The sequence below is a fragment of the Mustela nigripes genome, chromosome 14 (genome assembly GCF_022355385.1).
Source record: "Mustela nigripes isolate SB6536 chromosome 14, MUSNIG.SB6536, whole genome shotgun sequence".
In the NCBI taxonomy this organism is placed as follows: domain Eukaryota; kingdom Metazoa; phylum Chordata; class Mammalia; order Carnivora; family Mustelidae; genus Mustela; species Mustela nigripes.
Window position 1 is genome coordinate 13,235,005 of NC_081570.1, and position 245,190 is coordinate 13,480,194.

Sequence of the window (245,190 nt, forward strand, 5' to 3'; positions counted from 1 at the left end):
GCTCCCTGCTCGCTCCCTGCTCGCTCCCTGCTCGCTCCCTGCTCGCTCCCTGCTCGCTCCCTGCTTGCTCCCTCAGCCTCCCCTTCCGCTTCCCTCTCAGCCCTACACTTGAGAGCCTGGCCTCCTTTCTCTTGACCTCAGGCTTTGGCTCAGCTTCCTGGCTAATGCTCTTGTCTCTTCCCTGCAGTCCAGTGATCCCACTAATGGCCCTTTGGGTAACACCCCTGCTGGCCTGACCCAGCTCTCCTCTAGAAGCCATCCGTCAGTGCTCTCAGCAGACACTGTCTTAGCACCTGCTCGGTAGAGGATGCCAGGGACACAGAAAGGACAGGATGCGGTCTGTGCCCTCGAGGAGGTGGACAGGGCAGAACCATAAATGATTGATGACCAGTGAAGTTTTCTTGGGGCTGTACCAGATAAGAAAATTCTTTCCGGGGAACCATGGGGCGAGGGACAGGAGGCGGAAGTGAAGCCGACTCCCTGGGCAGACTCATCGTTGGAGGGGAGCTTGCTGTGGCTGCGTGAGGCAGGGAAGGACGGTCCAGGCAGCGGGAACAGTAAGAGCCAGGGCAGAGAAGTGTGAAATCTGTCTGGCGAATTTCAAGTAGCTCTGAATGGCTGAGGTGTAAAAGGCAGGATGGGGACCGAATGGCGCTGGGGTCATGGATGACTGGGAACGCCACACAGAGGAGTGTGCAGCAGAGGGAGGGACATGGTCAAATCCACACTTTAGAAAAATACAACCACACTGATCAGCCTCTCATTAAGTTCAATCCACTAGCATCCAGTGTATTTGGTGCCACTGAACAATCCATTCTGTTCAAATTCCCACTCTCCTAGATGACCGTGTTACACCTTCTCTCTCCCATGGCTTGGGGACCTCCTCCACATTTTCCTCCTCAGCTGATGACCTTCCTTCCTGTTTACTGAGGAAGCAAAGCAACCAGAAGAGATGGCACACAGCTATCCATCACCTCCTTCCAACCTACCTGACTTTGTGCTCTTCCATTCCCCAGTTGCCACAGGTGAACTCTCAACTCTATCTGAGCCCCATAGCTCCCCTCATGCCCTGGACTCCTTCTTCTCTCCCCCATGCAAGGACATCGTCCCATGAACTGACTCCCGTCTGCTAGGACATTCTCATCACCATATAAGTTTCCATCTTCCATCATCATCATCATCATTATGATTATTACTTTAACCCTACACCCCTCTCCAGCCACTGACCCTTGTCTCTGATCATTGCCACAGGAAGATTTCATTAAAGAGTGGTGAATTTTTCTCCAGCCACATTCAATGTGAAGAATTGAATCACTTAAAAGGAGAATCAAACTGGCATGCCTGGGCGTGCTCAGTTGGGTCTATTCTTGGTTTTTGGTTTTGGCCCAGGTTATGATCTCGTGGGTCATGGGCTCAAGCCCTGGGTCAAGCTCCATGCTTAGCGGCGTGTCTGCTTGAAGATTCCCTCCCTCTGCTCCTCCCCCAACTCACACACACGTGTTCTCTCTCTAAAATAAATAAATCTTCAAGAAAGTTTTTAAAAAGAGGATCAAACTGAGCAAGGAACAGGAGATTATAAAAGTGACCAGAGAGATTTGAAAAAGAACCAAATAGAACTTCTAGGAAAGAAATATATGTTAAGCGAAACTATAAATACCAATGTCTGGATTAAATAGTGGATTATACACAGCTGAAAAGATCATCCAGGGAAGTGGAAGCCATATCTAGGGAAACTACCTAGAATGTAGCACAGAGGGACAATGTGATAAACTATGAAATAAAGACTAAAGACATGGGGGCCAGAGGGAGGGTGTCACTGGTAGACTGAAAATAGCCCCTTCCAAAAGATTTCCTTGTCCTCATGCCTGGAACCTGTGAGTTTAACCATACATGACAAAAAAAAAAAAAAAAAAAGAAAAAGAAAAAAGAAAAGAAAAAGAAAGAGGGGTTCTTTGCAGAAGTAATTAAGTTAAGGGTCCGAGGATGCAGAGATTAGCCTGGATTATCAAGGGTCCCCAAATGCAATCACATGTGTCCTTCTAAGAGGAACACACAGAAGAGAAGTCAGTATGAATGCAAAGAAGAGAGAGGTTTGAAGACACTGCCCTTGAAGCCTGGAATGCAATGGCTGCCAGTCCGGGGCACTGGCAGCCACCAGGAGCTGGAAGAGACAAGGAGTGGATTCCCCCCTTGAGCCTCCAAAGGAAACATGGCCCTGCTAACATCTTGATTTCAGCCAAAGCATACTGATTAAGGGATTTGGGCTACTAGACGGTGAAAGAATGAATTTTTGTTGTTGTTAGCTCCCAAGTTAGTGGCTATGGGAAATGAATGCAATGAGAGAAAAGCAATAATCAAAAAGATAAATGCGAATAATTTTTCAAAATTGGTGAAAGATGTGAATCATGAATTCAAAAAACACAATCAATCTCATGCAAGATAAAAGTTCAAATCCACATCCATATAGAACATAATGAACCTACAGGGGAGCATGGTCAAAGAGAAAATACAATCCAAGAAAAGAGGTTTACCAACGAAAACAACAACAACAACAAACCCAAGAGTTTGTGGACAGCTGACTTTTCAACTATAACAACTGGAACCAGAGACCAAGGAAAAATAACTATCAACTAGAATTATATACCCAGCAAAACTATCTTTCGAGAACAAGGACAAAATTTTCAAACAAGCCAATATTGGATGTGTTGACCACCAATAAATCTTCAACAAAAGCACTTTTATTTTTTAGTTTTTAAAATTAATTTATTTAGAGAGAGTGAGCAAGCAGCAGGGGTGAGGCAGAGGGAGAGGGAGAGCGAATCCCAAGTAGATTCTATACTCAGCATGGAGCCCAATCCAGGGCTCAATCCCACATCCCTGAGCTGAAATCAAGAGCTGGATGCTTACCAACTCTTTGAGCCACCCAAGCACACCACAAAGACACTTTTAAATATGTATCTCAGGGCACCTGGGTGCCTCAGTTTGTTAAGCCACTGCCTTTCACTCAGGTCATGATCCTGGAGTCCCAGAACAAGTCCCCCAGTGGGCTCCCTCCTCAGCAAGAAGTCTACTTCTCCCTTTTATCCTCCCCCCTCTCATGCTTGCTCTCTCTCAAAAAAAATAAATAAAATCTTAAAAAGAAAATTAAGATTTATCTCAGGAAGAAGGAAAGTGGTCCCAGATGAAAGGTTAAAATGCAAGATAGAACAATTAGAAGAAAAGAGATAACCATGCTGATAAAATACAAATAAATACTAACTAAATAAAATACATTTTTACACAGATCCATTTTCATTCAGTGCAATTCCACATGAAATCCAAACAAAGTGCTCCTGGCATGTGACAGTCTCTTTCTATACTTTATAAGGAAAAGCAAGAGGCCAAAAAGAGCCAAGACATTCCTGAAGAATTACAAGGTGTAGACTTCGGTTTACCAGGTATCAATATGCACAATACAAAGTGATTGTTAAGACTCGTTTCAAAGCATTAGTAATTGGAGTTGTATGGGTTTGGCTCAGGACACACCAGTGGATCCAACTAGAGATTCTACAAGCAGACTCAAGCATAAACAGAAATGTGATCAAGAGAAGAGGTGGTTTTGCAAAATAAGGAAGAAAAGGAAGCATTCCATAAATAAAGCCAGGATGGTTGCTTATCCACATGGAAAATAACTGAAATTGGATCCTTACTGACACAAAATCAATTAAGGGTGAACAAAAAGACCTAAATGTGCAAGGCAAACTTTTGAAAGAAAATATAGGATCTCAGGGGAGGGAGAAGTTTCTTTAAAAAGACACAAAAAGCTCACATCATAAGAGAAACCTCGATACATTCTCCTATGTTAAGAAAAGGAACTTCTGTTCACAAAAAGTCACCACTCGGAAAGTGAAAGGACAAGCCATGGATTTGGAAATGGCATTGAAATGCAAGTAATTTAGAAAAAAATTAGGGCCCTAATATATAAAGAGCTTCTAAAGAATCAATAAGAAAAAGACAATACGCTAGAAAAAGGACTAAAGAACATAACCAAGCACTGTGCAGGCAAGGAAACAATATCGTCAATAAGCATGAAAAGACACCCAACCTCATCAGGAATGAAAGAAATGCAAGCCTAAAACCTCCATAATATGCAAACTTACACCCACCAGATTGGCACCGATGTTAAAGTCTGACAACACCAAGTGTTGTCAAGGCTGTGGAACAATGCAAGCTCTTATATGCTGCCTATGGGAGCATAGATTCCTACAGCCATTTTGGAAAGCAACTTGGCATCATCGGGTCAAGTTCAGGTGCACACGCCTTATTATCCAGCATTTCCCTTCCTGTGTGCCTCACCTGGAAGCCCTTCCATGTGTGCATCAGGAGATGTAATCAATGTGGACGGCAGCAACCATGTGTCCATAAAGAGGAGAATGGATTGATGATTTGTGGTTTATTCATACAATACGGTGCATTAAAGCAGTAAAAATGAACGCATTACAGCTGCACTCAACAACGTGGGTGAGTGTCACAAAAAACAAACAATCAAAAAATGCAACAAACACATGCCCTGTAGGAAAAAGCCATCCAGTGCTGTTTCTCTAAATTTCAAAGTCATGCAAAGTTAGACAATGTATTGTTCAAGACTGCATCCAACTGTGAGAAAACTGTAAAGGAATGATAAATACAAAATCCAGGGTAGTTATTGCCTCCAGATGGGAGGGAGAAGAAGAGCTGGGGAGACACAAGGGGGCAGCTTCAGAATCTTGTAATGTCAGCCCTCCCAAGATGGATGTGGGTATATGAATTTATTAACATTATCATCATCATCATGATCATCCTTATTAATATCTCACATTTAAGGTATGTTTTATATGGATGAAAGGTTTTCATTTCTTGTTTTGAAGATTTCATTTTTGAGTAATCTTGACACCCGACATGGGTCTCAAACCCACAACCCCGAGATCAAGTGTCTCATGCTCCACTGTCTGAGCCAGCCAGGAGACCCTGAAAGGTTCTTAATTTCGAAAAGGAAATGCAACTACCACACCTAGGCACCCATACTCCCAATGGTGAGGATGGTGTGAACTGTGGCCTTGAAATGACAGGGGAGACCTGCTGTGAGACTGTGATCCTTTCGGGGTCTTATGAGTGAAATCACCCACCATCAGCTTTATGCGAGTCTTTGTTCTTATGGCGGTGATGAGTGCGTGGCTGGGGTGATGTAGCAGGTGCAGAGGGAAAAAGGAATATGTTTGAGAGATCTTTGCAGTTCTGCAAAGTGACTGCAAAGTGGGGGTTAAACTTGATATTATGACTTCATGGCACTTACCAATTCACTTAAGTATTAGCAGAAAACCGAGCAGGGATGGCAGAGGAGAAGCAGTTATGGGCTGCAGGGGTGATGGCTGTCCTGGATGTATCTTTGAATCATGTGGATGGTTTGGGGTGGGGTTTGGTTGCGGGGGGAGGTGCATATGGAGAGAGAGAATCCCAAACAGGATCCCTGCCCAGCATGGGGTCCAACACGGGGCTCAGTCTCATCACTCTGAGATCATGACCTGAGCCCAAATCAAGAGGAGTCAGACGCTCAACCGACTGACTACCCAGGTGCCCCTCATGTTTTATTATTAATTATTATTATTATTACTACCACTACTGCTATCACTATTATTATTGGCGTGTAATTGATACATAGCATTACATCAGTTTCAGGTGTAAAACATAATGATTGGATATTTGTATATACTGCAGAATGCCCACATGCATGGTTAACTTTTATCAATACCTTGTGTGCCCCGGACCAAAGATGGCTAAATGGGGAGCTCGGAGGAAGGATGGAGGTTCAAGGATTTGCTGGAGAAGCTGTCCCAAGCCAGGCCTAGCAGCCCAGTGTGGAGTCCACAGCCGCTCCAGCCCTCGGGCAAACTCCCGGGGAGTTTACTGGTCACCCCCTGGGCCCAGCACAGAACCCTTCTCCCTCATGGCTTCCTGTTTACCTCCTAACACTGCCCGGCATCCTGTCTGGGGAGGCGTGCACACCGTGGGCAGTGGCTACACCTGGAGAGACTCTGTCTTGGTGGGCCTCGAGGGAACCTGAGTCCTGACCTCCCTCTGAGGGCAGAGTCTTTGGAGATCCGCCCAGGGGCCTTGACACCCATGATTAACCCTGACTCAGTCTCCACGGTATTCTTCTTGTCCCTGGAACCCCAAATCATTTCTGGGAGGGACTTCGGGGGTCACCTGGGCTACATTGCCTCTGAAGACCAAGCTGGGCCAGACTTGTGTCTCCGGCCTCTCTGAAGATTTCCTGAGAGGAAGACTCCACTGATTCTTCTGGGCAACTTTTCTCCCTTTGAACAAGAAGCCCTCTTGAAAAACCTTGAGGCAAAGGGGACTGTCAGGGACACACTGCCCTGTTCAGTCTGCAGTGGCTTCCCTTTCACGGAAGGCAACTGGGCATTGCCTACCAAGAGTTTCCAGGGGTGCCTGACTGACTCAGCTGGTAGGGCATATGACTCTTGATCTCAGGGTCATGAGTTCAAGCCCCGTGCTTGGTGTGGAGCCTACCTTAAAAAAAAAAAAAAAAAAGAGAGAAAGAGAGAGCTTCCAAATCACCTTAACCCATATAGTTTCCTAATAAAATTCTCCTAAATAAACCACTGGACAACTGTATAAAGAGGCACTTGAAAGTGCCTTAAAAAACTTTAAAAACTTAAAGTTTTTTTTAAAAAAACCTTAAAGTAAAGTAAAAAAGTAAAAAAAGTAAAAAAAATAAATAAAAAAGTAAAAAAAATTAGAAATATGCTCTGTATCTATCATAAAGGATTTATATACGAAATGGTAAAACCAGCCGCATAAGACAATGAATTAAAAAGAAAACTTGGGTTGGGCGAATTTTAATGGCATGGAAAGATATGAAGTGTGAAAAAAAAACAGGTCATAAAATAGTGTGCTTAATAATAGAGTCATATTTTTAAAGCATGGGAAAATACAGGAAGGATTTGGAAACAAAAACCTTAATAATGGCTACCTTTGGGATATACTATTACGGGTGTTTTTCTCCCCTTCATTTCTCATAGCTGCCTTTTCAGATGGTTTGCAACGAATGTGTGTTTTAGTTTGAACTTTTCAACGACACCAGTAATGCACGAAAAGAGACTGTAGGGAAGAAGTGAAGCAGAACGCCTGAGGCTACAGCATCACGTTTAACCCCCACCCCAGAGCCCACCCGCCCCCAGCGACGAAACTGCTGTGAGCCCTTTAATGTCCTGCCTTTGCAACCTTTTTCTTTGCATTTTGCATGGATACGTCTGTATGTTTAGAAAATTTTTTTTTCTTTTTTTTACATAATTTGTCTCATATGTACTGTACTGATACGTAACTTACTTTTTTTTACTTTCCTGGTGGCCTGGGAGAGCTTTTCTTTTCTTTTTTAAAAGATTTTATTTATTTATGTGACAGAGGTCACAAGCAGGCAGAGAGGGGGAGGGAGAGCCCGATGCGGGGCTCAATCCCGGGACCCTGAGATCATGACCTGAGCCAAAGGCAGAGGCTTTAACCCACTGAACCACCCAGGCGGCGCCCTGGGAGAGCTTTTCGTAAAGGTAGCTGCCTCAGTCCTTTTAACTGCTGTGTGGCCTCTACAGTAGGTATGGATGGACCACAGTTTGTCTACCTATCCACGACTGGTGACCTTTTACAGTGTTGGTTTACAGTGTCTGACTTCAGTGTCACGAAGATCCCAGGCCACGCTTACACGCACGCAGATTCATACGTCCTCAGTTCTTACGGGAGATTGTAAGGAGCCGAGTTTATGGTCATGCATATTTTAAATGTACTTTTATTTTAAATATATTTTAAATGTAAATGTAACCCCAAAGTACCCTCCAAAAATGAGATTTGCCTGGTGGTTTTTCCCACTTAATGGTATTCAGGCTCTCTCGTTCTCCACGTCCTTGCCAACGACACAGGACACCATCAGTCTTTTCACTTTTTTGTCTAACTTCAATGATAAGGAAGTCCCCTGCTTGACGGGGACCAAGTAACACTGTCCAAAGGGTCCACCAGGATTCTGTGCTCACCTCGAATACCCAGGAACACGGGTTTGTCCCCAGGGCCCTGGGTGGCCGCTGTCTTGAATCACTGCTATGTCTGAAGGCAAGGGAAGGAGGGTCATTGGGGCTGTAAATGAGGGGAGACGTTCCAGAAATGTGGGGACCATCTTCCATCACCAAACACGATTCCAGCACGATCCGGCTCTACCTCCGAAAGAAATGTCAAATCTGTCCACCTCTTCTGCCTCCATCATCATCGTTCGCCAACCGGCCATTCTCATCCAGTGTGTGAACCCCGAAGTTGTCAGCCATCGTCCCCCACTTCCACTCGTCCTTTCGATCCTCTGGCTTGTTCTCCACCCGAAAGCTAAAGAAGTCTTTCCTGAAAGGTAATTCAGATCCCATGACGCCCATGCTCGGAAGCCTCCTGAAGCTTCCCGCTGGCCTGGGAATCACATCCCAGCCCCTTCCCTGGCCACGGAGCCTTGCACCAACAGACCCCACCTCTTCCCGGACCCTGTTTCCTCCACTGTCCCCTTGCTCAATGCAGCCCAGGCACCCTGGCTCCCTTCAACTCTGTGCACACCACCACCAGCAACTCCATGCCTCAGGGACCTTGCCTGTGTGTTAAGGACCTTCTGGGTTCCCTCTGTTAAGGACCGACTTCTGTCTCTTTCTGCCCATGCTAGCTGCTGCTCGTCTTCCAGATCTTGGCTTAAAGGACACACAATCTGAGATGGGTCTTCTGCATCTTGTCCTGCTCCTCCATCCTTTGCCTTCATATCCTCTGTCACCAACACAACTCAGAAGCCAGCCTGTGTGTCTGGGTCAGGCCTTTCAAGTCCATCTTCCCACCAGCCTGGGAGCCCATGAAGGCAGAGACTCCTTTTTCCCTGTATCTCCAGGACCAAACACAGTGCCTGACATACACTAGCTGCTCAGCAAGGAATGAATAAGTGACTGAGTGAGTGAATGAATGAATGAATGAATGAACGGGACATCCCTGGAAAGAGGGAGGAGAGACAGCCTGGGTAGCAGGAGGAACAGGACGGAAGTCAAGAGGTACAGAACATGGCAGGTTCCAGGAAAGCCTCGGTCAGGAAGGAGCCCTGGGAGGCTGTGGGGCCCTGGAGATGACTAAGAGGAGAAGCATCCAATGTCACTTTCCCATTGTTTGCTGTCCTGTGACATAATTCTCAGCCCAGATTTCAGTACAAGCCTGTGCTGCTCTGGTGAGTGACACCTTGAGAAGGAGCTGAAGAAAAACGGGCCGCTCCTGAGTCCACGTGGCGGCGGAGAGAAGACAAGTACAGGAGGTGACTCAGATCTGCCCCTGGGGGGGCCTTAGTGATCTGGGCCAGGTGGGGACCCCACAGGTCCTCACAGTGGGAACTCCCTGACGGGAAGACTGACCAACCCCTGCATGGCTGGAGGAATCTGGGGATTCCATTGTTCTATCCGATTCACCATCTGAAACTTCAGAGGAAAAGAACATTAGAGAAAAATCAGAAAGAAACCAAGAAAGGAGGCTTACTCTTCTCGGCAGGAGAGGTGGGCGGGCAGAGGAACAAGTCTGAGCTCCGGACTCAGCAGAGTTCGGGGTTCGGGTGTTGGGTCGTCTTCAGCATCTCCACACCCTCTTATGTAAAGTGGGCACGATAGTCATCGCTGACATCCGGATGTGGGCAGGTTGCAAGAGAGAACAAAGTCTCTAAAGCACTTGGCACGACTTGCGGCGCTTTTCAGAGGGAAGGCACAAGCCCAGCTCCACCAGCAGGGACCTGGTGGGTCACAGGTGTGCAGGGCTGGCTGCCCAGACTTGGGACCTGGGACTCAGGACCTGGGCAGTCGCCTGGGACCCCACGCTTGGGACCCCAACACTTGTTAACATTCTGCTTTTTGTGCCACCAACTTGAAATTCTTTTTTTTTTTTTTTTAAAGATTTTATTTATTTATTTGGCAGAGAGAAATTACAAGTACACTGAGAGGCAGGCAGAGAGAGAGAGAGAAGGAAGCAGGCTCCCTGCCGAGCAGAGAGCCCGATGTGGGACTCGATCCCAGGACCCTGAGATCATGACCTGAGCCGAAGGCAGCGGCTTAACCCACTGAGCCACCCAGGCGCCCCACCAACTTGAAATTCTTAATTTTGGATCAAGGGACCCTGCATTTTTGTCGTGCATGGGGCTCCACCAATTAAACTATGAAGCAATCATGTGTGTGTGTGTGTGTGTGTTGTGTGAGAGAGAGAGAGAGAGAGAGAGAGAGCGCGCGCTCTCGAGCACACAATCATGAGCAGACAGGAGGACACAGGGTGCTCAGTGAAGGGATGTTCTCATCAACAGAGGGATATTAACTGATGGCAGACACCCCAACCAGGACCCACCCCATGGTCCCAAGCCAACCCCACACACCAACGAGCTGAGACTTCACCTAACAATAGCCCCTCTCGGTTCCAAACATCAACAACCAAAACAACCCCTCCTAGCCTTTGGGCTGTTACCCAAACACCCCCACACCCACAGGCCAAGGCCCAACACCCAACAGTGCCAGGTGTGGGCTCCCCGTGGATTTTCCCAAGGACTCAGCCAGCCCCAGAGGCTGTTTGATCAGCTCGTTCCCACAAGCACTGGCCCCACACCATCCTGTGCGTACCCTAAGGGATGCACTTACCACCTTGTCCCCCGCTAGACCTGATGGTAAGCCCCTTCAAGGACAGAAACTGGGCCTGATTTCCATGTCCCAAGGCTGGGTGCAATGCTTAGACCACAGAGGTGTTCAAAAAATGCTGTTTGCTAATGCATTCAGGCACTCATTCCAAACACACTTATCACCCAGTCCAGAGATGGTTACAGACAAGATGAACATAAAATAAAGGAATGCTTTCTACAGTCTGAGCAAGAATTTGGGCCTCAGTTAGATCTGGTCTTTTACGATCTTAGTGCTGCTTCCTTGACCGGGCTTCACCGACCTGCTCAGAAGAGGACAGGTGTGAGGTGGCATGGAAAGCCCCTGACAGAGTCAGAAGACCTGGGGTCTGCTCCTGCCCAGCCCAGGGCCCCTGAAGGGCCACTCCTTTCCCTGGATATCACTTCCCCTTCCGTCCAACAAACACATTGGATGGTGTTCATGCTGTTCAATATGGTAACCACTTGCTTGAAATGTGGCTCGTGGGGCTTAAGGAACTGAATTTGAAATTGTATTTATTTTTAATTAATCTGAATTTTTTAATGGATGTACAAGTAAGTCTTCAGTCATTGGCGAATTCTCAAGCACATTTGGAAAAACTTGGGGATGGGAACCTACTTTTTTTCCATTGTAAATTTGATAAAATCTTAACACAGATCAAGTATTTCTGGGGAAAATTTAGATTTTTGGACTACGATATTCTGTAAGTAGAAAACAGACTTTGAAGACTTAATAGGAAAAAGGAATGTAAAATATCTCGTTAATGTTTTTTATACTGATTACCTTCTAATGATAATATTTTAGATTTTGTAGGTTAAAATGTATTATTAAAATTAATTTCACCTGTTTCTCTTTTCTTTTCTTTTCTTTTCTTTTTGTTTATAATGTGGGCACTGCAACATTTAAAGTGACATTTGTGCCTCACATTCCACTTTTGTTGGACAACACTAAATTAGGAAATCTCTGTAGGAATTCCCTAAAGATATCCCCCCCAACCTCCTGTTTTTTAATATCCTGATATTCTACAAATCTATGTCCTTCTAGTGCTCCATAATCATTGAATTTTTGTGGGTTGACTTGTCCGACATTACCCCCCCACACACACACCCTCCTCTTGGGTGGGCACTCTGATTTTCCAATGGGAAATTACTTCTGGTAGACCCATTTTCACACCAGCTCCAGGGATAGTCAGATGACCCAGGCCTGGCCAATCAGAGAAGAGCACCCTCCCTTTGCCCACAGTGACTGGGTCAGGGATGACATACGACCCCCAGGCAGACCCGATGAGACTTCATTTGAGGGCAGGATTGGAAACGAAACTGGCTTTCTGCCTGAGATTGAGGGAGCAGGACAGAAGCCTAGATTTCACCCCTCTGAGAGAATGGCCTGCCTGACAAGGAAGCCAACACAGAGAGAAAAACCAAGAGTGCAGTCCAAGTCTTGCACCTAAAGCCAGGATCTATCCCTGGACTTCTCGGTTACATGAGGAAAAAAGTCAACTAGAATCGGAGTTCTGTCCCCTGAGTCTTGAATAACACGTGGACACATGCCCACTAACTCCAGACCAAGTCGTCAAGTTCAAAACCACTGGGCTGCCCTCAGCCTCTCGGCCTGTCTTACCGTTGGCCGCAGCCTCATTCCTCCTGGCCACTCTCTTACCATCCCCTCAGATGGAACAACTTACAGTGACAGAAGCCCGCCCCGCTTGTCCTCTGGCATTGTCCCATGCTCTTCCACTGCTCTAAACATCCTTCCACTCCCCACCCCCACCCTGCCCCCTACCTCAAAGGATCTGGCACTCTCCGCCTCTTTCAAGCCTCAACTATTCTTGTCAAAGTCACCAGTGACGTCTGTGTTGCCACATCCAAGGGTCCATTCTCTGTCCAGCTCTTACGCAATTTCTTGATAACGTTGAACACAACTGACCATTCTTGCCTTCTTGAAACCTTTCTCTTTCTCTTGGCTTCTAGAGTACCTCTTCTTCTATCTCACTGGCCACTCGCTCTCAGTCTCCTGATTCATTTATTGTCGTGTATTCCTTCAACGAGTATTCACTAAAAGCCTACTACTTGCTAAGTCCTCTGCTAGATACAGTCAACAGAACAAAACCCATTCCATGGAGTTTACCTTCTAGGCCATTCTTTATCGATTCTCCACTTCTACTCAACCTCTAAATGTTGTCATGTGCGGAGGCTCACCTGGGAGCCTCTTGACTTTTCCACCTTACCCAGTCTCAAGGCTTTAAATTCGGTCTCAAATGTCTATCCCGAGCCCTGGCTATTTCCCCTGAACTCACGGATCGAACTCCCTTTTCGATTTAACTCCTTGGATATCCACAGACTGTCTCGCGTTTCACGTGTTGAAAACAGAACTGTTTATTCCCCCTCTCTCAGCCTAAACCTGTTTCTCCACCTGCCATTCTCCGTCTCACTCAGTGGCACCACCATCCACCCAGTTGCTCAGGCCAAAAACCCAAGAGTCATCCTGATTCCTATCTTTTCTTCTTGCCCCACATCAAATCTATCAGCAGGTTCTATCAACTCTACTTCCAAAATGTACTCTGGGACTGTCCACCTTTCTCTGTTTCCTCCCCTACGATCCTCGTCAAGGCCACCGTCATTCATCCTGCGACCACTGCAATGACCCTCTAACTGGTTTCCCCACTTTCATTCATGCCCATTGTCCCATCCATTCTTCACACAGTAGCCAGAGTGATCTTTAAAAATGTAAATCAGAGCATGTCACTCCTCTCCCTAAAACCCTCCAGTAAACAGCGTGGGAGAAGAGCTTTGCAACATTTATAAAAGACAATGGCTTAGTAATTCGAATATATAAACAACGTCCACCAATCAATTAGAAAGAGACATCCTTGTGGGAAAATGACAAGGGATAGAACAGACAATTCTCAAGAGAAGAAACTCCCAAGAGCCAGTAAATAGGAAATTACACGTTTCGCCTCGCTAGTAGTAATCATGGAAATGCAAATTAAAGTGAGTTACCATTTTACACCCAAAACATTGTCAAAACCTTAAAAGGCTGACAATATCGACTGTTGGCAAGGATATAAAGAAATAGAAACCTTCGGACGCTGCTAGTGGGAATCTAAATTAGTACATGAATTTTAGAGAGCCATCTGGCAACTTCCTATAAGCTTGGAAACGTGCACAGCCTTCAACCCACTGATCTTCCATTACAGATTCAGTTGCAATCACAAAACAGGATACAGCCTAAAGGCCCATCAGTATGAGAATGGATAAGGATATGACCATATAATCCTATATAGCAGATGAAGATAAATAACTTCAATAGCTATCAAGCATTGCTGGATGAAAAAAAAAGGCAGCTGTGAAAAGAAATGTGCACGTTGCTCTCATTTGTACAAATTTAAAATTCTGAAGTTAAAGAGAAACAGGATTTCCCAGCAAAATCCTAATCCTTACCCGGGACCCCAAGGCCTTGGGATATGGCCTTTGCTCACCAGCCTCGCCCATCTCCCACCCCTCGCTAAGCTCCAGCCACACTAGCTTTCTTTCACGCATTCTGCCAGCCCTATATTTTCACAGTCACCCAAGGACTTTTCTATAAGCTCTTCCCTCTGCCTGGAACTCCTCGTCCCCTTCAGACATCCCTGTGCTCGTTGATTTGTTTTCTTATTTATTTTTTTGTCTGTCCCGGCTAGATCATAAGTTCCAGGAGAGGAGGGACTCGGCCTTTTTCTTTGGTGGCTTCTCTCTGAAGGATGGCATTTCGTAGGTGCTCAGGAAGTGCTTGTTGAATGAGTAAGTAGGACCTCTCCAGCCCATCTTTCCTGAATTCCTAACTCTGCATTTCTACAGCTTCCTGGCTTGGCTCTCTCAACCATTTTCCCACGAGGATGAATTCTTGATCTGAGATTCTTGAATGGACGTCTGGGGAATCGCAAACATCCTAAAATTGTAGGCAACATTTTGTGCTTATTGCATTTCCTGGGGGAAATTTTCTGTATTTTCATCATGTTCTTAAAGGGGTTATGCCCAAACACAAAAGAACTGTCACGGGGCACCTAGCCGGCTCCGTCAGAAGAGCATGTGACTCTTTGATCTCAGCATCATGGGATCGAGCCCTGCACTGGGTGTAGAGATTACTTAAAATAAATAATTTTTTTTTTTTTTAAGAAAGAGCAGCCACAACGCTGGGTTATAACTTGACCAGGTCCTCTGGACTGTGGGCTGCTTGAGGGCAAGTCCACCACTGTTCTCCCCAAATGCCAGCGCAGGAATTTCAGTGAGATCTGGGATGAGTAAGTGAATGAATGTATGTTTTTGGAGCCTGGGTACCAGGCTCAGATTCACTCTCTTTTTTGTTTGTTTGTCTGTTTTTTAAAGATTTTATTTATTTATTTGACAGAGAAAGAGATCACAAGTAGGCAGAGAGGCAGGCAGAGAGAGAGGGAGGCAGGCTCCTTGCTGAGCAGAGAGCCTGATGCGGGGCTCGATCCCAGGACCCCAAGACCATGATCTGAGCCAAAGGCAGAGGCTTAACCCACTGAACCACCAAGGCACCCCTTCACTCTTGGACCCCTTGGCAGCCCAAGACATCGGGAACTAGAAGAGACTGGAACAGACAGGGAACAGAACGCTGGCATCAGAGTCAAGAAGGCTGTGCACCCAGATGGGCACGACCTGGATGGGGCTGTCCTCTTGTTCATCTGGAGCCCAGCAGTGCTGATCCGTTAGGAGTTTTTGATCCAAGCCCAGCCCTGGCTGTGCCCTCCCCCTCTGGCCTGTCCCTGGGGATCAGGAGCCGGGTTGGTCCCAGGGGTGTTGCAGTTGAGATCAGTGCAATCTCCAGGCTCCGTTTCCCCATGGAAACCCCACAACAAGGCACCAAAACAGAGACCAAACCCTTCCTGGAAACTCAAGGGGCGAGGAGGGGAGCCTCCTTCACCGGTAACTTAGGAATCTAGAAATTCCAGTGGGGCCAACTGGAAGACAGGTGTGGGACACTCGTTCCATATAAAGAAATCCCAACTTCCACGACAAATCCCTGCTTCCCATGTGGCCGGAGTCTTTCTCCAAGGCCATCCAGGGGCATTTGCTTCCGTGAGAAGTTCCTGAACGAAATCCTCAGGTATCATAAGAAATATTTAATAATGCTACTGGCTAGAGTTGATCAAGCTCTCTCACATGACAGGCCTTGTGCTATGGGACCTACCTTTTCAAAAATTTTAACCTCACGATATCCCTATGAGTCCCATTTGACAGAAGAGAAAACTGAGGCAGGAGAAGCCAAACGTCTTGCCCAAGGCCCCTCAGCCTACAAGTGGCAGAGCTGAAATTCAAACTGGTCACCTGATTCCTATGACCTTAACCTCCACTCCACCTATGGAGCTCATCCTTGGCCACTGAGGACTACACCTGATTACATTCAGGCCTCACAGCAACTCTGGAAGAGGGATCATCATTACTTTCCCCCATTTTTACAGTTGAGCTGCCAGAAACTCTGAGAGACTAAGCAATGTGCCCAAGGCCACTCAGTGAGGACAGTAATGGCAGAGACCCATAGGAGTCTGACTCCAACATGCTCACTCTTAACCCCTGCCTGGAATGCTTTCCCCCTGGGGCGCTGAGCTGGTGTGGCCACTCGCACCTCCCCACCCTGCGCCACTCCAAGTCCAGAGTGTAATGAAATCACTCTCAAGGTAGAATTGCCAAGACAAAAACCAGTGGCATAAAGAGTGACTGGCAATGTATGAATGAATGAACAAATGAACTAATGAATGTTGAATGAATGAATGAATGAATGAATGAATGGATTTCTCCTGACTACGTTCTCCTCTGTCAGAAGGAGCAAGTCTTCAATTTCTACTAGGAAAGGCAGACCCAGGTGCCCACCGGACATTCTCCCCAGGGCAGGGGACACCTCTGTGGTGTGGCTCACATGGGCTCCTGGAGAATGCACCCTGTTGCCTGCACAGTAATCCCCAGCCTTCGAGCCCAGAGCACACTTGCCCATGGGTTCTCATGGATTTCTCCCCACAGTCATCGGGAGAGAGGTTCATGCTCCAATTTTACAGATTGATGAGCCCACAGCTCAGGGAGGGGATGTGAGTCGTCACAGAGGAACAGGTGACAGGGGGAGAGGTCCTTCTCCTCTGGCCTGTCCCTGGGGATCAGGATCTGATTGTAAGTAGGGTCAGGGAAAGAATCGTGGGATTGCCAGAGGTTTATCCCAGATCCAAAGGCCAAAGGTCAGGAAGAAGCCTCTGGGTCCTCACTTACAGGAAAATGAAAAAGAAACAAGCCATTCCAGGGGGCGTGTCCATAGGCCCCAGTCAGACAGCACAACCAGGCCCAGCAGACTCTCAGGTGAGGTCAGGGCAGAAACCAGGCAAACCAGGGCCACCACCCAGGGTTGGCAAAACAGGCACAACCCCAGCAAGAGGTGGCCCCAGGAACCAGGAGCAGAATCAGCAATGGGTCCCTGCCCACTGGGCCCCGGGCTCATCTCTCTTCACAGTGCACAGTGTCATCCAGGATCAAGGGCGGGGAGGGCAGAATGTTCCTCTAGCACGGGCACAGTGCAGTGTTGCTCTGTGTCCTCACGCCAGCCCAGCCAGGCTTGGCCCAGCTGGGCCCTCACTAAATAGCCGAGCACAAGAGCTCTCTCAGGCAGGCAAACAATCAAGCCCTTTCAGGCCAAAGGCGACCAGGCTGGCATTCACTGCACCTCTGTTTCTCACTGGCTCCTGCAAGTGAATCACTCGGATTAATGACCCTGGGAGCAATGAATGAGGAACGAGTTCTTGAGCAGATAGCAGTCTGGGTCTCAGGCACACCAGCACCACTGGGTCTGATGGAAATCAATGAGGTGAATGCTTCAAAGTCACAGAGCCACACAATGGTGTCACAGTTTTGTCACTGACTGTGGCCATCAGAACTACGGAAGGTTAGGTTCACAGCATCATGGATCATTCAAGAGCTACAGATTGTTCTAATCACAGAGCCACAAAAAAACAGTGTCCAAATACCATCAATCAGAAGCCTAGACTCAGCAGCTGAGGGAATCATGGACTTCCAAGACCATCATGCCATCAGGTGCAAGATCTGGCTCTTGAGAGCAGGAAAAGGCATTAGAGACCAACCTGTCTGAGGCTTGATCTGCAGGTGGGGAAACTGAGTCATCTGATTAAGGTCGCCTAGCTAGGGCAAGGACCCAGACTATGTCACTCCCCATCCTTGCTCCATTTCCAGGGAAAGTGGCCAAGAGCAGCAGCAGCCTGAGTTCCTGGACACTCCGGGACCTGCCCCTTGGGGAATGGTCTGGCCTCAGTCTGGGAGATCATGTGACACTGTCAGGGCACCTGTGGTCAAACACTTCCATTATGCCAAGATCTGAGGCTTTGTGAGCTCTAATGTCACGATGATGTATTTGGCAAGTCTGGACAGGCTTGGATTCTTTTAACCAATCGCGTGGTGCCCTGCCTAATAAGGGAGAATTGTGCACCCTCATGATTTTACCTGGGAGTATGCCTACCATTGATCACACAAGGGTGAGAGCCGGTCCTCCTGGGTTTCAGCTTGGGATACCCATTACCTCATCAGAGTCACTTCAGTTCACTGCCACACAAGGAAACTCAGTCTCACTTCCCAAGGGCTTATCATGTACTAGACTCAGCGAAGTTACTAAGAGAGACTCTGCTCACCTTCACGGCCCATGTCGTCCACCGAGTCACATATGTATGTGATTATAGGTCAAGGCAGAGTGTGATGGCATAAAACACAGAAGAGACAGAAATTAAGAACTTCATGAGAGATGGGTAGCATTTAAAGAGCCATTAGAGAGTTTTTCTTTTTATCAATTCCTGACTTTTGCTTCTGGCTGTGATAGAGTAACAAGGACCAAACTTACCTACTAACCCCAAACAACTAGAAAACGGATGAATATATAGGATGATATAGGAAAAAAACTGTTTAAAAACAGTCATGGAAGGATGTGATCCCTAAGAGAAGAGAAACAAATGAGGGGACCCCTTAATTGTCCTGGTTTTCTGCATGGAGTCATATTCAAGACTAGGGTTTCAGGAAAGGGATCCTAAGCAGGCTACAGTAATCTTGCTGATTTGAGGATGTGGAGATTGGAGTTCAGGCATCCAGCTAGAAGCTGTGCAGCAAAGTTCTAGAAAGGAGGAAGTGTGGTTCCTTTGAGAAAATGTTCTCAACCTGAACTTTAAGAAAAAGTTCTCAACCTAAAATTCTAGATTTTCAACCACAATATCCTTTAAATAATGAAGAAGAAATAAAACCTTTTCCAGAAAAACAAAATCTGAGAGAATTTGTCACCAGCAGACTTTCACTATAAGAAATAGTAAAGGGGGGCGCCTGGGTGGCTCAGTGGGTTGAGCCTCTGCCTTCAGCTCAGGTCATGGTCCCAGGGTCCTGGGATCGAGCCCCACATTGGGCTCTCCGCTCTGCGGGGAGTCTGCTTCCTCCTCTCTCTCTGCCTGCCTCTCTGCCTACTTGTGATCTCTGTCTGTCAAATAAATAAATAAAATCTTTAAAAAAAAAAAAAAAGAAATAGTAAAGGAAATTCTTCAGGTAAAAGGAAAATATTACTGGATGGAAACTCGAACCTACACAAAATATTAAGAGCTCCAGAAAGAGCTCAAGAAGAAAGAGCCCAAAAAGAGCTCCAGAAAGCTACATCTGGCCTTTTGGAGTTGTTGCTGAGTACTAGGGTGAAGCTCCATGATCCTGAGCCAAGAAAAACTAGGAAGTTGCAAGCTGAACAATTCCCAGAGCTCACCAAGGAGGGGAAGCATTTGAGTTGTGACCAGCCAGAGTGGTGAAAAGTCACTGAAAACCTAGAACAGTCAGTGAAGACTTTGTAGATGTCATGCCTTAGCTGTAAGCTGACCTATCCCTAGTGTGAGGGCTAGCCCAGACCAGTTATAGCAAAGCTTAAAAACAGGTTTCAAAGAGAGCAAGCTGATTTGTAAGTAAACTAGTTGCCTGTTATAACAAAATCCAGCACTCTTTAAAAGAAGACAACAAAATTGAAATCCTCTACTACATAACATCCATAATATTCAGCATTCAGTCAGAAATTACTAGATATGCCAAGAATCAAGAAAATGGCACCCATAGCCAGAAGAAAAATCAATCAATAGAAATGGACCCAGAAGTAACAGAGATGATGAAATTAATATATGGTGATATTAAAACTGTTATTATAATTATACTGAAATATTTAAAGAAAAATATAAGCATAATGAGGAGAGAAATGGAGACACCTGGGTGGCTCAGTTGGTTGAGCAGCTGCCTTCGGCTCAGGTCATGATCCCAGTGTCCTGGGATCGAGTCCCACATTGGGCTCCTTGTTTGGCAGGGAGCCTGCTTCTCCCTCTGCCTCTGCCTGTCACTCTGTCTGCTTGTGCTCACTCTCGCTCCTCTCTCTCTTACAAATAAATAAATAAAATCTTAAAAAAAAAAAAAAAAGAATCAAATGGAATTTCCAAAGATGAAAATATAATACCTAAAATAAAAAATTCAGGCAACTATCTCAGGTCCCCTCCCTCTTCAGGAGCTTTGTACTCTCACTAAATAAACTTTACTTTATCACTCAATAAATTTTGCTTGCTGTCCACCAAAAAATAAAAATAAAAGTAAAATAAAATATTTATTAGGTGAAGCTAACAGCAGATTAGGCACTGCAGAAGAAAAGATCATTGACCCAGAAGATATAAGAATATTATCTATCTAAACTAAAGCACAACAGGGGAAAAGACTGAGAAAAAATGAACAGAGCTTATGATCTGTGATATGACATCAAGTAGTCTATTGTGAGTAATTAAAAAGGGGGGTGGAGAGAAATGGAAAATTTGGGGGGAGAAAAGATATCTGAACATTTTCTAAATCTGCTGAAAACTATAAACCCACTGATTCAAGAACTTCAGTAAATCCCAAATACAATAAACATAAAAACCCTATAGGAAGGTACATCATAATCAAATTCCTGGAAGCCAGTAATAACAAGAACATCCTAAAATCAAAAAGAGAAAAAACCATGTTAATTACAGAGAAATAATGGTAAGAATTAAAAGACTTCTGGCACAACTGGGTACTCAGTCGGTTAAGCATCCAACTCTTGATTTCAGGTCTTAATCTCCGTGTCATGAGAGCATGCCCCATGTTGGGCTCCATGCTGATCATGAAGTCTGTTTGAGATTCTCTCTCCCTCTCCCTCTGCCCCTCTCCACACTTGTGCTCTCTCTAAATAGACAGATAGATAGATAGATAGATAGATATCTAAATAGACAGACAGACAGATAGATAGATAAGAGAGAGAGAGAGAATCTTTAAAAAAAAAAAAAAAAGACTTTCATCAGAAACTATGCAAGCCAAGAGACAATGGAACCTCTCTAAAGCACTGACAGAAAAAGTTCTCAACCAAAAATTCTAGGTTTCCAACTACAATATTCTTTAAACAATGAAGAAGAAATAAAACCTTTTTCAGAAAAACAAAATCTGAGAGAATATGTCACCAGCAGCCTTTCACTATAGGAAATAGTAAAAGAAATTCTTCAGGTGAAAGGAAAATACTACTGGATGAAAACTTGACTCTACACAAAATAATAAACACATGAATAAATACAAAGGTCTTTTTTCTCCACGTTTGTCAATTTCTTTAAGAGATTAACAAAATGTGGGGCACCTGGGCGGCTCAGTGGGTTAAGCTTCTGCCTTCAACTCGGGTCATGATCCCAGGGTCCTGAGATCGAGCCCCACATCGGGCTTTCTGCTCGGTGGAGAGCCTGTTTCCTCCTTTCCCTCTGCCTGCCTCTCTGCCTACCTGTGACCTTTGTCTGTCAAATAAATAAATAAAAATCTTTAAAAAAAAAAAAAGAGAGAGAGAGAGAGATTAACAAAATGTTAACAGTGTATGCTGGGGTTTATAATGAAAAAGCAAATGTATGTCAATAATAACACAAAAAGGACAAAATGGGGAATGGAAATGTGCTGCTGGTACAAGTTTCTTACATGATCTATTGTAGTGGAGTTGTCTTGGGTCAAGTCACCTAAGCTATTTTGGGAACACCGTTTCCCAGAATTCCTCTCCCTATATAGTTCCAAGCTAGTGTGGGTCACAAGGCATTTTGTGCAACATCTGGAAGGTGGAATGAAGCAATTGCCACTTGCTTCTTCCCCCCCCCCCCCTCAAAATGTTGGTACGGGAACAGCAGACAGAGTTCAGACACTCTATCTCTTAACTCCTGGGTCACCTTGTCATTGGGAGGTAGGAGTTGGGCCAACAGTTGCTTTACCTCCTGCTGGATTGTTCCTCAAGTTTCTCTGATCCCTAGACTAGGTGTGTTTAGGTAAAGGATGTAAAGCCCCAGTTTGTCCTATAGGTCATTCACATCACTTAAGTTGGCACCATAGAGGAAATGAGAGATGATAGGTGGGTGCTGGTTTGTTCCTGCTCTCACCCACACTTCCCCACATTAAATCCATCTCCCCTTCCCAACTGCCTTCTCTTCAGTCTGTGGTAAACCAGCACTAGACACAAAGAAAATGGCCTTTTACAGATTGTTTAGCCAGCTCCATATATTTATATAAGGTCAAATTCCTATAATAAATCCCACATTCTAGATCATTCCCAGTACCATTTTTCTGATCAGACCCTAATAAATATGTGAAGTGGCATAATATTATGCAAATATGATGTGATAAGGTAAGGTCATTTAATTAACCCTAAGCATCCACTAAAAAAAATACAACAAAGAGACAGAGCACCTGGGTGGCTTAGATAGTTAAGCATCTGCTTCGGCTCAGGTTATGATCTCAGGGTCCTAGGATTGAGCCCTGTGTCAGGCTCCCTACTCAGTTGGGGAGGGTTTGCTTCTCCCTCTGCTCATCCCACCCCCCACTCATGCTCTCTCTCTCTCTCTCTCAAATTAATAAAAACCCTTTTAAAAATAGAACAAAGAGTGAAAACAAAATGGAATAATAAAAATAATTAATCCAAAAGAAGCCAGGCAAAGGAAAAATTAAAAGAAGAGATGGGACAAATGGAGAACATGTAGCAAGATAGTAGATTTTTTAAAATAATTTATTTAATTTTATTTAGATAAGCATCTTTTTCATCATAATTTTTTATCAGATTTTTTAATTTTAATTCCAGTATAGTTAATATATAGTGTTATATCAGTCTTGGGCGAACAATATAGTGATTCAACAATTCTGGGCATTACTCAGTGCTCATCAGGACAAGTGTGCTCCTTAATCCCTATCTCTCCCATTCCCCCACCCACCTCCCCCCTGGCAACCATCAGTTTGTTCTCTATAGGTAAAAGTCTGTTTCTTTGTTTGCTTCTGTCTTTCCCCCACTTTGTATGTTTGTTTTTGTTTCTTAAATTCTACATATGTGTGAAATCATTTGGTATTAGTCTTCCTCTGACAGAATTATTTTGCTTAGCATTTTAAGACAGTTGACTTAAACTCCACTTTATTGATAATTACATTAAATGTAAACTGTCTAAACAATCCAATTTAAAGACAGAGATGGTCAGACTGGATTTTAGAAGCAAGGCTCAATTACAAGCTGCCTATGATAAATCCACTTTCAATCGATGAGATTGAAAGTATATAGTCAGAAAACACTAATGGTAAGAAAACTGGATATATTAACATCAGGCAAAATAGACTTCAGAACAAGGGATATGACCAGAGATTAAGAAGTATTAATCAAGATGGGATTGGGAGGGAGACAAACCATAAGTGACTCTTTATCTCACAAAACAAACTGAGGGTTGCTGGGGGGAGGGGGTTTGGGAGAAGGGGGTGGGATTATGGACATTGGGGAGGGTATGTGCTTTGGTGAGTGCTGTGTAAACCTGGTGATTCACAGACCTGTACCCCTGGGGATAAAAATATATGTTTATAAAAAATTAAAAAAAGAAGAAGAAGTATTAATGAGAAACAGATCAACCAGTCAAGAGGATATAGCTCCCAGATATGTATGTCCCTAGTAACACGTCTTCAAAATACATAAGGCAAAACTGGCAGTCCAGAAAGGAGAAATAGACAGACCTAGAGTTGGAAGTTTTAACACTCCCATACTTGAGAGGACATGTAGGCAGAAAGTCAAGGATATAGAAAACTTGAACAACCCTGCCGACTGACTTCCCTAATTGACATGTAGAGACCATGCCACCCAACCACCAAGCAACCATTATCAAGAGCACACCAAGATACACCAGACCCTGGCCCATAAAACAAGTCTCAATACATTTCAAAGGATTGAAATCACCACACTGATTCTGGAGGGGGGAAAAATGATAAGGGGGTGCCCAAACTTTTTTTTTTCAGCTACAAGGTAGAGAAGAGAAACTTTCCATATTATTCAGATGAGTCATCAGCTGCTGCTTACAAGTGATAGCATTGGATTACTGCTGAGTGTCTTTAAACTTAACTCCTTTTAAACTAGGCCATGAGTCAGAAGGGACGCCCAGGCCAGCAGAGCATGTTGTTGAACGTCTGGACAATCTTTCAAAGGGAGAGCGATGGTCATGGTAGCTTGAGCTGAGAAACAGGGCTTTAGATAGCTGTTTGCCTGAGCTCCAGTGATCGATTCATCTCCTGCGTTTCCTCCTGCATGTCCCACAGGCACGTCCATGTGTCCCAAACCAAGCCGACACAGATTTCCAGCCCCTCCTCTTTAGACCTCCTTCTCAAAACTGCCGCTTCTCCCGAATTACCCATCTCAGTTAACAGCACCATTGGGAAACTTGCCGATATCCCTGGTTTTGCTTTCTGAGGCTTCAGCCCTCAGTGGTCAATGGCGATCCAGAAGCAGGTGACCCTCCTTCTGATGTTTTATCAGAAGGTCGGCAGTCGCCTAAAGCTATGTCACATGCCTACAGCGCTCAACTCACTTCATCTCATCCCCCAGGCACTTTCTCCTCTTGTGTTATCCCAAGAAGGATGAGTAGAGCAAGATCAGATATTTTCCAGGAGACAGACCATATTCCTGTAACTTTCATTTCAGTATCTTTTTATGATTGTTCTATTTTATTATTGATTATTGCTAATCTCTTACTCTGCCTAATTTATAGACTAAACTTTTTCATTAGTATGTATGTCTAGGAAAAAAACACAATATGCACAGGGTTTGGTTCTATCCCAGCATCCCCTGGAGATCTTGGGACAAACTGTCTCTCACACTGATCTCTCAAATGCATTATTTCTCCCCGCCCCACCACGACTGCCAAATCCAAGGTTGCTTCTCATCCCTCACCTTGTTCTCCCACACCCTCTAACTTGCCCAAGGACTTCTGCCTTATCCAGCTCCCGTCTGAGCTCTGCCCTGCACAGGAAGGGAGGTTCAACTTTCTTGTTTTGATGTTTTAGAAATCACACAATAATACATATTTCTCCTGAGAAAATATTTAATACAGGCAATCAAACCCAAAATAAATCATTTAATAAACAGAAATAAAATACCATCGCCCAGGGATAACCACTGTTAATATTTTGGATGAACTTGGGGTGCCTGGGTAGCTCAGTGGGTTAAAGTCTCTGCCTTCAGTTTAGGTCATGATCCCAGGGTCCTGGGATCGAGCCCCGTATCAGGGTCTCTGCTTGGTGGGGAACCTGCTTCCTCCTCTCTCTCTGCCTGCCTCTCTGCCTACTTGTGATCTCTGTCTGTCAAATAAATAAATAAAATCTTTTTTTAAAAAATCTAATATATATATATATATACACTTTGGATAAACACCCTTCCAGTGCTTTTCTAAAAACTCTTCTGTATTCCTTTTTTTTAAGATTTTATTTATTTATTTGAGAGAGGGGGAGGGGAAAATACAGATGGAGAATGAGAAGGAGAAGCAGACTCCCCGCTGAGCAGAGAGCCCAATGTAGGACTCAATCCCCAGACCCCAGGATCATGACCTGAGCTGAAGGCAGACACTCAATCAACTGAGCTACCCAGGTGCCCCCACTCTTTTGTATTCTTTACAAAATAGGATTGCTCTAGACCAGTAGAGTGACTGGGCACACCCAGAACACTGCCTGTTTTTTCACTAAAGACCCTGTGTCATGGGAAAGCACTCAGTGCTGGGTCAACCCAGATAGTCATCGCCCTACAAATTTTTTTTTTGCCTCCAAGGTTAATAATATACAACTATTCTTCATTTCGAGGACTGTAGGAATATCAACATGTATAAATGTCATGATGTCTTTTAAAGGTAAAAACCCACTCCCTTCTATATATTGACGTTCTCACGGGAAGGAAGGATGCATTCCAGGAAATGCACAAGGAGAACCATCGGTTCAAGGGACAAAAGATATAAGAATTTCTCTTTATATGCATTCACTTTATCTCATGTTTAATATTTTACTATTGGGAAAGCTGGACAACCACGTGCAGAAAAGGGAAACCGGACCACTATCTCCCAGCACACACAAAGGTAAACTCAAAGTGGATTAAGGACTTGAACGTAAGACCTGAAACCATGAAACTCCTGGAAGAAAAAGCAGGCAGTGAACTCGTTCACATTGGTCCAGGTGATGATTTGGGGGATTTGACACCAAAAGCAAAGGCCATAAAAGCAAAAATAAACAAGTGGGACTACCTCAAACTAAAAAGCCTTTGCACAGCAAAGGAACCCCTCAACAAACTGTAAAGGCAGTCTCCTGAATGGGAGAAAACAGTTGCAAACCCTATGTCTGATAAAGATTTGATATCAAAATATCATACAATTCAAGGGGAGGGGGGAAGCAGAATAATCCAATTAGTGTTTCTCTTTGTGAGAAATTATATATAAATGAATTTTTATGAAATTTATTTTATATGAAATAAATTTGCAATGTCTTATAATGTACATGATGTATTTTCCCGGTAGCACAGGTACATGATTTTTTAATAAATAAATGTCCATTTAATGGGAGGGTTTTTTTCTTTATTTCAAGCATGATCCTAAAAGTTAGGGATACTGGCCTGTTAAAATATTAGCTCTTTAGTCGTCCTGGAATATTCAGCATCCTGAAGGTTCTGCTTCCCCTTCCAGCTCCATCTGCCACCTCCCGCACCCCACAGCGAGCCAGGCGAAACCCCGTGTGTCCCCTCCGGACATCCACGTTTCCCGCTCCAAGCCGATTCACAAGCTGTTCCCTCCACCCGAGTTTCTAGGCACCCCACCCCCTTCGCCTCCTGGCAGACCCGCAGGTGCCTGCGTCTCCGCACCCACATCGAGTGACAGGAATCCTTCTGGATGCACACCCCCACCCAGGCTGGGTGCCCCTCCTCCTTGTTCCCATGGCGCCTTGAGCTTACCTGCACAACACTGACCACATGACTGCAATTGCCTGTTTATGCCCGTGTGACCTCCTCAAGGCTGGGGATGGCCCTTCAGATTGGAATCCCAGGTCGCTGCCCAGCCCAGGGCCCGCCACATGCTTGTCACTTAGGGAAGGATGACAGGAAAAAAGGAACAATAGCAAGCGTGAACAGTGCCCCTTGTAACTGCCGGGAGCTGATTGAAGAACTCCATATGCATTAACGTGTTGGACAGGAAACCACCATCCCCCCTCCCCCAAAGCAGGTGCGTGGTCTGCATTCCACAGGTGGAGAAAGAGAGGCACAGGGAAGTCAAACAACTCGCGGCAGACACACCACTAGGCATTGGCAGAGCGAGGGTTGGAACCCAAACCAATCAGTGTCAGAATCCCCGCCAGCGATCACCGGGTGAACCCCTCAGTGAAAGAATGAACAAGCAGAGGGAGAAAGGAAGGACCCACCCGAATGAACAGGTACACCAAGGACTGAGGAAACCAAGGCCATTGGGAGGCCACGCCCAGCCTGCTTTGCAGACATTAACCAGCTGCTCTATTTGCAAGATGCCGTTGTGATTTTTTCCAAACGTTGGTTGGTGCTTAAGAAGTTGCGGACAGCTGGGCTCCTTCCTCCTCACTCTTTTCCTGGCGCCAGACCATCTTTCCTGTCCTCAGTATTTCCTCCGTAACGGCGGGGAGGGTGAGGGACCTCTGAACCGTAGGCTCATTGAGGGTTACAGCTGGAAAGTGCAGTCCAACTCTCCATTTTGTAGATGGAAAAACTGAGACCCAGAGCGGCAAAGCAACTTGCCCGAGGTCACATCCTCCACAGAGAGGAGAGTGGGCCTAGCTGCCTGGTTTCTATTCTGTGGCTCTTGACTAACTAACCTGCCTCAGCTCCTTGCGACTTGTGATGCAAAAGGCAAGGGCCGCTGTGAAGTCAGGTCAGCGGGGGTCCTGGGTCCTGGCAGCCAAGCCAACTGGGTGTCCTGCCAGCGCAAGACAAACAGGCTGTTTTATTCCTCTCTTCATCCCAGGAGGAGTCTGTCTACCATGATAACAGCCTTCTTATCTCAGCCAGGTCTCTGGTTTCTTATCAGACAGAGCAGGGGGCTAAGGTCTCAGGCTCTGACAAAACCAGTCTCCCTGGGACCCTGGCATGCTTCCTGATCTCCTCGTGCCTGGAAGTCTGGCCGGAGGAGGAGGGGAGGCATGTGGAGAGCCACGGGGTAGAGCTCCCGTGCCAGGAAAGGCCACCGGGAGACCAGGACCCCTACGCTTGACATTGGCTTTCCGTGATGCCAGGGGAGGGACCCCACGGTGGCCAGCCGGGGGCTGGAAGCCGGACGCCACACCTGCTCTTCGTACCTCCCCACTGCCCAGAGCACTCAGGATAGGACACGTCACCTCCACCTCACAGAAGGGGAAGCTGAGGCCCAGAGAGGAGCGTCCCTCCCTGAGGTCACACAGCACGTGGGTGACACAGCGTGTCAATGGCACAGCTGTGACTTCTGCTCTCCCTGCCTCCCAAGCCTGGGTGCTCTCCGTGGGAGGCTATAAAGGGATGACGGTGAAGGCAGACTCTGTCTCTAGTGCGTGCCTGTGTGACTCGGTCCCCACCGCACACCTGCCTGAACTCTTCCCTCAGCTGCCTCCTCCCCGTCCTGGACACCAGCCCGAGGGCTCTTCCCCATAGTCGGCGGCATGACCCCCTAGGCTGGCCCAGGGCCCTGACCTGGAAGCCACGGCAGCCCGTGCTCCGAGGGGACAGGAGCTGATGTCCCAGCCCCCAGCACTGACATGGTTGTCGACTGAACAAACAATTACGGAGAGTCATTAAATGCGGGACATGGACATCGGTATCACCAACAGCCTGCTAAAAATGCAGACTCCCGGAGGTGCCCAGGGGGCTCAGCCAAGTTAAGCCTCTGCCTTGGGCTCAGGTCATGATCTCAGGGTCCTGGGATCGAGCCCCACATCGGGCTCCCTGCTCAGCAGGGAGCCTGCTTCTCCCTGTCCCTCTGGCCCTCCGCCTGCTGGTGCTCTCTCTCAAGTAAATAAATAAATAATCTTTAAAAAAACAAACAAACAAACAAAACCAGACTCCTGACACTCAGCCAAGAGGCTGAGACACTCTAGGTACCATCAAGCACTATCACATTTGAACCTTCTAAAACCCTCCTTGGCGGCTGTGGCATCATCCCTCTTACTACAGATGAAGCGGGGTTCTGGGAGGGGATGGAACTTTCTCCGGGTTGAACAGGCAGGAAACGTGGTGGGTGGGCTTCAGATCTGGGGTTTGTCTCTCTCCAGAGCTGATGAAAGGGAGCACTGATGCTCCCAGCGGGGGCAGGAGCGGGTGAAAGCCTACGTTCACGGAGCATCCACACAAACCCCTTACCTGGGTCATCTCCTGTTATCTTCCTGACCCCCTTATGAAGTAGGGGGCTTTATATTCTCATGGTACAAGCGAGAATGCAAGGCTTAGGGACAGGTGCGAACTCTCCCAAGGCCCCCAAGCTAGGAAACGGCAGACACAGGATGGCCGGCAGCTCTGTCTGCCTGATGTCAAAGCCACAGTCGGCTCCTGGCCCAGCTACAAGAAGGCAGGGGACAAGGCCTTGGACATGGGGGTTGCTGAGTCACTGCTCAGGTTCCCTCCTGTTCAATCTCCCACCGGGGGCAGTCTGTGACCCTAGGTCATAATCCACACTTCCTTCCCCTTCCTAACCCTCAGTCTTTGGCTTAATCATTACCCAATTCCTACCGAGCTGAACAAGCAGAAACACATGCCAATCAATGGGTAACCGATGTGTGACATCGGTTTTTATCAGCGGGCAGGTGCCAAGAATCCCAGAGACGGCCTTCGTGCCGTGCCTTCCTAACTTTCTTCCTGCAGGTCCTGCTCCACCTGATCCCAGATGTGAACCCCCGCGGCGGGCTGGGGTTCGAGGGAATGGAGGTGTCCACGGACACAGGAGGGAGGGACCATTTCCGGGCCACCTCTGTCCCTCCAGCTGTGAGATCCTGGCAGATTCCTACCTCTCTGAGCCTCAGCCTCTCCATCTCTGAAATGGGGGACGCTGAGGACCCAAACTCCCAGGCTGTGAGGAGTATGAGGGCTGCATGGGAGTGACTGGGGGTCTCCACAGTTCTCTCTGCCTGCCTGAGAACACAGCCAGGGGCTGCCTGGAGGTCAGCCCGGGGCACAATCGTGGATTTTCCCCCCCAGCAGCTCTCAGGCGGGAGAGATTGTTTGCAAGAAGAGGAGGGAAGACGGGGTCAGTGTGGGTGCCCTGGGGGGAGGCGGCCAGGCAGGGGCAGGAAGTGCTGCTCGCGGGGACCACAGCATCAAGGGAACAGTAAGAACAACCCTACCCTCCTTCCGCCAAGAACACAGCTCCACGGGTGCAGGGTTGGGGGACCTTTGAGAAACAGCTTTTGGCGTGAATTTCCACATTCCTGCAGACAGCCCTGGCCATGCCCCTTCAGTGACTTCGAGGACAAAAGACACAGAAGGGGAGAGGAGTGGCCCAAAAGAAGGACAAACAGATAGATGGGCCAGTGGTGAATGGAGCACGGTTGAGCCCTCGGGACTCCCGGGCCCCCCGGGCAGGGTTCTGCGGGGTCCAGACGCCCGCGGAGCAGCTGGCAGTCGGACCCACTGAGTGGGTGCTGTTCACGCGAGCGCGTTTACACACCAGGCCGGAGAGACGGGTTCCAGACAGAGGAGGGAGGGACGGGCCCCTGCATACAGAGCTGGCCGAGCCGGGCCTGCGGGCCGGGAGCCGCGCAACCTGCTCTCACCCCACCTACCCTCTCCCAGACCTGGACGCAGGGCCAAAGGCACGCCCAGGGGACCCCAAGAAAGTCCTTATAAAGTGAAAACTTCTTGTGACTCAGCCAGGGCCCAGCAGTCCAGCTCATTCATGGCAAAGGTATTTTCTTCTCGGTTCCATTCTGCAAAGTCTCTCACCGCCCTGGGGCGAACTCACCGCTGGTAAACACTGCCTTGCGGTAAATTTCCTCTGAACTTTTTATTTCTGTTTGACCCGCCAGACCTCGGGGGAAGCTGGCAGCCTGCAAGAGGACAAAGGGCGCCGGGCTGAGTCAGAGGTCCGGGTTCAAAGCCCAGCTCCGCCCCCTTCCAGCTGCAGGTCGACGGCCAATGCAAGTCCCATCTCTGGACCTCGGTTTCTCCGTTTGTGAAATATGTCACTACGACTGGGATTCTAAAAAAAAAAAAAAAAAAATAGCCAGCACTACACAATCCTTCAACCAACAGATACACATCAAGGGCTTTCTATGTGTCAGGCACTGTGCTGGGCACAACTGAGATTGTGGTAAGGAATCAGACACACATGCACACACACACGCACACACACACACACACACAGAGGAATCACACAATTCCATAAACGAATATTAAAATGCAGCCATGATTAGCGCCAAGCTCTATGGCGCTCTAAGAGCCCGTGATGGGGGCTGGAGCCAGCCTGGGGTGGGCAGGAGCAGGACGGGGAAGACCTCCCAAGGCAGCAACAACGGAGTGGGAGATGGGAGATACGCCCCGCAGCGAGAAGCTGTGAGCGAGCCCCTTGCAGAGAAGCAGAACCCCGGCCTGTTCCGTAGGAGAAGGGCAGCGTGCCTTGAGCACGGGGCGGGGGGCGGGGGGACACTCAGACAACACAGCACTGGGCAGGGGAAGGCAGGAATCAGGACAGAGCCTGCAGCCCCCGAGGGCAGATTCTAGCTCTGACGGTCCAAGCCAGCAGCTCCCCCCGCGTCTTCAAGTGGCCTTGCAGAGAACACTATGAAATATCAACAGATCAAACTAATTTGGGGCGAAACCTGATGCCGCCTTGAATTGATTGGTGTGGACGAAAGGCCATAGGTAGGGAGAACCTTGTAGCTGAAAATACTCTTTCCCTTACTTTAATTTTTCTGTGGTTCTAAAGAACACTATCATGATTTGATTTCGTGATAGAGAACCTCCGCCCAGTGTGTAGAACAGCAGATTTCCAGTAGGAGCCCAGCTGAACTCGGCACCTGCCTTCCGCGGGACACAGCCTACAGGGGGGCCACTGGGTGGTGGCTAAGGAGGGGCGGAGGGATCCTTGGGTGGTTGCCCAAAGTAGACCACGCACTGGCGATGGTTCCCCTGATTTCATCCTGAGAGCAGAAGAAAAGTCACCTCCAGTATCCTGGCAATACTTGTCTTATAAATATGCTGCTTGGAGGAAACAGAAGGGGGTAAACTCCTTGACATTGGTCTTGGCAATGATTTTTATTTTATTTTATTTTATTTATTTGACAGAGAGAGAGAGGGAACACAATCAGGGGGAGAGGGAGAGGGAGAAGCAGGCTTCCCGCCGAGCAGGGAACCCAATGCAGGGCTCAATCCCAGGACCCTGGGATCATGACCTGAGCCGAAGGCAGACTGAGCCACCCAGGTGTCCCGGCAATTATTTTTTTTTAATTTGACGCCAAAAAGCAAAGGCAGCAGAAACAAGAATAAACAGGTGGGACAATATCAAATTAAAAGGGTTCTCCAGAGCAAAAGCAACCACCAGCCAAATGACAGGCAAAGCCACAGAGCAAGAGGAACTACGTGTGAGTCATACGCCTGACGAGAGGTCAGTATCTAAAATGTACAAAGAACTCACACAACTGAATAGCCAAAAATCCCCAAACAGGGGCGCCTGGGTGGCTCAGTGGGTTAAAATGTCTTCGGCTCAGGTCATGATCTCAGGGTCCTGGGATCGAGCCCCGCATCAGGCTCTCTGCTCAGCGGGGAGCCTGCTTCCCACTCTCTCTCTGCCTGACTCTCTGCCTACTTGTGATCTCCGTCTGTCAAATAAATAAATAAAATCATTTTTTTAAAAATCTCCCTGTAAAAAAAAGAAAATCCCCAAACAATCCAATGAAAAAAATGGGCAGAGGAACTGGTTTGCCGTTTTCCCAAAGAAGACATACAGATGGCCAGCAGGTCCATGAAAAGGTGCTCAGCCTCACTTCTCACCAGGGAAATGCAAATCAGAACCACCCTGAGCTGCCACATCACACCTGTCGGATGGCCGCTATCAAAAAAGACAAGCGATGACAAGCATCAGCCAGAATGTGCAGAAAGAAAACCCCTTGCACTGCGTTGGTGGAGATGCACATCGGTGCAGCCATTATGGAAGACAGAGGGAGGTGTTTCACAATGGTAGAGATAGAACTACCCTCCAGTCCAGCAGCTCCACTCCCGGGTGTTTACCCACAGGAAATAAAAACAGGATCTCCAAGAAAGCTCTCCTGGGTTTATCACAGCCTTGTTCACAGGAATCAAGACGTGGAGACAACCCAAGTGTCTGTCAACAGGTGAGTAGATAAGAAGATACAGCGTACATATGTCCGTGCTACGAGAAAGAAGGAAAGCCCACCATTTGCCACACGGAGGGAGCTTGAGGCCATTACGCTAAGTGAAGCCAGACAGACAAGGAGAGGGGGTATTGCCTGCTATCCCTTGTACGAGAAGTCTAAAAACAAAATGTCAAGCTCAGAGAACAGAGAGGAGAAAGGTAGTTGCCAGGTGCTCAGGGGGTGAGGGAAATAGAAAGAGGCTGGTAAAACGGTACATATGCTGAGCTCTAAGAAGAAGGAGGTCTGTCCTACATGGTGAAGGGAGTTGATAACAATGGATCATATAGATGAGATTCGCTAAGAGAGTAGAACTTACATGTTCTCACAATACACACACACACACACACACACACACACACACACACACGTGAGTGATGGAAGTGTTAATTACCTGGGTGGGAGGAATCCTATATATATCCATTCACCACATTATATGCTTTAAATATCTTACCATTTTATTTACTAATAATACTAACAATCCACCAAATGGTAACCCATCACTGGGCAGGTTTTGATGCTTAGTGCTTGTCATCTTGACCCAGGGAGGATCGCCAAGACAGCCAAGGCCATCCGCTTCCCCCTGGCGTTCCCAGCCTGGCGTGTGGCACAGGGAGGCTGGGGATGAAATTGTTCGATCCACTTCGTGAATATTAAACGTTGAACTATCTAGAACTTTTATTGCGGTCTTGAAGATCGTGGTGGTTTTACGGGGAGGGTGATGTAGATAACTCAGGTCTCTCTCTAAAAAGCGCTGAACTACAGAGGTAGAGAGAAGACATTTCTGCCTCCTCAGTATATTTTCTTGAAACAAGCTGGGTCACCCAATATCATTCCTTCTAGAGGCAGAGAGATGGCAGAAGGAAGGGAAAACAAAGCAGACAGACGCAAGCATCTCTGAGCACCCTCACTGTGCCCAGCCCCGTGCTTAGCCTGGGTTACGCAGAGAATAGCGAGTCAAGCATCCAAGTTCTGAGATAACAATGAGTCAGGACAGGTACACAGGCGACGGCTTCAAGCCTGATAGAAGCATTCAGCAGTTGGAAAAGACTCTGGGCTGGGCACATAGTCCAGAGATGACCCTCTGGACTCAGGTCACCTGGCTTCCAAACCTTGTTCTCCTGTTTTGTCATTTGGGCAAGTTCCCGCTCTACTCTGAGTCTCAGTATTCTTGGCTGTGAAATGGGCCACCAATTGGTGTGGGTATTGAGTAAGATGAGGCATGCAAAGAGCCCAGTGCCTAGGGCAGCCCTCGGGGGTGCAGAGACAAATGTGGGATGCCCACAGCCCACATCTGGGGAGGTTTCTCCTGTGGGGTTTGCCCATGTCCTTAGAAGCCAGGGCAGGACTGAACAGGTGATGTCTGATGCCCACTTCTATACACACAGGCCAGGCCAGTTCGTTTGTTCTTGGTCATGGTGGCGGAGGTGGCTATTCCCTTTGAAGAGCTATTTATTTTGAATGAGAGCTGATCATAAACTTAACCACTTCCTGCCTCAGTTTATTCAAACTTCAGCCAAGCTCTGGTTTAAATAAAGGTCACCAGGAAATGATTTCACTCCCATTAGCTTTATGTTTCACTGAAACCCATAAAGCAATTCATGCACCATCAGGCACTGGGAGTAGAAGCTAACTAAGTTCCTTACAGCACTGCAAACACTGGCCCGAGACTGCCCTCTAACCAAGGAAGAAAATGGCGGCCAGATGCCCGGGGATATCTGGCCAACACGCGCACACAGCCACAGCAAGAAGCAGCGAAAGGCAAAACCAAATCCACTGCAAGAACCTCCGTCATCTTTGCCTGGTGCTTAGAAATCACAGATATCTGCTGAAAGGGGCACAGATGTTGCCATCCGGAAGCTCGTTCCAGCAACCCTCCTGTTCCAAGATGGACAGAAATTTGACAATAGCTATCGGGGAAGTCCTAAAAGTTCATGCCTATGGACCCATTCGCTTGCCCCATTTTAGGTATTTTTCCTAAAGAAGTCATCTGTGGCCTTAACATAGTTTAGATACAGAGATCTTGACAGGAGAGTTCTTTATCTTAGTAACGACTGGAAGAAATTAAACGTCCAACACTAGAATGATTACAGAGAATTCAACAATAGAATGGTTACAGAGAATTCAGCAAAGACACAGTCTAATGTTTCTGGTTCAGAAGTTTTTATAATCATGACATGGGGAAAAGAAGAGTTGGTGGGGGAAAATATACAAAATTACATATTTATAATACGATGCTGAGTTTGTGTTTTCAACACTTGTGCAAGGAGCTTATTTCATTCTGCCTTGTGTTGCAATTAATTAGATATCTATCCACCCCACCCCCACTCCGCTGCCCCGATCCTAAGCTCCTAGAGGACCACAAGAGTGAACTTGTCAGTGGATTGGAAGAAACAACAGATGGGTGCATGGATTACTGGAAAATCTGAGTGGTTCATTCAAAAATAATAGTTAATAGCTCACATTTATTGTGTACTTGCTCTAGGTCAAATCCTGAACTAAGCTCTTCACACGTCTCACTTAGTCCTAGCAACTCCACAGGGTGAAGGTGTTGCGGGTTAGTTAGGTCGCTGTTTCCAAATTGTGGTCCCTTGGAATCCACAGCATCAGCCTCCAGCCTCTAGGGTCCCCATCCCAACCTCCTGAAACAGAAACTCTGGGAGGTGGGGGCCACCGATGTGTGCCCAACCGAGCTCTCTGGGGGATTCAGAGGGATGCTCAAGTTTGAGAAGGCTTGGTCCAGGGGTGACACGCAGCCTGTGTTTTTCGTTTTTCGAGCACAGCCTCGGAATTGAGGCTTAAAAAGTGCACCCCAGCCCAATCGAGCTAAGACCAAAAACAAGCCGTAGTCTGGCAAAGTCAGATTTATCAATCCGTTGCAAGGAGGAAGAACACACACCCAAGGGACCGAACAGAAGCAGAGACAGTTACCGTAGAACTTGGGAGAAGAGTGGAATTTAAACGAAGCAGCGTTTGCACCTCAAGGCAAAGTGGGACCGTGTGGAAAGAGATCGACACGGAGTCTGGACTGCAAGCGGACCCAGAGTCCCGTCTCCTTAGAAACGACAAGATGAGGACAGAGGTGGGGTGGCGTGTTCAGAAACCCCTTGTCTGAACCCCCACGCTCGGGTTGGAAATGAGGTTGCTTTTCTGTGTCAAAGTGACTTAGATCTTCAGGGCAAAGGTGGGGGCGTTTCATGCTTACCTTCCATTCTTCCCCCAAATTCCTGCTGACAAAAGTTCAAGCAGCAAAGTTCCAGGGAGTCTGTGATCTTAGCGGTTCCTCGGCGAGACCCTGAAAGACATGAGTCGTTTCTACATTTTGCGGCAGCACATTGTCCTGCTGCGGGAGAGTATCCTTTCCTGGTTCTTGGCAGCCGACCTTCTCCCTGTCCGCCGATCCAGACGGACAGATGGCCGCAGATCCGGGCCCAGCTGATTTCACTTTCTCAGCTACAAGGTATTAAGTGAATTAACACTCAGGGTGCCTGGGTGGCTCAGTGGGTTAAGCCTCTGCCTTCAGCTCTGGTCATGATCTCAGGGTCCTGGGATGGAGCCCCACATCGGGCTCTCTGCTCAGTGGGGAGCCTGCTTCCCCCCCTCTCTCTGCCTCCCTCTCTGCCTGCTTGTGATCTCTGTCAAATAAATAAATAAAATCTTTTTTTAAAAAAGTGCTCATGGGGCACCTGGGTGGCTCAGTGGGTTGAAGCCTCTGCCTTTGGCTCAGGTCATGATCCCAGGGTCTTGGGATCGAGCCCCACAACGGGCTCTCTGCTCCATGGGGAGCCTGCTTCCTCCTCTCTCTCTCTGCCTACTTGTGACCTCTGTCTGTCAAATGAATAAATAAAATCTTGTAAAATAAATAAATAAATAAATAAAATTTTAAAAGTGCTCAAATAGTGCCTGGCAGATTATGAATATGAACCTTCATTTTATATCACACAGAATATAAGTCAATACAAATAAAATATAATACATAAAATAAGGTACGGGATCAATATAAATCGTGATGACTTCATTAAAGTAGTCAGGGTTGGGGTTAGATAGGAAAAGGAGAAAAGGACTTTTCCTTTCCCTTCAAGCGACACTGTGGAACCAGAAAGCATCTCAGGCTTCTGACTGCGGAAGGAAGATTAGGTTAGGAAAGACCCTGGGTTCTATCTAGCTCCCTGCAAGCCAGTGAGAGGGAGAAGTATTCACGGAATGTCTGTTTTGTGCTGGATTCAGAGCTGCCCCATTTGCCCTACAAACTGAGTTCTGTTACTGCCGCTTTCCCCGAGAAGGGAGGTTAAGGTAGTCGTGTGAATAAATCCACCTGGCAGTGGAGCTACGATTCAAACGCGGCCCGGCCGCAGCTCGGTGTGACCCATTCACAAATCGCTCGCACTGTGGGACCTTTCGGTTTTCCGTTTGTAAAATGGAGGAGATATAACAAAACAGTTTTAAAGCTCCTTTTCATATCAATGTTCTCTCTATCATTAAAACTCAGCACCTGGTGGGGCGCCTGGCTGGCTCAGTGGCTTAAAGCCTCTGCCTTCAGCTCAGGTCATGGTCCCAGGGTCCTGGGATGGAGCCCCACATCGGGCTCTCTGCTCTGTGGGGAGCCTGCTTCTTCCTCTCACTCTCTGCCTGCCTCTCTGCCTACTTGTCTCTCTCTGTCAAATAAATAAATAAAATCGTTTAAAAAAAAAAAAAAAACTCGGCACCTGGGAACAACAAAACAAAACAAAAAACTCAGCACCTGAGTGGCTCAGTCGGTTAAGCGTCTGCTTTCCCCTCAAGTCATGATCTCAGGGTCCTGGGATCAAGCCCCACATCTGGCTCTCTTCCCAGTAGAGAGTCGGCTTTTCCCTCTCCCTTTGTGCTCTCTTTCTCTCTCTCTCTCAAACAAATAAATAAAGTCTATAAAAATTTCAAAAAAATAAAACTCAATGATGACACTCCACCCCCAGAAAAAAGCCATATGTGAACAGATAATGCTACAAGGCTAGTCATCATGTGTTTTTTATAATATCAACAATGGGAAAAAACCAAAATGCTGAACAATAGGGTGTGATAAAATAAATTATAATATAGCCACACATTGGAGTATTATGCAGTCATTACAAATATCATGCAGCCATTACAAATGAATTACTATTTCATTTGTAATAAAGATTTTATAAAAAATAAAATATTTTATAAATCTTTATAATAAAAAAGATTTTATGATATACTGTTCATATATTCATAATATTTTGTGAAAAAAGATAGTTTAAAAGTAGTGTATATCATCTACAGGTCAATGGAATCTTTATCAAAATTCCAGTTACATTTTCACAGAAATAGAAAATCCATCCTATATACTGCATATTTGAAAGTTGCTAAGAAAAATCTTTTAAAAAATAAACAAAAAAAAAAAAAAAACAAAGAATGCATTTAGAAAAAAAGGGCACCTGGGTGGCTCAGTTGATTAAGCATCTGTCTTCAGTTCAGGTTATGGTCCCACGGTCCTGGGATCAAGTTCCAAGCTGGGTTGTCTGCTTGGTGGGGAGCCTGCTTCTCCCTCTCCCTCTTCATCTCCCTCTCCCTGCTGCTCCCCCTGCTTGTGCTCTCTGCATCTATCAAATAAATAATAAAAGTCTTTAAAAAATGCATTGAAAGTTGCTAAGAGAATAGATCTTAAAAGTCCTCATCATTTAAAAAAGTGTTTAAGTACGTATGGTGACAAATGTTAACTAGACTTACTGTGGTGATCATTTTGCAATATGTACAACCACTGGATCATGTGGTATGCTTAAAACTGATACAATGTTTTGTGTCAGTTTATTATCCCTCAATTTAAAAAAAGAAAAAGAAAAATCCTCTTATGCAAAATTTCAAGGGACCTGAATAGCTAAACAATCTTGAAAAAGAAGTACAAAGTTGCAATTCTCACATATCCTCATTTCAAAATGTACCACAAAGCAATGGTAGGGGCCCCTGTGCAGCTCAGTCATTAAGCATCTGCCTTCAGCTCAGGTCATGATCCCAGGCTCCTGGGATGGAGCCCCGTACCAGGCTCCCTACTCGGCTGAAAGCCTGCTTCTCCCTCTCCCACTTCCCCTGCTTGTGTTCTCTCTCTCACTGTGTCTTTCTCTGTCAAATAATTTAAATCTTTGAAAAAAGCAGTGGTAATCAAAATAATATGATACTGTTATAAAGACTGACATATAGACCAAGGTAAGAGAAAGAGAGCCCAGAAATAAACCCTCACTAATACAGTCAAATAATATTCAACAAAAGTGCCAAGACTATTCAATAGGAAATGTATAGGTTTTTCAGCAAATGGCTTTGGGGAAACTGGATATTCACATGCAAAAAAAGAATAATAATATAATTGAACCCTTACTTAACACCACATGCAAAAACTAACTGAATGACCTAAATGAAGAGCCAAAATGATAACACCCTTAGAAGAAAACATAGGGGAAAGTCTTCACAACATTGGATTCGGGACTGATTTCTTGGATGTGACACCAAAAGCAAAAGCAACAAAATAAAGAATAGATTATTGGCACTTTGGCAAAATTTAAAACTTGTGCATCAAAAGACACCTTCGACAGATTGAAAACACAATACATACAAAGGGAGAAAATATTTTAAAATTATGTATTTGATAAGGGATTAATACCCAGAATATATAAAGAACTCCTATGACTCAACAACATAAAAACAAATAACCTGATTTTAAAATGGGCAAAATGAGCAGACATTTCTCCAAAGAAGATATTAAAAATGGCTAACAAGCACATGAAAAGATCCTCCACATTGCTAATCAACAGGGAAATGAAATCAAAACCATATTAGATACCACTGCATACCGACTAACATTGCTATCATCAAAAAACCAAACATAACAGGTGTTGGTGAGGATTGCTGAGATTGGACCCCTTTGTGCATTGCTGGTGCAGCTGCTGTGCGAAATACTGAAGCTTTTCCTTAAAAAAATTCAATGGAATTACCCTGTGATCCAGAAATTCTGCATTGGGGCATGTACCCAAAAGAATTGGAACAGATCTATGCATGCCTATGTTCATAGCAGCATTATTCACAAGAGCAGGAAGGTGGAAATAACCCCAATGAGAAAGGACCCAATATGGGTATGCAAAATATAGTATATGCATACAATGGAATATAATTCAGACCTAATTGTGAAGTTTCCCACATGGTACAATACGAATGTAACTTGAGGATATTATGCTCAGTGAAATATGCCAGTCACAAAAAGACAAATAATTGCATAATTGCACTTACATGAGGTACCTAGTGTGGTCAGACTCACAGAGTCACAAAGGAGGATGGGGATTGCCAGAGGCTGAGAGAGAGGAAAGTGTCTAGTGGGTACACAGTTCCAGTCGGGAAGATGGAAATGTTCTGGAAATGGACAACAGTGGTGATTGCACAATGATGTGCATGTACTTCGTGCCACAGAGCTGTGTACTTAAAATGGTTAAAACGGTGAATTTTATGTCATGGGTGTTTTAACACAATAAGATAGGATACATCAAATTATCCCATTTTTAATTATTTAATGTATATCCTTAATTATATATAAAAGGATGTATCTACAATGTTAACAGCAGTTATCTCTTGTTAGTAGATTATGAGCGATCGAGATATTATCTTATTTTTAAATTATTTATGATGAACTTGCTTTAGTTGTATAACAAAATAAAATCCTGAAAAAATGCAATGAGCAAGATTTCTAATATCAGCGTGAGATTCTCCTCCATACAAAATAAGTATAAAACATGACAAAATTATTTTGCTAACAAAGCACTGGAAATGACCCAAGGCAGGTAACAACTTGGCTAGTGTTTACTCAGGAAAAAGTGCTGCTGAGGTTAGGAGGAGTGAATTTGTGACCTTTGTGTCCGGCGGTGTTCGGGTTTCTCCCAGCAAGGGCAGCAACTACCCATCACTTCACTGATGTCCAGGTGGCGGACGTGGTTGGAGGGCTGCCCATGGAAACTTTGAAAAGCAAAGATTTTCAGGGAGATTTTGAAAGCGAAAGAGCCCAATGTGATGGCTAATTTCTGTGCCAGCTTGACTGGGCTAAGGGATTTCCAGATAACTAGTGAAACATTACTTCTGGGTGTGTCTGTGAGGGTGTTTCCAGAAGAGATTAGCGTTTGGGTAGGTAGACTGAGTGAAGAAGGTTGTTGCCCTCGCATCCCCCAAACCACCGAGAGCCTGAACAGAACAAAGAGGCAGAGGAAGGATGAATTTGCTCTTTTTGCCTAAACTGGGGCATCCATCGTCTCCCACCCTCAGACCTCAGCACTCCTGGTTTTGAGCCTTCAAGAAGTCTTCTGAGTCTTCTTCAGACTCAGACCAGAACGTGCTCCATCAGCCCTCAGATTCTCAGGCCTTCAGGCTTAGATTAAACCCTCAATCCCCTGGTTTTCAGGACACCAGATTTGGACCAAATTGCATCACTGGCTTTCCTTGTTCTCCAAGTCACAGATGGCAGACTGTGGGACTTCTCAGCCTCCATAATTTGTTGAGCCAACTCCCATAATAAATCTTCTCTTATTTATCTGTATCTATATATCCTATTGTTCTATTTTTCTGGAGAATCCTGAGAACCATACAAAGGTGAGAACAACAAACTCCTCACACATCTTACGCTGAACGTTAAGCTAAGCACGAATATGGAGAGCACAAAGAAGTCAGAGAAAATTGAAAGCCTAGGGTCCCTTGAATACGTTCTCCCTCTTCTTAGCAGACCTGAAACTCGAACCTTTGAACGAGCTCCTCAACCCACCCAGAGCTCAGATAGCACAGGGTTTAAATCCTCATTAGCTTGAGATGGCTGGCCATAACTTTTGCCCAGTCATTGGTTGACCTTGAACTATTCAGACACAGGAGAGACCCCTATGGAGCCAACTGAAAATAGAAAAAAATAATTTTTTTTTTTATTTTAGCAGAAGTATTAGCGGCTTCACACTGCAAAACAGTTTGCAGCTTGAGTGCACATAAGTTTTTGGTTTTGTTTTTAAATATTTTATTTTCAAGTCATCTCTACACCCAATGTGGGGCTCAAATCTACAACCCCCAGGTCAAGAGTCACATACCCTGTGGACCAAGCCAGTCAGAGTCCAGGTAAGTTAATTGCCTAATGAAAACAAAAAACTAACAACTTCAGGAAAACCAAATAATCTTGAGTTGCCACAGCATATTATCTACAGTGTTCAGCTTTCAACCAAAATAACTGCACACACAAAGAAACAGGGAAGCGTGACCCATATCTGGCCAAAAAAAAAAAAAAAAAAGCAGTGAGTAGAAACTGACTTTGAGTAAGCCTAAGTGTTAAATATAGATGGAAAAAACTCCAAAAAAGCTATTATAAATATGTTCAAAGAATTAAAAGACTATCTATTCAAAGAATGAAGGGAAAATATACTAGGAGGAAGTGAACAAAGAGGAACTCTCTACAGAGAAATTAAAACTTAAAAAATCAAATAAAAATCTAGAGCTAAAAAGTGCAATGACTGAAAAAGAATGCTAATCCACACGATGAGCTCCAAAGTAGATGTGAAATAATAGGAGAGAGAAAAGATTAACTTGAAGATAAACCAGTAGACATTCTCCAGATTGAAAACCACAGAGACAGAAGATTGAGGAAAAATCAACAGAAACTCAGAAATCTGCCAGACAGTACCCAGCATTCCAACATATGTTTAATCGTAGCCCAAGATGGAGAGAGAAGAAAGAAGTGGGCAGAGAAATATTTGACGTATAATGGCCAAAATCTGCCCAAATTTCGTGAAAAACATTGATTAACAGATCCTATTACTCAACAACAAAATTAAACACAAAGAGAGTCAAACCTAGATATATCGCAAACTGTTAAAAGACAAAGACAAAATCTTGAAAGAAGCAAGACAAAAATGATGCATCACATATAGAGGACTAATAATGTAAGTAGCTGGGTTCTGATCAGAAAGAATGGATACCAGAAGACATTGTAATGGCGTATTCAAAGTGACAAAAGAAAAAACTTGTCGACAAAGAATTCTCTATATAGTCAAACTATCCTGCAAAATAAAGATGAAAGAAAGCTGCAGATCAATAAAAACTGAGCAAATGTACTGTCAGCAGATCTGCATTAGAATAAAAGATAAAGGAAAACTGAGTAGAAACTTTAAACAAAAGCGAAAAGGGAAATGCTACCTGATCCAAATCCACAGGTTAGAATGAAAAGCATTGAAATTGGTAATTATGTGGTCTATTTTTTCTCGCATTTTCTTAATTTCATTAAACGATGTATGACTGGGGCACCTGGGTGGCTCAGTCGTTCAGCGTCTGCCTTCAGCTCAGGTCATGATCCTGGGGTCCTGGGATCAAGGCCTATATCGTTTGGCAAGCTGCTTCTCCCTCTCCTTCTGCCTGCCACTCTCCCTGCTGTGCTCACTCTCTCTGTCAAATAAATAAATGAAATCTTAAAATTAAAAAAAAAAAAGATATATGATTGTTGAAAGCAAAAATTATCACACTGTGTTTATAACATAAAAAGAAGTAATATATGACAACAGTAGGTCAGAGGAAAGTGGATGTGACTATGCTAGTACAGTGTGGTTGAAAATTACTTATTAACTTGAATTAGATTGCCATAAGGTAAAGATGAATAGTGCAGTGCCTACATCAATCATCAAAAACCCACAAAAATATCGAAAAGAGAGTTAAGATCATATATTAAAAGAATTATTTAACACAAAAGTAGGAAGTATGGAAGAAGCAGAGAAACAACTAAGAGAGAGACAAGTACAAAATAAACACCAAAATTGCAACCCAACTCTAGCGAGGTCAGTAATACAATAAATATGAATGTGTTAAACCTGACAGCAAACGGCAGAGATGCTTTGATTGGATTGAAAAGCAAGACTCAACTATAGGCTTTGCACAAGAAAGTATAATGATGGGAAAGGATATCCCATGCAAACGGAAGCATGAGAGGACTGGACTGACCATAGTTATAACCAACAGAATAGGCTTTAAGACAAGGAATACAAGATAGGGGGTAACAAAGAGACAAGCAGAAATTAATACAATAGAAAATAGGAGAAAATCAATGAAACTAAAAGTTCATTCTCAGTAAAAATCAATGAAATTTATAAACCTTTAGCTAGACTCATCAACACAAAGAGAAAGAAGACACAATTTCCCGATGTCAAAACCAACTAACGAAATTGAATTGGTGGTTTAAAGTCTTCCCCCAAAGGAAAGACCACGTCCAGATGACTTCGCTAGTAAATCCTATTAAATATTCAAGGAAGAAGGACTACCGATTTTACCGAAACAGGAAATACAGGAGGAAGAAACATATTCCAGTTCATGTAATGAGGCTACTGTTATCCTGATAGCAAAGCCAGACAAGGAAATCTCAAGAAGAAGAAAAAACTGGACGTCAATATCCCCCATGATATGGATACCAAAACCTTTAACAACTATCAACAAATGAAATGCAGCAATGTATACAAAGGATAACACATCATGCCCAAGTGAAATTCACCCTATCAACACAAGGTTAGCATAACATCCCGAAATCAATTCATATGTTACAGCATATTATCTGATAAAGAAGAAAAATCATACAATTGTCTCAAGAGATTCAGGAAAAGCGTTTGACTAAATGCAATATTTACTCTCAGGAAAATCCCTCAGCCAACTCAGAACAGAAAGGGGTTTCCTCAACTTGATAGAGCATTTGGCAAAAACCCACAGCTTGTATCAGATTTAGTGGTGAGAGGTTGAATGCTTGCTACCTGAGATCAGGAGCAGGGCAAGGATGTCTGTTTCACCACTTCCATTTGACATTGGGCTACTGCACACCCACCAGAAGGGCTAAGATGAAAAACCAAACACTACCCCTGACTATACCAAGTTTGGGTGAGGATATAAAGAAAATGGTACCCCACGCATTGTGGATGAGAATGCCAAAGGTCTAGCAACTTTGAAAAACAGCCTGACTGGTTTCTTTTCTATATAAACATATTTCCTTTTTTTTTTTTTAAGTTGTATTTATTTAAGTCATCTCTGCATCCAACATGGGGTTTGAACTCACAGCCCCAAAATCAACAGTCACACACCCTTTCTGACTGATTGAGCCAGGAGCCCCTCCTTGACAGTTTCTTAAAAAGCACTTTATGTCATGATCTAGTAATTCTAGTCTCTACGTGAGCAAATTGAAAGCATCTACATCCACGCAGAGATCTGTATGCCAATGATCAGAGCCACATTTTTCATAATCCCAAAAAACGGATCCAACCCAATGTCCTTCAACAGGCGAATGTTGAATAAAATGGGATACAGCCATCTGATTGGAATACTATTCAGCAATTAAAAGGAACAGCTTATGGATACAATCTCCAAAATATTATCCTAAGCAAAGAAACCGGGCACCCAGGATGACGTACAGTCTGATTTCATTTATCTGCGATTCTCAGAAAAGAAAATCTACAGTGGCAGAAATTACATCAGTATTTATTGGTGTTTGCAGTGTTTATCTGCAAAGGGGTATGAGAGAATTTGGGGGTGCCGGAAGCATCCCAAACCTTGACTATGGACGTGGATGCCCAACCATGCATATCTACCAAAATTTGCTGAAGGAGACATTTAAAACAAGTGAAGTTTATGGAGTGTTAAATCATACTTTGGTAAAGCTGTCAAAGAACTAGGGACAAGGGGCAGCGCTCTGACTCATATCCCCCCCATCTGGCTCGGCAGGGTGCACCACACACCGCCAAGCTCCTGGGCAGGGTGGCTGGGAAGGTGAGGAGCACGGAGACGGTCCCCAGGCCAGCGGGGCGGAAAGGCATGTGACCCAGTCACTGGGAAGCAATGCAATGAGGCTTCACTAGAGTCCCCAGGGCTGTGGCCATGCCAGGGAAGGAGCTGTCAACCTCTTCCAGGCTGGGACAGGCCTCCTTGGAACCCAGACGGTGGGAGCAGTGAAGACAGTGGGGACATAAGCCTATTGGTGCCTCTTCCCAGCACCGTGTCCCTCCTCTGCCTACCCACCAAAGCACCAAGTGCTGACATTTCTCTTTTAATCAAAGTGAATTAAAAGGAATCTTGCCTGGAGAGTTTCTTGACACCTCTTGGATAATTAAGCTCTCCCCAGGGTGTTGCAAAGACCGGATTGGGCCCCTCTCCGTCTAAAGGGCAGCTTTGGAGCTGTCCCCTGGATGCCAATTTGATCCCAGTGGGGTGGGCACAGGGGAGGTAGCAAGAAGAAGAGCGCGGCCGGCGGAGGGAACCACCCATCCAAGGGTCCCGCGGTGGGACTTGGCAGGTTCGAGCAGCCGTCCCCAAGTGTTGTGTGACCAGAGCCTAGTTAGCAATGACCTACAGGAGCCACCAAGGTGTGGGGTATAAACTGCTGTTTCCAAGGGCAGAGCAAAGTGTTATGATGCTATTCAGCTCCATTAGCATACCTAATTGTCCCAAGGGCGTCGCTCTGTCTCTGTCCCATGGCAACCCCTTGAGGGCAGAGCCTGTGCCTCACATGTTTCCTTATATGTCTGCGAAGGACAGAAAGAATGTTTATTGCAAGCCTACTGAGGAATTCACCAGCAGGAGAGCAGGCGATCCTTACGCAGTGCGTTATTCCATTGTCCCTCTGTTAGAATAAGGAAGTTGAGGTCCAGAGAGGTGAAGGGACTGGCCTCCAGTCACACAGCCTTCAGGCAGAGCTGGGATTCAAACCACCGTCTGCTTTGCCCCAGCCCCAGCACTGCCTCCAGTCCTGTACCAGCAGCCGAGAGCTGTTCAGAAATCCTGGAGGCGCAAGGGCATGGCCGGGCCTGGTCTGTGTGTCGGTCTCCTCGGGCTGAACCCCGGCTCCCAGGAGAAGGGGCAGCAGGTCGGCAGCCTGAGGCCAGAGCCTGCCTCCCTGTCCACATGGCTCCCTGCCTCGGTTCTCCTGGGTGCTAAGAGAGATCACGCTCATCTCAGGCATGACTAAGGCTGCAAAGATGTACGAAAGTAAGATTCGGTGACTAAGAGGAAGGAAGGGGTGTCCTCGGCCTGCCCACCCTTGTCCCACACAGCCGTTTCCCAATTCCCTCTACTGGTTTGACCGAGTTGATGGGAGGGAGGGCGGGGGGGGGGCGGGGAGGGGAGCGGGCGGGCTAGCAGGAGCTGCCAGAAGCCGGCTGTGGGGGAGGGGGGTGTGGGTGCCTCAGCCTCCGGGCCTCCCCACCTCCCTCTGGGCCTCATATCCCCCAGCCCACGTGAGGCTGCCCTCAGGGTACCCCTTCACCCCAGGACGCAGCCCAGCTCCTCAGACTAGCATTCTGCTGCCCTGCTTCTCAGTCTTACCCCCCACGGATCCCCACATCACAGCTTTCTGCTCTCCCCAAACGCCTCTCCAAGCCCCATTTCATTTGGTCTTGGCCGTGCAACGTTTGCTCCCGTCTCCTAGGTGTTGATGGGCAACTCTTAAAACCCTTGAACAAGGGGCGCCTGGGTGGTTCTATGGGTTAAATCCTCTGCCTTCAGCTCAGGTCGTGATGGAGTCCCGCATCGGGCTCTCTGCTCAGCGGGGAGCCTGCTTCCCCCTCCCTCTCTGCCTGCCTCTCTGCCTACTTGTGATCTCTCTCTCTGTCAAATAAACCAATAAAAATCTTTAAAAATAAATAAATAAAATAAAATAAAATAAAAACCTCAAACAAGCTTCTGTGGTCACCACACTGATCCGGGGTGCTCTGGCCCAGGCGGCCGGCATTCTGAATCACCGTCAGGGGGTCCATCCTGGCTCCTGGGTCCTCATGGTAAACTCCCAGCCGAGCCCTTGGAACACCCTTCACCATCCCAGGCAAAGCCCATGCTCCCGCCCCATGACTTTTGGCCCTGGCCGTGGGCCCGCAGCCCAAGAAGTCGCGGTGCCCTGTCCCTGGTACTGTCTTCCGGTCAGATGGGGAGCCGCTGGCCCAGAGAAGGTGCTGGGGCTCCGTCTGGATGTGGAAGGGGGGAGGGGAGAGCAGAGGGAGGGTTGAGCCCCGCACAGTGTTCAACCCACACGTGTGTTAGCAAAAAGAAAACGGATTCTGGATGCCTCTGTTTGCTAAGAGGGAATCTAGCATTTTACTAAATTTGACAAAATTTCAGAAAGGAAACACATGGCTATTTTTTTGTTTTGTTTTGTTATTTATTGATTTATTCTTTTTTTTTTTTTTTTTTTAACTATTGCAGCCATGAGAAATGCTCGAGTGTTTTTGGGTTTTTTTCTAGACCAAGGGTTGGCAAATTTCCTCTGTAAAGAGCCTAGTAATTGAGGTTTCAGGGGTCACATATGTTCTCTCTAACATACTCTACCGGGTTTTGTTTGTTTTCTCAACGCCTTCAAGATGTGAAAGCCGCGCTTAGCTCACGGGCTCTACACAAACAGGCCACAGACAGCCCATGGCCCTCAGGCCACAGTTTGCCAAACGCTATCCTGCACTGCCCCACAAGACACAGGTGAGAAATAAACACGGCCCGTGAGCCTTCGTCCAGAAATCACTGCTCCCCGCGACCTTGGTGGGCTTCACTCTGGACCCTTTCTGGCCGTGTCTATTCTATATATTTGACAAGATAGGACTCGAGTCTACACCCTCTTTAGGACCTGGATCTTTCCTTTTAATAAGATAACGTGGACGTGGCTGCTCGCTGCTGACGACAGCTGGAGGACGTTGTCCTCGAGGTGGTGTGGAGCCCGACCATGTCCTTGGCATGTTTACCAAGGGCAGACAAGTTAAGGCCTCCGAGTCCTCACTCCCCTTAGGAAGAGCCAGAAAAAGACATAGAAGGGATGGATCCTACTGACCCGGGCCCAAGGCTCCCCTCCCCCAGCAGACGCAAAGATACGCTGCTGGTGGGTGGTTTTATCACGGATTTATTTTCACCCACTTCTTGCCAGCGGCGGCTGACCCACAGAAGCAGCACAGACCGGACCCCTGCTTTGATCCCAAGGCCCAGCCCCTGGGAGGAGACGCGGTCAGACGGAGCAGGGAGCCCATGGGATGGGCCCCTGGGGCCTGAGACACGGTGGCCCTCAGGCACAAGGCAACATGACCGTCTTTCGAGCCAGAGGGCACTGGCTCAGGCTGTCACCAGACATTGATCCTGACCTTGGTCGGCTGCTATTTAGATGCTCCTGGAGGGGCACCTGGGTGGCTCCATTGGTTAAGCCTCTGCCTTCGGCTCAGGTCATGATCTCAGGGTCCTGGGATTGAGCCCCAAGTCGGGCTCCTTGCTCAGCGGGGGCTCTGCTTCTCCCTCTCTCTGCTCATGCTCTCTCTGTTTCGCAAATAAACAAGTAAAATTTTTAAAAAAAGAAGAAGAAGAAGAAACTGCTGTAGATGCAGGTCCTTGCTCTCTAAGTGAGCATTAGGTGTTCTGGCAATGGCCCTGGAAGTGGCCCTGGAAGCCAGGAGACTGGAGTCTTCCATATGCCCTAAGGTTCTCCACATTTGGAGGCGGGCGAGCAGAGATGGAGGCTTTGCTCATGATTATATTACACAGTCACATGTACCGACCATATCTGGGCTTCATGCCGAGCGTTCAAGTCTCACACTGGCCCAGGGTCAGCCCACCTTGCAGATGAGGGACCTGAAAGCACAGAGCAGTCAAGTTATTTGCCCAAGATCACACAGTCGGGAGCTGGGAGAGCCGGGCCCTGAACCTGCGTCTGACTCAGAAGCCGGTGCTCTCTCCCACAGCGCATGAGGTCGGAATCCCACGGTGCGGACGGAAGGCAGCCACGGGAGGGCCCCGGGTTGGGGTGTGGGGACTGGTTCCGGAGCCCACCCACCCCGGAGAAGCAGGAGAGCTTAGGACCCTTCTCGGCCTAGGTTGGCCTGACCCCTCATTTATGCAGCAGAAACTTCCCACTCCCCCCGCCGTCCTTGGGGTGACGGGGAAGACACAGACCAGACAGTGGGCCTGAACGCGTTGGGACACGTTGCCTGAGCTAACTTGTGGGAGACATCATGGACCAGTGGCATGGAGGCCGGAAACAATGGGGGGGGGGTGGCCGCTAGAAAGAGCACCTGTTGCTTCCAGGGACCAGGTGCCCTGAGTTCGCCAAGCCCGTTCCCTCCTTCCGCTCCTGGGCTGCCTGCTCCAGAGCCAACCTCTGCCTCCCTGATGACCCTGACCCTGGCTTTCTGCCTCCATCGCCACTAGCTGCCCATCTTCCCCACCCTGCCACCAGCACCGCTGCCCTGAAAACGGAACCAGGACCTCTCTCTTCCCCGCCTCGGCTCCTTCCGGGATCCCCGCTGCCCTGGCCTGAGCTCCATGGTGGGATCGAGAGCCTCCCACTATCCCGGCCCTGCTAGCTCCACGCTCTCTCCTCCAGGGCTCACCCTGAAAACCGCTCATGCTCCCCGAAACCTGTCTCCAGGCCTTTGCTTTCCCTCTGATTGATGCTGTTCCCTCTGCTTATATTAAGCTTCTGGTCCATCCTTCAGGACCATGTCCAGCTTCACCTTTCCTGACCTCCGGGCAGCTGGGCGCTGCCCCCCTCATTCCCCAGGGCGTCCAAGTGCAAACGGTCTGGTGCATGGAAACATCTGTGTGCCCATGGGCCCTGGCCCAGCAGGCACGGGGCCCTCCTCACCCTCACAGCCCGGTGCCCCCATCAGAGCCCAGCCCAGAGTCGCCATCTGCCAACAAGGGCTGACCACCCGCCCGGCGTGCAGGCTCACGCGACCGCCGGGGTGGAGTTAGGGTGCCAGTGGGAACCGGGCAGGCCAGGCAAGAAGGTGCTTGTCTGAGCCCAAGCCAAGGGCTGACCTCACTGCTGACTCGGCCTCGCAAACACGAGGGTGGGGGCCGCCCTCCCAGGGAGGGGCGGCGCCCGCGACAGCTTTAACAGGCAAGGTGCGCGCTTGGGGGCTGGAAAGCAGGGTGATGAGTCAGAGAAGGGGAGACGCCTTGCCCTAAAAAGGGAGCAGCTTCCCTCCCACAAGTCCCTACCGAGCATATTACACTCATTAAAAGAAAAAGAAAAGAAATAGGAGGCGAAAGGCATGAGTCCCATGGCTGGCGCTTTTTCTCGGAGGTAATTAATGATCACTCGTAAAGAATGGATGACAGCATCCCTGGTTTGAGCCAAAAAAACAAGAGCCCCAGGTGTGTGCCAGGTGGAGGGCCCCGAACCCAGCCCAAGCCTCCTGTGCCAAGGACACCGCCCCGCCTTCCGGACGCATCCCTCGCCCCCCATCCCGTCATTTCCCGAACATCTGCCTCCCTCCCGGCCCCCTGGGGGAGGGGTTTGTGAGGCCTCTGTGCGCCCCTCCCAGGCAGACTGCGGCTTTTCTACCAAGACACCTCAAAATGGGATTCAAACTGCTGCCTCTCCCTGAGCCCCTGCCGTGTCGCGGGCTCTGTCCTCTGGGCTGTCTTGGAAGCCCCAGAACCCCTCAGCGGGCCAGGGGGAGAAACAGACCCCCGGGTGGGGGCAGAGAGGGGATGCCCCCGTAAGAAGGCCGGGGCGGGGTGGGGGTGAGGGGCGGCATCCAGAAGGGAAAATGGAGGCTGTTTCTCTGGGACGCCTGGTTCCCGCCCAAAGCAATATCATAGATAATCCCATTAACTCCCGCAATAAAGCCAGGAAGAGATAGACAGATAAACTAAAGCCAGGATAATTGAGGCTCCCAGATAATCCCCATAGCTGATCTTGGCTCTGAATTTCACCGCACAGCAGCCTCCCACTGAGTGGCTGGTGAGAATTCCCTTTCTCACCTTGCCCCCACCTGGTGACCTCGTACAGTGGTTCTGGGAGGAGGTGAGGGGCAGGATGGAAGGGCAGGGGAGAGCGTGACCCGGGGGGTGCTGGCAGCCCTGCGGTTCCCTGGCCCAGACTGTCTTTCTCCACTCCCTCCCCAGCCAACTCCTGTGTTGCAAGCATTGCCTCCTCCGGGCAGCCTGCCCTGATAGAGCCATTGCGCACCCCACCCTGTCTGCTCCCCTGCCCCACTCCTTCACTGGACACGGTTCACCGGGATTCTTCCCTTTCCCATCTTTCTTCCTGACCCAACGATGCATTCTTTCAAGCCAGGGTCTTGCTGATTTAACGTTTGGCCTCTGTGCTCTGTGTGGGGCCAGGCGCAGAGAAGGGGGTGTGCCCTGAAGCGTCCTGGGGGAGAACAGGCCAAGGGGAGGGGAGAGGAGACCAGAAGAGCGGTGAGGAAGGCCAGGCAGGAACATGCAGCCAGCCACTGGGTACCGGGATGGAGAAAGGAACGAATGGGTTGATGACGGAGAGAAAGATCCCAGGGCCCAGTGAAGACACAAGCCTGGAGTTCACAAGGGCGGCAGGTTTTGCAGGCCAGTGACTGTGCCCTCTCCCCTTCATCAGGACCTCAGCACGCGGGCATGATGCAGCCTTCCCTGGAGACCAGCCATCAGAGAGCGACAGGTACTGGGTCAACCCCTGGGGCTCTTTCGGGCCACTTCCTGGCACAGACCCTGTACCAGCGACAGGAAGAGATTCCCCACCCCACCCCTACCAGCACCAGCACCAGCACCACAGCTGGAACAGCTCACACCAACCAGGGCACCCGTGGGCAGCTGGCAGGCCGTGCCTGGAGAACGTTCCAGTGCCTCTCAAGAAATTAAACTAACCCCGAGGGGACAGGCAGAACCATGCTGGGGACCCACCGGGACAGGCTTTGCTCAGGAGTATGGAAGGATGCAGTAGGCTTTTCATCGAGGCCACACTTGGGGACTGTGGAAATGGCAGAGAAGTGATCATGGGTCCCCTGCTCCCACCGAGACAAGTGTTGTTCTATTTGGGTGCCTTTCCTTCCAGCCCTTTCTACGTGTGGTTTTCCACCCAAGAAAAAGCAGAGGCAAGGGATCCCCCCACAAAGCCACGAAGGGGGGAGCTGTCCCACCCCCCCGCCCCACCCCCACTGTTGGGCCCCACAGGATTCGTGCTGGGAAGGGCTCAGTGTCCCTGTTTGCAGAGTTGTGACCCTTCCCCTGTGGGGCCCCAGGTCTCCACCTGGCCTCCGGGCATATTGTGACAAGGCCAGTGAGTGTCAAGGACCCCAAGGAGAGAAGCAGGAGGGGGTTGAGGCTGTCGGGGACAAATAAGCAGAGAACATTGCTTCTCTGAGGGTCTGCCTGCAACCCCCCTCCCCGACCCGCCCCTGCATCCGTTCACTACGTTGGTCCGTCAGCCAGTCAGTCAGCAAACCTGGGGATCCGGAGAAAACTAACAGAGCCCCTGCCCACTGGGAGTTCTTATCTGAGGGAGGAGACAAGCAACCAGAGACAATTACAATCCGGAGAGCTGGAGGCACCGTGAGCTGCCAACCCCCGTGGTCAGGAGGTTCCCAGGGAACAGGGACTCCGCTTCGGTCCCCTGCCAGGACAGCGGGATCCGGGAGAGCATCAGACCAAGGTCGGACTCGGTCGAGAGCATCAGACTCAGTCGGCAGGTCTGTCGCATCCGCCCAAGGATACCGGAGAGAGGAATTCTACAGAAAGTTCCCCAAGGGGGGAAGGACGACCTACTCAGCTAGTTCCCTGGCAGCTGGGACCACGTCCCCCCTCGCTAGAACCTTTACTTCATGAGGGTGGTGGGTAGAAAAACCCTGGATGAGGCTGGGAGCAGAGACAGGCATTTCCACACTGGCAGCCTCCTGAGGGCAGGGGCTGTGCCTCCACCATCAGACCAGGAACCCCTGAGTCAGGTCCCATCAAACTGGAGATTCCTGTTTCAATTCAGTGGTTCCCAGAGGTTCTGCACCCAAACTGTGCTCTGTGGACCCTCCTGGACACTTACATGGATGCCGATGGCCCCTCCCCTTCAACATAAGGGCTGAGCTGACCCCACTGAACACTTTCTGCTTCTTAGAAAGAATACCCAGCTGGACTCTGCCATCTGAGAGCACTTCGTAAACCATGTATGAAACCGTTTATTCTATCACATCATACAGGAGATAACTTTCCCTTAAATTTACACAAAGTGTCAATGACTTTGATATAGACTCGCGATCTTGGGGTTAGAAGGAAATTTGCTGTTCTGTCCTCAAATGTGGGACCCCCAGATGTTGCAAATACCCACACGCTCTGCCAGCCCCGCCAATCGATTAAGTCCGAATCCACAGGGTTGTGATCCAGGCATCCAGGCTTTATAAGCTCCTGGGGATTCCTCTATGGTGGCCACCATAGTGTGGTTCCCTTCCAATACAAGAATCACGGTTGTTTATTCCACAGCCATGTACAAAGCACCTACTCTGTGCCAGAAACCAGGATTATCTTTTTTTTTAAGATTTTGTTTATTTATTTGATAGAGAGAGATCACAAGTAGGCAAAGAGGCAGGCAGAGAGAGAGGAGGAAGCAGGATCCTTGCTGAGCAGAGAGCCCAATGCAGGGCTCAATCTCAGGACCCTGGGATCATCACCTGAGCCGAAGGCAGCAGCTTAACCCACTGAGCCACCCAGGCGCCCTAAGAAACCAGGATTATCTTAACCTCTTCCAGAACAACTATGTTGGTTCTCCGGTTTTGTTTGTTTGTTTGTTTGTTTGTTTTGGATACTTCCAATAATGGGGAACTCACTGCTTCCCATGGCAGATTTTTTCCCAAGAGCTGGTTTTAGGGAGTATGTAGGGAAGGGAGATGTGTTGGGAAGCGCAGACTCAGATGCTTTGTGTCCCCCTGTGTGGGATACTCTGCACGTACCCTTTCTTTGAAGCCTGACACCCGCACTCCGTGAGGTGAGGAGTACAAGCACGGGATTACAGAGGGGGGATCTTGAGCTCGGAGGAACCAGGGACCAACCCAAGAGCACTCAGTTTGTGTGTGGTGAAGCCAGATCCATACCCCAGAGCATCGCTTCAGTGGGGGGTCAGGGCTGGCTGGCCTGGCAGGGCAGGAGTCAGGAGGAGAGATCAGGCGTTATATCCGGGTGTCCAGAAAGAACATTTCAGGTCTCTCATTCCCACATTTGAGGCACGTCCGTGCCCCCCGTTTTCCTTCCCTCTGTCCCTCAAGGCTGGGAGAGTCTGTGCAAAGTCATGGGGACCTGAGAACTACTACTCCCCAACAAGGTGTACTTACACATCAAAGGACTCAAGTTGGGCAGGGCAATGTTCAAGCCAAAGGAATGACTATCTAATAGTAATACCTGACCACATCCATCCTGGACATCGAGACTTGGCTTCCCAAATCATAGCCCAGAGGTGACGTCCCACCCTGCCCACCCTCCCAACGGGCACATCTGTGCAGCGGGTGCAGCTGTCACCTGCTTCTTGTGCTCCTACTGTGTGCAAGGCGCACCCGCAGATTCCTGCCCAGCCCTTACAACAGTCCCAGACGACGCGGGATGAGCGTGTTCCCTTTCAGACAGAAACCAGCACAGGCAACTCTGTCCCCAGAGCCTGAGTTCTGGCCCACAGAGACCAGTTTTTCAATCTGCAGGTTGTTACCCATTAGTGGGGTGTGAAGTCTATGTGGCAGACTATGAGCAGCATTTAAAAAATAGAGGCAGGAGTGATCCGAAGGGGCATGTGCACAGAATGTTTATAGCAGCAATGTCTACAATAGCCAAACTATGGAAAGAACCTAGATGTCCGTCAACAGATGAATGGATAAAGAAGATGTGGTATATATACACAATGGAATACTAAGCAGCCATCAAAAGAAATGAAATCTTGCCATTTGCGACAACATGGATGGAACTAGACCGTATCATGCTTAGCGAAATAAGTCAAGCAGAGAAAGACAACTATCATATGATCTCCCTGATATGAGGAAGTGGTGATGCAACATGGGGGCTTAAGTGGGTAGGAGAAAAATCAATGAAACAAGATGGGATTGGGAGGGAGACAAACCATAAGTGACTCTTAATCTCACAAAACACACTGAGGGTTGCTGGGGGGAGGGGGGTTGGGAGAAGGGGAGTGGGGTTATGGACATTGGGGAGGGTATGTGCTATGCCGAGTGCTGTGAAGTGTGTAAACCTGGCGATTCACAGACCTGTACCCCTGGGGATAAAAATATATTATCTGTTTATAAAAAATGTTTAAAAAGATTAAAAATTTAAAAAAATAGAGGCAGGTAGAAAAGAGTTTTAAAAAGTGCACCTAGTAAGAGACGGCTTGCTTCATAAACAAGGTGTGTATGTACTGTATGCCAGATCATGATGAAAAATATATTTTTTATGGTGAGTTGTGGTCAATTATTCGAAAGTCCATGCCCCCCTGCTTTGGTCTACCTGACGTTACTATCGAGTGGCTTCTGGGAATGGGATGACCATGTGCTCTGGGAACCCAGAGGTGAGGGCTCAGGAGACCCCAGGGAGAGATCAGGCCTGTTGAGTGCTTAGGGATTGCGGGGGATCCAGCAGCCACCATCAGGGAGGTGAGGAGCTGCTCCCTCTGCTAGGACCTCCCCCATTCCAATGTTCCATGGGGTTCTTTCATGACCCCACCACACCCGTTCTTGAGAAAACCCTCGGAGGCCAGCCTCGGGGGCAGAGGCCCCCACTGTAGCATGAGGGGTATGGGTTAGACACCAGGAAGACTTTGAGGAGACAGAGCTGGAGTCCCGAATGAGCCAAGTCAGTTGGGTGATAGTGCTTCCATCGCAGGACGTCTTTAGAGGCTGAGGTGGGTTTTCCATCTAGAACAGCACAGCGGTGTTTGCCTCCAGCAGACAGGGTTGGTCGCAGAGGCCTCTCAGAAATCACCGGGGGCCTGGGGGGGAGATCCACAGACGTGGTGGTCTTGGCTATGAGCATGGAGTTGGTGCAGGTGCGGAAGGGGCAGCTGGTGAGCGACAGGCAGAGGCACAGTGGCCTGGAGAAGTCAGCTCTGGGGTCAGTCTCTTTATCACCTGGGGTAGCCCCCCTCCCATCTCCGGAAGCAGCCCGGGGGCGGGACTTGGAGGCTCAGCCCCGCCCATGGGAATCCTGAAATTAAGCAAATCACACCTCTGAGCCTCCCTTGCCTCATCTGTAAAATGGGATAATGGTCTAGATCGGCATGGTCTGGGGGAAATACGGCGTGAGTCACAGATGTCCTGGTGGCCATATAAAGAAGGAAAAATCAACAGGTGGAATTTATTCTAATAATACATGTTATTTAACCCACTATATCCCACATGTTATCAGCCCAACACACAGTCGATATCAAAAAGCAGGAAGGAGATTTTTCATTCTTTGTTTGCATTATAACTTCCGAATCCAGTACCCAGTTTCCACTTTGAGCACAGCTCAACATCAACAAGCCACGGCCCCAGGGCCCCACGGCCACGTGGTGAGAGGCCACCACACTGGACAGCGCTGGTATGGACAACCTTCAGGGCAGCCCCTAAAGTTACGGGACAGGATTGAAGGCTGGGCTAGAGTCCCTAGACGTTTGCCTCGGGTTGAACCCCAGGGCCCTGGCCGGCCCGGGCCGGTCCCAGCTGCAGAAAGCCATTCAGGTGATGTGCTGAGAGCCATAAAACGCCACTCGAGTGGCAATAAAATGGGTCATTGATTCTGGAATGACACCGACCTGGCTTGCTCAGCAGTGTGCCCTGGGCAAGTTAGCCATCCTTTCTGAGCCTCAGTTTTGCCATCTGTGACACGGGGATCCTCACCATCGCGGACCTTACAGAGCACCGGCCACGGGCCCGGCACTGCCGTTCTAAGCCCTAGATGTGGGTCAGTCAGCTTCTCATGCAAGAGTCCGTCATACGGCATCCCAACTTTGCAGGATCCTGGAGGCACAGAGAGGGGAAGTAACTCGCCCAAGGCCACACAGCTAGCATGTGGCAGTGCTAGGATTTGAGCCCAGGCGCCTGGCTCTGAGTCCCTGTGCCCACACGGCCAGTCCCCCAGGGAGATAGTGTACATTAAGCCAAGGACTCCCTTGAAAGTCCCTGGCGAGGTGCCTGGCACCCGGTGGGTAGGTAATGAATGGCCGCTGCTACCCTCAACGGGGGCAGAGATTTGTGGGAAGAGCCCCGGGGTGACCTCCAGGCAGCTGCGGCCCAGCCGGGTCATGACCCGCAGGGAGGCAGCCCCTTCTGAGCCTTCCTTGTGCCTCGGGCAGCCAGAGGCTGAGCGGGGAATTCGGCTGGAAAGGCATCTTCCTCATAGCTCAGGTGCAGAGGCCTGGGTGGGTGGATGAGTCAGGGTCTGAAGTGCCTGGGGTTGGGGCTCTGGGGGCGGTGGGTGGGCTAAAGGGGGTGGCCCTGGGGAGAAAGGCAGCCCCACCAGTTCCAAGGGCTGGGCCAGGAGCCCCGTGTGGGCGCCTGCCCGGGTCTCACCGCCAGCACCTTCAGAGGGTGGCTGCTGAAAGCAACCCAGAGAGGCTCAGAAGTCAAAGTGCCAAGAGCCTGGAAGCACCCTGCGGTTGCAGGGGAAGGAGCAGGGTATCCCGCGTGCGCAGGGAGATGCTCTCACCTGCGCTATGGGGTGGCTGAACTAAAGATCTGCCCCAAACAAGAAGCCAAAAGTCAGGCAGCTGCAGGCGAGGCTGGATACAGCTGCTCTGAAAACCACCAGGGACCCACCAGGGGCCCACCGACCTTCCCCCTACCCGGAGCTACTCATGGGGGGCTCAGTCCCGCCCCCGAGGCTCCTCCCCATCACCCCCCCCCACAGCCCTGAAGTTCGCTCTTATTGGTCCTTCTTTGGTCACGTGCCCACCCTTGAGCCAACCCCTGGGACAGAAGAAATGGAGCCCACGGATTGGCTAGTTTGGATGACCCTCTCCCACCCCAGTGCCCCACCTGTAATGCAGAATGGGGGAGATGTGCGCTGGTGGGAGCGGCGAGCTGATCTCTACTCCGTTCGGCTCGGCTCTGGTGGCGTTTCTGCCACTGCTTGGCCAGTGACCTCGGCAATCCATTCCCCTCTCTAGGCTCAGTGGACTCGAACAGATCTTTTAAAACCTCGTTTTAGTTTAAAAGAAAAAAAAGATTTTTTCCCAAGTCTTATGTAAATCAGATCCAAGTGGAGACGTTGGGGTGGAAGCCAGGGAGGGGGAGGCAGGACCCTCACCCTCCAGTCCCTACCCCTTCCTACAAAGGCCCCAGGAGTCCCCCTTGTTCCCTCCACCTCTGGAAGCCCAAGCCCCCTGAGTCAACATGGTCAAGTTGGTGGACCTGCCCAGGTAGCGTCTGGGGAAGCCTGGACAAGGTCAGGCGTTGGAGTGGGGTCTCGGACTACAAAGGAGAGTTGGGGGAACTGTGAACCCCATCGCTCCCAGCGCCCCCGGCACCCTCAGCACCCTGGGCCCTTTCAGGAAGGCTCTGATATCCACTGTGACTTCACACCAAGGGGGAAATGGTGAGCCAGGAAAAGCACAGAGTCTCCCCCAGCACAGGGCCACTTTTGTCCTCCCAGTGTCCCCTGAAGGATGGCCTCTGCCCCCTTGGCCACTTCCTGGTCCCCAAGAGCAGGTGAGGCCGATGCTGAGTTGCTTCGGAATAACAATAGAGGAGTGACAGCGTTGCCGGCCACGGCAATTCCGTTTGTAAAGCATTTTCCTACCCCAGGTCCCCTGGATTTTCTCAACAGCCAGGAGCGGAGGCAGGACCCAGGTGCGGCCCTACTGTCTGGGTTGACGCGAGTCCTGGGCCCGTGCCAGGTGCTTCCTGCACACTCCCCCGTGCCAGCCTCACGCAGGGAGAGGAGGTGGGCGCTCCTGTTAATCCCTGTTCTCTACAAGTAGCAGAGCTGGGCCTCGAACCTGGGTCCGCAGCTCAAAGCCACGGGAGGAGCAACCAGAGCTGTTCATCTTACATAAGGGTCAGCTGTGGGGTTCCTGTCGTCACATCCTTGAACAGAGTGGAAGAGAGGGCCTGCCTGGGAATCCCAAGGACAGAATTCCTGTCTGACACAGAGATGCTACAGGGAAGCCGATTGCCATTCGACGTGAGACAGACACTACGTCACTCAGAGGGACAGAGGATAGGACAGCCTGGACAGAGGAAGGGAAATGCCTGACCTATGAGCGTCAGGTCCCAGGCATGGGCAGGCAGAGGCTGACCAGTCACTGGGCACAGGGGGACGGGCATTCCACACTGCTGAGGGTGCGACAGACCCACGTGGCCTCGGGGCTGGGGCTTCAAGCTTCCTCTCATTCACCGACCAAGCGCCCCCCCACCTCCAGACCCGGCATCTCCAGTCTCAGCCCTGCCAGCCCACTCCCCACCCCGCAGATCGGGTGAGTTTCCCAGAGCAGCCCCCCCACCCTGTCGGCCCCCTGCATGCATCCTGTGGCCTTTGGCCACCTGTGCCGGTTGCTAGAGCCCAGCAACAAAGCACCGACGACTCAATGCCAGGAAACAACCACGTGACTGCCCTCCGAGTCTGTGGGTCAAGCGCCGACTGGGCAGCACTGGGAATGGCTTAGTTCTGCTCCATGATGTTTGGGGCCTCGGCTGGGGAAGCTGGAAGGCGGGGGTGACTTGAGGGCTGGGCCTGGGAACCATCTGGAGGAGTCTTTGCTCACACGTCTGGCCGTTGATTGGTGCTGGTGGTCAGTGGGACCTCGGGGTGCTGTGGGCCGGACACCCACACATGGTCTGTCCCAAGTGGACTCGTCTGAGCTTCCTCACAGCGTGATGGCCGGGTTCAAAGAGTGAGTATCCCAAGAGGTGAGATGGAAAGGCGTTTCTATGACCTCACCTTGGAGATCACAGAGTGCCAGACTCTAAGTCCCGCCATGTACAAAGCTCCACCCACGTTCAAGGGAAGGGGACGTAGGAGACCCAGCATTGGATGTGAAGAGTGTCAAGGTCGTGTTGGAAGAAGAACAGGAGAGATGGGAAATAGTGCTACAAGCCCGCTCTGGAAAACCAGAGCCTACCACCTGTCACTCTTCAGCTGGGGTCCAACCCTTCAGCATGGCCACTGAGGCCCTTCTATGTCACCAGCTTCATGGGTCTTTACAACGGCTGTCCCTTCTGCCCAGACCAGCCACCTTCCCAGCCTGCTCCCACCCCCATCTCTTGGACTACCTTCTCCCCCCCTTCAGGGCTCAATGGAGACGTCCTCTCTTCCCGGGAGGACTGCTCTGATCCCAGCCCCACCTCAACTGAGTTGGGGCCCCTCTTGACCGCTGCCTCCTTTGCCCCTGACTGCACTGGTTTCTCTACTTGTTGGCCTCCAACAGACGGAGCCCCACGGGCCATGGGTGGTGCCCCCGTCCCCATCTATCTACCATTACATCTCCAGTGTGGGGCCACATTCCAGCCCCTTTCTGGATTCTGCCAATGGCCATCTGGCAACCACCTCCTCCAGGAAGGCTCCCCAGATTATCCCAGATGGTGGGAGGCATCGCCCCTGCTCTCCCACAGCCCCCTGAGCAGGTGTTTGGGAATGCCAGGATGAAAGGAGACGGGTCCGCCCCCTGTTCCCAAGCCAGAGCTTGTCACTGCAGTAAAGGCAGCAGCAAATTACCAGGCAGCTGGAAGCTGTAATGAGTAAAACAAGGCCATTGTTCTCGGGGCTGCTAATTGCATACCTGAGGAGTGAGGCCCGCTCAGCCCACGGCAGTTAACCCAGACCTCAGCCCTCAGCAGCAATGCCAGACCCAGCCTGGCAGGGAGCCAAACACAGAGGTGACAGGGGCAGGAGGGGGCATCTGGGAGCCAGGTGTCCCCACGGGGGTGACCGCATCCATCTCACCTGGGGCCCTGTTGAAAATTCAGAGTCCCAGGCCCCACCCACAAAGTCTGTGTCTGGTGGGGGTGGGGGTCCCAGGGCCCAAGAACATGGATTATTGGGAAGCTCCAAGCCTGGGGTTTCTAACTTGCCCCACCTTAAAGCCAGACAGAGCCCCACCCTCCCCTGCCCCCGCCCACTCTGAGATGGTGGCAAGATTCAGAAAGCGACCTGGGGAGAGAACAGGAGAGGGAAGTTTCCTGGGAGTTCGGGTCAAATCTTCCTTGTGAACTGAGAGACCCAGGACAAGTCACTGCACGTCTCTGAGCACAAGTAAATTCGCTGGGGGACAAGGGGGCATGAGCTCGCAGAGCCCCCAAGGCCGTGATCCCAGCCTCCACAATGGGCTCCACTCGCTTGTGTGTTTGTCTAATTTGCAAAAGCAATATATTAATAAGTATTTTGTGATTTGTCAGACTTTCAATTGATTCTCTTACTGAGTTATAGCAAGAGGGACCCATGGCTGCTTACTGTATTCAACAGCTTACAATCCATTATCACCATTGTTTGTGATCGTAGACATAGCCAGGGCCTGGGGTGACCCCCTTCAGGTGGTTCCTGGGGCACACTGGGGCATGTCTCCATCATTCTCTGAGCATTTCCTTGCTTTCTGCCACAAGATAACCCAGTCGGATCGTATACTTTCTCTTAGAATCAGCCACGTCTCCAAAGAACCCTGGTTCCTATAGTGGAGAATGGTACCTAGAAGCCAACATCTGAGTGCTAGATGTGCTCACTGCGAGTGGGAAGTTGCTGCCCCCGGGCCCTCTCAGCAGACAGAGCAGGGGGCAGGGGCAGGGGCAGGAAATCTATCTGTACAGACACACACACATGTATATACACGTGTGTCTGCGTGAGGAATACCCTGTGCACACATTTTTTTTAAAGATTTTATTTATTTGACAGAGATCACAAGCAGACAGAGAGGTGGGAGTGGGGGTGGGGGAAGCAGGCTCCCCGCTGAGCAGAGAGCCCAACATGGGACTGGATCACAGAACCCTGAGATCATGACCTGAGCCGAAGGCAGAGGCTTAACCCACTGAGCCACCCAGGCGGCCCCTTATGCCCCCATTTCAGTCTGTATTTATTTCCGTATTCTCCCACTGAAAACCACGCATGCACACAGATACCTAGAATTGCAGTCCGACCGCACGGGGCTCCTGGGAGAGAACTCTGCAGCCCCCTTCTCTGTTGACAAAGTTTGGCTTCCTTTATCCTTACCATATTTACCAACTTGGCTGCTCACCTGTTTCTCACAGCTGTCCCCACCTCACCCCCTGCGTAGCCCCCTGGGCACACACGGGGTGCCCTCCTCACCCCTCTCGGGTTCTGGCACCCTTTGGGGCCATTCCCCCACGTGGGCAACCTTTCACCCCTTTGGGCTCTGATACCCCCACCGGGCCCGCCCTCCATGGGGTGGGCCTTCTGCCCCTGACCAGGGGTAACCATTCTGTTCTGCAGCTGTGGGCCACTATTTGGGGAGGGGGCACGCCAGGCAGGTAGGGCTCCAGCTCCCCCTGGGACAGTGTCCCCAGACCTAGACCTTGGGCTGCTCTTCAGGTACGGGCTAAGGGTGAGTTTGGGCACCGGGCTTTCTGTAGGCTTGGGCTGGAGAAGGATAAGGTATGAAAACCACTGACCGGGGAACCTAGGAGCCTCCCACAGCTCACTCCACTCCTGGTTTCCTTCCCTCCTCCTTCGTCTTGAGCTCACTTGGCCCTCAGACTACACAGAGGGGCCCCCGGGAGACACGGCCCCAGCCAGGCACTAGGGCCCATTGGGGCACACCAGCCACCTGGTGCCTGTCCCGGGATAGTCAAGAAAGTACCTGTGAACAGGGAGGGCCAAGCTCAGGTCCGGAAGATGGGGCTGGGGACAGAAATGAGTTGAGAGCTGCCTCAGTTTCCCTTAGGTGCTCGCTTGAAAGGCCAAACTCACGTGAGGCTACTGGTAGAAATACCCCCAGGTGTCCCCAGTTCAATGCCAAGAGCACGGAGAGAACGGGATTGTGCTCCTGCCTCAGCGTCTCGGGTACCGGGGAGCTGATGCTTACCGCTGCAGTCACACCCAAGCCGGAGAGAGCTGCGACCAAGACACAGCCAGACAGGGGCCAGCCGTTAACAAACAACCACGCGGTCCATCTGGCAACTTCAGAATGGGACAGGTGGCACAAAGATAATAAATTAGGGCGATGGGGTAGAGAGGATGGGGGACAGCCCTGGACAAGTGCCTGGGAAAGGTCCCTTTGAGGAGATGCCACGTGCACAAGCCTCAAAGGCCATGAAGGAGTCTATGAAACTCAGGAAGGAGTGTTCATCCCAACCAAAGGCCCTGGGGTTGGAAAGGGATTGGCTTGTTGGGGGAACAGAAAGTTCAGTGTGGGTAACAGCTGTTTCCTCACAGGCCAGGCAGTCCCACTGCCTTTGGGGGGCACCTGCCTGACCCCCCACCATCCCTACCCTGGCACTTAGGAACAAGCACCCAGCGAAATCTCGGCTTCCTCCGTCTCCTGAGACTCAGCTACCCTAACTCTAACCTTTGGATGCAGAGTCCTAGACAAGAATTCCTGCACCGTGGAGACCAGGTTCCGGGCAATCAGGAGAGGACCGTGGCCTGCACTCATGAGACTCGAGAGACAGGGACCTCAGGATCCTGGCTGCGTGGCTGCCTCCCTGTCCCCACAGCCTGCCTGGCTCAGGTGCCCCGACACGTGCCAGCCTCTCCCTGGCGGGAACTCCGCCCTGGCAGATGAAGCTTGCCCAAGAGGAGGTGATGTCACTGCCTTCTGGCCGGGGACCTGCTTGATCGGGAGCAATGGGCAGCCTGTCCTGGTGGCGGGGCAGGAAGAACAGGCTGCCCCCGACTCCAGAGGGAGGCGGGCCGAGATGCATCACATGCTTGTGTCACAGGTCCCAGACCTCTCACCCTTCCCAGGCCTGTCCACACACCGAGGGGCCGTTTCGGGGCTCGCGTCCATGTCCGCGAGGAGGCCAGGAGCCAGGAAACCCTCGGGTTTTGCCAGCGAGGCTTTCCGGAAGACGAGGTCAGGGAGGAGACCCCCCTCTGAGCAGGTTTCACGATGCCTGGGCTGGCAGGTGCTCCAGATAGAGATGTCACCGTGGAAGATGTCATCGAGGAGACTCGTGGGAGGCAGCCCCGCAGTTCCCACCCTGGCAGGTGGCTCCTCCTGCAGCTCAGCTCACCGAGGTCTCACAGGGCCCAGCCATGGGCTTTGGGCCCCACGTCCCTCCCGGGGTGGGGGGGTGACCCCAGTGCTCCCCGCTCACCTGCAATCCCCCATCACCCCATGCTACTTCCGACCCTGCCCCTTCAGCCTCTGCTGTCTGGCCCCAAATGCCCTTCCCTGGTGCCCCTGCTGCCCCACCCACCCTGGTCTCACTCCTACTAGCTGCTTAGGACTCCGTCCTGGTGTCTCCTCCCTCTGCCCCGCAGTCATCACCCCTTCCTGCCACTAGTGTCTCCTCCATCCCGGCCTCCAGCCTCCAACACAAGCCCTAGCTCCAGTCCACTCCTGCGCTCAGTGGACACCAAGAGGAGCGTGCTACGTGATGCCCTCCTTGACCGACTGACCAACGGCATCCCTAGAGGCCGGGCCCTTGGACCTGAGGGGCTGGCAGTCACCATCCCCAGCCTCAGCTGAGTCTGCCGGGACGTCGTGACGAGACCCCACCCAGCCGCCAGACCTGCCCTCCCCTTCACAGGACAGACAGTGGTGGGAAGCAGCAGCTGAATGAGCTTTCTCGGTGGCAGCCGGACAAACCCAGGTGGGAACAGCCTCCAAGACCACTGGCCTGAAAGCTTCGGAAAGCCATTAGCCGGAGGGCAGAGCTGTCTGGGCCAGGTGGAGAGCTTCTGGAAGAAAAGTGAATTTAAAAAAAAAAACAAAAACAAAAAAAAAACTGAAGGTTACACGTAAAGAAAAGAAAAAAGCACCCATCAGTCTCTGGAAAGCACTCACTGAGCCCTGCCCTAAAGTTCCCCTATCACCCCTAACTGGGACCTCAATTTTCCCATCTGTAAAATGGGTGAATAAGGCTGCACGAGGCCATGGAAAGAGCAGGCAGAGTGGCAAGAGACAAAGATTGCCCAAAGCAGGGGGCTGGGGCCAGAAGACCCTGGTGGCCGCCCAGGAAGGACTGTGGCACGCAGTAGGGTTGGGCAGCCCCTCAAGCTCACACGGGTGCTAGGGCCTGGGGGCCACCTCCCCCCAGAAGCACAGGAACCAGGTGCAACCAGGTGCAAGCAGTGTTTGCACCTCGAATCTTGTGGCCGCTAGCAGCCCCCAGGGAGGGTCCCTGCCTGAACTGCGGGCGGTGGCCCAGGCCCAGCGCACACGCGGTGAGGGATCACTGCAGTCCGGGGTGTAGCTCCTCCATCACGCTTGTGACGGGCAGGGGCGGCCTTGTCCACCTCTGAACCCCAGGACTCGGGACGAGCCACACATTCACAGAAGAAAGGGTTGTATGATCACTCGCACTGCGGGACAGTTCCCACAGCCGGCCCGGCACATGAGGGGACAGGGCTGGGGGTGCCCCGGAACCTGCACTGTCCAGCTCCCCTGGCAGTCCTTGGGGAAGGACGGGGGAGCCTCTGGGGGCTGCCAGGAACAGCTGGAGAAAGGGCCAGGCTCATCCAGTCCACCCCCTCCATCAGCTGCTGACCCGCCGCCCTCGGGGGCTTGGCCTCTCTCGAGACATCCCCACCACAGACGTCCCTGGTCCCTCTTGAGGGTCTGTTCCCCTGACCTAGGAACCCCCACCTCGAAGGTTTCCTCCTCCCCCTCGGAGAAATCCTCCCGACGCTAGCACGCCTCCGCCAACCTGTCGGGGTCTCCCTCTCTCTCCCACTTTTCCCTCCGTCCACTGGGACTCTGAGTCCTGGCTTCTGAGGAGCCTCCCCTGGATGCCAGCCCTGCGTCCTGTGAACCAGGAGGGCACCGGCGGCTCCCGGTGACAGCTGCAGGGTGGTTGGTGACAGCACTGCTCAGTGCTCAGTTGTCATCATATCACTTAACCCTGTTGTCCAGGGTCTTATGTCCTCCTGGAGGAAGGGACTCAGGCCGGCTGAGGCTGAAGCCGCCCTCTGATGGGCACTCTCTGTCCCTCCAGGTAACCGCCAGTCTGTCTGAAGTGGACGGCTGTCGTTCTGTCTGGCCTCCTGACTACCTGGCATCTGAGTCTCAGGGGCCCTGCGTCACTGCCCCCGAGGCTGTCCAGGATCTCGCCTTCCCAGCCTCCCTTAGCCACTCAGATGCCCCTGCCCAGACTGAAGCCAAAGCAAATAGAAACAAGATCCTCAGGGGATCGAGTCGGGGACCGGCGGGGATGGCCGTGGCCATGGGGCACAGGCTTGTCCAGGTGGACTGTGGTGGCCGACGTGACCAGTTCTGTTAGCAAGCGCACAGGAGTGAGGTATGCCGGGGGGCCCCAGGATGGATGGGGCAGGCACAGTCACTGCCCACCCGACAGCACCCCGCCTTCCCCTTGCTGGGGGAGCCCCAGAGACACGCGGGTTTGTCTGAGCCAAGCTCTTGACCCGAGACCGGAGGGGAAACCTCTGGAGGCTTCCGAGAGAGACGTTTCCCAGGAAGAGGACACAGGAATCACCACAGGCTGACGTGACGCCTGGACCCCGCGGGCAGTCAGCCCGGGGCAGAGCCAACAGACAAGACCGGTAGAGCCCCGGGCCTGACGGGATCTAGCACCCCAGGACCTCCACTCTGGACGTGCTGGTGGGCGAGACAGTGGGGTCCCCTCACTGCTTGGGCTGACTGGCGCTCACCGCGGGAGCCTCTTGGCCACTCCGACTCCCACAGCAAACGCCAACGGCCCATCCCTGGTCACAGGGCTATTTCCCGAGGCCCCGGGCGGACCCAGGGACACACTGGGGAGTCAGCCTGCGGGGGTTTCCCAGCAAGGCGATGCTCAGCAGCGTGACCTCGGGCACAGGATGGCTTAGGGTGTTAGCGACTTGGGATGTGGGGGGTCAGTCCGCAGGCCGCCTCCCTTCTGTAAGCCACCAGACCCTCCATCCGAACCAGGCTGGGCCAACACGTTCTCCAAGGAGACGCATGGTAGTGTTTGGGGCTCGGCCAGCCACATACGGTCTGTGTTCCATGTTCTTTGTATTTCTGCCAACCTTTTAGAGACATGTACAAACTATTCTTACGCTCGGGCTGTACAAACATGAGCCAGATGTGTCTCGCGCCCTGAAAACCCTTCTTGAACTGATTTGCCACGTTTGGCCTCTGGGACATCGAGAAGCTCTTCCTGACGGCCTCCACCCCTCCGGCCGCTCAAGGCCAGACGTCTCCAAGGCCAAGTCCGGCTGGGACGGGCCGGAGGTGAGGTGGCAAAGGGTGAATGACTCTGCACTGAGACCCCAGGTGGACTTGGACTCAGCTCTGCGCTGCCGCTTCTGATCTGACAGGGCGGCCTCAGTTTCCTTCCCTGTGGAAGGGGGATGACTTATCCAGGAACGAGGCACCGGGCGTTGGCTGGCAGGTATGAGGTAGGGACGGGTCCTGTGGCCCCAGAGGTCTGGGGCCTCTGCTCCGCCAGCTTCTTGATGAGGCTGCCTGCCCCACGACGCCGATACCCATGAGCCTGTGCGAGTCCCACCCCTCTCAGGCCTCAGTTTCCCCAAAAGTTGCTAATTGGACATCATTCTGTGCACCTCCACCCTCCAGTTCATAAAACGAAAGCCTTGGCACATGTGTGTGTGTCCTGTGCCAGCAGCTCCCCCAGGGCCGGAGCAACCTGGGGCAGCACAGAGCGGCATGGAGGGCAGCCTGGCCCGATGCCCAACCTGCCCGTCAGGCTCACAGCTGCCTCAAACCACGGAGCCCAGACTGGGGCCCCACAACCCTCCCAAGGGTGCTGGGGAGCTCCTGGTGGTAGGCGGGCTCTCTCCTCTGACCTGCCACCTCCCCCAGGTCCCCTTTGGACTCTAAGTACACTTGGGTGACTGTCACTGCAGCCTTGCCCCACCTGCTGGGGGACAGCCAGAGTGACTGGGGAGGGGACATGTGGCTCCTGGCAAAGCCTCCGAAGCCTCCGTTCCCACACTGGGGAGATGCTTCTCAGAACCTACAATTCGTGGGCATCTGTTCTGTGCTGGGCACTTTGCAAACACAGTCACCTTTGCTCTGGGAGGCAGCCCTACTGATCGCTTTCACAGGGGCCTAAACTTGAGCTGCAGGGTGAGGCCAGTAGGGGGCCAAGGTCACACATGGCAGAGGCAGAATTAGAACCCAGCACTGTCTGACCTCAAAGCCCCTGAACTCCTCACCTGCTGCCCAGCCCTTGAGAGTTGGAAATGACCTTCGACAACATCATCCCCCTTATGGCATGTCTGATGCACAGCTCTGGTGGATGCCTCCAATGATAGGAGATTCATTCCCTCCAAATGGCTTGTCACTGCAAGAGCCCTGCCGGCGGCTACATTTTCTTCAGTGGAAGCCAAACCACATCTGCGAAAGCCCCTCACGGAGCTGAGTCATTCACGAGCCCAACACATCATGTTTGCAGAGCCTCCCCTCTGCCAGGTACTGTGCAAGTGCCTTCTTGGTTCACCAGATGAGGCACGTTCATCTTATGTAGGAAGAAACTGAAGCCCGGAGAGAAGGACTGGGTCCTTCAAACATGACCCCAGAGCTGAGCGGCTTTGGTGGGGCAGAGAAGGGGGTGCGTGTGCTGGGGAGGGAGTTGGGGCCAGGCCCTGGGGTCTCCGCAGAGTCCAGGGACAAAAGGCCAGAGCTGAGGCTTCTCACCCCTGCGTCCCCCTGCTCACCACCCTTCAGGCTCCTCCCGGCTCTCAGGAGGAACCTCTTCACCAGCCCCGGTGCCCCCTCCCCTATACTCCAGGCCTGTGGGGCTGCCCAGGCACACCAGGCTCCCTCCAGCTTCCAGGCCAGAGCACCTGGTGCTCCCTCAAGCCCACTGTAGGGGTTTGCATCTGGGACTTACCTCAAAGTGGAAGGGGCTCCCTCAAAACCGGGGCCTGGGTTTGTTTCAATTTGTGTTTGACAACCACTGGAATTAGAGTTGCCAGGCCTAGCAAATAAAAATGCAGGCCATGCACTTAAATGGAATTCCAGATCAATAAATGTTTCAGTATGGTATGAGCATGTCCTAACCGTTGCATGGGATATACTTGTAGTCTTAAAAAATGGTCCTATGCAGTAGTTAGGAGATACTTACACTGCAAGTTTCTCGTCATTGATTTGAAATTCAGATTTGGCTTGGTCCTCAGTGCTTCCTCGGGCGACCCTTACCAGAGGGCCAATTCTGGGTGAGGCACTCCCCCACCCCAGCCTCTAGTCCCTCTTATCAGAGCTGCTCCTGCCCACCTCCACGGGTGCGCGCGTAACAGGCGTGTCGGGCGCGGCAGGCAGGGAAAGCAGAGGAAGGGAAAAGGGAAGGCTGGTGGGCCTGGTCCCTGCAGGCTGGGACCCCCGCCTGCGAGTTCACTGAGGAAGCCGGAGCCCCTCTGGCTTCTGGGAGCGGGAAGGAGGGAAGGATTGGCGTCCAGTGCCATGAATAGAATCAGCCCACAGGCCACCACTTCCAGAGCCAGGAGAGGAAACAAAGGGTCTTTGTCTTGCTGCGTGCAGTCACGTTCCCCAGGGCTGTGACCTCGTCCCCATGAACGCGCAGATTCCTGCCCCACGAAGAGGGGCTGAGGGGCAGCATGTGACTGGGGACCGGGCTGCTGGCCGCTCGCTTGCAGCTCCCAAGCCTGGCGCTCGGGCCCCACCAAACAAAAGCTACCTCCTAATGGCCCTGTTTGCCCTGGCATTAGGGCCAGTGGGGCCCACGGATCTGCCCTATCAGCCCAGCCAGGAGCTTGTTCCCAGGGCCTCGCATCCCGTCTGTCCCGCCCTCTGCACGGTTCCCAGCGTGTGGCCGCCCCATCTGCCTGTGGGCACTTGGCTGGGCCCTGGCTCCCAGAGCGGTCCCTTGTGTGGGAGCTGGGCGGATGTGACCAATCTATGCCCAGATCAGGTGAATGAGCAGGGGTCCAGCTGGCTGGACCCCCTTATGGGCTGTGCAGCCTTGGGCCAGTGAACTCACCTGAGTGAAAGAACAAGTGACCAAGGCCGAGATCACGTCTGACGCAGTGCTTGGCCCGGAGCAGCTTCCCGGTACATAGGAGTATGGGGGGGGCGGTCCCCAAATATCTAAATTGGTGAACAGCCTGAAGGGGTCCAGCAAGAGCCCCTCGTGAAGACCGAGCAGGCTGGGGGACAGGGGGGTAGAGGGGATAACAGGGACGCTGGGCAAAGGTGGCAGAGGGACCTGACGCACAGGGTCCGAAGAACCACCAGCGAGCCCCTCGAGTCCCATCTCCTTCAGCGCTGCCCATACCCAGAGCGCCGAGCCCTGCGGTGGGAGTTCTGGGCCCACTGGCTGATTGCCCTGTGAGCTGGTCACCCCGGGCTAACTCTGGCCCTGTCCCAGCCCCCTGGCATCGCCCAGCTCTTTTCTTGCTTGGGACATCCCAGGCACTCAGCTCTCCTGCTCCTGGGGGGCCGGGCCAACCCCCCACCCCACTTCAGGCAGAAGCACAGGGCCCGTTCCTGATGCTGAAGTTCATGCACTCCATACCCCACTGGACACTTTCTCTTCCCAAAGAGAACATTCCCTCCTCTGAGCCCATCCCTGGCCCCTCTTTCTTGTCAGCCAGTGTGGAAATCATTCTTCAGGCACTCAGGGTGACAGGCCAGGAGTAGTCCCTGGGCCTAATTGCCCTGGACCCAGGGGCATGGGACGTGGGCCTCAGGCAAGTCCCCCTTCCTCTCTGCGCCCCCAAAGCCAGCAAAGGGGCACAGGTGAGAGGTAGGAGGATGCCAGCCCTGACCAACAGTGGCCGGGCACAGCCCAGGGGTCGTCCGGGACAGTGCAGATGGCAGGCTCCTCCCCTCACCGCCTGGGCCCCTGTGCTCTGCCCCTGGCAGGCCTTACACAGCCGCTCCAGGCTTCTAGGAGGCCAAAGCGGGCGAGCTCCAGGCCGCAAGGCTCCAAGATCCAGCAACAGACAAGGCCGGGCAGGAAAGGGAGCGGCACCCGGGACAGGGAATGCAGAGCGGCAGGGGCAGAAGTAACTCGGGAAGCAAACAGAGTCACCAAAGCAACGGGCTCCGGGGCGGCTGTGGGACGAGTGGGCAGGTGCCCACGTGTGTATGCGCGTCCAGGCCGAACATCCGCCCGACAGCCATGACGCGAAGCGGGCACACTCCCACTCGCGTTAGTGTCCCCAGCTCTCTCCCCGCCAGCCCTCTCTGATGAGGGCTTGACAGAGGCGCCGCGGACGAAGAGCCTGGTTCTCGCGGGCACTTAGGAGACTCATCCTCATCCTCTTACTTGTCCAGAGGCCGCCCTGCTCCCTCCGCTGCATCTGAACCTCGATAAACCAGGCTTGAGGCAGAAAGAGGGTCGAGGTGGCCTAGAGAAGCTGGAGGAGTCGGTCCTGGCCTCGCCCCCCATCTGCCATCCCCTTGGTGCTGCTGGGACGGTGAGGGACAGCAAGCGCACAGCAGGGACTCCCCCTGGAGCGGCGGCGGGGGGGGGGGGGGATTGAACAGGCGGCCACGGGCTGGGGGCAGAGCCGAGGCTCCACCGTAGAGGGGAATGCACGAACTGGGAGTCCAAGTAAGGTAGCATCGGCCTGAACTCAGCCCGCTGCACGGGGCGGAGAGGAAGCAGAAACAGCCATGAGGGGTCTCCTAGACAAGGGTGCAGCCATGGTGACCGGTGGCTAGAGGAGGACAGGACAGTCTGTACTCTGAAACCAGAAAATAGAGTGAATCTCCCTATCGGGCTGGGCTCTGAAAGTGCCTACCTGGCCACAGCAGCAGGGACAGCTGGGAGCCGAACACAGACCCGGTGCCCTGCTGGGGTTGGCCCCTTCCAAGTGGGCGAGAGGACATGGCGTGGGTGCGCTAGAGGGGACGCGCTGACCCGACTGCCCCATGTTCATCCTGTGTGGTGGCTGTAGCCCCGTACTGCCACCTGCCTGCCCACCTTTACCTGTTCCTACCTAGTGCCCCTTGCTGGAACCTTGGGCTCTATGGGGACAGAGATGATACGCCGTCACACCCTCAGCACGTGCCTGGTGCCAACTGGATGCAAAGACCTGCGAACAGAAGTCAAGTAGGGGAGGGGAGACCTCTCTGGAGTCCCACCCACAGCTCCTGACCCCCAGCAGGCAAGACACTCCCTCTGGTGGCTGTCACCTCAAGCAAGGTGGGTTAAGACCATAACCTGCAGGGTCCCCGTGGGAACCACGTGCAAAGGACTTGGCCCAGCCCCCTGGTTCTCAGCAAACGTAACTGGGGACAGGGGAGGGGGCCTTGTGAAGACGGGGCCACCCAGCCTCCCAGGTAGCCCCTCACAGCGAACTGAACTCAGAAAGCCAGCCGCCAGGAGAGATATAACGGAGACTGAGGACGCCAGAGGCTTTAGCGACCCCAGGAGGAAAGCGCTAACATGCCATCTACAGACTTCAGGGGCTGACGCACTGCAGGGCCCAAGAAGCAATGAGCCCAGAAGATGGCTCAGGGCAGGAAGGCACAAAGTGGCTTTCTGCCGGGGATCCCTTGACGCTGAGGTCAGGAGGCAAGGGCTCGGAAGGCCCAGTTTGTCCCTGGACCAGTTCCCTCTCCCGCCCAAGCTCTGCCTAAGGCGCCACCTGGGACCAGCACAGGGCCTGTGCGGCCACCACACCAGCTGCCCATCTGGGACGGCGGCAGTCACAGAAAAGCTGCAGCAGTGAAAGCAAGAGGCTGGGGCATTTGGGCTGGAGCCAGAGTTCCCCGAGGCCTCTGCAAGAAATACAAAAATGAAGGGCAGAGAAAAATAAACCAACACCTTACAATGAGCTTTGGCAACTCCGGCCTGTGGGCCAAAGGAACCAGACTGTGGATAAGCGTCTGCAGGTGCCCTGTCCACACTCACGACACCCTAAGGGGTCACTGTGAAGGTGGCTCCACCTCCAGTGGTGCTGAAACAGCAGGCCCAGCACCTGGTAAGCAAGGGTCATCCCAACTGTCGACCCTGGCCCCTTCCCCCACTCTCCCTGCTGGCTTTGCAATCTCTCCCCTGCTGGAAGGTCACCGAACAGCGATCCAGCACATGAGCATGTACCTGGAACAGGCCCTTGGGAGACCAGCAGCCTGTGGGAGGCGAGGGCGAGAGCGGCTGTGAGCTTGCTACGGTCAGTGGTAGCAGCCTGTGTCCCTAAGACCAAGGACCTTCATCCTCCTCTACTAGATCTACTTGGATCTCAGCTGAGACACAGAGCTTTGCCCAAAAAAAAAAAAAAAAAAAGGCAAGCTCAGGTAGACTGAAAATTGATTCATTAATAGGAGCAGCCATTTCCTTATTACATGGCAGGCGGCTGAGCCCCCGGCCCCACAGCTGCCCTCCGCTGCCCCTGCCGACAGTCCCATCTTACAGGACAGGCTGTGGAGACATGCGAGGCAGCTGAGCTGGCATCTGAGCAAAGGAGGGAGAGCTCCTCCCCAGCACCCATCAGTGCCCCAGAAAGCTCCTCGCCTAGCACCAACACTGACGTGCTCTTGTGCACGCGGGCACACACGCTCCCGCCTATCTGGGCCACCAGCTGGGCTTTTGCCACCGATCGCCTTTGTGTCTCTGGCAAAGCCCCAAGCAGGACACTCCCGCCTGCCTGTGGCCATCTGGTCAGCAGCTCTGAGGGAGGGACACCAAGTCCTCCTGGATGTGCACATCTTCTAAAGGGGCCCAGAGGGACCTCCTGTCCCAGAAGGTCTGGCCTGAAGAACGAGCCACATAAGCTGGGCATCAGGACAGTGGCAGTGGTCTTCAGAGAAGGCTGGCAGAGTGGCTCGTGGAAAACAAAAGATGGCCATGAGCAAGCTCCTCCTCCCCACGAGGCCACACCTGGCACAGCCCTGCCCTAGAATCTGGAGAGGAGGCCTTATGCATCTTGCTACCTCACTAGCCACAGGGCCGCTGCCCAGGAGCACGGGAAAGTGGCTTTCAAGGCCCCCAGAGGCAGCTGCCACCGTGGTGCGGGACACAGCTTCGGGGGAACAGACCCGCCAACGATGCCCGTCCCCAAGCCCTTTCCTTCAGGGCCACTGGGAAGACCAGAAGTGCACGCGTGCACACACACGCACACACACGCCCCGCAGAGACTGGAGCGCAGCAGAGTGTGGCTCGGGAAAGGGCAGCAATGACCCCGGGCCCTCTCCTAACACAGCAGCCCTGAAGCAAGTCGCCAAAGGCTCTCCGACGCACAGCGAGCAGGAACGTCAAGCGCCCTCACTCCACCGCGCCTGCCTCCGGCCGAGGACTGCAGGCACCCGCTTCGCGAGTCTTTGGGTTCCAGCTCTTAAGGCCAAAAAACTAAGAGAGGCCGAGGGGTCTGTTTTAGGAAAGCTCACACTCCTCAAACACGTTGCCCCGGCTTGCTGGCCAAGAGCAAACAGGCTCCGTCTGGTGCTGACAAGAACGCCGACTCGGCTACATCAGTCTTCCTGCGCTCACGCCAGAAAGCGCCGCGGGGCCAAGGACAGCGTCCGGCCAGGGGCACTGAGGGCGGGTTTAAGCAGCAGGCGACACCTTCTCTCTCAATGTGTAGTCAGTCAGTCGTTTATTTCTCAAGATGTGCACACTCAGGTGCTGAGTCGGCCAGGCCAGCTCGTGGCTCCTAGGTACGTACGGGTCCTTCTGTGGCTCGGGTTACAGACAACTTCATAGCTAGTGCAACACACACACAAGATAAAACAGGAAGCCTAAAAGCCCCAAGCCACTCCAAGAAGACATGAGAGGGGGAGGGAGGAATGATGCCGCAGCGTCCCGCGGGGGGAGTCAATGCACAGGAGGGAAGAACACGGCGGACGGAAGGCAAGCTAGCTTCGGTCTTTGCCCGCGGCAGCTTCCGTGGGGTGCTCAGGGGACTGAGTTCAACAGGTCCTTCAGGAAGCTCTCGGGATCGGTGACTTCTGATAACAGGCCTGGAAAACGGGAGGGCAGAGGTGGTTAGGCACCGGCACACACAGCCCCCGGCCCCACTGAGTCACGGCTGCCCCATCCGTGCAGAGAACATGGTGTGCCCCGACAAGCTCCGACACGGCCGCTCCCTGGGGAGACAGTCACCAAGAAAGCACTCTCGTCCTGTCAGAAGAGTTAGCTGTGTTCCAGTACTGGGCGCCACTGCGTGTTTAAAGGTGTTAACACAGCAGAGGCCGACCCTAAGGCTGCCCGGAGCAGAGCTCCAAAACCGGGTCCGTGGACCACCGCACAGGGGCAGGAGGTGGGGCGACACCTCCAGTCCGCTGACACCGAGTGCGAAGCAGAGGGGCTGTCTGAGGGGAGCGAGTCCACAGCATTCAGCCCACTCTCGGAGGGGTCAGGGCCAAGGAAAAGCTAACACCGGTGCCCCCCAAGGGCGGGGAGGAGGAGGAGAGCAGGGTAGTAGGCCGCCCCCCGCCGGGCTCAGCCGGGCTTCGTCCCAACCTCTAGTGAGCCGCCAGAGCCCCCCCTCACCAAGCAGGGCGCTCCCGTTTCAGTCCTGAGTGGTCAAGCCCGAGGCCCGGTGCCACTAACACCAAAGTTCTCTCTGCAGCACCACTAGCGGAGTGAAGCCTGGCACCCATCACCCCTTGTTGGCTTTGGAAGCTGTTTTTGCCTTTGCATCGAGTAGGGTGTGTCTGATGTTCTGAAATTTTCTACCAGTTTAAACAAAGCAACAAAATTGTGCTATAAAACCCGGACCTGAGTGAAGCCAACAGAGGCTCCCCGCCCGTCGGGCTCCCGCTCTCCCCGGCTTCAGGCCACGGGCGCTGCCATGAGCTGCAGGGCGGCTGGGAAGCCCCGGAATGAGCTGAACACCTTCCACCCCTGCCACCTCCTCCCCTTTTACTCAGACTCTTCAGTTCCCACTCACAGCCTGGGTTCAGACAGCCCCAGGGCCTTGGTGACGGGCAGAGCGCAGCACTGAGGACACACGTAACCCGGGCCACCTGCTCGTAGGCAGGGACCGCTCCTGGGGCGAAACGTCAAAGCTAACAGTTAAGACACTGAGCTGAGCAGTGCCAACGTGTGACCGCCAGATCCCAGGGTCGGCCCCAGGCCAACAAAGGCACGTGGCTATGCTCAGCTTCCACGGAGGCCACCTCAGAGCATGGCCACACTGGAAGCTCCAGAGCACGTGGGGCACTCCATCAGGTGGCACTGAGCTGGGAGGAAGTGGCATTCCCAAGGAGCATCGCTCTGGACCTCTGAGGGTATGGCTCCCGGTGGACAACAGATAGGAAAATGCTAGTGGAGGCTTTCTCTTCACAGAGAGATCTGAGATTTTTTTTCTAGCTTCTTCACACTTCACAAAAAGCAGGAGTGAGGCAGGTCCTGTCCCCTTGGCCTTGGCTCTGGCAGCTGTCCCCCGGCAAGGCCGGCAGTGACCGGATTCTGCTGCACCAGCGCCCGCAGCCTGACGGGACCTTTACAACCTGCTTGCATTTCCCCAACCACCTCTGCCGCCGTCACTGGGGCTTGCTGATGAGATGCCATGTTTGCAAGGAGGATGACAAGTTTGTAGGCAGCATCTGCAGCCAGGAAAGAACTAGAACTTCCTTCTCACCAGCTGTGGGATGAGGGACTATCTAAGGGTGTCTCGAAAGACAACAGTTCAAAGTGCTGCCGTGCTTTTCCCAAGCAAGAGGCTCTTTGCTCTGTTTTGATATTTACCACTTATTTTTAGAATTCGAGTTGAACACTCCCCTCTTTGCCCCGGGTAGCTGTGACAAGTTTCAGTCCCCAAAAGGCAGGAAGAAGGCAGGTCAGCTCAATGTGAATTCTCTGAACTGTCATAAAAAGCCAGGAATTTAAAAGAGGCGCTACCAATTTTTTAGGTATGTCCCACAGGAAAGAACTAATCCCCAAAGCCTCAGTTACCCCATCTGTAAAGTGGGGGTAACCGTGGTACCGCCTCAAACACGTGAGCAGCCCAGGGCCTGGGAGGCAGGAAGTCCCCACATGCCCCACCCGCTGTGCTTACTACCAGGGCCTGGTGTTTACATCTCCCTCCCAGATCTTGCTTGTGTGTCTGCTGCTGAGAAGATGAAAGCTAAGATCAGCCCCACTAAGATACACGTGGATTCTGCTGGAAAAGATCTTTGATGGATAAATCCTTGACACTGACCAGCCGCATCGAGGAACTCCGAGAAGGTCTCCACTGGCATGAACTCCTCCTGGAAGGTCTTCAGGGCTTTGTCAGCAGCTTCGTGGATGGGCATGTCGTTGTGGCGGATGTATTCCGCTAGAGAGCAGGACCAGCCTCCCTCCGTGTTACTGGTAGGCACCTTCTACAAGAACCAACAGGAGACAGGCCCGGGGCTGGATTACTTAATGCCTCGAGTCAGTCAGGTGCTCTCAGTGCCAAAAAGCAGCCCTCCTCCTTCCCCCCACATCAAAGTTTCCCTGGAGGACGTGTTTTGCTTCTAGGAACAACAAAGTCTCGTGTCATTCCTCTTGTAGCCCCTTAATGATGCACCACGTCACGTGACCTCCAAGCTACAAGTGACCGCTCTTCCTGGCATAGGACCCATCTGCATTTCCCCAGGAAAGGGACACTAACCAGGCCTCAACTGAGCGGCACCCCCCCGACCCCAGGGTTCCCTTGAGGCAGAGGGCAGTGTCCGTCCTGTGAGCTGGGCCGGAGTGAGTCACACTCGCACCAGGCAATGCAGGTCACCCAGACAGAGCGGACAAGAATGAACGAGGGCGACGCGGAGGGCAGCGCGGCCTCGGCTGCACTCGTGCATCAGACGGCAGGCTCTCAGCGAGCGTGCGGATCCTTCGTGCATCAGACGGCAGGCTCTCAGTGAGCATGCGGATCCTTCCCCGGTCGGTGGTTTGCCGCCGGTAAGAGGCCGTGGAGGAGCCGCCACCAGGCCACAGAGCACACGTGGCGCCAGCAGCACAGACCTTTCCCACCCTCGCAGAAACCAGCCGAGTTTCCAGCGGCTTCCCTACCTTAAACATGTTGTAAATGAGATCGACGAGGGCCCAAAAGAGAAGGGAAGAGCGGTACGCAGAGTAATCCTTCACGGCCTTGTCTGTCAGCCTGGAAAAGAAAAATCCGATGGCGTGCCCATGAAGACCCTGGCCCGACACGCACGAGGACAGAGCAGAGCAAGACGGCAGCAAGGCCAGGGTGGCATTAATCTGTGTGCCACTCCACTCCTGCCGCCTAGCTTGTCAGAATAAAGCAGCTGTGGGCAAGAACCTCTGAAGCCGGGACAACGATGCATGACATACCCGACACACCCATTGTACGGACTCTCTTCCAGATCAGGGTGAATCAGAACCGGGGGGACATAAGGTGCACGTGGCAACCCAAGACATGCCAAGGGGTCCCACATGTCCCGGTCTTCAGCCCCCACACAAGCCCTTGGACTTGATGGCCCTCATAAACGAAGTGGGAAACAGGGTTTTCCCTCACTCCTGACATTCCCCCGGGAGAGTTTTCGCACACAGCAGACCCAAGCCTGCCAAGAATAGGGATTCAGCAACCACAGACTGTGTTAGAAAGACAGCAAGCTGGCAGGGGTGGGGGCGCAAGAGTAGTATGTAGGACAGCTCCTCAGTCCTGGTTAATCCCAGAGCTGCCACCACACCCTCTGCCCCTGCCCAGGACCATCTCCACTCAACCCAGTGATTCAGTGTAGGAAGAAAGGCCAGTAGGCCCTCAGAACGCTGGGGGTGGCCTGTGACACCGTCCCCTGCCCTCTCGGCAGACAATGCTGGTGTGAGGAGCAATGACCCTGAATCACAGTGGTAAAGCCACTGTGACAAGACAGCCCTGACCCCCTCTGCACCGGCAGTGAAAGATCAGCGCAAGGGCTCGGTTACTACCAAGGGTTTGGTTTTGTTTACAAACTGCCTCACATCCGAAGTAAAAGCTAGATGAGCCCTTGTCGTGGGAATCCTGTATCTCAGAACACACTGGAACAAAGCTCATAACTAAAGGGACTAAAATGTAGTATTAAGTGTATGTAAGAATCAGCGAAGTGAGACAGGCAAAGAGATTACCACCGAAGCCGAGACGATCCCGTATGGGCCTCAAGCAGAGACTGCTGAGCGGGGCATGGGCCACCCAAGCCCACACGCAACAAACATAAATTCATTAACTAACAAAAGTAAGGTAAAACAATAACAAAGTGAGACAATTCTGTTTGCTCAATATTCTTCCTGTTCCCTCCCTGCACTCCACTGTCCTCCAAAGCACCCGCTCTCTCCAGCGGCCCTGAATGGGGACCCTGCAGCCTCGAGTGAAGTTGGCTGCTAGACAGGCCAGGGGACCAGGGGGACATCCGCCCCTCTGCAGCTATGCACGCTGCATACAAGCCACCAGATAAGGCTCTGACGGAAGCCTAAGAAGTCCCAGGCCTCACTACTGGCAAGCTGCTGGCAGAGGAGCCCTTCTTCTGTGTAAAACACGTGGAAGGGGCCAGCTTCTCTTGTGCAAATCCCTAGATTTTTCTATCAGCTGCTGCCTCCCACCCCATCATGGACTTACAACAAAGCCTCCTGCCAGGGACACCCTCTGATGTCACCCTCTGAGTGTCCCTCCAGCACAGTCTCTCCTCAGAGGGTGTCCCAATATGGGGCTCACGCCCGGCACCTCCCCGGCTCTGTCTCAGGGGAGTCCGCTCGGGCCTCCGCCCCACGCCAGGTTTGGTGGCTGCCATGCTGTGCTAAGCAGGAATCATGAGTGACCTGCCCAACTTAATTATTTTAGGCTAATTAGCAAAGGTGACTAAACCGCCACAGAGAAAACAGCAGCTTGGGAGCAGAGCCCACACTGGCGTTTCTGCATAAGCTGTGGCCACACGTGCCTCTCCTGAACTGCCTGGGACAGTGATGAATTCTGGTCTCTTCACTGAAAGCAGAAGAGCTCCTGTGGGTTCAGATTCCACACCTGTCACTGACAGCCAGTGCCCCACAAAGAGCCACTTTCTGAGCCCCGGAGACGGGCTGAGGCTGGCTTATCAACAACCTGTTCTCTTCCAGATCGAACTTTTGACTTCTAGCAGCTAGTTCCGCATGAATGCTTTGGACTCCGGGAAACACCAGAAGGTGCTACGTCTGGAATGGGGGAGGGGTGAGGTGGCTGACAAGATTCGCTGCCTCCTCCTCTCCACAGAGCAGCAGGTACCGGCCAGACTCAACAGCAGAACCCCGACCTGGTCTCTCTGAGGGTGGGAGGCACCTGTGGCCAGCAAAGTGGCCTCAATCAGAGCTGGTGGGGGTTGAAGTACCGGATGTGCCAATTCAGGCACACGACTCTCGCCCCCGCCGGTCTGTGCCCCTTGGTCTGTCATTGTTAGGGGCTGGAAAGCTCCTCCTCCGCTCCCTGGTTGGCCTACAGATGTGGAAATGTTTCCTCAGATTCTAGCAAAAGCAGACAGACAAGCCCAGATCTTCCACTCCAGGGAAGTGGCAGGAGCTGACAAACCTACAGCCTACTCTGGACTCCAGGACAGGCAGAGACTGCGCGGGGCCACCAGGCACCTAGAGGAGTGCCCACGGAGTCCACGCAATGTGTGGAAATCTGCGGTCATCTCTAAGGGCTTCTTGTTGTTTATAGTCATTTCTCTTAAGATGCCGCCCATCTGACCCAAATCACAGCACCAGGTCATGAAAACAAAGACACTTCCTTCCTGAAATGTCATTCCTTCTTTGGGACACGTCCACATGAACAGGACAAGAAAGGCTCGTGGAACATGGGGCAGACAGGATAGGAAATGTGACCAAGGAGATAATGAGCATTTCGTGATCCAAAGAGAAAATCCCCAGTGCAGCCATGTGGAAGCCTTCCCAATTAAAGGCCAGCCCAGCAGGACTGGGAAAACCCAGTTACCTGCCCCAGCTCCCTGCTGGCCCTAATCCTCCTCATCAGTAGCCTCGCCCTGTGCCAGGCTGGCTGCTTCTCTGCAATCATCCAGACTGGAGCCTAGCTCCACCTTTCTAGTGGCTGAACACGAGACCCAGAGGTGGCCAGGCACCTGCCAGCCACTGGGCCTAGCCTCTCGGCATGACAGACGGAGATGAGAAGGGACAAAAGGCACTGAGTCGAGGGAGCAGGCCCTCACGCAGAACAAAGGGAGTACACAAACCAGACATTAGGAAACCCGGAAGACGGTACCCCCGAAGCAGAGACTGACCTGTTGGCTCCCCCTGGAGCCACTGCCCGGGCGTGAGAGGTCACCAACAGCCTCCGCAGGATTTCCACACGTGTGGCTCTCCACTTCTCGGGGGGAAGGATGTGGAGGGCCAGGACTGTGAAATAGTGGGGCCCATCCACTTCAAAGGCACTCTCTACCCACTTCTCCCTGGGCTGCTCCAGAAAGCCCTGGAGATTCTTCTCTTCTCGCGAAGTTGCTCGGGTTCTGGAACAAATGGGACACAATGAAGCCAGGGTAGAAGCAAGGCCTCAGCAGCAAGAAGAAAGGAAAGTTGGTCAATTTCTCTTCTTCTTTTAAGCTTCTGGAACGCATAGATCATGGAACACAGCCACCCATTTTGACTATCTCTCCCATCCCCGCTCCGAGGGCTGCTGTTTCCTTTCCAAGCCCTTCCCGGTGACACGTTCCTTTCCCTCACCAGCGCCCACCCCCCATTCAGCTCTGGAACAATTTCAAACAACTTACTGGCTCTTGGGCCCCCTTGCACATGGAGGGCACATTCACAAACACTCCCCCATCAAAGGTCTTAACAACTCTGGAAGGTGAGAGTTGGCACCTTTTTACCACAATACCTGAAGCCCAGAGCAGTGAACTGACCTTCCCAAAGCCAGCAGGTCAACAAGTGAAGGAGCCAATGTGAGCCCAGACTAGGACTCTGTGAGCCCGCCTATGTTCTCGCTCAGTCCACGCAGTCCTCACAGCTAGGCTGTCTGTGCTACGTGTACACTGGTCCCCTCTCTGGGCACTTGGGCACTCCATTTCGGTGTTTCCTTATGTGTCTACGACATCTACTTCTGGGTGAGCAATGCCCCCTGTTCTCCCTCTCGCCTGAAGTGTGGCGATGTGATCATGAACCTCACCACCAGGCACCACTCTGGGGAGCATAAAAAGGATCATCTCACCTACTCCTGACAACGGCCCTAGGACAGAGGTAATACCCTGATTCCACAGAAGGGAAACAACAGAGAAGAGGAATTTGCAGAGAAGGTAACTATTTTGCTAGAAGTCACACACTGGGGAGTGGAAGACCTAGGCTTCGAACCCCAGCAGTCCAGATGCCAAGCCGAACCTCCACATTCTCAATCCCCGTGAACCCTGCACACCACCCCCCCCCTGCCCCGGCACCAGCTTCAGCGAGTAGCCACAGGAACAGCACGGGGACACCACTAGAGACCTTCCTAATCACATACTCCTGCCTTACAGCCTGAATGGTGCTCTCACAAGGGCACTGATGCTCTATCCCCATCCTGTGGGAGGAAAAGAAAGGAGGTAAGGATGGAAGTCACCAGGCCTGCAGACAGCACTAGCAAACATCGCACTGTGGGGCTGCAGGAGGCGGCCGTGGCCCTGCTTCCTTCCGCTCCCGGAGAACGGACATGGATGACAAAGACGAACGCTCCCAGCTTGACTTTCCACAACTGGGAGTCGGAAGCTCTCTGCCACTACAGTACCTGCCCAACTCTGCTCTGGTTCACAGTGTGACCTCCGTACCTGTGGACACAAATGTGCCACCCAGGCCCTGCTGTGACCAAGCTCACCCTACACTGAAGTGACCAACGAGGGAAGTGCTTGGTGGCTGGGCAACAGCGCCTCTCCACAAAGCTTCTGGTCAGCTTCTAACGGGCCTCTGAGACACAGCGGAATCCCTCCCTGAGCAAGGGACTCGAGCAAGAGTTACTAGTATCTGGCACCTGGAAACCCAGTGCCACCAAGTCGCTGGCTCTCTTCTGCCGGGCAAATCCCACTGCCTCCGTGCCCCCCTTGGAGTGATAGGTCCACTGGGCCTCACAGCCGCCAAGAGGCAGGTCTCCACAAAGCCATGGGCTCTGTCAGAGGCCCCACGAACACCAGTAATTAGCACCGCTCAGGCCTGCAGCAGTCTGGAGAGTGGGAACATCTGTGCTGTCAATGATGTGGGTGTTTCTTCTGACGGTCTCAACAGCTTAGCAGATGAGGTCACCCACTGACAGAGACCTGCCTATGCAGCTTTTTAACAATGAGGGCTGCGGCTCAAGGTCAGCCTTCTATCTCACCGGGAAATGGGAGGGAAGGGGAAAACAACATTGTTGAAAACAGAAAACCAGAAAGGACAAGAGACAAATTGTCTGCTGCCTCACCTAGCCTGCAGCTGCCTCGGGCAGACGGTACACGGCCTTTCAATAGCCGCTGATTCCCTGCCCTACACAGGTGTCAGACTCTTGTGGGAAAACAAGGCCTAAAGCACGAAACTGTCCAAACTAAGAGCTCAAATATATTAAATCTCCTAATTCACTTTTTAAAAATCTAGGCTGAAATGAATACTATTCTCTCCCCTAATTGCTTCTTTAAAACTATACTTTTCACTATCAGCCTAACTGTTCCATGTGGGACAGCTAAAACAGATATAAACACAGGCCGTCTCTCCTATCACCAGCTAACCTGCTCAATAATCTTCAACACTCCCTGCCCCTCAACTTGCCAGAAGCACTGTTCACCGGACAGGAAACAGGTATGGCAAGTCCAGTCTCCATTTATGAGAAGGGTCTCTGGTTCTGCCGCAGGCCCTGGTCGTGAAACCCTCTCCTGTTACACCTTGTGTGCCCTTGACAGTGACTGTGTCAGCTCTGACCCACGCCCACCCCCCATCCAAGAGCTCCGAGTCCCATGAGGAGAGGAAGCGACAGGGCAGTGGAAGCTAAGGAAGTCTGGTGGTCTGGCCTCGCCCAGTTCCTGCTCCCCTCTGGGTAAGAGACCATCCAAAGACACAGCCCTCGGCTGCCCAGAAAGTGGAGACCTCGTTGGGCAGAGGGGCACAGGAGGACCGGCTGGCCTCTGCCCATGGGGCTGAGATACTGACGTGTTCAGGACGTAAAGCACAGTGTGAATGATGTAGGGGATCAGGTGGATGTTGCTCTCCCGGCCGCCCCCACCAGTATCCGCGCTGAACGACTGCTCCATGGCGAAGCGCAGGAAGAGCAGTTTGAGGTCGTGGATGTTGAGCTGGTACGTGGGCTCCCGCTGGCCCGTGCACTCCTGGAGGTAAGTGTTGTGCCTGGGGAGCAACAGAGCAAACATCGGTGAGCAAAACAAGTTCCCTGGGGACAGCCTGGCTTGGAAGGCAGAGGCCCCGGCACAGCATGGCCTGATGGCTGCAAAGGCCACGCAGGCAGAGGAGAGAAGGGCCGAGCCGAGGATGGGAACGGGCACCCGCAGGAAAATGGGAACAGAGGACATTTCCTTTTCTGCTAGGATGGAACAGGATGCTCTCCAAGCTCTGAGTGGAGCTCAGCAGTTTTGGGCGGCCCACTTCCTGATGGACAAATGTCACAGACTGTATCATAGCCAAATCTGAAAGTACATTTTGGAAGAAGAAATGTGGAAGGTATTAACTCTGACAAGGTGATCTATCCATAAGTATCTTTCCTCAACTTCCAAACGAAAGGTATTTTTCTACATCAGTGTATGCCATTCATCAGCCTGGGCTCTGTGTGTGTGACCTTGGTGATTTACCTGACCTCTCTGTGCCTCAACTTCTTCATCCAGAGAATGAATGTGTGTAGTTAACAGCACACGGTAAGCATTTCAATACACTGCCCATCATTACTACTGGTAGGTACCTTTCCATCCCTGAGCCTTCTAACAGGACGCGGGGTGGGGCACCACTCCCCAGGGCACCAGCAAGAGCAGGGACCTCATCAAAGCTTTAACGACTCGACTCTGAGGAATGAGAGACGCCTGAAAGGAACCTGATACTCCCATGCCACCCAGCTATTTGCATTAAACCTTAGAGGCACACGCTGCAGAAGAGAAATCTCAGAAATGTCGACTTTGGGGACAAAGTCAGGGTCCCATGTTTTATGCCCTGAGATCGACAAGGGAGAAGAGGGAATGGATAACCAGACGTTCCACGTGGTGTACCAGATGCTGAGGGTGTTGGTCTCTCGCAGCCGAGTTCTTCCCTCTTTCAGACGCAACTTCTCTGCCAGCACGCAGAGAGACCAGGGTTCCCAAGGACAGCGACAGGTCTCCGGACCAAGCTGATCGCTGATCTCCCCCCTTCTCCTGGCAACCCCCTCTTTTCTGCCATGCACACTGCTCAACACTCACCTTGCCAAGCAGGTGGCAAAAGCGGATTCAGGGACATGGGGTCCCCAGACCGGAAGGAGCCCATTGCACTTAGTGTTGGCGTTCTGAAGCGCAGCACTTTCCCACTCTTCCCGGCCACGAGCCAACCTGGATTGGGAGGACAGCAGGGACATGTGACTGCTGGGACTGCTGTGGCAACCTGGGCGAGTGCAGGTGGGGAAAGGCCTGCTACCACTAAGGAGAGAAGCTTGCCCATGCACCCGGCTCCAGAGGGCTCAGCACTCTCCATCGCAGGGCAGTGAGCGCTAACTGCTGCTTCGGGGAGGCGAGGTTGCTTTCTCCAGCCTTAGGCCACAAGCCCAGCAGATTTCCTAGTCTTAAGGCATGGGTGGCTCTTGGGCCTGTGTGGTGTAAGGCATGACACCCTACTTCTGAGACGAAAAGCTCACGGTCAGAATCCTACCTCCTCCCAGTACAGGGCCCTGGGCAAGCTGCCCCCACTCTGACGCAGCACGGGCCTGGCAGAAACAGCTGAGGAAGCAGCCTACAGAGGAGCCCGGGCCTACCTGACAGCAGCTAGGTGGCAATCGTAGTGCACGATGTTGAAGTGAGACACGGTGCTATAGCCCTGCTGTTTCCGGGGCTTGTTCTCCATCTCTTCCAAGGCTACCCGCTTGGTGAAGGTATAAATGCCCAGGACTTTTGCGGGCTGTAAAGACACCAGGAGAAGGTGAGGTGACTCCCAAGGCAGGCTTTGGGAGGAGGCAAAGCCAAAGAGAGGGACCCGCAGGCTTCCCCCACCAAGAAGGAATGTACTCAGAGCAGCGGTGCTGGGTCAGCACCTAGGTCTCTTGGTTACGCACTTGGCCAGGCACAGCCCTAGGGAGACGAGGAACATGGGGAGCAACCAAAGTAAAGCAGAGGCTATGCGAATGGGAAGGCAGACATGGAAGTCTGCATTGTCCCTCTTTTCTTTTGGCTGCTTTATACAGCTGAAAAGAAAGAACAAAGTGCCTTCTGGGTAAGTCACTTGCTTTACAAAACTTATCAGGCTGTTCCCAGGAGCCTGTGCCATCAGCAGGACTTAGAAAGCTTGCAGCCCTTCAGTAGCATGGACACTAAGCAGGACGTTCGAGCTGGAAGGGACGAGGATGCCTTGTAGGCCTTTAGGGGTATAAATGGGTCACTTGCTGCTCTGTTCCTTTCAGTTGTAAATCTAGTTTGGTAGAAGTCCTGATATCCAGGATACCAGATATCCTGGTTAGAAGCAGAATGATGTATTTTTTTAAAGCCCCAGGTCTGGAGTCAGAGAAGCATGGGCTAGAATTCTGGCTTTGTCACATGACCCTTGTTTTCCCATCCATAATTTAGGGGTTCTGTAGCTTTAAAGACAAAATTACAGAAAACTCTGGGCACTTGGACTAGCATACAGAAGGAATTCAGTGAGTGGTGGTTCCAACGATGATGGTGGTGGTGGTCATGGTGGTGGTGGTGGCGGCAGCGGGGGCAGTGGGGGCGGTGATGATGGTGATGATGGTGGTGGCGGTGGGGATGGTGGCGGCCGTGGGAGCCGTGGGGGCGGTGGGGCGGTGGGGGTGGTGATGATGGCAACGTGGTGGCACTGGTGGTGGTAGCAGTGGTGGGGGGGGGGGGCAGCGGTGGTGGTGATGGTGGTGGCGGTGGCAGTGGTGAGGATGGCGATGGTGAAGGCTCATGTTCAGAGCAGTCTGCCTTCCTCCTTTTAGAAAGGACAGCTGGCCCGGAGACAAGCCTCGACACCAGCTCATCTAAGAATGAGGAGGTGCACAGGAGAACGATGCCACCGAAGCAAGCAGCCAGGCTGCCCACCAGGCTCAGGCCAAGCACTCTACCTGGAACTTGTACCCTTCCCTGCAGATGCAGCACGTGAGGCCCGGCTCCTCAATCAACTCCTCCATCTGCTTCAGGAGCGCTGTTTTGGTCACGACCTGTCCCTTCTCGTTTGTCTGTGGGGGAACCCAAGTGGCATGTCAGAAAGGGATTTCCACCCGCCCCCCACCCTAGCTTGGGGATGCTCAGGAGCTTCCCTTCCACAGACACTAGAGGGAGGATGCATGGAAAGGAAACCTCTGTAGGTGGCTTCCAATGAGGGTAAAGACCCAGATTCTTCTGCTATTCTCTTCCTGCAGGCTGCCATGCGCCACCAGAAAAGCCCCCTTTCTTTGTGCCAGCACTCCCAAGTCTCAGCCACCAAGGGTTTTAGCACTAGGATTCACTTCACGGTTCCCATGGGAGTTCTCAAGCTGCCGACACCCGACCTGCTGCTCTGGAGAAGGCACTCACAGAACCACTGCTGCTTCCAACGTGGGGCAACAAGAGCAGACTACTGTGTCCAAGAGACGTGCATTCACGCTCTTGTCCACCTCTTACTAAGCATGCGCCTTGGCCTACTTCCTTCAATTCTCAGCCTCTATTACTTCAACCAGAAAACGAATACAGTAATACCACCCTCACAGAACCACAAGAGAGCTTAAATAAAGTCTTACAAGTAAGGTACCTAAGCATAGGGCCTAGCAAACAGTAAATCCTCCATTAGCAAGGGTTATCATCCCCATTTTTAGTGTTTCCCTGAATCTGTTAAGTTATTTAACCTCTGAGTCCGATCTGTGCAGCAGGACCATAGTCACACATCTTGCTGAGGGCTCTCAGGAAGATCACAGGAGGTAAAGAACCTGGCACGGAGCCTAGCACACCTGGTTCCCTCTTACTCCTCGCCAGCCTTCACCTCCACTGTCCCCAACCCAGCTCTGTCCTGAAGCATGGCTATCTCCTCCTCAGCAGCACAGACGAGAACACGGGGACTCCTGGAGAGTGGCTTTACCGTCATGCCCAGGGTGCCCAGAGCCTTCTGCCTCATTGCCATGGCCATGCGTTTCTTCTCAGCACGAGTCTCCCTGCGGGCAGCGTCAATCTTCTTGTTTACATCAGGGTGCTCCCGCAATGCCTCCAGCAGGTTCTCCGCCAGGGTCCCAATGCCCTCATCGCTGGACACCTGCTCCAGTTTATGTAGGTTTGTGATGGAGTCTGTGCCAATCAGAACCTACCAAGCAGAGACCGGGGAGATATATGCTTCCAGTTAGGTAAACAAGTATTCTATCCAGGAGCTTATAGGTTTAGAAAACTCAACAGACTGTACTCAATCTCATGTCATCTGTTCAGTTTCAATCAGATCCTTTGTGTGCTTCAAAACTTTCAACAAATGGAGGAGGGTTTGACCCTGTCATTGACCTCTGACAGGTCACTCTCCTCTTTGGCTCCAGTGCCCCCATCTATAAAAGGGGATAGTGGGGACACCTGGCTGGCTCAGTTAAGCATCTGCCTTCAGCTCACGTCATGATCCTGGAGTCCTGGGATCGAGTCCCTCATCGGGCTCCATACTTAACAGGGAGTCTGCTTCTCCCTCTCTCTCTGCCTCTCCTCTGGCTTGTCACCCCCTCCCCCCAAATAAACAAAATTTTAAAAAAAGAGGATGGGGCGCCTGGGTGGCTCAGTCATTAAGCGGCTGCTTTTGGCTCAGGTCGTGATCATAGGATCCAGAGATGGAGCCCTGCGTCAGGCTCCCTGCTCAGCAGAAAGCCTGCTTCTTCCTCCCACACTCCCCCTGCTAGTGCTCCTCTTGCTGTGTCTCTGTCAAGTAAGTAAATATAATCTTTAAACAAATAAAAAAATACAATAAAAAGAATAATGTCATGGTTGCAGTGAAGATTAAGAATTAGTCACAAATATTCAGATGTAAAGCACCCAACACACTGAAAGAGAAGGGGGCTCAGGTAAGATTCCCTACAGCAGCAGCACCCAATGAGGCCTGCGTGGTGGGCTCAGGAACCCGAGTAGAGCAGACCTTGACATTCATAGGGACTATGCTAAGTTCTTCCTCTGGGAGCCCTGTGTCCACACCAAACACAGGAACACAGGATTTTCTCAACCAAGGGATGCTAGAGATACAACTACAAATGGGAGTGGGGATAAGAAAACACTTTTTAAAAAACATCTATCACCAGGGACACCTGGGTAGCTCAATTGGTTAAGCGTCTGCCTTTGGCTCAGGTCATGATTCCAGAGTCCTGGGATTGAGTCCTGCATTTGGCTCCCTGCTCATCGGGGAATCTGTTTCTCCCCCTACCTGCTTCTCTCTCTGCCTACCTCTCTCTCTCCTCCCCTCTCTGACAATATAAATAAAATCTTAAAAACAAATAGTTATCATCCCGAAACCCCCGTGTTTGAGAAAGCTGGCAGTCACTGTATGACTGCATCATGTCACTGACATGGGCAGGAGAACGGAACTCGGAAACCAGGACAGGTTTGACAAAGCTCTCCAGGTGAGTGGAGAAGGAGCCCTGTCCCACCAAAATCCCCCCACCCCCTGCATAAGTATGTTAATGGTAATTACTACCGTATGGATTTGACAATAAATGCCAAACAATAGAACCAACTTGCAGTGTGAAAGCTTAGCACTCAACTGAGATCATTCGCGGCTTATAAACCTGTCCTCATAGCCGGTACGCTTCCAACCTGCACCTCAGCAAAACTACAGGTCACCTCCTGTCTCCTGCTCGTAAATGCTGAGCCCACAGTACAATGTTCCAGGGAACCCGTGCACAAGCACCCCGACAGCCTCTCGCTGGGCGGTCGCTGCATGCGTGCGTGTGCACACATCCACAGGAAGCCGTGCATCAGGTACTGGGGAGACAAAGGCCTGATCCTCCCGAAGCTTACACTCTAACTGGGCGAGCAGACGCACATCAGCAGTCTGACGGAACAAGCCCTCCTGCTTCGAACTTCCTAGGATATCCTTCAGGGGCACCATCACTCCCCTGTCGCCCAACCCCAAACTGAGCAGAGTTCTTGACTCATCCAGCTTCTTCACCCTCATGTGCAACCAATCCCTAAATCCCCTTCATTCTGCCTCCCACACTGCGCTGAGCCCCGCCCACTGTCCACCTCACGCGCTAGCTCAGCTGCCCTCACCTCTTACCTGGATTACGATAAAAGGCAACCAACTGTCTCTCCTATCTGTCATCTCCCCTCCTTCCAGTTCATGCCCTGGGTCACAGCCCTCGGGAGAAAACACATACTCCTCTCTTTGGAGACTGTGCCCTGGTCCCATGCTGCATCAGGGTCGGCTCTCTCCGGCCCCGTCCGCCACCAACTCCCGAGCACTCCCAGCGGCCTTCTGTTCCTGAACCTTCGCAGATGCCATCCTTTCTTCCAAAGCATCCTCCTTCTTTTGGCCCCTTTCCCACTGTACTCGTCACCGGGTACGTGGCTCTACCTTCCACCAGTGAGCTCCCAGAGGCACAGGCTATGACCACCCTGGTCGCCAGTGTCACCTTGGCCTACCACGTCACAGGTACACAACAAGCGCTGAACAGCATGCCGCTGGTCAAGTGTGAACGCCGACTCCCTAACTAAAGTCTTCGTCTGAAGAAAGTCATCTGACTTAGTAACTCCAAAGGCTGGAAATCAGCAGGCCCGAGCATGGCCACATCACAGCCCCACTCCTGGACTTACCGGCATATAAACAGATGAGACAGAAGCATAGAAACTAAGGTATGTGGCGACTCCCATGCTAGAAGAATCACCTCCACAAAGGTGTGCTAATTATGAACACCCCCATCAAACTGAACAGAAATCTAAAACACCAGAGACTGGGTGAGACGTAAGAATCCTACAGCCAAGCTACCCTACCCTACTTTTGGAATGAGCTATCAGAACCGATCACCAAGTAAGAACATGGGTTTACATTCCATGAAGAACACCATTCATAGAAAAAAAAACCAGCCACGAGGACTTTCAAAACTCAGTATCCAAAAAAAAAAAAAAAAAATCCAATTAGGAAATGGGCAAAAGAGGGACGCCTGGGTGGCTCAGCCGGCTGGACGACTGCCTTCGGCTCCGATCATGATCCTGGAGTCCTGGGATTGAGTCCCGCATCAGGCTCCCAGCTCCACGGGGAGTCTGCTTCTCCCTCTGACCTTCTCCTCGCTCATGCTCTCTCTCACTCTCTCTCAAATAAATAAATAAAATCTTAAAAAAAGAAAATGGGCAAAAGATATATGCAGGCAGGTCACTGAAGACATGCAAAGCACATGGAAAGATGTACAGCACCATTAAACATTAGGGAAATACAAATTAAAATCTCCGTGAGACATCACCATCTACCTATCGAAGTGTCTAGGTGCCCCCAAATGCCGGTGACGATGCAGGGCCAGCAGCTCACTCGTACTGCTCGTGAGAACATAAAATGGGGCAGCCACTCTGGAAACCAGATTGGCAGTTTCTAATAAAATTAAATCCGCCACCACCGTACAACCCAGCAACTCCACACGTACGCATTCACCCCAGAGAAATGAAGACTGCTACACATACACAAAACGACTGCATGTGAATGTTCACGGCAGTCTCATTTGTGACTTCCCAAAACTGGCAACAGCCCAGTGTTCTTCAACGGGTGAATGGTGGGGCAGCCTGCGGAACCCACAGCACGGAACGCTACTGAGCAACACAAAGAACAGACTGTCAATACATACACGCCAGGAGGAGCCCCCAGAACGATGCCGAGTGAGAAAAGCCAAGCCCGAAAGGCTCCGTGCTAACTGACGTAACACTCCTGAAGGGACAGGATTTCGGCCACGGACAGCAGATCAGGAGCTGCCGGGGATCAGTGGCAGGGTGGATGAGGGTACAAAAGGGAGTTAAGAGGGAATCTCTGCGATGACGACTGCCGTGAATCCTGACTACATCAGTATCAATATCCCAACTGTGATACTGTATATGGCTTCATACAATGTTATCATCAAGAAATGGGTACATGGGATTTCTCCTTAACCAGTGCAGGTAAACCTACAATTACCTCAAAATGAAGTTTAATTTAGAAAAACTCCAGCCTGACCGCCTGTCTGGGCCGGTGACGATCTATGAGGGGTACCAGATACTCCCACTCAGTGCAGGGAGATAGATCAGGGATAAGCAGCAGAATGGAATGGTGGGTCTCTCTGAGAACGAAGTTTCCAGCTGCCCGAAGCAGAGCAGGAGAGGGCGGTGATGGTTCTGTAAATGTCCCAAATGACCCCAACGACTACAGCCAGAAATCATGATTGTTTCACACTCCGGCCAGCCACACCTGCAGCTACACCACTGCTTAGCTGACCCATGGGATAATAAAGCCCCATGTAAGAAAGAGTCAAAGATGAAGTCAGTCACTATAGTTACTCCTCTCCACACAGAGCTGAATCAGGAAGATGACCCCTGAGAGGCCCCTCTACTCTAGGGGTCTTACATGCTGGGGGAAGTCACATCCTAAGGCTAATCAAGGTGGTTCTCTTCATTCAGCCACGACAATGAGACCACAGTGTGTGGTTCCTTCAGCATACATGTCCCGCCTCCAGAGTGAGGTCCATGGGCACACTGGCTACTCACTCACCTGGGTGGCAGGGTGCTGGACAGCCAGCCCACGAAGAAGCCTCAAGATGAATGGCAAGGCTGGGCGAGATAAGAACTTTTTCCAGATGTCAGCATCCAGACTGAAAAGGAAAAGCAGCTGATTAGCAGGCCAGAGGAGCAAAACCTACCTAAAAACCAGCTGTTGATTCTATTCCAGCTTCTTTAAAGGGGACCCTTCCAGAAGACCTTCAAGAATCACGAAGCATCACCCAGATCAGCTAGGCAGCCAGACGGAAGTGAGTATTCTAAACAGGAACCACTAGGCTGCCCCCACCCCGTTCCCAGCCCCAAAGGGCTCTGCGGTGGCTGAGTGTCACTTTGATGGTTTCTAGAAGGGGAGGGAGACCCTAAGGAGGGTCAAAGGGGACTGCATGGACCTTTAGGCCACAGCAATGGAGAAAAGGAACCAGAAGAGGAAAGGAAAGTGGTCACCCTGACAGAGCTGTTTCTTACTTCTTGGCGCTGGGAATGTGCTTTTTCATATAGTCCAGCGCACTCTGGGTGATTCCCTTCTGGAGAATCAGATCCTTTAGCTGATGCCCATTGCTGCTGTTTTTGATGCCAGCTGCGATCTTACAGAAGCAGTCCAGGAAGACTTTATCATCGCCACTGTGGTCTTCATCGTACCTGGAGCACAGAGCAGAGCCCCAGGTGTGAAGGAGAGAACACATGTGCATCATGTTGTCCTCCTGGTTAACGATTTTCAATAGTCTACAGGATCGAGTTTAGACTTCTTGGCATGATACAAGAAGCCCGCTGATCTGGTTCCTGTCACTCCTCCTTACCTGCTATGTCTCCCACATGCCCAAGGTTCTCTCGCGTTTTCATGTTGTCGCACACATGACTCTCTCCATCTTGTCATGCCCCTGTCCCATCACACCAGTCCCTTCACCCCCTCTGCTGAGCCAACACAACATACTGACTCCCCACTTACAATGAACCCCTTAAAGGTGGGACAAGCAAACTAAAATCTAACAGAAATCACGATTCCTCTCCTAAGTCTCACAGAACTAGCTCAGGGTGTTGGGGAGGACCTTCACGTGGCCATCTGAAATCCAAGCACATACTTGTCAAAGCTACAGTATGGTTTGAACCGCTCCACCAAGATCTGCATTTTCTCCACCTCGCCGAAGGACAGGTACGGGATGATACGGAGCAGGCCCTGCAGCACACTAGGGTTGGAGCGAACGAAGGTGCTGTTGATCTGGTCCAAGAGCATCACAAGCTGATCTTTGTCACCCGTCAGCAGGAGGTTGCCCTGCAGTAGAAAAGAGGACAAAAGGCTCAGAAACAGGGACAGGGCTTTGGCCAGCCAGTATCTGAACCCCAGATGTCACCTACCTCCATCAGAAGCTGCCTAGAAAAACTGTCTCAGTACTTCCTGGAGATTAATGAACAGTGTGAGTTCTAACTTGATACTAGTTTCTAAGTTTCTGTGTGGCTCTACTCATAGTCTCAGTCAAAAATATTAATACAATCTCCCCTCTCCCAGGAAAACAAAGGCTGCCTCATACTCAACTTGTTCACACCTCTAGCCAAAACACTGAGTACCATCGGGGACAGGAGAAGGGAAGGGTGAAATCAGTGGAGAAACACTGAACTGGGAAGCTGGAGACCCAGGTTCTCGGCCGGACTCTGCCAGCAGCCAACTACAGAACACTGAACAGCTCCCTTTACTTCTCTGGGCTGGGAGTTCCCGCTACTGGACAATGAGGGGCCGGGCTAAGGCCTGATCAGCTGGAACACGCCAGCAGTCTGTTAACGAGCAGCTTGCAAGTCAAAGAATATCCTTAGCGGCGTCGTTTCCTCCAAAGCCACAGACTTCAAGCTTCAATGCCATCACATCACCATTAGTTGAGCTTTGTCATTTCTACGACCAGAGCACGTCCAGTCATTCCTGGGGGACACAGCTGGACACACAAACAAGCCTGTTGCTCGCAACAAGACACAGTATGTACCCCCAGTGTCTGCACACAGATGGACTGGTCCCACGCACCTTGTCCTCATTCAGGGGCTCGGCGTTAGACTCATCCAGAATGATCTCCATGATGCTAAGCACCTGCTCAGCCACAGCTGCACCACCACTGTCCTTGCTTTCTTGCTCAGCTACCAGGGCCTGCAGGAGGAGACTCAGTTACTCTGAGTGTAAGACCACAACCACTCACTGCTGATGGCATTTGCTCCTCACCAATATCCTTCCTGGACTTATTGCCAAAGACGTGTGTGTGTGTGCGCGTATGTGTGTATCTGTGTGTGCGTGTGTCTGTGTCTATGTGTCTATGTGTGTGTGTGTGTTGAGAGATAAGTGTGTGGACTCTTGCAGACAATGAAATCGTAATGTTCCAGATCTCTATCTTGGTTGACCCGAGGACACTGGTATTACTTCTCCAACGCTGTGCAGTCTGGACTGTTTCACAGACTAACTTCCTCTTATCTCTGATCTGAATTCAGGAAAGGGACCAGGAATGGTCTTACATGTCCTGGCAGCAGTACAGGGGTGAGCCAGCAGGAAAAGAGACAATTTAAATGATCCATGCTCTGGGGCAGTCATCCAGATAAAGATAAAGGGTTTGAAAAGGCCACAAACCCATTTCATCTGAGCCCAGAGTTGAGATGCCCCTCCTCCACCCAGGACTTCTGAGGCTCACTCTGTCATCTGCAGCCCATACTCCTTACCAGGTTTAGGGTCCCCAGCATGACATTCAAGGTGTTCATTTCCAGCTTGACCAGCTGCTGTCGGTTGACTTTTACCTTCACGCAGTAACTGAACAATTTCAGAAGCACCTGCCAAGAAAAGCCGGTCAAAACTCAAGAGGCCAACTAAGAGTATAAAACGTGGGGACAAGCAAGAAAAAAATGTCTTAGAGGGGTCATGTACAATCAGTAGGCACTCTTCCCGAATTGTAGGAACAGTAAGGAAAAGTGTTTCTTGAGAAGACATATAGTAAGGTGAGGAGGCTCTCCAGCCAGACTGGCATCTTAAATAGCAATGTTCTCTGGCAACAGTCCACGTGGGCTTGGCATGTCTCTACTATCTCTAAAAGTATAACAATGACACCGATTCCCAGCAGAACAGGTGACACTTCTGTTGTCTCGAGGAAATTCCACTACTAACTCAGACTCTAAGAGTAAACAGAAAGTCCCAAAGATCATGGCCTATGGGAACTCAGAACCACATAGGTCATTTATTTTTTTATCAAGTAAGACTTTCCTTTTATCAAAATATGAAAGGTTTTTCTACATTTTCAGATTTTAATTCTTTTAATGCTTTTTAAAAAATCTTCACATAGGTCAGTTAAAACATGATTATAATAACACACATTCTCATGTCTTCCAGACCCGAAAATAATAGTGTGATATTTATGGTGCCTTTGGGATCCTCTACTCCTTAGGAGACAAATGAAGATCCAAGCAAGATCCTACCAAAAAAATGAAAGAACTACCTAGAACATCAATTTAAAAAGCAACAGCAGAAATAATGGACTCAAGTGCAGTTTGGCGAGGAAAAACAGGCAGGAACTGGCTCCACAGGTGACTGAAGAGACGCAGCTGAAAGCACCAGTGCACTGGCTCTGGTGGGGAGACGAGAGCCAAGAAGCGGGGGACCGTGGGAGACACCGACGACACAGGACACCCAAGGGACCAGAGGGCTCAGGGAGGCTACCAGGCCCTGGGCTGGCTTGCCCCGGCCTGTGGCACCATGCCGCCCTCTAGAGTTACACAGCACAGCGGCCACAAGCTTCTCTCCCTAAGAGCTGCTCTCAAAGCAGAGGGCTGCTCCCACCTTGTTGCCCCCAACTCACGGTGAGAAGGTGGCGTCCCTGCTTGAAATCTTTGATCCCAGCCAGTCTGTTGAGCATGCACTCCAGGCCCCCACACTGGGCCATCACCCCAGCCATCTTATACACTTCCTCTTCATCCTCTTCTTCATCTGAGGGAGAAGGGAAGCCAAACAGAAATGGAAGGGAAGGATGGAAGAAAACAGATAATCCTCTTCCAGGCTGAGAGCTAGTTCCCTCTTCCTTATCTCCAAGAAAAGCAATAGAAAGTAGCAATGGGAAGTATCGAAACTGGATATTAAACTACAAGACTGAAGCCAATTACAACTACTGTATGTGAAAATACAACCACCACAACCACAACCACCACCACCACCACAAAACAAACACACACACACACACACACACACAATCTAGACTAAAAATAAATCTGAACTCAAGTGTGTTGCTAACTACACTTTATCCCTAATTTGTTGTTTTAACTCCCGAGGGATCGGAATCGAGTCATAGATGCCTGCACTTTTCTTCAGTTGGAGAAGTAACCTCCCATCAATTCCAGATGGAGCTAGAGAAGAATGTGTTCAGAATACCCCTAAATCCCAGGTCGGGAACCACTCACTGCCCCAGACCCCCCCCCCCACCCAAGGCGCAGCAGTGTCTGTGGGAAGGGCCTACCTGTAGTGGAATCCAGGGACTCGATAAACTCCTCAGTGGCATCGCCCAACAGCCCTCGCATGCGGTACACAATCCTCATGGGTTCCCCCTGAGCAGAGGCAGTGGACAGAGATGCTTGTAAACAGGTCCAGTAAATGTAGGGGACTCAACATCTGGCCTCATTCTTCTATTTCTCTACAAGACCTTAACCACATCTAGAATCCAAGCGTGTTGCAATTCACGTAGAAGAAAAGCAGCTAATTTTACGTAGTGTCTACTATGGGCCAGGAGTTGTGTGAAACATTTTATAAACACAATCTTGCTTAATTTCATTAAAACTGTACGTAACAACGATAATCACTATCATGTACTGAGTGTTTTACTCTGTGCTAAGTTCTATGCTGACCCAGCACTTCACATCATCCTCTTACACTAGGTGAAGCAGCTTTTTCAGAGTTATCCAATGATAAGCACAGTCTAATTCCAAGCCTGTGCCTCCTTCAGGAGCATGAATTCTAACCAACGGGGACTACTTCCCAAAGAACCAACACAAGCAAGATCAATCAGATCAAAGAGCTTTGATTCAAGACTCAGGAATCAAAAGCAAGAGCATAATCCGATCCTGAGGTCTTCGTGTAACCATGTAACAAGGAAAGAGTTCTTCCCAAGTTACTCAAGGCTTTACTGGAGGATCGTGACAGGTCCCTGTACACTGGGTACTAAGTTAGGCACTCTCCCATCTACATTGTTCTCATTTTGGAGATAAGAAACGGGTCTGAAGTCACCCTGTAAGAAATGAAGTAGAAGAGCAAGCACCACATTAATTCAGTTACCGGCCCCTAAGCCCCATGCTGAGCTTCAGGAGAGGAAACCCTTGTGGGAAAGAACCTCCCAGTCAGAAAGGCTGCTTGTAGAAGTATTCCCAGCTATGGGAGCCCAATGGGAACTTACAGAAAGAACAACAGGAGAACAAAGGCAAAAACGGAGACAGAGAAAACAGAATAGGCTCAGGGCACCTAGCTGGCACAGTCTGTTAAACGTCTGACTCTTGATTTCAACTCAGGCCATGATCTCAGGACCATGAGACTGAATCCCTGTCAGGCTCCCCACTCAGCATGGAGTCTCCTGGAGATCTCTCTCACCTTCCCCCTCTGGCCCTCTCCCCATTGGTGCGCTCTGTCTCTCTCTCTCCCTTGAGCACCTCTCACTCTCTCAAATAAATGAAATCTTAAAAAAGAAAAGGAAAATGGAACAGGCTCTAGCCAGCAGCTAAGGAGACAGGCTGTTGATCTATGAAACAGAAGAGTGGAGCAAAAAAAGCAAGTTGATGAAGGCCCTGATAAAAAGGTACCACAAACTCTGGACTTTGCCAGAAGAACCCATCGGTGGACTGAGTCCTAATGTGAAAGGCAGGGCCCCCTCAACTTCTTCCTTGCCTCGTGGTTCAAAAGGGGAGCTGCCCATGGATGTTCTTTGGGTTCCGTGCCACCATTTCCAAGGGCAGCCATACAAGCTTGGTCTTTCTTTTTTGTGTACCAAGGATCACATCTGTACCATTCTGCACTGATGCTCAAGTGTCAACAACAAGATCACTAGATGGGGCAACCTTCGATGTGGACCTCTGCCAACTGGCAGCAGTACCAACTGACCAGGACTCCCAGCACAGCAGCAGAACAGAAAGGAAACAAGCAAGAGCCTGTGTCAGACTGAAGGCCAAAATATACTAGCAGACATTACCAATGTAGTGTCTTAAACTCTCCAGAAATACTGCGACTAAACACAGAAAAGTTCACCGTGCTTCAGCAGCACACTGGCTCGCCCTACTTTTGGTTCCTTGTTTGACTCACTGACTAAAAATTACCCCACCAAAGGAACGCAAAGAAAACAGAAGGAAGGGAAAGAAACAGAAGAGGAGGAAAGGAAGGAACGGGAAAAAGGGAAGAGAAAGAGGAGGGAGGAGGAAGCGGAGTATCTGAGACCCTTAGGACGGGTCAAATAGGACTGAGGGGCCAAAGGACCAGAGCAGCGAGTGTCCTTCACTTCCCTTCCCCCTCCTCAAGAACAACTGCCTGTTTGCGTCTCAATTCCCCGGCTAGTAACACGGAACCATGCGCGCTCCTTGACGCCGCCACAGGAAAATGTTCTAAGTGACCAGGCCCCTAGAAGCAGAGAGTTCGTCTCAGTCAAGAAGTGTCCGTGTATAAAGGGTATAAAGGGTATAAAGCAAGCACACCCCATCACATGCTTCCTCCAACACTGCCCAGTCCGACCACACACGGTCAGAAACGCTCATCTTTCCCTGAAGTTCTTCTACCTCTAGTCGGGTGCCTCAAAAGGAGAACAAGACGACTGGTTTTATCCACAACCACCAACAGGGAAGGCCAGCTGTGGGAGTGCGGTCACCAGCGGGATAGCGATGATTAACAGTGCCTTCTCCCGGTACAAGTCCACATTAAGTCAGAAAAGTAAAACCCCACATCCACGCAAGGAAACAAGCACATACCTCATTCGTGGTACACCAGACCTTCTTGTAAACCTCGGCCACAGGAAGGTCCAAACTAATGATCTTATTGTTCACTAGAAGCTGAACAGCAGAGGAGATGAGCTGTTATTCCAAATAATTATAAGGCAAGGACATTTCAAGGTCAAAGGACACTTGAAGCAGTGGTTGATAACTCATCGTTTTTGTGTTCTGAACCCATCGACTCCTCATCTCTAAAAACTACACGTGTGTGCACAACACACACAATCTGGGACACAATTTCAGAGGCAGCAAACACCCTTATCCCAAACCACGGACTCGAGGATCCCACCCAGAGACCCCCTCAGGGGAAAAACCATTCTCTATTTTCCCCAACATGCTTTCCACCCCTAGGTGACAAGGCCAGACCCTGAAGGTCGTCTACCACAAGGTATCAGACAAGGGCCAGAAATCTTCACAGGGGCCACTATACTAGTTTTAGGGAGCTTAATTAACTTGGAATCTCTGAAAAGTCTCTGTCGGAGCAGTAAGAATAACAAACTCCTACTCCGTGATAAGCAAGAGCCACTAACCATTTGCTTACTGCATGCTAGGCACTGGGCAGAGCCCTTTATAGGTAATTAACCTTAACACCAGGTAAGGTACGTAGGTGGGACCCACTGGCCCCGTTTATAAAAAGGAAGCTGAAGCAAACTACCTGCCCAGGGTTAACCGGCTACTAAGTAGGGAGGAACCTGGATATGATCCCAGCCCGAGTTTTTAGCCATGGTAGCAACATCCTATGCTTGTTACCTCCATCCCGCTGTCATCCTCCAGGAGAGCCACCAAGTCACAGTCCTGGCAAATCTTGTTCTTTATATCCCTCATAAGTGGCCCAATGCCTGGCTCATTGCTGCTATATGGGTTCCCGGGCATCCTGCCCTGTAAGAAGTCTTCTTGCTGGGGGTCCTTCTCCAAGGTCACAAAGAATTCAGTGACTTCATTCTCCTCCTGAAGGACAGAGAAAAGGACACGCTGGCAGGAACAGCAGAAGACATCACAGAACGACAGGAGAGACCTTTCAGATTTAGACAACGCTACTTCGTTCCAAGGACACTGAGAGAAACACAAACTCTCCCGGCCCCTTACACATTTTAAGATATAATGATAGGAAACTCAGAATGGATTCCAAATGCACTTCAAACAGCCTTCAATATCAAGCATTTCCTCTGAAACTCAAGGGTGGGAGAGGAGAAAGCCTACCACAATGAGCACATGGGCAATGCACCCAAGCCATGGTGCTGAACAAGGGGAGGGGGGCTTCCCTCCTGCTCGCCTCAAGCAATGCTAACCCATCCGCAGCTGGACAACTCTGCCACTGATAATCCCCACGTCGAGAGGAGGGTCCTTCTATTACATAAAGCTCAGGTGCGCCTAACCCCAAAGACCTCTCATCATTAACTGATGACGCTGGTGGTTTTCACCCTTGTTGTTAAACCACACCATGCTCTTGGATAGCTAGGCGAGAGAAACACACACACAAACGTGTGTGTACGTATCAAATACAGGTGTGGTAACAAAGAAGAGTGATTTCTTCTCACTTTAGCTGCATACTGCGTCTTTCATAACATATTGAATGGGTAAAGCAACAGGATCTTAGCAATCGGAGGTTAGACACCATTTTTAAGAAGACTGACCTAGACCTTAAATCTAGGAAGTAAGACCACGAAAGGAAAGCCATCAGATTTCCCATCATTAGGAGGAGGAAAATTAGGAAACTGTGTCATCAGTGGAGCTTTCTAAAATGCCGATTAAATGGCCGACAGCTGATCAGAATGCCCATGACCAAGATGCTTCCCGGCAGAATGGCACACACAGAAACCCTGGAGGCACAGGAAGAAGCCCCGCTTACAGGATAAATGATGCTGCAGAGCCTCTCGAAGATGAAGACAGGCGTCCGGTAGTCATCCAGGTTGTAGCGCTTGGCTGTCTCAATGCACACAGCCATGAAGGCCTTGGTTTCCGATTCTGTACCTGCCAGAAATCAGTGGCCACGTCAGTTAGGAGAGAGCTTCACACACACACCCAATGAGACTTTATAAGTACAGTCACCAACCGGTTCTTTCTTCCTGGTCAGTTTTCAAATGCCCTCCATGGCAGTATCAATATTTCAATTGGAAACTTGAAGCTAACTGACTCGATGCTCAGACCACATTCCATATGAAAGCCCCAGCACCCAAGTCAACACAGTCCATCATAGTTGGCTGTGTACACCTCTTGCTTCCTCTTCAAATGATCACCTCAAGGAAAGGAACTGTGCTTTACTCAGCTAGTATCCCCCTTGCCTAAAACAGGTACTCCAAAATGTCAAATAATAATCCTAATTGTACTCCAGGAAAATCAAAGGCAAGTTATAACTTGAGCTTCAGTCTTAAAACAATTAGGTGGACGGCCTTCTCTACGCCAGAGATAATCTCAAGTCACAGAAGAAGGAAGAGCTGTGCTTCAAAAGGGTCCAACTGTGGGGCGCCTGCGTGGCTCAGCTGGCAGAGCATCCAACCCTTGGTTTCAGCTCAGGTAGTGATCTTAGGGTCCTGGGATCAAGCCCCATGATGGGCTGTGCGTTCAGCATGGCATGATGAAAATACATCAAAAGGGCCTCCGTGTCTGGTAACGTGGCAGACCACACTTCCTGACCTACTCTCACTCCTCATAGCTTAAAAATAATGTAAAATATTAAATAATGTTTATCAGTGAACTGCCATACTAGCAAAGATGAAACAAAAACCAAAAACCAGGTGAAATTCAAAACCTATGCAGGTTAGCAAAACTCTAAAGTTGGTGTCTGAGCTTTGGTTTCCACAACCCGCCAGGATTTGAAAGCTAGATGCAAAGCCCCAGGTTGGCCAATGTGGAGAACCCAATGGGAATGCCTCTCTCACAACAAAAGTATGAGGCCCCAAAAGAACTATACCGTGTCACCAAGGTCAACTAGAAATAACTCTCCATATCCCCCAGGCAGGTCACTGAAACAAAATTTCTTTCCTTACAATGTGGCATTGAGTAGAGGGGGAAAATATCTCCCTTGAGAGAACTAACAGGCTGCCCTTCTCGGGGGTTGGTGGCTCAAAATCCATCCTACCTATGAGGTCTGAGAAAGCTGAAGCTCAGAACCTCCTTTAAGACCAGCCTGTGACAGCAGTGCTGGGAGCTGCTTCACAGGAGCAGCCACAAATCCTCACTGGAGAAATCTGTGTTTGGCTTGGCTCCTAAAGAATTTCCACAGAGGGAGCCTGGGAGGCTTAGTCAGTTAAGTGTCCAACTCTTGGTTTCAGCTCAGCTCAGGTCATGATCTCAGGGTCTTGAGATCAAACCCCACGTCAGGCTCTGGCACTGACCAGGGAGTCTGCCTCTCTCTCTGCCCCCTTCCCCCGCTCATACTTCCTAAAATAAAAACAAATTTTTCCGAAAAATTTAAAAAAAAAAATTTCCAGAGATAAACCCCTTGAAACATGAGTTGCATGAGCTCACAGTCAAAAATCACAAAATACAAAAAGATTTAGGCACCAGAAGCAAGAGCTGGAATAAAAAACAGCAGAATCAAATGGATAAGTATTTCAAGCCTTAGAATTACCAGACACAAAAATGTTTGCCATTTTTGCAAACTACAAGAGTAATGGGAAGTGTTAGTGAAAAACAGACTATAAAACCTAGAGAGAACCACAAGGACTCAACAGTTTAAGACTAAAGAACACAGTGAAGAAAAAAATTAACAAACTAAATGAAAGAACTGAAGGAACTCTCCAGAGTCAACATAAAGAGACCATGAGATGAGCCCCATAACGGAGCGGTAAAGAGACAGATGCGAGAGCGGCGTCTACAAGGATGACAGAGAGACCGGGACAAAGGCAACAGAGGAAATGATGGCAGAGAATTTTCCAGAACCAGCAAAACACACTAATCTGAGGACACATAGTTCCTTCTGTTCTATAAGCTTATATAAAATGTCTAAATGGGGGATGCCTGGGTGGCTGAGTCAGTTAAGCAACTACCTTCAGCTCAGGTCATGATCACAGGGTCCTGAGACGGAGCCCCACATCGGGCTCCCTCTCCCTCTGCCTACTGCTCTGCCCATTGTCTGCGCATTCCCCCACTCTCATCAAATAAATAAAATGTTAGATAGATACATTAATTCATTAATTAAATGTCTAAACAGACTGAGCCCAGCTCTGGAATTTCACAGCTCTGAGAACCAGAGCTGCTTGCCCTCCCTCCTCAGATGTGGAGAGACGCCTGCCCCCGTCCTCCAGCAGGAACAATGTCCCCGCTCCGGGCCACTGGGCGGTGCTACCTGTCGTCATGTCCTCCAGCATCTCCAGCAGCATGTCCTGGGTCTCGTCGATCAGCTTGGTCCTCTGCACCACCAGCTTTCGCAAGCACAGGTACCCATTCAGCACGGTACCTACCAAGCGACTCTTAAAGTGTCTTTTGATGGACTCCACCTCGACAAAGGAGGAAAGAAGGCCTGTGGGGACAGGAAAAAGCTGCTGCGAGGGCTCTGAATGAGAACGAAGGCGAGGAAGGTCCACATCTTCCAAAGGTCATGAGCAATTCCAAGGCAATTTCTGAGCACAGAGTGGGCACTCAAGGAAGTGAACTGCTCAATTGAGAACAGCTGTTCAAAAACATAAACCTACCTAAAGAGGGACACAAAGAGCTTACATGTGTGCTGAGTCAACACAGGAGGACACCGTCAACCTCCGTGCCCCAGGAACTAAGGTCAGCCCCCAAACTAGACCCAGGGTGCCTAAAGGAAGGGCACAGTGGCTATGTCTACCTGTGAGACTTTTGAGGGCATAGCCCTGCTGCAGGTCAGTGCTCAGGGTGGCCTCCTCCAGGGCCAGCAAGCGGGCGATTTCCTACACAGGACGACAAGCAATTAGTGACAGCACTGCTGACGACATCGGCCACCTCCAGCTGTGGTCCAGGAGCCAACAACAGCAACCGGACACTCCACAGTCACTGTTCTATTCTAAAGACCCCTTGAGCTGAACCCCTGCAGAACTCCTGAGAAGCCGAGGGAAGTGGCAGTGACGTTAAGGGATAGCTTAAAGACTTGGAACAGCCACAATACCCCAGCAGGTTGGTATGACAGAGCCAAAAAGATCGATTTTGTCCAACAAATATTTCTTCTTTGGAAAGAGGAGTAGCCTGAAATCTACATCAGGGTACTATGATGAGAGCAAAGCTGGGGAAGGGCTCTTCAGGGCAGGGGTGGCTACCTTGGTAATGAGGTTGCCCACGTAGGGCAGGACTCCCCGAGCCGCCAGGTAGACTTTCCAGTGGGCCGAAGTGATGAGCTTCTGGTAGAGAGCCAAGTACTCGGCGGCACACTCGCCAGCTATGCTCAGCTCGTCCAGGTAGCTGCCACAGAAGACACAGGGCACAGTGAGAACACAGCTCCGGGACACCAGCTCTTCCCCTCTCCTCCCCCCATCCCATGTCCTCTGCTGTCCTGGGCTCCCCCTTCCTTCTGGGCACCTGAGAAAACCCCAAAGGTCCCCCTCGGGAACTCCCCACAGGTGGGGACAATCCGGAGCACCAAAGACGAACGTGATGCAGTCAGCTATACCCTTCTGGACCGATTGCACAGTGCTTCTCTGGGAGGTGAAACAGAGGTTTTGAGCAGCTCAGAGAGAAGGCAAGAGTGCCAGAGTTTAGTGGCTGATGGCATGGGCTTTGGAAGACCACTGCCTTCCAACCCTGCCTTCAGCAGACAAGTCCTCCAGCCGCAGCAAACCCAGGCCACCACGAGGGTGGAAGAAGATGGCATGGGCTATGCGTTTATATGCTCGTTAGACCTCCGGCATTGCTGCTCTGTTCCCAGCGTGACCACTCAGCTTCTAGGCCTCTCCCGTTCCTGCGCTCTTCTACACAGCACGGCATGGGTACGGAGCCCAGGTGTGCCTTCCGCCACCCTGACCTACTGACTCTCCAGGAAACATGGGGAAGGCTGACCCCAGGTGAAGCCTGAGCCGTACCTGGTAAGGAGGTCGAGGACCTGCTGCTTACGGCTGGGAATGGTGGCAAGAGCTTCCACGATGGTGCAGGCCGCCTGCCGCGCGGCCTGCGTCGCCGGAGTGAAGAGCACCTGTGGGACCCGGGAGAGAAGCCCCAGCTCAGGTGACAGCCGGTCTCGCCAGGCCCCCAGCAGAGCACAGTCCACTGCCACCCTTCAGAAGGCCTCTGGGCACCTCTCCAGCGAAAGGTCAAAGGTGACAACCACCAGCTAATGCCAGATGCAACTGTGGCTGCTCAGGAGCCCGAAATTTCACAGAAAGTTTCTCCCTCAAGGAATCTGGAGAACACGCCTAAGATGACTGTGCTAGGGAAAGAAGCCGGCAAGTCCTTTCCTCGGCACAAATTTCTACTAACTGTATTCTGGGGATAGTGATATGCTAACGGCTTAGGCCTAACAGTATCTTTCTCGTTTTATGTATTAATGAACCACAGATGCCCTTAATTACTTTAATCCTTCACAGGGTTCACTAGAAAGAAGAGAGGGAGGGCAGCAGGAGGTAGAGATGAGAGGAGGCGAAAAGGGGGGGACGGCACCAAGGCTTAGTTCTGGAAGGTGGCCGGGGGGGGAGTGGCAAGCCCACCAGCTTGATGAGAACGGCACAGAAAAATCCTGTCTTGGCCAGTCTACCACGCTGGCGGCTGCCGCCAAGAACATCCCTCTGCTGCAAGCAAAAGCAGAACAGACACGTGGGAGGAGCAGAAATGTGCTGTTTGGCTTCGGGGGCCGGGGCAGCGGGGACAGGGTGGAGGGGGAGGTCACTCACTTGCCGCAGCCAGTTGTTATGGCCCAGCTTGAGATCCAAGGGGGGTGTTCTCTTCCCACGACGACTCAGGAACTGCTTCCACCTCCACACGTACTTCTCAGTCAAATAGAGGTGGCGGAGCTCTGACTTGCTGGGGGACTTCCCATCGCCGTCAACCCCTGGCAGGCACAGGGGTGCAGCGAAGAGTGAGGAAAAGGAAGTGAAAGAAAGGGGGCAAGGCCCGGCTGTCAGGACAGGGCTAAGAGGGTATGTCTTGAAAACACAGACAGACCTCTGATAGGAAGACATTTCTTCCAGGCTTCATAGGACGCTTTGGGGTCTCTCTTGAGCCACAGCTGGGCCTGGGCATGGATCTCATTGCAGTACGGCTTAACTGTGGTGAGGGCCTCGACGGGGACATCCTGCAGTGTGAAAGCCAAACAGGGTGGGGAGCTTCAGAGCACAGATGAAAGCTGGGCTCCAATACAACAGCACAGACGCCCCAGAGGGACAAACACAAAAACAAGAAGATCAGAAAAATCAACATTCATATCACGCCCCAATATGTGTTCCTGTTAAAGCACTTTGGCCCAGTTTAGTTAGCAGCAGCATCTCCGTGCTGGGCTTATAGTCGCTGCTTTGACTATGCAGGATCAGATGCAGCTGGCTTCCTCCAGACCATCCTATGGCCGCAGACAACAGCTCCTATCCCAAGCCCAACTCAGTTTCCTAAACGTCAACCTTCAAGGAGTCCCCAAGTGGTCTCCAGAATTTTAAGAGCCATTACTGAACAGAACGAACATGCACAATAGAGAGACCCACACAGAACTCTAAGCCAGCCAGCCATTCTCAAGCTTTTTGGCCTCAGGACTTGTTGACACTCTTAAATTACTGAGGACCCTAAACAGCTTTTGTACATGTGGTTCTAGCTATCTACCAATAATTACCATGCTAAAAATTAAGCATGAGAGATCCCAAAATATTTACCAATTCCATCTTAAAATAATAATTCCACTACCTATGTACCTAAATGAGAAGATCATCTAAAGGAATGGAACTACTTTATGTTTTAAAAAATTTGCCTAATGACTGCCTTAATAAGACAACTGGACTCTCCAACCTGCTTCTGTGTTCCAAGTGTTGGAAAATGTTTGGGTTAAAGTCCGCGAAAAACACCCAACTGCAAAAAACACCCAAATACAGAGAAGACTGTTTTAATAGCCTTCTCATTTAATTGCAGGTTTCCTTCTTTGATACTACTTTCAGCAAGTTCTAGGTTCTTAAAGAGCAGCTCTTACGTGAAGACTGAAATCACCTGATAAACTTCCCATAGTCCTTAACACTAAAACTCAATCTTTTACCCATGCGTGATTCTGCAGCATGTGCTGGTCATTCAGAAAATACTGGCTCACTGAGTTATGTCAATTCCTCTGGACATGACAGGCCCGCTTCTTTCATTTTCAAGAAAATGTCTCCCAACCACCCAATCCGGAATAACCAAAGCTGGCCTGGCACACATTTTCCCAAGCACACAGGGGCTGTGTAAGAAAAGCATCTGACTCAGCCTGCATCTGAAACAATCAACCATGTGCTTCTCAAGACAAGCGCCACACTTCGGTGGGCGGAGGAGCACCTCTGTGTCCTTCCACGCTGTCACCTGAGTGTTCAAAACATGAGGACCCCCGAGTCAAGATCTACTAATAGCCACTTGGGCTTCAAGGATGCCCTTGAGCCAAAGTGCACCGCAATGGAAGATCCCAGCTAGGAGGGTAGCTGGGAGCCACTGCCTTTCCCACCAGGGCCCTGGCAGCCTCACCCTCTGGGGACCTCACCCCTCCGGTGACTGTGCACCATCAGTACCAACAGTGCCAGACCACAAGGGGGCAAACAGGGTCATGGGATAACCTCAGAGATTCCTAGATAGTCTGGGGAATACCCAGGCACCTGGGAGCACACATTTTGAGAACTGATGCTTTCCCTAGGCTAAAACTAAGCACAGCACGAACATCAACTCTGGGCTCCAGTGCTTAGAAGGTAAACAACTCTGAAAATCTGTGCCTCATTCAGGAAAAAGGGAGTAAGCGATGTGCGGATGGGGTTCCTCTTTAATCAAGGACTGATTTTATCTGCTGAGAACGAGCTCTGAAGGGAAATAAACCTCATCAAAGAGAAGGAAGGTGGGAACCCTCAAACCTGCCTTTTCCTAGGAAGACGGGAGCCAAGGAAAACGTAGTCAACTCTTCAGGATGCAGCTTCCTCCCTAGTGTTTACCACTCAGAAAGCAGCTTCCCTGAGATGATGAGGACTCTGTTTCTATCAAAGGATTCCATCAGGAAATGGAGGAGTCAAAAGGCCCAAGGACCACAGAGGGGTAAGGGACAGAGAGCCTCAGGCATGGCTGAGAGGAAGAATTATGGCCAGAGTTTTCCACAAACTGGTGCAAGGAGGTCAATCTGGGGCTCAGTTATGGTTATTTTAAAATAAAAACTGGGCTTTTCTCATTCACTTACTGATTCACTGAGTAGCTATCATCTGCTAGGGATTACAGTCTGCCCTGGACATAAGAAATACTCCTAAACGGACATTCCTGGATTCAACGAGCTCACACCAGCCAAGGAGAGAACTGGATCTTCTAGAGAGCCAAGCAGCTCACAGAGAGGGCAGGTCCTACACAGAGCAGACTGCACACAGCCACAGCCAGCATTCATTGAGGACTAAGGTGAGCCAGCGTTCAGTGCACGGACCTGCATCAAATAACTGATTCTCTACAACACTTTAATGTGTTGTGTCCTCATTTTAGACCTGGGCAGACTGAGGAGCCTGAGTTAAGAACTTGCCCAAAGTCACAGGCGATTAAACGGGAAGAGCTGAGACGTGAAATCAAGACGTCCACTTCAGAGCCTAGGACCTTCACCACTGCGCAATGCCGCACAGGCAAACACACGGGGACAGAAAAGGACACCGCGCTTTCTGGAAGCTAGGAATCCTTCAACATAACTGGAAAGATAGTCCTCCAGAAAACCACCCTGTTCCAGGCTCTTGTATTTTCACGTTTATCTTACTCCTGACTTTCCTCCGAGAAATCTTCCTTCTAGGGGCGCCTGGGTGGCTCAGTGGGTTAAGCCTCTGCGCCTTCAGCTCAGGTCATGATCTCAGGGTCCTGGGATCGAGCCCCACATCGGGCTCTCTGCTCAGTGGGAAGTCTGCTTCCCCTTCTCTCTCTCTGCCTGCCTCTGCCTACTTGTGATCTCTGCCTGCCAAATAAATAAATAAAATCTTAAAAAGAAAAATCTTCCTTCTAGAAAATCCCAACTCCTGTCTGCTGAACTATGGTAAAGGAAGCACTGGTGCCCTGCCACGGGCAGGCTGAGTGCAGAGTAAGGCAGACCTTTACGAGGCAGGACACGATGCTGGCCAGGGCCGGAGGGGGCTACCGTCCTGCCCTGCCCTCTGTGATCCCCTGCCCAATACCTTGTTCTTCTTGCTGGTTGGAGCAGGTGGTTTAATCAGCTTCTGCAATATCCGCAGGCACATGAGGGTAATGTTCTCCACAACCACAGGAGTCTTTATGTTCACGGCCATGAGGAAAAGGCTGAGAGCTAGGAATGGGAAGGACAGGCCAAGTTGCGGTCACAGAGCACCCTGCACCTGGCTCCAGCAAGGCTGTGCGTGGCAGCTGTCCCACCCCGCCTCCTCTGTAGCTAAGACTGTACCCAAAGCCCCCATCCCTCTCTGAAAAGCCCCTAACCAGAGGTGGCCCAAGCTCACCACAGCGTAAGCGGAGTTCCCAGCAGCTGTCCTCCTTCGAGATGGAATCTGTCAGCAACAGCATTTCATATTGAAGGCTGCTTGCCTAGAAGGCCAAGGGAAGGAGACATGAGAAGAGGAAGGTCTGCAGGTGAGAATCAGGACTGGGGCTTATGTCCAAGCTCTGCTCAGGGGACTCGGATTGAAGATGTCTGGTACTTGGTGGCACCGTCAGAAGGAGAAAGGAATTGGGTGTCTGGGTGGCTCAGTCAGTTAAGTGTCTGCCTTCGGCTCAGGTCATGATTCCCAGGGTCTTGGGATCAAGTCTCACATCAGACTCCCACCTTACTGGGGAGTCTGCTTCTCCTTCTACCTACCCTCCCCTGCTTGTGATCTCTCTCTCCCTGTATCTCTCAAATATACAGATCTTTAAAAAAAAAAAAAAATCTTATGAAGAAAAAGAGAAAGGAGAAGTGGAGACCCCTGTCCTCCATCTGGCCAACCACCCATTCCTCCTCTCCCTCTGGGGCTGGCTCTGACCTGGGACAGTCATGCTAAGGTGAGAACTCTGCAGACTGCTGCTCCTTCCCTCCCCAAACACCCCAGGGAGACTCCTGGAAAGAAATCAAGGGAATGCAGAAAGAGAAAGAGGAAAGAGTCAAAGAGCCGTTGTCCTGCTCACCAGATCAGGATTGGCCCAGTGGCCCTTCAAGGCAGTGGAGACTTTGCCAATAATCAAGTCATTCATTTGCTGGGTGGCTTCTGGATTGTCTCTGGAGAAGCAAAGAAATAGGAGTCCTGTTATCTACCACTGTCCCACCTTCCCACCTGAAGGAGCACAGAGAAAAGGCATTTAATGCCCAGGGTTACCTGGCCTCCCCAGGGACCTGACCACAAGACTGGCCCCACAAGACATGGGTCTGTAACAGAGTGCCCATCACAGCCGCCTTTCCCACAGCTGTCACTGAGGGGAGAGCAGCACCAGCAGCCAGGAGAGCTCCTCCCTGTGCACAGCCCAGGCTGCAGAGCCCCCAGGTGCTGCCTGGTACACCGAATCCTCCAGCCTCCGCATCTGACGGTGTCTCACCAGGATGGGTCACGACACTTTCCTCATCTTCTCCATCTGCCTCCAATTTATCTCCCACAAGGTACCCACACTTCCCACCAACACCCCACTATAACAACATCTATATTAGTCCTGACAATGTCAACTGTACCAGATCACTCACTTCCTTCCTACCCCATTTTGAGTAAAATCCCAAGTCCTTACAATGGCCTAGATCGCCCAGGACCTGTCCCCCAGCGACTCCTGGTTCTCCTGCCTATTTCCCGTGCGGGGCCTTCACTCCACCTACATGGGCCTCTGGCAGCTCCTGCTCCTTCCCTGGCAGAGCCCTGCCTCTTGCTTTTGCACATGATGTGCCCTATGTGCATAGCCACAGCTGAGACATCTGCCTGGCTTGTCCCCAATTGCACGCACGCCTCCTCAAGCATCACCCCTCAGAGGTCTTCCCTGATCCTCTTCTCCCAGAAGCAATCCCTGCTGTGGTCAGGGGCACCACCCCAGCTGAGCCTCTCTTCACAAGCCAATCTCCTGACAGACACCAGACTGTGCATGTATGCTTCTGCAGTTCTCCCCAGCTGGACTGCAGGCTCCAGGAAGCAGGGACTCCACTCCATTTACTACTGCGCACTCCGAGTCCAGAAAAGCGCCTGGCATTCAGCAGATGCTCAAAAAAGCCCCGCTGTGTGAGTGACTAAGACAGCAAGAAATGGTTACCCATCACCTAATGTGTTCCAGAACTTACGCCACACACTCTGTAAATCCAGCTCTGGTGACTGCACTGGCACATGATAAGTACTCAACAATACGAGCCACTGCCCACAGGACTTACTCCATTCCACCCTCACCACAAGCCTTTAAGGCATTTACGACCATCAGTATTTTTCAGTCAAGGAAAATCTCAGCTCAGAGAAGTTAGCTAAGCTGTCCAGGGCACAGAGGATCAGACACTGAATCTAAGCTTCATCTCTAGGCTCCGCCTCTTCCATGTGAATCTGGAGTCCAAGTGCCTGATCACTCCCGTCTCCTCTCTCACCAGAGCCCAGAGACTGTTCAGGGAACCTCACTGGAACCAACAAAGTACAAACCAAATATTCTATTTACAAGGAAACCTGGTCCCAAATGCTCACGGAGTTCACTCACCCAGACCTTGGGCATCTCTCCCTCTCCCTCCCTCATGACAAACCCCCTAAGCTCCTAGGGTCGCTGCAACCACCCACCCCCGAGCTAGCAGGGGTTACTGGGCCCACAATCCTTAGGCAGGCTCTGACCGAGTTAGCAGGCACATGAGCTGGCGGACCTCCTCCCGCATGGCTGCAGAGCCTCGGCGAAGATTGTAATCAAAAAGCTCCCGGATGAGGCCCTGGGAGACGAGGATGTGCCTCAGGGCCGGATTGGTGGCCAGGGCTCGGAGCAGCGTGATACAATGTTCTGTGACAGCTGAGGCGCAGCCATAGCATTTGGTGGAGGATGTGTGGCCACAGCCCAGGACAGATAAGGCGCGGTACTGGCTGGCAGTGAAGGTGGGCTGCACAGAGGTTCGGGACGACTTGGTGGCTGCTTCCCTCTGCTGCAGGTCATATTCCAACAACTCTTTGCGTGAAGCAAAGACTTTCTAACGATTAAAAAAAAAAAAAAGGATAAAAGAAAAACAAATCAGCAATTAAAAGAAGTTAGAAGAGAAAGTGAACTGAAAGTCAGCTTTGGTCTGAAAAACCACTTTATATGCGTTATTTAACTTTTCTGATGACCCCACCAATTGGATACTTCATCATCATTTTACAGAGCAGGAAGCTGAGGCTTAAGAGGACTGGTTTGCCTAAGGCAAATGGCAGAGGCAGAAGTCAGCCCCTGATCACAGGCACATGTCCTTAACTCCCACGCAATGCTCTCTCATAGCAAACACAAAGATCAGAGATGCAAGCCCATGCACCAAAGGCAATTCTTGGGGGCAAGGACCCGGCTTGTCTGCGGCCAGCTTCCTGTCCCAGGGAGATTAGGTCGGTAAAACTCCACTGGCTGCCCGGCCCACCCTCATTGACTGGCTTCGGTGTGCCGTCCCCTTCCAGCCTACAAACATGGCTTATCAGAAAAAGAGGGAACAGAACCCTAACACCCTGTTTTTTTAAAACTAGTAAGCCCTCTACTAAAAGATGGGTTGTGAACGGGTCAAAGAAACCACATGTGTAATAATCTGTTACCCTCAAGTCTCTGCAAGCACCAACCTACAGTGGGAGAGAAGTTATATGGTGCAGCCACCCAGACCCTGCCTTTCCAGCCAGTCGGACAAGGGAAACCCGAGACTCAGCTGCTGGAGCGGGGCAAGAGGACGGCTCTGCAAACAGCATGGGGAATGCTTGACAAAACACTCTAGAGTGGCTCCCATTTCTCTACCTGGATGATTTTGGAGAGCTCATCGAAAGAGTTCTTGCAATCTCCACAGTACTCCTGAGCCAGCTGCAGGATATACCGATTTACGCTGGCTGAAGTGGAGCTGATGCCCCCAGCTGTCCCCGAGTCGTCCTGCAATCCAAGGAGCATGCTGTGAGTCCCCTGCTTCTGACCCAGAGTCCTTTCCACCTGCCCCTCTAGCTTGGGGTTACCTGTGGTTTTTCGGGGGCTGCCTCGTTTACTTTGCAGAGCAGGTTCTCCAGCTGTGGCCGGTGTCCCATCAGCTGGTGATACACTCGGTCAGCTTTGTCCAGAAGCGTATTGATGTTGGAAACCGCCTGGCAGGAAAAGACAGCGGCACATGTGAAGGCTTCTCCTTGAGTGATCCCAATTGCTAACCATTTCCTGAAATACTTCCCACAGGTCAGGCGCTGTATTTCACACATCCATTATTTCTATTCCTCACAATAATCCATGGTGTTTGATGTTATTTGTAACAACTGTATAACGTATATAACGTATATAACTGTATAACATATTGTATAACAGCATACAACATAAGCATGCAATACTTAGAGAAATCACTGACACTCGGTCATACACCAAAAAAGCACAACCGGAACTGGAACTTTTGTCCTTCTGACTCCATAGCTAAATGCTGTCCTGCTTCCCATGTGCTGCTTCTAGCAACAATCCCAAAAGCTCCCCACTTTTTTTTTCTTTTAAGATTTTATTTATTTGACAGACAGAGTAGGCAGAGAGGCAGGTAGAGAGAGAGAGGAGGAAGCAGGCTCCCCACTGAGGAGAGAGCCCGGCATGGGGCTCGATCCCAGGACCCGGGATCATGACCTAAGCCAAAGGCAGAGGCTTTAACCCACTGAGCCAGCCAGATGCCCCAAAAAGCTCCCCACTTTTGACTGCCACCTAATCCTCAGTCCCACCACACCACGCAAACTGAGAATCAGCCCCCGGATAAGCAGACACCGAGGAAAGGCCAACAGCTGTAACACGAAGACATCTGCGGAACCAATGCAAGGCACTCATCTGACTCCTGCATTTCCAAAGCTAAAGTCATTTGCCCCTGCAGACATCCTAATTCATTCCCAACCAACACTTCTCCGAAGTGCTACACAAAGCACGTGTTCCAATACACTCTCTGCCATTATTTGCTCACCCCCAAAAGCTGGGCCCTGGAGAGAGAGCTGAGCTGAGGAAGACTCAGGAGAGAAGAAAAGCATACTACCCTCCACCAGCCCTGCTGCCCAAAGCTCCCATTAAAGACACTGCCCTGAGTCTAGATCGGACCCAGCCTCACCTTCTTCCTGTCTTCTTCATTCTCAATGGGATCCACTGCGCAGCAAGGCTTCGCATAGAGCATAAAGTCGAAGCGAGCGTATTTACAGAATCCACAGGCATTACAGAGGAAGGGATCCTTTTCATCATAGTTGATAGACCTGAAAAACCGAAGTGTTTGCGTCAGAGGACAGCAGAGGCTGGGGTGGGGGAGGGGGACTATGAGTGCCACACACATTCTCTGGAACTGTATCGGGACGACAAGGGGCAAGGGTGACTCATACAACCAGGTAACAAGAAAAGAAGACCTGGATCTAGTCCGAGGGACACCCCCCACTCCTGGACCACCATGGGATGGACGTGTGCACCATTCTTCTCGCCCCCGCCTTCCAGGCTTGGACTCCACAGACCCATAACCCTCTAATTATGATGAAGGCAGCAGACACTGAAACTGCCCACACTGAGACTCTTGCAGGAGATACAAGGAACGTACACGGCCCTGGCCGGGGCGCCACTCCCTCCCTCACCTGCACTTGTGACACTGGTAAACATTCTCTCCGCAGTTGCCACAGACCCCCGGGTTGGCAGGGACGGAGGCACTGCAGCGTGGGCACTGTAAGGTCTCTGTGGAGGCCTGGTAGTTCTCATAGAAGTCCGCAAACTCAATCATCAGGTTGGAAGCCACAATGGGCAGGGGCAGGTCGATCTTCACCTCTGTCTGCCCAGGGGTCAGTTGAACCTTCTTGGCCTTATGCCAGCGGGCCGGCCTAGAAGAAACAGTGGCAGCTAGAGGGGCAAGGGCCTGAGAGCCATGCACGTCCCCCCGCGAGGGCAGTCTGAGGAGACAAAGAGCAAGACTGTCCTCATGCGTTCTCCTAAGGCAATGAAATGATTCCTTTAAGAAAAGGAGATCTGGCAAGTAATAACAACCTGATTTTTAAAATATTCTCTATAAAAAAGGATATAACACAAATGCTTTAAAATGCTATACAAGAGGGCGCCTGGGTGGTTCAGTGGGTTAAGCCGCTGCCTTCAGCTCAGGTCCTGATCTCAGGGTCCTGGGATCAAGTCCCGCATCGGGCTCTCTGCTCGGCGGGAAGCCTGCTTCCTCCTCTCTCTCTCTGCCTGCCTCTCTGTCTACTTGTGATCTCTCTCTGTCAAATAAATAAATGAAATCTTAAAAAAATAATAATAAATAATAAAATAAAATGCTATCCAAGATAATTTTTCAAATTCTAGAAAAACAAGAAAATCTATATCAAGGGAAGACATTGCTCTGAAAGTATGCCACCCAGACACTTATAATCCTAAGAGGTGCCTTGTACCATGTGCCACGTAGAGGCAGAAAAAGAAAAGGCATGTAATCACTTAGAATAATTATAGTAATTACAAACAACATTTATTGGCCACTTACTGTGTGTAGGTCTGTTCTCAGCACTTTACATACACCAAACTCAATCTAATCCTTAAAAAAATACCCTGAGTGGGCTGATCTCCACTTTACAGTTAAAGAAGCCAAGGCTGCACAGTTTCTCCCATGTCACGAGACATGAGGGGTGCAGAGTCAGTTTTACCAGCTGGGCTGACTCTACACAACAGAAAATTAAATCTTCCTTCTCCTCCAAAAGGGAATGGGTTATCCCAATGGGCAGCTTCTACCTGCAGATCACCAATGTGAACTGCTCTGCAAATGAAAAACGCTCCAGCAGGAAGAATTCCGTTTGCTGATGTGGTGAACTCTAGCTACATTCTGCCTCTCGGAATAATACCAATACTTCCATTCCGTGCAGAACAGCACCTTACTATTCAAGCAGCACCTCCCCACATCCTCTAGCTGACAGCAACACCTGAGATTTCAACAAGAGCACTGTCTCCAGAAGTCAACACTCTACCCCATGCTGGCACCTTCGCTGGCCCACATACAGTGTGCCCCCATTCAGGCACTGGGATACATGAGCTAGAAAGATCCAACACTGGCAGATACAGAGGAAACGTGCCACGCAGAAATGGAAGGACTGTGTGCCAGAGAAGCTTCCTGGTACTGCCTACACTGGGAGCAAACAACATCTTAACCCAAGAAATGACAACTACTCCCAACAAGGTGTTATATAAAACTAGAACTGCCCTAATTAACATGGGTAAGGAAAAGCTTGAAGTCCCCACTCAGCACTCCTGAGACAGGCTGCTGAATTGCTTCCTTAGACCCCATAGGCTCCACTGGACAGGATTTTAAAAGAACCTTTGTCAACACCCTTAGGAACTGTGTTCTGTGAACACCCTTAGGAACAGCCTTCTGTGAATATTCCTTCAACTGAAACAGAAATCAATCAAGACCACATTAAAGCCCAAGGAAAAGTCTTACTGGAAAAGACTTTGGTCTTCTACTGTCTCGCTGATACTGCCCAAGAAGACCCCACCAGGGTCATACAAAGCTGGGCCTAACTCCTACAAGTTTCCACAAGCTCACTTCTGTCCCTTGTCAGGACTCCAGTGGGTAAGAAGACATACCAGTCCTCTCTCTAGGGACATGCTGCTTCACCCAAGTACAACCATCAAAGCCAACAACTGGTGTTAAGCCTGACAAGCTGCCCCTCCCCAAGTCTGAAGAGCCGTACTTGTTTTTCAGCTCGACGATGGCCTGCACGGTTCGGTTGTTGTAATAGAGGTTGATGGTCCGCACCATCTTTGTCCGTTTCAGATCTCCAATCTTCACTGTCACTTTGCTGATGGTGTGGCTGCCGATGAGCTTCACAACCTGCTGGGTGGTGGTGTACCGTGTGTCCACTTTAACGGAAGACAGCTTGATATACTAGACATGGGAGTAACACACAAAACACTGTATCAGTTCAAGGCCACGGGTTCATCCTGCCTCCTTTAAAACTGATCACTGCAGCCCACTCTTCATCCACAGATGAAGTTTCTATTCAAGGTGGTAAGTGTGGCAGGTAAACATTCATACCACTGGTGACTGAATACCTATGCGGCTACACTCAACCTCTGCAAACAAGAAACCCACGGGCCCTCCAAGCCTCACGATCACCCAGGTGAAAGACGGCACTTACACAAAACGGCACCTCTGGATTATTACACACCAGGCAGGGATCGCTCTCCAGGTAATAGCCATCAAATTCCACTAAGCCAGACAAGGTGCTAAAGAAGAAACCAGTCTCAGCATAAGGAAATCTTCATCTTAGAAAGCACTGAGCTTCACAAAGAAGCCGCAAATGAGCCACAATTCAACATTCCCTAAAGTGAGCCCCACCCTAGTAAGAACACAGGAGAAAGTAAGAAATCCCAATAGGGCCTTGAAGTCACAGGAAGAGAATTTCAACCAATCAACCCTTGATGTTTCCTATTTCTGAGCTGTTCTAAGGCCAGAGGAATCCTAAAAAGCAATATTAAAATCTGACTCCAAGAAATTTTATAATTACATTTACTAAAAATCTTTGAATTGTACACTTAAAATAGGTGAATTCTGTGGTACATAAATGATGCCTCAATGAATTTTAGAGGAAAAAAAAAGAGTCACCATTAAACCAGAGAAATAAGTTTTTTTTTAATATAGCCATTTTCTTTAAGCCTATCTTACCTAACTTAGACTTAGACACTTGAAAATCAGAGGCATTCTCAAATGACTGCATACCAAAACCTAGATCAGCAGTTATATTTTGAGTACCCTGTGTGTGCAACGCCCCAGCTATGAGGGGGGTGATTCAAAGACCAAGCAGAGAGAGATATATCAATTCTTGGGTAAGAGGAAACTGATGTGGAGAGAGCAAATGGGACTGTTAATGGAGCTTCAAATAGGGACAAAGCAGAACAAGCTCACTTGTAAATGTTGGAGTTGGGATGGTTGGTAAGAATATGGTTCTGGGTCCGCAGAATCTCCACAGCCTTCTGTGAATATTCCTTCAACTGAAACAGAAATCAATCAAGACCGCATTAAAGCCCAAGGAAAAGTCTTACTGGAAAAGACTTTGGTCTTCTACTGTCTCGCTGATACTGCCCAAGAAGACCCCACCAGGGTCATACAAAGCTGGGCCTAACTCCTACAAGTTTCCACAATCTTTGCAACAGCCACCTTTTCAGACCCTGTGGATGAAAGTCATTTTTATTCCCATGCAGAAGTAATGAAATGGTTATCCCGTTGCAGAGACATTTTTAGGGATGTCGTCAGGGCTGCCAGGAAAACCAGGGTGACACCTTCTTTCCAAAAGCAATTGTAATGGGTTGTATTATCCTCCCCACCTGATCTCTTGCTGGCTAAGGCAAATTCAGCCTGTACTTAGTTGCATGTGTCATCTGTGTGAGGCAGATGGTGGCTGTGCTTAAGATTCATCTCAAGAGATTTCACATGGGTACCCCCTATGCAGGTTAATCACAATGTCCTTAACTCAAGCGAGAAAAAGGTCAAATACGCAAAGTGAGCCCCTCTAACCACATATCAGCTATTACCTTCTTCTCTGTTTGTGGGGTTTTCAAGGAGAAATAGCCTAGCAGGTCCACAAACTGGGCAGCCTTACGACCATAGGCTGGGAGTTCTGGCCATATGGACCACATCAGATCTAGCAGGAGTTCCTGTTGAGATTTGCTAGAGTTTCTGTAGATAAAGGACAGTTCATGTTACCAAGCAGAAAACCCTGAGGTTCCTTTTATTTATCAACAAGGCCCAGGTATTGCTTCTGTAGATATGTCTATGTCCCCACAGCAAGGGTTTAAGTTTGAGTCATTTTGCACTCTTTCCACAGCAGATCCTAACAGGTGTAGCTCAGTTCCTTTCCTGTCTCTAGAAGGTGGCCTAAAGAGTCAAGCCTGGTCACTTTACAAACTTCTAAACAGTCCTCTCACGGAATAAGTGATCATGTCTTGCTTATGATGTCAGTTTAGTGGCTAAAAGCAGATAACCAGATGAAGACATCTGTAAGTCAAGGGGATCCAGGCTGATGTAAATACGGGCACCATGACCATGAGTGTGTAACACAACGCAAGACAGAACTACATTAACCGCTCATCTCCTGGACCCATGCAGACCATCAAAACTTAGCCCAGGACCTTACCTGTAGATGTGCAGGGTCAGACAGTGGGCCTGCCAGCGCACCGAGGAAGAATTGGACTCTAACAGGAAGCAACGCAGGAACTGAACCAAGGTCTCCTTATCTGCAAATTTGTTCAGCTGGTTCACCAGAGCTGTGCACAGCTGGTCCTCCTGGCTGCCCGAGCTCTCACCTGCAAGATCATGGAAGACCTGAGGACTGGAGAGCAGGAAGCAGGCTCTAGGGTCTTAAAGCCAGTGCTACCAGATGGAGAGGGAGGGAATCTAAGAGTTGAAAGTTTAAGCTTACTCAACGAAATGGTTCTAATTTGAATATAACTTTTACTGGTGTATTGGAAAACCAAAGCCAGCCCCATATGAGACATGCGACAATAATGCTACCAAAAATCACAGGGAAAAGTGCCAACACAGGCCTGACACTGAGTACATGCACAGCCACCCTGAAGGGACACCGAGCACACGCACAGCTAACCTGGAGGAGGCATTTCCTTTCAGAGGTTTGCTACCCAAAACAGCTAGCTGAATAATTTACTGGGAAAAGGTAAGCCACCTCCACTGCTCATCACCCGGATCACCCGTCCTAGGCCTCCAAGGACCATGAAAAGCAGTGAAGCAGAAGAGGCTTTTGTCTTTCTGATAATAAGGAATCAGCTAAAACAACTTCATATATAGAGCATTTAAGAGTTCACAAGGCATGTCTGCAAGCATCATTTGACTCTGACAACCTCTCCACGCAGCCAGTGTCATTTATTATTTCACAGGAAAACAAACTTGGCTTACTAAAACCATTTAGTACACTTTAACCATTCCTTGGGATGGGAAGCCACATGTTCAAGGTGTAACTGACAAGGACACAAAAACTAGACACTGGATAGCATGAGAATTATAGGTCCTAGTAAATCGGAATAAAAGCCCTTTCTGGTGCGCCTGGGTGGCTCAGTGGGTTAAGCCTCTGCCTTTAGCTCAGGTCATGATCTCGGGGTCCTGGGGTGGAGCCCCACATCGGGCTCTCTGCTCTGCAGGGAGCCTGCTTCCCCCTCTCTCTCTGCCTGCCTCTCCGCCTACTTGTGATCTGTCTGCCAAAAAACTTTAAAAAAAAAAAAAAAAAAAAAAGCCCTTTCTAAAGAGGAGCATAAGCCATGTGATCCAAGAGAAATCAGAACACCTCGCCCAGGTCACCAAGACAAGAGAGTGATGCTTACCCTCTTTCTCCTTTTCCTTTTCTTCTTTCTTGCTCTTCTTTGTGGAGGACTTGGACTGTGTCGTGGCCTGTCCGGAGCTGGCAGCCACAGGCGCTGCAGAGGAGGAGGCACTTGAAGAGCCGGCTGAGGCCGCCAGGGCGGCAAGGACTTTGCTGCCACATAGGGCACAGGAAAGCAGCTGCAGCAGCACCGGGGACACTCCCTCGTCCACCAGGAAGCTGACTTGGAGGAGGAAGTACAGGACGGCTGCAGGCAGAGGAGATGGGGGCTCAGCTCAGACACAAATGCACTGGACAGACAAGTCGCAGGAGCTGTGTCTGCCCGCGGCCAAGACTGCTCCCCTCCCCACCAGCTTGTACTCCGAGTCCTCTCTGCCAGATGTTGCCCAGAACTCCCACCCTCTGTAGAAATGAGCTGGTAAACGTCCTAACAGCTACCTAAGGATCGACTCCCAGCCTCCACTTCTTCAACTAAGAGGATTCTCTAGATTCCACAGGTTCCTCTTTAGCTTTCACTCCACAATCTGGAGGTCAGTGACTCCTACTGTACCCCCACAGCACCCCACATTTTATCTATGACCCTTATCACTCTGAAGTTCTGACTTGTCTTCTCAGCTGAACAAGAGTTCTATCTTAAGAACTCGAGAGGTCTTAGGGTCTTAGTGTCTCGCTCATAGCCTCATCTCTGGTCTCCAGTTCAGTGCTTGGCACAGGGCAGTCCTCAACAAACAGTACTCAAAGAGATGAATGAATGAACAACAGCCACCAAAAGTCGTGCACTGCTTACAGTCGTCTTTGATGCAGAATTTCTGCCAGTTGATGGTTCGCTGGGCAGCAATCTCGGCACAAGCCTTCAGGTGCTCCATCTGAAATGGAAACCGACCTCCCCAACTGAGTAGGGCCTCCAAGCAGCCTGCACCTACCACACCTGCTGCCTTGAGGGGTCTGTGCGAGGCTGCTGATCCAGTGCCCTGGGGAACCTGGGACCAAGGCCCACACACTGTCGCTTTTACTGAGCCTCCTCCATTCAGCTCCTACCACACAAATGCCCTTTGTTTGCAGGGGCCCATCACACCACTCAGTAAAGCAGCAGTAAAGATAGACCACGACGGGAAACTACAATCCAGTTTACTTTTTCCTTTCCTTTCCTTCCTCCCCTCCCAGTTTACTTTTTTCTTGTCAAAGCACAATAGTAAGGACACTAGTTTAGGAGAATACTAAAGATATTCTCACCTAGAGCGACCATGCAATATACTGTTTGCTTCCTCAAAGTCTGAACAATTTACCTTCAGACCCATCATTTCTTTAGTATTCAAGGGCAAAAATCAGAGGTTGGCAAATTCCAGGTCAGTCCTGCCCATATGAGCCAATGACACAGGTAAGAAGCCCAAACCACTCCTCCTCATAATGGAGGTACCACTACCAGGTGGGAGCGGGAATGGTGAGGGGGAAATCACAGACCCTGAAGCCCACTACACTTAATATGCAGCATTATGGACCACCCTGAGCTCAACTGCAGCTGTGACGTTCTCTGAATATATACAAGCCCTGTACTCCTCCAGCCGACTGCCTACCTCCCTGAGCCACATCACATGAGGCTCCCTGCCTCACCGTCCCCCTCGCCACTCGTACCAGGCTGATGAGTGTGTCATACTGCAAGGCAGAGCCTGAGCTGGCTGTAACCACACTTGCCCGGAGGAATATCCCCTGTTCCTCCAGCAGCTTCTTGATCCCACGCACGTGGGAGTCCAGCGTGTGCAAATCCCGGAGCTGGCGGTACTTCTCCTTTGACCCACAGATGAAGAGCAGAAGTTTGCGGACTTGACGGCGCACAAATGGAGTTTGCTGGATCATCAGGTACTTGAGAGGAAAGGCAACACAGAGAGTCAGTGACTCAGGAACTGTGTCAACAGCAGTGCCCTGGGTTTTCTTGAACTTTTGTTAGAAACTTTTAAGAAACACACACCAAGCTATTTCCTCATAGCCAAGATAGACTCTGGTGAATTCAGTACTCCTTACAGAGTGGACAGGAAAAAGAAAACTGTCAAAGAGGGGAAAAGAGCAATATTCCCACTCCCCTCCTGGAAGTCCTTTGGAATCTACAAGGAAGATGACCTCGACTCCAGCCCACCCAGAATGAAATGGTCAGGAAAACCTCTTCAAAATCTTTCAGGTCAAAGAAGTGGGGAAAAGGTTAGGTTGTTGTTCCATCCATACAACCCAGAATGGTCACTGGGGGCTTGCTAACATGTCAGTCTTCCCAGAGTAAATCTTAAGCTCGCTGTGATAACGTGATGGCAGCTAACTGTGAGCTACCGTCCCTCAGCTGCCTCCAACCTCTCCCCACCACCCTGGCTACACACTGCTCTGCTATGGCCAGACCAAAAGTGCACTAACTACACTGCTTCTCTGCCAGCTGGCTCCGCGTCCGGTCCTGCCAAGAGGGAACAAAAAGGGATACCAGAAGGCCCGAGGAAAAAACACTGGCTCCTTCCTGTCTGCCTGCTACCCTGACAGCAGCCCTTCGTTCTGGAAGCCTCCATCAGCTCTCCAGTATTCAAGGACAAACCAACTACAGTTGGTTCTAATCATCGGCTTTTTTCCATACTCCCAGAATCAACCGCGTGACATCCCCTCAGAGTTTCCTGGGGAGCAGTACCCCCTCCTCAGGTCCACCATACCGAATCCTCTTCAGACACAGGTCTGGGGTGGCTGCTGCCTGCAGCTAGAACATTACCTCAACATTCCCTGTTTTTCTTTTCGGTTCCTTAGTGGCCGTTCAGCCAACTCCCTATGTTAAAATCTCTTTGTAATTCAACTAGCACATTTTCTGTTTTCCAGACAGGATCCAAAATTATTATTATTTTTTTTTTTAAGATTTATTTATTTATTTGACAGAGAGAGAGAGAGAGATCACAAGTAGACAGAGAGGGAGGCAGAGAGAGAGAGAGAGAAGGAAGCAGGCTCTCTGCTGAGCAGAGAGCCCGATGTGGGACTCGATCCCAGAAACGTGAGATCATGACCTGAGCCGAAGGCAGCGGCTTAACCCACTGAGCCACCCAGGCGCCCCAGGATCCAAAATTATTAAAAACTCATCCCTTACCATCATACACAGAAACAGTCAAACGTACAGAATCAGAAACTAAAGCCACGGCTTGTTCTGACAGCCATCTTCCCCCGCTTCACCACACAGCTCACCCGGCGCAAGACAGACATGGTGTGAGTGGCGCGGCTAGGGGAAACGCTTCCTGACAGTGAGGACAGGAGGGGGCCATAAAGGCCATCAGAGCCAGGGTGCCTGAGTTGGTTAAGTGTCTGCCTTTGACTCAGGACATAATCCTGGGGTCCTGGGGTTCTGGGATCGAACCCCGCACTGGGCTCCTTGCTCAGCAGGAAGCCCGTTTCTCCCTCTCCTCCTCACCCCACCCCCGGTGCTTGTATCCACATGCGCTCTCAAATAAATAAATAAAATCTTAAATAAAAGGAAAAAAAGGCAGTCACAGCAATGTCCTCTCCGTGACTGGCGCACTGCCTGGGCTTCACTTACCTCTGAGAGAAAGTAAAACCATGAATGATCAAAGACAGGAGGTGGGATGCGGGCGTTCGTGTCGGCAATCTTCTTGATTTGGTAAGGAAGCCTCAGGACCATCTCTGTCAGAAGCTGCGTATAGGCCTCAAACACATCAGCAGCATGTCCCTGGGGGAAGAACGTCTGTGTAAGAACCTGTGACAGACAGGTGTCCACGACCACGGTCAGGAAAAGGGCGGGCTTACTGCTCATTAGGCACAGCTTACACCAGAGCCGTAAACGGGATCTTTCAAAGCTGGAGCCATCATTGCCCGACAGCTTGGTTTAAACCCAGCAAGGCCCCAGGCTCCAGGACACAGACCCCACTTGTCTCAAAAGTCCCAAAATTACACTCTGGGAAAAACAGTGGCAGTGAAGGATTTCTGACTTCCTGTGAAAGATGCAGTCTATTCCCTAGTACCAAAACCTTCTAGGATATCAAGAGACATTAAATAAACTGGGTGGCTCAGTCAGTTGAGCGGCCAACTCTGGATTTCAGGTCAGGTCAGGATCTGAGGGTCCTGGAATAAAGCCCACCTCAGACTCTGCGTTCAGCAGGGGGTCTGCTTGAAGATCCTCCCTCTCTCTCTCCCCTCCACTCCCCCGCATGCACGCGTGTGCGCACGCATGTGCTCACTCCTTCTGAAATCAATCAATCTTATAAAAAGAAAGAAACCAACCACCCAACCAAGGCGGCCAGGATCACTTAATGCATAGCCCACAGAGGAGGGGAAGCTGAGGGGTGTGAGGACGGTGGAAGCAGCAGCTATCCCACAGGCCACATGGTCCCCCAGGAAGAGCCTACAAGAATTTGGGGCACAATTCAACCACTAGTTACTCATCGGGACTTTGCCAAGCAACTAGGGGTGCAAACAAGGGGAAGATGCCACGTGTGCACGGGGCACTCTGGGGACCGAGGGCAAGACCAACTTGATCTGACCTGCTAGCAGGAAGTGCACGTTGGAGAGGTTTTTCCCAGGACCCAGTGTGTGAGCAGGGTCTTGCAAGACTAGGAATTAACTCAGAGGGGAAGCAAGCAATGCAGAGGAAGAGCAGCTCAGGACAGGAAACAGGAAGGCAGTATGCCGCATCTGGGGCAAGGCACAGGACGGGGGCTGCATGCCGGGGGCAGTAGTGACACAGCTAGAGAGTTAAGTTCATAGCTGGGGTACTCAAAGAACTTTTTGGCCTAAAAGTTCTAGAAAACCAGCAAAGGGTTAAGAAAAGAGAAGAACATGATGCGATTCACATTTTACGCCTGTTCTATCCATGTTGCAGTCAAAGCAGTTGGGAGTGTGCCGCAAGGGGCACTCATACCACTGCCCAGACACAAATGTGCAGAAAAGGCACTGATGATGGACGTGCACAGGCCCTGGCGCGCTCAGCGCTGGGCTTTCCTGCGTCAGGTCAGCCAGTGCTCACAACGACCCTACACAGCAAGCCCTCGGTTTCCAGGTGTGCAAACCGAGGCATGCAAAAGCTGCACATAAATTGTCTGAGCTTCCCAGCTGGTAAGCAGGAATGCTTGTTCCCAAACTCACCTGATCAGAAAGCCCATCTTCTAAACTAGCTCCCTCAACGGCTTCTGATGACAGCAGGGGGAGTTCCTGACACACACACACATACACACCTGTGACATTATCCTGCTCCCCTTTCTCTAAGGAACTTAACATGAAAGGCCAGGTCTATCTGATTTCATTCAGTTCCTCTGCTTTACAGTCAGGAGTCCAAACCCCAGCAGAAGGGCGGGAAAAGTGGTTACTCACTAAACGACACCACGATCAAAGCCTCCGGCAGCCCCTTGCCCTGGCTCCTTCAGCCCTCCTCGCAGAGCGGAAGGAGGAGAGTGCTCTGGAGGAGGGCAGAAGCAGTCCTTCGTCCGGGAAAAGGCCTCACCTTCACATACTGGCGGAGGAAGAATGGGCTCATGTCGGGCGGGGATGAAGTGGTGTGCGGTTTCAGCAGCTGGCTGGTGGCCACGGGCTCGTCGTCGTTCTGCTGGCTCTTCCAGTACTCCAGCAGGGATTTGAGCACGTGCAGGCAGTAGTCCACAGCACCGGAGCTCAGCAGGGCTGCTGCTGTGGCACTGGAGATGAGGGAAGACGACTGGGGGAAATAGGGAGGGAGGCAGAACGGCCTGTTAAGACAGCGGGGGACAGGGGTAGGAAACCCACCAGTGATCGTCTCAGAGTGGGCCACTGGGGGAGGGAGCTCATCTTTTGAGTTAGAAGTCCCCCAACTAACTCAGACACTCCCCATCTCTTTCCAACAATGACATGTTAGGAACCAACCAACCCCAGGTCCCGGCTCTACTCGCCCACGTGCACATGCTAGAAGCCAAGGGGTCAAGGACTGGATACCTTTCCCCTGGTAGGGGCAGGTTCTCTTCTTCCCTGGGCAACCAGAAAAGAAGCCCATTTCGAGGAGAGAGAAAACTTTCTACTCCAAGCACTTTTTAGCAACCCCACCCTCCAGACAGGGGCTCTCCCCACCAAACCAGCTTCTAAAGGAGATGGGGTAAGTGATCCCATGAATAAAAAAAGTGGGAGAAAAGCCACTGTAAATAAAACCATTAGGAGAGCCTTGCCAATCCCTGCAAACCCCACAGCTCATAAGCTCATTAAGATTGGATGCAGTCCAGCCTCCATTTCTACCTTCTCTGCTTTGTGTTAATCTCCTTTCCACCACACACACACTGCTTTCTCTCTGCTTTATTTCCATACCTTATAGCAACACACAGTAGGGGAATCCTCTTAGCCACCCTGCGCCTGGCAGAACAGTCCCCCCTTTTCAATAATGGAACTTCCAAACCCTGTAACCCCTCCAATGGAGGGATTGCTGGCAAAGATCAGGGCTTGGAAGGGATTCTGGAAAAGGTGGTGGCTCTGCTCTTAAAGAAGTGACAGCTTAGACTCCTTTCTCCTCTACAGCGACAATAGCCTATTCTAACTATCACCTCTGCCCATAGTCCTAGCTGACAATCCTCTTACCTTCCCCCACACCCCCGTGCTCAAAGCGATAGTACCTCACAGATGGAAGACTTGGATCCGGATTTGGTCCGGGACATGAAGACACTCAGGAGTCTCATTACGACCAGATGGACTTCATTCAGGGCACTGCGCTCATTCTTCTTGGAGACGTCCTGTAGGCAGACGCAAAGCCCAGAAGCCCACACTTACTTTAAGCTTGAGGCGTCCACTCAACAAGGTTCCCCTCAGCCTATCAGCACTAACTGTTCCTCACCTGGAATTAAGAGTCAAAACAGGTGCCGGCAGGACTACATTCGGATTACCTAGAGCCCAATACCCTTAAGAGACTGTATTAAGAGACAAACAACTAATTTACTGTTTTCAGCTTAGGGAACTACAAAAGGTCTGTGAGGGCAGCCACTCAGTCTGTTTCTCATTTACATCCAGATCCAACAGGAGGCCTGGGCCGAAGAAGGCACTGCCAACATTTTTGTTCAATCAACAGAACTAGAGCCCTCGGTGGGTGGTTATCCCTGAAACTAAGTGAAGTTCCTCTAAGAGAAGGACCTCAGTCCCTGTTTCTCACATGTCCGGACTCTCCAATCTTACCTTTTTGTCCATGCCCAGTTCAGCAATTAGCTGGGACAGCAGGTTGTCCAGGGCCCCCTTGTCTTTCTCATCTTCTCCATCCAGATCTGTAGTGAGCATCAGGATGACCTGGAAGTCAACAGAGAGAGAAAACATGAGTGCCAGGACCCTAAAGAGGACTCCAAACACACAGGGTTCAGAGGAAATCCCAATCTTCCTGACTATCCAATCAATCATAAATATAATCCACGAAAAGATTCTAAATCCCAAGGTATCCAAAGGTCTTTAAGTGTCCAGAGTCAGAAGAGTCAATTTTGGTACATGCCAACCTTGGCATCACAAAAAATGTTTTGCAAAGAGTTTGCAAAACGAATTGACTAAACTACATTATAACCAACCAAAGTGGCTTAACAGAGGGTGAAGGGCTGTGCTCAAAACTAAAGAACTTTCCGCTTAAGGGGAAGGCAGCTAGTGGGAGAACAGCTACCAGACCACATTCCAACATGGTGTTAATAAAGACTCATTACACACTAAGAATCTTGGGGGCAGACATTTGCTCCTGGATCTGTCAATAACTAGCTGGGTGACTGCAGGCATCTCTTTCAATTCTCTGACCCTCCACCTTTTCATCTACAGCGTTAAGGGCTACAACTTGCAGTTCAAAATTGCATTCCATTATTCTATGACCTAACACCAAACAAAGCCTTATAGAGCCTCTAGAAGAGAGATGTGAGCATGCTGAAGGGTGGTCTGACCACAGTGGGACAGACCCAGGTGAACTGAGGGATACCTGCATGTACGGGATGGCCCGGACACCTCCAACATTTCGTAACTGGGGCAAGGTTTGCAGAAGTCTCTCCAACAGCATCAGACGGACCATGTGCAGTCTAAAAGGCCAAGGAAAATACATGAGATGTGAGCTAGTTCACAATCACGAACTGGCTGAAAACAGTTCTTTCCTCCTGCTACCAAGGTAAACAAAGAGCCTACTGCTTAGAAACAATCCTACCATTAGCAAAGTGTTCAGAAATGCCTATCTGGTAACACCACCAACACAGAAGAAGGAGAAATCTCGCTCTGTTAAAAGGAACGAACTAGTCCAAACTACAACGGATGGCCCTGAAAACCTGTTACAGGGGAAGTTAGCATTTCTCAAGCAATCAGCCCTAGCTATTCTCAGTAGTGCACTCTGTGGCCTTTTCCAACACATGACCCCATCCTGCCTCCCGGCACTATCTTCTGGGACCCCTCCATCTACAAAGTCTGTGTCGTCCAGTTGCAGTGACCCAGTCCTTTTTTTTTCTTGCTTCCCGGAAAGTCTGGCACTGCTTTACCCTCTCAACTCGCCGACCCTTTTTCGTAGTGGAAAATTCAATCTCAACTCTACCCTTTCCACACTGGACCCATGAATTCTCCCATATATTCAGGGGGGCACTAACGTGGCGGGGCTTCCCTACTGTATGTGTGCCTCTGGCGCTCTAGTGAATACGCTGCTTCGAGAGAGGACCGAAATGAAAAGGAATTAAGTACAGTCCTGATGACAATCTGGTTGGCAGTCCCAACTAACACACAATCGTACACAGATGAAGAACATGTTTGCGGCATCAATTAATGCCTTCACTCTCACAGTTCATAAACTGTTCTTGATTCATTTTACTTTACAGACTGTGTATAATAAACCACAGGTGTACATATGCCTAAAAAACTGATTTTCATGTGTAACATATACCCAGGAGATAACTAGATTATTTTCAAAATATTAAAATTTCAATCGAAGTATGGGGTATTGATTGATAAATGACCATGATTCCAAAAATAACTCAAAGGAATGAGCTGTTAAAAGTCCTTCAGGGGCACCTGGGTGGCTCAGTGAGTTAAAGCCTCTGCCTTCAATTCAGGTCATGATCCCGGGGTCCTGGGGTCGAGCCCTGCATGGGGCTCTCTGCTCAGCCAGGAGCCTGCTTCTCCCTCTCTCTCTGCCTGCCTCTCTGCCTATTTGGGATCTCTATCTGTCAAATAAATAAATAAAATTTTTCAAAACATAAATAAATAAATAAATAAAAGTCCTTCAGAATACAGTCACACATAAAAGTTCACACATACATCCAAAGAATAAAGCAAGCTGTGTAGGGACCAAATGAGTAAGAATTGCTCAGAAATGGGACGCCTGGGTGGCTCAGTGCGTTAAATCCTCTGCCTTCGGCTCGGGTCATGACCCCAGGGTCCTGGGATCGAGCCCCACATTGGGCTCTCTGCTCTGAGGGAAGCCTGCTTCCTCCTCTCTCTGTCTGCATCTCTGCCTACTTGTGATCTCTGTCTGTCAAATAAATAAAATCTTAAAAAAAAAAAAAGAATTGTTCAAGAATGTACAAGACACAGCAAAGAAAATAGGACAACGGCAGCTCAAATTTAGCAGTTCAGTTTCTACTTGCAGGATAAAACAGCAAGCTTTGAGATGGATGCAAGTCTTCAGATCGGCAGAACATACTTGTGAATGCACATGTATGAGAGAAAAAGGCAACAAAATGAGCAGAGTCTGGACCTGGACCAAGATGCTGCCAGACTACAGCTTTTTAAACTCTTAGAATCTCACAAAAAAAGTAAACTCTATACCAAAGATTACAAGTTCCATTTGTTTAGTGACTTAAAATAAAAACAAGTTAGTTACTATATTATTTAAAGTAAGTCATTTAATAATTACTCAATTAACTTATCCTTGAAAAATAAAAGTTTAATTATAACCACATTAGGGGCACCTGGGTGGCTCAGTTGGTTGAGTGTCTGCCTTTGACTCAGGTCATGATCGCAGGGTCCTGGGATCGAACCCTGTTGTCAGGCTCCCTGCTCTGCAGGGCAGGGGGGAGCGGGGGAATGCCTGCTTTTCCCTCTCTCCACCACTCCTGCTCTCTCTCGCTAGCTCTGTCACACTGTCTCTCTCTCAAATAAATAAAATCTTAAAAAAAAAAAACACTTTAGACTTCTACTAACATGGGTAGGTTACCTAAAACAATCCTCCTAAAAAACATTAAAATTCCAAAAAAGACAGAATATCATTTTAGAAGCAATGTGGTGTCTCAAGAAACTTGAAAGGATTAAAATCACACAGTATGTTCCCTAACCACAGTAAATTAAATTGGTAACAGAAAAGTAATTAGAAATTCCCCAAAGGTATGGCAATTAAGCCACATACTTCTAAATATCCCATGGGCCAAAGATGAAAATTACAACAGAATTTAGAAAACATTCTTAACTGAATAGCAATAAAAATACAACACATCAAAATATATGAGTCCCAGCCAAAGCAGACTTTAAAGGTAAGTTCAGAGAGAAATACCTAGTTTTAAATACGTATTTAAAATGAAAAGTTTGGGATGCATGGGTCAAATGGATCCTGAACATGCAGTGGGCTCAAAAAGGCTATAGAAGGGCACCTGGGTGGCTCAGTGGGTTAAGCCTCTGCCTTCGGCTCAGGTCATGATCTCAGGGTCCTGGGATCGAGCCCCACATCGGGCTCTCTGCTCAACGGGGAGCCTGCCACCCCCTCTGTCTCTGCCTGCCTCTCTGCCTACTTGTGGTGTCTGTCAAATAAATAAATAAAATCTTAAAAAAAAAAAAAAGAACCCATTATTTAAAAAATAAATAAATAAAATTTAAAAAATAAAATGAAAGGTTTAAAATCAGTGATTCAAGTTTCTCTTATTAAGCTAAAAAAAGAAGAAAAAATTAACTCTCAAAAGGTACCATAAAAGCTTATTAAGCAAAGAAAGGAAATATGAAGAATGGAAATAAAACAGAAGAATGGACATAAAACATAAAAGCCAAAGTTGGTTCCCTCTAAATAAAGTTGGTAACTCCAAGCAAAGCTGACCTTTGAAAAAAGAACATACATATAAGTTACCAACATTAAAAATGAAAAAAGGTACATCGCTACAGACCCTAAAGACATTAAAAGGATGATTAAAAAAAATTATAGGGGCTCTTGGTGGCTCAGCTGATTAAGCATCTGACTCTTGATTTCGACCCAGGTCATGATCTCAAGACCTGCATCAGGCTCCCTCTCTCTAACTGCCTCTCTGCCTACTTGTGATATATATCTGTGTCAAATAAAGGAGTAAAATCTTAAAAAAAAAAAAAAAGTCCAGAACCAGATGACTCCACTGCTGAGTTTTTACAAGAATTTACAGGTGTACTAACAACGACATCACACGAACTCATCAATTTTTTTCTTGCTTCCAAGAGTCAGACGCTTAACTAACTGAGCCACCCAGGAGCCCTCTATTTCATGTTTTATGCCTGCTACTCAAATAGATCTTAAGAAGCCAAAAATAATTAAGCACAGTAATTTTTTTTTTTTTAAAGAAAAAAAGATACCATGAGACATGGAAAAAAGACTATGATAGTAAAACTATGTGAATAGAGTCCCAGGAAGAAAAATGATAGAAAATGAGGCAGAAGCAATATCTAAGGAGACTAACAGATGAGCATTTTTTAGAATAAAAGACTCTAACCCAAACATTCCGGAGTCCCTCTTGAAGCAGAATAAATATAAAGAAATCTATCCTGGGGCGCCTGGGTGGCCCCATCGGTTAAGCATCTGCCTTTGGCTCAGGTCATGATCTCAGGGTCCTGGCATCCAGCCCCACACATGGGTCTCTGCTCAGCGGGGAGTCTGCTTCTCCCTCTCCCACCTCCCAATCGTGGGTGCACACATTCTTGCTCACTCTCTCCCTCTCTCTCTCTCAAATAAATAAATAAAATCTTAAAAAGAAAGAAAGAAATCCATCTGAACTATATCCTAAATAAAGATCTTATAAGCAGCAGTAAGGACACTATATTCAAATAAACAGCGGTTATGACAGCAGGTCACTTCTCACTGGCAGTAACAGTGGATATCATTTTCAATTTGTGGGGAGAAAAACTACCGACACAAAACTCTATACCCATCAACAACATGCCCACAAAATGTGAGCTGAATGAAAACATTTCCAGACTAAGAAAACCTGCGATTTTATAAGTAGTGGCCCTTCCCTCATGGAAAATCTAAATGACGCACTTCAAGAAGAAATGATCCTAGACAGAAGGTCTGACACGCACGGGCAAATATTAAGCACAGAAAGTGGTATGCATGTGAGTAAACATGAACAAACACTGACCACACAAACTGTACAAAACAGCAATAGTACCTTGAAAAAGCTTCAAAAGCCTTTTTTGAAAAAGAATTAAAACACACAAAAATAACAGCTCGAATTGATAAGAAGGGATCAAGTCTCCAAGGTCCTCTATATTATGCAGGAAGAAGATGCAACTGTGAGATAAATTTAGTTTTGGTAAGTTAAATGTACATGTTGAATGACCAGGGTAACCACCAAAGACTGGAAACCGTGAACAACCTGCAAATGTAGGAGAGGGGCAGAAAGAAGAAAAGAAAAAGGGAGGAAAACATAGCAAACTGACCCAAAAGAGGACTTCAAAGACAAAAAAACAGAAACAGGCAAAACAAATAAGCAACAGGAAGTAAATGGTAGGCATAAATTTCAATTCATCAGTAATTAACACTTATCACAAATGAACTTAACTGTTTGAATTCGCAAGCAATGGCAGACTGGATTAAAAATGTTTTAAATAAATTTCAAAAAACAAAAAATTGCAAAGACCACATCTCCAAACACATGGAATTAACCTAGGCATCCTGTTAAGAGAAAAAGAAAAAGATTAAGTAAAAACCCCTTTATGGTAAAATGTTAAAAAACAGACTCCATCAAAATATCATCATTTAGTGGAGCCAGAGGTCACCCTCATCCAAGAGATGTTCCAAGAACTGAAGCTGAAGCAGTAGGAAACAGGGAGTATAGGAGACACTCCTTGGAAGTCCTCTGAAAATGTCTTATGCCTGCCAGTTTCAATGACCTTTTATTTGGATAGAAATCATAGAATCCAAAATGCTAGTTATTTCTGCACTGCACTAATGTGAAAATTTGGGGCCTCAACAAATTTAACAAACATTAAATCGCAAATGTGTTTCTCCAGTCTCCCCTTCTCAGTTAACAGCTATGTTCACTCCACCAATCCAGTAGCAACCACCACCAGAACTTCTTGAAGGGGATGGAGCAGGATTTTATAAATTACTTCCAGTTTGCCAAATGCCCTCCCACTGATATTTCTAGACGTAATTGGTCTGCCTTATTTCTCTGTTACCTTGTAGACACACTGAACAAGGAGCCATTTCTAGCATATATGTAATAGCCATCACTGTGGAGCCTAGAAGAGTGCCACTTCTAAAGAGAATGCTACAAAGTGAGTTTATGGGGAATGATGAAACAAGAGAGAGCTAAGCAGGAGGATACAAGTTTTCAAGACAATCACTTTACAGTAATAAGGGATATTGAGGGGCCTTAAGAGAAGGAACATGTTGTATTCTCTCCACAGTTAATTTGATGTAATTCTAATTAGGACAAAGAAGACAGGCCTAGAATGTTTCCTAGGATCTTGAACCGTTTCCTGAGTTTATTACCTGCATATTAAAAAAAAAATAATACACTATTAACATCTCTGCACCTCCTGCAACTGCTCCATCACCTTATTCCCGAAACACTCTCCCATAGCCTCCTGACTGCAAATGACCAGGTCCTAACCTGTTGCTAGTGTGGACATCGCCTTCCCCTTCCCCTTCGCCTTCTCCCTCGGAGCCATCTCCCTCCTGGTGTCCGGTGGTGGTGCTGATGGCGCCAGTGCTGGAGCTGACACTGCCTGGTCCAGCTGGGTGCCCCTCCACTGTGGCATCACCATAAGCACTGCTCCGGCCAGATACTAGAGGGAAATGGTTAAAAAAAAGTGTAAATCAAATCCTCAAGCATGACAGAATCCAATACACACTGAAGTCAGCAATAGTTCAGAGACGCCTGTTCAGAGAATTTTTTCTTCTCTGTGAAGAAGAGAATAAACAAGGACTGAATTCAAGATTCTGGCCCCAGAGCACTATGCTACAAGACTCTCAGGGCAGCCCCTCACCCTTCTGTGGTAGGTAAGATCCACCTACAAGAACAACCTCTGCTGTTGATGCATTTCCATCCCCTAACCCAGGGGAAATGTACACTGATTCGGGAATCTAGGAATTATCAGCTACTCTTAATCCCTTCCCTAAAATATTTTGTTATCTGATTTTTAACCACAGGTTGGTTTATAAGATCAAATCAAAACGGCATGCTTCCTCATTCCACAGCCCCACCGTGTCATCCGCAGACAGTGAAGGCAGCCCGCTATGTTAAGAGGAAGACTGCCCGACAGCTTCCCCCAACAGCGGGGACAAAAGCCACAGTATGATGGATTTCAAGGTTATACCATAACTATTTTAGATTACTCCTGATTTGGGATAACACATATCCTTGCTTTCTTCCAATAAGACACAATTAAAATCTGCCTGTAAAATGTTCCAACATTAACCACGTCATGCCTAAGCTCCTATCACTAAACATTTGAAACTCCAGTATTTAGGTCAAGTTAATCCCACCAGACTTTCAGTGAGCCCTCAAAATTTCCCTTTGCTGACATCAATCCCAGGAGCCAGTGAGAGATTCCTAGTGCGTTTCCACCCCTGCCCAAGGAGATCAGGACCTCCAGCCACATTACCGCTGTGCTCGCCAGCCACCGAGTCCACGGCGCTTCCCCCGCTCTCCGAGCCCACGCTACCACCGTGGTCAGCAGGGGAGGTCCGAAGGGTGGAGCCATCAGTCGCTGCCGTGCTGCCCTCGTCATCCGAGGCTGGAGCTGAGAGAGTAACGAGAGCTGTTACAGGTAAAAAACCCCTCCTGGGGGCGACAGCATCAAACCACACAGCGCAGAGGACACGATGCAGTTTATACACCCTGTCATCGAAGGAAAAAGGGAAAGATCTGCTTTGCTGGTTCATCACCAACAGGAACAAACACTACACATGGAGTGTTGCAAACAGTACTGAGACAGAGGGAAACCCCAGCTTGCTGGGCATTTCCTTTGCTGCTACACTATAGTGCAAGCAGCGCAGAGATCCAACGAGAATCTGTGAGTTGGACGCTCAGTTTTAGCTAGAATGCCCCATGGCCACCACTGTCTAGGTGTTACTGACACCTGCTGAGATCAGAAACTACCCATGACCAAAGCATGGGACTCTCAATTTTAATGAGATTTGTTTTGCAAGCAGTTAATTTGTGCTTATGGTAGAAAATCACTTGTCATGAGCTCTTGAATCAACCTTGTTGGTTTGTTGGTTGGTTGGTTTGGTCAGGTGGTCCAGAGGGGAGCTCATGGGGAAATTTCACCCCTCCTCATCATCCTCCTTAGACACTAAGAGTGAAGCAAGGAAATCCCCCAGAGACAGCCACAGCATCCAGGATCAGGGCTGAGCTGAGACAGGAGGAAAATGCTGAATGAAATACATGGGGGAGGAAAGCCAAGACAGCCACAGAGCACAAGAGAACACAATTGGCACAGCATGACAGCAACCTCCAATCCTTCGGGGACAACAGCTAACGAGAAGTGAGGAAAGCGACACGCATGGCAGCAGGTGAGAGGGGACAGCCAATGTCTCCCTTTCTCTTCTACCCAGAGTAACACTCCCAAGAGAAGAGAAAGAAAGGAAAGGAAAGAAGAAAGAAACACAGGGAAGCAGCACTCGGGAAAACTCTAACCCAACCCTTCCACTCCTCAGGAGGTGATTTTCCAGGGGATCATTCACGTGTTCCCTCCTCCTCTATTTGGTCCAACTCTCTACTCAGGACATTTTCTTTTCCTTTACCAGATCAGCAAAGAGACTGAGTGCAAAGACAAAACGACATCTGAAGAGTTACTACGCATTTTAACTGTCCACACACCACTACCTCCCAAGCTCACAGCCCTGACGGTGAGCCACGCTGACCTGAGGCAGGACTCGGCTTCCTGCAGCTTCACTTTTACTTGTAAATGAAGAGAAAACAGTGCATGGCACGAGCTCTACTTCTCCCTGCTCCTGTTGTCTAAACTGTCCAGACTCTGGTGAAGAGCCCTAAAAGCTGTCACTGCACCCCTACACCCTGCAAGCCGCTCTCTTGGCCTCTCCCTGGGAACCAGCAGGAGCCAGGCAGCATGCAAAGTGTGAGGAAGCAGAGCCATGAGCGCCTTTGCCAAGCTGCAGCACTGTGCCCTCCATGCCCATATTTCTAAAGCAAAGGCAGAAGCAGGAAGTCCAGAATGGCCTGTCAAAGCAGCTGCCCGTTCCACTCTCACAGCACTGGAAACAAGGCTGGAGGGTCCTGGGGCCCTGAGCCGTGCTCCTTGCTGTGGACAGTTACCTGATGCTGTGGTGTCAGAGAGGGTTCCTGCGTCCAGAGAGGAAGAGCTGGGTGCCTGGCCGGACAGCCCCAGGCTCTGCAGGCCCAGGGCACTGCTGCTGCTGCCTGGGAAACAAGTGGAGAGTGAGCACAGCATTCCCTCCAATCCCCCTCCACAGCACTGCTTTGGCCACCGCTGCCCTCGGGAGCCTAAACTCACCAGCGTGTGACCCCCTCTGGCCTAGAGGAAGTTCATCAACAGCCGCCACCGTCTACCCACCAAGTTTGGCTACAGACATGGTGGAAGGCTTCCTTCAGCTCAGGCAAGACACAGGCTGGAGTAATCTAACACATTTGGGAGGAAATAATCCCCAAAGACCAAACTAACAGAAATGAGGAGACGGACTCCCAGATAGCAAATCCCACCACGTCCCTCTCACTCTCCACCTGTGTCTCTGAACAGCTCTCACCCAGATCAACCTCTCCCCAAATCTGGGGACAAGCTAAGTCAGCTGGGTATCAGTAACTGCCAAACCCTCTTTGCTGTGCAAGGCCACCGGGCGGCTCTGTTCCTGGCATGGCCTCTACCTTGCTGGTCCTGCTGCAGGCTCAGGGCAATGGCTAGTTCAACCATGGTCTCGTCATCTGCATCAGGTGGGATGTCCAGCATGGGGGGGAAGCCTTCTGCGCCTGCCAGCAGGGCCTCCAGGGGAGAGGGGTTGCCATTGTTGACATTTTCGGCTGTCTCCAGCACCATCGACTCAGACTGCAGAGAGAGAGCTCTGTCAGTGTCCCATGGTAAACGGCAGCTTTTACAGGTGCACAGAGTGAGAGCCGGAAGAGAGCTGTGAGACTCGTCTTCCCCTCTCCTGCTGCCAGAGACTCACCACCATCTCAAAATCTCCATGGTCCACCTCACTCTGTTCCTGGCTTTCCTGACGGATGTGACCACCATTCGGAATCCCTGATGACTGCATTTTCTCGTCTGCATCATCATCGTCATCATCATCCTTGTCTCCTGAGTCAGAGAAACCCCAGTCACCTGAAGATGCCTGTTCTTTCCTCCCTTGGCATATGGTGCGATAAGTCACAAAGCAACACAAACCCGAGACAAGCTACCAGTGAGAGCCCTATGCTTCAGAGGGAAGCTTCGAGGTCATCCCAGCCTTGTCCTCCCACTTCCTGGACCCAGCAGGATCTGGGAAGATGGGGTTGGCAGTGATAGTTTGTCCCCTTAGGAAAATACCTTCCCATAGCCGATGATGTGACAAAAACAAAAACAAAACAAAACAAACAAACAAACAAACAAAAAAAAAACCTTGGATTCCCAAGAGATTTCCAAGGGCAGAGAGATAAAAACCAGGAGACCCCATGAGCTCCTGCCAACTCCCAGGAGACCTTAGGCAAGACCAGGAAAATAATACACCAGAGATGTTTATCTGTGATGTCATGGTAGCTCAGAGTATCATTTTACTCCCATCCAAGATAACTGGGTCAGTGTAGTTGTTTCCACGCTACATAATCCTTACAAGAAGAACAAGAACTGAAATGTAAAACCATCGTGGGGAAGCTGCAGGACACCACTGCAAGTCCTGCCCAAGCTGGCTTCTGTGTGAAGAAAGCCCTCCGCATAAAGGAGAAGTCAGGGCTAGACTCCTAGTTGTCAGGAGAGGGCGGAGCCCTCAACTTCCACTCACTGGGTTGTGCGGATGTGAAAACAGGCGACCGCCACCTGGAAACACCACTCCCTGTACTCGAGCTTCTCGCAGCATACACAGTTGCCTAACTCAAGCTTATGTCAACAAAAGATATTCAAGGAAGATTTATAGAAGACCACCAAGTTGCACACGTTCCTTTAGATCTGCAACTGTACCCCCAGCCACGTGTGGCTAGTCCAAGTGGAGATGTGGTTTTAGTGTAAACTACCCACTAGACTCTAAAAGCAGTGCAAAAAAAATTTATAGAAAGGAAGATTTTTCAGGGAACCTAAGTGGCTCAGTTAAGCGTCTGCCTTCGGCTCAAGTCATGATCCTAGGGTCCTGGGATCGAGTCCTGCATCAGGCTCCTTATTCGACAAGGAAGCCTACTTTTCCCTCTGCCTCTGCTCCTGCTCATGTGCTCTCTTTCTCGTTCACTCTCTCAAATAAATCAGTAAAATCCTTTAAAAAGAAAAGGCAACACTTTTTTTTTTTTATTTTATTTATTTGACAGAGAGAGATCATAAGTAGGCAGAGAGGCAGGCAGAGAGAGAGGGAAGCTGGTTCCCCGCTTAGCAGAGAGCCTGATGTGGGGCTCGATCCCAGGACCCTGAGATCATGACCTGAGCTGAAGTACTAGTAGCTTAACCAACTGAGCCACCCAGGTGCCCCCAAAAAAGGGAATCTTTCTCATTAATTTTTCATATTAACTCCCTTAAAATGGTATTTTTTTTATATGCCAAATATATTTCTCTTTGCTCTTTATAATGGGGTTAATAGAAAATTAAAAATTACACATGTGACTTGTCGTGGAAATTTCGTCTGGAGCAAAATCAAACAACACAGAGTTATATAATAATGCTGACATTCAGATACTTTGCAAAACTGCTTTAACTAAAATGTTCAATGTTATGCCCTTGACTTATGTGCAAGTATATCAGGAGGGAAATCTCATGCGATATTTGCTATCAAACCAATTGTAGGTTAAGTTCACTGGGGCTACTACCCCTTACGCAGCAAAGCTGGCCCTTAATGAAGAGTTTTTTTATGCCACAAAAAATATGGTTGTGATTTTTGTGACTATTTTTTTTTAAAGATTTTATTTATTTATTTAACAGGCAGAGCTCACAAGTAGGCAGAGAGGCTCCCCGCAGAGCAGAAAGCTCGATGTGGGGCTTGATCCTAGGACCCCGGGATCATGAACCGAGCCAAAGGCAGAGGCTTAACCCACCGAGCTACCCAGGCGCCCCTATTTTTGTGACTATTCTTAATTTTGCTATAAGCTCTTGGGACGCTTTCAGTCGAAGAGAAGACCCTCACTTAGCAATAACACGAGACACATCAAGAATCTCATGACAGAGATTTTCTGCACCAGGGACATCTGGGTGGCTCAGCTGCTTAAGTGTCCAAATCTTTTGATTCTGGCTCAGGTAATGACCCCAGGGTCATGAGATGGAGTCCCGAATCAGGCTCCATGCTCAGCCAGGTAGTCTGCTTAAGATTCTCCACACCCCCCCCCCCGACTTCTGTCCCTCCCGCTGCTCACGTGCATGCACGCACTCTCTAAAATAATTAAATCTTAAAAAACAAAAAAGACATTTTCTGCATCCTTGACTTGCTTTTACTATTACATCTTTATTTTCCTATGGCCTCAATTTTTTTTTTTATTATACTTACCATATGCATTTTTAAGTGTCACCGTAAATTCTTCATGGAGTAAGGTAGGGTAAAAACAATGGATACATAAACAGAAGTTTCCAGGACCTTGGTCCACATGAGCAATCCCTCCTAAGGCTATACCTCCCTTTCCCCCAGCCCCACCACATGCACACACAAGCCTAAACCCAGACCTCACATTACCCATTGGAGTGTTGCTGCGAGGGGAGGAGGGCAAGGTCACGTGTCTCCGCTTGTTCCTGGGCCTTAGGACTCGAATTAGAGCTTGTTTACAAGAGAAGCTCACAGCAGGATCCTGATGTTAAAAACAAACAAAAACATGCTTACGTTTTACATTTGTAATTCATAAATAGTCTATAAAGGACTTTCTTTTCTGGCCAATCACTGACACACATGTGAAGTATCTCTCTACCTACCCTCACCTGCAACTGTGCTGACCAAGTTCAGTATTAATCCCACTTCCTGATGTGGCATAGGTAAGACCCTTCCCCCATGTCCCCGAATCTCAGTTCCTGGTAAGAGGAAGGTCATTTGCTACTGAGATCACACTGGCTCTCCACAAATGGATTCTGGCTTTTCATGGGATAGCAGATTCATCTTAAGCACTGGGCTAAAGTCAGTACTTCTAACGCTCCACCTCTATGACACCGTCCCTGGAAATGCATCTTGATGATGTTCATTCACAGGCTCATTTAAGTAACACTAACAGCACTAACAACACAGCAACCACCAGTACATTCCCTTGGGAAAAACAAAACCCATCTCCATTTCAAACCCTTCCCTTGCATGGAATGAATGAGATCATAAAGCTTTTATCAACACTTAAAAACTTTCTTCACACAACCTTCTACTGTATTTCATTAATTTGACAAACTTGTTTAAAAGAAAAATTTCTAGACACTCCCAGACCAGTACAAAATCATCTGGGATGAATGATACATACAGGACACAGCAGCATCTGCATGTAGATCTTGGCTGCTGTATTAATACAGTCCAGCTCACAAGTACAGTAGCCGTGAACGATGTCTACCAGGGCATTGACGGTAGCTTCGATATGAGTCAGGCCTACAGGGGAGGAAAACATGGTAGGAAAACGTCCAGCTACTTGAGAATCTAGAATAAAGGTGAGTGCCAGTTCTGATCCCCACATAAAGGTCAGACTAACAAAAAAATGAAAGGTGCACACACAGCACACACGTACAGATTGTAGGCTGTCAGCATTATTTGTCACTTGCTATATTAACGCCTCCTCATCTCCGAAACGATCTCAAAAGCCCTTGCAGGTATCCTGCTTCACAGAAATAAGTAACTCTCTACTCTTGGAAATCAAAAGACAGGGCAGGAAAGTGTGAAGAGGTGAGCAGATTGTACTTGTTCCCCACAATCCCCAAACCTTAGGTGATGATAAACTCGGCTTCTGACCTTTTAGGTTAGCCCAAGCAACCTCAAACACAAATGGGCACCAGGACTTGCTCTACTTTCCTAGACTGCTCTTCGGATCCTTACCTTTCCACTTAAGCTTTGGACAGTGAGAAGTCAGATGCCAAACACAAGAGTAGCTGGGAAATAAAACATTCTCAAGGTGATGCTTCACTCTCACCTTCTGAAGTGGCTTTGCCCAAGCTTTCAAAACACTTTTAAAACACTTATAACTACCACTGAGGACACACAGGAACATAAAAATTCCTCTTTATGTGAAATATTCAACCCCACAGGAGGAGCTACAGTACCAGAAAATCCCACTTCTCTGCCATACTGCTATAACTCCTGTGTCTAAAAGAATGCACTGATCTTCCGTTAATTCTGGAAGAGACAGATGATGAAGCAAAAAGATAAGGGTTCAGCCTGTTCGAAGACAGAACTCAGACTGGGCTTCAACGACCCCTTTAAATATGGTACCTGGCAGGCAGGCAGGTGCCAAGAAGGCATTCTTGGGTTTGGATGCATGGAGTTTCCAGAAGTGGTTCACCAGCTGGGTGATGAAACTACAGCAGTCTCCTTCCAGCTGCTTCTGAGGTTCTCTCCCCTCATCCACTCCTTCTAATAGAACAGGAGAAAGAAAATGATTAACGATGGTAAATCGGACATGGAATTTAATTTGTTTTAAGGTTAACTCAGGTCAAGGAAGCTTGCCTGGGGAGGGAGTTTCAAGTGGGGCCCCAATCAATATGCCAACTATCCCTAGACTCCAGCAGGCACATCTAGGAAAAAAACAGTCTGGGAAAGGAATATCACAGAAAACATTGTATGTTAGAATTAAGTAGAAAGGGGAGCATTCAGGATCTTTACAGCAGACTCAGGGATTTCAGGTCCAACTGCTCAACTTCTAAAAACTAGGGGAACAGCTGAGATTTTTCTGACATAATTCCTGGATAAGAACATCAGGAGGAGGAACCATACGACAACAGCAAATGGGAGTATGCAGGTAACAGAACTGTAAAGGCATCAATAAGCTCTATGTGATAACGCAAAACAAGTCAGGTACCCAGCCAACATGAGGAGAGACAAGGAAACACAATCAAGCACTCAAAAGCCCACAGCAATGGTAAGAAAACACTGGCCAAAGAATAGCACGAAAGCAAGATTTGACCCTATTTTTTTAAAGCAACCGGGCCAAAGCTTAGCTTTGCCCTGAAGATCCCAAAGAGATAGGTAGTTCAGAGACAGATTATATCCGACATGCAGAGCACTAAATAAACTCAAGATTTTCCAAGGGGTAAGCAGTGGGAAAAGTATTTGCTTAAATGGTAAAATCTAAATGTCAAAAGCCCTACAAGGTACAAAGACAAGAGTAAAACCCATCTCACAGCATGCAGTCGGGCAGAGGCCAGAAACAACAAGAAGAGGAGGAGAAGGTATAGAAGATGCATCAAGCAGATTTCAGGACCACGACCATGTAGGCCAAGTTCACCTGTTTCCATTGGGGGCAGCTTGGACTCCGTAAAGTGGACAAGGTTGTTAGGGCGCATGATGGCAATGGAGCGAGCTGTGATCACCAGCCTCTGGAAGACCTCAGGGTCCAAATCCTTGCCTTCTTTGCTGGATGTGTTGAGACACTGCACAGCTTTGCTCAGCAAGGCCTGATCCTATAAGAAAGGATCGCAGGGGATGAACCAAAAGCAAGGGCTGGGTAGAGTTAATACCTAAAACAAAGAGGAAAGGACAGCTGGCAGGTCATCAGGATGGCCACCTCCTCTCAGGAGAAGAGGTTAGTTACCGCCAACTACCTGGAACAAGTCTTCAAAGCAGTCCAGTACAGGTAAACTTCTTAAATCATGAAACATTAAAGGCACAAAATTCGAAAGTCATTAAGTACTGAAGTATAATGGGAAAATGTGGAACCGCCTGATTCTCTAGAACTGTAACATCCCAGATGATTCTGCTAGAGTAGAAGAGCCATTTCTCTGTAAGCTCCTATCGCCCAAGGACTCTGTTTCTAAACCTGCCATCCCTCAAGAGGTTCAGCAGGTTAAACTTACATTTCGCAAGCCTCTGGGCTGGAGGCACAAAAGCTCACCGAGGCGCCTGGGCTGCTGGCTTCTTCCTCAAGGAACTGAAACAGTCACCTTTCCCATCTATGGCAACTGGCCCAGTGTACTGCCCTCAGCCCCCACTCTCAGTATAAGTGAGACCCAACCCCCTCCCCCGACCCCAGATCTCCCCCTCAGAATCTCTCCAACAAACATTCAGCAATTTCCTCACAAACGAGGACACCTAAGCGAGAGCTGTGCCACAGCTGGAGGAGGGACCTCAGTGATTCCCCTGCCCTTGCTCTTTTCCAGAGAAACAAGTCTCACTTAGATCTTGTGGCTCCTAGTAGTGACAAAAAAAATCAATGCAAACCAGTGGCCCATTAGTTGGCTTGTCCCCAGTTTTGAGGGGGAGCTGTTCATTTCTCAGGAGAGACTTTAGAGAGTGTGGGTATCTCATCTCAATGACTTCACTGTGTCCTCCTCGCTTTCCATATGAAAAGCCAGGTGGCCTGATTCCCTGTCAGTACCAAAACTTCCAAACCTTGCCCTGCTACAGAGGGCATCCAGGGAGGGAACGATTACCTTGTGGCTGTGATAGGCCGAGCGGCTGGTGTGCAAGCTGGCCAGAAGGCTCTTAGACTGCTGCTGAACGCTGGCAGGTGCTGGCAGGGACAGCAGCAGAGTGGCCAGCTCCTGAGCTGCATTCTTGTTTCTCTCCTGATGCAGAAGACAGCAGGGTTAACGCTGACCCCACCAAATCCATGCAGAACTAACTGTGCACACGCTGCCCTTCCCCCTTCCTCTCTTCTAGACCACAAGGGCTAGATTATGCCACATGAACTGCTAAGAGCAAAATGAAAAATTTCAGAAATTACAATCCTCCCACAAGACAAGAGCAGGAATTGAGTCCAAGCCTACGACTCCTGGAAACACTGTTCTTTTTGCCAGCACTCATCCTAGTCCATGAAACACTCTCACAATGGATCCCCCAAAAGTAGGACAGAGGCCTTAAGCTATATACTTCTATGGAGCTTTCTTACAAATCAAGATCATGCTATAAACACTCTTCAGCTGCAAGGCCTCAGGCCTCTGACAACTGCACTGACTTCCTGCCTCTATGGAAAGCTCCCATGCGCTTTGAAAAAGTCACTTGCCTTCTCAATGATTGGGCCAACAGCAAAGCAGCTTTCCAGAGCTTCTAAAGAACTCACAACCAGCCTAGGGAGACAGAAAAGCAGGATTGAGTACAACCACCACCCCTCTCTCTGGTTGTGCTTTAGCCTGTGCGAACTATAGTCAGGGGGACCTTGGGGATAGCTAATGAATGCCAAATACAGAATCAAAGCACAATAAGACCTGCCACAGGCACCATGCATATCGTTTCCTTGTGTTACAGGCCAGAAGAAACCTGGCTCCCACTTGGAGATCAACCTAAGGCCATGTTCATAATCCGTAACTGAAAGACAGGGCTTTTCTTCCTCAAAGCGGATAAGTGTGCTTCCTTCTGCTGCCTGTGGCAGGGATCACTGAGAGGGGCTTAACAGTCTTGATGCAATGGGACCCAAAGCTCAGGTGCCCACAGATCAGGAGGCAAAAGGATTCGCAAAGGGAAAGGTTAAAACCATCTGCTTATACTGGGAAGGTACACATTATATTTTACGTATATCTCCAAGAAAATGCACAAAGGCACTTCCCGTAAGTCCGTTAAGTATGGGGAGAAAACAAACTGTTTTCAGGAGCATGCCAATTGCCAACATTCACAGGGCACAACAAAGCATCTTTAGAAAACTGAGCCACTATCTCCTGGGAAAGGAACTGGAAACCCCGCTGTTAAAGGGCACCTAGCAACATGCTCCTCAGGGCTTACTCCTGGGAGTTTACTGTGCCATGGTGAGAAGACCAGCATCCTGAGGTTGCCGAGGCTCCGGGCACAAAGGGAACGGTATGGAGAAGGCAGCTGGAGAGAAAAGGGTCAAGGGGTAGCTGAGAGCAACCAAGAGCAAGGGAAGAGGGGCCTGAGGCATAAAACGAAGTTGGGCAGAACAAGCTCTCCGCTGACTTGTCAGATGCTAGGATTTTCCCATCATCCCACTGCCCACATCCGCCTCCTTCTCACCCACTGTGGAGAGGGAGTGGAGGGACGGGGTATGGAAGAGAGAGCTAGCAGGTTCTGGAGCGGCTACCACCAAGTGTGCACGTACAACCCTCCACACACTCCACTCTTACACAGGATAGCTTTGCAGCCATGCAAGGACCAGAACAGAAAGAAGCAGGAAGACTCTTCCACAGAAGCAGAATCAACGCGAAGCCACACCATTGGTTACATTGCTCTCTGACACACACTCACCCGTGCAGAGAAAAGAAAGAGGGCATACTAACCGGTCCAGCTTGGTTAGGGACTCAGTTTCAGAACTTGGGGGAGAAGCAAAGGAAAAAAAAAAGGAAAAAAATGTGAAGCTCAGAGAAACCTAGAAACACATCCTAAGCAAACAATGTAAGAACAGGGGAGGGGGGGAGAAAAGAAACAGAGAGAGAGAGAGAGAGAGAAGGGAGGGGGCAGTCTGACGGTAGGAGGAGGCAGTGATTTCAAGCCAGGCTACTCTTCCGACTTAGGATGTAAGAAACTCAGCGTCTTACATCATGAGTTGCCTCATCTATCACGGCAAACCAGCAGACGCCTAGCACAAAGAAGCCAAGCGCAATGCTTCAGAAGGCCACTGGGGGGAGCCCGGGGAGCTCTGAACTCTGCTGTAGGTGCTGCAGCCAGCATCTGACCAGCAGTGCCATCACCACCTAAGTGGCCGCTGCAAAGAGAAGATGATGACATCAGAAGGAACAGAAGACTCTCCCCTCTAATTTCAGCAAGACTGGACCCAAATCTCTAGCGGCAACTAGAGCATCTTCTACTCCACAACCTCTGGCTCGTCCAAAGGGTGCCTAAGCATTAAGAGAAGGCACAGACACCCCAGGCCGACTAGGATCCCATGGCTCTCAGCACACCGCCAGGTTCTGTGCTCACAAAGGAGACAGGGTGTTGGGCTGCTGGGGGACGACCTGAAACTCACAGGCTACACTAGGGGTAGTTGCGAGAGGCTACTCTCTCAGAACAGGCTATGCCGGGAGAGGGGTTACGTAAAGGCGAGGACAAGGGCTGACCCCTGCCAGCACGGGTACCTCTCCAGGACAGTTCCACTGGTGGTGGCAGGGGCTGCGGAGTCACTGTCTCCAGTGCCATTGCTCTGGTTCAAGTTGGAAGGGCAGATGTTGCTGACAGAAGCAGAAGGGAACTCCTCCGGGGGCTCGTCAGGCCAGCCAAACTGCTCCTTGGTCTTGCCGTAAATTTTCACAGCATCAATCATGGTGACGCCAGCCGGATCCACCGAGGCCCCAACTGCAACAAGTGAGAGGAGCTCTAGGAAGCACGTCCCCTACAGGGCCAAAGTGAGCGCCTCCAAAACAGAGACCAGACCAAGAGGGCAAAGTAGCAAATCCCACCAATTTTCATCAGGGAGGAACCTTGTCTCCTGTGACTCAAACAGCACTTGAACCCTGAGGAGACACTGACTATATGTGAAACAGTCCCACTGACCAAAGGCCTAGGAAGTCCAGCTCTCAGAAGAGCCCCTTGTGCCTGGGTAGCTCAGTGGGTTAAGCCTCTGCCTTCAGCTCAGATTATGGTCTCAGGGTCCTGGGACCAAGCCCTGCATTGGGCTCTCTGCTTGGCAGGGAGCCTGCTTCCCACCCCACCCCCCCCCCCCCCTACTTGGGATCCCTTTCTCTCTCTCTCTCTCTCTCCGCCAAATAAAAAAAAAAAAAATCTTTTAAAAAAAAAAAAAAAAAAAAAAGAGCCCCTTAGCATCACAGCAGGACTCTTCCAGTGCTGTCGGGGCACTGCATCCCCCAGCTTCCACTCCCCAGAGAGCTCTAAGCTTGGTTCAAAACACAAATCATCATTCATCCTAACAGCAGCTGTTTCTAGGAGCAAGAGTATCAGACAGGCGGTCAGTAAATGGCAGAGGAAGACGCCAGGCTATTGATAGGCTCAGGGAGTTGTTCTCCGAGGGTTTAAAGTATTCGACAGTTCACCAAGCCCAGGCGCTACTACACATCCCTCTCGAGGAGGCACGTGAGCAAGGCCCTCATCTGTGCTTTAAGAACACCTGCTGCTTTCATGCACTGCCCTTGCCTCCTCTCTGCCCACCCACGTAGGCAGCCAGGCCGGCAAAGCTGAGCCAGGCCCACCAAAGCAGACGCAGAGGCAGGGTTTGCCCTGTCTTCACCCCTCCCGTTCTTCAGCACGCCCCTCCCCTGGCCATCTCCAGGGAAGTTCAGACGTTGAGGACGGCAGAGACCACTGAGCAGCAGAGAGCAGAGGACTCCCAGAATACCAGACAGCCATGGAGAAATGAGAAGGGGAGGCCATGCCAGGGGGTGGCGACTCACTGAAGAGGTTCAGTTTTTTGTCGGCCTGCAGGGCTTCCTCTCTGGTGAAGGGGAAGTCAAACCAGCGGGAGCGACTCAAGTTGAGCTGCATGGTCCTGCCGAAAATCTCAATGTACGACGGAGCCCGTTCAATGGCCTGGGTCCCGATCTGGATCCGCATGCCTGTCATCACCATAGTGCTGTTGTTGTTGCTGATCTCGATGGTGAAGCCACCGGGCTAGAGGGAGACAGGCACAAGTCAGACAACAAGTTCTTTAGGGTAAACCTGTAACCCTTTGTCTGCTAGCGCCAAAGTGTGTGACCCCAGGCAAGTCCATTACCCTCCTAACTTCTTGGTAAGGATTTCCTTACTTCCAAAGATGGTGGGGGGGGGAAGGCAGGGTGTGGGACAGTCTCCAGTTTCAAGCTACTTTCTCTCCATCACTAACCACCTCCTGCTGCTAATAATACTCGAACAGGAGCCCTTCCGTGCAGAAGCTGAGAATAGCCATTTATTCCAGGGACCACTTAGGAAGAATGCAAGGGTTAGTGACTCTAAGTATCTATTTCACACCTGCGTTCTAAGAGGACAGGTGTTTTCCAGCCACACTGTCCAGAAGTCCTTCTACCCAGGCACAGCCCCCACACAGCGCAGTCCTCACCTTGGTGTTGGCCACGTACATGCCAGTGGAGTTCAGCCGGTGCTTTATCTGCTGCGCATTGTACACCTGCAGGAGATCATTCCCACCAAACTCCACATCCGTCAGCTGCTGGTTGTGCTCAAAGAAGTCGATGGGGAATGTCACCTGGCTAGATGTGCGGGTTGCTGTGGGGAACAGGACCAGTAGACACAGAGCATCAGTAAGTGCGGCACTCCCACCTCTGCACCCATCCCTCAGGGAAAGCCTCTCCTAGAATGATGCCACACTCCTAACCTCTACCAGGTTAGGACACTCTAACCTCTTCCAGAGGACCGGGATGTGAACGTGTGCATCAGTGTGATGCCTGCACGCGGCCCACAGGCCAACAGTCACCATCCCTAACCACACCCCACCACAGTAGGACAAAGAACTCAGGTGTGGTACTGAGTACAGTTAGTAACAACAGGCTCCCTCCTGACTGGTTGATTGAAAATAAACAACTCAGGGGCGACTGGATGGCACCAACGGTTAAGTGTCTCCCTTCAGCTCAGGTCATGATCCCGGGGTCCTGGAATAGAGCCCCAGGGCAGGCTCCTTGCTTAGCGGGGAGTATGCTCTTCCCTCTCTTGCTCATGCTCTCTCCCTCTAATAAATAATTTAAAATCTTTTAAATAAATAAATAAATAAACAATAGAAACTATTCCTTTACAGGAGAATGAGCTGCATTGTCATCTCAAACATGGACTCTAAAATTTCAGGGGCACCTGCATGGCTCAGTTCGTTCGTTAAGCAACTGCCTTCGGCTGAGGTCATGATCCCAGGGTCCTGGAATCGAATCCCACATCAGGCTCTCTGCTCAGTGGGGAGTCTGCTTCTCCCACTGCAGCTCCCCCTACTTGTGTTCTCTCTCTCTCTCTCCAACAAACAAATTAATAAATAAAGTATAAAACAAACTTCAGTCACGGGACTGAAAAGGTCTCTGCTTAGCCTCCATCACTCATTCCTGAATTCAGGTCTCCACACCCTGAAGCGTCCTCTATCAGACAGGAGCAAGATTCCCAGCTCAGAGATCTATGACAGGTTCTTCACTACTCAGTGGGAAACGGACGAGTGGAAGCAATCTATCCTCCACTGGTTCATTCTCAGACTTCACATCAGGCAAGCTGCATTCCCCAAACCCAGAGAAAAATCTCTCTCACTAGATGCATGAGATCATTCTTTCCTGGGCACCACAGAACTGCAGATCTCAAGTGGAGAGCGAATGAGCGCTTGTCATTTGTACGACGAGTCTCTAAAAGCCACAAGAACACTGCTGGCCTCAGGAAACATGACACTGCTTTGGGGAAATCAGCTAGCATGTATCTCTACCTTTACGAAACAGGCAAGTGGGAGAGTCACCACTTCTTTTTTTTTTTAAGATTTTATTTATTAAATCTTAAATTAAATTTAAGATTTTATTTATTTATTTGACAGAGATTACAAGTAGGCAGAGAGGCAGGCAGGGAGAGGGGGAAGCAGGCTCCCTGATGAGCAGAGAGCCCGATGTGGGGCTCGATCCCAGGACCCCGAGATCATGACCTGAGCTGAAGGCAGAGGCTTAACCCACTGAGCCACCCAGGCGCCCCGAGTCACTTCTTCACACTTAGCTCCATCTGTTCCATGTCTCGACTAGAAGACTGCCATCGCACCCCCCCACCAGTCTTTGCAGGAGGGCACTTACTGACGGTTGCTGTCTTGCGCTTCCGAACAGGCTTCATTATGCTGATGACACTGCTGGGCTGCAGGGACGGCTGGAGCCAGTAGGAGGTATTCTCCACGTTGGCCATGTAGATGCGCAGGCTGCCATCCTCACACAGGAGGATCATCGTGGTCCGCTGCTGCTCGTTGCAGGCCGTGTGCCGAATGGCAACCATGTCTTGGATCTGACAGTGGGGACAAAGGAGGGTGTTAGTTCCCATAACCAGAGATCAGAAAGAGGCAGAGAAGCAACTGGTTCCACAGTCATTTAGGGGGTGCAGAAGAGTGACAGGGAGAAAACGGGCAAAAGTTCTTTCATAAGCCTCTTCTAACGAAAGGGTCAGGGAAGGGACAAAATATACAAATACAGAAATACAGAATTAGACCAGGTTCACAGCCAAGTGGTGGGATCTCTGGCACGGACCTTTGCTTTCGCAGGCAGAGTCTTAATCTCTTGGATAAGAAAAGTGTCTGGTTTCACCATCACTACCAGTGGCACACCTGTAGTTTGCTGGACACAACACACCAGGCCAGGGTGGTTCATCACCTCGGACCACTGGCAAAGAGCAGGAGACGTCTTACTGCCACCATTGGAACTGCAGACAAGAAAACTGGCCACAGTCAGGGTGTCAATCACCAGCTAGTCATCCTCTTCTCGACTTAAAGGCCATACCTACCAAACACCTGACTCCCAGAGCAATGTATGTGCCCAGGGACTTTAATCACCCACGAGTCTCAGCTCTATTCTGAGCCATGCATACACTCACACCCGCCCCTCCCTTCCCTGTTCCCACGGCAGTAGTCCTGGTTTAGAAATCTCCCCTGCTGGCTCCCACTGTCTGAGGGAAGAGGTGGCCCAATGTGCCTAGAGGTCATCTACTGCATGGAGCTGGCTGAGGCGCATGACCCCTGGGCCCATCAAGCATCTGCAGGCACACCAAGTTCTGTGCGAACGGCACCCCATTTGATTTCATCTCCAACGAGGTAATCTTTCACAACACAGAGGCCAGAGAAACAATGCCTACAGCACTTTTAAGGCTCTTCAGTGGCAGATAGGAGAGACAGGAAGAAAGACTAAGCTGCTTCTCCCTAGCTCCCTAAAACAACTCAGCACCTCAAATGCACCTCTACTATCCGGACACCGATGCAAGCCTCTGTCTGCGCCGCCCCACCCCGACCCCCGACCATACCCTCACTGCTGACACCATGCTGTGTTCTGATCAACTATCCCAGCAGGGAAACTTAAAGGGCACTTTGGCTGCATCAGTGTCTAAGAGCAACTACCATTTCCCTCTCCAAACTCAGTTATCACCCTCAAGTGAGGTATGCTGCCTTGACTAGATATGCTTCTCCTGAGTGACAGCAGTCCCCAGACTACCTCTTACAGCTTGGGGTCTACACGGTGGAGGACAAAACCATGCAGACAGCCAACCTGCCAACACTGGGTGCCTCTTGCCTTCAAAAGGGAGAGGCCTGCTGGGGCAAAGCTTCACCAGATTCCTAACAGACACCAGTGTTGGGCCAGAGGAGCCTCCTGCTGAACGCAGGCACCGTGGGAGCTTGGCCTGAAGCGCGCCTTCCCACCTTTTGATGTTGATGGAGAAAAGCTGCAACACTTCCAGAGTTGTCCTGCTAACGGTGGCTGCAAACGATTTGCCTTGACAATAGCTGAAGAACAACATCTGCAGCACGTGGGAGTAGTAGACGGACACACCGCCACCGGCCACCTGGCTGTTACTGTCCTGTTGGGGCATAGACACAACACTTGCATTAACCTCACCTGCTGCCTCCAGGACCAGCACTCAGTTTTGCAGCTTATTAGTTTTAAATCATGACTGTGGCTCTCATAATCTAAGCCATGTGGGCAATTCTTAGAAAAAGCATGAGAGTCAAGAAACTTCACAGTGAATCAGTTTGGTCCTAAAGGACAAGAGTTTCTACTAATAGAGGACAAGTCAGAGACTGAAGAAAAATGAAAAACAATGGAGGAGCTACCAAGCTAATCCATCAGGAAGAGGAGGAGAAGCGACACCTGCCCGAACCTTCAGGTCCTCGTGGTTGATTTCCAGCACATTAGTGACGTAGAAGGGCCCCTGCTGGGCACTGCTGGCCTCTTCCATGAGCTGGGTGTAGATGTAACCAGCTGAAGACATTATAACAATGATGTTCTTTCCCTCCTCATTGAAGAGGAAGGTAACATCTCTTATCTTTGAGCTTGGCAGAAGAAAGTAGAAGGTCGGGCTCAAGGCATCAACAGAAAGGTCGTAAATCTGCAGGACAGAAGGAAAGGAAATCTAGTTCAGTCGCACCACCAAATCACCCTGGCGAATCCGAAGACCTGCCATCGGTGAGTAAGGGATATCAATTCTCACTCCAACAAGTGTCTGCAAGTATCAGGCACAGAGCATACAAAGATGAGTATCTTTTTACTTTCCCTCAAGGAATGACTAGGAGAGAGAAAGGCATCTACATCTTCTGTGACAAGATCCATGCACTTGGTAAAGCAATGTCATACTGCCTACACCCAGAAAGCTCTAGCCCACACCCTGAGAGAAGCTAGTACATAATAATAATAACCAGCCACTCGGGATTTAAAAACAAAACAATTTTAGAACCACAACACCGAAGAGCAGTAACTGTACCTTGACAAAGTCCGCAGTGACAATGGCTAACTCGGTCTGTGACCCGGGTAACCACACAGCCTTGATGATGAAGTTGCCCGTCGCCAACTGTGGGTGCAGAACCAAGTGATCCGAAACAGAGCCGGAGCTACTGAAGGTCAACACGTGGCAGTCCTGGACAGGGTTAAAGGAACAGACTAGTTAAAAGACGGCGGGAAGTACATGAACCCATTTCAGCTCTCTCAAGTCTTCCCTGACATTCCCTGCCTCCGGGTATTATTCACACTGTCCAGTAATGCACTCGGCTTCCAAGAACACACAAAAACCATTTCCAATAGAAGAAAGATCTGCAAGAGCTGGGAGAAATCCAGAGTAAAAATCCTTTTATATTCCAAAGGCTTTTAGATTTTCATCTTAACAATGAGTACGAGAAAGCGGCACTGACAACGGGGGAGAGAAGAGGGTCCACGGCGTGGAGGACCCAAATCTGCATCAGGTTCTTACCTTCAGCCCGCACACAGCCAGGTAGTCCTCCTTGCAGGGGTTCCCAGTGAGGCTCAACACAGTAAACGGGACGGGGGCAGAAGCCAGGCGGGTCAAAGTCAACTTCCTTTTGCTGGAATCTGCTTGCTTCAAGAGCGCAGAGAGCTGCAGAACAGTGATCTGCAAGGGGACAACTGCCAGTTTATTCCAACCCACATCCTCTTAGAGAACACAGAGCCTGACAAAAGCTCCTTCCCTGCGACCCTAGTCCATAGCTAAGTCTCTTAGGAAAACCCTCTCTCCAGGTGGAGAGAGATGGAATGCCTTTCACTTCCTCCATCAGGTGCCCACAAAAGAGAGGAGTAATGAAACCAGCTCTTTATACACAGTTCATGAAAACAATTACCCAGTCCCTATGTACTATCGTCCTTTCCAGTTTTCCGTACAACTTTTTGTTGTACAGATTGCTAACAGATACCAGCGCTGGGCCACAGCAGCACTGCTGTATTGGTTTTTTTTAAAGTACTTTTGTTTTGTTTTTGTTTTGCTTTGCAGTAGTTTAGAGGGATCTTACAGACTTATCAGATTTCTAGTTTGTTTTTCACTTAAACTTAAACAACTTCACTAGTACTAGAGAAGCCAGAATACAGAAAAATGTTAAGACACCTGCCACCCTTCCGACTTTTACTGACTGGCTCTCTAAAATGACATAAGCTTCCCTGTGTCCGCAGCAGGCTGGGAGGGCAGGAAAGAACTAAATAAGGAACACTGTGTCTTCCCATGAAGACTCTCATCTCTTGGCGTGTGCCCTCCCCTCCAGCATAACCAAACCATGCCACGCCTGAGAGCCGTGCTGTCGTCGGTAATCACTAGTCACAAGCCCTTTCTCAAGGGCCTGAAGGATAGGTTTTGAGTAAGAAACTACTCATCACAAACAGCAACTGTTCTAGTCACATTGCTTCTAAGTTTAATCAACCAACTCAGAGTTGGAGTAGAAAAGCTCATTGAGCTCTGTCCTGTAAGGCATTCTTGGAACCCAAAAGACTTTTTCCCAGGGGGCCAGTCTGAGCATAGTCCTCTGTTTTGTTAGCACTTAAGATAAACATGACCTAAAATGAGTAGGAAAGAACTGGAAACCCACCTTCCCTTTCTCATGGCTAACAGCCAAATGCTGGCGGCGCCCATGCGGAGAGGAGAGCACACACATGGCCACACGCCTGAGCACGTGGGCGCTGATAAGCTGTCGAATAGTCTGGCCTTGGTCTCCACTGTAATTCATCCGAACATTCTCAAAGGCGCCTTCCTGGGAGCCTAAGGTGGGAACCTGGCAAAGAAGGAAGCAGAGAATAGGCAGGAGTAAACCAAAGAAAGCCAGTGGATTCATCCACTATTTATGGATAAAGACAACTATGCAGACCAAGACGCTGCACGATGCCGTCATTCGAAAAGTAACAGGTTCCAGTCTCTAATCCAGGGACAGTCAGGTAAGCCTCTCAAAGCAATTTTGTCAATCTGATAAAAACAACGTAGTGAATGTTTCACAAAGCTAAATTTAATTAATACAAAGTACTGGCTTCTTAAAATGCTAAAATACCCTTTTTGGAAGTCGAATGATGGAGGTAACAGATAGGAATGTTTTTCATTGACCCGACCCGGCAAAACTGAGTCGACAACTTTATGAATCACCATCCCAACACTTACTTGCTTCATCTTTAATAGCTCGAGGTCTAAAAGCCACTACTATAAAACTGGGACTCATTTTCACTACAATACCAGAGTATCTGTGTGCACCTACATGTGTGTATTTCTGAGGGAATACTTTTCCCTTAGAAACAGTCTCCTTGGGGCACCTGGGTGGCTCAGTGGGTTAAAGCCTCTGCCTTCAGCTCAGGTCATGATCTCAGGGTCCTAGGATCAAGCCCTGAATCAGGCTCTCTGCTCAGCAGGGAGCCTGCTTCCCTACCCTCGCCCCCCCACCTGCCTCTCTGCGTACTTGTGATCTCTGTCAAATAAATAAATTAAATTAAATTAAATTAAAATCTTTTTTAAAAAAACAGGCTCCTTGTGATATCTAGTCCTATACCTCGTTCATTTGTACACTTCCCTTTCAGAAGTACAGACACTTTACATGGTTTCTACTATTTTACACTGTTGCTAAACAGGATAGGCAACACACACCAGAACTCCTATTCTTGGTGCTGAGCAATAGGTTTTAAAGTAGATACTGACTTACAACTTCTAAATCATTTCTTCTTTTTTTTTCTTTTTTTTTTAAAGATTTTATTTATTTATTTGAGAGACAGAGAGAGAGATCACAAGTAGGCAGAGGCAAGTGGCGGGGGGGCGGAGGGAGCAGGCTCCCTGCTGAGCAGAGAGCCCGATGTGGGGCTCAATCCCAGGACCCTGAGATCATGACCTGAGCCAAAGGCAGAGGCTTAACCCACTGAGCCACCCAGGTGCCCCTTCTAAGTCATTTCTTATTAAAGAACTAAAGACAGTTGCCTGAAGGGCTATAAGCAGAAGACAACAAACATGATTTCTGCAAGCCACTGAAACCTTAGGTCTCCTACTTTATATACCGAAAAAAACGTCTCACTAGTCTAACTGTCCCCAGATGTTGTTCTTCACATCTTGGGGGTTCGTATATCCTTATGAAATGAAAAGTGGACTTACTCACTGAGTTGGCCCAAATGAGCTCTTGTGTCTTCTGAAGACACACCTCGCATGTGGCTCTCCAGCTGGCTAGCTAGGGAATGGCCATCCTCAGGATATTCCCCAGATGATCCAGTACACCGCGCCATCTCAGCTAATGTGCTGTTCCTGCCACACTCACCATCAGCTGGTCAGTCATCTCAACCACCTTGTCCACTGTGTGCAGCTCCCGGAGGGCTTGCTGAGCCCGGCTGCTGCTCCCCACAGCTGAAGCCTGCTGAAAGTTGGTCTGAATGGCATCCATGAGGAAATTGAGCATGTCTAACACGAGAGGAGCGAAGGAGAAATTGGCCTGAGAAAAATCCAAATACACAAGTGGGAAAAAAAAAAAAAGAAAAGAAAAAAATAATGGATCATACTATGATAATACATCTTGCCAATAACACCCTTCAGAATATAGAAACCCATTTGGGCACTTCCAATTTAATATTCGAGCCACCTCTTCCTCTCAGTAATACTGGATTCGTGCTACTAACTCTAGAGCAATCTTTCTAAACCAGGAGTCCCATGTTGACACCCTAATGCTAGAACACATTCCTCACACAGAATTAGCTGAATTCTCTCCTGTGCATCTAGAATTACTCTAGTTACGTGCCATCTTGAAAAAACTGCAGAAACAATCATGTAAATCACTTTCTGTATTCTGTGCTTTAGATGAGGAACCCTGGCCAAGAAAGGAGATCTGGGGTATTACACAGCTAAAACACACCCTCCCACAACCCCCCCCCAGGGCTCCTCAGTCCCAAATCCCTCCCTATGAGGCAAGAGCTTACAACACACCCTATCAGATCCATCCCGTGAAAATGAGTAAACTCAGAAAGGAGAAAACAACTCTCAGCCCCACCAGGGGCATTGCAAGGAGAACCCTGCACATGGCTTGCTCGGGAACCAACCAACCCGGCTCCGCACTGCCCGCAGCGTCCCCGGCACCACCAGAACCCTCACCTGGTTCTGCAGCTCCTCTCGGCAGCCCTCCACTGTGCGGCACAAGCTGCTCTTCTTGGGCTTCTCCTCATCAGCAACCTTCCCATCGCTGATGGTGACTTTGGCCTTGTCCGCTGGAGAAGTGCTGGTGTGGCGCACCAGACTCTCGGACACCCTGGGTTCACTCTGAAAGGCTGACTCCTTCATGGTGGAGCTCATGCCACTGCTGGGAGTTCGCTTCACCAGCGCCTGGAGACAGAAAATGTCAGAAACCTAAAGCTTGAACCACAAACACAGATTACACACTGCCTAAGATCTTGGTGGGAAATCCAGACCTGGAGGAGAAATTGGCCAACGATCGAAATGATATCCAAACACCTGAATTCTAAGCTTCATGTATACCTCTAGTAACAAAAATACTTCACCACTCACAGCCACAGTTCTTAATTACAACATCTGAAACTGTGGCAGGTCTTAAAAGAAAACTGCAAGATGCTTTTTTTTTTAAAACTACAAGATTTTTAAAGACCTTGCAAGTTCTAACATTCCAAGCAAAGTGCTTATTAGGCCATGATCAGTGACAGACCCAGAACTTACTCCTAGACCCGGGCCACCATGAAAGTGATATGGCAGTTTCCTAGTTTGGCTTCAGCATTCCCGTGTCACTAACAAGTCACCCCTCCTAACCCAGCAAATGTTCCAAACTCTCACCAAACAGCTGCCATCTTCCTTGGCTCCACAGTCACAGAAGAAGGAGCCATATTTGGCGTAGGAAATCTCATGATCCTTGTGGCACACCTTAGCACAAACTGTGCACACACCTACCCCATCTACCATTTTACAGGTGTGACAGTGGTACCTACAAAGAATAAGAATGAGCAAATGAGCCCAGCAGTGCCAACGGCCCAAGACCCAACAAATACTCAACTGAAAGAAAGAACTTCACTTACCAATGCTGATTCATGAATTCTTTCTGAGTGATTGTGAAAGTGCAGAGTTTATTGCAAAGAGAATCTTCATCCTTCAAAGATAGTAAGTCTTTTTAATCAGAAATAAATCCTTCTACACAACCACCCCCAAAAATACACCCTAGAGAATAAACAGTCGATTCATAAATGACCGATAAGACTTACTCGTGGAAATAATCTGCATCTATAAACGTGCTACAATTCTAGATGAGAGATTAAGGTTTTACGGTTAGAAAAAAAATAAATCTGGGGTGCCAGGGTGGCTCAGTCGATTGAACATCTGACTCTCGGTTTTGGCTCAGGTCATGATCTCAGAATTGTGGGGTTGAGCCCAGCATCCAGCTCCGTGCTCAGCAGGAGTCTGCTTGGGATTCTCGCTCTCTCCCTCTACCTCTCCCCCTGCTCACACATGTTCGCCCTCCCTCTCCCTAATAAATAAATCTTTTTAAAAAATAAATAAATGAGATCTTAACACTTACTCTGTAAAGGAACCCAGACCACTGACATGAAGAAATCATCCCTAAGTCTCCATTTAGGATACAAAAACTGAGTAACTGCAGAGGAAGTGACTCTGGATGGAAGATGCCATATGCTTATTAAACAGTCCCTTCCCTTAGAGATCAGATCCCTACAGCCTGCTCTGCAGACCTGTAAAATCAGTCTGCCATTAGTTACGCAAGCAGGGAGAAAGCAAACAGGAGTGGGAGAGTTTTGAAGCTCACAGGAGCTAGAAAAGAGGGCTAACGGCTTGTTAGCATGAGCTCTGTCACTGCCAGTCAGCCGTTAATAACCCAGCACGGCCGCCTAGATGGCCGTGGTACTTACTGAATCCTCAGCCTGGGAGTCTTCCTCTTCCACTGCCAACTCCTCCACCCAGTCTGAGTCCACCTCAATGGCCCGCTCCTCTCCATCCACCGAGAGGTGACTTGGGCCTTGACCATTACTCTGGCTCAGGGCATTGGTGACATCAGCCAAGTAAGACATAATGTGGCAGGTGCACTCCAAGACTACCACATGCTGGAAGAGAAGACCACCATCACAAACCAAGAAACTTCAATTCTCTATATTTGATTACTGTATACTATGTTTTCTCAAATTCTTCCCAATAAAGCTCAAGATCAGGGAGACATGGTATAAAAGCAGACCAAAAAACAGGCTTTAATTATCTATTTCCTCAGCTCTGAACACTGTGACCGCATGTAGCCAGTCAACACACTGTACTGAATTAATGTGATCCATTCATTCTTAAGCAGGAAGACAACTCTCTACAAAATGTCTTAATAGGAGGTAAAATTGAAATAAGAAAAACAAAGTAAAAAGAAAAAAAGGAAAAACAAAATAAAACTGGAGGCGAAAATTATTCAAAAAAAGACAACCGGTATAGAGAACAGAATGGTAGTTGCCAGAGACAGGAGTAGGGGGTGGGTGGAGAACAGAGGAAGGACGTTCATAAGACAGAATCTCCCAGTTATGAAATAAACAGTCACAGGGATATAATGCACATACAGGGAGGACCATACTTAACAATATACTGTACTGCATATCTGTGAAGTAAGAGAGTAGATCTTAGAAGTTCTCATTATAAGAAAAAAACATTTCGAGCTATGTATGGATAGAGATGTTAACTAGCCTTATCATGATGATCACTTCACAACCTACACAAACATCGAATCAATATGCTGTACACCTGAAAATAATATAGCATTACATATCAAGGACACCTCAATTTAAAAAAGTCTAGATTAAAAGTATGAATGGGCTCTCATTAGCTTTTTACCTACAAATAACATTTTTTTAACCATTAGTGAAAGACATTTACATTACTGGGTTTTAAATTAATGTAGTAAGGGAAGAACAGCTTCAGAAATCAAGCAAAAAGTTTTCCAACAAACCACAGCCAGTAGCTCATGTTTGCCTAAAATTCCAGCAGCCTGGCATCAAGGCCTCAGATTTCTAAGTCCCTTCCCTCTGCAATCTGACAATTCAGAGCGGAGAGGCGAAAGACTAGCAAGGAAGGAAGGAGACACGAATGGTACAGTGCTGGGTCTCTGAGGCCACTTAGCTGCTCTTAGCCACCTATGTCAAGTTCATGGTGGGGCAAGGTGGGAGAAAAGAATGCCTGTATGCATGATTTCTGTCAGTTTAAAACCTTCCTCGCAGCAGTGACCTGAACTTTCAGGTAAATTAAACGATTCTAGTAAGTGGACTAGAGCTGAGAACGCAGTCAGTGACCTACTCAGATCACACAGTTCCAATGCAGGAGGAGGGAACGATTTTCTACAGCATACCAATGTCTAAAAAATAGCAAGAATTCACTAGGCTTTAAGAAGGATTCAGTGGATGTTTTGTTTACCCTGTTATTTCCCCCCCCATCACTCCTCATGATCCAGCAGAGGCAGTTCACGGTACACACACTCCCAAGGCTTTGAAATTGTAGGCAGGCTGGCCAGGGCCAGAAGCCAGTCAAAAGAAGAGCCTTCTACATGACCACAAAGAAATATCATCACTCCCTAACTGCTGTCACGCTGCACTTCGCTTACCTTTCCATGCATTACATTGGCATTCAGTTTTTCCACCACATTCTTCTGTGATAGGTATTTCTTGCTGTCCCAAAGGAAAAAGAAGGAGGGGCAGGGGAGGCACAAAAATCACCCAAGGAACTAAACAAAAGGAAGCAGTTTCATGAATCCTGCATCAATTTGTGACACTGGGATGCAAAGGCATTCTTAGAAAACACCAAGGTGTGGGGTGCTCTGATCTTAGGTGTGGTGGGGCACTCTGGTCTTATCACTGACACTTGATACAATTTTCCTTAGACTTCTCCGAGGAATAATGAAGAGGAATCCCTACTAAGAATGTAGACTGAGTCTCAAATGAACACTTACAAACTACTTCCTCAATCCCCAATGAAAAGGTAGAGACGGGACACCTGGGTGGCTCAGTGGGTTAAGCCTCTACCTTCGGTTTGGGTCATGATCTCAGGGTCCTGGGATCGAGCCCCGCATTACCAGGGAGCCTGCTTCTCCCCCTCCTCCCTTCTGCCTGCTTCTGTGCCTACTTATGATCTCTGTCAAACAAATAAATAAAATCTTTAAAAAAAAAAAACAAAACAGGTAGATACTTAAGTTCTTTCATACTCACTCCAACCTACAAATAACTTGCAATTCGTTATCCCCCTTTTTTCTAAGAGCAATGCTGCACCTATAGATGGGGCCCTCCAATTTCATCATCTTACCATCTACTCAGCCAGTCCACAGCAGCATTGTGAAGCTGAAGATGGCCAGCACCTTGACCTGCACTGGCCAGGGTGGCCATCACAACCATGAGTTCAGGGAAACCAGTCCCATCACCATTGGCCAACATCTCTGTCGCCATGGGGATCAGGGTGCCTAGAAGCACAGCACACACACCTTCCCCAACTTGGCTGGTAGACAAGAAACCGCAGATTAGTAAGTAAACAACAGGAATCTGACTATACTTCTAAATTTATAAAAGAAAGAGATGTTGAAAATTAAACATTCAACACATGAAACTCCCCATCCCCTTCCTCCCCACTCCACATATATGCACCCAGTTTTGGACTTCAGCTATGAGAGCACAGAACAGTCACCCATCTGACAACTAACAGGCCCAGTCACTGCAGAAGTTTTTCCACAGGAGAAATTAAGGAGCTCTACTAGATTCCTTCGTCAACTGCAGGGAGCTCCTGAATTGCTCAAAACGCTAAAGACCAATGCCTGAAGGGAAGAATGCAGCAAATGCTCCCAACATTCACCTGGGGCCCTTAGGGACTTATGACCCAAATGCATTTGTTCTACCTGTTTTCCCGAACAATGTACGTAGTCAACAGCTGCAACAGCTGCCGGTTCTCCTGAATCACATCCAGCTGGTCAGAGTCTTTGGGGGGCGACGCAGTCATGCGGGTGAGCCAGGCCTGGAGGCGCACTGGCTCCACACAAGCCAGCTGCGCCAGAGAGCCACAGAGATGCAGAAGGCTCGGGTTAGGGCTCTTCTCAGCTAGGGACAGACCAAGAGGCTACGGTCAGTGAAGGAGGGTGAGGGACAGGAGGGAAGGTGCCAACTGGGAGCCAGGAAAGGGGGAAGGAAAGGCTTTGAGCAAGTTTTCAACTTCCTTCCCAACTTCCTTGCAGGGATTCTCTGCACTTGTTACTCGGTAGTTATACTTGGGCAGAAGATATGCACAGTATTAGCTGGACATCAAAGTTCCCATAAGAAGATTAATAAAAGCTGTCACTCACTCAGCTGGAAGAGTTTGGTGAAGAATTTCAGAACTCGGTTACAGAATTTAGCAGAGAGGTTCTCATTGGCTGTCGCCATCATGATCTGCACGAGTTCTCCACTGGGAGGCAGAAGGGGGGAAAAGGGGAGAATCACATTAAGCCTCATAAAAAAGACATCCGCTTCTATTTCTTCACGATGTCATCTCCCCTAGGGGAACTGCTCACTGGTCAGTCAACAACCCTAGTTTTTCATGAAGTCAACTCCTCATCATGACGTCACCCCTTCAACCTGAAGAATGAGCAATTAATCTAAGTCCTCCCCACAGTACAAATACCTAAAGCAGGCTTCAAGTGTTCCCTGAGGAAAAAAATACCTAAGACATTCAAAAAATGTTCACCGAGTAAAACAAAATACAGCTCACCTCTCAGAGAAAAATTCCTCCATAGCTTTACGAGCCTGGCTGCTTTCCAGTTGCTTTTCCAAATACTGGAGACATTCCTCCAAGATGGATTCATCTAGTCCACTGAGCATTAAAAAGAAAAATTAACTACCAGAAATAAGGTCTGTTTCAGTGTCTTCCTAATACTGATTTTTTAAAAAATCCAAACTTTATGACTGAACTTCAAGAGCAATAGTCCCTTTTTTTTTTTTATTTAAAAAAAAAGCTTAGTGTAAGGGATGTCTGGGTGGCTCAGTCAGTTAAACGTCTGCCTTCGGCTCAGGTCATGATCCCAGGGTCCTGGGATCGACCCCCACACCAGTTTCCCTGCTCAGCGGGGAGCCTCCTTCTCCCTCACCCTCTACATGCTGCTCCCCCTGCTTGTGTTCTCCCTCCTCTCTGTCAAATAAGTAAAGAAAATCTCTTTAAAAAAAATTTCAAAGCTTAGCATTAAGCCTGGCTACACAGGAGCTCAGTATATCTAACACATTAAACTATAACAAAACAAAAAAGTTCCTAAAATCTTAAAGAATGTACAACAGCTTAGAGTTCAAAGAATCATTGCTACTGTTTCAAATTATAGAAAAAAAAAAGAAAGAAAGAAAAAGAAGTAGAGAGAGAAAAGAGGAAGGAAGGGAGGGGTGTACATTAGTCCAGTTCTCAGTGGGACGAAGCTGCAACTTCCTCCACTGCTCTTGGGGACCCACCCACATCGCTATGGCCTAAACCACCAAAGTCAAACGGTGGTGAGAGACCACCTGCCTAATTCCGCACCACCCATCTCAGAGGTACAGTTCCAAAAGTATTAGAAATTCTATGAAGTAAGAAAGAAAAAGAAATTTTATGAGGCTCCTCTGTACACTTCATTACATCAAGTACAGCGCTTGATAATCATCTGCTCAATTACTTAAAGTTTCCAAATCTGAACTTTAAGGCTTCCGCTTTCTCAGCATTGATTCCTAATAATTAATCATAAAAGCGGATTCCAAATAACCTTTCGTGCGTGTTCACAAGAACATAAAATGCACACAAGTACAGAACTTTCTGTTAAAAAGCACAATAAGCCATTAATTAAAGACACAGAGAAGCCAGTGCTGGGACATTCCGCTGCGAGCAGCAGGAGGTCATGGGAGCCTGACTGTCTCCATCAGGCTCACCTATTGGGATCTGCATGATTGGCCAGGATGTTGTAACAGCCAGTGATCAGCTTCTCATACACTCGAGCCAAGAACTCCTCAGACTCTGCGGGGCCCAGGATGCGCTCCAGGGAGTTGCTACTGATCTCAGCGACACTCTCAGTGCTTGACTCCAAAAGAAGGGGAAGAAGGGTCCGAATTACCTGTGGCGGATTCATCTCATCGGACCAACTTCAGCAAAGAAAACAGAACCATGTTAGTGAATATACTCCCCCTACAAAGGTGCAAAGGCACGGATAGGGCAACTCAATCATTTACTGAGACAGGAGGACTTTTATTCCCGTCTTTTTTCCCCGATAGTTATTTTTTTATATAGGTATAATCATACAACTTCATAATTTCATTTTTCGTGATTATATCAGAAACAAAACCATTTTCACACATAAACCACATTTAATAAAATGTTAAACAATATAAGATGCATTTTCCAGTATTCAGAAAAGAAAATCAACCCCTCCCAGACAACTTTCACAGGACTGCCTGGAACCTGGATCACGGTTAAGGCAATGTGATCAAGGCTTTCACCCAGGCCCTATGTACAGGCAGCCAAAGCAGTACCTCCACTGGCTTGCCCCAGGCCCCATAGGAGGAGAAGCTCACTCCCACGAGGATTCTGGAGATGCAGGATTTGACATACATCACTGCCACCTTAAAACTCCAACCCAAAGCACCTCAAAATTACGGTATGATTTAAAGCCTGCATGGTCTTTCCTGCCAGAGGGAAGGAGGTATTCTGCTACATCACATTCTAGGTCAATGCTCACACTCCACTCAGAAACCAGACTCTCTTTGCTACAGAAGCACGCAGGGAAGCATGATTACTGATGACACACTCCATCTTCATTTAGCTACGAAGGAACACTGGACCAGAGAGCATGCAGGGCTCCATAGTCGCTACTCACACAATAAGATCTCCGGTCAGCCTGACCAGTGAGAGGAGAGTGTGCTTCAGGGAAGCAGCCAGGGGCAGACTTTGGCCACAAAGAGTCCCCAAGTGAGCAGCTTGCACAGCACTGATGTAACTCTCTGAAGGGATGGTGTCATTAGCAAAGGCATTGCGCTGAAAGGAAGCAAAACAGACATGAATGGACAGACCATCTATCTACCCAGGATGAAATTCTCACATGGGGGGAAAAGAACCAACTGGCATAAACTAATACCCCATTGAGGTTTCTAGACAATGGCTCTACTCAGTATACACTATTACTCATCCTGGGAAGGAAAGGGGGATGAAGCAAAGGAAGCAGTTAAACAAATTTTAACTAGTACAAAGGTAAAGCAAAATTTAAAAAGTTAAGGGGCACCTGGGTCGCTCAGTCGGTTGAGTGTCCAACAGCTCAGGTCATGATCTCAGGGTCATGAGATCCAGCCCCATGTCGGGCTCTACACTGGGCATGGAACCTGCTTAAGATTCTCTCTCTCAGGCGCGTGGGGTCTCTGTCAGCTGAGCATCAACTCTTGGTTTCAGCTCAGCTCATTAGATCTTATTAGGGTCATGGAATGGAACCGCATCAGGCTCCAAACTCAGCGGGGGAATCTGCTTAAGCTTCTTTCTCTCTCCCTTTGCCCCTCCCCTCCCTCCACCTCTTTAAAAAAAAAAAAGCTAATAAGTGAAAACGTTAGTACAAAGTTAAGATACCCAATACCAGTTTTCAAATAATTATAATATATTCTACTTAACACTAAAACTACTATCTCTAATAATTAAAATGGATGCATATTTTGCAAAGCATCAGAGCCTCCATTAAAATATCTTCATTATCCTTCTGCTACAGCTCCGGGTGATGTAAATAGAGCTCATGATTATAAAGCAGGGATAACAAGATTATAATACTTGACTCTCCCGAAGAACTATAGCATGGGAATAATCTATTAATAGAGGTAACTTGGGCAGAGCAGACACAAAGGTCAAGTAAACTGACAGGAGACTCCACAGTCTTCTAACAGCCTCCAGAACCTGAAAGCTACCCTAGAAAACTCTGACAAAAGGAGAAGGTTCCTGACATTTTTCCTAAAAAGAAAATGAAAACAGCTCACATTTACTGAGAATTCAGGAGCCAAAGACTGTACCAGGTACCTTAGATTTAATACAATTAATCTTCACATCCCAGTATTAAGAAGAGAAGGAAATGGAGACCCCGAGTAATAAAACAGCTGTCTTACAACGCACTAACACAGATTTCTTAACAAAACAACCACTTAAGTACCATTTGGGTAAATCAAGCCTTTGATTATCGATTCAGCCATAGAAAATACACTGCAGCATACCAAGGCCTCTTGGCAGGTAATTTCAGCCTAAGGAATAAGAACAGAGCACAGAATGGCTAGCGCTCCGCATCTCTACTGTGAGAGCAGACACTCACCCAGGATCCAATGTTGGGAAACTCGTTGGTGTTGATGTTGTTCCAGGATTCACACACAGCCTGCACCCAGGATGGTAAATTCTGAACCAGCGTAGGACCTGGAGGCGACAAGAAGGATGACGAGTCATCACAAGGGAGAAGAATGACACATGCTATTTTAAAGCCAAGCCCAAACACAGAAAGATACACCATTGCCCAAGCTGTCAGCATTCTTACTAAGATCACTTAGATGGATCTTTCAATAGCAGTACTACACATCCAAGAACTAGCTAATTGCTTAATAGCTAACAATGTCAATTATAAGGTTTTCATTTCCTATCATGTTCACTTTCTAATCTTGCAAGTAAAGGCAACAACTGAAAACAGAATGCAAAGTGGGAGCCTGTGACTACAAGTCAAGCTAAGACCGCTACTCAGCATCTCCCACACCCTCCACCCATAGGAAACACTTTGATCTCCTCTCAAGACAAATCTGAGGGCAAGGATTCTTTTTTTTTTTTTTAAAAGGTTTATTTATACATTTTAGAGAAAGGTGAGGGGCAAAGGAGAGGGAGAGAATCTCAAGCAGACTCTCCACTGAGCACGGAGCCTGACACTGGCTGATCCCACAACCCAGAGCCAAAATCAAGAGTCAAGACACTTAACTGACTTTGCCACCAGGTACCCCTGAGGGCAAGGATTCTTTTTGGTTTTTTTTTTAAGATTTTATTTATTTATTTGACAGAGATCACAAGTAGGCAAGGGAGGCAGGCAGCAGAGAGAGAGGAGGAAGCAGGCTCCCCGCTGAGCAGGGAGCCCCATGCGGGGCTCGATCCCAGGACCCCGGGATCAACCTGAGCCGAAGGCAGAGGCTTAACCCACTGAGCCACCCAGGCAGAGGGCATGGATTCTTAATGCACATCAAGAACAGCATTCTAGGGGCGCCTGAGTGGCTCAGTGGGTTAAAGCCTCTGCCTTCGGCTCAGGTCATGATCCCAGGGTCCTGGGATCGAGCCCCATGTCAGGCTCTCTGCTCAGCAGGGAGCCTACTTCTTCCTCTCTCTCTCTCTCTCTGCCTGCCTCTCTGCCTACTTGTGATCTTTGTCTGTCAAATAAATAAATAAATAAAATCTTTAAAAAAAAAAAAGAACAGCATTGTAGGGGCACCTGGGTTGTTCAGTCAGTTAAGCATCTACCTTCAGCTCAGATAATGATCCCTGGGTCCTGGGATTGAGCCCCATGTCAGGCTCCCTGTTCAGTGGGGAGCCTGCTTCACCCTCTCCCTCTGTTGCTCTCCCTGCTTGTGCCCTCTGCCAAATAACTAAATAAAATCTAAAACAAAAACAAAAACAAAAAATGCCAGCATTCCATGAAGTAGGAGAATTTAATTTCTGAAAGTGTGACTACCTGAACACTGAAAAGGCATTTTAACGCTTTCAATTCAGGAAAATACAAACTGTTATAAATCGAGACTATAATGACTGCTCTTAACTCCAGTCTTCCTCAGGCCCTTTTGCTTCCCCATCCTCCATTTCTACCAGATCATTCCTAACACAGGGAAGAGGTTTGCCCAACACAAAGCAGCAGCTCGCCAGTCTTCCTCAACTCCACAAATGAAACGGAGAACACGGGCTAATGCTTTAGAACCAAATGGCTTTGGGTTGGATCCCAGCCGCCACATCCTGCAAGATGTAGGATCTTGGGCAAATTAACTTCTCTAAGACTTTGTCTCCTATGGAGTAAAAAGGGAAAACTAACATTTCATAAAGCTCCCAAGAAGAGTGACAGAGATAAATCTATGTCAACTTTCAACAAACAGAAAGGTTCCAGTAAATGGTAAACGTCAATAGACAGTTAGAGAAGTGGTAGGACTAGTCCTACTAGTGGTAAAGACATTTCAAAAGCACATTCAGGGGCTCAGTGGGTTAAAGCCTCTGCCTTCGGCTCAGGTCATGATCCCAGGGTCCTGGGATCGAGCCCCATGTCGGGCTCTCTGCTCAGCAGGGAGCCTGCTTCCTCCTCCCTCTCTCTCTGCCTACTTGTGATCTCTATCTGTCAAATAAAATAAATAAAATCTTTTATTAAAAAAAAAAAAAAAAAAAAAAGCACATTCACTTACCCAGAGTGTTCGCCTTGCACCTACTAGAGCCAATAGCCAAAACAGCAGCAAAGCCATGCAGTTTCTCCTGGGAAGGTTTTTCAGTGGATCCTTCTTCATTAAAGTTCTGTAGCAAATAGGCTCTGAGAAAACAAACAGGGGATACATGAAAGCTGAAGAATCTACTCCCATCACAGTTAGAAGAAACTGCCCTAGACAAACTGAAACACCTGCACCTCTATTAAATGTAGCTTACAGTCCCTGCCCCTTTGTGATCTTGTAAAAATTCCAAGGGGCAGCTGTCTTCCAAAGAACATCCCATCCTCTGAAATGTTCCCAAAACATAATTCCAGGACAAATGAGCTTGGCAAACATTGAACACTATCTACCCACCTCCCCCTGGCCCTGAAAGATGGGCTGTGTATATATTGAAGGATCTGAGAAGTACGGTTCACCTTTGAATAACGGGAATTTTAACTGCGCAGATCCACTTACATGCATATTTTTGTCAGTAAATAAAATATAATACTGTGGGGGCACCTGGGTGACTCAGTGGGTTAAAGCTTCTGCCTTCGGCTTGGGTCATGATCCCAGGGTCCTGGGATCGAGCCCCACATCGGGCTCCCTGCTCAGCAGGGAACCTGCTTCCTCCTCTCTCTCTCTCTCTCTGCCTACTTGTGATCTACATCAAATAAATAAAGTATATATATAATACTATGAACATATTCTGTCTTCTTTATGATGTTCCTAATAGCATTTTCTTTGCACTGGCGTAATTCTAGGAATACATGATATAATACATAGATATAAAAAATAGGTGCCAACAGACTCTTTGTTATCAGTAAGACAATTACTGCAATTCAGGAAGACACAAACAGCTATAACTTTAGAGGGTAACTACCACCCTTAACTCCAGTTCTAAAGTCCTTTCACTTCCCCATCCGGTCAATAGCAGGCTATCAATAGTATGTTTTGGGGGAAATAAAAGTTCTATGCACATTTCCAACTGCACAGGGGAACTGGTGCCTCCAATCCCATGGTGTTCGAGGTCAATTGTACTATACTTTTTCAAAAGCAGTTCAACCATTACTTACTCAAGACTTCCCAAACTCACTTGCCAGGAATATTTATTCACAGCTTAGTGCACAAAAGAGTTGGCCTAATGGTCCAGATTGGAGCCTAGAAGCTCTCAGAGGGCAGGGACTTGCTCAGCTTTGCTACTGCCATACCCCACCTCCCTGCCCCTGTCGGCACCTAGAGAAGTACTTGACACACAGCAAGCACTCCCATTTGCTCTTCATACCTACTGCTTGTATATCGTCAAGAACTATGCCTCTAACAACAGGCCTCAATCTACTTATTGCAAGACATTCAAACTTAGGCATTAATTAAGCTTCACAAGGATCTAAGTCCCTTTTAGCATAAAAGCTCCACAGAGCAGGAGTGCCTGGATTCAGTGCGTTAAGCCTCTGCCTTCGGTTCAGGGTCATGATCTCAGGGTCCTGGGATCAAGCCCTGAATTGGATCTCTGGACAGCAGGGAGCCTGCTTCACCCTCTCTCTCTGCCTTCCTCTCTGCCTACTTGGGCTCTCTCTCTCTGTCAAATAAATAAAATCTTTAAAAAAAAAAAAAAAAAAGGCTCCACAGAGCAGGAGCTGAACGGTGAAACTCTCTTGGGACCAGAGGAAGTAAATGAGTGTAAAGGGACCCAGTAAGAACAGCTACGTGGGGTAGCCACATCTTGACTACGGTGCGCTAATGTCGTGTGGCAAGTCAGACCCAGTTTTACCAGTTCATCCTATGTAAGAAAAGCCAGAAATCTTATTTTGTGAATAAACTCTCTACCTGCATACAGTGAAAGTAGATTAAACATCACGCAGAGCTAGTTCTACAGGGCATGAAATTTGCAACGTGTTATTTTAGAAGACTGGATTTTAAAACACTCCCTGACTCACTACAAAATTTGTTTCTCTACCTATATGAAACTGAAAGAGCATTTAGAGCTTCATCTTAGTGCATGACAAAAATGACATGTTTGGGAAAATTTCATTATCTTTCCTTGTATCCTACAAGTAAAATGCTAGAAAATATTTAAAGGTTCACAGAAATCAAACAACTTCTTGACTCTTTCTGAACTATTTGAAAATTCTCTCATCAGGCATCCCTCTCTTTATATTAGAGAAAAAAACATTTTACTGAGAAGGAAAAAAACCTTAGGCTGACAAAAAGGAAACGTTAAGATTCTGAGTCATTAAGGATCTGCACAGTACATAGAACCACTAAGTTCAAATTGAAGAATTTTCAGGCTTCTAAAGAAAATAAACCCCCCAAGAATCTAAACTCCCCATTTCCGACATCTGTGGTCAGGCAGCCCACCGCACCTAGTGAACGATGCATAGGTGTCAATGAGCTGTAGCGTGGCTGGAAGGAGGTTCTTGGTGATCTCAGATGACTTATGAGGATCTGTCTCGGCAGCCATCTTGGAAAAATGTTCATCCAGGGAGACCTGGACCTTGGAAATGGCAGCATCAAGGGTGTAGATGGACTGCAGACTTGGAATTTCATGGAGTTGCAAAATGGTGGTACAGTCGATGCTACAGAATGATGAGATCTTCAAAAGTACCCAAAATATTAATTAGCTGTGGCAAAGGGCTACGGCAGAAGCTAAATCCTGGCATTATGGACCCAAAACGAACATACCTGTCGAGCGAAGTATTCCTCTACAATTTCAACGTCATATTTCACTGAGCTGCATTTGGTGGATGCAAGTTCTAGGAGAGAACCAGCATGTTCTGCTTTCATTCCCTGTTTGATAAGGTGATCCTGTTTGGACAGCAAGAAAAAGTGCTCAGGAGATTAAAACAGAGAGAGTCTAAAGCTTTCATTACCCTTAAAAACTGACAAGTTCCCACAAGCACAGAACATGGTGGCTTTGGTCACCCCTTAGCAGAAAGCCGTATGTGACACCGTCGTACCTTTATCCAGTTGACATAGGAGCTGATACGGAGGCGGGAAGACCAGCGCAGGGTGTGTAAGATGTCACATTCACTCATCTCAGGTGAATTCATGGCCAGCTGATTCATGTAGGTCTTTGATGGTGGCAAAATCCCCAGGATCCTCCACAGTATCAAGAAGTAACACTGAAGGGCACAGGCCTCCTGGAAGAAGCAAAGAGACCGGTCACAGCAGTGGCACTTGGTATCATGTCATGAGCCTGCAGACAGCAAGAACCGTTCCAAATACACTGCTTAGAGCAGACTGTGTGCAGTCCTGATCTTCAGCTCAGATCTGACTCACAAGTCTGGTCCGCTCGTCTTTGACAGAGAATATATCTAATAACAAAGCAGAAAACAGGGCGCCTGGGTGGTTCAGTGGATTAAGCCTGTGCCTTCACCTCCAGTCACGGTCTCAGGGTGCTGGGATTAAGCCCCGCATCAGGCTCTCTGCTCAGCAGAGACAGTCGTTAACCATCTGCCTTCAGCTCAGGTCATGATCCTGGGATTCTGGGATCAAGCCCCACATCGGGCTCCCTGCTCATCAGGAAGCCTGCTTCTCCCTCCCCACTCCCCGGCTTGTGTTGCCTCTCCCTCTCTCTCTCTCTCTGACAAATAAGTAAATATAATCTTAAAAAAATATATATGAAGATGCTAACAGAGACAGGAAGAAGGTGCCCCTACAGCAAAAGTGGAGCCCAGCAAATAACATTTTCCTTCTAGAATAAGTTCAAATCCTAATAAGTTCAAAATCCTAATAATCTCAAATCCTCTCTCTGTGCCTGCCTCTCTGCCTACTTGTGATCTCCCTCTGTCAAATAAAATCTTTAAAAGCGGGGGGGCAGAAAATAGTAACACACACACATAAGTAACTTGCTCCTCCTGTGCACTTCTCACAGGCCAAAGTCACTGTTCTAAGACAACTCTGGCTCCCCAAGAATTTACCAAGTAACCAAAAGACAGCAGATCATCCTGGCCAGCAACCCCCATCATCAGATGTCCCTTTTTATGGCCTGAACTGCTCTTATGGCTTCTAGAGGTAGAGACATATTCATGGAATCACAGGAAAAAACACCAGTGGAAGACTTTCACTGTCACATATCAACCACCATTCACTGAAGGTCTGATATTTAGGTTGCCATTATCTCTCAAAGTCATATAGGTCCCTCAATGTAACAAAAAGAAAGGCAAAAATGGTTAAATTATCTCCAAAGTGAATATAACTACCCAAACGCATAAAAATACTGAACTATCAGGGCGCCTTGTGTGGCTCAGTTGGCTAAGCAGTCAGCTCAGGGCACAATCCCCAGGTCCTGGGATCAAGCCTCACATCTGGCTCCCTGCTCAGAGGGGAGCCTGTTTCTCATTCTGCCCATTCTGCTCCCTCCCCACTCATGCTCACTCCCAATCTCTCTCTCACTCTCTCTCGCAAATAAATAAAATCTTAAAAAAAAAAAAAAAAAAAACCTTAAGCATCTGTCAGTTCTGGAAACAGGTAGTTCAGTAACTGATGAGATCCCAAAAAGATATTTCTGGTAGAACCACTACCCAATTATTACATTCTGAACTCTTTAAAAATCAGCCTGGGTAGGACGTCTGGGTGGCTCAGTCATTTAGTGTCTGCCTTCAGCTCAGATCACGACCCCAGGTCCTGGGATGGAGCCCCACATCAGGCTCCCTGGTCAGCGAGGAGCCTGCTTCTCCCTCTCCCACTCCCCCTGCTTATACTCCCTCTCTTGCTATCTCTCTGTCAAATAAATAAATAAATAAAATCTTAAAAAATAATAGTAATAATAATCAGCCTGGGCTTCAGTGGTCTTACCAGGGCCGTTACGTTCTTGTTTTCCTTTCTCCTGACGGTATCCAGCTGGGATCCAGCTGCAAGCAGGGATGTCAGGGCGGTATAAAGCTCATCATACTTGACAAGCTTAGAGAAAAGAACATCACATGCCTAATATTGAGGGGAAAAAAATATTTTTTCTTACTTTCTGAAATATATTGTCTACTACCCATCCATATCCTATCATTTAACCTCATGACTGGCAAAATACCTCATTCAAATTATAGGTACGAATTTCTCATTGCAGCAAGATTCCCACTCAGGGACCGCTCTCGGTTTATGGGCCATTTTGAGCAAAGAAAGGCAGGCATTAGAATGAGGCAACTATTTTTGTCATTAAAAATATCTAGAAGGTGCCTGGGAGGCTCAGTCATTAACTGTCTACCTTCAGCTCAGGTCACGCTCCTGGGATCCTGGGATCGAGCCCCACACCAGCAGGAAGCCTGGCTCTCCCTCCCCACTCCCCCGCTTGTGTTGCCTCTCACCCTTCCTCTCTCTGAAAAATAAATAAAATCTTAAAAAATATATCTACACGTGAAGATGCTAGAGACAGGAAGAAGGTGCCCCTACAGCGAAAGTGGAGCCCGGCAAATAACATATTCCTTCTAGAATAAGTTCAAATCCTAATACAGGCCAAATTCCCTTATTACAAAAACCAAGTCATTCCCTTTTTCCCCAGACAGACTGATTTTGGTGGAAACCATCTGACCCACATGTAAAATGGGGTTTTAAAATTCCTGGTACCACAGAATCGAGTCGGTTCAAATCATCCTCCGAGGCTTCTGGGGACAGGACACAGTAGAATCTGGGTTGTGGGACAGCATCTGAAAAACAATGGGCTCATTAAAAGAATGGTTTCATTCTCAACTCTTCTTAACAAGTCTAAAATGTAAAAACTAAGAAAACTCTTTGGACACTTGAAGACACAAACAGCCTTGGCACTACTGACACCCAAGGCCACGTAACTGCTACAGTCCTATGCATGACAGGATGTTTAGCACCCTCCCACTGTGACAACCAAAAAGGTCTCCAGACATTGCCAAGGGTCTGCACTGGGGGAGGGGCCCAATCATCCCTAGTTAAGAACCACTCCTCTTGGGGCGCCTGGGTGGCTCAGTGGGTTAAGCCACTGCCTTCGGCTCAGGTCATGATCTCAAGGTCCTGGGATCGAGTCCCACGTCGGGCTCTCTGCTCAGCGGGGAGCCTGCTTCCTCCTCTCTCTCTCTCTCTCTGCCTGCCTCTGCCTACTTGTGATCTCTGTCAAATAAATAAATAAAATCTTAAAAAAAAAAAAAAAAAGAACCACTCCTCTAGAAGATAAAAGAAGTGCTCTTACAATCACCAAGTTAATCATTAAAACTGGGTCTTTAACTAACTGCATTAAACTTAAATGCTGTCTCCCCAATATCAAAGGGACTAAGTAATAGATCCCAGTGATAGTAAATTCATACATAGGTTTGATAAGAGTTTCCACAAAATACATTTAACAGCAACAAGCCTATGGATGAGCAAACACACACAAAAAATAAACACAAAAGGCACTTCATGAAAAGAATGGACAACCGCTCCTGAGAGACACCAGAGAGAAGGTCACGGCTCCCATTATTTTCTGAACAGTATCCCACCATGACCCGAAAAGATATTTAGCCTATGGGCAAACCATATTCCTATGGAAAATTAAATGTAATCATTCAGAGTGGCAGGAATCCAAGTACTGTACTCTATGAGTAGACACACGAATTCCTAATTCTTACGCCTCAATGTTGTTTTGCCTTTTGTTTTTAAAGCAATGTGGGATATGTGACAGTCTATTTCTAAAAATGTTTTGAATCCCTTGGTATTTGCCACCTGTAGGGAACAGACTAAATCTTAAATAGTCTGTAAGCACCAAATTCAATCCCCTCAATGAAAACCAATGAGTCAGCATCTTATGGACAATCTTCTTTCTGACCTGATGAAAAATGCTTAGACCAGTTTTCTTCTACTTCTTTGAACCCATGATAGAGAGGGGTTGTTGCCCGGCGGCTGTTGCTGTCCTGGGATCCATTTGCCCACCCAAAAGGAGGACTCAGCAAGTTATGCTGCACCTTTTAAAACACAAATACTCAAATTAAAAAAAGATACATAGCCACATTCCGCATCTCACTGCAGGTGTGTTAACTGATCAATATATCAAAGCGGGGGAAACTCACAAACCAACATAATGTTTTGCTTTTTCTGTGACTTCTTTGGGGAGCATCTTTTTGCCAAAGTATGATGGGAACAGGGCTCAAGCAAACATTTTAGGAAATGCTGAAAAGTCCTTAACTGGCCATCCCATCCTCATGTTGGATCCCTACAACAGAAGAGTTCACTAATCCATAAAACTTACTGCTCAACCATCCTTCAACTGCTAACAAATATTCAAGAAGGGCAGATGCTCAGAGCACTGAGCTGGACACCAGGTAAAGTGGGTTAATTCAAAGGACACCTGTGAACAGAACCTATAATCCAGTTTTCACAAAACCATCAAATCGAATAACCTACATTTACTGCTCCTAGCTAGATACAAAGTGTGAGTGCACATACACAAGTCCAGAGGTCTTCCTAAGGTTAATCATGAACCTACCACAACAAATGCCTAAAACCTAAAGTCAGCAGGTCATTTTGCTTGGGACCATGGCAACTCAAGAAGAAAAACACAAAAACAATGTGTTTGTCTATACCTGCTCAAACAGATACACAGGGGCTTTGGAGTACTGATGAAGCAGATAATCGAAGATCAGAAGGAGACGAGCCAGGATGAGGGGAACGGAGCGCGCCTGAGCATCCATGTTGGCGCTCAGCTCCTGGATGATCTGCACGAAAAGGGTCAGGATGGCCCGCCGGCCTTTCTCAGTGAAGTTGTGGAAAATGAGGAGCAGCAGCTGCAGGTGCTCTACATTCAAGTCTTCCGTCTCGTTGGGCACCACCCCTTGCAGGGCGTTCTGCTTCATTGTCGACAAAAACCTACCGCAGAGAAAAGGAGAACGTGTCTGGTGGAGGAAGTTCAGAACATCCCCCAAGAGTTACAATGTCAAGGGCTGGAAGAGTTACCCCTTTTTAAACCCAGGCACTAATACAACAAATCAAGGAAGACAAAAATCTACATGTAAGAGAAGATTAAAAACTCAATCTTGGCTACAAAAAAGGTAAATTTGTGAACCATGAGAGACTATGGACTCTGAAAAACAATCTGAGGTTTTTGAAGGGGCGGGTGGTGGGAGGTTGGGGGAACCAGGTGGTGGGTATTGGAGAGGGCACGAATTCCATGGAGCACTGGGTCTGGTGCAAAAACAATGAATACTGTTATGCTGAAAATAAATTTTTAAAAAATTTTTTTAATTTAAAAAAAAAAAGGTAAATTCGGCCACAGAATAATTTTCCCTTCTCGACTGTGGCAATAGCATAAAAAACCCCTTCTGCCCCTTATAACCACAAAAAGAACCGTAAGCTCCCCCAAAAGGTGTTTCATTTTTTAATTAATAAACCTGGACAGTTTTATAAACTAGAAACTGTTCAATTAACTTTTCTCTGTAATTTGACTTAACAGCTTAATTCTTAATTTGAGAGTTTACACTACAGGTTAAAATCACTGCATGATAGCACTTAAAAATAACTCAATGTACTAAAAAGCAATAAAAAATAAATTACACTCTTCAGAGAATTTGTCAAAAGCTTTTATGCAAAAAAGGAATGAATATAGCCAACTGTTTCCACTGCCTTTGGCTATTAGGAAAGAGATTTGTGTTTTAATACGGGTTTCCCTCACCCCCCTCTTCCCCTCCCCCTCCCCCACTCCCTGGCCTTTTTGCAAGATTCCATCAAGAAAAATACAGTGGGTCTTTGGCATTCAAGGAGGTTTATGATTTCTCAAATCCAGCATTAGAGCTATTTGATCATAGCATGGGGAAGAGAAAAGCAAAGCCTTTTAGGAAAACAAACTGCTTTGAAGACTCTTAACCATGTAAACAAAAATGGCAAATATAGGTCCATCTAAAGAGGATTTAGATGATTAATGTGAGCTTCCCCCAAGTAAAAAAATTCTTTAAAAGTTGTCCAAAAAAGACAAGTCACTCTGAGTGGTTTTCATGTTGAGAGCAAAATAACCAAAGATAGAATTCGCTTCCCTGTTTCGTCTTTCAAAAAATCAGGACAAAATAAAATTGGTTACATTCAGGATTCAGGTTCTGTCTCATAACTGCATCCATATCCCCCATGTGCTAAGGGATGATTTTGTTTCCAGACCACAGTGTAGGTATTTCTGCTTCTTAAACAGCGTATCTTCCCCCAACACCATCAGAAACATACTCCTCCGCCCTCACTACTGTACCACTATCATCACATACCTGTCTCAGAGCCCCGGGCTAACTACAAAGAAGTCAAACAGATTGTAAAAAAAAGCACATAACCACCTCTGCAGGGCTTCTCCTGGAATTCTCTTACCTGTCCCAAACTTTAAGGCATTCAGGGACATCAGGATCACCTTGAGCACCGGCTTTATGTTGCCAGATGAGCAAAAGGCGTGAAAGCACAGAGAGGCTTTGAGGGTGAATGTACAAGGGCCAAGGGCCCTCAGAGAAAGGAGCTACTCCCAGCTGCTGCAACAGTGTGTTCTGCCAAGGAAGACATACAAGAAACCATTAGGAAAAAGAGAATGAGGCCAAAGGTTACCCATGAGCCCTAAATGTTACTCTTTAATGCTGGAAGAGTATTTTATTTTATTTTTTTTAAGATTTTATTTATTTATTTGACAGAGATCACAAGTAGGCAGAGAGGCAGGCAGAGAGAAGAGGAAACAGGCTCCCCGCTGAGTAGAGAGCCTGATGCAGGGCTCGATCCCAGGGCCCTGCAATCATGACCCGAGCCAAAGGCAGAGGCTTTAACCCACTGAGCCACCCAGGCGCCCCTGGAAGAGTATTTTTTTTTAAAGATTTTATTTATTTATTTGACAGACAGAGATCACAAATAGGCAGAGAGGCAGGCAGAGAAATAGAGGAGGAAACAGGCTCCCCGCTGAGCAGAGAGCCTGACGCAGGGCTCCATCCTAAAACCATGGGATCATGACCTGAGCCAAAGGCAGAGGCTTTAACCCACTGAGCCACCCAGGCGCCCCCTGGAAGAGTATTTGAAAGAGCATGCAGAAATTCAGATTTAGACCTGGTTTGGAGAAAGGTCATTCACTCAACAAAGAAGAAAACTATAAAGGGAAAATTACTAATCTAACCCCGTTCACAACTATAGTTAGTTCAGACATGGGGTCCTAAAAAGGGGCGATGCACTGAGACAGCAGAATCTGGATGACTATCCAAACGGGCTGACAGTTTTTCTTTCACAACCAGTTATATACAAGTAACACTGGAAGTGAGAAGGTCCTGAAACTCACAGGTCCAGCCGCTTATATTCCACAGCAGTATCAGCAGAGAAAGTCTGCCTCTTAAGATGTCAAGGCACCCCAAATTAGTCAGGGTTGTCTTTGCCTCCAGTTGTACCGTGTCTTTCAAATGAGCTTGACTTGCAGCTCAGTTATCTAAGCTGCAACTTATCTTCTCAAACATACACACAAACTGAGCACGATGCCAATGGAAAACCAAAGGCCCGCTTTCTCACTTGGCTTCAGAAGACACAAATCATAGTTACCTCGGGATACAGGATAAATTTCTAAGTCTGTCAAATTAAATTATATTCTTATAAAACATCCCAGAGGACCCCACTCCTTGGAAATAATTATTCAAAATGTCCCAGATATCAAGAGTTCATGGAGCTCCTGGGTGGCTCAGCTGGTTGAGCATCTGCCTCTGGCTCAGGTCATAATCCCAGAGTCTGAGGATCGAGGCCCACATCAGGCTCTCTGCTTCTCTTGCCCCCCTTAACCTGGCTCATGCACATTCTCCCTCTCTCTCAAATACATAAAATCTTTAAAAAAAAAAAAAAAAGTAGTTCAAATGTACTGGGTAGCTATCACAGACTAAGCTCTGCACACACATCATCCCACGAAATGCTCAGTGTCAGGGGGGTACGTGCTCCATTTTACTGATGGGGGAAATAGAGCTCAGGGTGGTTTAAGAACATGACCTAAAACACATGATTCCCAAGTGTCCAAGCCAGGATAATCTCAAAAATCTGCACTCTTAATCATTATACTCCACACAGCCTTAAAGATTTTCTCAACTCCTAACTCAAGGAAATAATTCAAAAAAATTAACATGCCTGAGCTATATAAGAAATATTACCTGAAACACTCCTGTAATAATAATAATAAAATTTTTTCAGAAAAAAATCTAAGTATTCAAATCAAGAAAAATGCAGCCATAATAGTGGCAACTATAAAGACCAAGGAAAACAATATTTGAAGCAGTAAAATTTTAAAAAGCGGAAAAAATAGATGTATCGATATTCTGACTTTAACTGCGAAACTGCACCTATACAGATAGGGACTAGAAAGAAAACAGAAAAATGTACATCATGAATTTGGTGGAAGGATATGATGTTATAATGTTGATATATTTTTTAAGAGGATTTTTTGTTTTGTGTCAAGTTGTTTCAGGCCTCAGAGCCCTAAGAAATGAGCAAACAGGGGCACCTGGGTGGCTCAGTGGGTTAATGCCTCTGCCTTCAGCTCAGGTCATGATCTCAGCATCCTGGGATCCAGTCCGGCATCAGGCTCTCTGCTCAGCAAGGAGCCTGCTTCCTCCTCTCTCTCTGCCTGCCTCTCTGCCTACTTGTGATCTCTGTCTGTCAAATAAATAAATAAAATCTTTTTTTTAAAAAAAAAAAAGAAGAAAAGAAATGATCAACCATTCCTCAGAACCTGGTTTTCCCCATCCACTCCAACTCTCAGTAGCCCTAAGAGGAACTGACTTTCTAAGTAAAACTGAGCCATAGCAAACCCACAAAGGCCTGGCTTAAAGCGCTTCCTCCAGCCCTTTGGGTGCCCTGTCCCCACCCCTGCTTCGTGCTGGCATACCAGGGTTTTCTTCCTCCACCCTCCTCATTCAGGTCCCATCTTCCAACCCTCTAACTGTTCTCATTACTTCAACAACTGCCTCTTAGTGCTTAATTCCCAAAACTCCATTGTCAATGTTAATTTTGGGGGGCATTTTTTAATTTATTTGAAAGAGACAATAAGCATGAGTGGGAGGCAGAGACAGAGGGAGGAGAAGCAGACTCCCCGCTGAGCAGGAAGCCCAATGCAGGGCTCCATCCCAGGACCCCAAGACCCTTATCTGAGCCAAAGGCAGACGCTTAACCAAATGAATCACCCAAGAGCCCCTCCATCTTAATTTTTTAAGAACTAAATTTCAGATTCACATTTTCAACTACCTTCTAGATGTCTTCAACCCACTGGCACCTCAAAATGCCATCTTACTTAAAATGATTTTTTTAATAGTAGTAGTCATAACTATTTTAACTAAAAACATTGATAAAATGCACAATTCTTATACAAAACTCATATGTAATTCTCGTATACAAGAACATACAAACTGCTTTTCTCACTGGACTAAAAGGGCTATAAAATTCTCCATTCCAACAGAAAACAAGACAATCCCACGGTAACGCCACAGCTCATTGCCTCTAGCTTACTCCTTCATGAAAAGAAAGTTTTGCACTCAAGCTGTACCACACACTGGCTTCCAGGCTGGCCGAACAAGCTGGATCTCCAACTTGTTTTTCAGAACAAGAAAATGACACAATGCATCTCATGTAGCTCAAGAACCCAGAGGATCATTCTGAGCAAACATGCAGTAAATAAGCTATCCATGAGTGAAAAGAACCCGAGAGCTGACTCAAACCTAGGAGAGTGAGCTCCCTGCGAACTCAATATGGCTCCTTCTACCACCAATCCAATTGTTCTTGCTGACATCCCCTTTCTATGAGACAACAGCACCCTTCTGGTCTCATTTGGGTTGAAAAGGCAGTCAGTATCTCAATACCTTCCTATCCATGTCCTTTACCCCATTCAAATAATCTCTCGAGATCTCTACTGCAGGCCCTTTATCCATACCTTATCACCCCCTTTCCTCATGATCCCAAACTAATCCCAGTCATCTGGATTTCGACAATGCCTACAACACTACCTGGTATACAGTAGGTGCTCAATGAATACTCAGTGAATGGATAAGTGAACATATACCACTATGTAATATTAAATCATTATACTCCTATACTCAATAGTAATAAACATTAAGACATTAAATATGTTAATAAATATAACATGAATAACAGTAATGGTAACAAACTAATAAAGACAGCAGCTAATCTCTAGTAGGCACTAGTACTATGTGCCAGGTATGTTTATTTTACTTATGTCATGATAAAATAAAGTAACATAAAATTTACCACTTAAATCATTTTTAACTATACAGTTAAAGTGGCATTAAGTACATATACACTATGCAAACATCACTACCATCCATCTCCAGCACTTTATTTTTCCCAACTGAAACCTATGCCCGTTAAACACTAACTCCCTGTGACACTGTGATACAATATTAATATTGTGATACAAGAAGAAATACATATTTGGTCTTTGTCCCACTCCTGGCACAGAGCTCCTAAAATCTTGTCATTTCCTGACAGGGTAAGAACATGTTTTGCTCTTCGTAATAAGCCCCTTTCAATATTACCTGTGTTTATGATAATGAGGCCCCTAAACAGCTTCAGGATGGGGGCTGGTTGCCAGAGGCACCAACCACATAATTAGAGGGCTGGATCCCCAACCTTTCAATTCTATCTCCAACCAGGGCTAGAGTTTGAGCTAATCACCAATGGCCAATAGAGCAAAATGCCAACGGAAAGCCAGACAAAGCCTGCTTTCTCATTTGGCTTCAGAAGACACAAATCATCTTAGTAGACTGCTCTATTAAACAAATTTGAAAGAAAAGAACAGAGAGACCATGCCAACCAAGCACATGGCCTTTTGGCGGAAGGTCCTCTTTCTGCTACATGTTCATAAATCATCTTCAATAAATAGGGTTCAATTTCTTCTGTAAGGAGAGAAAGCCTAGCAGTCTTACTAGCTCAGACCCAGTTTTTTATCACTCTGATGAAGAAAATTTTTATGATGCAACTTACATTTGTTTTCTTTCAAAGACTGGGTGGGGTTCATTTCATTAACCTCCCTTAAAGGACACTGTGTATGTCTTGCAGCACTAGTTAGACACCTTGGGTACATAACTTTGTATGCGGGGTGCAGTTAAGCATCCAACTCTTGGTTTCAACTCAGGTCATGATCTCAGGGCTCTGGGCTGTGCATAAGGCTGGCTTAACATTCTCTTGCTACCCCTCCCTTTGCTGCCTCTGCCCCAGTTCCATACACACATGCTCTCTCTCTCCCAAAAAAAAAAGAACTTTGTACACGATTCCAGAGAAACAATATCAATAGCAGGTAGTTAAATTACATTAACCACCCTTCACTTTCTTCCATGACAGCAATGAAATTTCAGGGAAGAATTTAAAGTCCCATGTTTGGAAATGGAATGAAGACGGAGGTTTGATAACTTGCTCTCCATAAAGTCAGTGATTATGGGAGGCCAAGCTGCACGTCCACACAAAGTCTGGAATTATTTTTTTAAATGCTAAGAGGGCAACATCATTACAGGAATCTTAAGAACTCCTATTCTCTACGGAAAGTATTTCTTCCCCCATGATTTGGACAAGGTTAGGCAGGAAAGGGCCAAGTCCATGAACTTTGAAACTTCCCTAAATAAATTTAGATCTCAGCAAGGAGCTGCTAACTTTGGCCGGACATCTTGACCGTATATAGTCTGAGAAGGTGCAAGAGGCCACATATTAACTAAAGCATTTTGTTCTCTTCATCTCACATAAACAACTTTACCACTCAAGTCATATTCCCTTTCCTGCCAAAAAATCATTTTTTTAACATTTCCTTATTTGTAAGATAGAGAGTTCTAGAATGCACATACGTGCATGCACAGGGGAGAGGGGTGGAAGAAGAAAGAGAGAGAGACTCTCAAACTGACTGCGCTGAGCATGGATCCTGACGTGGGGTTCGATCTCAGAACCCTGAGATCACAACCTGAACTAAAATCAAGAGTCCACTGACTCGAGTGGAGTGGTACGCTCCACTGACTGTACCACCCAGGTGCCCCCAACGCAATGTTTGTATAAATAAGTTTTATAATTTTTTTTTTAAGATTTCATTTGTTATTTGACAGAGAGAGACATAGCAAGAGAGGGAACACAAGCAGGGGGAGTGGGAGAGGGAGAAGCAGGCTTCCTACTGAGCAGGGAGCCCGAGGCCAGACTTGAGCCCAGAACCCCAGGATGATGACCTGAGCTGAAGGCAGATGCTTAATGGCTGAGCCACCCAGATGCCCCCAAAGCAGTTTTTTTCATAACACTAGGTATGTATAAATAGGTTTTATAATTATCTTTTTAAACAATTAAAGAAATTTTTAAGAATTTTTCAAATAACTTGGGATGCTAAGAATCATGTTTAACCTTTTGAAATAGATTCCTAGATTTTGTTCCCTTGGGGGAAGTACATACCCCTGAACCGTGTCCTGATTCTGAGAATCCACCAAAATAATCTTAAGAATAATGAAAAATTTTCACAACAATCTTAGGGCAAACTATTAGAGAGATCTACCAAATTTAATTCTTCCAGGGGAAGTGAAGGGTAGCTGCAACAGAAATCTGCATTTATTAAATAAATTCCCCAGGGATCTTTATGCACACTAAGAGATTGAGAATCACTAACTCTGACCACATTAAAAAATTATTCTTAAAATATGACACTGTGGGGGCTACCTGGGTGGCTCAGTTCAGTGTTGGACTCTTAAACTCAGTTCAGGTCTTGATTTCAGGGTCATGAGTTCAAGCCTCGCATTGGGATTGGAGGAAAAAACACCACATTGTCAAATGGTGGGAGAAAAAGTGAATCTATAAATCTGACACATTGCGGGTAATGGTAAAACTTGGTGCTTTTTTTTTTTTTTTAAGTAATCTCTATACCCAATGTGGGGCTCAAACTTCCAATGCTAACATCAAGAGTCGCCTGTTCTTCCAGACTGAACCAGCCAGGTGCTGCACTGGTGTGGCCACTTGAGGGAGCAGTCTGGCATCACCTGCATACAGTCACATACTCGGTTTCCTACCAGATCTACTCCCAGTTATCTGCCCATGAGAACCCCCGGTTATCCAGGGGACAAGTACAAGATCACAGCAACACCTGGAGTAGCAACAAACCCTGACACAACCAAAAGGTCCATCAGTGGGAGCAGAGGGGAGATGAATAAATTGGTACAGTCACAAACACAATGGCACAGCATATGGCAAAACAAGAACTATAGAATTAGCAATAGCACAGATGAATCTTGGCAATATAATCTTGGAAAATAATACTAAATGAAAAAAGAAAGCCCAACAAGACTATATATAGAGAGGATGGTATCATTTACTATAAAGCTAAAAGCAATCAAGTAATTTGAAAATTTAAAGAATATAAATGTAAAAATAAGCGTATATATAAAACTAATGAAAGGAGGAATTTGAGATACAGGATTCAAGACATCACTTACTAGTGGGGAAAAAAAACCCTAAGATTTTTTAAGGCCTCAATCAAGCTCCCAGGCTTTATTTTGCTGGTGAGTTTGCAAGTAAGCTTGTATCAGAAAGCATCTACCTCCTGTAATTTCAATGACATTTTTAAAACACATTTCCTACATGGATTCCTTGGATTACTGGTGGAGTTAAGCAATTCCTAGGATTGTTAGCCACTGATATGTCCCTTTTTTATAAACTGCCATCTTATCTATTTTGCCCACCTGTCTACTAGGACACTCATTAGGAGCTGGTTTTGTAGTTTTTCCTTTGCTTTAAGCTTACTGAACGACTTGAGGATAAAGAACACATTTTTTTGTCTTGAAATGATCCTGACAGGGCAGAGGGACATATTAGAATAATCTCTCAAACTCTTCCCAGTGAAGGTGTTTCCACAACAAGCCATGTTCCTTTGTAATCAGAACACTACAGCCTACTGGGAGCAGACACACAGCACTTGGCCGAAGGTATCGGTGCAGACAAACCTGCAGAATGGGTGACTGAAGGTCAGAAGTTACCAGAGAGTGGTTGAAGTGATAGAGAGCAGCAGCGAACTCTTCATCTGATGAACCTGGAAAGCAAATAAGGACACTCATTATTCAAGCAGCCCCTTGATGCATCACACCTCCCTGTCAACAGCCAAACGTCACTGGGGGAAAAAATCCACCAAGCCCCTATCCTGCCTACTGACCCTTGAGTCCATCTTTGTCCACCTCTTTAATGATGCTGGCCAGGGTAGCCATGTGGTGTTCTGAAAGAGACACGCTCAGGTAGTTTCGGATAAAATTGTTCCGCGAGTTCAGCATGGAAGAAGTGATGAAGTTCAAGATGTTGGAAGCCAGGCCTAAGAACTGAAAAAAAACCATAAAGAACCTTATATCAGGTCCATAGGCCCAGACTGCCTCCAAATCCTGAATATAAAGAGAACTAAACCACGCCCACAGATATGATGCAACAAAAGCCATGAATTAAAGGGTCAGATTTTAAATCCCCTACAGTGGGATAAAATTTATTATAACAATCTTTCTCACATAATTCTACCAGTTACACAAAATGGCACCAATTGAACACAACAGACTTCAGAAAACACTGTGGGAAGACAGAGGTTTCTAGATAGACTTGCTTCTGTCATTCCTCTAAGGCCCTGAATTTCTTCAGCTCAAGGACATTACTGAAATAAGGAATTCTGGGACTCCTGGGTGGCTCAGTCGGTTAAGCAGCTCCCTTCAGTTCAGATCACGATCCCAGAGTCCTGGGATCGAGTCCCGCCTCTGGCTCCCTGCTCAGCGGGGAGCCTTGCTTCTCCCTCTTCCTCTGCCTCCTACACTGCCTGCTTGTGCTCTCTTTCTCTGACAAATAAATAAATAAAACCTTTTAGGAAAAAAAAAAAGAAGGAATTCTGAGGCCTGTATGATCATTATACACACACAAAATTCTCAGCTCTTTGTTTCTCAAAATGAACTGAATTATTGTGTAAATGTTTTATGTCCACAACCTTGATGAGCTGAAGCTGTATGAAAGTGTGCTCCGTATCTGCCTTATCAATCTAGCTTTAGAACAGCGCTGACACATAGTACATCATCTAGAAACGCTGCCTGAACAAATAATTTAGCAAGCACTTAGGATGGACCACACCTACGCTAAGGGCTCTTTCATTCTTCACTACACCCCTAAAGGCAGATACAATCACTCCCATATGACAGAAGATAAAACTCAGGCTTGGAGAAGTTTTAGACTCTTGCCCAAAGTCTCAGAGCCAGGAGTGGCAGAAGCAGGATTCAAACCCACTTCTAACTCCAAAGGTCATGTTACTAACTCTCAAAGAAACAATACCAAGAATACAACTCAAACACCAGGGGTACACATAAGTCTTAAGAAAAAAATATCTAAATATTACAGTTAATCCAATCTACAAAATGTTTTAGTTCAAACAATCTACTTCTCACACACCTTCTCCCCATCTCTCCCTCCCCTAAACCTCAGAAATTCACTCTTACCAACTCAGGATCTTTGCGACTAGCCAAAATGTTGCCCTTCTCACCAGGGGCCTGTTTACTGGGGCTTTTAACTCGAGGAGAGCTCTCCAGCGGAGGAGGCGGGGGAGGGGGCGGAGGTGCCACTTTCTCTTTACTGGGGGAGATGGTCTCCTCAAACCATTGCCCCAAAATAGGCTCACTGTCATCATCTAAACAGAGAAAGAAATAAGTAATAAAAATCACACATTTTTACAAAGTTTTCAGTACATCTGCTTTGTGAAAGTGTCTACGTCAAAAGGAACACAAGGATATCTTGATTTCAGGTGGTAGTTACGTGGCTGCATAAATTTGCCAGTAGTCATCCAAATGTACCCATAAAACAGGAGCATTTTACGGATGTATACTGTACCTCAATAAAACTGGTATTTCTTAAAGGAACCCAATGATGTCACTTTACTGGCAACAAGTCAAACATTTTGAAAAACAAATTTTTACTTGTCTATCAGTTGTAATGCCCAAAGTAAGAGCTGCACCTTTCACAATACTATACATTACTCCCACAAACCTGATTATAAAGAACCTGAGACATTTTTCTTATTCAATCTCCAAACTAAGACAAGAGGGAGTGCTCGTTTTGCCCTGTTGCTCACTGCAACAGAGTCTGGAGTTCCTCTCCCTACTCCTCCCCAAGCCACACATCGATGACAACAGCCAAACCAAATCCCTCATACACAACCTCTGGAGATTCACTGGGAAAGCTCAGAACAGAGTTCCCGAAATGCGTCCACACAAAAAGAAAGAGGAATGGAGATGTATTCTGATCTTGGAGGGGAAGGGCTAAAAAGCAATCCGGGCTTCACTGAGAGTAGTTTCTGTCCTTCAGTCTCCACAGTTCAAGTTACTCCTAAATAAGATGTCACCTTTGAGGGCACAGAAAATCAAGATCCACACTAGGCAGGTGAAGACGGCAAACAGAACACTAAAGGAAGCCATGGGGGAACTTCCCGTTGCACTCTGCTGCCTGTCTCCTGAAGACCAAAAAGAGCCCTCTCTACCTTGGCTGCTGTCTTCCTCCGTGCTGCTGAAATCATCCTCATAGTAGGTGTTTGAGTCGGTCGAGGCACTGGCGTCACTGCTCATGGAGCCCTTCCTCTGACGCTGCAGGACGCAGGCCTAGGAAAGCAGGAGGCTTTGTAACTGCTGGTCACAAAAATGGAGCCGCCCTAATTCACCTCGTTCACCACATGAGACACTTTCTCTGTGTCTTTTCCTTTCCTCTAAATCTAGGAAGTCCTTCTAATCGCACCTTTCCTTCGAGGCACTTTATCCCACCAAGGCACTCCAAAGCCAAAACTATGGACAAGAATTGAATCAGGGGGCGCCTGGGTGGCTCAGTGGGTTAAGCTGCTGCCTTCGGCTCAGGTCACGATCTCAGGGTCCTGGGATCGAGTCCCGCATCGGGCTCTCTGCTCAGCAGGGAGCCTGCTTCCCTCTCTCTCTCTGCCTGCCTCTCCATCTACTTGTGATTTCTCTCTGTCAAATAAATACATAAAATCTTTAAAACAAAAAAAAGAATTGAATCAGGAGTGCTTCCAGAGTGCCCTCTAAGCTACTGCATCAGCATGACAACCGTCTCAAAGCACGAAGCAATCATATGTATCACAACACTGCAATCAACAACAGATTTAAATGTGCAATCATTTAAGAATTTTGCTCATCTTCAAAACCATAACCACAACTCTTGAGATTATGAAGGTCATGGTATACAATCTTCTCCATCATTTTGAAAGGGTTATGTAAGAGCTTCCAATTCTCAGAAGCACTGACAAAACCCACCTTTCTGTAGGAGGTTGAGAGCAATGTCAACAGCAGGTTTGTCAGTGGAACAGAGTCAATCAGCCGCTGGATCCTCTGGATGGAGGTGCTCTGGGCCATAACACTCAGGACCGCAGGAGGACCATCTGTCTCCCAGCCCTTAAGAGAACCGTAGCAAAAGAGAATTCATGTCCTCCAACTGAGCAGGAAGTAACAGGATCGGCCGGCTCATGGGAGCTCCCCAGAAGTGAAGCCAGCAATGGAGATGCTGACCCCAAGCACGAGCCCTCACCTTGTGCAGAGCTTCCACTTGTAGGTCTTGAAAGAGAGAGGTTAACAGCTTGACAGCATGGTTTGCCAGTATTACGGAGAGCACCCCAAATCCCTGGTGCCTACACACACACAAAAAAACAAAACAGCAAACAAACAAATTACAACCTCAAAAACAGGCATCTTGCCATTTGGGGCCTTGACCCCTTTCAGAAACTATGGACCTGTCCCCAGAAGAAAAAAAAAATACACACATAATATCTACATGTAACTTCAAAAACTTCATCTCCCTGAAGCCCACTCATAGCCTGCCTCAGGACCCATAGGCTTCAGGTTAAGAACTCCAGAACTACAGAAAGGCTTCCAAACACCAGCATTTTAGAATTCAAACTATCGGTTCAAATTTACAGGGTGATGTGAAAGATGATGACATTCAAAGGTTGATCGAACTTTTTAAAAAGTCATTCTTTTGGGTGCCTGGTGGCTCAGTGGGTTAAGCATCTGCCTTCAGCTGAGGTCATGATCTCAGGGTCCCTGCATCAGGCTCTCTGCTCAGTGGACAGCTTGCTTCTCCCTGTCCCTCTGCCTCTGCCTGCAACACCTCCTGCTTGTACTCTCTCTAATAAGTAAAATCTCTAAAAAAAAAAACATAAAATTTAAAAAATAATAATAAAAGTCATTCTTTTCAGGAGCTTCTGGGCTGATAAACAGAGGGAAATAAAAGAGTGGTATGTGTTGGAGGGCAGGGATGCTCTATGCTGTTTCTCCACACCCTGCCCTAGGTATCTCTTCAATCTGTTCCAGGTTGACAGCCTCTTATAAGAAACTGCTCATCAATTAAGAAAAAAAGTCATTCTTCTAAGAAAAAGGGTAAAAATCACCAACTTCTATAAAGTATCTAGTCATAAACTAAAGAGAATAAAAACAAAGTTTTAAACTTTAAATGTGAGTAAAACTTTTTCTTTCTGTTCAAATGACCACAGGACAAAAATTAGTAGACCCAATACACAAAGAGCTCGTGTCCATCAGTAAGAAAAAAGGAGAAATATGAAGAGAAAACGGGGGTAAAAAACACAGTTATGGGGCACCTGGGTGGCTCAGTGGGTTAAGCCTCTGCCTTCGGCTCAGGTCATGATCCCAGAGTCCTGGGATCAAGCCCTGCCTCTGGCTCTCTGCTCAGCAGGGAGCCTGCTTCCCCCCTCTCTCTGCCTGCCTCTCTGCCTACTTGTGATTACTGTCAAATAAATAAAGTCTTAAAAAAAATAAATAAATAAGATTATACAAACATGAAGATTAATGACAGCCACTTTCAAAGATGACCGGGAGAAATGGGCACATGGGCACATACCGATAGTGAGAGTGCCATCAGAACAGTCTAGCAAAACCCTGCAAATTTTTACAGAAGCATGCCATTTTGTTCCAACAATCATACTTCTGGGAATTTACCCCAGGGGGATAATTAAACAAGTTCACAAAGATTTACATTCAGAAAACTTATCAAAGCATAGTTTATCAACACAAGAAATTTAATATAGCCTAAATAAGTGCTTCAATAGGGTAATCAGTTAACAACAGCATGTTTATAGGGTGGAAAACCACCAGCCATTAAACACTCATAGTGAGTCTGAAACAGCACCACTGAAAAGTTATTTACAATTTTTTTTCTTTTTTGAAGATTTTATTTATTTGACAGAAAGAGATCACAAGTAGGCAGAGAGACAGACAGAGATAGAGAGGGGAGGAAGCAGGCTCCCTGCTGAGCAGAGGGCCCGAAGAGGGGCTCGATCCCAGGACCCTGGGATCATGACCTGAGCCGAAGGCAGAGGCTTTAACCCACTGAGCCACCCAGGTGCCCCATCTACGGTATTTCCTAGAGGCAATCCTGTTCTGTAAACATACACATCTTGTGCACATCAGTGCACATCATGTGCAATGAAAAATGTCTGGAGGAGTGTTTAACCAGTTTGGGAGGTAGAATTTAGGATGACTTATTTTCCCCTTTCTTAAGGTTTGTAACTTACATAAGGTATAGATTTTCTTTTTAAATGTCAAGAAACAAGAGCTGTTTTTTAAACATTACTATTACTTTGAAGGATAGACCTTTTGGCGCCCTCCCATTTCCTGCTACAGTGCCAAGTATAAAGACAAAAATTCAAAAAATCACAAACTACTGTTCTCTCTGGAACATGCTCATCTCCCTTCTTTGCCTGGTATCTAATATTTTTACCATCCCAACGTCTATTTCAAATTTCAGTTCACTTAACACTTCCTCAAGAAAACCTGCCTTGATTTCTCTGCCCAGGCAAAATACCCTGATTAGAATACTCTCCAGATACAATCTGACATAACCTTTTCACGTCTCTTAGAAATGTGTTTTTCTGTTGGTTTTTTTTTTTTTTTAAATATACATCACAGCATTCCAGAACTGACACAGAGCTCAGGACAGAGAAGATACTCAGTGAATAATCTGTTAAATGAGGTCCAGAATTGGACTTCCTCCTTGAACTCTAGATATCCATACCAATAGCCCATTCACCATCTCACAAAGAGAGGTCTCAAAGTCATCTCAAACTCAGCATGGCAATAACGAAATTCTATACTTCTTCCCCTTCCTGCCACCCAAGCTCTAAGCCAGTGTTCCCTGTCTCCATAAATTATACAACCCAATTGCTTATGTGAAAAAATTCTGATATCCTATCTTTCACACTCACCATCCAAGCCATCACCAAATCCTATCAGCTGTACCTTCCAAACACATGCTGCTTTGACCTCTTCTCTCTACCTTTCCCACAAGCACCCTATTCCAATTCCCGTCCTCTCTCATTTGGAACAACGCATGAGCCTCCCAACTTCTCTCCCTCCTTTCTGCCTTAGTCCCTGCAGTCTTACTCCCACACCAGCTGGGTTCTTGGGTCACTAAGAATTAATAGATCAGATCACTCCCCTAGGGAAAACCCTCCACCCCTTACAGATTACACTTGGCCCAGGCAGATCTGGCCCCTGGCTAGATGTCAATCATGGGGTGCCTGGGTGGCTCAGTAGGTTAAAGCCTCTGCCTTTGCCTCGGGTCACAGTCTCAGGGTCCTGGGATTAGGCCCGCTCGATCCCAGGCAGATTAAGCCTCTGCCTTTAGCTCAAGTCATGATCCCGGGGTCCTGGGGTCGAGCCCTGCATCAGGCTCTCTGCTCAGCGGGGAGCCTGCTTCCCCCTCTCTCTCTGCCTGCCTTTCTGCCTACTTGTGATCTGTCAAATAAATATATAAAATCTTTAAAGAAAAACATGTTAATCATACTCCACCTCCAAATCTGAACTATACCCCCAAAATTTGCATGGCTCACTCTGTCACCTCACATATGTTCTCTCCACCTTGTCCTTAGAGCCCATTTCTTATCATCTTAACTTAAATAACACCCCCGTCACTCTCCAGCCCCTCGCTGAGGCCTATTTTTCTTCAAAACACTCCTATAAGAATCAATCATGAACTTACTAGTGTACTTGCGTTCACTGTTGCTCCAATTAGAAAATAAGCTCCATGAAAGCAGACATTTGCTTTGAACAGCACTACATCCTCCATGCCTGGAAGAGCCCAGCACGTAGCAGGGACTCAAAAAATAAATAAAATCCAGAAATGCCTGGGCTTAGAAAATAAAACCTTGAACCACATGGAAGTCCTATCTCTAACTCCTCTCTGAGCAAGCAGGGCTTACTGTCCAGACTGCATAAGGACGGCAGCAAATGTTCTAGGAAGCAAGCCAAGAGGATCTGACAATCCTCCCCTCAAGTCAAACACACAGGTGAGTAATTAACTGCAAGTCACACCAGCCCGTTTTACAAAAACAGAGGCATTTTTTTCTGATTTGAACCTCATAAAAACTCTGAAAGTTAAATTACACAGACATTTCCCCCTCTTAGAGATAAGCAGACTCAGAAAAAAATGAGCAATTTGTCCAAATTCACACAGCTATGATGTAGAGAGGAGACAATGATCACTACCTTAGTTGTTAAATTTAACCAGGTACAGTGGCAAACAGTTCCACTGATGTGAAGATTAGAGGCTGACCCTAGCTCCCCATCAATACAAAACGGCAGTGACACAAAACACACATGAACAGCCATCGAGTAGACACGTACCCTTTCCCAGGTCCCAGTTTGGGAGAGCCCACTCCCTCTTTTGTTCGAGAAAGGATGTCTCTGACTCGGAGTGCAGCCAGTGGGTCTTTCTCTTTCCCCTTATCGGCCAAGGCAGTGGGACTGAGGTTCAGTATGAGGAAAAGGCTGTTTAACAAGCACCAGGCACCCAGCAGCTGGAAGTTCTGATAGTGCTGTTGAAAAAGTACAAAAGAAAAGGATGACCGCGGAGATCTTACAAGCTATGAGACAGGAATGCAGCAGAGACATACTTCTTACCTCTCCACCAGCCCGCCGGGAGTTGCTGATCGCTTGTCCAATCATGTCATAGATTTCGAGCTGTCCAACATCAAACATACACAGAAAGAAATCTGAGCGAGCTGACTTACTTCATTACAAATTTTAATCCCACCCGAATTAATTTCACTTGGAGAATTTAATATCCTCCAGTCACTTTCTAATGACAGGACTCCATCACACTTTCCTGGACTTTCACATGGTGGTGACTCCTTGTTACACTCAGCTCACGGCTCACCTTCTCAGAGATGTCTCCCCCACACAACCTAAAGCAACACAGCCAGGCCCCCATCAGATCACAGCACCTCACAGGGACGCATCCTACACACCCACCATTCTGGGAGACTATCTCATGTACTGTAGGCCTCCGCTCAAAGTGCAGTGATGCACAGCAAGCCCTCAGCACACGTGCAGACTGAGTGACTCATCTTTCACAAGGTCCACTGCCACCACGATGACGCGGTACCTTCCGCAGAGCCAACCACGTGAATGCCCACCTCTCAGACCTGCTACCGAGGGGAAGGCTATGGAGAGGACTCCACATCCTTTCCTCTCCCCAGAAAGAGGGTAGACCTGGCACTACCTCCTCACTGAACGACGGGGGTCCCCGGTGCGGGGACCCAGCTTACACATTTCTGGACAATGGTAGCCGCATCGCTCTCATAGTCCTCTTCTTTGGAGCTCGTGGACCCCGTCCGCACCTGCTGGGCACTACCCACATGCAGGATGGCCATGCAAGTTGCCACACTCACACCTGGAGGAGGAGGGAAAGATGCACAGATTCCAATCATGGCACAGTCCCAGAAGTCCACCAAAACAGGAACAGAAAATACAACCTACCCCCCAAGCCATTCCATGATCTGACGACTGAGAGTAATGTCCACAAGAGCAAGACTAGACAGCATTACCATCCGGTCCAGCAATCACACTCCAGAGTATTTACCTGAACGAGCTGAACCCTTGCATCCACATCAAAACCTGCACATGAGCACTTCTTAGAGCTTTGACTGTAACTGCCAACAATGAGAAGCAACTGAGATGCTCTACCACGAACTATGGCACACCCACACAGAGAATATTATTCAGCAATAAAAAAGGGTGAGCGATCAAGTCATAAAAAAATCAGGGAGGAAACTTAAATGCGCACTCCAAGCAGAAGAAGCCAGCCTGTAAAGGCAACATAATATATAACTGATTCCAATTTTAGGGCACTCTGGCAAAGTTAAAACCATGGAGACAGTAAAAAGCTCAGTGGTTTCTGGCAGCGCAGGCAGGAGAGCAGGAGTACTAGGCGGAGCCCGGGGGGACTGCAGAGCAGCGAAACTACACTGTGTCACAGTGATGATAAGTACAGGACATTACACATTTGTCAAAACCCACAGAACCGCCTAACAAAAGGAAACCCTGACTTAAACAATGGACTTCAGATAATAGTATATCAAATACTGGGTTCATCACTATAACAGTTCATTACCTTAGTAATGCAATGCGTGAATAATTAAGGAAACAGTACTGGGAGAGAGGGTAGATAGGAACTCTGTATAACCTGCTCAACTTCTCTATAAACCTAAAACTGCTTTAAAAATAAAATCTAGGGCGCCCGGGTGGCTCAGTGGGTTAAGCCGCTGCCTTCGGCTCAGGTCATGATCTCAGGGTCCTGGGATCGAGTCCCCCATCGGGCTCTCTGCTCGGCGGGGAGCCTGCTTCTCTCTCTCTCTCTCTCTCTGCCAGCCTCTCTACCTACCTGTGATCTCTCTCTTTCAAATAAATAAATAAAATCTTAAAAAAAAATAAAAATAAAATCTATTGGGGGCGCCTAGGGGCTTAGTGGGTTAAAGCTTCTGCCTTCGGCACAGGTCATGATCTCAGGGTCCTGGGATTGAGCCCCAAGTCAGGCTCTCTGCTCAGCATGGAGCCTGCCTCCCTTCCTCTCTCTCTGCTTGCCGCTCTGCCTACTTGTGATCTCTGTCAAATAAATAAATAAAATCTTAAAAATAAAATAAAATAAAACCTATTAACTTTAAAACATCACAAAATGAGGGACGCCTGGGTGGCTCAGTTAGTTAAGCAGCTGCCTTCAGCTCAGGTCATGATCCCAGAGTCCTGGGATTGAGTCCCACATCGGGCTCCTTGCTCGGCGGGGAGCCTGCTTCTCCCTCTGCCTCTGCCTGCCATTCTGTCTGCCTGTGCTCGCTCTCTCCCCCCCCCCTCTCTGATCAATAAATAAAATCTTTAAAAAAAAAATAAATAAAATATCACAAAATGATTTCCCATTTATCCAAGATTATGTGGAAAAACATTCCATGTCTGGTGTTCCTCAAAGACACAAAGGCCAAATCCTTGTCTTTATGTCAAATCCCAGGCCATCAAATTTCAACAACCCACACCTGGGATCTTTAATCCAACTAAAAAATTTTAAGGACTCTTTAACCAATATTAACTAAGTATACAGATAGCCGTGTGATACTCAAGAAATTTCCTAAAAATTAAATAATCCCAACTTAAAATCTGCAAAAAATCAAGGACAGAGGATGAGGAAACGAGCACTGGAGACGAGCTAGGGGAGAACACATTTTCCCATGTACCTTTAGCTTTCCTGTTCCCCTGCTGCTGCCTGAGCTCAGGCTCTTATTGTGTCTTGCCTGAATGACTACAAATATTCCTCCTAACAAAGCTTCCTGCCTCCAAATTTCCCCACACCAAAATATCCTGCACACTGCTGCTTGAATATAGCTCGCAATTTTCAGTGGTTTCTACTGTTTATAGGACTTGGTCCAAATGACTTAGACTGTGTTTCTAAGACCTCTGTGATTGTGTCCTCCTTCCTCTCTGGCTATACAATAACCACTAATCACATATTCTCTCCCTTCATCCCTTCCCTCCACACACTTATACAATATGTTCCCCCAAACTCTAGGATATTTTGAGTCCTGCTTCGGCCTCTACCTCCGGATAGCCAAGTTGCAATCCCACCTGCCCTACAGAACTCCTTCATTACTACTGCTTTACACAATTTAAAGTGCCTTTCTCTTTATATCCCTTTTGCATCCAGATGTTCAAAATAAAGCTATTGAAAGAAAGTAGGGAGAGGATCAACCTCAGCATTTATTGGTGTCCCCAAGGTCAGGTTGCCAAAGCTGTTCAAATCCTCACTCAAAGAACCAAGTAAACATCAGAAATTGGCATACCTTCTAAGACATACAGGACTACAGTATTTAAAACCAAGGATCAGTGAATTGGATTAAAAAGTCCCTGTCACAGCAACTTAAAAGAGAGCGAACACCAGCTGTCAAACCCCACTCTCAAGGCAGCATGAGCAACAGGAAGAAAGGGAAATTTGGGGGAGCATGAAGGGTAACATCTGCTGTGTTGATCAATATAAACGGATACCACCTGTTCTGTAAAGGCTTCCCGAGACTTGCTCCCACAGCAAGACTCCATCTCTCCCTTCTTTGTGCACCCAACTACTCTACATTTCTCTTATTGCCTTTATCACCCCCTACTATATATTATTCCATGTGGTCCTAACTGTTCTCGATAAAGGCTCCTTGAAGGCATGATTACATACTGTTTATCTCAAAATCCCAACAGCACTTGGCATTTCGCTTTCCATACAGCAGATATTTACTATCTGCATATACTATGAAAGCAAATATGCACATCACATGCCAACAGTTGTGCAACAGCAGTATCATTCACAGGATTCACATGGAGACCTCCTTTCACCTAGATGAGACAGCAGATGATCCTCAGGGATAAGGACTCAAGGAAAGGGAAGAGAGAAGAGCACGCAGGGTGATCTCACGGCTTCCAGAAAGTATACTTGCACTGAACTAAGAAAATGAGATCAGACATCACAACCCCTCACCTGCATACAGACAACTTAGGCTGAGGACTGTCACATCTTGCAGACGAGAAGGATTGAGAGGTTCCAACACGGGGAGAGAGAGGGTATCCAATGCCATGGTTACATCAATCACCAGTGAATGAAAACTACAACATGACAGAGAAGGAGGTTAACCAAAGTGTCTCCTTGAATCCCTTGCTTCTATAATCTGATAATTAAAGAAAGTTAGCGTGCCATAAACAACTACCCAGTTTCTCTCGAGAGCAGCTTTAGAAGGTAAAGCACACATCCCGGAGCACCTTACCCATTCCGAACAGCAGTGGCATCTGCTACTGTGGCCGGCATGATGAAGAAAGAATTGGCCAACACTGCATCTTGAAACCGATTGATGTAGCGCAGGAAATAGGGCAGGTTCAAACACACGCGCAGGAGCTTCTCGGAGCCACCTGCATTAATGACAAGGCTCGACCTTACAATTCCATTTAACGGAATTTTTGAAAGCAGAGAAACCAGCTTTATGACGACAATTAAGAGTCTTACCAAGCTCTTGAAGACTAGCCACATTCTGAGCTATAAACACATTCTTGGTTTTGATAGCAGAGGCTTGATCTGTGGATGACTGCTCATCATTTTCCCCTTCAGCCTGAAGAGAAACAAAGGATGTGAAAGGCCTATCATGGTATTATCACCTGCTGACAATGGCCCTACAGTTCAGAATCTAAGCAAGAGCCCAAACCAAGCAGAAGGTCTATGGATACTCTTGAGAATTCCCAGTTAATGAGGAGGGGAATCCCTCACTAATGTTAGGGAAAATATTAGTTATTTTCCCAAGAGGAGGAGAAAAATATAGAGCTTGAAGATACATATATTCTACAATTAATAGAGAGTGTGATGCCTTTTACAGAAAACTGTATGTGTCTTTTATATCTGTTTATTTGCATTAAGAAATTTTAGAAGAATGATCATCAAAATAATATCAACAGTAGAGGGGCGCCTGGGTGGCTCAGTGGGTTAAAGCCTCTGCCTTCAGGTCAGGTCATGATCCTAAGGGTTCTGGAATCAAGCCCCAGGTCAGGCTCTCTGCTCAGCGGGGAGCCTGCTTCCTCCTCTCTCTCTGCCTACCTCTCTGCCTGCTTGTGATCTCTGTCAAATAAATAAATAAAATTTTAAAAAAATATATTTACAGTAGAAAGAAAATCACCTCATTTTTTCTTTTTGGTTTGTATTCTTCTATTTCTTTCTACCCTATGCAAATACATCATTTTACATCACAAATATCAGATACAATTATTACTTTTTTCTAGTATTATCATCTTAAAAGCTCCAAGGGATGAGGATGTTTGGGTAGAGTAACTCACCGGAGTCTGTGGACCCATGGGTGGTGATGCTACAGTTCTAGGGTTGAAAACCGACGTCAACTGATTCAAAAAATTCATCTGTACCTCCTTCTGTCTCAGCTCTGGGCTTACAGGTGAGGCCAGTTCTTTTTGATCTTCCACTGTAAATATAAAACCAAAACCAAGGATGAGCAGAGAGCCACTAGAAGCCAAAGCAGGAAAAGTTGGCCAAGGAAGCAGTCAAAGAACTGGGTCTGGCAAGTGAAGGCTCACCGTCTGAGAGAGTCTTCACCGTTTGTGGCAGCTTGGCTGATTTCATCATTGCTGTGAACGTGATAATTTCAGTCCTGTCTAGTCTACTACAGCCAGTACACAGGCCCTTGATGAGGAGAATCAAGTGTTTCTAAAAAGAAAACAAAGTCAAATATGTCTTTCAGAAGATACTACTCTTTTGGGACTTCTCACTGGCACAGGGCCAAATTCAGGTTCATATCAAGAACTGAAATCAGGGAAAACACTAAAGCGGAGATCACAAGCTGATGGTCCTCAGACCCTATCTGGTTTGCAAATTCGTCGGACTATGCTCACAGTGTGGTTGTTGGATTGTTATTTTTATACTTGAAGTTACATTAACTTTTTAAAACATGGAAGGTTCAACAGACAAATCCAGATTTCTTATCTTTCTCAATAATTCACAAGATACAGCAACTGAGTCTCCACCGCTATCTGGCAACGACTGACTGGAGCTGCAGTGATTGGCCCTTTACAGCTGGGTCGGGCACCCTTCTCAACTGGCACACTTCAGCCGTTTTATGTTATGTGCCTGACCCCTGGGAACATGGAAGTTTGCGATCATTGCAAAATCCTCTGCAGCCTCTATACCAGAGGCTGGTGAACCACAGCTCCAATTCAGCCCACTGTCTGCTTTTGTAAATTAAGTTTACTGAACCACAGCTATGCTTTTTCATTTATGTATTGTCTGTGGCTGCTTTCATACTACAAAGACAGAGTTTAAAAGACAGAGATTAGTTGCAAAAGGGACCAAATGGTCAGCAAATTGTTCACTATCCGGCCTGTTAGAGGAAAAGTTCACCAACCCCTGCTCTATACCACCCTTCCTCCATCATGCCACTAGTGTGTCAGAGTCCTACCTCAAAATAAGGGCCACAAATGAACCCATCACTCTCACCTGGGACACGGCACAAGCCTCATCTGGATTCTCCAAACGCAGGAGAGAAAACTCAATCAGGACTTTACAGGCTGCTGCCACCGACTGAAGCTGGTTCCGGGGAACTGAGAAAGAAATGGACTTGACTTAACCTCAGACCGCCACAGCTTGGTCAGCCTCATGGCTAGCACATCAAACCAGACAACTCCCAAGCTCTGTGTCCAGCTTCCCAGCACCATTCCATAACAAAAATCATTCAGAACCAATAATCCAAGGGCCAAACAAAGGCATCCTGGCACTGATACCATCCACTGCTTCTAGATCAATCTATCTCACATTTACTGGAAATTCATTATAATAGGAAATACAACACACTAAGTACCAAACACTTCACATATATTAACCCACTGAATCCTTAAACCAACATTTTGAGTAGGTACTATTGTTACCCCCTCCCCCTCTTTTTTCATAACAGATAGGGAAATTACACCATAGAGAGGTTAAATGACTTGCCCAAAGTCACAGGGCTAGAATCAAATCCAGGAAGTCTGGTTCTTGAGTTCAAGCTCTTAACTAGTAGAATATACTACTTCCCCTTTCCCATAGGTTCTAAATGTCTTTTACAAGAGGTTTCCTACACAAAATTTCTTCACGCTAAAAGTGATTCCTCCACCAGTAACCAGTGGTGCTAATAAACACCACAGCACACAACAGTTACCCAGCAACCTTTAACTTCCTTTCATTTTACTTGCTTAGCAAACTATTTAAGTAAATAATTCAAATTCTTCAGAACTCTGTTAGAGGTTTTTTTTTTTTAAGGACTTTTTTTAAAATAAGTAAAAATGTAAAAATGCAGAAATAGCAGAAAATAAGAATTTAAAAAAAAAGTTTAAAAGATGGGGAACTGAAATTGAAATCCCTTGACATACTAGAGAATACAAAAGGAGAATTTACTTTCTTACCAAAACCAAATAAATAGTGCCTTCATCAGTGGCATCCGAACCTCAAGCTGGTATCCGCCCATCCCCCCTCAACCCCCAGAAATTAACACACTAGTAATTACATGTGTATGTATGAAACCAATAAAATGCTTTTGATTAAGAAGGTATGGTTTAACTTAATAGATTACAAAGCAGACATCCAAACCAAGTACTCTGCAAATCCCTCTTGGTTGGCCTATGTAAAGGAACTTCCAGAGCCTTATCAGACTGACAGTGGTCTCCACTGCTGGGTGAACAGGTTAGGAGTGTTAAAACAGACTTCGTTAACAACCTGTTCAGAGACCTGCAAAGAGAAGACACAACCGTACCCCACATCCCGAAGCCCTCAGAAGGGAGTGACAAGCATGGAATACTCACTGAGGCTGCAAACTGTTGTGATATAGTGTGTGGAAAGTGCAACAAAAGAGGAGTAGAAGGGCTCGTACTGCTTCTCATGGTGCAGGATTTCGGATTCACTGCAAAGAAAATAATTCAGCTAGTATTTACTTAGTGTTTCCTATCCGCCAGACACCCTACCCCTTCACAGGCATTACAGTCCTTACAGCAGCCCCATCTGGGAGGCACTATTACCATCCCTATGTTCAAGATTGAGAAAGGGAAGCTCAGCAAATTGAAAGTAAGCACCTTGTTCAAGGTGCGTCAGGCTTAAGGAGTAGCAAAGGCTAATAGGCAGGAATCATTTTCATACTCACTTAGAATTGAAGAAGTAGAAGTTAAAACATAGCAGGATGCCAATTTGTCTTATATTACTGGTTGCCAAAGACCAAAAGCTAGTAATATTATGTGCTGACCAAAAAGGAGTAGACCAAGAACACTCAAAATACTGCTAATGGGAATACAGGTCATCATAACCCATTTTGAAGACCAAACAAGACCAGTCCATAATGCAAGAATCAACAGTTCAGGGAAAAATCACCTGATTAATGTTAAAACCCAAAACTCACCAGGTACCAGAGCTCCCATGTTTCCCCACGCCCTCCTATCTCCAACCAGGACACAGGTAGATCACAACAAATTCAGGGATTTTAACCATATCCCTTATCCTGAGCTGAGGAAATGCCCTCTTCTATGAAAATCTGGAGCCCGTAAATCTTAAAACTATACATTTATGTAATTCTAGCAAATCAGATGCTAATCCACAACCCATGAAACAAGAAGACAATGAAAACAAAAGAAAACAAAACGTATCTTATTAAACGGAAAGAACGAAAGAACAGAAGGCTGTGGCTAAACAGCTTCTTCAGTGAGTTAATTCTCCAGCCAGTATCAGACTCTGAAGGGAAATGTACACAGTCAGGACTCTATCCCCTTGCCAAATCAACGTAAGAGCCAAAAAGAGAAGTTCAATACTGGGGAGGTGCCGGTGTGAGTGATGAATCACCTCAAATAGCACGTACGAGTCTGGCATTGCAAACACTCTGCTATGTGGGAATTTATCTAGGATAAATGGGGATTTATCAAAGATCAGTTCCTTATCTCAGAATAACTGCTTCACCAAGAAAAAATATTTATGGAGCATCTATGATGTGTAAGGGCTTTCCTGCCCACCAAGGATTTCTACTTGTCAGGTGGACAAAAAAAGAGGAAACAGAAACCTTTAAACACTTGTAATGCTCAACTTCGTGGCCATCATACTGGTAGAGGTCATATCCTACTCAGCAGAAAACTTCTACTAAATCCCCTCTTCTACTTCATACACTTAGCTGTTCTTTCACTTTCGTCCTTGTATTTTCTTAGTCATTGTTCTAAGGTTTCCCCACCCTGTAATTTGAAGTATTTTAATGAGTCATTTACCTTCTGTTTTATTTCAAAAGTTCAGAGCTGCTTATCCCCGTTTTCTTTAGCTGAACAGGCTTACTAGAACTAAGAGAAAAACTACCCACCCAAAGGATGAACTTACTCTGTTGTTTTCATTTCCATTCAGATAATGAAATACATCCATAATACAAGAATAAACTCATTTAACTGGCTGGTTCAATGTTGACCCTTTGTGATTTTCCTGCTCTAGAAATGCACAACTGCCTTATTCCAATTAAAAAAAACAACAACAACAACAACACAAGAATGTACTTTGAGGAAAGATGGACATTGGCATGCAAAAAACTGGAGCACTCCCAAGCTCCACTTACAGTTTGCTTAGGGCAACTAAGGAGAAACATGGGGAAATTAATTTGAAAAGACTTGAAGGAGGGAGTAGGACATGTGGACATGTGGCCCAAAGGACATTATCATATCTCTTGATTTTAAAGAAACAAGTGTGTATGAGTAGTCTAATAACTTGCTGCCACCCTCATTCCCCAATAATCTGAAAAACACCAAGATACCAGAAGACTCAAAGAAATGGAAAAAATGGGACAAAGGGCAAGAAGTTAGGTAGGAAAGGGGAGGAATGAAGAACTGCAGGCAAATATAACAAAGAGAAAGGAAAATAAGACTTATAGGTAAAAATATCTCTCTCCTCTGGGTGGTCGGCTATCTTCCTCAGACATCTGCTTCTTCTAACAAACATTCCAACCACAACACCGCTGGGGTTGAAACACTCCTGAAAAACAGGGAATCTGAAACGCTTATATCCCATACAAAAAAAATGTGAGGCAGAGAACAAAGGGAAACAGCAGCTAGCAGTCTGGTCACAGAAATCTAATTTGACATCTAAGTAAAAAATAACTGGCTCAGGTCTGGAAATCTCTAGCTTTTTTCAGGAAGAGGTGAAATGCCAAGAGGACAAAATAAAAGACCACAGACTCACCTTCCTTCTCCCCCTCAGACACCATACTATCTACATCTTTTTTCTAAACTATGGAAACTCCACACACCCCTTTCCCTTCATCAAAGTCATAAACTCCCAAGAACAGAATCCACTATGCCTGTTTCATGACAGGATCAGGAAACAAGTAAGCATAATGAATACAATTTAAGAATAACAGCATTAAAAAATATATGCTTACTGAACATCTGTATGTATGTCAGAGTACCACACATTTAACCAAAGAACTAAAAGCTTTCCGGCACCTCCTTCCCTCTTGACAAACCTGTGGTGAACGTACAATAAGACATTAGGACTAATCTCACAATTACACGCTATCATTTGGTGGCAAGCTTTTTTTTTCCTGTAGGTCAATCATGAACTTCTGTCCTATAGCCTGGCAGAAGCTTGACACCAGTGTATCCCTTTCTCCCTTTCAAGAGATTTAGGAAACGACAAAACACTATCTAATAGAGATTTTGTAATAGCTTCCGCCTTCCCAAGTAGGTCTCTCTGGCCTAAATTTTATCTAATACCTGGGAGGCAGAGACTGAAAGAGACATCATTAAGAGGCCAGGACAGCCTAGGAAGGGCTGGCTCATGGGAAACGGACTTTTTTTTTTTTTTTTTTTTGGTAACTTATGAAAGGTCAAAGTGTTCAATGACAATCATGGTCACCAACATATCTCACACAGAGTTATGAAAGGAAGACAGGACCTTAAAATACAAGGTTACATTCAACAATTATACTAACTAATCCCAAATATGGCACGTGTTCCACTGAGCTTATTCTAGCTCCATTTCTGGTCTGGAAAAGTAAAAGCACTGTAAAGATTTTCAATCCTTACTATTAAAACAAATGCTAGCAAAAGGCAGTAGAAATGAAAATAAATGTCTTGTTAAGTAAACTCAGGTATGTTTTTCTTTTAAAAATCAAAGGACACTTTTGAAATATGTTTCCCAGTTTACCCATACAAATCTATTCCCCCTTTGTTTCACAGCTGGTTACGAAGTCAAACTTAATTAACAGGATCTAGACCTAGACATTGTTATCTACCTCTTCTTCAAACCCAAAGTTCAATTCCAACTATAAAGGTATGAAAGACTAGAGATGGCAAGTGGGATGGGGGAGCACGGAGGAGTCTCAGGGCAAATCATCGTCTCCAGTGGTTAAATAGGGAGGAATTCAATGGATGAGCGGGCTGTCACACAGGAAGGAAGAACTGGCAAAGATGGAGTCAGGACATCTAAAAGGGAAGCAGAGAATAGCAGATTCCAACAGAAAAACGGGTATCTGGAGGCAAGGGAGGGAAACATGGATGGCAGTCATGACACAGAAAGGGGACCCCAAATGAGAGCAGCAATTCCAGAAGGAGCAGCCTAGGCACCTACTAACCCTTTGATTACCTACGAAACAAAGCCCACCACAGCATCTGTACAGTGATGGCTCTGATCTGGCCCTATAATCCATGGCAATAACTTTATATTCAAGAAATACTTCCACAATTCTGACACCTTCATTTCATTTTTTTTTTTAAAGATTTTATTTATTGGGGCACCTGGGTGGCTTAGTCAGTTAAGTGTCTGTCTTTGGCTCAGGTCAAGATCCCAGGGTCCTGGAATGGAACCCACATCAGGCTCCTGCTTCTCCCTCTCCTAGAGCTGCTCCCCCTGCTTGTGCTCTCTCACTCTCACTGCCAAATAAATAAAATCTTCATTAAAAATTTTTTTTAAATAAAGACTTTATTTATTTATTTAGAGAGTGCAGGTGCAAGCAGGGAGGGCAGAGAGAATCTCAAGCAGACTCTGCGCTGAACTTCATCTCACCACCAGATCATGACCTGAGCTGAAATCAAGAGTCGGATGTTTAACCAACGGAGATACCACAGCGCCCCTCATTTTTTTTTTTTTTTTGAAAGGCAAAAACTTATGAGAAACAGAATAGTAGGGTATTAACTTCTGCTCTAAACCAGGGTCTGGCACTGGTTTTGTAACAGCCCATATTTAAGAATGGGTTCTTATCTAAGAATGTTTATTTGGCTGAAAAATAACTGTTAAAACCATTTTGTGACATATAAATATATGAAATTCACATTTTAGTGTCTACTAATATGTGAACACAGCCACACCCATTCACTTACATCTGTGCTAAGGCTGCTTTTGCTATACAATGACTGAGTTGACTAATACACACCGAGAATGTACAGCCTGCAAATATTTACTCTCTGGCCCTTTCAAAAAAAAAAGAAGGCATGCCGACCTCTGCTCTACACCAAACTGAACACTAGTAGGTTTGGTTGTTTTTTACTGTAAACAACTTGTAAACCAAGTATTCTGAAAACTTTTCTTAGGATGATATTCCTCTCAGAGACCCTAAAGAGGACATAGAACCACCTTTCCAAGTAAACTGAGCAACAAAACCGGAAGCAAGACTCCAGGGATCCTGCCTTACAATAAAAGCTTTTGTTAGTAAACATCCATTAGTTTGGATATCTTTCCTAAATTGTGAAGAGAGTTCTTACTTCTGTCTACAAACAGAGAAAACTCTTGATTACCTTAGGGTGCACGAGGGGGCACTGTCACTTGACAAAATTCAATCCTAGTTTGATATATTCGGTTTTGGCTCCTTCTACAAGCTTGACAGAGTTGCTAAACCATTATTGTTTTAAAAAGACAGATCCGGAATACCGGATGAATGGGAGGGTGTCACGTCCATAAAAACATAAAAGCAGGGGCACCTGGGTGGCTCAGTGGGTTAAAGCCTCTGCCTTCAGTTTGGGTTACGATCCCAGGGTCCCGGGATAGAGCCCCACATCGGACTATCTGCTCAGCAGGGAGCGTGCTTCCCCCTTTCTCTCCCCCTGCCTCTCTATTTGTGATCTCTGTCTCTCAAATGAATAAATAAATAAATAAATAAATTTTTTTAAAGCCACACACATAAAAGCAGGGGCAGCTGGTTGGCTTAGTGGGGCATGCAAATATTGATCTTGGGTTTGAGAATTCGAGCCCCACATTGGGTGTGGAAATAACTTAAAAATAAAATCTTTGGGGGCGCCTGGGTGGCTCAGTGGGTTGAGCCGCTGCCTTCGGCTCAGGTCATGATCTCGGGGTCCTGGGATCGAGTCCCGCGTCAGGCTCTCTGCTCGGCAGGGAGCCTGCTTCCTCCTCTCTCTCTGCCTGCCTCTCTGCCTACTTGTGATCTCTGTCAAATCCATAAATAAAATCTTTAAAAAAAAAAATCTTTGAAATAAATAAATACAAGTATTTTAGAGTGGTATATCATCCATTACAAGTCACATGATGAGTATAATGTAGGAAAAATACCGCCAAGCCAAATGTTTAAAACAGTTAAAAAAGAGGCCACCTAACTTGAATGCAGTATCTTGATACTTGCTTACATCTTTAAAATATTCCGGGCTTAATAATTAGATAGGAAAATCCATCTGTAAAGTTAACAGTAAAATTACCAAACCCGGCCATTATTTTATTATAACTTAAAAAAAAAAAAAAACTTCATCCAAAGCATCACAAACCTAACAACAGGCACCGCAATAAACAATCTGTCAAGTCATGGGCCTTCCTTAGTAATAAAGAGCAGTTTCTAACCTTCTGGATGACATTAAGATATACCCTTGCTGGCAAGAGGCTAAAATGACCCAATCAGCAACTGCAGATTGTTGAAGGTTTGACTAGCAAAATAAAAGTGAGGCTCCCTTTAAAAGCACGTCTAACCATTAAACCAATGAAAGACTCCTCTGAGGATGTTAAGTCAGGAAAACACGGGCATCCTGATACCATGGCCTTGTTGAACACAACGATCACGATCTAAGAACCCTGGACAAAATGACGAAGCGATTTAATACCAAACCAATAAATGACCCCGTTTTTAAGAGCCTGAAGATGATTTTGAGAGGGAGCGCGCGCGCAAGCGAGGGCACTGTTTCTGTGGGAAAATGACCTCAGACTAACACTGAAATGGTCTCATCAAAGACCGTTACAGTAGCAACATACAGTAAGTGCAACCTGAAAACAAAAGTCCTGAGTGGTCACTAGTGGCTTCAACCACAGAAACAGCACGTGCCCCCAGTGATTACAGCGCCACGGGAAGACCGTTATTAAATTATGCGGCACATCTCCAATTTAAACCCCAGGCTCCGCTCCGGCCCAGGCCAGGGGGATGAGTGCGGGCAAGAAATGCAAACTCATCAGTGCTATGACCTTAACACAGGGGGCAGCCCCGGGGACATTCCCCGAAGAGCGCGAAGCGTCCCGAAGTCACTCCCAAACGGGTCCAGCCACGCCCTCTGAAGACGGCGTCTTCAAAAGTTTTCCTCGGAAGGGAAATCGAGGCACGATAATTTACATGGACCGGAGGAAGGAGCCCTGGACAAGCCCTCGTCCGCCTGGATCGGGGAGCCCCGAAGCCGGGGCTGGGGCGGGGGGGCGCCCAGCAGCAGAAGGCAGCCCTGGAAGCTGGGCCAGACTATCCGGCACGACCTCCCCTCCCCCTCTCTGCGCCCGCCTCGCCGGGGCCGCCGCCCGGTACCTCTCGATGACTGAGGCCACCAGCTGCGGCAACTCCTTCATCTCGAAGGCTGAATAGGACGCAGACAGCAGGGGCCGAACCGCCACCTCCCAGCCCGGGGTTGTGTCAGCCCCCGTCGCCGGGGCCCCGGGCGCCGGCGCCACCGCCTCTTCGCCGCCGCTCGTCGCCATCTTCCGTCGTACTACTGCGGCTCCCTTCGGGGGCTTGCCACCGGCCCAGCGCCGCCTCCCGGGAGGGGGCGGAAGTGACGCAATCCGTGTGTCAGACTGTGCGACGCAGTCGCAGAGCAAAACACGCGACGCTCAGGGCGACCTCCCTCAGCTCTCAGGAGAAAGGCTGCACCGCGCGGAGGCGAGCCGGAGGAACTGCGCCTGCGCAAAATTTACGCCTTAGTAGGAGGCGGGGGTGGAGGGGCCGGGGGCGGTAATGCCCGCGCCTGCGCGCTGGGAGTCGTTCCTGTTAGTAGGAGCGAAGTGGCTCCGGGGCATGGGGGAAAGGTGAGTTGGAGATTTGGTTGAAGTTAGCAAGACCAGGACAGCGGAACAGGCTATGCATCTGCGGATATAGTGGCCCCGACCGGAGACTGCTAAGGACGAGAGTCTGATCACTCACCCGCTTGCTTCCCTCCCGAATGTCCCCCACAAAGTGATACGACAGTGCTACTTAGTCTACTAAACTTTCTGCTCCCCGCGCCACCTCTCGCTGTTACTAGTCCCAAATCCCTGTTGTGTTTTGATTACCCTCACTAATAATATTACCAGCTCGCATGTTACATCGCTCTGTGCATGTAACGGTTATCATTAAAGCCAGGTTTTCCTCCAAGAATAGCCTTGACGGCATTCTTTCCCTAATGCAAAATAGCTCTTTTCTGACTACAAGTGGAAATCGATCATCAGGTACCAATTTATTTATCAGAATTACACGGGTAACAAAAGGAGGTCATCCAAAACTTGGGGAAGAATTTCAGGGCTTCAGGATTTCAAACCATGCACAGTTCTTGCGAAGATGTCTTTATTTAGGCAGACTGGGGGTCACAGGGCCCAGGGCTTGACGTCCTCCACTGACACCTCCCCATCCCCGCCCGCCCAGAATGTCCTCGAAACATGCATAGTTTTCCTTGAGCCAACTGTCAAGGCCAACTGCTTTTACCTCTTAGATCTGGAACTCAGATCGCTATATCGGCAAAAAGCCCGTTATTAAAGCTTACATTCTTTCTTTGCTGGTAGAAAAATGGGGGAAACACAACAAAGGCAGATGCTTTTACCCACGGAGCCACCCAGGCACCCCTCCAGGTTAAGATCTTTATAGGGGTGCCTTGGTGGTTCAGTCCTTTAAGCATCTGCCTTCAGCTCAGGTTATGATCCCAGGGTCCTGGGATTTAGCCCCACATCTTGCTCCCTGCTAGATGGGGAGTCTGCTTCTCCCTCTCCTTCTGCAGCTCCCCCTGATTGTGCTCTGTCTTGCTCTGTCAAATAAATAAATAATTTATTATTTATCTGTCAAATAAATAAATAAAATCTTCAAAACAAAAAAAAAGATCCTTCTTATAAATACCACATCAGTTCCCGTATTGGAGATGTGTTCTTGCGTTGCTGCAAAGATTTGGAATGGCATCCACATTCTAATTTTTTTTTTTTTTTTAAATAAACTGTGTACCTACCATAGGGCTTGAATTCAGGACCGTGGAATCAAGAGTCACATGCTCTACCAACTGAGCCAGCCCGGTGCCCTTCCACATTCTAAATTTAGATAAGGAACATAATACATAGAAGACTAAAAAAGACTTCTAGACAAAACACAAGCTTCTAATATTCTAGTACAGAAAATAAGATAGAAACCAAAGAATAATAATTTCCGTAAATTAGTAACTGAAGGATTTAAAATATTCGTTTCCTTCTAATCACAAGTGGCTGGGTAAAGAACTAAAATTTTAAAACTTACAAAAGAGAGATATGATATGATATGATCGTATTACAAGAAGTGCAGTGAAAGAAAAAAATTAAGCAGCCATGATGGAATGGTATCAGTGTGAAGAAATTCGCAGGGAAGTAAAAACATTCTGTATCTTGACAGGGGTCATGATCACATGGATATGCACACAATATTCATTCAACTATATGCTTATGATGTGTACACCTTAGCAGTTAAAAATTATACTTCAGGGGCGCCTGGGTGGCTCAGTGGGTTAAGCTGCTGCCTTCACCTCAGGTCATGATCTCAGGGTCATTGGATCGAGTCCCGCATCAGGCTCTCTGCTCAGCAGGGAAGCCTGCTTCCCTCTCTCTCTCTCTGCCTGCCTCTCCATCTACTTGTGATTTCTCTCTGTCAAATAAATACATAAAAATCTTTAAAAAAATAAAATAAAATAAAATTAAATTAAAAAATTATACTTCAATCTAAAAACAAGGGGGATGTGGGTGGCTTAGTAGCCTAACAGTTCCCCCTTTAAAGATTTTTTTTTTTTACTTGACAGAAAGAGCACAAGTAGGCAGAGTGGCAGGCAGAGGGAGAGGGAAAAGTGGGCTCTCCACTGAGCAGGGAGCCCAGTGCAGTCCTCGATCCCAGGACCCCGGGATCATGACCTGAGCTGAAGGCGGGCACCTAATCAACTGAGCCACCCAGGCGCACCAAACTCTTGATTTCGGCCCAGGTCATGATCTCAGGGTCACGAAATCAAGCCCCCTCCATCAAGCTCTGTACTCAGCATGGAACCTGCTTAAGATTCTGTCACTCTGGAGCACCTGGGTGGCTCAGTGGGTTAAAGCCTCTGCCTTCATCTCAAGTCATGATCCCAGAGCCCTGCATCAGTCTCTCTGCTCAGCAGTGAGCCTGCTTCCTCCTTTCTCTCTGCCTGCCTCTCTGCCTGCTTGTGATCTCTGTCTGTCAAATAAATAAATAAAATCTTTTATGGGGAGTTAGAGAGGAGAAGGGAGTTGCAGCAAATTGGAAGGGGAGGTGAACCATGAGAGACTATGGACTCTGAAAAACAATCTGAGGGGTTTGAAGTGGCGGGGGGGGGGGGGGGGGGGGGGGGGTGGGGGTACCAGGTGGTGGGTATTATAGAGGGCACGGATTGCATAGAGCACTGGGTGTGGTGCAAAAATAATGAATACTGTTATGCTGAAAATAAATAATTTTTTTTAAAAAATGAAAAACACATTAAAAAAAGATTCTGTCACTCTCCCCCCCTTAATAAATAAATAAAATTCTTAAACGATCTCTTAACAAAATAAAATGAAAACAACAACAAGAGGTCATTGTCACTCACTCCAGGAACCTCAAAGCCAGAAATATTGGCAGTTTTTATTTCAAAAAAATCCCATCTGATTAAGAGTTGTGCATTATTCGTTACTTAAGTAAATCACAGGTATTAACTCCCAGGGGCAACAGAGATCAGTCTGTTCTCCAGCTTTTACAAAGTTACAAGAACCCACAGTGCATATTTTATTGAAACTCCTAATGCGAAACAGCTACAAATGGAGAGCTGCTCCTTTTTGGTAACTCATTCTGAAGGGAGATTTTCTTTTTTCTTTAATTTCAAGAATATAAGGAATTAGGGACACCCCAGTGGCTCAATCAGTAGGGTGTCTGCCTTCCACTTGGGTCATGATCCCAGAGTCCTGGGATCGAGCCCTGTGTCAGGCTCTGCAGTGAGCCTGCTTCTCCCTCTGCTTGTGCTCGCACTCTCTCTCTCCCTCTCTGATAAATAAATAAATAAACAAAATCTTTTTTTTTTTTTTTTAAATAATATAAGGAGGGGCGCCTGGGTGGCTCAATGGGTTAAAGCCTCTGCCTTCAGCTCGGGTTATGATCCCAGCGTCCTGGGATCGAGCCCCACATCAGGCTCTCTGCTCAGCGGGGAGCCTCTTCCTCCTTTCTCTGCCCGCCTCTCTGCCTACTTGTGATCTCCATCTGTCAAATAAATAAAATCTTTAAAATATATATATATATATTTATATATATATAAAATATATATATAAGATTTTATGATTTTAAAGATATTGGAAATAGATCAGAAGCCTAATTCAATTTAGTAATAGTATAGTCATCTGTAATCCACAAGTATTGATTATTTTTCTCATAATACTGCATCTTATATGGTATGAATTTAAAACAAAGAAGAAAATGTGTCTTGCAGCCTTCTTGCAATTCTGGCAATTGTACAAGGACTAGAATAGAATGTCAGTTTTACAGAATAGCAGCAAGCAAGACTTACAGGAAACTGAGGGAGAAAAGAGCACAATTGAAATTACTGAAAGTATAATAAGGTGAACATCCAAATTTGCAATGCTCTTCAGTACCAGCCAATGTGAATTAATTAATTAAAAGCTTGACTGGCAAACTTCTACCAAATGAAGCTTAGATAGATAACACTAATTCAGCTTAACCCAAATAATTTATATGAGGTCACAAATGTATCAGAAGAGTTTTGTTTTAGGGGCCCCTGGGGGTCTCAGTTGGTCAAGCTAGGTACTTTTGATTTCAGCTCAGGTCACGCTCTCAGGGTCCTGGGATGGAGCCCCATGTAGAGGTCTGCACTCAGCATGGAGTCAGCTTGTCTTCTGTCCCTCTGCTCCTCCCCCTGCTCACTCTCTTTCTAAAAGATTTTATTGATTGGGGCGCCTGGGTGGCTCACTGGGTTAAAGCCTCTGCGTTTGGCTCAGGTCATGATCTCAGGGTCCTGAAATCGAGCCTGGCATCGGACTCTCTGCTCAGTGGGGAGCCTGCTTCCCCATCTCTCTCTCTCTGCCTGCCTCTCTGCCTACTTGTGATCTCTGTCAAATAAATACATAAAATCTTAAAAAAATAAAATAAAAAGATTTTATGTATTTATTTATTTGAGAGCAAGAGCAAGAGCAGAGGGAGAGGCAGCAGGAAACGGAGAAGCAGACTCCCCACTGAGCAGGGAGCCAGCCTGGGGCTCCATTCTAGGACCCTGAGATCATGACCTGAGCCAGAGGCAGGTGTTTAACTGACTGAGCCACTCAGGCACCCCAATAAATAAAGTCTTAAAAAAAAAAGTTTTGTTTTGTAAAATGACCTTTGTTTTCCTCAGACCCTCTGTTGCCATTGTTTAGGAATTACAGTCAGCAAATTTTGGACCACCAGGTTTAGAGATAGGGAGAAGTATAAAGCAAATGTGGAAAAACATTTAACATTTGGAGAATCTGAGTGGAGGGTATCTGAGAATTCTTTGTACTACTCTTGCAACATACTCTAAGTCTGAAATTACATCAAATTAAAAAGTTTAAAAAACCAGTTTGTAATTACTTTGTTTTATGACTCAAACATGATTCAAACATGATTTGAATGGAATGACATCTGTGACAGGCACTTAGCAGAAGGAAAGTAGTGTACTTAAAAGTCTAGAAAAAGGGGTGCCTGGGTGGCCCAGTGGGTTGGGCCTCTACCTTCAGCTCAGGTCATGATCTCGGGGTCCTGGGATCAAGCCCCGAATCGGCTCTCTGCTCAGCAGAGAGCCTGCTTCCTCCTCTCTCTCTGCCTACTTGTGATCTCTGTCTGTCAAGTAAATAAATAAAAATCTTCAAAAAAAAAGTCTAGAAAGTGGAGTCAAATGATTGTACTGTATCCTTTAGCACTGTTAGGGGACAGGATGGGAGCTGTCTTGGTCAGCAGACGTGAACGTTCTGGCCTCTTAGCAGAAGCATGCCTATCCTAAAAACCATGTGTTGCTATCAAATCTTCTATTCTAAGTCCAGAATAACCAAACAAGCTTATAATAGCATCTTAATTTCTTTTTTTTTTTTTGCATCTTAATTTCTTATACAGGCTTTTTATAGGATGTGCATTCCAACTACCAGACGTAAGTGTTCTCCTTTTCAGAACTATCGTCTTCATTATCATCTGTAAACTGGCATTCTGGCGTGTCAGTCTTCTAATCTGGATTATTGTATGACAGCACATGGAATATACAACATAACCAAAACTGTAGAGAACAGTGGCAATTACGAGTAAATGTGCCCTTGAAATGCTCATTTTTATTTATTTTTATTTTTTTTAAAGATTTTATTTATTTATTTGACAGAGAGAGATCACAAGTAGGCAGAGAGAGAGAGAGAGGAGGAAGCAGGCTCCCTGCTGAGCAGAGAGCCTGATGCGGGACTCGATCCCAGGACCCTGAGATCATGACCTGAGCTGAAGGCAGCGGCTTAACCCACTGAGCCACCCAGGCACCCGAAATGCTCATTTTTAGTTGGCTTCATTGACTTTCACTCATTCTGATTGTATGTGACGTGATGGTAGATGAAGAATGCTTCCGTATATTGGGACGCCTGGGTGGCTCAGTTGGTTAAGCAGCTGCCTTCGGCTCAGGTCATGATCCCAGCGTCCTGGGATCAAGTCCCACATTGGGCTCCTTGCTCGGCGGGGAGCCTGCTTCTCCCTCTGCCTCTGCCTGCCATTCTGTCTGCCTGTGCTCGCTCTCTCCCCCTCTCTCTCTCTGATAAATAAATAAAATCTTTAAAAAAAAAAAAAAAAAAAAAAAAGAATGCTTCCGTATAAATCTGTGACTATTTTGTAAAGACACCCTCCTACATGTCTTCAGTCTGCATACTGGGAAATGTACTTTCTCAGTGTCATGGATCAGAAATTTACATAAGACTCAGTGCTGGGGGAAAAATGGTTTCTTGGTTGGAGGTCAGTCTCAAGGGCAGTAGTGCCTTAAGAGGAGGCGGGTGTGCACACATCCTTTACGTTATTATAAATCTTTACTGGAATGATGATCTAAATAATACAAAATAGACTTGCCTGAAAGAGCATTCGATTGATCTCATAAAAATCTCTAATGGAATAACACTTAAGAATTTCAACCTTGTGGGGTGCCTGGGTGGCTCAGTGGGTTGAGCCGCTGCCTTCGACTCAGGTCATGATCTCAGGGTCCTGGGATCAAGTCCCACAGCGGGCTCTCTGCTCAGCAGGGAGCCTGCTTCCTCCTCTCTCTCTCTCTATGCCTGCCTCTCTGCCTACTTGTGATCTCTCTCTGTCAAATAAATAAATAAAATCTTTAAAAAAAAAAAAAAGAATTTCAACCTTGTGACCCAAAGAGAAAGTGTTTAGGAAATCCATATTGCTAATATGGAAAGCTCTCCGTAATACATTAAGTGATAAAATCAAGTTGCAGAATATTATGGGATCTGGAGAGATATATGACAGGTTGTTCAGTGGTAACCTCAGGGAAAGAGAATGGGGAAGGTTTTGAGGAGAGTGTCATCTTAATGCTTTGGGCATAATTTTTTTTTCTTAAATAGTCTTTTTAAATAAAGCACTTGGAAACCAAATTTTGTTGAGGGAACAGAAAGCTAACTGAGGACAAAGTACAAGTTGACCCCCTGCAACCTCCCCCACCACCAGCCCCCCGCTCCTGGGTGGGATTTGTGTGACCCTCCTCCAGGAAATTTCCAACTATCTTAATGCTTTGCTAGAGGGAAAAACAAATTTAGCTTGATAATAACAAGGCCTCCAGTGTCCTGAAGGTCTTCTTCTTCTTTTCTTTTTAAAGATTTTATTTAATTGTCAGACAGAGAGAGAATGCAGACAAGCAGGGAGAGAGGCAGAGGGAGAAGCAGGCTCCCCTCTGAGCAAGGAGCTTGATGCAGGACTTGATTCCAGGACCCTGAGATCATGACCTGAGCTGAAGGCGGATGCTTAACTGACTGTGACACCCAGGCCTCCCTCCTAAAGGTTTTCTTTAGGATATAAAAGTCCTTCTGGGGACACCTGGGTGGCTCAGTGGGTTAAGCCTCTGCCTTCAGCTCGGGTCATGGTCCCAGGGTCCTGGGATCGAGCCCCGCATCGGGCTTTCTGCTTGGTGAGGAACATGCTTTCTCTTCTCTCTCTGCCTACTTGTGATCTCTGCCAAATAAATAAAATCTTTTAAAAATAAAATAAAACAGAAGCTATGGTATCATAAAGCTCAATTCCCATATTGATCTTGTGAGCATCCATTTTAGGTATTAGATAGGGTTTGTTGGAGCTTGTATTCCAGAGCCCTCCAGAAAAAGATGAGTAGATCTATCTCTTGGCATCTCAGTAAATACAATTCCTTTTTTTCCCCTTCTTCTTTAAAGATTGTATTTATTTATTTTTATTTATTTATTTATTTATTTAGTATTTATTTATTTGACAGAGATCAGGAGAGCACAGGCAGGGCGGTGGCAGAGGGAAAGGGAGAAGCAGACTCCCTGTTGAGCAGGGAGCCTTATGTGGGGCTCGATCTGCTCCTGGGATCAGGACCAGAGCTTAACCGACTGACCTACCCGGGTGTCCCAGTAAATACAATTTCTTTTTTTTTTTTTTTTTAAGATTTTATTTATTTATTTGACAGAGAGAGATCACAAGTATGCAGAGAGGCAGGTGGAGAGAGAGGGGGAAGCAGGCTCCCCACTGAGCAGAGAGCCCGATGTGGGACTCGATCCCAGGACCCTGAGATCATGACCTGAGCCAAAGGCAGAGGCTAAACCCACTGAGCCACCCAGGTGCCTGTAAATACAATTTCTCAGTCACCAAAGGCACTGTAGAAATTTTAAAAACTAGGGACAAATGCCCTAAGGCTTCTTCTATGAAGGAGGTGTAACCACTTGGGGAACTATTTGTTGGGAGCAGTGGGAGCACTATTAAGAGTGTAGGGAGCTGGACACCTGGGTGGCTCATTATTATTTATTTTATTTATAATATTATTTATTAAAGATAAATAAAATCTTTAAATAGTCTCAAACACATACTTCAGGAACTGAGTATTTTTTTCTGTCATACTTTATTCCAGAAAGGATTTAGGTCATCTTTTTATTTATTTTTTTTAAGATTTTATTGATTTATTTGACAGACAGAGATCAAAAGTAGGCAGACAGGCAGGCAGAGAGAGGGGAGGGGGTGAATCAGCCTCCCTGCTGAGCAGAGAGCCCGATGTGGGGCTCGATCCCAGGACCCTAGGATCATGACCTGAGCCGAAGGCAGAGGCTTACCCCATTGAGCCACCCAGGCGCCCTAAAAAATATTTTATTTATTTATTTGACAGAGAGAGATCACAAGTAGGCAGAGAGGCGGGCAGAGAGAGGAGGAAGCAGGCTCCCTGCTGAGCAGAGAGCCCAATGCGGGGCTCGATCCCAGGACCTTAGGATCATGATCTGAACCGAAGGCAGAGGATTTAACCCACTGAGCCACCCAGGTGCCCCAAATAAATAAAATCTTAAAAAAAAAAAAATTGCACGGTCAGTTGTCTCTTAGAGCCATCCACAGTTTACGACAGGAAAACCATGTTATCTGCATGTCTGCCTACTGGCCTTTCTTTGCTGAAGAGATGGTAATCTCTTCTCAAAGTGCTTTTAAATCAGTAAGACACAATTTTAAGAGGAAGGTGGGTGGGCATAATATATTACTATTTAACCCCCTTCCAAAAGATTAATGTCATCTATCAAAAAATTTAAAAAAAAATTTTTTTTCTAAGTTTTAGTTAAATAATCTCTACACCTACCTTGAGGCTTGAAGTCACAACCCCAAGATCAAGAGTTGCATGCTCTGCCAACCAGGTGCTCATCATCTATCAGAAAAATTTTTTTAAAAGGTTCTTATTGGGACATCTGGGTGACTCAGTCAGTTAAGTTTCCTGGGATCTGTGATCAAGTCCCATATTGGGCTCCTTGCTCAGCGGGGAGCCTGCTTCTCCCTCCCCCTGTTTGTGCTCTCTCTCTGACAAATAAAATTTTTTTTTTTAAGATTTTTATTTGTTTATTTGACAGAGATTACAAGTAGACAGAGAGGCAGGCAGAGAGAGAGAGAGGGAAGCAGGCTCCTGGCTGAGCAGAGAGCCCGATGCGGGACTTGATCCCAGGACCCTGGGATCATGACCTGAGCCGAAGGCAGCAGCTTAACCCACTGAGCCACCCAGGCGCCCCCAATTTTTTTTTTTAAAGGTTCTTATTGACCATGAATGTTCTACCTAATTCTGTATTTAATGCATACATGTTCCCCAATAATGGACTGCAGAGTCAAAGGCTGAGGAAAAATTATAACAAAAGCCACAAACCATTTTACATTATTCCCCAAAGGGACTAAGAATCACTAAACACTATTTAGCTGAAAAATTTTATACCAAAAGATCTTAAATATTGACCAACTAATGAAAAAAATGACCTAAAAAATACTAAATAACTTAATTTTTTTTTTAAGGTTTTATCTCTTGATTTGACAGAGAGTGAGATCACAAGTAGGCAGAGCAGCAGGCACGGGGGTGGGGGGAAGCAGGCTCCCTGCTGAGCAGAGAGTCCAATGCAGGGCTCGATCCCAGGACCCTGAGATCATGACCTGAGCTGAAGGCAGAGGCTTAACCCACTGAGCCACCCCGGTGCCCCCAAAGAACTTACTTTTTTAGGTGAAACATTGCAGGGGCCTCCAAGGGAACTTCATTAATGAAGGTGGGGGAAACAGATGGTTCAAGGGAGATGCACAGAAATAGAAGAAAACAGATCAGAGGTAGAGGCTGAGCGAAGCTAGTCAACCAAGTGTGGCTTTAAGACAAGGAGAGGTAGAGAAATGATAAGATGGGACACAGGACCTCAGCATTAGCTCTTTCGATCACCTGCTTTGAGAGAATTTTCAGTAAAATGGTAATGATTAAAGCCCAAACCCGGGGCTTTTTACGAAAAGGCAGGTAGCTTCCCTCTGCTCAGCTTGCTCTTTGGATTCTGGCGCATACGTAGGCAAAACCAGCAGCCAGCAGACTGGGGGGCTGCGCCAACGGAGCCCACAGCGGTGGGCTGCCAATGACGTAGCCTGCTCGTACTTCTGTAGGGCGGTGGGGATTCCAGCTGGGCGTTCTCAAAACTAGGCCAGGATCTTTTCTAACTTGTACGTATTCCCTTCTCCCAGGACACTTCAGAGAAACCATGCTCTGAGTCAGGATGAATCGATGCCTGTTCTTTCTGGAGATACTTAAATGCTCATTGACTCACTCAGATCCACTTCACAATTTTATTACTCAAGTAAAATGACTCCCATTTTTCTTCTTCCCACTAGCATCATCTACCAGCAGCATATGACTACAAAAAGATCTCGAATTTTGTTTTTAAATAACTCAACTCTTGGGGTGCCTGGGTGGCTCAGTCGGTTAAGTGGCTGCCTTCGGCTCACGTCATAATCTCAAGGTCCTGGGATCAAGTCCCTCGTCAGGCTCCCCACTCAACAGGGAGTCTGCTTGTCCCTCCCCCTATGCCCCTCCCCTGCCTCAAATAAATAAAATCTTTTTTTTTTTTAAGATTTTATTTATTTATTTGACAGAGATCACAAGTAGGCAGAGAGACAGGTGGGGGAAGCAGGCTCCCCGCCGAGCAAAGAGCCCGAAGCGGAACTCGATCCCAGGACCCTGAGATCATGACCTGAGCTGAAGGCAGAGGCTTTAACCCACTGAGTCACCCAGGCGCCCAAGTAAATAAAATCTTAACAATAATAATAATAAATAACATGACTCTTGTATGATTAAATTGGAATGTTTCCCTATTAAAATACACTGTGTGTCTGCACAGCTTTCGGCCCCATCTAACGCAGAAATCGCCTCCATATCCCACACCAGAAAGAAGGACTGGCCATTCGTTCCATTCCTCATCCACTTTATTCAGACACCTGAGTGAAGCACTCCCCCCCACAGCGCTAGAGACGGTCTCCTCCGCACACGTCATCCTTCACAGGAAAGAAAAACGCCATCGTTCCCCGGATCCAGGCACAAAGGAAACTTTTAGGACTTTTTCCATTTGTCAGAGACAACAGCTCAGCCGACAGGCAAGGCTTCATCCACCACTTGCCAGTTTCCTATGCCCACCCCGCCCACCCCGCTTTTAAAGCTGCAAAGGTTGCAGCAGTAATATTTAAAATCTAAAAAAAAAATAAAAAATAAAAAAAAAAAATAAAATCTACCCACTTTAGGAGGAATGTGGTGACGCGCTCATGAATTTGTATCTAAAAATAAAAAATAAATAATGAGGTTCTCAAACAGGACGGCTGGCTCTGACTAGGTCAGCGAAGGACGAGGCCAGCCTGGGGGTGAACTGAGAGGTTAGGAGGTACCGTGAAACAGGTGGAGTCTCTCCTCCCTTGAAATCTCTTGCAGTTTCAGGCAATTCAGTAGTATTAAGGCGGCCTCGGCTTGGACACACCTTAGGCGCAAAGCATGGGCAATGACCGACAAAGTAGGACACTATGTCACAGCTGACTTGTGATAAACAGCAACAAGGACTGCATGGCCCCACCGGATGATTGACAGCCTCCAAACCAGAGGCTTGAATTTTGATGCCATATCTAGATTCCTCAGCTCTTGGGAGAGAATCCCTGAGAGGCTGGATCTGTCTTTAAGCCTCAACTAAGCACAGATCTTCTTCCTCCCAACATGAAAGAGTAAAAGCACCTATGAGGCGGAGTTACCAGTAAGAGCTCCCGCCTGACTGGGAAGCATGAGGCAGGGAAACGGTCAGAAGGATTTCTACGTAAGCCTGGGAAACACAAAAGGTGAACCAAAATCTACAGAAGCAGGCCTCCCGAAAGAGAAAAATCTGTCAGGGGGACTTGGCAAAGAAACAACATTCATGGACAGGCAACGGAGGGAAGCAGGGTCATGGCCTTCGGACTGTGAGGGTGAGTCTGCGGAGAGGCTTCGAGATCCCTGGCTGAGAGAGCTCAGCCTCCACCGGCCGCCGACGCTGCAGCAGACGCATCCCAAAAGGAGTCTCCATGAGAGTCCAGCTTCTTCCCCACGACTCAGCTGAGGAGAGCACCCGACCCGCGTCCCCGCCTGGGCCGCCGCACCGCAGCCGGAGCTCCCCGCCTGGCCCCTGCTGCCCCCGGCTCTCTGCTCTCCGGCGCTGGGGTCCTGCACCCTTACCGCCAGGCCCGATTCAGGAGCTTCACCTGTGCCAGCCTCTTGGTGATCATGGTGGCAAACACCAGGCCGAAGAGGACGCTGCTGATCAGCACGTAGTCATAGTCGTCCTTCAGGACGTCAAACTGCTTGGATGGGTAGACTCGAGTTTGGTAAATGTCCAAACCATAGGCCACAACCTGGAAGGCGGAGGGAACGAGAAATACATGAGAGAGGCGGCCAGTGGTCCACCAGGACCTCGAGCTCTGGACAGAAAGGATATGGAATTTCATCAGCTGCTTCCCGAGCATGAACTGAAGGGCCGCCGCTGCGCTCGGTAGCGGGCGGCCCCACTCACCAGGCAAGTGGACTCCAGGCCTGAGGGAGCTGTGTAGATGCCTCGCATTCGAGAAACTGTCTGGTTGTAGTTAATGAATCGCTCTGCGTGTATCTGCACATCTGGGGAATATGGGATCAGGTTCTCCTCCCTGCAAAACATCAGCCAGGACCGGCATTCAATACCGCGGCAAGGGGACCTCTCGGCTGCCCTTTCTGAGCCCCAGGAGCTTTCCAGGCCACGTATCTAGCCTCGAATCTTCCTTCAAGGTCTACTTGCATCAAGTAGTTAAAAATGTGGCAGCTGAATGTCAGCAGGGGCTCCAAGAAAGAAACCTGGGTAGAGGGGAGACCCTGTTCTAAATCGAATGACAGCCGGTGCCTCACACCAGAGGAGGTCAGGGCCAGTCTAACCCACACGTGCAGCCTCTTGACTCAGAGAGCCTCGGTCCACGTTCCTCAGAAAAGCCTAGGCTCACCCCATGGGCTAACCACACTCCCCCTTTCCTCCTGTGCAAACACAGATCTGCTCTCTTCCCACACTGCTCAGTTCCCCACACCCCTAAGTGAACAGAATTCGGGATGGAGGCGAGAAAATATGCAAATGATGGCTGACAATACAGAACTGAATGCTAGCGGTGACAAGCTATTCCCCACGTGACCCAGCCCCGTTAGCTCCCCGAACTCACCGCCTCCCATGCCCCACCCCACCGGCTGCTGCAGCCAGTGTGGCCTCCTCCCTGCTTCTGGCTCGCCAGCCACGGTCTCAGGGCACGGGCCCAGCCCTCCCCTGACTGAGAAGCCCTCCCCCAGACAGCCACAGGCTGGCTTCTGACCACCTCCAAGTCTTCACTCTGCAGTCACCTTCCCAGCCAGGCACCCCAAGCCACACTCTCAAGTTACGCCCCCTCATAATGCCCTACCCCACCCTTCCGTACATAGGCCTGGTCCCATCTTAATTTTTTCTCTGTAGCATATATAAACACGTGACACGGTATTATTTCTCTTGCTTATCTTACGTAACATCCATCCCATTCCCCCACCAGCATGTTATCTCCACGAAGGGAGAGGTCTTCATCAGACTTGCTCCTGCTCTGCCCCCAGCACAGCAAGACAGCACGCGGCAGGCTGAGGACCAGGCATCATCAACAGGTCACGTTCCTGAGGGTCGGAGGCTCCGGTACTCCTGCAAGCGTCTCACCTGCTTTGCTCTGTTGGGATCTCTGGACGCCGGGGATCCAGCAAGGCCTTAGGAAGGGAAAGAATGGCTCCGGAAGGCAGCCCAACTGCGGAGAAACAGGTGCGGTCATGGGAGCCGAGCCCATACGACGCTCTACACTCAAGGGGAGGCTGCTTAAGATTCGCTCTCCCTCCTCCCTTGCCCTCCCCCCCCCCCCCCCCCCCCCCCGTCTTGTGCACATGCGCTCTCTCCCAAACAAACAGAAAGGAGAGAAATGAGAGTCCTGTCAATCTCTTATAGGTGGCCAAGCTAGACTAAGGAACTTTTCCTGCAGCAATAAAGCCCTCCTCCCTAGCCTCCCCTAGTGGTCAAACAGGGCTGTGCCCGTGATGCGCGTCCAGCTGCGATTCTCCTCGGTGTGGCGCCCTACAGAAACCAAAACCGTCACCCTGAGACCCTCCCCTGGTCACTCACTAAGCAGGTGCCGGCTGGTGATGCCCCGCTCGGTGATGGTGGCTTCCATGGCGCTGATGGAGGAAGGGAAGATGTAGGACTGCTGGAGGACCTGGGGCAGCTGGGGGCGGTCCAGGGAACTGAAGGCAGTGGCGTTGTACTGCTCAGTGCCCTCGTAGAGCTCCAGCGCCGTAAACTCATTGCGCCGGGCCTTGGTGTTCCAGTACTGGTACTAGAGAGAGGAGGGGGACAGCTGGGGACTAAGCTGCCACTTGGGCTGGAAAGGGGGATGACGCAAGAAGGCACCTCTCTTTCCACGCATGAGCTACACGTCCAGGAAGGACAGAAACCACCCGGCTACCAAGTTTACTAACTTTCAGGGTACTTTTATCTAGCTTTAGGCAAAGTTCACCATAAGACAAAGGAGTTCTCAAGATACTCAGAAGTCAGAATAACAATAGCTAGGGTCTGAGTGCTTATCATGTGGCAAGCGTTATTCCAACCCAGACCAGAAGACACTCTCCTAGCCCTCCTTCATGAGTGATGCGACACAGGGAGCTCAATAATCACTTCAAGGTCGCACAGTCGAGGGGCGCCTGGGTGGCTCAGTCGTTAAGCATCTGTCTTCAGCTCAGGTCATGATCCTCAGGTGCTGGGATCCAGCCCCGCAGCGGGCTCCTTGCTCAGTGGGGAGTCCCCTTCTCCCTCTCCCACTCCCCCTGCTTGCGTCCCCTCTCTCGCTCTCTCTCTGTCGAATAAAATCTTTAAAAAAAAAATTTTAGAAGGTCACACAGTCAAGAAAGGGAAGGGCTGCCATGAGCCTGAGGTCATCTAATTCCTGAGCCAAATTCCCTAAACAGCACCTCAGCTGCCATCCAGGGGTTTGGATTCTATAGAAACACAAAGAGGCTACCAGTTTCTGGAACAAGAGGCACTGAAAGGATTTGAGACACAGGTCTTGGCTGGGTCGTGAACCTGACTGACATCCACACGTCTGGCGCTCTTACCACCACCCAGTTCTCTGCGTGCACGATGTGGACAGGGCCCTTGGCCTTCCTCTGCACGGAGGAGTGGATGACGCGCCCAGTGACGCCATCGACGAGGAAGATGCCCACGAAGGTGCGCTCGTGGTGCGTGTCTGTGCTCTCCGTCACCACGGCCAGCAGGTTGGGGTTCAGGCTCTGGGGAGAAGGAGAGAAGAGTTCCTCCAGAACCGTGATGGCCAATCACAAGCCCTGCCGTGCGGGAGCCCTGGGTGGAAAGGCCGCCCAGAAACCTGCTGGCGGGCAGAGCAATCGGGCTTCCTGGCCGGAGGAACTCGCTACCAGAGCTTGTCATCACGGCCCCTGGTTAGAGTCCCCGGGTGCCACGTGCCACATCAGGTGCTCCGCCCACATCACCCCCCCAGAATCCCACAAACCACCTCGAAATGGAGCTATTGTCACCCGTACGCGGTCGGTGAGAAAAGGCTGCAGGCCACAATGCAACTTGCTCACGTCACAGACACAGCAAATGGTTAACTTGAGATACAGTCCAGCCTGCCCACTCCCTGACCTAAGCCACTGCTCCCCCAGTGCGGTTTCTCTGCGCCAGGGCCCGCCCTACGCCTGAACCAACAGACAAGTCTCAGTCCTCTTCTCACCCGACCTGCTAGAACAATGGGACACAGGTGATCGCCCCTTCTCAACACACTGTCTCAGGGTGCCTGGGTGGCTCAGTGGGTTAAGCATCTGCCTTCAGCTCAGGTCATGATCCCAGCATCCTAGGATCAAGCCCCGCGTTGGCCTCCCTGCTCGGCGGGGAGCCTGCTTCCAACTCTCTCTGCCTGCCTCTCTGCCTGCTTGTGATCTCTGTCTGTCCAATAAATAAATAAAATCTTGGAAAAAACCACTTTCTCCACTTGGCATCCAGGACGCATGGCCCTGGTTTTCCTCCACCCCACTGGCTGCTCCTTGTCAGTCTACTCTGCAGGCTCCTCATCTCCCCGGTCTCCTGAACATTGTCTACACTCGCTCTTGTGGTCACGCCACCCAGGGGTGCTGGCAATGGCCAAGGTTACACACCCACACTACACTTTCCCTGAACCCCAGACTCTAAAGGGCTGTTATCTCAGTATCTCTTCTTAAATGTCCCACCTCAAACCTGACATGTCCCAAAGGGTATCCCGTCCTGCCCCTGCCTAAAGCCTGTTCCCCGCAGGCCTCCCCACGTGTCAGGTTTGAGACCCAGGACCTCTGATTCTTTGACTCCCTTCTCTCTCTCCGGCACAGACCGAACACCCCACCCACCAGCATATCCTCCTGGCTTTACCTTCAGAACGCCCTGGAATCTGGTCCCTCCTCCCCACCCCCAACCCCAATCAAGCCACCACCATGTCACCAGGCTTACTGCAACAGCAGGTCTGCCTGCTGTCTCCCTTGGTCCTCTGGGCGAGCCCTTAACCTCGGTCACTTAGGTCACACCCGTGCTCCCAACTTCCCACCGGCACTCCAGCTCACTCAACACCAAGGCCGGGGTGGTAGCCTCATGACATGTCCTGCCACCCTCTGACCTCAGCAGCCTGAACTCTCCCTGCTCACCACACTCCAGTCATACTGTCCCCCTTGCTGTTTCTGGAACCCTCCAGGTCCACTCCAGCCTTCCTGTCCAGAAGGCTGTTCCCCTGATGTCACGCACTATCCTTCTTCCTTTCCGAGGTGTCACTGTTACGGTGAGATCCTCCTTAACCTATTCTAACTTGCACGCCCTTCCAATCCCAACTTCACCCCCTTCTCGGCTTTGTTCTTCAATAGAACTAGCTGCCCTCTGATACGCTTTACATTTATCGGTGTACTTGCTTTCTGGTCTCTCCTGAATACAGTTAGAGCCTCAATTTTGTCTATTTTGTTCACGGATATATCTCAGAGTCTAAAAGAGTGTCTGACATCCTGCTAGCAACCCCACCACCTCCCCCCAAAAAAAGTACAGCTTCCCCTCTGTGGTGTTCCACAACCATGGTCTAACCACAAGAAAAACGTCAGACAAACCAAAATTCTCTACAAAACACCTGCCTCATACTCTTCAAATCTATCAAGGTGACGAAAAACTAAATAGGGGGCGCCTAGGTGGCTCAATGGGTTAAAGCCTCTGCCTTCGGCTCAGGTCATGATCCCAGGGTCCTGGGATCGAGCCCCTCATCGGGCTCTCTGCTCAGCGCGAGCCTGCTTCCCTTCCTCTCGCTTTGCCTGCCTCTCTGCCTGCTTGTGATCTCTGACTGTCTAATAAATAAATAAAATCTTTTAAAAAAACAACAACAACAAAAAACTAAACAGACCAGAGGAGACTTAGAGAAACGTGGCAAGTCTGTGGAGCATGGGGCTCGGGGTTGGGCCTGCAGCAGAAAGGGACCTTAGCAGGAAAACTGGTGAAACTCTGAGAAAGTCTGGAGTCAACAGTCTTATACCAATGCTGGTTTCTTAGTTCAGACAGATGCACCACAGACCCCAGGGGAAACCAGGTAAGGTGCACATGCGAATTCAATGTACCATCTTTCCAGCTTTCCTGTAAATCTAAAATTAGGCCAAAACAAAAAGAAGCTTATTGAAAAACAAACAAACAAACAAAAACTAAAAAGCGTGTGTGATGAGTATAAATCCAAAAAAGCCCTACTTTAGAACTACTAATTAAGCCCTAGTTAGAACTACTTAGAAAAATACAAGTACTCTTTGTAAATTCTAACTCATAAATGTAAAATTACATAAAGAATACACTTTTTCTAGCACAATCAAGCATACTCTAGAATTTGTATTATTTTGGCCGTTCTGACTGACTAAAGCAAACTGACTGCAGCCGAAGTCAGCCGTCCCTAAAGATTTCTAATCAGGAGCGGTAATAAGGTTAACCACGAGACTGGCACTGTTCTAACCATGTTACGTGTCGTTATGTGTTACCACTAATCTTCACGACAATCCTATAATGTAGGTGCTCTTAGCCCCATTATATTCTTAAAAATAGACATTTGGGAAGCCTCCGCAAACTACCCACGAAGAGCAGCCCGCGTGGGGCAGAGCCAGGTGTGAACCTGGACAGTCCAGCCCACGCCCCGTGAAGCTGCTCCCCCATCAGCTGCCTTGGCTGCACTCTGGGCTGCATCACGCCTCCTCCTCCAACTCAGCCCGCACTCTGCGGAGGGGGCCACTGATGACCACGCATCGCTACAAGGCTGCCTTCTCTCCCAACAGTTTGGCAGCCCACTAGCCACCTCTCTGTCTCTCTCCTTCACCACTAACTAGTGTGGATCACAGAGATGGAGTTTCTACTGGATCAATGAAGGCTTAAGCCCCCAGCATCCTACCAGCACTACCATGAACAGCAAGAGCTAGCATCTACCGGTAGCAGCCATAGGCCAGGTACTATGCTAGGCGTGAGTGTCACGTGATCATCACGACAGCCCTACAAAGGAGGCACTTGTCAGACTCATTTGACAGACAAGAAATGAAAGCTCAAAGGAATGAAATTACTCCCTCAAGATCAAGTAGCTATCAAACCCCAGAGCCAGAATCCAAACCCTTGCCCTTCTGCCTGGCAGCAGACCGCAGAACCGTACCTTATAGAGCACGCTGCGGTCCCCCATCACGCGGCCCTGGGAATGAACGTGCTCGCTGCTGCGCTTCCCCTTCACCTTGACGATGCGCTGCACTTCTGGGGGAATAGTCAGCTCCCAACTCAGCTCAGTGGTAAGATCCTAGGGCCGGGGCAAGAGAGCCAGCACTTATGATGTGGACAATACACTGAGTCCTGTGACAGCTATAGGCAGAGACGTCCCACATTCCTTTATTTGGGGCCTTTGTGCCCAAAGAAACAGAGATCAGAGCTCCTAGGGAAACAGCAGTAAGGATCTAGTTTGTGCAGATGTTTTGGATCTCTGTTTGATTAGGCAAGACAGTAAAGCCAGTAAGAAAGGAGAGGAATGTTCAGTGGTATCCCATTGGTTTTTTTTTTTTTTTTTTAATTTATTTGTCAGAGAGAGAGGGAGAGAGAGCGAGCACAGGCAGACAGAATGGCAGGCAGAGGCAGAGGGAGAAGCAGGCTCCCTGCCAAGCAAGGAGCCCGATGTGGGACTCGATCCCAGGACGCTGGGATCATGACCTGAGCCGAAGGCAGCTGCCCAACCAACCAAGCCACCCAGGCGTCCCATCCCATTGTTTATCTGAGTAGGAAATATCCAAGGAAAGTTTACCACTTACTACTACTAACTATGGCTCCAATATCTGAGCTTAGCAGTAAATCACTAAACTGCCAGGGACCTTGAAACATTATAGGAGATGTTCTTCATAGTCAAAGAAAACCAATTCACAAAGTTTTACAGTTAAATATATTATTTTTTTAAAGATGTATTTGTTTGAGAGAGAGAGAGAGCATGGAAGCATGCATGAGCTGGAGGGGCAGAGGGAGAGAATCTCAAGCAGACTTCACACTGCATGGAGCCGGGTGCGGGGCTGGACCTCATGACCCTGAGATCATGACCTGAACCAAAACTGAGAGTCGGACACTTGATGGACAGAGCCACCCAGGCACCCCGCAGTTAAAGAAGTTATTATCCATCCACACTGTTTATACACAGAGCTTTGTGTCCTCTGTCTTCCCTTGGCCACTGTTTCTTCCCATGTCCTCAGGACTCGACCAATCGTGATACCCGAGAGCTTGCTCCCCCAACCATGAAGAGCCATCTCTTTCAAGGCCCCTTTTTAATAACTTGAGGGGACAATATTTTTCACCCACAGGGGTAATGAACATGTTTCTGGGGAGACCATAGACAAGAAAACAGGGACGTCATGGGCCCAAGATCACGAAGTTAATAAATCATAGAGCCCGGCTTCCCATCCGGGCAGCTGGGTCCAAGCTCCTAAGCTCTATGTTGCATTGCAAAAGGCCCTGTGGGACAGGATGGAGGGCCGCTGGTGAGTATATGACCCAGATCCCTCCTGTCAGAAGGCCTGCTAATGAGGCCAAGGCCAGCCGCCCCCCCGTGAACCTCAGAGCTGGCCCTCAGGGCCGTTGTCTATCAGTCTTTGCTAGCACTGGACTCAAGTACGTCAGCAGAGGAGAAAATCAGCCCCATTTTTAAAAATCAGATTCAGGGGCACCTGGGTGGCTCAGTGGGTTAAAGCCTCTGCCTTCGGCTCAGGTCATAGTCTCAGGGTCCTGGGATCAAGCCCCACATCGGGCTCTCTGCTCAGCGGGGAGCCTGCTTCCCCCCTCTCTCTGCCTGCCTCTCTGCCTACTGTTGGTCTCTGTCAAATAAATAAAATCTTTTAAAAAAAAATCAGATTCAAAGCACACATTCTAACAAGAGTGGGTCAGTAACGGCATCTGCATACAGAAAGTACAACTCTACTCAACCTCCGTTCCACCTCCCACCCTCTCAAGAATGGACAACAACACTCCTTCTCTCTGCTAGAGAAAAGGAACGTGGACTAAAATATCCATGGGTTGCAGGGCGGTGAGGGCGGGTGGGCTGGGTGGGAGGGCGCCTGGGTGGCTCCGTTACTTAAACAGCTGGCTCTTGATTTTGGGATCAAGCCCCACATCGAGCTCCATGCTCAGCAAGGAGTCTGCTTGAGGATTCTCTCCTCCTCCTTCTCCCTCTGCCCCTCCCACTGCTCACATGCTCTCTCTTTCCCCCTCTCTGAAATAAATACATCTTTTAAAAAAAGAAAAAAAACCCCTCCATGGGGGCAAAAATTTTATCTCCTGGGCATTACTCTTTTCACAGTACCTAGAATCTTGTCTGCCATGTAGCAGCTGATCAATATGAAAAGGCCTATGAATCAGACATTAGGACTGTGCTGAGCCACATTTTCAACAAAATGAATAGCATAATCCACTTCTTAGCCAAATAGCCAAGAAACGCTTATACCCCCCCATGGAAGGTCCCGCCAGGGGGTGCCCTCCCTACCTTTCGAAGTCGATATCCACACAGCCGTCCCTGTTCTGCATCCACCAAATAGAAAAAGATGGAAGGAGCGAGCTCATGTAGCTGTCGCAAGACATTCCGGGTGGCTGGGAACGCCGTGACCTTGAAAACCCCAGAGAGCCCAAAACAGTTAAAGGAAAAGGGTGCTCTGTGCAGTTTCCCAAGATTCATTAAAGTTTGCCATCAAAAAGCCTTAAAAATAACACAATCAATTTTAAAAGAATTAAAGCCCACTGAACCCAAACAGAGCTTAAATCTCCTTTTGCTAAGAGCCTGAGTTTCCACAGGTGCAGGGAAGGAAAAGCCATTGGGTGGCTCAGAGATGCCCTGCTAGCCCACACTCGCGCTGACTGCCAAGTCCCAGCTCTGGCCGCAAGCTGCCACGGGGACCGCCCTCCCCACACTGGACCCCACCCGGTGCTCGCCGGCCACGCTCAAGTGTCCTACCTTATACTCATCATCGATCAACAGCAGCACCTTGGCGTAGTCCTGATCCATGATGGGGAGAAGCAGAGACTGCAGGATGGGGCGCTTCGGCACTGGGGGAGCCACCTGACTCCACTTGCCGAAGATGGGATTGAAGACGTACAGAGAACTCATCCCCGATTCCTGAGACGGACAAGCCAATGGTCAGACCAGCGGCAGGAAAAGGATGCAATGCTAAGGAAAGAACTGGAGAGCTAGGACTTCAGCTCAACTGTGACACATTCCCAGGACCGTTCTGTGTGGATGCCCTATTTGTGCAGAATAAAGTTTTGCGTGAAGGTAAACTGAGGCTAACGTGTCAGGAGGGAAACGGTCGAACTGCCCCCGTGGCCGAGCACGGGACATGCTGAGGAAGAAAAAGAACGGTCAAGTACCAATTCACTAACCTCAGGCAGCCATTCCAGTGGTGCCTACCAAGCCTAGAAAGTGCCCTTTCTCCTTTTTAAAGATTTTACTTTTATTATCTGAGAGTGAGTGAGAGAGACAAAGACTAAGCAGGGGGAGAGGCAGAGGCACTGGGAGAAGCAAACTTCCTGCTGAGCAGGAAGCCCAATGTGAGGCTCGATCCCAGGACCCTGGGATTCATGACCTGAACCGAAGGCAGAGGCTTTAACCCACTGAGCCACGCAGACGCCCCTAAGGGTTTATTTTTATTATTTATTTGAGAGAGAATGAGTGAGACAGCACAAGCAGGGAAAGGGGCAGAGAGAGAAGGAGAGAAACTACTTCTTTCTAATGACACTAGAGTGAATCCACAAAAATCCAGCTAATTCTGGGAGGCAGAAATAAATAGCTTTGTGTCCTGCTCTCCCTCATCTAAAGAGAAAGCAGCCGCTCAGCTGCTAACAGCGGCCTGTGTGTGGGAAGGAGGAGGGCTGGCTCGCTCCAGGTCTGGTGACATCACACCTCCTCCAGCATCAACCCCCATCAGTCCTGGATGGGTCCTGGATGCGTCTTCCATTCCAACAGCTGGAACAAACAGAGCTCTAGCCCCTGACCACCTGTCCCTAGCCCTCCCAGAATTTCAAAGGCCCAGAAGAAATTCAACTTAAAAACATGGAAAAGCCACACCCTCTCTGGCAGCCTCACCTTGTCCTTTACCAGCAGGGTGCACTGTGGGGGGTGGGGGAAATGGGCCGTCGTCCTCTGGACCATCAGTTTAAAGGAGGAATCTGGCTTGACGCTGGGGAGATACTGTTTCCACAGGATGGTGCCAGAGCTGCTCTCAATGCCAAAAAGCTGCAAGATAAACAAACACCTAACTCACTGCTAGGAAGACAAACCGAAGAGCTCTCTCCTTGGAAATCAGCACCAGTACTAGCCCCTACCAAAGGCTTTTTGCTTCCCACACACGGAAAGTCAGAAGGTTTAGTACCTGGGGCTTAAAGCCCTCACCTTGCCCGAGGCCGTCACCATCACCATCATCTTCTGGAGGTTAAATTCATCTCTGGCCAGGGTGTCAATGTTGATCTCATTCTTAATCTGACTTCGGGGCTTCCGAGCGTCGTAAAACATCTTCCAGAGGTGGGAGGTCCATGCCTGCAGCAGGATGAGCTGGGACGACAGGCGTTTCAGGAACATCCCCAGCAGGCCGTCTGGTGTCAAGGAGAACGTACCAGAACTGAGGCTCACCCCTCATCAGACTAGGTGCTTCCAGCAAGGAGCTTTTTCTAACGAGGTCTCTCCCGCTCCTGAGGAGCACTTAAGCCACGACATGCCAGGAGGGGATCCCGAAGGGCGGTCCTTTAACTGAAGCTACCACTCTCACCCTTGGGTATAGCCATGCAGGAACTCCAAAACCTATTTTCCTGGCTCCCAGTACGCCCACTTCCTGGCCTCTTGGAAGAGGAGACCAGGAGGTCAGGGATCAGCCATGCTGAGCATGTCTCCACCACAGCCTGCATCCAGAATGGCCAGAAGGAGGTTTCCGGGTGTCATGACAAAACCAGAAGGGGGGAGAGTGTGGGTGTGCAGAGGTAAGTGTGCCATGGACGGGCATTTCCCTTACCCATGGTTCGACTCCCACCCTGTCTATTAAACCGACACCCGACAGTCCTACTTGCCTCCAACCCCCAAACCCTGTCAAGGAGGCCACCACCCTCAAGTCTCCCCCACGGGGTCAATGTGGCAGCACGAGTACAGAGCCTGGTCTCTGGAGTCTGGCAGCCTGGACTCGAACCCCGGCTCTACTGCTGACTAGCTGGGTGACCCAGCTCATGTACATAATCTCTGGCCTCCGGTTCCTCGTGCGTAAGATTGCGTGTAGTCCAAGGGCCACGTGACCTACACACGTGACTTCACACCACGCGGGGTCCACGGTGAGTGCTCACTTAAAAAAAAGTAGTGCCTTTGCGCATCCTACTTGCAAGCAACCTCAGCTCAAAGAAGAGAAGTGAGGGGCAAACGGAACAAGCCACAGGCCCAGGGGTCCGTGCACACACAGTATGTACTTCAAGGATGCGGGTCAGGAAAAACAAACAATTAACCAAAAGCTAGCCACGTGGACAGGCAACGGGCAACAAGGCAGCAAGAAGCAGATTTTACCTTGAATTGCTGGATCCGGGCAGCAGAAATAAACAGTAAAGTCAAATTAATCCTCGGCTCAGAAAACCCGCAATGCCTACCGGGGTGCGCGGCCCAGAGGAGGCCCTCAGTCAACGTGGCCGCGGAGCAAGGTAGAGGGATGGGAGCAAGAGGCCGAGGCAGGACCGACCAGAGCGCAGTGAACCGAGTCCATCCTGGGGCATGGGACTGGCGGGTTCCAGAGCGCACCACGGGCCACCACAACCCCATCAACCCAGTCACACCTCTCCAGAAAGATGCAGCTGGTGCCTGGCGGACAAGGCATGACACAGTGCCTGGCAAATCTGAGGAACTGAGGCAATGGCAGCTATGTGACTATACTAAGTGAAGACCGAGAGGGGTTCCCAAGTGGCTCCTTTCAGAGAAAAGAACGGTTACGTAAGCCACACGGCCATGAGGGCCCCGGAAACTGGTCGCAGAGCAAGTTGCACGCACACGGGCAAAAATGACTGTGCCCGAAAGCCGGGGATGCCATGAGCCAGCATCTCCTGCGGTCTAACTAGCAGACCCCTTCCCAGAGCAGTGCCCCCCAGCCACGGCGCTGTTCCCAGGGTGCTCCGTGCGTACCTGCCTTCTTGCCGAATTCTCCTTCCAGCTCGGCCTGGGCACCCGTCAGGGGCAGATCCACCATCTCCAAGCACACCACCTCTGCCAGCGACTCCTCCCGGGCCCACAGCACCACCTTCCCTGCTACAGAAACCCCGGTTATGAAAGCCATGCCTGCCTCCCCCATCGCCTGAAGGCTCTTCTCCATGGTTTGGGGATTCCAGACGCTCTCGTGTCAGGCCGAGAGCAGCAGCGCACAGGGTGGCGTGCAACAGTTCAGGTAAGGGAAGGTCCAGATTTCACCTTAGAATGCTAAGGGATTGTTCAAAAGCAGAGAAAAATATGGCTCTACAAACTATTCAGGCTACACTCCACTGGAATCTTTCTCAAAGCCAGTCCACAGACCCCCAAATACAGTCTGACTAGAAATCTGGGCAGGCCTAACAAAAACGGGCTGACTGAGGTGCGCTCACCCAGCTGCTGCAGGAAGAGTAGCAAGTGGTCCTCTGTCTGCACCAGGGCCCGGTAGCCCACCGAGTCGTCCTTCTTCAAGAACACCTGGATGTAGAGCTGTAAGCAGAGCCCGGGCCCCCACAGTCAGCCAGAATCCAAATGCTTCTGCATGCTGGACCCCCCCAAACTCAAGGCATCAGAAGTGGAAAAAGGCCCAGGACTCCGGGTGATTCGCTGTCCAGGCAACACGGCGTCCCCCCCAGACCCCAAGGAGGGAACGTGAACGCATCAGAGCCAGCGCTGCCTCGCCAGGCTGCGGTTCAGACCTCTCCAAGGGGTGGTCTCAGAGTTTCCCGGGCACCGCGTCCGTCCCTCATGCTCCAGTCACTCCCCACGGAGCGAGCAGAAGGCCAAGGTGAGAGTTTCCGTTTTGGAGATACAGAAGCCCCAGCCCAGAGAATCTGAGAACACCCTGAATGCACAGTGGCCACGCAGGCGCCAACCACAAGCGCATGCTGGGGCACCGGCGACGTCTTATGGGCTCGTGACTCTGGACACAGCTCGGGATCTCACAAGGCCCAGTTTCGTCGGTAAAACGAGGGCAGTAATAAGCACTTCGCAAGGTTGGTGAGACAGGTGAGTCAATTCGGGCATAAATGCTGAGCACTGTGCCCGGCACGCTCACCACTTAGCATAAACGCTACCTGCTTTGACTATTAGTCACGGGGCCTTATAACAAGACAGCTCCTCAGGAAGAACTAGAGCCCGTGTCCAGAGAGCCCTAACCCCAACCCAAGGCTGTGGCCCGGCCTGTGCTGAGAAGCCCCCGGACGGAGCCTGATGCAAAGGCTCTGACTCACCCGCTCTGGCCGAGTGCCATTCTGTTCCAGACTGAAGGTGATGGTGGTGTCAAGCAGCCGCCGACCTGTCTCCACTAAGTAGAGGTTAATGGTGTAGGTCTGGTTGAAGCAGGTCAGCAAGTCCTACGGGGACAGATGACAGGGGTCAACAGAGAGATCCCCCAAAGCCAAGTCCCACAGAGGAAATCCAAGAATTGGAGTTAATGCCCTAGAGAAGGTCCAGGCCAAGAAAGGAAATATATGCAAAGGAAAATAAAAGGAAAAAAGAGGCGCCCGGGTGGCTCCGTTCGTCAGCGACTGGCTCAGGTCATGATCCTAGAGTCCCGGGATCAAGTCCCATATCGGGCTCCCTGCTCAGCAGGGATTCTGTTTCTCCCTCTGACCCTCCCCTTCTCATCCTCTCTCTCTCTCTCTCATTTTCTCTCTCAAATAAATAAAATGAAAAGTCTAAAAAAAATTTTTTTGAAGGAAATAGAAAGCTAAATTGCAAGGCAGAAATGAGGTATCCGAGTAAATACACAGAGTAACAACCATGATACTTGTTGCAGAAGGAAGTCAGTATAATGCAGCAGACTTCCCCAAGAGAGGGAAGACCCCCACGAGGAAATCCCAAATCTCTTCAGGAAAGCTCAGGAGATGGAAGACACAGCAGAAGCCCCGCCCCAGGGCCCGTGCTCTGCTCCAGTGCAACCACACAGATCGCCATTCAGCAATACCAGCCGGAGGCCCAGAAGACACGGGGAACGGAGCCGGAAGAGAAAGTGGTTAAGAACAGATTCTAGAGATTCTACTTCCGAGTTCCCAACTACGAAGGATCCAGACAAGCACGATTTACAGCATGTGGCAAACCCCGCCAGGGTTGAGCGCTCTAGGAGACCTGCTCCCAGCCTCCCTGGAGGCCTAGGTCTGGCACACTGCCCAATGCCACACCGTACCTGAGCCCTGGGCTTCTCTGGGAAGCTCCCCAGGGACCCCTCTTCAGAACTGCTCGGTTTCTGCTGGGGAAAAGAGAGGACAGATGAGAACATTTAACCCACGGGGTTATTCCCCAGTCACCGAACTGAAGGTCTCCCTTCTGTGTCATCTTAGCACCCAGGAGAAAACAAAGGTCCCTCCTCACTCCTGCTCACAGAGCCTACGGAGCTCTTAACAGCCACAGAAGGAAGTGGGGCTGTACTATTAGGCTCCCACTCCCGGGGACAGGGTCACACAAAGCACTACAGAGCAAGTGAGAACTTACTTCTCAATAGCTTCCTGCCCCCAGGTTCAAACTGCCCCGATGTTTGGCTCTCGGGGCTCCTGGGAGACATAAGGAAGGAGAACCCCCAAGTGCCGGCTGGTATCCTTGATACGCACCGTTTCACCGCGACAGGTCATGACTGCAGCCACCGTCTTCTCTCCAGTGGTGGCAAAGCTCACTAGGGCAGCCTGGGAAGAAAGCAAAGTGTCAGTTCCTAAATGGGGCCTATACCACTCATCAGCCTTACAGAGGAGCATCTCTCCAGGGACGTCCCTTGGCCTTGGAGCTGAAAGTGCTCCTGACTTTGAAGTACAGCAGCCAGGGCACCTGAGAACAGAGGGAGGCCTCAGAGGCATCCAGAGCTGAAAACAGGCCTTTCCCCTACCCCCAACACAGTCACCCGCCAGCCCTAAATTTCACAATGTTCTTAGTATCTATAGGGAAGCTCGAATGAATGCCCCCACTCTCCTGTGGACTCAGAACAAGGTGCCAGTTTGACCCTAAATATCCTTTGGAACTCTCAGAAAAACAAAAAGATTCCATTTCTGCTTTAAAGTGAACCCATCTTGGGATGCTTGGGTGGCTCAGTGGGTTAAGCCTCTGCCTTCGGCTCAGGTCATGATCTTGGGGTCCTGGGACTGAGCCCCACGTCAGGCTCTCTGCTCAGCAGGGAGCCTGCTTCCCCCTCTCTCTCTGCCTACTTGCAATCTCTCTCTCTCTCTGTCAGATAAATAAGTAAAAAATCTTTTAAAAACAAATAAATAAATAAAGCAAACCCATCTCAAACCACACATAGAAGAGAAGCCTGGATCCAGAGCAAACATCGACAGATCCTCCTGACTCCTAGCACCACGCTGCCTGCAGTCACCTGTGGGAAGTCTTTGAGCAGACTCAGGGCTCCATGATGGTAGTGCAGCAGAGCATAGTGGCTTGGGGACAACTGCAGGAAGAACTGGGCCCGAGAAGGATCCACTGGGTTAGGCTGCGTGGGCAGGACCCGGGGCTGGAAACCACTTGCAAATTCTAAGTCAAGGGACTGAAGGGCAAGAAAAAAAGAGGATTAGGGCTACAAGCAGGTAAGTCACTGGTCCACTGATCCATCCCAGGCCTCCTTCCTCTAACCCACTTTGCCAGGGGAAGTAATCAGGCCATGGCATGTAGCTCCAGAAGCTCCCATTCAGGTTCTCTAAAGAGAAGAGTGGCCCATTGCTCCTTACACCAGTCCAGCCAGAAGCCTAACCTCCCAACAACTACCGAGGCTCAGGAAGAAAGCCGTGTCACTGGGAGGAAAACTTTTTCTAAGCAGCAAAGGCAAGGCCAGGGAGCAGCAGTGCCACCTCTTACCTGCAGCGGGATCTGTCTCAACTCCCACTCTGTCTCCAGGGCCAGGGTCTGCAGGGACCGTGAGCTCGGGTCAGGGCACACCAAGACAGCCTCATCCACCACACCACAGGCTCCAGTGAGACTCTGAAGCCAGGGGGTCGACACCCTAACCTATAGGACAGACATTGTAGCGGGACGTTGGTGAGAATGTTTACATTTTATTCTCCACTCATCAGCAAGGTCACAGGGGCTAAGATCGAAGGTTCTTCGTGACTGGTTCCAAAGGACTTCTTCCGGGTGCCTGGGTGGCTCAGTTGGTTAAGCAGCTGCCTTCGGCTCATGTCATGATCCCAGGGTCCTGGGATCAAGCCCAACATCAGGCTCCCTGCCCAGTGGAGAGCCTGCTTCTCCCTCCCCTTCTGCCTACTGCTCTGCCTACTTGTGCTCTCTATCTTTCTGTCAAATAGATAAATAAAATCTTGGAAAAAAAGAAAAAAGGACTTCTTCCCACCCCTTCCAACTTCCCAAGAGCTCCCAAACTGGAGAAAATCAGGATCTGGAAAAACATACCAGGTCATCTTTAAGACCCAATATTTCAGATAAGTGTTTCTTTCCCATATTTGTCATACGTAGTTTCCTATAACTACTACACAGAAGTACCTCCTAAGAAACTTGCAGGCAATGAGAAAAAACCTATGTAACTTCCCATCCACCCCAGGAGAGCACCATGCATGAATGTGAGGGCTTTAAATAAATGCTCGATGAGGAGAAAGCAGCCTCCAAGTGACCAGAATCAGGGACCAGGAACGGCTTCTGCATCTGCCCAGCCAAGTTCCCTGGTCCCTGAGGCAAAGGCGGGCTCCGTCTATTCCCCTTCACAATCCACACGGCGCCTCATGCCAGACGCCTGGCCATACCTGCTGAACAATCTCTCCATCTTCCACGTTAAACTTGACGATGTTCACGTGGCTGAAGGGAACAACTCCGAGGGCCCATACCACCCCAGACCCGTAGGAATACGTCATCTGGTAATGGATGCTGTCACTAAGAGAGGGAAGACAAAGCAAGGAGCAACAGCTTCAGCCACAGGTCAGGCCCGCCCTCAGGGGTCCTCTTGTCACAACCTAGCAGGCCCCAAGTAGGATTTGTTTGACTCCCAGTTTTTTTTGTTTTTTGTTTTTTTAATAGTCACCAACATTTAAAACTGAGACTTAACATGTAAAAATCAGATTTCTTTTTTTTTTTTTTTAAAGATTTTATTTATTTATTTGACAGACAGAGATCACAAGTAGGCAGAGAGGCAGGCAGAGAGAGAGAGAGGAGGAAGCAGGCTCTCCGCTAAGCAGAGAGAGCCCGATGTGGGGCTCGATCCCAGGACCCTGGGATCATGACCCGAGCCGAAGGCAGAGGCTTTAACCCACTGAGCCACCCAGGCGCCCCTAAAAATCAGATTTCTAACTCTTCTTAAAAAGGAGGAGCAGCAACGCTCGGCATGCCTACAGGGTGCCAATCGGCTAAGTAAGGCTGCCCCCTGGAGGTAAGCCAGGCACACTGCAGCTGCCAGAAATCCCCACGGGACCTGTTTTGCTCAGGGGTGCCGAGCACTTGGCCACATCTGAATTTGAGTTTTTACACCCTGAAAATGGCCACAAGTCTGAGCAAATCTTTCCCTTTCTTCCCTCTGTCCTGATCCCTCCCATATTCAATGCTTTCCATGACTAAGACCTCTGGAAACCATCTCAAACCTCACTCAGTCCCGACCCTGGGCTCTTTCTTTTTTTTTTTCCTTTAATTTATTATTATTATTTTTTATAAACATATAATGTATTATTAGCCCCAGGGGTACAGGTCTGTGAACCACCAGGATTACACACTTCACAGCACTCACCATAGCACATATGCTCCCCAATGTCCATAACCCCCCCCCCCCCTACCAACCCCCCCCCCCCCCCCCAACCCCCCTTTTTTTTTTTTGGTTTTTAAAATCACTTTTATTTTTTCCCCCCGGGGTCTCTTTTTTTTTTTTTTTTTTTTTTTATTTGACAGAGAGAGAGAAATCGCAATCAGACAGGGAGGCAGGCAGAGAGAGATGGGGAAGCAGACTCCCTGCTGGGCAGAGAGCCCGATGCAGGGCTTGATCCCAGGACCTGAGATCATGACCTGAGCCGAAGGCAGAGGCTTAACCCACTGAGCCACCCAGGCGCCCCACCCTGGGCTCTTTTTGAGTTGTTCTGATTCATAACATGAACGAAAGGCTCAGTCTGACGTGAAGTGAAGTCAAAAAGCCCAGAGTGCTACAACTGTGAGTGAGGAGCCACTCCCCTTGCTGGGCTGTGTCTAATGCCCAGTTTAAGAATTTCCTCCGCACTATAAACGAAATGCCAGAAGGAGTACAGCCTGTGAGTACAGGCCTACACCCAGTGAGCCCAACACACGATGCCAACATTAAGGGGAGGCTGAGTCAGAACACTTCCAACCCTCGGAGAAAGAGGAGCTTATAGAGAGCAGAACAAGGCGGCTGTCACCCCTTGGGCAGGTGGCCTTACCTTTCAGGGAGGTGTTCCACCCACTTTAGGTGCCCGCTGGAGAGATGATGCAGGGCAAGAGTGGTCTTCTTCAGGACCGCAACGTACCGCACGGAGTCCTGCAGGCCTACCAGCCCGAGTGCCTGGAAACTGAGCATGGGTACAGGGGTGAGAACAGCCTGACACCCCCACGGTCTCAAACTAGAGTAGAGAATCTGGAACACCACCACTATAGCTTGATAGGTAAGAAAACAGGCCTTGGGGTCAAACGCATCAGGGTCCTAATACCGGCTCTGCTTCTGGTGAGATGGCTTGAGAGGCTGTGCTCTCAACCCCTCGGCTCTGCTACTTCCCTGAAGCCCCGTGAATCTCCTCAGGGTTGTTCCCTCCCTCCCCTAGGACTTCCCAGCAAGCAGGCCAACCCTCCTCCATGGTATCCTTCACCCCGGACTGTCATCACAGGCTATGTGCCTGCCTCCCCCAGCTGACCATGAGTTTCTGGACAACAGAAACTTTCTCAGGGTCACGTATGTGTTCCCATGGCCTGGTGGGGGGGCACCAGGTGTTAACCATGTAACCATCAGAAGCAGAGTCCACTACTGCAACCGGCCCTGTGATCACAGCAACCCAGCAAAGATACAGCAGCCTGAGCTGTTCTCTCAACATAAAATTAAAATGCTAAAAAGTTCATATCACATTCCTATACCTAGGACATTGCAGAGTTCTCACGTCACGGTAAGATTAGGAGCGGCAATCAAGTGCAAGGATGCGTACTGCACCTAACACGTGCTCGATAAACACTGGCAGAGTCACCACGTGTTCCGTGACCTCAACTCATCAAAACGCATGGTGTTTGACGTTTGGGCTCTTCGGTGGCCCGTGAGGAAAAACGTCAAAAGACCCTGCATTGCTGTCCATGCAGACCTGTGTTCCAGCAAAGCCTTGAGGCAAGCCTAGATGAAATATAGCTTCTTGCCCTCTACCTGCCACTGTCCAAGGTAATCTCCCAGTTCAGGCCCCCAATGTTAGTCTCCCAGGAACGCATGATCCGGCCTCCATTGGACACAGTGATTGCATCTGGAAGAGAAAAGACCACGGTGAAGTCATCTCCCCAACTGGCACTCTGTGGCCTCCTCTGATGGTCAAGGAGCAATGGCCACACCGCTGAGGTACAGATGTAAATAGAAGTTACTTGCAATACCTGTCCTTTCCTTTTGGGGACACCCCTCTCCTCTCCTTTCCCTAACAGACCCTGTATGGGGAGATGGAGCCAACACCATGATAAAGACCAAGTAGGACTCGCTTACCCTGTCCGTACAGCAGCATGGCGTCCACAGCCCCTTCTGCTGTGCCCTTGTCAACATGGCGCCACACTGAGAGACAGGAGAGTGAGACGTTACTATGAACTGGACAGAGGTATCCAAGAAGACAGGTAGGAGAGACTGGAAGAGGTCTTTGTTTGCACAGTGGTATCTAATTTTATTTCAAGGGAGAGAAGGATTACAGCTAACCAGCAATGATCCACTCACTCACTGGGTAATGAGGGGAGGAAGGTTTGAGAGGAGCCATTCCTGTCCCAGTCTGAACTCCTCACTTCCCATACTCCCTACCACCCCAAACATATAAATGAAGGACAAAATTAACAGAATCTCTATGATTCACAAGAAAAACGGTGATCGTAAATCTTATTTCCATAATTTTGGTCCCCAAAAACATCCACAAAAGCAGCATAAGTAACTTAAATGGGGCATCCAAATCTTTACTGCAGAATAGAAAACAGAAATAGAAAAATATTTCAGAATAACATCTTAACCCAAGAACTGTCAGGACTCAGCCTGAGGGTCTAAACTAAAAACACCAGTTATAGGAAAACAGTTCCTGTTCAAAGACAACACAACTGCAAAACCAGTATCAGAATTCAGTAAGAGACATCTTTCAGCCAACCTGCCCCGAACACGTAAGCAGCCAAGAAGACTACACAAGCCACAGTCCATTCTGGATTCACTATGGTCAGTCATTCCATCCCAAGATAAGCGCCCCACACAGGTCACTCACAGATCTCTCCGGTCCGAGAATTTAATGCTGCAATCACATTCTTCTCTGTAGCCACGACCAGTTTCTTGGATCCAGGGGAAAATTCCAAGGAGGCAAACTTGAGCTTCCCGACATACTGCTGTCTCCTGAGGAAGAGAGGACAGGGAAATGTGAGAATGTGAGGGGCCCAAATCGTCACTGCACAAAACGTCGTGGGAAAAGACCACTGCACCAACACACAATGTTATCACCAAACTACCTATCTTAGGACATGTGAGGAATGTCTGTTAATGAGGAGATTTGACCAAAAGCAAGATTTCTATGCAACATAGTCAGAAGGCAAGGGAACAAGAAGAGAGAATACACCCTAAGAGATAAGAAGCATAAGACTTACTTTTTTGTTTTTTTAAAGATTTTATGTATTTATTTATTTGAGAGAGAAAGCAAAAGTGAGCAGGGGGAGGGGTAGAGAGAGATGAACAAGCAGACTCCGTGCTGAGTGCAGAGGTTAACACAGGGCTCCATTCCAGGACCCAGAGTTCATGATCTGAGCTGAAGACAGACACTTAACTGACTGAGCCACCCACGCACCCCCACAAGTCTTACTTCTAAATGCAAGCACATATTATCTCAAGTGCCACCCAAAAGAACACCTGGCCTAAATCCCACTGGAACAAACATTAGACCTCTCTGTATTCATTAATAGTGGGACTATTACGTGAGAGAAGAGGCACAAAGCCTAATGTCCACAAACACACAATCCAACTGCCCTTCTGTTTTCATGGACCCCTGGAGAAAAAAAATCACGCAAATTTTCCAATAAAACTGGGTTAGGCTTCTGTTTTCTACAGTCTTTTCTTTTTTTTTTTTTACAATTTTATTTATTTATTTGACAGACAGAGATCACAAGTTGGCAGAGAGGCAGGCAGAGAGAAAGAGGGGGAAGCAGGTTCCCTGCCAAGCAGAGAGCCCAATGCGGGGCTTGATCCCAAGACCCTGAGATCATGACCTGAGCCGAAGGCAGAGGCTTAACCCACTGAGCCACCCAGGTGCCCTTCTATAGCCTTTTTGAGCCCACTGCATGTTCAGGATCCATTTGACTCATTACTCAAACTTTCCTTGGAATATATCTCATCAATTTCAGTGCCCTTCTCTAAGCATAAAGGGAATATAATTAGCTTTGCATGGCACACTACCAAGTACACAGGAGTTGCTTGCACATTGCTGTTAAGGAAAAAGTACTCTCATCTCCAGCAAACTAAACACATGTGGCATTTACACAAAATTTCTCTTGTGATGTTGTTTGGTCTGATTAAAAAAAGCGGGGGGGGGGG

General features: G+C 48.4%; 2 protein-coding genes and 1 long non-coding RNA gene across 9 annotated transcripts; all 3 read right to left on the reverse strand.

Annotated features, from left to right (window-relative positions):
• Positions 1–7,861: 7,861 nt before the first annotated feature.
• Positions 7,862–29,660, reverse strand: LOC132001557 (uncharacterized). Its single transcript, XR_009399637.1, has 3 exons — positions 29,436–29,660; positions 27,036–27,164; positions 7,862–8,418 (listed from the first exon to the last, which is right to left on the reverse strand). It is a non-coding gene; the product is annotated as an uncharacterized LOC132001557 (long non-coding RNA).
• A 46,101-nt stretch (positions 29,661–75,761) lies between these two features.
• Positions 75,762–210,249, reverse strand: UBR4 (ubiquitin protein ligase E3 component n-recognin 4). Of its 7 annotated transcripts, none has more exons than XM_059376420.1 (108): positions 210,021–210,249; positions 203,086–203,183; positions 201,749–201,852; positions 200,833–200,962; positions 200,581–200,720; positions 199,763–199,865; positions 199,527–199,668; positions 199,244–199,368; positions 196,005–196,129; positions 195,358–195,417; positions 195,082–195,272; positions 190,973–191,072; positions 190,702–190,839; positions 189,921–190,038; positions 188,887–189,074; positions 187,581–187,740; positions 187,375–187,460; positions 179,771–179,940; positions 178,012–178,294; positions 177,258–177,393; positions 176,051–176,130; positions 175,289–175,417; positions 173,449–173,631; positions 173,174–173,296; positions 172,855–173,084; positions 170,495–170,616; positions 168,397–168,494; positions 166,936–167,093; positions 165,995–166,204; positions 164,820–164,921; positions 164,416–164,516; positions 163,975–164,173; positions 163,392–163,580; positions 162,697–162,760; positions 160,982–161,173; positions 160,139–160,209; positions 159,900–160,047; positions 159,210–159,437; positions 158,386–158,556; positions 156,694–156,876; positions 155,574–155,732; positions 155,091–155,243; positions 154,491–154,718; positions 154,033–154,190; positions 152,873–153,044; positions 152,432–152,633; positions 150,733–150,896; positions 150,092–150,308; positions 148,823–149,039; positions 148,028–148,060; positions 146,803–146,866; positions 146,231–146,365; positions 145,087–145,261; positions 144,309–144,392; positions 144,075–144,215; positions 143,119–143,240; positions 142,359–142,470; positions 139,689–139,819; positions 139,390–139,567; positions 138,823–138,927; positions 137,147–137,278; positions 136,153–136,327; positions 130,311–130,407; positions 129,542–129,649; positions 128,989–129,105; positions 127,860–128,069; positions 125,943–126,092; positions 124,028–124,255; positions 123,183–123,261; positions 122,397–122,642; positions 121,199–121,367; positions 120,597–120,741; positions 119,971–120,056; positions 119,204–119,291; positions 118,757–118,950; positions 116,669–116,908; positions 116,164–116,302; positions 115,061–115,186; positions 114,852–114,980; positions 113,729–114,072; positions 112,077–112,167; positions 111,416–111,500; positions 111,119–111,246; positions 107,940–108,069; positions 107,669–107,826; positions 106,865–106,974; positions 106,106–106,247; positions 105,661–105,742; positions 105,175–105,348; positions 102,736–102,857; positions 101,637–101,834; positions 100,866–100,946; positions 98,384–98,471; positions 97,733–97,860; positions 96,606–96,713; positions 95,926–96,045; positions 94,997–95,187; positions 94,383–94,556; positions 93,910–94,009; positions 89,308–89,526; positions 88,319–88,432; positions 87,014–87,156; positions 86,469–86,594; positions 85,219–85,413; positions 82,362–82,586; positions 79,168–79,258; positions 78,335–78,497; positions 75,762–76,148 (listed from the first exon to the last, which is right to left on the reverse strand). In XM_059376420.1, exons 1-108 carry the CDS (start codon positions 210,188–210,190, stop codon positions 76,084–76,086), a joined length of 15,651 nt encoding a protein of 5,216 aa, XP_059232403.1. In that variant the 5' UTR covers positions 210,191–210,249; the 3' UTR covers positions 75,762–76,083. The 7 variants fall into 7 exon arrangements, with proteins under 7 accessions (XP_059232403.1, XP_059232402.1, XP_059232404.1 ...); XM_059376419.1 differs by having other exon boundaries at positions 137,147–137,284; XM_059376421.1 differs by lacking the exon at positions 148,028–148,060 and having other exon boundaries at positions 137,147–137,284.
• Positions 210,250–221,624: 11,375 nt separating this feature from the next.
• EMC1 (ER membrane protein complex subunit 1) lies at positions 221,625–244,939 on the reverse strand. The gene is made up of 23 exons (XM_059376340.1): positions 244,935–244,939; positions 243,878–244,002; positions 243,130–243,195; positions 242,806–242,899; positions 241,844–241,972; positions 240,215–240,341; positions 239,319–239,468; positions 238,843–239,010; positions 238,091–238,162; positions 237,670–237,732; positions 236,735–236,857; positions 235,895–235,991; positions 235,443–235,565; positions 233,688–233,887; positions 233,382–233,531; positions 232,254–232,415; positions 231,789–231,908; positions 229,437–229,574; positions 225,859–226,032; positions 224,873–225,083; positions 224,420–224,504; positions 223,241–223,370; positions 221,625–223,082 (listed from the first exon to the last, which is right to left on the reverse strand). The coding sequence occupies exons 1-23, from the start codon at positions 244,937–244,939 to the stop codon at positions 222,903–222,905; spliced, it is 2,892 nt and encodes a 963-aa protein (XP_059232323.1). The 3' UTR covers positions 221,625–222,902.
• Between the last annotated feature and the right edge of the window lie 251 nt (positions 244,940–245,190).

Excerpts from the sequence above, each read along its gene's own strand:
- UBR4 (XM_059376419.1), bottom strand. The coding sequence starts at position 210,190 with ATGGCGACGAGCGGCGGCGAAGAGGCGGTGGCGCCGGCGCCCGGGGCC. Across the intron at positions 152,634-152,872 it reads CTCTGCCTGCGAAAGCAAAG|ATCCAAGACATGGTTGCCAT; the intron begins GTCCGTGCCAGA and ends CCCCACTGTCAG. Across the intron at positions 149,040-150,091 it reads CAAAAAACTGAACCTCTTCA|TTGGGGCCTCGGTGGATCCG; the intron begins GTGAGTCGCCAC and ends CACTTGTTGCAG.
- EMC1 (XM_059376340.1), bottom strand. Across the intron at positions 236,858-237,669 it reads CAGAGAAGCCCAGGGCTCAG|GACTTGCTGACCTGCTTCAA; the intron begins GTACGGTGTGGC and ends CTGTCCCCGTAG. Across the intron at positions 232,416-233,381 it reads CCCTGCTGGTAAAGGACAAG|GAATCGGGGATGAGTTCTCT; the intron begins GTGAGGCTGCCA and ends TGTCCGTCTCAG.